Below are 248695 nucleotides of genomic sequence, written 5' to 3'. Positions count from 1 at the left end.
TCATTGAAATAAATGCTCTTTCTTGTACGTGTTTTGTTTTACAAGGAGAGACAGTTGTAATGTTTGATAACGATTCATTGAACACCACTAGGCAGGGTTGGGAGGGTTACTTTTGAAATGTATTCCTTACAGATTACAGAATACATGCTGTTAAATGTAATTTCTAACATATTCCGTTAGATTACTCAAGGTCAGTAACGTATTATAAATACTTTGGATTACTTTTTCAGCACTGGTAGATTTTTTTCAATCGTTTTGACTATAAAAACTCTGCCAGTATATAGTAAGATAAAATATACGTTAAAAATATTCTCTGAAAAACCTTAATATCTTGTGCAACAAACTAGTCTCGTTTGATTTTTATATATTTTTACAGGAAAACAATACAAAAATGATCAAGAATATGATTTTTGCCCTAATATCAAAGGTCTTACTAGAAAAAAGAAATTGTGATCCAACGTGAAATTTCTTGATAAAAAAAATATGATCGTGCCTGTTAACATGTGCATGTAAAATGGCAAGAAATAGCATTTTTCTTAGCATAAAGCTGACAATTTACACAAGGTTATTTCTATTTCTTCTGCTCCAAACTTACTTCAAACTTACTTCTCTGTCTGCTCGTATAAATGTAACGCTCCATAAGAAAGTGTTTCACCGCTGTTCAAATGCACTTTGGATCACCTCATTTATATGGTTATATTTTTTCCATCTGAAAGGACTAAATATTAAATGAAACAAATGACAATAAAATGCAAAGTAATCTCTTCAGTAATCAAAATACTTTTTGAATGTAACTGTATTCTAATTACCAATTATTTAAATTGTTACTGTAGTAGAATACAGTTACTTATATTTTGTATTTTAAATACGTAATCCTGTTACATGTATTCTGTTACTCCCCAACCCTGATATTAGGGGAGACCAGGGCTAGTTGTGACTTTTTGCTCCACTTTCTACACAGCCACTTACCTTAAAGCCTTAGCTACAAAAAGCTATTGAATATATGCTATTGGTTTTACTATGTCCACTTGTTTACCCACAAGCTACAAAAACATGATTGTGAAAATTTACTTTGGAAGGGCATTCGCAAATATTATTCTAATTTAAGAGGGTTTTGAACTTTGTTTGAAACCAATTTTCAATACCGCTAGAGAAAATACACAATTGCACAAATGTACTTTTCTGAGATATATTTATTGTGTATCTTCCCAATTCGACAACTTGCCCCAGTCTCCCTTTTAGCAGGCTTCCTCGGTGCAGTGGAATTACGACCTCACTACAAAATTTTCCCGTTAAATATTGAAATTCCCTGCTGATTAATAAAACAACAAAGTTAATACAGCATCATTTCTGTTTGATGTTGATTAATGGGCGTAACTTCGTTTTAAAATGTGGTTGGGACAGTTGGGGGAATTTGATAAACAAAGATTGCATTTGTATGTCAGTGAATGTATATATCATTAGCGAGCACATATCCGTTTGCATTTTACTTTGCGATTAAACTGGAAATGAGCGCGAGCTGTGCAACAGCGGAGTGAGTAGAGCACCGTCTGGATGCACGAGAGAACATCGCATCCCGCTGTCACTCAATGCCACTGATAACAGCCGCAACACGCACTCATCATAACATAAAAAATAAACTCCAGCACTGGATCACCACTTATTATAATGCCCCGAATCTGGATCGATATCGGCTCCGAAACTGACATTTTTAGACGGATCCATAAAAGCACCATTAAAGTAGTCCATATGAGTCGTCCATTTTATTCACAAGACATGCAATAGCTTTGTGAATCACAAAACACTGCGTTTAATAAGTAAATATCCAGTATGCATAGCAGAGGGGTTACCAGGATATCATGTTTGGGGGGGGCATTTGGCTTGTTTGGGGGGGCAACATAAACAATTGAAAAAATCGGCGCAAAATTAAGCTATACTACACACAATCTGTTTTAGTGCATATCTTTTTCTAAGCCAGGAACCCAGAGATAGGCACAGGGCCCCTATTAGACTATAGTGCTTAAACTGGATTTTTGTTGTGTCAGACCTCACTCATCTGCTAGCGATAGAAAAATATGCACAAAACAATCCACTTTTAAATTGTAATTTATCATCAGATGCAGAGGCGTTTCCAGCATTGAAGGACATCTGGGGCTTAGCTCAGACAATTTTATTTTCACACTAGCAACCACTTCCCTGTAGTCCAAAGCTGGTGAGAGGGTATTCTTTGAGTTTTGCTCTGGCTGGGCCTGTTTCTACAGTTCCTAAATCTTCCACTCTAGTACTATCCTCAACATCCTCTCTCCTCCCTGAATCATCTGTGATGCAAAAGAACAGATACAGCACATAACTTATTGCAAATCAGCTTCAAACAACTAATTCATCAAGTGCTACATATGTCAAATTGTGGACCAATACCATCGAAGTAAATGTATTGGGAAGAGCAGATCAGTGGGATTGCCCTTAGATCTATCATGATTCTTGAATTTTCATGTACATTAACAAAGTCATCACAAAAGAGTTATATTATAGTGAGTAAAGTGAGGTAAAAAAAATATTGAATATAAATAATGTATATTTTTTGACATAAATAGTCAAAATGATGTATAAGATCCTAAGTTAAAGCAATACATGATTGACTTTAGTCTAAGTTCATTGACACACTATGGCATCGAACTGTGTAATTCTCATCATCTCTGTGAGAATAATTCATCTGTCAAAATCCTTTCATTAGGATCATTGAGATAAACAATGTTTCACTTTTAGCTTTCTCTAAAGTAAAGTGACTTATTAATTGTTACCAGTTTCCATGCCTGATTCTGGCACAGCTGCTGCTCCTCAGTCTGTAGCTCATCTTTGCTACACTCTACAAAACCATTTAATCAAATCAAAGTGTATATTTCCTACAAAATAATATCACAAAACAAGTCACACATACATTTTATGTTAATGCTTATTGGTTATCCTTAGCGAAAACAACACCTGATAAACAAGAAAAGTACGCTCCGAACGGAGCTCGAACCGAGGTCTCCGGCATGAAGGGCGACTGCGTTAACTCGGAGCTACCAAATCGCGTCAATCTGAACAAAGAGGTTAGAGGCTAAAACTCTTGAGGTTTAGCCTACTGTGGGTGAAAGCCAGGTAGATGATGATCTTAAGACTTTAAGGACAAAAACAAATGTGAATTCTTACCCACTGACTTCTTTCAGAAAAATCCCCAAAACCTCATTTGCTTAATTTTTGCTGTCTTTCCTGCTAATTGCCGTTAACTCGCCACTAAGTAACGTTAGTTGATGTCAACGACTGTGCAAGCTCCTCCTCTACCTGCTGCATATTCAACAGAGAGGAAGAAACGGAGTCACCCATAGGCTACCGACAGCAAAGGAACTTATTCTATAGGCTAGATTATGCCTATGTCTATTTTTACAGGCTGTATGCAGTATGTGCAAAGCCAAAGCACAATGAAATAAGGCAACTTATGATTTCGAGGGTTTACATAGACTTTTGTCCGGTTTCATATTTGTCAGTCAACTATTCAAAATACATTCGGGGCTACACTCAAAACAACAGATGGACAGATTATTTCTCAAATTCTCAGGGGAGGCAGAGCTTATCCTAGGGGAGGCACTGCCTCTCCCAGCCTCCCCCTAGACACGCCCCTGATGCATAGTGTGTTTTAGTGAATGGCACATTAAACTACTGTGAACTAGCCTACATAGAGACACTTATGGGACTTCCTGGAGTGTTCCGACCGTCAAAATAAAAGCCAGAAGGTTTTAAAGTTAAAGGTGCATATTTAAATATATTACTGTCATATTTTAAAAATCTAAAAGTCAATAATAATTTAAGAATTTATAATTTGTCTACAAATTACAATAATATTTAAGATGAATGGGTTCCAAAAAATAATTTTATAAATGAAGTGGACTGATATTAAACATAAATTAAACAAAAAAAAGTCAATTAAAAGGAGCAATATGTAACGCATCAAGTGTTTAAAATGGGTACTGCAGTCCATATTCAAAATATTGGCGATTGTTGTCTCCCCTACCCCCTCAGACTCCAAGCTCATGTGGGTTGCCAGTTTGAGGACACGCAATAGGAAAGAGCAAACTGACAATAGCAAGTGACGAGCCTTACTTACACTGCAAGTTGATCAGCTAATGTATGTTTGCAATATTTTTATTGTTTGCAAATTATAAACCAGCTCATGTGGACTTCTTATAACTCTATCAATGTTAGCTAGATGTATTGCTGGCTTCCATGGCTGCAGCGTGCTGTGTTTGCACGCTAACTTGTTTCAAATCTGACAACACGGGGTGTCAAAATACCAACATAACATATTATGATCATTTTATGCTTTAGTACAGTAAGTGTATTACATATTGCACCTTCAAAGTCCAGATACAAATTGAAAAAAATGTGCAAAGGAAACTGGCTTCTTTTCTACTGAAGACTTAGACTGAAATTACTATTAATTTTGCTACTACATTATCCAGTAGACTAGTTAACAATACATTTAAACAGGCTTATTATGTATAACTATACAAGTTATACATAATAGGCTATACGTTTATATTGAAATAATGTGTAGTTAGAGGTTTGTGTTTCTTTACATATAAAAGAATACACCCAATTAGTTCCACACAGTGAGGTATAGATATTCTTAACTGATTATCGGGTATCGGATCGAGATCAGTACCGGCTGATTCTGAGATTTCAGATATCGAAATCAGATCAGAAGAGAAAAAGTGGTTTTCTGTATCCCTAATTATAACACGTGTTATAATTAGAAATGGAAACTGCTAAAGAACTGGAGGTTCCTTCTGCTTTAGACACATATGACAAAAAGTTGTGGGGACAAAATTGGCAAAGCCAAATATTGTTAGAGACATGTCCCATCCTTCCAACCCATAAATGACACCTATGTGCTGAATGTAGAATTGCATATAAACACAATCACCAAGTACTGTCTAATTATTGCTCATGTTGAAATAACAGCAAATTACATTTAATGACCAACACGATCTCAGTCTAATGTACAGTGGAACATTTTACCACATTCATGTTGCATTAGATCAGAATTTCCTCCATTTAAAGTGTGTTATGATCAAGTAGGAATGATGATTGCACAATGACTTTGATATAGCACATAAATGTGAGTCACAGAATTCAGCATACACTCAACTCTACTTACTTAAAACAGTTGGGAAACATCTAATTGAGATACCATTGTAAAAGCTGAGACTGAAGTTGAAATATCATTGGTATATGGCTGGACAGAAATGATGTACCAGACTTATCTCTATTTGAGAGAACACACATCATAATGTGTTAAATGTTATTTTGCTTTGATATCATGTGCTTAATTATACAACTTGTGGTTTTGGGCATTATTTCCTGTAAAAATATTACAGATTTATATATATATATATATAAAAAATCCCAATGCTATTATTTTATAACTCACTCCTAACTCAAAGTCATTTAAAGCTAAAGTACGTAATTTATGCAACACTAGGGCCACCAAATGGAGTTGGAAAAATAAACGTTTTCAAAACAGCTTTCTGAATATGCCCCACACTCGCAGTTGTTCAAACAGTCAGATAGTCCCGCCCCCAACGAACGCCATTGGTTGAGAAACTTTGTTTAGGCGGGTCACTCAAAACAAACACAGTCATATTTTTAGCACGCCACAGACACAATGTTTACAGTTTTCGAGAAAATTAACCTATTAATGGCTTACTAATAGTTGTCTTAGCATATTTAGCTGGGATAGAAGAATATTTTAACACTGAATAAGTTGCATACTTCAGCTTTAAGAGCATTTTCAAAATGATTGAAAAATGCTGAGAAACTCAATAAACCTTGATGACACAATAAAACAGTTCTGACAAGGATCAAATGTTTGTGGTGTATGGCACATTTATAGCTACTTTGTTAAACTTTAGATGTATATACATGGTATATCATTTCATTTAGAAAACAATAGACACAATCCCTCTAAAATCATAGGAGCACAATGTCTATATTTTAGTAGACAGGCAGTTTTATAGAAGTGCACATGGGTTTAGAAGGATTGAAAAAACTTATATCATGGCATTCCATCAATACTGACTAATGAATTAAAAAAATGACAACATTAATGAAGATGATCCATCTGTGCCAGCACACATTCACACACAATTACGTACACAAAGCACAACACACGCACATTCTTTTTTTCTATCTCTCTCTCACCAAATGCAAAATAGTTGGGCAGACAGAAATACAACGAGAGCTTTATACACACAGTGGTAGGAATGAGCAACGTCTCTGCCTCATCTTTAAAATATTTCAACTATCTGGTAGTGTGTTTGGAGGCTAAACCCATGTGGCACAGAACACCTTGGTCACACTGCACAGTGTCAGGAGATTCAACATCTTCTCACATAGTCACAAAAGAAATGCATCAAATTTGTAATACTCCACTCGTAGATGGCTGGACTCTCACTCTCTGATGTGCAGAACATGCAATCATTTCAATTGTGCCTTAAAAGTCTTTGTTTACTCTCCCACAGGAAATGCTCGTGTATGACTCAATTGTTCCACGATTCGAAACCTTCAAGTCTGCTATGCATCTGGTCAAGTAGAAACCATAGCCGGATCCGAAAATGGATTCCACGGGCCAAGTATGAAAGCTGATAAATTCAGTCATCAATATATATATATATATATATATATATATATATATATATATATATATATATATATATATATATATATTTCCATTCATTACTCCATCTCAACTCTAGTTAAATAAATAGTAGAAAAATAATCCTTTCATCTTCATTGTTTCCTTGGGAATAAAACAAACAAACTTGAGGAGTTCTGTATGCACCTGCCAAATCCACACCATAATTACCTCTAAAGAGGCCAACTGTTCGGCCCCCTCATTAGGTCAGCAAGCACAAAACAACTGCACCACCAGCGGATGCCCTGGGAGAGTTAGGGTTCTGTTCTCTCCTCTCTTGGGAGGATGCAGGGCTTGGTTGGAGGGCTGATGGTGGGTGAAGAGCAAGGATTGGAGATTAGTGGCTTCAAAGGCAGGGTTGATGGTTTGGGGTCATATGTGGGCAGGATCAGCACTCTGCATCCACACTGTGCACGGTGACGGCTGCTTGGAGATGGTGCGTGTGCAAATGCAGGGGGTGGTGTGTGTGGGGGTGTCGATAGGGATGGAACTTGTGGCTGAGAAGAGCAGCTGTCTGTGGAGGAGTGTCCAGGTCAAGGTCCTCATCATGATTGCCCACATCAACGCCCGCTGAAAGAGGATCGTTGTTGCAGGGCGGGTTCTCGCTGTCCTCTTGAGGGCTCATAGTGCTGTAGCCTACAAAGAAACAGATCAGGAATTCATGATAGATGTCAAAAAATGTAAAACCTATGCACAGCAAGAGGAAAGACAAGTCCTCAAAAGCAAAAATGGAGGCAAATCTTTCTGAATGCCTGAAACAATGTTCTACTGTAACTGACATATTTTTGTCTCTGAAAACAATTAGTAAAGAAATTTACAACTCAGAACGGAGAAGAGAGCATCATATTATTGTCATCTGCGAAAATGTCTGATGGGAACTATGTGAAGTCATCATGAGCACTTCAATCCATCCCTCATTAATCTAATCATCCTCCTAAGCAAGTTAAATCAACCACAATTAAACAAAATGACGTTTCTCTACAGGTCTTGGTGCTAGTTTAAATATTAAAAAGGTCTATTTTGAATTTTAAAGCTGAAGTGTGTAATTTCTGCACCACCAAACACAATTGCAAAAATAATAATTGACTTTAAACAAGCTTTTTGAATATGCCTTTTCAGGATACCCTGTCTGCAGTTGATTTAGCAAACAGATAGTCCCGCCCCAAACTCAAGCCATTGGTTGAGTCCATGTTGTTGTGTCGGGCTGGAAGGATCACAAAAAAAACCAAACACTTTACAGCACCACAAAGACAACGTGTTTACAGTTTTGGAGAAAATGAACCAAATGGCTTATTTATAGTTGCCTCTGCATATTAAGCTAGGATAGGAGAAAGTATTTTAACTCACTTCAGCTTTAAGACAGTAGCTATAGTACATTAAGTGACATGATCAGTGGTGGGTAATTTACTTAAAAATAGTAATGCACTACAAATGACTAAATATTAATTGGAAAAGTAATCACATTAGTAATGCCTTTAAATTGAAGTTACTTTTTAAATCACTTTTCCGCTCAACAAATTCAGAAATAATTCTAGATTTCGAATCACTTTTAATTCTTATATAATTATTATAGGGTTAGAAAGGTAATCAATTCTCAATCTTGAGAAATTATATTAATAAATTGATTAAGTTGAAGTATTTCACATAAACCGATGTTTTAAATGGTTAGAATAAGAAATAGAACCTTAAATACTCCTTTTAAATACTTAAATACTCATTTTTTAAACCTTAAATGTAAAAAATGCCCCTGAAAATCATATCCAGGGGCAAATATTGCCCCTTAATGTATAAGTGATTTCTGACAGTGATGCAGAGTATTTAAATTAAAATGTATGTTTAAATAAACGACAAAAAAACAAAATGTGATTAAAATGGTGAAAAACATCTCAATACTAATTAACTATAACATTATAGGTGACCAGTTACAGCACCCAAAACATACTTGTTCAACATACTTGCACAAACTCCTAATCCAAAATCTTGATTTACATGAAAAGTTCATGCTATGTCAACTAACCAAAAGCACTATTCTGTGTACAATTAAAAAAGTTAAGCATGAAATATTTGAAATAAATAATAGATTAGACAATTTTTGGCATCTAAAAATTTATGTTTTTAAGAGAGGAGCTCACTATGCCTACAAAGAAAGAAATGATAAAGAAAAGTTTGAAAATGTGTGATATATACAGCATATCCTGAATTAAATGAAAGTACTGTATATTACAGAAAGAGCACAAAGGACTCCTACTGTCATGTGGTCAAATGTCCAGCCACAAATGACATTTAAAACAGAATCTGAGGTGAAAGAAAGATCAAAAACCTCTCCTGACCCCAATCAATGTTTGTATGAGCTGTCTTGGAGAGCTGATCTGGAATCAGCCTTAAAACTGTGCATTGAGTATGAAACAACTGATCAAATGTTAGGAAACATATTTTGGATCTGGTCCTAGACCTGACACATATCAAAGAGCCAAGCTAGTAAACAAGTGCAGCAGGCATCTTTGACTTTGTTTAGACAAATAATAAAACAAAACAAAAAAAAAACGTTTATTGTGTTTGCGTACCTACAGCAAGGACGCGCCATCCATATAAGCAAGGTAAGAAGTGCTTACATAACAGAAGGGTGAAAAGAAAAATGAAAATGAAATATTTAATGGTAATTGTTAATATAAACTACTGTTTTCACTAAACTAAACTACTGTTGTCATCTTTCATCTCAGTTGAGCAGCACAGACAGTTATTCATTTATTCACTTTGGCACTACCCTCAGGTTTAAACACTTTGTTATACTTTCTCTGATTCAAAGCATTGTTAACCGCCCTTTCATTCAACACTGTACGTTTATTCAAATTGAATCACGCCCACTATACAAATGGCCAAGGTAAGCATGCTTACCAAAATGAGTAAGCCAATCAGAATCTCCTTCCTTCAGTCACTCTATCTAATAGGCTATATTTTAGTTTTGTCTCAACATGTTCAAGTTCATGTAACTAATATGTTATTAAGCACTAAAATGATATCTGCAGTGTAAGCATCGACAACCTATGTGGATTTGGCAAAGTTAATTTCAATTAAAAATCGAGAAAAAGAGGCTATTGAAACTTAAAACAAAGTGATGGAGATTTTCATTTGGATTTTGAGTTCCTGTAAAAGGTAAGTTCATATATTTAAAATCTGTGTTTTTGATACTAGATCATGGATATTAGGTCATTGTTTCTGGTTAGTCTGAGGCTATGAAGTATTGATCTGGCAATCATGTCCTTCTTGTGTTATGTCTGTTTTATAGTTCTAACGTTGGGGCACAGTGTCTGTTTAAAAAAATAAGGGATGTAGTCTTACCCGTATAATGTGTTTTGGGCACAGCATTTAGTAATGTGTATTAATAGCTTGCCCAGTCTCAAAGCCCATGGCACGTGCCTGATCTAGGGGGCCACTTAGAGGACAGGGCAGGACAGAATTTGTTTTCTAAAATAGTTTTTGCATGCCCTCGTAATAGTTTGCATTCCCTTGCAATAATTTACCATGGCCTTACTACATTAACCATATTTTAACCATAATATTCATAGTGACAATACAGATAAACGAAAACTATGGTAATAAAAATAATAATTTTGTGGTTATTATGGTTTTACTATACAAATACCATAGTTTAACTATGGTCTTACTATAGTAATATTTTAGCCTGTAGTAAGAGTTTTTGGCAGGAATCATTTTTCAAGTTATACTGTAGTAACCATGACAGTTGTAGGCTAACCATGTTTTGTTTCTGTTTTTTGGTAAAAAAGCATGGTTTTACTATAGTAATATTAGTAACTAATAACCATGTTTTTTGGGGTATAGATTACTATAGATTAACCATGGTAATTCTTGTGATTACTATTGTATTACTAAACCAAAATAACCATAAAATTATTACCTTTACAACCATAGTTTTCATTTTCCAGTATTAATACTATGGTTTTACTATGAATATCAAGTTTAAAAAATGGTGACTATAATAAAACAATGGTTTATTGAGGGAACACAAAATATTGCGAGGGAGTGCAAAACTTATTGCAAGGGAACACAAACTATTGCAAGGGCACGCAAAAATTAACCTAAGATCTGTATGTATCGGACTCAAATTTGTGTAGCTGTTTGTATCCTGAACAGCAAACAACAGTAACAACAACACATGAAATACAATTTTACAAACACCATCCATGAGTGGTTTGAAATTCGATTTTTGGAAAGCGTTTCAGTCTGAATGGTCAGATCGGATTTCAAGTAGTTTCTTTTCAACATTCAGGATGTGAAGGAGTTATGCAGCACAATAGAAAGTGCACAATTTTATCTGGAGCTGTCTCCGAATACACTCATTTTATACGCTCACTTCTAATAGAGCAAACGGTGTAACATTCTTTATGTAGTGAATAGTGGATGAGTGAAACGGTCAAACGACAACAAAAGCAAAGAACATTCTGTCCTAAAGAAACAAACAAGTATTTATATGCAGTGTGAAAATGCATCTGGAGTAAACACATCTCTGTGTGGAAAAAAGGCTTTAAACCTCAATCTAAAGCTGGTACTCATTTTTCAACGTTGCTCCTGGCGAAAACCCTGTGTGTTGGTGGAGCTGCAATGAGTCAGAATGCCCAGTAAAAGGCTTCAACGCTGTGTTCCCGCATACATGCACTCAAAAGCCAAATCAATATTTCCTTAAAACGACCCCTTAAGCTGAATGACTGAGCAGCCAGTGGGAGGTGACATTTAACCCAGCCAAATAAAAATACAGAAAATAAACTTTTCAGAGACTTCTGTGCTTGGTCTTTGCCACCTCTAACTGTTCTCGCTATCACTCAATCTACCCACTTTCTCTGTTTGTCTTCCTCCGGTTCTCTCGTTGCACCTCTCCTTGTGGAATAGGGCTGCCCTTTCTCCTCTAACTGGTTACACAATGAATTCTAGAAAGCCTTGTCCCTGAGGGGAGGCAGATTTAGCCTGCACTGTAGACTCTGTGTAACCCAAGCCTTGAGCTGCCAATGAAATAAAGACTAAACACAAGCATAAACTAAGATCCTGGGGTAGGTTTGCTTTCACTCAATAATATAACTCCTTTTTGTGAGGCATATCATATTTTTAGGTGAGAAATTTTATGGTCAATTCAATTTGTCGATGACCCCTGTTTCAAAGGGATCTTTTCAAATCTAGAATATTTTTTTCCTTTACAACTGATTCAAAGGAAGAGTGCAGAAACACAAAGGCTTACCATGGTCACTCTCAGTTCCCGACCGGCCCCAGTATCTCCGCCTGCGTTCTGGACTGTGTGTGTGCCTTTCAATAACAGCAGCAATGAATCGTGTGTTACTAACTACAGAAACAGAAAAACAGATGTAATTTTACAATAACACATTTGGATCGCTTGTTGAAAACAGCCATGCGCAAGAGTACAGGATCTACAATAGGCAATAACACCCTTATAAATCTATAAAGACACCATCTTCATCTATAAAGAAAGAAATCTCAGTTAATCATGAGGAAACACTCAAAAGCTACTTTCACACCACACCTGAATGTAACTGAAATCTGATTTTCTGCTCACATTAAATATGTTTTTGCTTGTTTCAGACACTGGTCTGGTCTGAAAACCCAATGCTCCAACCTGACCTGTATGCTTATAACATGTTGTAACTGTTACATATTACATATTAAAATGATAAACATGCCAGGGTTTGTTATATGCATGCAGGTCACGTTTAAAATGTTATGTGAACAAAAAAAAAAAAGAAATCAGATTTGTATAGAAAATCAGATCTGGCCAAATTCAGCTGCGGTGTGAGCGTAGCCAAGGATAGTCCAACAACTTTTTTTATTTATTTTTTTCAAAATTGCTTTGACCTTACGATTAAACACCTTATTGGTTGTCTGATGAACACTCTATAATTAGAGCACTGGTGGTAGAGTACCCAACCAAATGTTGGATATTAGGCTGGGTTTGATTCAGGTCAGTTATTCATGCCTACCATAATGTATCATACTGTTTATTATGTATATATTAGTGGTGTAGTCCTACAAAAAATAGTTGATTACTATTGCCCAGTCCCTGTTCATTGGGGGTGGGGGAACTACTGTTACTGTAGACTGCGCAATCAGTACATAATGACAGAACTGCAACTCTGTACATAATGTAAGTGGGTCATTCCTATAATTCGGTGACATTCTGGCTTTGAAAATTTTGACAAACAAAACATACTTTTACAAGTACATTCATGTTTTATCATTACATTATCATTTACCATTTTAAAGATTGTATTAGTCATACACTGGTCAAGTTAAATGACTAAATAATTCGATATCCATCCAGTTAAATGGATAGCATCATGGTGGGCATTCAGTGGATAAATTAGCTACTACATGATCTGTGATTGATTTCTAGGAAACATTTTTGTAAACTAATATTTACGATTTTATTGTAATAAATAAATATATATTTTTATTGAAATTTTAAATAATATTAATTTCCCATATATCTTCACATAATAGGGTGGAACATGTTATGCTTGATCATATATAAACACCACGAAATAAAGGAAAACAATTTTTTGTTATAAACTTCAAATAAAAATTTTGCAGAATGGCTGATGTCCATCTTGTAATGGGGACCACACACATGTAATGGGGACATTCCTACACAAAATTTTAGGAATGACCCATATTTACAGGCTTTCCTGCACAGTGTCTCGACACTCTACTAAACTTAAAATGAAAACAGTTAAATACAATGACCAGGAAGAAGAGAGAAAGGGGTAGAAAAGGCTTAACATGAAAATAGTGTATTTCTCATTGGATTAGTGTAGTGTGTAAATATTATTATTATATCATGTTAAGTGTTTTAACTAAACCTGTACTACTGTACTTTTATTTTGAATTAATGCCGTAATGCAGTTTTTCTTACCTCTTTCTCTCTTCCAGAACGAGCTCTGACATATGCGATCAAATGTAATGGCATGTCATGAATAGGTGCGTTTACTGGTGTTTTAAAATCCCAATGGTGGGAAACAAATTAACATGCACTCGAATGCTATATGATTTTGACAAAATGATCTTGAAAACATCCACTGACTGTCACTGATCTTTCCCCCGGCCATTTGTCAAATTTAGCATCCGTGTAAATCAACAGCCAATATCTCACACAACTCACGTGAAAGGTGTGTGCTTCTGGTCCATTTCTCTCGATTTGTAAAACATTCTCAGCAGTTTAGGTGTGTGACACTAAAATACGGAACAAACTGCATCGCGTATGGATTTCATACGGAACGCAATTTGTTCCCTTAATTATGGGATGATTCCTTATTTTACAGGACGTTTGGCATATTATGTTAATTCATTTTACTGACACTGCTTCAGCGTGAGTGTGACTCTCTCTCTCTCTCTCTCCACTCACGGTCATAAATTCCCTCAGTTGATGACGGTGGTGTCGATTGTCAGGGGTGGGGAATGGTAGAATTAAATGATAATGCACCAATTACAACAAAGAATCTCCAGTTTCACAAAACAGTATTCAATACAGTTAAAGGGAAACTAACACGACAGTGGATTATGGACTTCTGAAGCAGCAAATAAAGTGGGTATACTGAGGGTATACACAAATATTGATCCTTTTATGGCTGTTTCACATATGATAGGCGTGCAATGCATGTGCAGTATGTATTTTTTCAGTGCCCACGTTAATAGGTTAGAGCATTCAGACCGCACGCGGATACAGCATGGCAATGCGTTGCAGGAGTGGTACAGAAGCAGCAGTGTAGTATTCGTTTCCGAACCGAGTCTATTTTTGCTGTGCTGTATGTGCTGAATTAAAGTGATAGAATTGTTCATGATCAAAATGAACATGGATTGACATGAAAATGTAGCAACTTCACCATAAATGCATAGAATTAAAGTCTTCTGTGTTTCCCAGTCACCATATGACTTTCAGCAATGGTTAAAGCAAAATAAAAAAAAAACACACTTATTACCAGGAGTTGCAAAAATAACAAATGCGATCAGAAGTAAATCTAAAGATTTCTTTCATGGGAAATACACTGCACAGCATGTTATATGGTGTTGGGGAGGGGGACACTTGCATCTCAGCAGAAAGCGGCAATCACGTGGCCGGCTGGTGGTCGGAGAACTATCACACATTGTTGTATGTATTTGTGGTATACAGAAGCCACGGTTCAGTTGCATACTGCAAACGCATCTAATGTGAAAGCACAATCAAGCGCATGCGGCTTCCGCTCTGCCTACACACTGCATTTGCACTACATTCTTATTATATGTGCAACGGGTCTTACAAGTCGTTATACACAAACAGCCCTGGGAAAAAAGTAAGCATACGCCGTATACGTGCGTATGGCCCCGACTACACCACTGGTATATAAGTTGGGTTTGTAATTAATGAAAACACTAATAGTGCTCACACACACACAGACACACTGATTTTTGGATTGCATTCCAATCACATTTACAGGTCACATTTGAGCTTAAGCTAAATTACTATTCGGGGTTCAATACAAATTAAGCGCTATCAACAGCGTTTGTGGAATAATGTTGATTGCCACAGTAGTTTCTGTACACACATTTTGTTTGTTTTTACGAACTCATGTTTATAAGTCAAAAATAATTGATAAAATGTAACATTCTTTTAATGCCTATGCAAACCTCTACTATGAGGTATAGTGTTAGCATTTTTCCTTATTTCCAAATCTTAACAGTGATTATCCATTTTTCTATCCAAATTAACTGATACTTAAACAAGTGACACCTTTTTAGATTTCTTACAGTTAAGCATAAACCAATAACTACTTTGTGATGCAAATCAAACATAAATGTACAACAAAATAAGAAAGCAGATTGGGAACACATTCATATTGTCACTAAAGATGAGACCAATTATGACATCAGACTAACCCACATCGCTGTTTCAGACAATTACCAGGCAAGAATAACACAGTATCTTTTTTAACATGAATGCCTTTTTTGTACTCTGGGAGAATAAAACAGCACACCGTACACAAAGATTCAAGGATTATCAGCCATTTGGAGTCTGACACATTAAACCACAAAAAAACAGCATTAATGGTAGGAAGTACAATACTGCAGATTTGATAACTTGCATATACTGCACAGTAAAGACCCTCAATATGTAATTACTAATGCAAAAATGGGCATTAAAGGTTTTATATGTGTAGCAGTGCCAGGCAGGCAGCCAGGCAGACAAGTAATATCTTACTTATTCCTCTGTCTTCATGACTGTCTTCATCTCTGTCATCTCGTTCATTGTCTAAGTTAGACATCCGCACGGACATCTCTGTCGAGTGAAAGAGAGACAGACAAGCAGGCAAAGATGAAGCGATCCTTAACATATCTGATGTAATATACAGTGGGGTTCAAAAGTACACATGTGAAAATACTTCTATTTTGCATTTTTCTAATTCAATACAGATTTATTTTTCTTAATAATATTAGCATAATGATTTGAGTGAAAACATGAAAGGAAAACTTAAGATGGATTTCAGCAGATCTTAGTATTTGGTATGTCCCTTGTTGCTTTAATGACAACATGGACTTGTGCTTGCATGGACTTCAGAAGTTTGTGCAAAACCTCATGATACATGTTATGCAAGCATGATTTGAGAGCGTTTCGCAGAGCATCATCTGTGCTTCATTGAAAGAATGGAAATCTGACCTTTCGTACAAAGGAGTTAACATGGTCAATGTGATAAGCCTTTCGGTTTAACATTTTTAAAAATATGTTCTTCCAGGTTTGAATTAGATTTTGAATCATTTGTATCTTACCATCCTGATTTGCCATCTCCAGACATCAAAATGCTGAAGAGAGCCCAATTTAAGGGAATTTAACATTCCAGCCTATTCATTTCCAAACATATTTGATGCAAGATAAATTTCTTACACTTTATTCATTTGCAAATCATATATTCAGTCTAAAGGTGCATTCTCAAAGTTTAAATAACAGATTTAAACGGATTTTACATTGCATCAGACCATCAAGGTATAGCTATGCTTCCTAGAACAGTCCTACTCCTGCACATATACAGGCTGAATTTGACTGGACATTAGTGATCAACTGCAAGGGAAGAAGTTCATTAAATTACTTTTATATCCCTCTCTGGTCCTTTTAGCGGTCAGCTATACTTCAGAATCTCATTTGCTCTAGAGAGTAGCACACTTTAATTAGGAACGTTTGTGTGGTTTGGCATTAACTCAAAATTAATTCAAAACTGGTCTTAAAGTGATAGTTCACCCAAAAATGAAAATTGCCTTATCATTTACTCACCCTGATGCCATCCCAGATGTGTATAACTTTCTTTCTTCTTCTGAACACAAACTAAGATTTTTAGAAGAATATCTCAGCTCTGTAGTTCCTCACAATGCCACCAAAATGCACATACTGGCAGATTAAAAGTAATCCATAAGACTCCGGTGGATAAATCTATATCTTCTGAAGTAACATAATAAGTGTTTGTGAAAAACAGATCACCAACACAGACCCTGCCCAGTAGGTGGCGATACGCACAAGGAATTTGAAATGCGCAAAACAAAAAAAGAATGTGAAAGTGGAGACTGATAGTAAAAAAGGACTTAAATATTGAACTGTTTCTCATTCACACCTATTATATCACTTCTGAAGCTATGGATTTAACCACTGGAATCATATGGATACTTTTATGCTGCCTTTATGTGCATTTTCGAGCTTCAAAGTTCTGGCCACCATTCACTTGCATTGTGAGGACCTACAGAGCTGAAATATTCTTCTAAAAATCTTTGTTTGTTTTCAGCAGAGGAAAGAAAGTCATACACATCTGCGACAGCATGAGGGTGAGTAAATAACTTCTGAATTTTCTTTTTTGGGTGAACTGTCCCTTTAATGTGAATGTTTAGTCGGTGCATGTAATTAAAAAAAAAGTTTGTCTTTGTAACCTTTCATTAAAATTTTATGGATGCAATCAAGTCCCATTCTATTTTTTACCACTGAATATCATGTTTTACTCAAAAATAAGTAACTGAAGTAAAATGGGTTACAAATGCCTTTTCATGTAGACCAGGGGTCAGCAAAAGTTTTGACAGGAAGTGTCATTTTTAATTGCTGAACCCCACTATGTGTGTTGTGTTTTTGCTCTTTTTCCTAAATTATGAAGTTTGAAAGTCACTATCATTATGGTTTAAGGATTTACAGTTTAACATCTCAAACATTGTTTTCTTATTTACATCATGTGATGCAAAAAGGAAAAAATTAACAATTAAAACAAAAAAACATAGGGTGTCATTCACTCTATGCGACCAACTCAAAGTGGACGCATTTACTTGCATGACTCGCCGAAAGCAAAGAGCTGCTATATCGACTGCTCGTGAAGTGCAAATGGCTTGCCACCCTGCACTCATCTTAAGTTCACTAGCACAGTTTCGTCACACTATAATAGTGTTTAGCTTCCTATTCATCTCATAAATAAATAAACGCGCTGCATGATTTTGATGAAGGATTACAAAAAGCAGTAGACTGGCATACCACATGCAGGTGCAAGGGACTTCATATAAATAAAATACATACACGTCTCTCTCGCAATTAATTGCATTGCAAGTGATTAATCCTGCAGACCCCTGATGTAGACTTTAACTAATCTTTCACATCGATTTTTTTCTCTCTGTGCTAAGCCAAGTATAACAGCCTGAATAGGTCTTATAGCCCTTTTACTGAAATAACGAGTCAAACATTATTTCCCAACAGTTCCAGGTAATTTTCCACTATGAAGTATACCTTGAAATCCATAACTACAACAGTATTGATTGGGTTTAAAAAATTAAACAACAACAGACAAATAAAATGAAAAAATAACTTGATAAACAGATGTTATGTTTTCAGAGTCCAGTGTCCAAACTCAGATCGGGCTATGATGACTCACCCTGTGCGGCCAGAGGGGACATGTGTTGATGGCTGCGACGGTGGATCTGGTGTCTGTACGCATACACAGCCAACACTAGCACCATGATGCATCCCATAATGCCACCTGCCACAGGCCCCACAGGCGCACTTTTGATCATATTCAGAGAAGCCACCTCCTCATCTGCACAGAGAGCGAGAAATTACAAAAAAGGAAAATAACAATTAGATAATATGTGAAAAATAAGCGGAAATGCACACAGAAACGAATCCTCTAGGTAAAATGCGTGACTCATGAAGCCAGCCTCAAATCTAAACTTCTGTTCATATCTTTGAGTTTCAACTACCACTGATCTTTAAAAAAAAAATCTATCTGACACATGGAAATAGCATAGAACTATTTAACTATGCATTCTTTTAGAAACATAAACATATACATGTATAGTAATAAAGTGCAGCACATGTGATGTGTGACCAGAGGTTTTAAGGCTTACCTAAAAGACCCAGTCCATCCACATAAGGACTCTTGGCACCTACTATACCACCAAAACATTCTTTTTGCAGGGCACAGTATGGCTTATCCAGGTGGGTCTTTCCATCACTGTCCACCATACACCACTCGCAATCCAGAACACCAAAACAATCACTAAAAACACAAAATAAATGTTTATAATGCATAAATGAAATTACTTTGGTTAAAAATTCCATTTGGATAACATTTTCATTTCATTTGAATACATTTGCAGTTAAGAAGGTGAATAAGCGACATATCAAAGTACATTAGAGGTCACATAATGTTTCGACTACTTCCGAATGTGGTTTGAGTGATCTCAAACTAGTACCAACACCTGTATGTTGCATTGATCATTTGTGGAACACCTGAGTTGGATGTTAATACCAGGGGTAAAGGTACCCTTAACCTGATGCGGCCCAGTGTCCACATGTGTGGACATTGTATTTTGGCTTCACTATATACAACGCATCATTTTAATTCATTTAAATTGAATTATCTCAGTTCAGAAAACTCTGGGCTGTCAGTAAATGTTTAAATTTGTGATGCACCAAGTCATGTGACCAAACAATATGGCGCCGATCACAGTGGAGCTGTCTTTGGGAGAAACATCAATAAAACTATATCTGATAAGAAACCTAATTAAGTTTGTACATTGAAGCCTATTTGAGTCAAAAGAATCTCTAGTTTCATCCAATATGCCATTTTTAAATTTTTTTGCGATATATTGCGGAATGCCATGATGCTAAACACAATGTACTGCACACTAATGTGTACTTAAGTACATTTTTTCCTTTTAATTCCTATATTTACTGTGCCATATCACATTGCGAATCAATGGATTCATCCAAAAGCTCAAAGACTTTGCTTTCAGAGGCTTTATATGGAGTTAGGATGAAAATAAGGTGCATTACAGACTGTTCTGAGACTGGAGATTAAGTCATTCACTAAATAGGGAGCAAGGGAGCAACATATGGCTACATATGGATTCTAGGAGTGCATTCACTCCTAAAATCCATCCAAAAGTTCAGTTTTAGGCTGCAGATGACGTTTGGATCACTCAACATGTTTGGCAGATATGGGACAATGGTCATCACAGATTCAGAATTAATAATGTATTATTTTATTTTAACATGGTTGGCAGTTATGTTGGATAATTGTGGCCAATACTTGAATCAGAATTTGTTATGGTAATTTCTGGTATAATGTCTGAAATGCCTCAAACATGAATAACCAACACTCCTGGAAACATAATAAACCATTTGGAAAAAAAAAAAAGAAAGAAAATCTGACAATCTATAGCTTGGTATTATTTAAAATTTCACAACTTAGTCCCTCCATCACAAAAGATCTAGTCAGCATCAATTTGAGTGAAAGATTGAAATGAACAATATATTAAAAAATATTTTACATACCAACTTTTCAATGTTTTACATTTTTAAAAATCCCTAAAAATTATACTTCTTTTTAGGTTTATATCGAATTTTAAATACCAGATTTTCAATGGGGCCCCAGAATATTTGGACCCCACTGCATATGATTTAAATATATATATATATATATAGCTTTTCTGTATGGACCCCTAATAACAACTCTTATTATGCTGTGGTTCGTGGGAAACACGAGTTGTTATGGTTGTCAAAGGTTGTAAATAAGTGATAAGCTGTGTTAATTTAAAGGGGCAGAATCAGTCCAAGTGTTGCTGTTAAGGTCCTGTTAAAGGGCAGGCTGATTACACCTGATATGCAGCCATACCTGCTGGTGAAGCGCTGACTACATCTGGTGTTGATACACTGAGGAAGAGTGTCCTGTAGACTGGGCTCAATAACAGTCAAAGACAAAGGCTCCTGGTGCACATCACAGCTCGGGTTTCTGTACACACAAAGACATGTATAGTCAGCCCAGAAGGGAAACAGCATCAGTAAGGCCCAAATTACAACCTCAGACTCAGATTAAAGTCAAAGGTATAGTGTTAGTATTGTGCAAAAGTTTTAGGCACCCAAGATGTTTCACCAAAAAAATATTTTAAGATGGTTATTTATATCTACAGCTTTAGTGAGTATATAGGAAATATACATTTTAGACTCCCAAACATTACTTTTGCAAATAGAATAGAAGAACAGACACTTCACCTTTATTTATAATATTTATTTCTTCCTGAAATAAGCAGATGGCAGAGTGACAAAGATAAATGCCTAGAGATCTCTTAGCTGGGAATAACATGACAAACCTGAAAGCATCCAAATGTCTTTCAAGGAACAATTCTGAGCGTAACAGCTAATTGAGGACACAGGTGGCTAGACATCTATTCATTGTGACAAACAAGAAATTGATGAAGTGACAGGCAGAGGTGTGTGTGCATTGACTAAGTGCGAATCTTTCCAGTGCATTCTGATGAGAGTCTGGACATTTGTTCCTCTACTCTGAGTGTGTGACTCATTACAAATGGTCTCTTTTGATTAAACATCAATGCAGTCTATTCTCCAAGCAGAAAAGAGCAACCTTGGCTTTTTAAAATACTGTGCTTTAAAATGGGTTTAATGACAACTCTTGCTGGTCCTTTTATAAAACAAACTGAGATGTCCTGCTGTGGTTTACCTGTTCTCAGCATTGGTGAGGTTGCCAGTGCACTCATTCACCTCTAGAGGGCACTCACAGGGGCATTCACATTCATTCTGCTCCATTCTGAGAAAGATGGGAATACATTGAGAAATGAAGAGTCAGTTTGGGAGTCTATTAACCAGGCAACTACCAACATAAATGTGTAAAATATATTTTCTTCACTTGCTTTTACTTCTACGAGAATAAGGGATTTAAAGTATTGACAGGCATATATTTATTAGAGCAGGGGGCATCAAGATTTTTTTTTCTTTTGTCAACTATACCCCCATGACCAACATTTTTACTTGACATACCTCCTGAAATTGCAAGTAATGTTCTAACCATTGAAAAAGAATACAGAACAATATATTTAATTATTAATGTAGTATAGAAGATCAAAATAAGTGTTATATTCAGTGTTTGAAATTAATCCCTGCCAACCCGCCAAATGCCGGGGGGGAAAAAATCAGCATTGGCAAGTATCTGTTACTCTTACTACCCACTTTGTCGGGTGATATTTTCAGAGTTTTTCCTGCATTGAAAAGTATGTGAATGTCAGCCTATTCAGAACCGCTGCTAAAGCAAATTTAATGGTTTTCATCTCGTGTTCAGTGCTTTATAAGTGATATATGTGTCTCTCATAACTGACACATGCATCTGTGTGGGGCAAATGAAATGTAATTTCCCTCCTGTTCTATCCTACTCTTGTTCTAACTGGCCACGTTTGCCTTCATATATTCTTAAGGTGATTTAAATCATTAGGCTTAACAAATATCATTCTTGTTCAAAAAAGTTTTCCAAACAAATGCATGCAGTTGCCGTCGTGTTACAGTCTTCAGTTACCTTTATCACACTGATCAAGGTGGGAGATTTTGGCTAGTGACCTTGGAAACCTTCTAGCCACAGTGGCCGATGAGCCAATAAGTTAAATTCAAACCCTGGTTATATTATAGTTCTTTTACACATTTAATTTCATTTGACTATCAGTCCCTTGTGAACCCCTGGTAGGGATACCTGTAGATACATCCTATAAAAATAGCTTGCATCTAAATACATAATTAGACCACCTAATCCTAAACAAATCAAAAACATGTTATTTGTAGAGTTCCGCAAAAGTTCAACCGTACCTGTGGCAGTTAAGACAGAGGCGATCCACAGTGCTGCAAGCACAAAATGCCAGCGAATCACAGGTCTCATTCACAATACCAGCAAATGCATTGGTTCCTGGGATACGGGTGAGCCGGTACTTTGAGCAGTGACTGCCATGCACTAGGTTTGTAAGATCACCCTTAAAAAAATAACAAGACCACCAAAAGCCATCAAGAAACAAATGTGGTTTAGTTAGTGCTTCAGGCTATGCACACAGTTCCATCCTAACACGGTCCCTAACCCTTACTTATTTTATATTTTTTACAATAAAAATGGTTATTTATCATTATAAAGCATTATTTTGTATAACTGGTGTTTTAAGTTATGGAAAGCAATTCCTGACAGCTAAAACTGCAATTATAATGCCATCCATTAGGGGGCAGTATCATACCATTATTGCATAAAGATGACCAAACTCACTTAGCACAAATAAGGCTTTCCAATCAGCAATGATTTTATTGATTATATTATTAGAATCTACAAAATCTGAATCTACTGTAGCCTGATAAGAAATCATTAATTGTCCACTGACTCACCACAATGCTGGTGTTAAACTTGTAGAAGCGTTGCACAGTGCGATCACTGAAACTGTTACAGAGGTTCTTCTTCACAAAGTTGGGGTGGTTGAGAATGTCATTGGCCACTAGGGGCTCCTAAAGTCAAGCAAAACATAAGAAAAATAAGTTGATGTCAAACTCAATATGCTTCTTCCATAGTATTGTTATAAACTATCTTAAATGTATAACACTAAAGAACAAAAACACTGTTCCTTTTTCCTAAGGGCAAAAAAAAAAAACTTGCACATATAACAGAAAACAAAAGAATGCCATGGTATGCCAATTTTCTAGTTCTAGTAAACGAGACAAAGTTTGAGATAATGATCCAGGATGCCTTACCTTATGGGTGATATGCTGCTGTTCTGCTGGAGCGTGGCCCTTGGGATCAATCAGGGTTGGATGGGCCACTAAATAGCCTCTGTCCTCCATGATAAAACACCTACACAATGACAGAGACAAGACTGTGTCAACCGAGCAATCTGCAACAGACTTATTCTTTATGAAGATACAGAAACAGTGTGTTTTACTTCCTGAATGTTCACAGGGTACCATCTGAAGTTCAGAATTGTTCACACTATTGTGATGGCAGTGGCATTCCACCTCACTAATCCTGTTTAATGACCATAGCATTCAAATCTCAAAGAACACTTTGGAAGCCTTCACAGCACCAGAGGACTGTGATAAATAGAGATAAAGAGACCGAGAGAGCGTGAAGAGGGACAAAGAGAGAGAAGAACGGCTAAAACAGAGATAAGAAGAGAGAAAAATAGGGAGGGAAAAGAGGAATGAGAGAAAAGGGTGAAAGAGACAAAGAAAAGAAGTGAGATGGGGGTACTGGCACCTAACATAACAGGATGTGTCTGGAATGCAGCTCTAATCAGCTTATCTCCATTTAGTGTCTTTCATTTCTCAAACTCTCTCTCCTTTTCACTCTGCTTCTGCCATGGCCTTTAAATATTGCATCAGTAGAGTTGTTAAATGTTGTTAATATTGCTCATACATGGGGTTAGGGATTTTTCAAAATCTTTAACAAACAGTATAAAAATTTGGTGCATACAAGTCCCACACAGTTTATGTTACGGACATGAATGATACATCAAATATGTGATTTATTGAAGTATAGTTCTAGTATATTTCTAAGTGATCTGTCTTACGATCTTCATTTGGCAGATGAAAAATAAAAACTGGGAAGAAATCCCATGGACTTATATTGTAGGTGGGACCTAAGTCATATTTAGGAATCAGAATCAGTAAGCAACTACCTAGCAATTAGGGATGTCATAAATATCTATAGATAGATTATTGGTTGGAAGGTTATTTTAGTGATATATTTTTGAGGCATCAATTTATTACAATTTGCAGAAATGTTCATTATAATCCTAATTTGCATGCTTTCCAATTCACCCGGTTTATCAATCTGGCGTAATAGCATTGGGAGACCACAAGAGGGTGATATAACATTTACTGATGCCAGTTGCGATCAAGTATCTCTCTCTCTCTCACTCACTCACTCACTCACTCACTCACTCACTCACACACACGAGCTGATGTGGTACAGCAGATGGCAGTCCAAATGTATGCAGGTTTTAGTACAAAACGAAAGAACAAAGTGACATTGATGAGTGTGCAGGTTAGTGTATGAAACTGGTGTAACCGAAAACTGAACGATTAGAAATGGTGATGTTTATTATGCAATTTTTCTGTATGTATCCTTGAATAGGTCAATCATTCAAGCTGTCAAACCACAAAACTACATACTTGTAACTGAAAATACATTGTGTAGGCTATATGAAAGATACATATACACAACATATCATCCAGCGATGGCTAGCGTAAATAATCTTTGTCCTTTCATAATGATTTGGGTTGAATTTAATGGAAAACTATGTGAGATGTGCTCCATGGCACCGAACATTAGAACTATTTTAAGGCCCCCTGACCGATTTGTGTTTTTGGTGGGGATAATATCCAGTATAAACATTTTAGATGGATATTTTAAAGAGCTAATTCACAACTTTTTATTTTCAAATGCAAATTTTATTTGAATCAATCCTACTAACAAAATATATTATACATGAATGAGCTTTCTTGTTGGCAATGTCACAGTAAACATTTCTGAAATGAGAAGAGTGCTGGGTTGTTCAGTCTATCCTGAGACATTTCTGATCTCAGGTAGTATAGAATATGCTAACTGATATTTACGCCAAAATTAATTTAAGGTCCAAAATTAACTTAAAATTAGGGCTGTTCTGGGTTTTCAGATTCAAAGTATATTTTGGTTACAATTTTCGTTTAACTTAATAATAATATAAATTCTTTCTCAGATCATACTGTTAATTATGAAGGGACCTTCTAACCTTCTAGGTATTACCTCTAGGAGAATATTACTTTTACAAATTGTATTTTGTCAGTTTTTCATCATATTGGTGGCATTTTAGCTTTTGAAAAATTGTCAAATTCATTATGTTCCATCAATAAATATCTTGAAACTGCATTTATTATTTTGCATATATATTTGTTACATGTTTATTGTTTACATGCATGCATTTTTCCATTTACAATTATTTACATGGATACTCAGAACATATGCTAAATCAGTACTGTCTATTTAAACTGACAACGCCATCTGAGCGCAATGACAGGTGATTTATTCCTCACATATTCTTTTGGTGGCTTAATGTGAGGAAAATTGTATATGTTCTCGTGGAGCTCTGGAAATAAATTATGCTTAGGCAAATTATGCATACAGTAGATCATAATACTGTGTTTATACATTAGATCATAATACTGTGTTTATACAGTAGATGCGTGAGTAGCAGCAGATGTTGATAGTTTGATTCGCTAAAAAGGAAGGAGACAAGGCAGATTATAGGAGAAATCCCAATTTTTACAGGTGGAAAACTTGCAATGTTTTATTCCAACCAATAGCATGTTATTAATATATAACAAATGATAATATAATGGAATATCAATGAATGAATCAATGGGCCCCCCTCCAGTTAGGGCCCCTGTTACTTAGGTCCATCATTACCTGCGACTCCCCTTTTGCTCACACTTTCCAAAGTTGTATTGAGAAATATGTTTGTAGACTATTATGCAATGAGCAGCCCAATATACAGTATAAATGAAAATGTATATCTTGATATATTGATAATCATTGGGCAAAATTTTATGATTATCGTTGCATGAAAAAAGCATTGATCCCAAGCCTACTAGCAACCACACAAACACCCTAGCATCGTAGCAGCGGCCTTTGCATGGTCAAGCACCATTCATATTTTCAAAGGGATATGTAAAAACTAGTATCTTCAGTATGATTACCACTTTTAACATGCCCTTCTCAAAATCTTTATCTCTCCTTTCTCAATGTCCGCTTCTCCCTCACTGTTTTCTTGATCTCCACCTCAGATCTTTCTCACTATATCTCTTTCTATTCTAAAATAGATGGCTTAGAGGCACGCAGAGAAGACTAAGTGAATGCCTCTTTTCCAACAGAAGCAAATCTGATTAGTTTCATTTGAAAGAGCTTTAAAGAGCCTCTGTGGGGCATCGACAGCTTTAGGCACTACCTTGGACATCACAGCCGGTGCTGGGATCTTGGCAAACACTTGAAGGCTTGAGGAAAATTGGGGGGTTGGGTTTGGGTATGAAGGGTGGTATTATGGTTGTGCATTTATTTATTTAGTTTTTGTATCCATTGTATTTTCAATTTGTCATTCTAATTAATTTAGTTTGTGTTAGTTTCCTCTCTTTGACTGCTAGTTTCAGTATTTTTGTATTTAATTTCTTTGTTTTTTAGGGTAGCTAAAGTTAATGCATTTAAATATGTTTAACAGTGTTACATTTTTCATTTTTAGTGATACCATTTGCTGCTTTTCCACAAGCAGTGGGGCCAGTGTGAGCCAGGGCTATCAACAGATTTGTACTGTGCCCCCACTTCCTCCCTGAACCTGAACACTGCAAAAAAATATTTTCTTAATTAATATTTTTGTCTTGTTTTCTAGTAAAAATACCTAAACATTGTTAAACAAGATATTTACTTGGCAAGCAAAATGACATAAGACAGTTTGTCTTGTTTTCAAAGAAACCTAACTAAATAAGTGAGGTTTATGCTTGTCTACACAACTTGACAAGTTCAGTGATAATATACTTAATCGCATCCTAGTTTCAGCAGATGCCGTTGATCTGACCAATGGAGGCATGATGAAGCCCAGGAAGTGACAGTGGGAACGCAACTGGCCCAGGCACGCACTATCATGCCCTCATTTGTCCCGATAGTGGAAACGCAGCTATTAATAACCATTTTTGTACGTTTAACGAAGCCTGTTTGAAAAGGTTTAAAATTTCTACTTTTAATTTATCTATTTTTGGAGTCTTGAAAATGTATTTGAGTTGAAGTCTTTCCAATTATGTTTTATTTCACTTTAAAATTTTCTTTGGATTTAGCAATCATTAATGATAACATAGAGCCTTACCGAATTTTGTTGCCCTTGTCTTGGTTGCAGATGGGTAAAAGATCCAACAAAACTTTGTAAAAGTAGCGCAGCGTGAAGTCAATGCCCATAACTGCTACTGTATAACCTGAAGCCATCTGAGAGCTGGAAAAGAAGGCAGATTTATTCGTTTTGATGAACATTATGAAGCATGAGGAGATGTAGAATACGATAGTCAGAACATTGGATCTTTAGATATACAATTCCTATCGCACTCTCAGCATTCACATTTCCTACTCACTTCTCTCTTAAGAGAATACTGACTGGGAAACGTGGACGGAAAACATGTTTTATCTGCACCAGACATTCTGGAACACAGCCAGCTTCAAAGAGTTACATCACATCTTTAAACCCATGACTACACACTCACTACAAAGCACAAACCCTATTGACTGATAAGGCAGATGTTCTTCATCTATAACAAGTACGCTAAACTTTCTTTAGCTAAACTTCACCCATAAAAAGTTTAAGGCAAACAAATAAAGAAATAAATAGTGAAGAAATAATCAAACTTATTCAAAGTAAATTTAAATGTTTTGTTTTTTTATTTTAGTTTGTTTGATGTAGCCATTTATAAAAAAAACAGCTTATGCATATACTTACTCACTGAGCAGTAATTAATGGTGCAGCAAGCATTTTTTTTGTTTTTCAGAGTCTTTGAGGTGGAATAACTTAATTATAGGTTATAAATACAGCTGTAAATAGGGTAGTTCTACAATGTCATCTGTAACAAAAAATGTTTTCCTTTGTATGATGCCCCTTCCATGTCAATAGGTGTCCGTATAAAGTCAGAGATCACTGTTGCATCAGCCAGAGAAACATAAAACATTAGTTCACCTTTACCTGAACCGTCATTTTTAAATGCTATACACAAAGCACATAGGGTCTTTCAAAGTCAAATTTGACACTTAAAATACTAACCTAGAGGCATGTATGGTGTGACTAATTGTGACAACATAGCCCGCCCCACCAACATCCAGGTAGGGTCCAGTAAAAGTGATGAGACCAGGATTGGCGACAGCATGAACGTACCTAAAAAGGCAAAAAGTCAGTGGTTATTACAGTACATTTCAAACAGCAATTTACCAACTGATCCAAGCTTGGGATTTTTCTTATAATTTTTTAATTTTGCCCTGTTAAAATACAAAAACCTTATAGTAATGTCTTAAAAATGACATTCTAGGTGCTCACAGATGCATACTATCACAAAGTACCTTCTTGGGAATCTAACAGTTTTCTAAGCTTAGTCAACAGACTGTGGGATTGTTCACCAGCATCCCAATAAGAGTTTGGAGACCTCTGTCCTGATGGCCAAATCTTACCATTGCCTCCTAGTGGGGTCGAAAGCTTTGTCCATGAGTGAACCGGGGTAAATCCGCAGCACCCCATTGGGCGTTGCTATGTAACGCCGCACAATGTAGCAATTCAGGCTGCTCATCTCCATAAGACTCATCCATTCATCTGTCACGTGACTGGTGGCCATCACCTCGTTCCTCACAGAAGACTGGAAGACCAAAAGGAGCGGTGTTGTTAAACAATTCAAATTTGTGAAAGCATTCAACGTGTCTATAAATTGAGAAATATAAAAGCTGGTAATCTATTCTGAAGGATACAGAATTATAGAGAGGAACATTTACAACGGGCTGAGGTGATTTGGACTGAAAAACAAACTATGTGACCACTGACTGTGAAAGACCGTGGAGGCATTTATTGTTGTGTTGATTCAACTGAAGGCCCTGCTTGGCTGGGAGGAATGTGTCGTCATTGAGATGGGCAATGTGTGTGTACAGTACCTTCAGGCCTGGGTTGGCTATGAGGCGGGTGTTGTCACTCAGGTAAGCAGTGTAGTGCTCCACCATTCGCTTGGTCTCTGGCTGACTCAAGTGCTCATATGGAGAGGAGAAACTACCAGCAGATAACATCACAGTGGGACTCTCTGAGGACAAAAACAAAGAGCAATCAGTTCTGCCCCTAACACTTATGAATAATTCCCTGGTCCCTTACAAAAAAGTAATGTGGTGGAACGATAGAACAGTGATGGTATTAGATACTAATGTTGAAGTACATTATAGCACATATAGATATGTACAATATAGCACAGCCATAATAAAAATACATACACAATACATAATAAAAAATATTAAGGATCAAAGTTATATTAAGAAATTTCTGCTATAAGATAAAAAAAATATGCAACATTTATTGCGAGGTAACGTGAACTTTTGAGAGGCAATGCAAAATGATTGCGAGGGAATGCAAACTATTTTGAGGGATTGCAAAACTTATTGCAAGGGCATGCAAAACTATTTCAGGAAATAATTCCTCTCCTGTCCTCTATGGGGCTCCATACAACGCAGTGATATGGTGAACAGCTATTTTGCATCATAGCTGTTAATACTGTATGTTAAAGCAATAATCCACGAGAAGCCATGCGTTATAGTGAAATCACCGTTAAGCACAGAATTGAGTGGCTTACTGCTTTTATACAGTATAACGGCCGCATGGAGCTTCAAACAATATCCAAAAAGCAATGAGAATACTAATTGCTGAGAGAAATACCAATAAGAATAAACTTGATTTAATTATAGATAAAAATATTCAAACGAAATGATTAGATTGATGTTTTGTCCTAGCTTACCAACTGTAGCGAGCTGTTTAAAGTGAAGGCAGGAGCTGGGCTGTCCCAGTAGATCCAGCCGGTGGTACAGAAGCTTGCTGCTGGGGGCCGTGTTCAGATTTTTTAGCTGTTTCACTGGGATCTCTGGTTGAACATACACTATGCAGAGGATGAAGGAGGTGTCCTGGACCTGCAAATCCAATCAATGTAAGTAAGATAATGAGACTATAAATTAAAAATCTTCATAGAATTCCCAGATCAGCTAAAAAATAAAGACAAGAATAAATAAAATATATAATAAATAAATATTTTAAATAAATAAAATAGACACATTTTACAGAGTAGTATAAACACTGATTCTGCACATTCCCTTCGTCTGCTTTAAACCAATGTTTGTGTCACTATGGAGAAATATCGTACCAGTTTCCAGGCATAGCTGACATTGTAGGCATCTTGCCTGGGATCACGCAGGCGGTTCATGTGCCAGGACAGAGAGGAGTTGACAGGCACAGCAATGACCTGACTCCCCAGAGGTAGACTAACAAGAAACACACAGCATGAGCTTAGCAACCATTTTAGCAACACACCACAGCCACACGCAGCAACTACAAAACACCCATGTCTCTATGAATAGCTATTTGAAAAGTTTACTTTTACCACAAATCATCTAAATATAGAACAATTTCCATAAATCCTCACCTGAGGATGTTTTGACGCACAGCTGCAAACCCTGGGATGTTCTCATAGTGAATGATGTCTGTGTGGAGCGGAGCTTCAGTCATCAGGTAGGGACGGGTGAGTGATGGATGCATGAGGGTGTATCCTGAAAGAAGTTAAATAATGAGTGACATTAACATACAGAAGCCACAGTTATTCAAAACATATAAAATGTTATAATAAAATGTTTTATTTATCACCACATGACTGGGTCAATATAATTGTTTTGGGCAAAATTCGTGTGAAAACACCATATATAGAGAGAGAGAGAGAGAGAGAGAGAGAGAGAGAGAGAGAATAAAAGAATCTGAACAGCTGGAGACAGCAGGTGGCACTTCATTATCTCAGCTATTAGGACATACTCTCCATCTTCTCAGGAACAGATCGTCACCCTAATTTTATTTCATATGTTATAAAACACACTATTTTAGCCCTGAAAAGCCGGTTACTGGTGGACTTATCGAATTGTTTTAATACCTATTAATAACAGGTTAACTGTACTATGTAAATTATGAGAGACTTCAGCATGTTGGGGAAAGTCATGGAATTACTTGGAAGTATGGATATTATTTGTTAAGGTTGTAACGATTTACTCATCTCACGATTCGGTTGGGTTCATGATACTGAACTCATGGTTCAGTTCACAATTCTTTAAACAAAGCCTGAATCAAGAAAATTTTTTATTGAAAGTATTGTTTATTGAAAGTATTTTTATTGTTATTATAACTTTAAAGACAAATGTAAAACACACAGTTCCTTTCCTTTAAAATATAACTAAAATAAATTCTTAAAAGCGCTAAATGATCCATCAGAGATGTACTGGACTAAAAATCAGCCCAGAACAGGGCAATGGTGACACCAAATGGAAATTTTAGCTAATAATTCTAATTCCAATTCTACATGCTAAATAAACCTTTAGTCATTGTTGTGTTTGCATGTGTCTTTATGCACAATTATTATGTTTATTTGTTTGGAGACGCTTTTGGAGGAATGGCCATCTGTCCAGGGTGTTTCCCTGCCTTTGGCCCAAGACAGCTGGGGTAGGCTCCAGCACTACCCTACATAGGACAAAGTGCTTTAGAAGATGGATGGGCGGCATTTTTTGTATTTGTTTTTTGTCGAGTTATAAGCCTTTTTGGATACGCCACTGAAAAAGGAAATCTTTAAAAACACCTTCAGATCTTAAAGGGTTGAATATTAATAATAATTTACTGATGAAATCAAATCAGACATGACATTTTACATTAGGATTATATTCCCCCATAGCATTATTATACCTAATATTTATCATTATATATAGTAGATTAATACGGCACCATCATTAAACCTTAATTTTTCTCTTGCACAGTCAGAACAGATCACACTTGCATACTTCTCCCTGTATTGCATTATCTTACATGATTTCATTTGATTTTAGAGCTCCTTGCACGCAATTATATAATTTCCATTTGTATATCTCGCATTACACAGGCATAGGACATCATGTGTATTGGATTGATTAGACACCCAAAAAATGAACATTTTCCAATGTCCACAATGCACATCATCACATATTTGAACCATGATGTCAAATGTTACACCCCTTTTATTTATTGTATTACAAAGATCGTGTTACAGCAGGACGAGGAAACAGTTAATAAAGGCACTTCAAAATAAGTCCAAGAATGCTTTAATTACAAATTAAATAAAAAACATTTGCTCCTTTTTAAAGGAAAACTCTACCCAAAGTCCCAACTTGCTATTAACTTCAAATCCACTGTCTTATAAGGTTTCATAAATCAAGAGTTCTGCTTTTCCTACTTCAAGAAACTGGCATGATGTCAGCCATGTTGGCTCTGAGCCATCCAACACGGTATAGCTGATTCTCCCTAATGGAATGCAAAAGGGTAATGGCTTTCAGTACAGCATTTTTCAATTATTGAAGATCAGACCACACAACTTAGGATGAATTTAGAAAGTAAAGCTGAAGTGAGTGGAACAGATTTGCAGCAATTCCACTGTTACACGATCAGACATTTTGGCTCTTATCATAGAATCACCTGGATCTCAGATCAGAAAAAAAACTGCACATGCTCCTCCATACCTTTATTGTCTATGAGGAAGGTATATGAGGCCAGGGAGTCCTGGTAGTATGTGACATCCTCCAGTATGTATGCCAGATTCACATCCACTCCAACTACACCCAGCAACAGGTTTCCGAAGTAGCATGGGCGACTGACGGTCATAATGAAACCTTCAAGAGAAAATAGAGGAAGTTTCTTTAAAGGTGTCCCCATAGTAAAATTTTTTTTTTTTTTAACTTCTGTATATTTTTAGGAAAATATAAGTTTTCATTGTGAATTTTCTTATAATAAAATAAAATAAAGCAAAATAGAAGCATTTGCACTAGTGGTCACACTCTTTTAAATCCCACTCTATATATCTGAATGCTCTGAAATTAAACTGCATAACTCTGCAGTTCTAGGATTATTAGTTCAATTTACTCAGTGGTGACATTCAGTGTGTCATGACTCTATTGCCCTTTAAACTTGATTTAATTCTGTTTATTTGTGTGCGACTGATACTACTCAAACAACCCTCAGCATATAAAGGCTATCAAAGGTTAATCTTGATGTCTTCAGCATATACAGACAGAATCATTGATTAACCTCATCAAACTACTTAGCCGAATGTAGCCCTCTCTAGCAGTCTCATAAGAACAGACTTTGCACTTGTTTTTTGGCTTGCTTATAGTTTAAGTTTACACTATATAGTGCCATGGAAACTGTCTGGTGAAGCGCCACTTCTGCTGAGGTCTGTAGACTGCCCACAGTGTGCCAGACTGAATGTTTATGTGCAAGACGTGAGCTTTAAGGCAACAGCAGGATCTCAATTTACCATCTCCCATCTGGTCTGCGTAAGGCAAGCTAAAGGTGGCCACGTCGATCATTCGGTTGGGCAGGTTGATGTAAAAGCGGCCCACCGTGGTCTCCAGGTTACTGAGCTGGTTCAGGACCATCATACTGCCCTTCACGACGGGGAGTGGGGAACGATCCGGAATGCCATATTTCACAGAGTTCTGCTCAGCCAGGTCTCGCAAGAAGGCCAACTCCTTGAGTCCCGTTACTCCATCTGAGGATGATGTTAAAAAAGATGGGGGAACAGAAAGAGGAGAGACTGTAAATAAGAACCTAACACAAGCTGTGACAAAACCAAAGAAAGAATAATTAAAAGAAAGTTTATCTCTCAAAACAAATGAGCTCTGTTACACAACCTAGTGAGCTGCCAAACTAGACTGAATTTAAAGGCATCATAGGTGTCCTCCTGGCACAGAGGCTTTTCCATCCTCCAGTATGTATGGCTTTTCCATTTTGGTAATTTTGAGGAAAAAAAAAAAAATGCTGCAAGCAGTCAATAGCAACTTTTCCACTATCAGGCCAGTGCGAGCCAGGGCTATCAACTGGTCATCATATATACTTCGAGGATCAATCCGAGAACTGCACTAAGTCACAAGTTTAGTGAAACATTCAACCAAGAGGGGGTACGTTGACAAAAAAAACAAAACACTTACTGACCAATTTGAGGAACATCTTGCACCTACTTCATATGATAATGTAATCAGCTAAACATGTGGCAGCAGTGCAATGCACATATTCACAAATATGGGTCAGGAGCTTCAGTTAATGTTCCCCATCAGAATGGGGAAAAAATGTGATCTCAGTGATTTCGACCGTGGCATGATTGTTGGTGCCAGACGGTCTGGTTTGAGTATTTCTGTAACTGCTGATCTCCTGGGATTTTACACACAACAGTCTCAGAATGGTGCCAAAAAACATCCAGTGAGCGGCACTTCTGCAAACAGAAACGCCTTGTTGAAGCCTTGTTGATGAGAGAGGTCAATGGAGAATGGCCAGACTGGATAACGCTGACAGAAAGGCTACGGTTACTCAGATAACCACTCAAGTGAGCAGAACATACTGTCTATATAGAGCATTCAAAATTAGTTACCGAGGCCATTTCCACACTTGTGCGTTATCGTTTTCCATTTCCTAACAACATCATTTTCCGAAGTATGTGGTATTAGAGAGCGTTTTCGAAAGTCTTCATTTCCAATAGAGGAAAGCACCATTCCAGTGAAAATTAAAGGTAAATGTAGCTAAATTAATGCGCTTTCAAGAAAAAGTATTAGTTTGGATGTGGCCCTAGATTCCTTTTAGTTTAGCCTTAGAAGGCAACTGCCTGTTGAGACAATACACAATGAGGTAGTTCTGTAGGTTTTAGAGCAGAGCTAACATCAACCTCAATCTGCCTACAATCCCAATTTTACAGATATCACAGAAAACGTGTTTTGTTCAGAATTCGGAGTGCAGCTCAGTGATAAGAAAGCCCTTGATATCTCAGATGAACTACATAACCACAGATATGAAATCACACTTAATTTGTTTTGCTCTGTTCACAATGGTGGTTTTAGACAGAGGAAAAGGCCAAATTGGAGGCGTTCAGTCGTGAAAAGTTAATTCTGTTGAATGTTATTGGACTGGATGAGAGAATTTCACTACTTCAATCTATTTATTTGAAACTGAGAAAGCTTTTAACAAGTGCGTATAATCTAACTTGTAATTAACCAGACTTCAAATATCAGGGAAATATGAGTGATTCCCTTGGCTAGCAGTACATATCTGTGTGTACTCCAGAGCTTCATAATGCCTAGCGTAACCTTCTTCTACCCTGCCATGTTAACCAACTCTAATCATATCTCTGAGTTATCTAATGCACAAAAAAGGACCTTTCTCACTCTTTCTCAGTGGCATTTGGTGTATTGTCACTTTTCTTTTCTTCCTTTTAGATGAATAGCATTTACATTTTCATGATGTCAAACTAATGTAAGCTAATGACAGGCTAATACATGCAGAGACAGAGGCAGCTGAGGACAGTAATAATGGAGAGAGGTTTCATATGGCAGACAGGCAAACATACACACACAAAGACGAGAATGAAGATGAAGAACCGTAGAAACATCTGTGCATGTTTGTAAAAGCTCAAATGTGCACAAAGATGTTCACCTATGATTTTTCAAGAAGGCTACGAGACAGAGGCACTAAACGCGCCACACCTTGGCGACAGCTCACCATTCATAAGAGCATAGGTGAGGATCATGACGGAGTTGTTGAGGTGCCGGTTTTCCTCTTTGACAACACTCAAGGTTGCTCTCTTTTCCTGCTCGGATGAGTCTCTTGAGGTGATGCCCGATGACAGGTAGATAATCACCATGTCGGTGTCTTTAAGGGGAAAGATGTATAGATAATAGAATTCATGCATCAATCATAACAAATATAACTAAGTTTATTCATAAAACTCTACATGGTGTAATCTGATAGCCAATCAACTAGTGTGCTCCTTTTTTTGTCTAGTTTTAAATGACCTCAGTTGTTTGCAGTTAAGTTGGTTTCAATACAGCACCCTAACAGAGTTCTCACTAAACCCTCCTCCTCCCTATTGTTTAAATCTGCTTCATAAGGATTGTAAGAATGTCCAGTTGTGCAGCAGCAGCAGCATGTCTTACATGCTTGATGTAGTATGTCTGTGTGTATAGCAGTAGAAAGTATTCGTACATGCTCTAAAGCAGCAGCAGTGTAATCAGATCTAGCCTGTGAAGACCAAACCTAGTAACTTGTCATATACATATTACTAAATAAAAATTTATTCAGAGTGTAATCATGACTGAACTAAATATATGTTATATAAATTAATGTGCAATCAAGAATATTGTATCAAAATAAATCATAGTTAAGTTGGAGTGAGAGGTAAAGATATAGAAAACTACAAAATCTGAATTTTCAAACGCTAAACCCTGCTGGTCTTAGCTCATTTAAGCTTGTTTAGCTTGTCTCCCAGCCTTGCCAAGATGGTCTTAAAATAATCTGAACCTGGTCAATCTGGTGTTTAACTGGTTGGCTAGTTGGTATGCAAAAACCCTCTAAAAACAGAAAACAGCAAGGTTGGAAGACCAGCTAACCATATATGGCTGGGTAAACTGTATTTTATTATAATTAATATTGTTATTATTTCAGTGGGTTTTACAAGAAATGACATGTGCTGTTGATAAATAACCCAATGTACATAAGCTTTATCTCTTACTAGTCAGCTGTCTGAAGACGTTACTTGTGTTCCTCAACAGCTGAAAGGCTTTCTGGAAGCCCAGTGCATGTTGTGTAGGGCTGTCAGAAACTTTCATATTGCTGATGAAGGTACTCATCTTCCTCTTAGTCTCACTGGTAGCAGGTGAGAGGAAACTTTTATAGCACTGATCCAAAGAGCAAGAACGTACCGTGTCTGCTATTGTCAACACAGAGATCTGAGAGAAAGTAAGCAAATGTCATCACCAAAGCAAGCAGATGTTCTATGTTTCTGTCTAGACAGAACTCGACAATGTCACCCAGAGTGAAGCTGAAATCTTCCCTTACCTTATCATGCTCATCGATGGAGTTGAGGATAATAAGTGCAGCATCACGGGCGATCTGGAGCTGGGTCTCAGTGACAGAGGCACCATGGTCTAAGATCACGACTATATGCTTGGACTGCGGCCTTACTGCTGAAACATAAACGGGCCTGCCAACACACAAAGATTTACAGCTTTATTTACGAGACATACTGTATGAACCTTGCAGAACGGCTTTTCCTGTACTCTAATGGCAAGGCATCAAGTGCTGTCCTGGCATTATTCCCAGTCTCCTCATTACAGTGTTTGTGTAAGAGATCCTGCTTTCTATTGTGTTCCTTTAGGAAGCATTTTGAGAAAACTAACTAGAATTCAACTAAAGCGGTTTCAATGAAAGCCATATTCCCTTAATATCGTGAATGGGATTCTTTAGGCACCTTACGATTCGACTGAACTTTGATTCAGATAGTCATGATCAGATTCAAAAGTGATTTTTAATGCATTTACATTTTTCAGCAACCAACCATTTTTGGCAAATTAAGATGGGCCAAATTCTGTGTAAAGGTTCTTAAAAAAACAGAAATAAGGGGTAAAATCACTTAGAATCAGACAACACTGAGGCTTTCATTATGTGAAAACCAAGTGCTACACCAAAGCAACATTAAACTTTGTCGTTGTCAATCAACATGTTTTGCAGTGTTGGTTGAGCACAAAAATTATAAACTTTTGTGTGTTACACATTGTGTCCTGCAATTGTGATTCCTGTATAAATACATAATCCCTTTTAATTGAAAGTTTATGGCATATTGCTGGTTAGCTGTTTAAGATGTTTTGTCTTTTTTGCACACTGTATGTGTACCATTTTGTTATATAAATGCAGCTGCAAAGAATTCAGTTATGAATCTTTGTGGATCGTTCTAGGATTATTTGAAAAATAATCGCAAAGCATTGGTGAATTTATTTTCTACCTCACCCCTTGTAAATATGAAGACCCGTGTGCACTAGAGTTTCTTGAGCAATCTGCAGCAGGAAGAGAGAAGCTGAAGGAACTGCTGCAAAAATTAGTCCATTTTTCAGCACTGGTACATAGTGCCCATAACACTGGGTGGTAGATTGCAGCAGGCTTTAGTTGGGCGACCCTGCACTCCATTCAAGGGCATGAGGCCTATTGTAACTATGTTAAACAGACCTAAAAGCCTCCCAAGAATGTAACATATGCCCTGCCACACAAGACGGAAAACCCAGAGGTACTCGTGACAGATAGACAAAGAGGGTCAACTTCCAGAGATACAGATTTTGAGCTCTTGGTAATGGAATAAATAATCCTCCCAATGATCTCCAGCCTAAAGCGGTGAAATGTTACCATAAAGAGAAAAAAATGACATTTGACAAATTCAAGGAGAAAATGACAACAGAATCATTTTCAAATGAGTACAAAGGTTCTGGCTGAAATATTTTACCGTTAAAGGGACATTTCACCAAAATATGTAAATTATGTCATAATTTACTCATGTCATTCAAACCCATATGCATTTCTTATGGGAATTGCAAAAGGTGATGTTTTAATGAATATCGCAGTCTTCCGTTTTAATATCATCATAAAAGTAGTCCAGGTGAATCCGGCATCATATTCTAAAAAGCAAGTCTTCTAAAAGTATACAAACGATTTTGGTGAGAAACAACAAACCCAAAATAAAAGTAATTATCAGTGAAAATCTTCACGTCTTAAATGGTAAACTATTCCTTTAAATGGACAAAAAAAACTAATGTTTAACATATATTGAAGACAAGGTCAAAAGCAGAATGAAACTTTCGACAAAGCTTTAGATATTTTTGATTGGTCTCGTATCTAAATAGCCAATTTCAAATGAACTGTACTGACACAAATATCTACCCAGTTGGTGTGTATTAAAGTGTGTTATTTCAATATTTTAATAAGAGGAAAGTTGACAAAAAAATGTCTCATTGCCTAGAATGCCCTAAGTACTGTGATACATCAGTATGTGTGTGTGTGTGTGTACTCTTTGTACCTCATCCTGTGCTCATATGTGCTCTTGCAGTGGAACTTGTGAGCAGGAAACACAGTGAAAATGCCCTCTTCCGAGCTGAAGTACTGCCACTTGATCCCTGGATTGGACTTCAGGTTGTCTGCCAGCACTAGTCAGAAAGTCAGAAAGCAAGAATATAAAGATGTTATAAACCTCTCTTTATTACACAGCTCTCTGTAATATTTAACTCTAAAGGATCAATGCGATCTGCAGCCAAATATTTTTGTATAATGACCACTAAACTGCATAACTGACCATTGTCCCAGGCTGTGCGAGTTTCACAGGGCTTAACAATTAGGATGGCCACCTGAAGGAACTGCCACTTGCCCAATAGGCCACTATATCTTCCATTTGTTATTCTTGCAAACCTGATAATATTTTTCTTTCTGTAATGTATGACATGTCGAATATTTTTGTGGAAAATTCTGATGATTTGAACTTGTCACCAACTTAAAGTTATCTAACTGGCTAACATAAACAAGGGCCAGTCAAAATTGCCAGAATGACTTGGAGTTGCTTTCATGCAGGTACACCGATCAGCCACAACATTATAACCATCTGCCTAATATTGGGTAGGTTACTCTCGTGCCGCCAAAACAGCACCAATAGCAGAATAGAATTCTGAGATTATATTCTTTTCACAAAAATTGTACAGAGCAGTTATCTGAGTTACCGTAGACTTTGTCAGGTCAAACCAGTCTGGCCATTCTCTGATCTCATCAACAAGGTATTTCTGTCCACAGAACTACCACTCACTGGATGTTTTTTGTTTTTGGCACCATTCGGAGTAAATTCTAGAGATTTTTGTGTGTGAAAATCCCAGGAGATCAGCAGTTACAGAAATACTCAAATTAGCAAGTCTGGCACCAACAATCATCCATGCGATTATCTAATCAGTCAATCGTGTGACAGAAGTACAGTGCATAATAACATCCAGATAAGGGTCAGGAGCTTCAGTTAATGTTCAACCATCAACCATCACAATAGGGAAAATTGATCTCAGTGATTTTGACCGTGCCTTGATTGTTGGAGCCAGATGGGCTGGATTGAGTATTTCTGTAACTGCTGATCTTCTGGGATTTCAGTTTGAATGATGGAACATGTGATGATGTGTAGTTTAAAAACCCTTTATTTGTATTTTTATTTTGGCTGTTTTTCTCATTAGTGGTGGTTAGAAGGTTGGGCTGTCTAGCTGTTTGAGATGATTGACTTCCTCCATAGCGCTTTATGGTAAAAAAATGTCTCAGTAGAATAAAAATTGGTCATGTATGTTTTGTGGTCTGTGCCGCGATATCACACTCTGCACTCTCATGTCTCAGGAGCAAAAATATCGTGAAGCCTGCTGGACTTGCACACACTTGCGTGCTCCAGAGATGGCGTGCGCAACACTCACATGAATCACAAGCGCTTGTCAGATGAGATGCATATTTAGCGCTTATGAATCACCAAAAGGAAGATGTAATTGAAATGTTATTGAATTTGCTGAATTTCAGTGAAATAACAAAATTTAGAAAAAAACCTCTTCATGTTTCTTCAATTCGCACTGATGGATACGCACACGACAAATGGATATTTACATATTGTGATATACACAATATAGCAAAATCTATTTCGATGGACACTTTATATCATTGCCACGATAAATATCATCATATCGTCCAGCCCTACTACACAATATGCAAAAATACAGTCTGCCGAATAAGTAGGCCATCTGACATCACTGTTCAGCTCATCCCATAAGGACACGGGAGCTGAGGAGCCATCACATATATATAATAAAAAATAAAAACGTTTTTGCTATTATGACCAACTGACTGTACATTATCCCTTACATATCATCTAAAGCACTACTTGTCAAACCATTAATCAACAGTTAAGTGTAAAACGTTCTCAAGTCATGCAGCATGGATCTATATGAATTGTTTGAGCACTTTAGGCAGGCAGCTGTAGGGTTTGCTTCAGTTGAACAGGCCCCAGCTGTGTGACGGCCTCAGCCCAGACTGAAACAGACAAGCTGATCCTTTCCAAACACTTGAGAAATATAGTGATAGCACTCTACGGCCATCAGTTCAAGAGTTTATTTACTTAACAGGAGCCAGCAAAGGAGGGATGAAAAGGAATAGTTGGAAGAACTGAAAGAGACAATGTAGGAGAGATAGTCAAGAGGGACCACTAACATGAAGCAGGACTTATTACAGGGGTCAACCAGGGAAGAGTGATCCCACCTGAGCCAGGGGTTATTCTAACAGAGCCTACAGCCGCGGTTTTAAAGGATTCAATTTGACATTAGAAATGAGTCCAGAGACTCATATGATGGCTGAAGATTGCATGCCTATGAATTCCCAGAGTGCATATGTCTGATTATATCCATTTCAGAATGTACTTATGCAAGATTGCTTGGATCTTTTTACACCCAAAACAAACCAAAAAAAAAGGATTTTGAATCATATAAAGAGGATAAATGTGAGCTAAGAGAACTGACAGAGGATACGGACTCTTAATAATTACCCGTGTTTCTCTTATACTAGTTTAATGAGTAAACTATATGCCAGAAATTCACAAGTTGACTGTGGTACTCCGTTTGATTCAATTAAACTCTGGCTCAACTAATGGCCTAAGTATGGGGCAGAACCAGTTCTTCTAGAAAAACATATCTGAAAAAAGAAAATCACAATTTACCTTTAAAATCTAAGTGTAATTTTTGCTCCACCATTGGTTCCCTGAGCCAATGTTTTTAGGTCAGTAATGTCAGATGCTCAAACAGAGTTTACACTTCGGGGAAATCAACCTACAATTGGCTTAGTGGCTTTTTACACCGAACAAGTTTCTGCATCTGTCTGATGTGTATTTCAATTGTTTTTCGATGTAGACATGCGCAAGAAGACATCTTTGACCATTGCCCTGGGTCTTGCTGTTTTATCCAGCATCTCGCACAGGAGTGCCACATTTTTATTTTAGATGCCTTGTCATGTTAAAACGAACTTTAACCCTTTGTTCTGTTTTATTTGCTGCGCTATGTCGACCTTTTATTCAGCATAAGAATGCATTCAGTCTGAACAGTCCCTTATAGTGTTTGCATATTTCAGAGATGTGGAAAAAGTATTTGCCCCCATCCTGATTTATTTTGTTTTTGTGTATCTCTCATACTAAATTGTTTCAAAAATTCAAACAAAATCTAACATAAAACAAAGGCAATCTGAGTAAACACAAAACAGGATTTTTTTTAAATATTTTTTTTTAATTGATTCTGGCTTCTATTCTAATCCATTTACAAAAGTAGTGTTTGGGAGTCTAAAATGTATATTTCCTATTGACACACTGAAGCTGAAGATATACATAACTATCTTAAGATAAATGACTAGACTTTTTAACAGTACTGTATATACATAGAATCAACATTTAATCAATGTTCGAGTAGTGTCATTCGCGCTGCCCGTTGTAAGATATCAGTTTACTTTTCACAGTTATTTTTTGGAACCTATTAAACTTAAATATCGTTATAATTTGTAAACAAATAATAATACATTATTATTATTGACAAAGGAACAGTAATACATTTCAATCGTGCACCTTTAACTTTAAAACCCTCTGGCTTTTATTTTGACATTATGAACTCTCCAGGAAGTCCTGTATGTGTCTGTTTGTAAGCAAGTTCACAGTAATTTAATTTGCTTATTCAAATTCTGGTAAAATGCACCTCCCACGCCTTTCTAAATGCATATTATAAGTGAACCGAACTATTGACCATCTACATCCGAGATGTTGCTTGTGCGTAGTACTCAAATGTTGCGCAAAGTGTGAAGGCAAAAAATAGCTGCGAGTGTGTAAACAGAGCAGTGGCATTCAATAACACACTGGCGCTGTACGTGCATACGCACAGTATCAGTATCAGATTTGGATTGGGCTTGTCGGACCGATACCCGATCCATCTAAAAACGTCAGTATCGGAGCGGATAAATGATTACTGCAAGAGTTAGAATTGCATACAGGCGCGAAGGGACTTCAACATTTCTTATTTGCACAAATAAAAAATACATATACATATTCATCTCTGGCTTGCTTTTGCTCGCATGTCAATGATTACCCCTCCGTATGTCAATGATGCCGAGATCTACTTTTATATTTAATTTAATCACTGAGAAGGTTTATCTACAAAATTAGTAGCACCAAACATCACAAGCAGCCTCAAGAATGGACACAGAGTAGCCATATAACACTTTTCCTTGAGCAGAATATTGCACTACAGATCGCAAAATTTGTATAACATTAGGCAGAATATTTCCTATTTGCGCAAGTATAAATCTCAGACTGGGGGTGTTGCAACTCTTATCTGGCATACCTGAGCATGGTAAACGCTTGTGGAGACGCGTTAGGTCCCAATACATGTTAACTGAAATATCCAATGGAGAGAAAAAAAATGCTTTTACGATAAATGAGCCGCGGGCCAAATTAAACCATCTGGAGGGCCTGACCCAGCCCGCGGGCCATAAATTGTCCATGTCTGGTTTAGGGAGTCCTAACGGAACCACAAAGTTTCTAATATCGTCATCAGTAGACGAAGACGTGTAACTATAGAGATCAAGATAGAATTCTTTAAAAGCATTATTAATATTAATGGCCGAGGTAAAGATTTCCCCACCAGTAGACTGAGGGAATGGTAGAAAAAGAATCTCTCTGCTTTATATATCTAGACAAAAGCTTCCCTGCTTTGTCCACCGACACCAAGTATGACTATCTTGCCCTGAATAGCCAAAACTCCACCTTCCGTGACAAAATAGTGTTATATCTGTAAATCAATCGGGTCAATTCCCTGAGGCCATCAGACGACATTCAGCGCTTCAGCTCTGCCTCTAGGCACTTTTAATATTCCCTTCCAACTCCAAGAGTTCTCATGCTTTGGATTTTTTAATGAAAGAGGCATACTGTATGATCCAACCCCTAAGAGCCACCTTAAGTGCCTCCCAAGCCACACCCAGAGAGGATACTGGGCACCAGTTGGTCTCCATATAAACATTGATTTTAGCCTTAATCTTTGTTGGAATTCAGAAATTTGCAAAAGGGATACATTAAAGCGCCAACAAAAAAATTCTGTATGTGGCAAGACCTCTAACTCACCACGGCATGATCTAAGACTAAGGATGTGTTCACACTTAGCAGATTTGGTTCGATTAAAACAAACTGGTACGATTGCTCCGTTAGCATGGTTCATTTGAACAAGTGTGAACACCATCCGAACCTTGGTGCGCACCAAACAAGTGGGCCGAGACCCACTGAATAGTAGTCTCGATCCACTTCCAAACGAACTCTGGTGCGGTTCGATTGATATATGAATGAAACATGGACCAAAGATGTCTAAACGGACCAAAAAAATAAGTAATTTGCCTAATACTGACCTCAAGCATACCTGTTTCTTCTCATCATAGGAGCTATGTTGCCCATTACAGTTCGGTACAGGCGTCGGAACCCCTGTCTTCGTCCTTGCAGCATATCTTTGTTTGTGTGTGCAACAGAGGAATTCCTGGCACTGTTTTAAAACCTTTACACATTTTATTAGCTCTTCGTTTGTTTTCAGCTGGTAAAAATACCACCATAGATATAGATATATAGACAGATATATCTATATATATACATACAGTATCTCACAAAAGTGAGTACAACCCTCACATTTTTGTAAATATCTGATTATATATTTTCATGTGACAACACTGAAGAAATGACACTTTGCTGCAATGTAAAGTAGTGAGTGTACAGCTTGTATAATGGTGTAAATATGCTGTCCCATCAAAATAACTCGACACACAGCCATTAATGTCTAAACCGCTGGCAACAAAAGTGAGTACACCCCTAAGTGAAAATGTCCAAATTGGGCCCAATTAGCCATTTTCCCTCCCCGGTGTCATGTGACTCGTTAGTGTTACAAGGTCTCAGGTGTGTATGGGGAGCAGGTGTGTTAAATTTGGTGTCATCGCTCTCACACTCCCTCAAACTGGTCACTGGAAGTTCAACATGGCACCTCATGGCAAAGAACTCTGAGGATCTGAAAAAAAAAGTATTGTTGCTCTACATAAAGATGGCCTAGGCTATAAGAAGATTGCCAAGTCCCTGACACTGAGCTGTAGCACAGTGGCCAAAACCATTCAAGCGGTTTAACAAACAGGTACCAAGCAGAACAGGCCTCGCTATGGTCGACCAAAGAAGTTGAATGCACATGCTCAGCGTCATATCCAGAGGTTGTTTTTGGGAAATAGACATACGAGTGCTGCCAGCATTGCTGCAGAAGTTGATGTGGTGGGGGATCAGCCTGTCAGTGCTCAGACCATATGCCACACACTGCATCAAATTGGTCTGCATGGCTGTTGTCCCAGAAGGAAGCCTCTTCTAAAGATGATGCACAAGAAAGCCCGCAAACAGTTTGCTGAAGACAAGCAGAGTAAGGACATGGATTACTGGAACCATGTTCTGTGGTCTGATGAGACCAAGATAAACTTATTTGGTTCAGATGGTGTCAAGCGTGTGTGGCGGCAACCAGGTGAGGAGTACAAAGACAAGTGTGTCTTGCCTACAGTCATGCATGGTGGTGGGAGTGTCATGGTCTGGGGCTGCATGAGTGCTGCCGGCACTGGGGAGCTACAGTTCATTGAGGGAACCATGAATGCCAACATGTACTGTGACATACTGAAGCAGAGCATGATCCCCTCCCTTTGGAGACTGGGCAGCAGGGCAGAATTCCAGCATGATAACGACCCCAAACACACCTCCAAGATGACCACTGCCTTGCTAAAGAAGCTGAGGGTGAAGGTGATGGACAGCCAAGCATGTCTCCAGACCTAAACCCCTATTGAGCATCTGTGGGGCATCCTCAAGTGGAGGAGCACAAGGTCTCTAACATCCACCAGCTCTGTGATGTCGTCATGGAGGAGTGGAAGAGGACTCCAGTGGCAACCTGTGAAGCTCTGGTGAACTCCATGCCCAAGAGAGTTACAGCAGTGCTGGAAAATAATGAAGGCCACAAAAAATATTGACACTTTGGGCCCAATTTGGACATTTTCACTTAGGGGTGTCCTCACTTTTGTTGCCAGCGGTTTAGACATTAATGGCTGTGTGTTGAGTTATTTTGAGGGGACAGCAAATTTGCACTGTTATACAAGCTGTACAGTCACTACTTTACATTTTAGCAAAGTGTCAATTCTTCAGTGTTGTCACATGAAAAGATATAATCAAATATTTACAAAAATGTGAGGGGTGTACTCACTTTTGTGAGATACTATATATATATATATATATATATATATATATATATATATATATATATATATATATATACACACACACACACACACACACACACACACACATTACATTCTTGTGGCAGAAGAGTTCATCGTTGATAAGACAATACAAAATGTAGCTTTAGAATACAATGTATTGTTTACTACCATATAATTGATCATAAGTCAATCATTGGCATACAGTTCACAGCAATCCATTTCACAAGTGAATTTGTCAATCAGTTGGAGATTTATTATGAGGGCTTGTTTAAGAGCCCGTCAATTTACATCTGCGTCAGACATGCTTGTGTAGCGTCTCGGGTGCGTCGCATCATAAACAACATTTTTAGTTCACTGTTTCAAGTTAAATATAGTTTAATACTCAATCTTTAAACACATCTTGAGATCCCTTAGTTCGCATTTGCACTCCTTCAAGTGTTTTGAACGCAAGAATGTAACGTATGTTTGCGTTGTTCTGCCTACTTAAGCGTTTTCTTCACCGTTTAAACTGTGCGTTGCTCATACAGCTAAAATTTCACTTACTGCCCTCTGGAGTAAACAGGTGGTATTACAAGCTTGCATTTCTCGGGAATCTTCCTTATTATGGTGCGATTAATTGCGTACATTTTTTTAAATCGACAGCCCTAATACATACATAAATCCAACGAGCGCATTTCGCCCAGCAGCCAGCATTTTTTGGGATGTTCGGCAAGTGCTGTCGCAAAATATACGTCATAAAAGCTGTCCAATCAGGTTGTGACTTTTTCCTGATGCTTTTTGTTTTGTATCCTTAGGTTCGGTGTAAAGAATTCCAGTGTGAATGCCAAGTGAACCAGGACTAAATGTATCTTTTTTGGTCCGGACCAAGAGAACCAAGAGAACTGAATGTTTCCAGTTGAGCAGTCAACAACAGATGAAATGAGGGAATTAGATATATATATAAAAAAATCTATTCTAGAATAAATCTTATGGACTGATGAAAACAATATATAGTCCCTACCAGATGGGTTCAAAAGTCTCCAAATATCTGTTAGACCAAGAAATTTAGACATCCTGTGAAGTGTCAATGTTGCTCTAGGGGGCTTACACACATTTGCTTCACTATGATCAAGGACTGAGTCCATCAATAGATTTAAGTCTCCTCCCAATATTATATCATAAGGGGTGCCAGCAACTTGCAACATCCCTTCAAGATCTATAAAAAAAGTCCTGATCCTCAGCGTTAGGTGTGTAAATATTAGCCAAAATCAACCTTTGACCTAGCATAAACAATAATGACTCTTCCTAATTTATCTTTACTCTGTTTCATACAACAAGATCTTCATCGGATGATCTCAGAAATTTGTCCAGAATTGATCGGGGCCTGTCTCCCTCAGCGGATCGCCAAGCCGGAACCCTGTGAGCTCGCTCGATTTCCAGCTTATAGTCTGTTATTTCGAGGATACTTGTAAAGAGCCCATCCAGAAATTCCACCATATTCTGACCTTCTGCACGCTCAGGAATTCCAACAATTTAGATGTTGTTTCGCTGGTTACAATTTTCAAGGTCATCCAGCTTTACCCAAATGCGTCCCAAGTCTGCCTTGGTTGCTAGCAGATTAGCAGCTAATTCCCTCTCTGATGACTCCAGATAATCTATCCGTTTCTCAACATCTGACACTCTTGTAACCATCTCAAAATCACAAGTACACTGTGAATTTAGTCTCCATGGCAGTGATCGATCGATGCATTACAGCAAGATCCTCAGAGTCAGCAACGACCTTCGTCAGCATTACTGACATGTTCGACAGTTGACGCTGAATCTCTTTCAACGCACCGTATAAATTGAGTCCCTGGCCCAAGGCCTGTTGCTCAGGGTCTCCAGAGCATGAGGATTTTGAATTCTTTGACATATTGTCTTCATAAAACGGTTATGGAACAGGGTGTATTGAATCTCAAACGGTTTATGGCATTAATAGTGTGAGCATCACAAGTCCGATCCTCGCATGGCGCCACCCAAGCTTCCCAAAACACAGTTTTTAAATGCTAATGTTATTTAAGCAAAAAGTTATCCAATAGCAACTCATAATGCCCCCATAGTTACTAAACATCATATAGGGGTTCAGCTGGACTAGACATACCCAGGCCTGATTATTGCCAGCCCTGTTCAATCAAATCAACAACTAAATAGAACTAATTGAGCAGCTGAAGTTGATTAAAAGGTCTCATCCAGTAGCACACTATGCCTAGGTTTGAAAGAATCTTCAGAAATTATGAGGAAAAAGGTGACTGAAATATATCAGGGAAGGGTTACAAAGCTATTTCAAAGGCTCTGGGACTCCAAAGAACCACAGTGAGAGCCATTATATCCAAATGGAGAAAACTTGGAACAGTAGTGAACCTTTGCAGAAGTGGCCGACCTTCCACAGTTCCTCCAAGAGCACTGTGACAACTAATCTTGGAAGTCACAAAAAATCATAGGACTACATCAAAGGAACTGCAGGCCTGAATAAAAAAAAGGTCACTGTTCATGACTCCACTATCAGAAAGACACTGGTCAAAAATGCCATCTATGGAAGAGTGGAGAGGCAAAAAACACTGCTAACCCAGAAGAACATTAAGGCTTGACTGAATTCTGCCAAAACACACCTTGATGATCCTCAAACCTTTTGGGAGAATGTTCTGTGATTAGTTTGAAAGTGGAACTGTATGGAAGACAGAGGTCCTGTTACAGTCTCTGAGTATTGAGGAGTCTGATGGCTTGGGGGATGAAGCCGTTAAGGCCCGAATGCTTCGTTACCTCTTACCAGAAGGCAGGAGGGTGAAGAGTTTGTGTGAGGGGTGTGTGGGGTAACCCACAATGCTGGTTGCCTTGCAGATGCAGCTTTTGTGTAAATGTCTCTGATGGAGGGAAGAGAGACCCCAATTATCTTCTCAGCTGTCCTCACTATACTTTGCAGGGCTTTGCGGTCCGAAACGGTGCAAGTCCCAAAACAGGCAGTGATGCAGGATGCTCTCAATAGTCCCTCTATAGAATGTAGTGAGAATGGGGGGTGGGAGAAGTGCTTTTCTCAGCCTTTGCAGAAAGTAGAGATGCTGCTGGGCTTTCTTGGGAATAGAGCTGGTGTTGAGGGACCAGGTGAGGTTCTCTGCCAGGTGAACACCAAGGAATTTGGAGCACTTGACGATCTCCACAGAGGAGGCTAAATTAAAGTTTTTGAGTGGACTAGTCAAAATCCTGACTTGCATCCAATTGAGATGCTGTGCCAGGACCTTAAACAGGCAGTTCATGCTTGAAAACCATCCAATGTGTCTAAACTAAACCAGTTCTGCAAAGAAGAGTGGGCCAAAATTCCACCACAGCGTTGTGAGACATTAGCAGTTATCAAAAGTGTTTGGTTGAAGTTGTTGCTGCAAAAGGTGTCACAACCAGCAATTAAGCTTAATGGGGCAGATAATTTTTAACATGGGTGACAGGTGTTGGATAACACTTTTGCGACAATAAAAAAAAACATGTATATATGTATATATATATATATATATATATATATATATATATATATATATATATATATATATATTTGAAAACTGTATTTTGTGTTTACCCAGGTTTTTATATATCGTTTGAAGATCTAAAACAATTTAGTATGAAAAATGCATAAAAATAGAAGAAATCAGGAAAGGACAAATACTTTTTCAAGTAATTTACCTTAGTAAATGTACACATTTCAGCTTTAACAAAGCACAGTTATGTTTGTGAAATGCGCAGGCAATGCTCAAATACAGTATATAAAGGCTCAAAAGAATATTTAGATGGATTAAACATGTCACTGACCAAAACTTCAGATGAGACAGAATATAAATAATAAAGAGAAAGAGAGATGGTTTATTTGTTTAAACGCTTACATTAGGAGACACCAAGCAGCCCAATTCAGGTCAATCTAAACATACATAGTTTATAAAAACTGCTGTAGAAAAAGAGAAATGGACGAACATGCGTCAACCGCCATCAATCTGCACCCGTTGTATAAACAGGAACTTTGTAGCATGTTAGCAGCTTTAAAATCATACACATGTGCCCCACTAGACTGCTTAATCCTCAATCCAGTGTTTAGAGTAGCTGATTTCCTATAGTTATGAGGTGAGGTCACTTTACTTTTTCTATACCTTCATTCCACCTTAAATAAAAACAGACAGTCTGTTTCACTGTTGTATTTTTTTTTGCTCCTTTACACTGCTCTTACTTTCCTGGGTTACTTTTAAAGGAATATCCCATGTTCAACATTAAGCTCAATTGAAAGCATTTGTGGCATGTTGATTATCACAAAAATGATTGGTTCATCCTTAATTTTCTTAAAAAAAAAAAAAGGTTACATAGAGGCACTTAAAATGGAACTAAATAGGGCCAATTGTTTGGAGGTTTTAAAAGCAGAAACATGAAGATTATTATTTTATAAAAGCACTTGCGTACAAAAAAATTTCAAACTTGCGTATTATTTCAGTAAAATCATGGTTTTTATGGTTATTTTAGAGTTTATGTCATCATGGCAATGAAGTTGTAAAATTGGATATAACACAAAAAAGATTAGTTTTATCAGACTAAAATCATGATAACACACATATTGATTACATCTTATGGCCATACTTTAAAAACATTCAGTATTTTAACATTTACCGATTGGCCCCATTTACTTCCATTGACCATGTTTACATGCTCTTAAGAAAATGGTTTATTCCAGGATTTTTGCATAAACAGGCTTTGTAAATGCATAAGCGGTGTTCTTACAGGTCTTTGAGGAGTGCGCATGTGCGTGAACCAGACCAGATAACTAACGTCACAGGATGGAGCCCAACAAGTCAACACAGCGGAAAGTATAAAACAATTCTGGGAGAAGAGTGGGAACATGGCATAAACAATATAAACTATAACCATTTAAACACACCAATGTAAAATATCGACTGTCCCTCACGTTTGCGTATATGCACTCGTACCTTGGGGGTATCCCAGAGTTTTACGTAAGAGAGAAACCTCGCCATTGCAGCACAATTCTAATGCAAGCCATGATAGAATGTTAAGTAAACAAACACAGCAACAACTCTGGAATATCTGGAATAGCAAACTCTTCTTTGAATGTCATGTTCATTACTTACACAAGCCTCTCTGGAAAATGACATTGCTGTGGAGAAAGCTGCTTACTGTCCAAGCGGCATGTATACGAGCAGAGTATGGAATATTCCTTTAGCAAACTTTGAATTTTAAAGGAGTACGTCACCATTTTTGTTTTCTTCTCAAAAGTAGATTCTTATATTCAATTGTTGTGTGTGTCTTGGTGTACACTGATTGTAAGATTGTATGTTTTCTAGAAGAACAGAAAAACTAAATGGACTTCAGAGTATATCCTCAAGGATACTGATTAAGTAAGGTAAAATGTGAGTATAAATAGTATGCAAGATCAGCAAACTATAGTATGTCCCAAACCACAATACACTGAAAATAGTGAGCCAAAGGTGTCCGGATGGTATACTACTTCTGGTGGATTTTCTTAGTGTTTATCTGTGCATACTTTTTTAGCTAATATTGCAAACAACCCCTTGCGCAAGGGTACAGAAAGATTTTTGACTGTTCATTTTTGACTGTCGAAAGTGCAGAGGAATGTGAGGTCAAAGTTGCCTCAGCAGTTTTAAAATGTTGTTCAAAATGTTCAAATAATAAATTTAAGTAGATGTTAAGTCTTTGTTGCAGATGTAAACAGCATGTGTCAAGGGGTCTGTATAATCAAGATGCAATTGTATGATGTGGTGGTATGTTGCAATAATGGTGTACTGTCTTAATATACTCAATAGTATGAATGGTACCCATCACCAGAAAAGTACTTCAGTGCATAGTATATGTTTTGGGATGCATCCTTAAACTTATGAGACTCATGAGACCCAAAATAACTCTGGACAATAAACAATTGGAGAGGTCAAGAGGCGTAAAGTGTGAAACAAAGGACAAAAGAAAATGGAACCACTCATAAAAACAACTAGCCTAAATCACCCAACAACACCATTCTTGCTGGAGGGAAGGAAAGCAAAACTTAAAGCAGTGAGATTTACAGGGCTTTTTTTTCTTTTGGGCACTTGTCAGCTGGTCAGGTTGGGAGGCAAGATAGACCCACTGAAGTCCAGCTTGGGAGGCCAGCTAAACCAGTTTAAAAGGGGCCAAGACCAACAGACCAGCATAGACTTATTAAGCTGTTTATGTCAGCATGAAATCTCTGTACCCAGTTTATCCCTCTATTATCCAGGTTTCCTCCCTCTTAATTGTTTCTTTTTTCCTCTCTCTCTGTCTCTACCACCCCTTCTCTTTTCATCAATGTTTAGATTAACAGGGATCAAATGTAACTGATGACTAGCTGCATGGTTAGAGGGGTCAGTATTCAATGACAAATGGAGGGAGTGTGGTAACATGAACTCCCGATGACTGCCTAACAAAAATAAGCAAATGTATGAAGATGAATTGGGATAATCTGTTCTGGAGTAAGAGCGAATGTGTGTGAGAGGCCAGAAATAGGGAGAGACGAAATCTGCACTAAAGTGGCTGACAGAAGACAAAAACCGGAAAATTAGCCGTGCCATTGCTAAATTATACTTAGTAACGTCCAGTGTTGGGGAGTAACTAAATAAAAGCAGTCATGCTACTAATTTAACATTTTTCAGTAGCATTTTTCAGTAGTTTTTTAGCTGTTTTAAAAATAGTGTATTACTGTATAATGGCACATTTGTATTGCACAGACTAATTTAGTGATTTAGTATAAAGACCCATGAACTCACAAGCTATCAGTTTGAATCAGTCTAATATATATTAACTCCCACTGGGAAAACAGATATCTGTAGGAAACACTGATGTACAGTATCTGATATGAATAAAAAGTGCTGGAACTGGCTCAGTGTGTAAAATGATAAAACTTCCAGATATAAAAGATACAAGAGCATTGAGGTACAAACAATAGTCACTACAATTGGGTGAAATAAAAAAAACAAAAACAATGGTCACTACAACTGGGTGAAATAAAAATAAAAAAAAACAAGGGGAGAGACAAGCGCAGATAAAATAAAGTATTTCCACACAAATAAGCAAGGTCATGCATTCAAACAAGCCTTGTTCATTTGTCTCACTCAAAAGGCCAAAAAAATAAATACTTTGAAGATCTGACATCAGAAAACCAATATTGTTCTTTGCAAATGGTTGGCATGGCAGCCGCTGGCTCAGAGAAAATTGGCTTTCATTTTTGAAGCTTAGACACTGTGTGCATGTGTTGTGAAAGTATAATACACACCAGAGTTGAGGTCTCGTCCAGGGTTAAAGGCTCGGTTGTTGACAGTCGGGGAGAGGCGATCACAGCTGATAGTCTTTGAAACATTGGCATTAAAATTACCATCAAATCTGAAAGCAGAGCGAACAAAACATCAACGCCTAGAGATGGGGTGATTTCAACATACTGCAATATTTTACCACATGATGCGGTGCAGATACTCTCACACCAAGAATCAATCATTAGCTACATTTTTCACATGTAGACCAAATTTTAAATACACTTAGCAAACACACTTTTTTTAAAAGAAAGAAATTATGCAATTAATGCAGTTTTTTTTTCACTTCGTGCGGCTATAAGTGGAATACATACATTTCCAGGGGGTACATGCTCGACTCAGTGCATGCTTGTACATTACGTGCGATGCATGTCCCGGGCATAATAAGCACATTAGCGGATATTCTGTATGAAGAATGGAGACTTCACCCGCAAGTGGTGAGCCAGATGTAGTAGAAATATTATAGGCAAGCTGCCGTATCTCTTTGCATCACTTGAAAACACTCACTAACTCAGTCATCTGAAACAGTGTCAAAAGCCAGCATGTGCGCTATAGAGACTAAATGGCAGCAAAAGAAAATATTGTTTTGAAATTTTAAACTTCAGCAAATTAAACTAGCTTTCAATTTGTTTTATATCTTTATGTATAGCGTCTAACAATGCATTGGGAATGTACACTTTAGTTTCTCTTGCCAAAAAAAGCGTGATATGAATTGAATCTGCCCATTTGATGAACATTTTACACCATATGCATCAAAGATTTATACCTGCAAAAATGTTGTCTAATTAACTATGCACAAAAAACAAATAATTTTAACATGCTTATTTTTAAATAATTAAAATAAATGATGACTAACCAATTTCTTGCAAGTTCTTTGAGACAAAGTATAAAGTAAATATATTTGATTATTGTGACAGGGTGGAGGGCGGTTCGGGTAGTGATTATACACACCCAGTCCCTTATCAGGCAAATTAAGCCTCTGAGAGGGATAAAGGCCGACTGCAGAAAAGGAGGAGGTGAGAACCGGCTTGACAATATAAATAATAGTTTTAATATAAAACTGAACAAAAAGACACAAACACACACACACACATCGGTCCGCTGACCGTAAACGATCTCTCTCTCCTCGCACCACCTTCCGCAGTCGGCCTTTATCCCTCTCGGAGGCTTAATTAGCCCGAAAAGGGACCGGGTTTGTATAATCACGACCTGGTCCCGCCCCCTGTCCTGTCACAATTATATTTTAATGTTTGTTTTAATGTACCAAGATTAATTCTGATTAATCATTAAAAACTGTTTGATTAATTTGTTAGCCATTTTTTTATTGTTTTACAACCCTATTTGTTTTCCTCAAGCTGACATGCCTGTTCTAAATGAAAGCAAGAACTTAGGAACTTGTTGCCCAAAGCTAAATTGCAATCGACTATAAAGATATAAAGAATAACAACATTATTTCACTGTGACCAAGATTTTGCTATAATATTCATAACATTTCATATCATTTATTTTAATGGGGGATAAAAGGGAAACTTAAAACAGGCCAGCACAACAAGCTTCAAGGCCTCAGTCATGAAGAAATGTTAAGCTGATATGCTTCTCATGCTATCAGCAGCGAATAACTGCTTTTACAGCGTTGTGAAGTAAAATTCCCCTGAGGAAGAGTGCACCCATATCTATTTCTACCAGCTTCACAGCTCTTCTGTATAGATGAAAGAGGAAGATGGAGGAATGGAGTCTGAGGATCTCCTCCATGAGTGGAGAATTGTTTCTTTTATTCACGGAATCAAACACTATCAGACAGCAATGAAATGCATATACAGTGCATCCGTAAAGTATTCACAGAGCTTCGCTTTTTCCACATTTTGTTATGTTACAGCCTTATACCAAAATGGATTAAATTCATTATTTTCCTCAAAATTCTACAAAAAATACCCCATAATGACAACGTTGACTTCAAACATGAAGTTTGTTTGAAATATTTGCAAATTTATAAAAAATAAAAAACGAAAAAAATTACATGAGTATACATAAGTATTCACAGCCTTTGCCATGACACTCAAAATTGAACTCAGGTGCATCTAGGGCTGAGCGATAAAACTATATCAATATTTATCGTGATAAAAAAACTCCATGATATCGACAATAAGCTTTTGAGTAATTTTCTATATTTAGACTGTGTTCTACATCTAGACATGCGTGCTGCTAAAAATGCTAGCAGTTTGGCTTTCTTATCGTATGTTTCCACTGGCGCGTAGTGAGCGAATGTGAGAGAGAGCTTTCAATTCCTTCATATGGAAGCCGATCGTCAAGCTCACGAGGTGGATTGTAAAATTGACGGCAGTGCAGGGTAAGCAGTGGGTAAGCAGTTCCCTAGTGTTGGGAGTGGCTTTGTGCCAATTTCTTCTGCATCAGTGGAAGCGCAGACTCGGACTGTATGTAGTTGCTACTGCACCCACTACACAGGTCACCGCTATCTGGATCCAGACCCCAGATTGATTCCATCTTGACTGCAAGACATCATGACAACGGTTACGCCCTCTCATCGTCTGTAGTGAGCAGCGCAACAAAACAACAGTGACGGTTACATCATATCTGATCTTTCTGCAGTGTATTCTTGAATATTTTTCTCTACCACTGAAACACGCTTCACTGATGCCCTGTCCCGGTCTGCACCAGCTTCCTCTTTAGTGAATAAACATGAGGTGCGTGTTTCCAGAGCGCCTTTAGACCATAACGTTTTTTCTTTCTAAATTTAGTTTTATTAATCAGCATGTTCCAAGCCTTTACTAATAAACAAATAGATTTATGTTCTAATTTTGTGAAATTATTCAGATTTCATCATCTCTTCATCATTCTCATCATTTCATCAATTACTAGTTTGTAGCCTAGTCTTTCTCACTTTAATGAAAATGGAAAAATGGTCCATTCAGACTTTTACATTTTCAAAAGTTTCTCTCTGGAGATACCCCTGAACCCCCATAGAGTATCATTCCTCAGTCACAAGGGCTTCTATGCCCCAATACTTGGATATCTCTATGTAAAGAAATATGAAAATAATTGTAATGTAAAAAAAATAAAAACTCTGACAGAGCTCCAGCGTTTCTCTGTGGAGAGAGGAGAACCTTCCAGAAGAACAACCATCTCTGCAGCACTCCACCAATCAAGATTGAACTCTTTGGCCTCAATGGCAAGCGTCATGTCTGGAGGAAACCAGGTACCGCTCATCACCTGTCCAAATGTTGCAAAGATTTCAAACAAACTTCTTTCACTTTGTCATTATGGGGTATTGTTTGTAGAATTTTGAGGAAAATAATTAATTTAATCCATTTTGGAATAAGGCTGTAACATAACAAAATGTGGAAAAAGTTAAGCGCTGTGAATACATTCCGGATGCACTGTATATTAAAAAATATACAAATAAAAATATGAAATACATATAAAAATATGAAGAAACAAAGTAATTGATGAAAAATAGGCTTTAATGTGGACCAGAATTTTTTCAGTGTCATGCAGTAAGCCACTTCAAAACCCCTTTAGAGATGGGATGACAAACCTGAGATGGAAGCATTATTCAAATTATGAAAAGGTTTTTCACCCCATTTATTTAACGATGTACTGTATGTGCATTCAATTAATAAATGCATTAAAATATCTAAATATACAACTTTTAAGTTTCAGCCTCTATATAAGGTAATGGTGGACAGTGGGACATGTCCAGCTACAGGCAGAGCGAGCAGTCTTAAATCAGTGTATGGTTTAAAACAGAGAAGGATATGAAAAAATTATTTTCTTTTTATTTTTATTTATTGCCATGTCAAAGAAACTTTGTTCTCACAATCACTGTCAATGTCCTCCGTTGAGTGCAGCTTCCAAATAAAAAGTTTAACAGAAAAAGTGTGACTGAAAATGGGGCTATATTGACTAACACTGGATGCTCACGTTGGGTCAAAAGCAAAAATATCTTAATATATATCAGTGAAGCTGTCAACACTGGAACTGTCCGTTGCGGAGTCGTGTCAACATTAAACGGATGCCCCTTTCCGTTTTGTGCTGCACATGCTGGCGCTGCTTCTGCCAACAATACAAATAAATGGTTTAGAGCGTTCACATTGACACGTCCCGTTGAAGACAGCCTCAAGCCATTGCGGCTAGTCGGGAACTGAGAGGTGATATTGGGGGTGTATTTTGGCAGGAAAGGTGTTTAAGGATTGAAGGGGTACAGTTTTAAGCACCACACAACACTGCTTTGGCTACGTGAGAATATAGGCACAGTTTCACTTAAGCACAGTTTCGTACGGTATGATTAAAAACCATTCCCAGCCCAGACTTTTCAGCATGCTTGGCTATCCGTCCTCAGGACAGAAAACCATGTATGCGAAACACCTGTCGTGACGTGGCGACTCACTATTGGACACTTGCTCAATCAATCCATTCTAATCCTGTTTTCTGTCTGAAGGTGGAAAAGGGTAGTAATTCTCAACTGGAGGGTTACGGACCAAAAATGTGTCACAGGTTCTGAAAGTGTTGCAGAATGCAGAGAAAAATCAATGCTAAATTCAAATATATATTTTTTACAAACCACATAATCGTGCAGTCACGGGGGACCATCACACAGAGTCGGAGCAAGGCTGGCATTTGATTGACAGCTGCTATGATGTGCAAAGTTCTTTGAACTTAATACATTTAATTCTCATCAGGCCCTAGTCATTAGAATTCTCCTTCAACACATTTTACATGTGGTGGCTAATAATAATACCAAAATGATAACATTTTAGAAAACACTTCCCATAGCTTTTATTGCTTATGTCAAAGGTTCAAATTTCACAATACTTTGGTACAAATGTATCTGTTACACAAAGTGTTCTTTCTCCCAAGGCGTCAAAACAATCCGCATGTGTAAGAGTCCACAGTATCAACATACGCCAAAAGAACCCTCTACAGGCAAGTCTCATAATGGAAATGTCAATGTCAATCTTTGTATATCGTGTTTTTAACAAAAATATGTTTTATATATGCACTCCAATTCAAAAGTTTTGAAACACTTACTCGTTCTTTATTATAATTCTTTTTTTTCTTCACATTTTAGAATAATAGTAAAGTTATCAAAACTATGTAATAACATAAATTGAACTATGGGAATTATTTTGTGACTAAACAAAATCCAAAATAAATCAAAACTGTGTTATATTTTAGCATCTTCAAAGTAGTCACCCTTTGCCTAGAACTATTGACATCTCAACCAACTTCTTGAGGTATGCTTTTTAAACAGTATTGGAGGAGTTCCCATCTATGTTGGGCACTTATTGGCTACTTTTCTTTATTATTTGGTCCAAATCATCAATTTCAAAAAATTTGTTTTATAACATTTTTGTTGTATAATAAAATAAATGAATATGGTGGCACAATTATTTTGTCTACAAAACTAATTTCCCATTTAACATGCGCCTTCAGATCAAAAGATTTTAAGATCATGAGAAACATTTCAGTTAAGAGTTTCAATATAAAAGACATCCTGGATCCTACCGGTCACATCTCATTCAAAAGTTTAATCCAAACTCGAGCTCATCGCAATCAGTCACATGACAAAAGTGAGCGCCAATGGCTTTGACGTCACTGACATCAAACCTATTGTAATGCATATTGAGGCAGCAATTTTATAATGTGTTAATACAACAGCGGGATGTGTTACGGCAGATGCCGGGGGACCGTGATAGTTGAATAAAAACATACATTTGGATCTGTTCTGCACACAAAGAGATCTGAAGAATTAAATACACCCAGAACGAAATGGGTCACTTCAGCAGAACAGAATGTGCACAGAAAACAACAGATTAAACATTTACCACTGCAAACTAGTAAATGTTGCAATTAAACGTTATACACTGTGAAAAAATGTTGCTCAGTTCAAATGAAAATCATACCTCAACATAAGTCACGACAACAAAGATGTACACCAACAATTGATTTCACAATAATAAAATTCCAATATGCTTTCCATAAGTCTATTGACGCCAGTGGTTTCTCATTGAAAGCAATGCGCTTGCCGGATTTGTTGGAAACAGACGCTAGAGGGTGCTTTTGGCATCCACACATTGACGGCCAGGGCTCTTGCACAAGCGTTAGTATTAGACGCCTTGGGAATGAGAACGGGTTCCACTACTTTATAGAAGCTAGTCAACATGAACAGGTTTCATGCCATGTAATAATCTTTGAAAAGCATGAACAAAACTATGCAAGACATAAGAAATTTAAACTAATTTTAAAAGTTCGATTTTAAGGTCATTTTTGTTTACTTATGTATGATCAATCAATTTTGTTCTGTGTTGGGTTGCCACTTGGTGTCTAATAACGTAAAATCTGGGTCCTGAAGCAAAACCAGTTGATAACCAATGTTTAAGAGTACTGCAAAATAGAAAGCAGTGCTTTATTTCATATCTCTCACTCATACACAGATTGTCAAAGTGTGCTGTTATTAAACCATCAGACCTCCTCAAGCAAACAAACTGCATTGATTAATGGAACAGTGGCCACAGGTGGACCAGTATGGTCAACTGATTGATCAACAATCATTAGGGCTCTTCTCTTCTATGCTGCAACAGTGTGTCGATTTCATAGACGTGCCATCATGCTGCAAATTCAGGTCTCTGCTCGCAATATTCTAATCAAGCACTGATCTAAGCACTGTCTCCAGAGATCTCACTGCACTGTAACACTCCCTTTCATCTCCCATGACTCTATACAAACACCAACTTACATACTCACTCTCTTTAACAGTTTTCTCCAGCATGTTTCTCGTCAACTGCCAACCTACTGTGTTCTGACAGTCTTGCTGTCTTTTCTCTGATGCTACTGCATCTTTATATTCACACAAAACCCATAATGCAGAGCCCTATTTGTCCTTTGCCACACAAACAAGCTTCTATTCCATAAGCCATTACTAATTTAGTGTATTTTCATCATCGAGTTTATTACTCTCTCCCCTCCATTATCGTCGTGACACAGAGTCGGAGCAAAGCTGGCATTTGATTGACAGCTTCCATGATGTGCAAAGTGCTTTGAACTTCATACATTTAATTCCCATCAGGCCTTAGTCATTAGAATTCTCCTTCAACACACTTTACATGTGGTGGCTAAGCAAATGTGCTAGATAAAAAATACATTTGCAAGCTGCTTTGAATTTTACATCAGAAATAAAAAGACGGGAGAGTAAATGAGTAACAGAGGGGAGGGGAGAGAGAGAGCATGAAAAAGAGAGTAAATATATATTGAATAAAAGCTTGAAGCGTATTTCCCCTCCGTCTTTGAATTGGGTTCAACATGCAAATTGGTGTCTTGGAAAAAACATTCAGAAAGAATGAAGAGGAGAAACAAAAAGATGAATGGAAAAACAAGCCCTTGGGTAGTGTTCAGCCTGGATGGTGTGAAAACTAAAATAATAACAGAGCAGGAATGAACTTAAATCACATGTGATGTTCATTTCTAATTGCATATTTCAATTTCAAAGCACGTTTCAGTCATGTTATAATACAAAAACTGAATACATCTGCCATGACTTAAACCCTTTAAAAGTGCATATACATGTATTTTCAAATAAAATTTAACTTGAATTTGAGGTAAACAAAAAATGTGATTATTAACATCACATTAACATTTAAAATAACTGACATAATAAATTGCATTGTCAACTCCCAGTTAAACAGAAATGTGTTTTTATGACATTTTTGTGTTATTTTATTTATGTAAATCAATAGTGTCCAAAAAATATGAGGTAACAGACCAACATTTTAGTTATTATTTATTATAAATATTGACATCTAACCCAATTGGAACACAATGTAGGCTTCAAGATGGAAATGATGAGGTTGCATGTAGTTGCAAGGAGTTTTTCAGTCCCAGTATCATTGTATCTCAATTACCACATTTACATGCACTTAAGAAAACTGCCCCACCCCCCAGGCTTTTTGCAGTAAGTGGCATTCTGAAATGCGATGCAAACAAGAACGCTGATTTCCTTGTACAGTAAACTATACTTTTACATTTAAACAAACCAATATAAAATATTGACGTCCCCCACGTTCAAGTATATGCACTTGTACATTTTAAATGTTTTATGTACAGTATGAGGGAAACCCCACAATTGGAGCACAATTCTGCTGCATATTGTGATGGAAAGTTATGGAAACAAACACAGCAACAACTCAGGAATATCTCAAATAAAACGGAAGCAATAGAGTATAAAACAGTGAAGTCTTCCTCGGATACCATGTTTGTTATTTACACAAGCGTTGTGGGAAAATTACCTTGCTGTGGAGAAAGCGGATTACTGACAGTAATGCCAGTTATATAGTGCATGTAAACGGGAATGCTGCTTTCTCGCAACAACCTGCTTTCTCATAGTAAGCCACTTTCTGGTGTTTATGTAAACATAGTCAATAAGACATCACATTTTTATTTTATAGTGTTTACCATCAACCTTCTGGCATCTGCATTACATTTTAAAAGTATACCCCCAAAAATTTTTACCTGCGAATCTGCATTTTCAAAATAAAAAAAACTTGACGTGAAAACTGCAAACCTGGCAATCCTGTACAGCGCTCTGCATATGCATAAGCATGAGGAAGTGTGAGAACATGCTTCTCTCATGAACACGCCTAAAAAACAGGCAAAGCTATCGAATCAGTTCAGAAGACATGGTTTAAATCACTCGATTCGTATGGATTACTTTTATAATGACTTTGTCAATTTGAGCTTAAAAGTTTGGACCTCATTGACTTTGACTCGTATGCACACAAACAGCTAAAATATTCTTTAAAATATTTGTATTTTGTATTCTGTTGAAGACATTAGGGTGTATAAATTATTACATACTTTTCATGTCTTTGGTGAACTACTACTTGAAATATTCTGATGAAACTTTTTGAGGTAACACCAATTCAGGTTACAAATCTCAGAGAGTCCAATTTCGGTTTTAATATTCAGATTTGGGTAAATTCAACAAAGACAGCCGTGGGAGTCAGACAAAGACATCCGGCGTACTCAGAGCCAATATCTAATCTAATGTGTTGACCAATCACAACGCAGAATGCACATTGCAAATTCAGCTTCTAGTGGAACACATATAATCCAATTATATTTATTTAAACAAAACAGTGAACAAACAAATTACAATAATAAAACAAGTGGTAGACCAATATGGGCTTGTAATTGGGTAAAGCTGATATAGATGGCCAAACACTTATTTAATAAAATATTTACGCAATTCACAAACAATTTTGAAAAAAGAAAGATGTATTAATTGACAGGGCTGTGGGTAGGTTTTTAAAATTGACACAAGGCAAAACAACCTCTTCTGTTAATCAGTCAAGTGAGCACTGTTACTGCCCCAAGCCAATAATATAAAAATGTCCATATATATCTATAACTTGTAAAAAAATAAATAAAAAAACATTGAGCCATAAACTCAATAAATAATAATGTTGACATCAATTAGATATGTGATTACTTAGCAATTTGAATAAAAAATCTGTTCCATTGACAATAAATTTACATAAATGCTTAATCTGTATCAGTACACACTACACACTATATCTCTTTATGAATACCGTCCATGACCACTTTTAGCCCCTTAATAACCAAACTAAGTTAAGAGCTGTCTTCAATGTGCTCAGATTATTTCCTAATTTAGTGGCCCTTCATGTCTGATGTGGCAAGAACAAGTCCATGTGATTCTACTCCATGGCTAATAGAGTGATGGCAGATATTTGACGTATCGCCGTGTGGCAGAGATAAGATGCGCGTACCCACTGCAGTATCAACCCTGTCAGACTCGCATTCACACTCTCTCCCTGTGTCTATCAGAGCAGGCGTTCATTAGCACAGTGGTCTCTGTGAGTTAAGAGGGTGGCTCAAGGGGGATTATTGGAAAGAGGTCTCCTTATTTCCCCCTTTATGGACTTAGGAAAGCATACAGTCCGGCAGAGCGGTTTTTAAGACCTCTTTATGGTGACCTAAGCCTCTCTCTCTCTCTCTTTCCTCTGCATGCTCTCTCTCACAGTAACGCCGTCTTTATTAGCTCAGGCTCAGAGCTTGTCCAAACGGTCTGGCTCCAAAAGGATTGGGAGATGAACAGAGCGGATTAACAGTGAAAAGGGAAAGAGAGAAGCAGAGAATGAGAGGAAAGGAGATCAAGTGAATGGAAGTTGCGGGAGTTTGTTTGTGGCGGAAGAATTCCTAACCAAAAGAAACACAAAGGAAAAATTCCCCCAAAAATGTATATTCTGCCATTATTTAGGCAACTCGCCAAAATCATACAGTTCCAAAACAGTTTCTTTCCATATAGAAGGTATGGAGATATCTTATTTATTAATACGTTCCTCAGACTGGTTTTGTGAGCCAGATCAACAGTTCGTTCACAAATAAGACTTGCTACTTTTCTCATGAACATGCCAAAAGCTAGGGAGACTGTCAAGGTTTTCAGTGAATAACAACAAAATAGCTGTTTCTCATCAGCTATCTTATTGCTTCAAAATACTTCATTCAAACTACTTTTATGGTGCTTTAGTGTCCTTTGTAAACATGAAAGCTCCAGTCCCCATTCACTGCATAGAAAATAATGACCAATAAGGGATGTGCAAGGGTGGTCTACTAATCAACAGACTAGTTGATAAGTGGGGTAGACCATTAACATTAATATTTTAGTGGTGGTGGTTTTAATGGGAGACCAAATTCTCAAATTCATTGAGACGCAACTTCTTGAGCTTTTTTGCGTGACTATAGCTTGCTGCACTTAACATTGAATAACAGTCAGCACAGTAAAACCCTCTGCAAGTCTATTTAATGCTTTTGGTTTAGTCTTTTTATGCACTGTTGTAACAGTTAAGAGCTGCATTAACAATACATTTAAAGATGATCACTGTTGGACATGAAATCCCCTGCTGTGAGTAATATTCCCGGATTTGTGAGGTGCTGGGAAGAGATTAAATTATTTCGCTGATTCTGACTGGCACGGAGTAAATAAAAAGTTGCAGTAAAAGAGGTTTAAACTGCTTGATGTCATGAACTAAATGTGCTCCCGCAATATTATCTTGCAGTTATGCACCTTTGAATGCGCAGCGAGGCTCGCCCTGAAGCACTCCGTTTACATTGAAGTGTGTCATTCTGTGTTCAGGATGCGCACAAGCGGTTTTGTGCTGTTCTGTATTGGAGCCTTTTATTTCTTACTTTGATAGTTTTGTGCAAGAAGTTATCGTTTTTAGCCTATTTAGTTGCTGAATATCTGTTAGTCACCATGTTAAAGTGCTGCACTTAGCACCCGTATATGCCTCTAAAAGGTTTCTGATCAGGGTCACGTATAGGGATGCCGCGATTATACGGTTTTAATATTAACCATGATTAAAACTGTCACGGCTCATTTAACCACACAAATTGTTAATCCACGGTTAAATAACGTGACATGCTTTAATTATACGTGGCAAAAATATTATTTAGAATGTATAAATATATAATACAAAGACAATTCGTAAGATATTTTAAGCCTAAATGTTAAAACTCTTGCGCCTCTGTGGGTACTGGAGCTGTTGCTATGGTTACGGACAGTGGCTTAAACACACAAATTCCAAACTAAAACAGAGGAATTTGATATAACAGACTCATATCCATAAAAAAGCAGCTTAAATTGGCTGTTTGGGAGCATTTAAATGACTGACTGAAGACATGGATGTGAAACAAGCAGACAGAAGTCATAGAAACATACAATACAAATTCTACAAATGGGATAGGATGCTCCACTAATCGTCCAACAACAAACTAGTAAGTTTAATATTTTTAGCTGTGGTGATTTAAAAATTATGAATTAAAAGATTCAACTTTTTGTAATGTTTAAACGTACTGACAACACATGGTGCATTGTGTGTAGTTATCAGTGAGTAAACTTGAAGTTGCATCATAAATCACCCTTATTATTTTAAGTATTGCTTGTATATATTCACTGTATTCAACAATAAATGTCCATTTTAGTCATGATCGGACTTTAAATCGCATGCTGTAAGCAATGCTATCGTTATTCTGCATAGTCTAAATGTTTTTGTGAGATGCTGTGGACTGTATTTTTATGGCGTCTGTAGCAGATTCTTTATCGTGTCTGACAGACAATGGATTGCTTATATAAACTGTTGAAGAATAAAAAAACTGTTTGATGCTGTGAACTACATGTTGTGCACTCACAATAATCTAACAGTAAAGCACATTTGAAGCACTCTTGTTACACTGAAGCACATGTATTGAAGCAGTATTGTGCCGCTAGATTACAGAGACTCTACTTCTAAACCTCCTATTTATTTTTTCTTATTGTATGGCTGCCCTTAGCGTCCACATTTCCCCCAGAAATATGTCCACTAAGACATTCAATTGTGATATGATATGCATTTTTTGCATCAGTGCTGAAGTATAGTACGTATTATCAACCGCAATTTTTCTCAGACAGTAATCCAATCATCAGAATCTCACACAGTGGCATCCCCCTAGTCATGTGAACGTAACAGAGCATAATTGTACATTTTTATCCTTAACACCGACATGTCATTTAAACAACTGACTGGTTACTCGATTAAGAAAATTGCTAGTTTTGCACATCCCAACAACCAATATGTCCTTTAAAAATGCATCTTGTGTTCCACAGAATAATGAAAGCTAAAATGGGTTAGGGACAAGATGAGGGTGAGCAAATGATGAAAGAATTTTCAGTTTTTTTGGTGTGCTTTTCTTTTAAGCATTGAAAATACAAAGATCCAAGTGATGCAATCTGTATATAAGTGGTATACAATGAGATGCAAAAGTGAATGAAATGAGATTGGATGACTCCAATCGACTGCAGAGGGTTAGAGCTATACTGACGCATTGCAAGGGTACAGATATAGTATAACGTTATTTAAGAGGAATTTTATTTATTTATTACTGTGGGGACAGCCGTGAAGGTCGAGAGAAACTGAATTTCAAAATCCTCTTGTTTTTCTGCTTAAGGGAAGAACACACCACAGGCACGAGAAAGACTATAAGCTTGCTCCCTACAGATGAAGTGGGGGGAAAATATGGCTTCATCTGTATTCTCCTTCACAAATACAGCTTTCACATCTATGAGGTTTGCACAATTTAACGTGGATGATTTACTGGTAATGACATGAAAAAATTAAACTGTCAAAGCAGCACTAAATAACGTTACACTGAAGTTGTTAACTCTACTAAAAAAAGTACCATAGCATACCATGGTAAAGTAATGCTATGAGGTTGTAAAATTATGTTTTTTGATACAGCGGCAAGAAAAAGTATGTGAACCCTTAGGAATTACCTGTATTGATGTCATAATATGTCTAAAAATCTGGTTTATTCTTCATCCAAATTACAATAATGAACAAACACAATCTGTTTTAAATAATAACAGACAAATTATTGTGACGTTCTTGTACATATTAAAATAAATATTTGAATATTCACAGTGTAGGTTGGAAAAAGTGTGTGAACCACTAGGCTAATAACGTCAACAGAAGCTCAGGTCAGGAATTGGCAAACCTGGCATCCAATTAATGAAATGAGATTGGAGGTGTGGGTTAGAGATCTTTTGACTTATAAAAAGCACTGAAACATTTTGAGTTTGCCATTCACAAGAAGCATCTGCTGATCTGGACCATGTCTTGCAAAAAAGAGATCTCGGAAGACCTACGATGAAGAATTGCTGAGCTGGAGAGGGTTAAAATGTTATCTCAAAAAGCTTAGATATTCATCTGTCCACACTGTGGACAGATGAATATCCATGGCAGGACACAACAAAGGAAGCTGCTGCTTTCCAACATAAAAACATTGCTGCACGCCTGAAGTTTGCCAAAGACCACCTTGACATTTCACAACGCTTCTGGGAAAATGTTTTGTGGACTAATGAAACTAAGGTTGAATTGTTTGGGAAGAAAATGCAGCACTTCAGATGGTGTAAAAAAGGGCACCACATACCAACAAGAAAGCATCATCCAAACGGTGAAGTACAGTGGAGGGAGCATCATGATTTGGGGCCGCTTTGCTGCTTCGGGGCCTGAATCACTTACCATCATTGAAGGAAAAATTTATTCCAAAATTTATCAAGTTATCCTACAGTATAACATAACTGGTGGCTGTGCACCAGTTGAAGATCTGTAGAAGTTTGGTGATGTAGCAGGTAAAAAGTAAATCCACTACAGAATGACTTAAAGGAATGTATTAAATAAAGACATGAAAGATGATAACTGTTTATAATTATAATTGTTAGCTTAAGCACATTGTGTTATACTTGTGACTTTGATGAAGATGAGATCACATTTTATGACCAATTAATAAAAAAAAAAATTCTTTCCACTGTATATCCAGTAAATGAAATACCTTTTACAATTATTGTGCAGCTTAATTAGTTCATATTAACTGAGAGACTATATTAAATATTTGTATCTTAAATATTCATATGTCACAAAGCAGGACCATTCAGAATATACTAGTCATGCAGGATATTAAAAAGGGTGAAATAGTTACAAGTTAGAGCAGCTAAAACATAAACTTTTCCTAATACATATCATTTTTAACCAAAAAAATTATTTGGACATTATGTTGACTACTCATATACTATGACACTCAATGATTACCATATTCATGTATCATAGTATTTACATGATATACCAAGTTACTTCAAAGAATACCATGGCAAGACCATGGTACATGTCTAATCAATTATGATAGGTCCTTTTTTGTTAATGACCCTATCCTTATCACAGAAGACTCAACACGCACACACATCAGCATTATAGATTCTGCAGACCATCCTTTGGGCAATGCATAAATGTAGTTTAACACTCCACCGACACCTAATACCACAAAGCAGAGAGGGGGATTCACGCGTCCAGCGTGAGGGGCTATTTCTAGACAGTTTCATCACTAGTGAAGTGTAGTAGGACACAGAGAGGGTGAGTGATGATTTAAGCATTCTGCCATGGCAGAGATCAGCACTCGTGGGACAACAGACACTGCCGGGATGTATGATGCGGATGTGACATCGATATGGTGTGAAACATTTGATCTTTCGGCTGAGCCAGCTGAACTGGGGTCTTATAGAGGACATAATGCCAGGGCCGATGTCATAAATAAATGTACCGTCTCTTTAAAAATTGTCTGAAAGTTTGATCTATTCTTAAATTTATGTACAATGTTATCAGTTACATTAATAAATAGCAATGTCATTAATTGGGGGATAGCTGGCAACCCTAATGCAGCATCAAGCAAAAGTTCTCAGTTACCTATGCCATTGCAAAAATAACCTTTTCGCATCAACTTGGCAGCCACCATGAAGGTAGACCCCGCTAATGTAGAATAAAAAAAAAGTTTTTCCGCAGTCAATGATTTGACTAGAGCTTTCATCTAGGCCTAATGTCAGTTTATGTGAATGGTAACTGTACCAATATTTGTTGAAAGTACTATTGATTTTTTTAGTGCGGCTTTAACAAACAGCTTTAAAAATATCCATTCCATTATTTAACATGCTGTCCACAAAACCCACAAACAGGATGTAACACGGTAATATCAAGATAGCATACAGTGAATTCCATTGTTGCCAAAAACCTGAAGAGGCAGTTTAGATAAAGATCAAAGGAGCAGATTGGGCAAGTGCATACTTGTGTTATCCCAATAATGTGCCATTCATAAAAAAAAACATTCAAGTGTTGTCTCACATAGTAAGGCAGTTCATTGTCAGTTCTTTTTTGCTTATAAATCAAGTCTCAAAGCTTTGACTTCCATACTGGACACTGGAAGACACTAATTCGTAGACACTAACTAGATAGTTCACCCAAAAATGAAAATTCTCTGATCATTTACTCACCCTCACCCCATCCCAAATGTGTATGACTTTCATTCTTCTGCAGAACAGATTTTAGATGAATATTTCAGCTCAGTAGGTCCATGCAATGCATGTGAATTGTGACCAGAAATTTGAAGGTCCAAAAATCACATAAAGGCTGCATAAAAGTAATCCATATAACTCCAGTGGTTAAATCCATGTCTTCAGAAGCAGTATGACAAGTGTGGGTGGGAAACAGATCAATATTTAAGTCCTTGTTCACTATAAATATCCACTTTCACATTCTTTCCACATTTTGAAAGTGAAAGTGGAGATTTATAGTAAAAATTGATTTAAATATTGATTGGTTTCTCACACATAATTATATCACTTCTGAAGACATTGATTTAATCACTGAAATCTTATGGATTACTTTTTTGTTGCCTTTATATCATTGTTGGAGCATCAAAGGTCTGGTTGCCATTAACTTGCATTGTAAGAACCAACAGAGCGAAAATATTCTTCTAAAAATCTTAGTTTTTGTTCTGCGGAATAAAGAAAGTTATACACATCTAAGATGGCATGAGGGTGAGTAAATGATCTTAGAATTTTCATTTCTGGGTGAGCAATCATTTTAAGCTTTTCTATAGTTTTGCAGGGATCAAACACTGTGTCTGTAAAAGGGCTATAATTATTTTCCCCATGACACATCATAAAATATGTTTGTGTTTCTCTGCTTTTGGGGACAGAAGACATTCTTCAAAACAGTCATGTAACAACTGCAGATTTTGGCAAAGCAAACTCAGATTCAGAAATTTCAAAACTCTTCGAGGTTAGAGTTGCTCAACATCTAAAATTGTATCAAACAGTGATAAGGTCTTCATTTTTTACTCATTCAGCTCTCTATCATCTAATACAATCAGTAGCTAAACATATGGAAACCTCTGACAGAGCTGAGGAATACTAAACAGATTCACAGAGTGCTAGAGAAAAGAAGAATCATAGTCTTTTTGAGGGCTTCTGGGGGATACACATATTTCATTTGTAATAACCACCAGAACTCTTAAAATGGCAGATGATAGTGTGGGGATGCAGACAAGAAAAAAATATGAAATGATAAAGAATGAAAGAAAAGTGCAGAGGAGGTCACTGAATGGTGGTGAATGTTCTGCAAATAGACAAAGGGTGGCAGAGAGGATAACATTCAGAAAATTAGAAAAACATTTGTGACTGTATGTGTGAGAGAGTCAGACAAAACTGGCAGAAAAAAGAGATTATGGTAAAAAGAGCAGTCTGACAGTTCAGCTGAACTTATCTCCATCTTCAGTGCTTTCACAGAGTTTTAAACACAATGCTTGTGGTATTAAAAAATAGATTCCTCATCCATACTGACATGTGCTTGGTCGCAGTCATTAATCATACCAACTGTACAACACACAGGTAATCCACAAGAAATCAAAACCCAAAACCGCAGGTAATTTACAACTGTGCTGAAGATTTTTCAAATTTTTTCTTGTGTATTCCACAGAAGAAAGAAATTTATACATATTTTGAGAGACATGAAGGTGAGTAAACAATAACAGAAATGCTATTTTTCAGTTAACTATTTCTTTAATAACAAATTCCTGCAAAGGATAAAACCTTTTCTAATAACAGTTATAAGGAGTTGTTAAAAGTGTATTCTGGTTTCAACACAAGTTAAGCTCAATTGACAGCATTGGTGGCATAATATTGATTACCACAATAATAATTTTTGACTCTTTGACTTTTTTTTTAACAGCACAAATCTGGGTTCCAGTGAGGTACTTATAATGGAAGAAAACAGGGGCCCATTTTTGAATGTTAAAATACACAGTGTTTCAAAGGTTTAGCCGCGAGACATAAACAGTAAAAATAAGCTTCACATCTCTGTATTTATAGCCTCAAAATATTGGCCACATTTACTTACATTGTAAGTGTCTCAACTTTTTCCTTTTTTATAGGAAAGGACCGACAAATCTAAATAATTTTTTTTGGTAATCAACATTATGCAAACCAATGCTGTCGATTGAGCTTAACTTCCATTGAACCCAGAATACTCCTTTAACCCTCTGGGGTCGACGGACGTGCCGGCGAGTCCTGCTGGATTTTCTCGTCATTACAGCAGAAACAACAAAAAATACTCCGTAATTTTGGGGCGTACAGATAAGTGTAAGACATCATTAGAGACTATAAAGGGTCTACTTATTTTTGTGTACACTCACAATAACAACAAAACCTTGTGTTTTGTAAAATAAAGAAAATAAAAAGGGTGAGCTGTAAGCAGTCTCTGTGTTCACGAGCACACTTCTGAAACACGTCACAAAAATTAAACTCTGCTAATACTTGTCACAGAAACATGAAACATGTGTATAAAGAAAGCTTAAAATGTCTACTTTTAAATAAAACAATTCAAATTTAAAACAAATTTTCTCCTGCAATGTAATCTGTATGAAACATACAGCGACATACAGTTTCTCCTGGCTCAGCTAATTATCCCTAATGTGATCACACCCACGGTCAGAGGACGCTATTCATACGTTAATGTGCTGAGACGATCAATGCAAATGGTGAACGCCCCCGACTGTGCCTTAAAAAGTATCTAGTTCATTCACTTTTCTGCGTGTTTGAAAGATCGCAAGATACAGAGGCGAGGAAACTCCTGGATAGTAACGAAGTGATCGCATTTTCCTCAGAAGAAGAGCGGGACTCCGATGAACGTTTGCATTTTGAAGAGTGACTTGATCCAGCCGAGGATACAATTTCGGACGAGTAAGTAATTTAGTTTTACTTACATTAGTTGACATGCTATTTTATATAAATATGTACATATTTCACTAGTGGGACTGTTTCCAGACTTGCCAGCCAGGATTCAGAGTATTGAAATTTGTAATAATATGCAGGTTTTAGTTACATTTAAATGCTGTTTTGGCTAAAGCAGGTATTTAAAATGTATGCTGTATGATATACAAATAATATGAATGTTTAGATTATATTTTATCTAGTGTTTATGCTGCCTCGTTATCATCAACAAAGCTTGTGCTTGCAAATATGTGTTCAGGTTAAATTAGTACAATGCACTTTAATATGCCCATATTAGAAAATCAGCACATTATAATGATTTCTCAAGGATCATGTGACACTGAATACTGCAGTAATGATGCTGAAAATTCAGCTTTGATCATAAATTGCATTTTGCAATATATTCATATAGAAAACTGTTCTTTTAAATTGTAAAAAGAGTTCACAATATCAATGTTTTTACTGTATTTTGGATCAAATAACTGCAGTCTTGGTGAGCAGAAGAGACTTATTTTAAATGGTAGTGTAGGTCTAACATTAAGTAAAGTCTTTACATAAAGAAAATGTATAGACATATTACTTCTTTTAACTTAAAACTTGATTTTGATCAAGTCTTTCTGTCACATTCCTCATTGATACGCCCAGGGGAGGGGTCTTTGTCTCCTCAGGTGTGAATCACATTCATATTCATGATAGTTCATGCCTCCTCGCATATGACCTTTCTAACACTAAAAGTGTCTCACAAAAGTTAAATGACTAAATTGTTTTGTATGAATGAGTGATCAGGATGGTTTTCAAACCACATAGCAAAAACTCTAGGCTACAATATCCAGTTCTCAAAAGTCTTGTGGACAAATGTTTAGTATGCGTTATATGTGTATATTTTTATAAATTTTAGACTTACAATTTTTGTTTTTTCAAAAAACATGCATAAACGTAAATTTTCTCAAATATACAAACATGTATACACATGTTGCTCACATATTATTTTAGCCCAGTTTGTGCTGAATATAGTGTTATCAGACTTTAGCCATTAATATGTTTTTAAGCAACTGAAAAAAGCACAAATGCCAAGGCATGTCAAAACTTCTCCAGGGCCCAAAACACCCTCAGACCCCAGAGGATCAAGGAGCTTGTAAAACAAGTGAAATTTGGGAAACAAGAGGAGTAAGTAATGAGTACTCACTCCATCATGGAAGGAGGGATAGTGCAGCAGTCCTGAATGGCTGTCAGAGGGGAGGTGAGGTGGGCAGTGTAAGAAGCTTCCACCACCTGCTTGTTCCTGTTAACCACATCCAGATACCGGTTAAACTTCTCCCGGATCTTTTTCGCCAGCTGCAAACAAAGACAGATATACTTAACAACAAATGTCAAATTTCTGATGTACTCTCTACATCAAAGAGAGCTTGAACTAACCTTGAAGACTAGAAATCGATCACCATTAGACATTGCATTGTCAGCTTCTGCCATGCCGCAGGCAAGGGGGAAATGGTTGAGTGCTATGGGGGACAATAGAGTTCCTAAACCAAAGAAGGTTACAAAGAACTGGGATGTTGTTTTAGCTTTTAGCAGTTTGTCATTAAATAATATCTCTTTAAATACCCAGAACAATTGTTATGCAAAATGACTTGAACCAGGAAAACCCAATCTTATACCATGGAATTCCCCAAAGCCATAAAACTAAGAGACTGCCAAAATGGCACCCAAAAGTCTGGCATGGCCCAGCTAATGAGATGAACCACATCTGGCCAATGAAGCAAACAAAGGAGACTTGTCCAAGATCACATTCCCCTCAGGGAGTCCCCTCTTGGTAGACTGAAGCTCCCTTTAGGTTGTTGATTTGAGAAAATTAACGACATCCAAATGGATGGTCAAGGAAACTAACCATTCTGCTAAAACAGCAAAACAGCATGATTTAAAACAAAAGGGACATTGGTCAGATAGGCCCCTCAACCCATGGGACACTGACATGGGGCAAACTCAGCATGACCTTCTGAACTTCCACACAGAGCTAAAGCAGTATTCCTTGTGAGACCTTCATGTTAGTACAATTCTAATATGAAATAATGGATCTTAATCCATTAACTTCTCACACAAAGTCACCGTACTTCAATGAATTAACACTCTAAAATGCATAGAATCTCCCTGTTTGGACCAAAAATGTACACAATACCTAGCCTTGCTAGATAACTCTGAAATGATGTGTTATGGCCTGTGATCACTTTAATAACTGACAAATGAATGATTATAGCCGGATGTCCATTTTAAAATATGTGTAGTGCTTTTCAAATCACTTATAACTGAAAAATCGATGATTTTAATCCCTAATATTCTATTATCCATGTTGTAAAACCATTGAATTAACCATTATGATTTGTAATCAGGTATTTTCACGGTTTGTTACTTACACGTCAGATATTCATGAAAGTATGTCATATTTAGTATGTATGTGCTTGCTTACATAGAGAATGTTGATGTGAACGAATGTCATATCTCTTGCACCATTTTCAAGATATAAAATGTAAGCTTAAAATATATACTTTGAGCGGAAATTTTTAAGAATCCTTTACACAAATGATTGTAAATCAACTTTGAAAAGGAAGGAGTTGACCATGTGACTCTGAAAAGCTGCCTTGGATTGGCTTAGCGCCTGTTTGGGGTGTGAACAAACCAAATGGGTAAAAAGACCAGCCTGGACAACCCCGTCGAGTTCTGTTCTTCTCTTAATCCACACTTCCTCTTCAGCTCTGCAACCTCTGGGGGTTGTGTGACGTTGACACAAGGTCAACGTATTAAGGGTGGGTTCTATTCTATTTTATTTGCAAAAGCAATGTTTGGAAATCTAAAACTTATATTTCTCATTGACACAATAAAGCAGAAGATATAAAATAACCATATTACGTTGTTTTTTTTTGTAAAACAACTAATGCGTTTAAGACTTTTGCACAGTACTGTCTTAAAATATGTCAATAAAATATTTTGTACGATGGGGCAGTGAAAATGTTGGCAGGGCAGGTTAAATATAAACTACTAGTCCAAGCGGGCCAGCAGAAAAATTAATTGCTGTTGAGCTCTGCTGGGTCCTGGAATAGAGTAATGTACCATGGCCATTCAAAGAGCTGCTTGGTACCTCCAGTACTGCTTAACTTGGATTGTAAACATGAAATAATAACATATGAGGGAAACACACTCACTCCAGATAGGTCAGTACAGAAAATAACACTATTATCCAGAACTGCAGTACATCTAATTTTGGAGAATCAAATCAACCTTCCAATTGTGGAAAGAGACGGAAGTAAATTTGTGGTTATTGCGCACACATTCCTGGCTGCTTTTAAAAATATTATTACTAAAAGAAAGAAGGCAGGCAGAGAATTTCTGAAACAGGATAAGCTATAAATAATTTATATTAAAAAAAATAACAAAATATATTACGGCACCACTTAAGCTGGAAACAAAAAAGGCTTTAAATGTTGTCATTTTAGTGTTGATTTTGTAACTACTGCAATTTTCTGTTTTCTCCAAGTCTCAACACAAAGTTGAGACAAACCCATCTGTCACAGGATAGATCATAGTCTAAGACCCAATTTCTTCCATATCTTAAATTTAACAAAATGTGCAGTTACTATATTTTGCCTTTGCACGACAGTACCATAAATATAAGACTTACATGCTACACAGAAATGATCTAATACATACATTTCTTTCATGACACGGTATGTAAAAATTAAGCTGGGATACTTTTACGAGGTCTGTGTCCTATCTCATTAAAACGGTGCCCATAACAGGACACATGCTTTGCTTTGTCTTTGTGCATCTCAAAGTCATGGAGATGATCCTAATTGGGGCAGTGTTTTCTACTGGGTGCCTTTCAACTAACATGAGCACCAGTGCCAGGCCTTCATTACCTTGTGGGCCACAAAGAGAGGGCACAAGACTGGCAGATGCTGCATTGCAAACCAAGCAGCTGATGAAAGTAAATGTTCTTCTTAAAACCCATTATAATGAGATTTGCAGACACAGATCTAAATGTGTTTTATAATGCTAAAGAAAAAAACAGAACTACACTTTCAACAAGAAACAATTAGAATGCAACATTGCACTAAACAAAGCAATTTGAAAGTAACATTAAAAAAACAGGTCTTGACACTATAGGGGTATTTATGGGTTTAATATTTTTTCACAAAACATTGCAGTCACCCGAAGTCCTGTTAAACAGAAAATGAAACTAGGTCAATTCAATGCAGCTTTAGGAGCCAGGAATAAAATGTATTTAGGCTGTATCACCATGGCACAATGTTACCAAAAACATAACACTAAAACATTTCGTTTCTTTAATTCTGTATATTCCCCAGGCCTTAAGATGATAATTTTGAGTCCAAAGTAGTTTTCTTAAAAGCAGAAATGACTAGATAAATTTGACCCAATGATAATATAATAATGACTCAATAATCTCCAATACTTTCAGGTCTCTATTGCCTCAGCAGGCAGAACGGTTTATCAACATCTAGCTCCCAAAACCCTGCTCTCCAATTAGCTGTCGATGTGTCACTAGAAAAACCTGCCAGAAATCGTCTATTTACCGGCTGCTGGTGAGATAGAGAGACTGCAAACAGGAATAATTCACACAAAAGCTTCTCTTGGCATGGAAACCCAAGTGAAGAGTAACAGCCTGTCCGTTCTTGCTACAGGCCTGTGTGTGTCGCTGAAAAACACACTCAAAGGATGCACATGCAGTTGCTGCCACTCACGGTGATTCGTTTTGAGGCTGGTCAGAACAGGGTGTATTAACATTGAAAGCTCTTTATGCCTTACAGCAAAAACAGAAGCAAGAAGTTGGCATGTGGGAGAAGCCTGTGGCAAGAATAAATTAGTCTAGCACATGACAGACGTATTGTCTCCTAACTGGCTGAGGAAAAATGCATTACCATAGCTTCAAACTGAATAGTACTGAAATTAAATTCCATTGTTAATGTTGCCTACTTTCATTTCATTCCTTCTTATGTTTTTAAACCAAGTGGTATTTATTGTAGGGATGGGCATTTTTAAAAATATTGCATTCGAATATTCGAGCTCACAGAAAACGAATATTCGAATATTCGTTTATTTAAATAAGTTTATTGAGAAAGACGTTACTTCAAACAAACGTTAGTTTTGTCACCTATGAACATCTCTGAACAAGCCTATATGACTATATTAACAAGCTTATACATTTCATCCTTTGTATAATTGTTGAAAACATTGTGTGCACAAAAAAGACACATAAGAATAAGAAATACATAAGATAAAAACCATTTAAGCACTAAACGCAGAGCGCACAAAAAAACGCCAATAAAGCAGGCTGCCCCAATTATTGTACAGAACGTTTAGCCTACACTCAAGTCTGGATGTTATTGCGTTGTTTTACATATTCTTGTTGAGAAAAACAAGCATATCAACATGCTCGGGTGAAAGTCGGCATCTTAGTCTGTTAACAATAAGGCCGGCTGCAGAGAAAACGCGCTCGCCGGAACAGACGTTGCAGGGACACATAAATAACGGTGTGCTAAGCGGCCAAGTTTCTTGAAGCGCTTTGTGTTGTCTCTCCACCAATTCATGGGATCTTCATCTGGTGGAATACACGGTTCCATCAAGAACTGTTCCCACTCGTCTCGGCTTGACTCTCTGTAATCTTCGCCGAAGAACAGGCTCAGCCTTCTCCGATGACTGGGCACTGGCTCATCCTCTCTATCATTGGCGGGCGGCGGCGCAGCAACGGCTGCACCCGCACCACTCACATCAAAAGAAATGCTCTGATATTGTTCAAAAGTTTTTCTCTTACGGCTTCTCTCATGTTTTCGTCGAGGAACCTGAGGTGTTTGTGCCGAGGATCTAGAGCGGACGCGAGAAGAGGCGTTTCCCTGCGTTCTGCAAGTTAGCGATGTTTATTCGTTGCTTGAGAGATGCTGCAACTGTGTTTTTGAACTCATTCACTTTCTGTGATTCTCCACCGCTCATCTGAAGGTGTCTGTAGATACAGATTAAATAACTGAATATGAAAACTGAATTGTAGTCTTATTCCGTATTGCCTATTTATATTTAATTTGTAAGTCATTTAAATAAATGATAAAACAGTTGACTGAATTTCTTAAATTAACATTTTATTCGTTTTTATAAATGCATATATTTAAATGGAAAGAACCCGATAGAATAATTAAAAATAGACCATAATCAAATTAACTAGAACTGAGTAATATGCTACATTTATTCGTTCATTTGAATTATAGACGAACCTGGATAGAAGGCTTTGCACAAGTGGATACACCATGGAGACAGACACGTAGTTTTCGCCACCCAGTGCTTCACTTGCTATTTTCAGGGACTGGAGAACAGGTAATATTTCCTCAATTGTCTGCCAATGATCATCGATTAATTCCAGAGTCTTGGCATCCGCCAGCTTGGTTGTGGTCCTGTCAGACAGGACAGCGGTGATCGCCCAGCGTTGTTCGTGCAAACGTGCAAGCATTTCAGCAGCCGAATTCCAGCGTATTTTGCAGTATTGCACGAGCTTGTGCGAAGGCAATTCCAGCTGTCTTTGTTTCTGTTTTAGTGCATTTGAGGCAATCGTGCTATGATGGAAATGTCCAACAAGTTTACTACATGCACCAATGAGTCTATTCATGCTTGCAGCTTTAAATCCATCATTAATGGCCAACTGAAGTGTGTGTGCGAAGCAAGGTAGAGATTCCCAGTCCACGTCTCTGTTTGCAGCTACTATATTGCTAGCATTGTCATGCACGCACGCGACCACTTTGCCGTCCAGGCCCCATTGTTCCACAGACGTTTTCAAATAATCCGCCAGGTTGGCAGCGGAGTGTCGCTCTTCCATTGCTCGGGTTTGCAGAACATAACTGTTCACCTTACTATCAGCAATAAAATGACACGTTATAGTGACATATGACTCTGTAGTTAATGCTGTCCAACTGTCAGTTGTAATGGCCACAAACTCTACTGTCCCTAAAGTAGATTTGAGTTCGGAAACCATGCATTCATATTGAAGCTCGATTCTCGCTGTTATGGTTTTCCGTGAGGGAGTGTTGTAATCTGGTTCAAGAAACTGTAAGACTTCCTTAAATCCGTCTCCTTCAACGAAACTTAATGGAAGCATATCTCTTGCGATCATTTTTGCTATTAGATGAGTGGTCTTCTCGGCTCGCTCGGGGGTACATCTGGGCCTAACGTTACCTGCAGTCGTGAAAGCAGTGATGGGTAGCTGTCTTTCTTCGCTTGGCTGGTCAATAATAACGTTTCGGTGTTTGGATTTCATATGACTCCTCATTGTGCTGGTACTGTTATGATAACTCAATTTCATTTGACAAATTTTGAACACGACATGTTGGTCATTTTGATCAAATTAATTCCAGACTCCACTGCGTCTAGATTTAGACGACGCCATTCTTCAAACACCAGTCATCAAATGCACATCATCAAATGCACAGGTGCCACAGCGCCACCCAATGCATTTAGTTATAACTGTGAGATTTAGTTTGTGTGACCATGATTTATGAGGGAATTTTTTTACAGCCATCAAAGCAACCTTTTGCGAAATTCGAATAGTGTTTTTATTTTTCGAATAATTATTGCAGATCGAATTTTCGAATATTCGAATATTCGTGCACATCTCTAATTTATTGTAATGAAAGATTTTGTGCAGAACTACTAAATCTGTATCCAACCACGTAATGGGACACTTATTTGTGATATTTAAGATTGTAATTGTAACTTGTGATCTTTATCAAACAGGAAGCATTGACACAATCTCTGGTCATCAAAATATAATTTTACAAAAATATTAAAATATAAATAAATATCTTCAAATTAACCACATTTTTGTAAAGCATTTCCCCTTATACATTTCCCTGAACAAAAATCTTACATTGTAAATGTTTTATCTTTTTATATGAAAAAATATGGTGGCCTTATAAAGGTTTTTAGGTAACATTTTAATAATAACCAAACTAATATTGTACATTATTATTCTGTAGTATGATGCACAATATGTAGCATATGCATGTATGTATGTCTGTCCATACGTACAGTTGAAGTCAGAAGTTTACATACACTCAGGCTGAAGTCATTAAACGTCATTCTTTTACTCCTTTACTTCTTTTTGCAAGTTGTTTAGGACATCTACTTTGTGAATGACATCAGTAATTTTTCCAACAATTGTTTACAGACAGATTGTTTCACTTTTAATTGACTATATCACAATTCCAATGGGTCAGAAGTTTACATACACCAAGTTAACTGTTCATTTAAGCAGCTTGGACAATTCCAGAAAATTATGTCAAGCCTTTAGGCAATTAGCTTCTGACAGGCTAATTGGAGTCAATTGGATGTGTACCTGTAGATGTATTTTAAGGCCTACTTTCAAAGTCAGTGCCTCTTTACTTGACATCATGGGAAAATAAAAATAAATCATCCAAGAACTCAGAAAAAATGTGTGGACCTCCACAAGTCTGGTTCATCCTTGGGAGCAATTATCAAATGCCTGAGGGTACCACGTTCATCTATACAAACAATTGTATGCAAGTATCAGGAAGGAGACACATTCTATCTCCTAGAGATGAACGTAGTTTGGTACAAAAAGTGCAAATCAATCCCAGAACACTAAAGGACCTTGTGAAGATGCTGGAGGAAACAAGCAGGCAAGTATCTATATGCACAGTAAAACAAGTCCTATATTGACATAACCTTAAAGTCAGCTCAGCAAGGAAGAAGCCACTGCTCCAAAAACCACCATAAAAAAGCCAGACTACAGAAGGAAAATCATGTGGATTTAAGCAACATCTCAAGATATCAGCCAGGAAGTTAAAGCTTGGTTGAAAATAGGTCTTCCAAATGGACAATGACCCCAAGCACACCTACAAAGTTGTGGCAAAATGGCTTAAGGACAACAAAGTCAAGGTTTTGAAGTACCCAACACAAAGCCCTGACCTCAATCCGATATGTAATTTGTGGGCAGAACTGAAAAAATATGTGCGAGCAAGGAGGCTTACAAACCTGACTCAGTTAATCCAGTTCTGTCTGGAGGAAAGGACCAAAATTCCAGCGACTTATTGTGAAAGTTTGTGGAAGGCTACCTAAGACTTTTGACCCAAGTTAAACAATTTAAAGGCAATGCTAACAAATACTGACATAGTGTATGTAAAATGATCAACTGGGAATGTGATGAAAGAAATAAAAGCTGAAATAAATCTACTATTATTCTGACATTTCACATTCTTAAAATAATGATCCTAACTGACCTAAGACAGGGAATGTTTTCTACGATTAAATGTCAGGAATTGTGAAAAACTGAGTTTAAATGTATTTGCCTAAGGTGTATATAAACTTCTGACTTCAAATGTATATACAGTATCTCACAAAAGTGAGTACACCCCTCACATTTTTGTAAATATTTGATTATATCTTTTCATGTGACAACACTGAAGAAATGCCACTTTGCTGCAATGTAAAGTAGTGAGTGTACAGCTTGTATAACAGTGTAAATTTGCTGTCCCCTCAAAATATCTCAACATACAGCCATTAATGTCTAAACCGCTGGCAACAAAAGTGAGTACACTCCTAAGTGAAAATGTCCAAATTCAGCCCAAAATGTCAATATTTTGTGTGGCCACCATTATTTTCCAGCACTTCTTTAAACCTCTTGGTCATGGAGTTCACCAGAGCTTCACAGGTTGCCACTGGAGTCCTCTTCCACTCCTCCATGACAACATCACGGAGCTGGTGGATTTTAGAGACCTCGTGCTCCTCCACTTGAGGATGCCCCACAGATGCTCAATAGGGTTTAGGTCTGGAGACATGCTTGGCCAGTCCATCACCTTCAGCCTCAGCGTCTTTAGCAAGGCAGTGGTCCTCTTGGAGGTGTGTTTGTGGTCGTTATCATGCTGGAATACTGCCCTGCGGTCCAGTCTCCGAAGGGAGGGGATCATGTTCTGCTTCAGTATGTCACAGAACATGTTGGCATTCATGGTTCCCTCAATGAACTGTAGCTCCCCAGTGCCGGCAGCACTCATGCAGCCCCAGACCATGACACTCCCACCACCATGCATGACTGTAGGCAAGACACACTTGTCTTTGTACTTCTCACCTGGTTGCCGCCACACACGCTTGACACCATCTGAACCAAATAAGTTTATCTTGGTCCCACAGGACATGGTTCCAGTAATCATGTACTTAGTCTGCTTGTTTGTGGGCTTTCTTGTGCACAATCTTTAGAAGAGGCTTCCTTCTGGGACGACAGCCATGCAGACCAATTTGATGCAGTGTGCGGCGTATGGTCTGAGCACTGACAGGCTGACCCCCCACCCCTTCAAGCTCTGCAGCAATGCAGGCAGCACTCATACGTCTATTTCCCAAAGACAACTTCTGGATATGACGCTGAGCACGTGCACTCAACTTCTTTGGTCGACCATAGCGAGGCCTGTTCTGAGTGGAACCTGTCCTGTTAAACCGCTGTATAGTCTTGGCCACCGTGCTGCAGCTCAGTGTCGGGGTCTTGGCGATCTTCTTATAGCCTAGGTCATCTTTTTTCAGATCTTCAGGGAGTTGCTATGCCATGAGGTGCCATGTTGAACTTCCAGTGACCAGAATGAGGGAGTGTGAGAGTGATGACACCAAATTTAACACACCTGCTCCCCATTCACACCTGAGACCTTTTAACACTAACGAGTCACATGACACCGGGGACGGAAAATGGCTAATTGGGCCCAATCTGTACATTTTCACTTGGGGGGTGTACTCACTTTTGTTGCCAGCGGTTTAGACATTAATGGTTGTGTGTTGAGTTATTTTGAGGTGCAGCAAATTTGCACTGTTATACAAGCTGTACACTCACTACTTTACATAGCAGCAAAGTGTAATTTCTTCAGTGTTGTCACATGAAAAGATATAATGAAATATTTACAAAAATGTGAGGAGTGTACTCAATTTTGTGAGATACTGTATATACATATATACATATATATACACATACACTCACTGAGCACATTATCAGGAACACTATGGTCCTAATAAAGTGCCCTACGTAGTATTCTGCTGTTGTAGCCCATCTGTCTCAAGGTTCGTAATTTTGTGCAGTCTGAAATACTATCTATCTGAGTTACTGTAGCCTTTCCATCAGCTGACTGTTTTCCGTTGACTTCTCGCATCAACAAGGCATTTCCATCCACAGACCAGCTGCTCACTTGATGTTTTTTTATTTTGGCCACAATTCTGAGACTGTGCATGAAAATCCCAGGAGATCAGCAGTCACAGAAATACTCAAACCAGCCCATCTGGCACCAACCATCATGCCACGGTCGAAATCAAGATCATCACATTTTTCCCCATTCTGATGATTTGATTTAACCTACTGGTCAAAAGTTTCATTCTTTATTTTATATATATATATATATATATATATATATATATATATATATATATATATATATATATATATATATATATATATATATATATAGCTGACCGTAGCTGACTCAGGAGGAGACGGTCATGGCACTTGCTGGACTTTCTGGGATGTCCTGAAGCCTTCTTCACTGCAGTTGAACCTCTCTCCTTGAAATTATTCATTATCCGGTAAATGGTTCTTTCAGGTGCAATATTCTTTGCAGCAATTTCCTTGCATGTGAGGCCATTTTGATGCAAAGCGATGATGGCTGCATGTCTTTCTTTAGAGGTAACCATTGCGAAGAAGAACACAATGATTGGAAGCACTTCTTCCCTGCTTTTATAGCAATCAGTCTGCTTTTATAATCCAATCAGAATGAGAGTGATTTCACCTGACTAGTACTCGTCACACTTTCCCAGGTGTTGCTGGTATGATTAGTGAAATTATGTTAGCTGGTCATTTTGTGCCAGGGCCAAAAAAAACAGTGAAATTTTGATTTTTGTGATAAAGTAAAAAATTTTGGCCCATGAAGCTTTTTGCAATTATTTGAAATGCATCTGATCACTCTGCACAATAATCTAGAAACAATGTGAATCAACACCACAACAACTGAAGCAGAAAACTTTGCAAAACACATGTATGTCTCTGCCAATACTTTTGGCCACGGCTGTACTCTTGACGTTTTCTCAACCAACTTCTTAAGGTATCACCCTGGGATGCTTTTTAAACAGTATTGAAGGAGTTCCCAACTATGTTGGACACTTATTGGCTGCTTTCTTTATTATTTGGTCCAAGTCATTAATTTCAAAAACGTTGAATACGGGTCCTGACCAGTATCTACCTGATTTAATGCATTGCTGCCACACGATTGGCTGATTAGATAATTGCATGAACAGAAGATAGATAGATAGACAGATAGACAGATAGACAGATAGATAGATAGATAGATAGATAGATAGATAGATAATGTGAGATAGACAGACAGACAACAGTGTGAAAGACAGACAGATAGACATATAGGTAGATAGATTGGGGATTACGCTTGAAAACCACAATGTGTATATATATATATATATATATATATATATATATATATATATATATATATATATATATATATATATACACAGTATATGAAATATATACAGTATTTTTCGGTGTTGTGTTATTTGTCAACTATCCATATTGACGGCCAGACAGACATGTTTTTAATTATAAACTCTGTTACAAATGGCTCATTAAAAAGAGTTTTAAAATCGCTTATAATCTGGTGTGTTGATCATCGGCCAAATCTATTGAGGTTAAGAAGGAAATAAATGGTGAGCAACCATCTCATTTCTCCAGTTATTGTTAGGGAAGGATGCAGTGCAGTCAATACAGGCTGGAATTAGTGTTTCAGCAGGAGAGAGCTCAAAGAGAGCTTCAAAGCCAACCAGACAGTGACTGTAGAATTTTAATGGGTGTCCTTTGCTCCCCCAGACCACACACACACACACACACACACACACAGAGAATTAAGTCACATAAGGGATGAAGTGTTTCTCACCTGCTGTACCTCCGTTTCACCATTTGAAGTCTTCTCTGTGTACACAAAGGAATTGAAGATTCTCTGTGTGGGAAAGAGGAGAGAACAGTTGATAAAAATTATAAATAAAAGTAAGGTTCTGCTGAATTGGAATGAAACACATGGGAGAAAATTACAATGACAGGTAGAATGTCTGACAGAATTTATTTGTATGCAACTGTAATTTTTCTTTTTGTTAAATACACTTCATCATTCATCCAAGTAACTTCATATTTTGGCAAACAGTAAAGCCTCTGTTAAATATCTCAAGAGAACATTAAAGCCTAAAATAACCTGGATCAGGGATATGCAATACTACATACTTTCAAAATCGACTATGTGGTGGGTTGTTTGAACAACTAATCGACTAGTTGGTGTAAAGTAGTTGCGATTTCTCAGGCCCGCAAATCCTTCTCTGCTGGAGTAACATGCCTAATAAATATTTTTTCATCCTTTCATTCTCAATGACCTTTTTTGCCTATGTATTTTCAATTGATTTCCACTCCTAATTAATCTACAAATGAATAGCAAAAACAAAAAGTTTATCCAATCAGAATTTATTCTTCGATGCTTACAAGTTTATTTGATCTTGCTGATGAGTCGGCTATAAACACTGCTGTTATTGCCATTGAGAAAAAGATCCTTATGGATTTAAAAACATGAGATGTTCTGCATGATGCAATTGATTAATTAAACAGGAAAGGAGGACTGATTTTCACTTCAAGTAAATTGGTAAGTGCTTTTTGCATTGTTATAGCACCATCAGGAGTTTTCGAAGTGTAAATTAGGCTGCTTGAGCACTCAGTGTCAGATCAAGTTTTGAACAGTAACCGTGTACCCTGATGAAACAAAATGTATTGCAAATATTTACAAATATTGTGTCATTCCTTTGGTGGTAAAATATCAAGTGATCTGTATTTCACAAGTCGTAGAGGAAGTTTGCAGGATTCAACATTTTCTGGTGGACAACAGTTTTAAAAAATTACAGCTAGTACCTTTTACCTAATCATATAGCTAGTTGTACCACATGTTTCACCAACATGACACTGATCATGGAAAAAACATTAGATAAACATCTGGAGCCAACAATTACAGCATTACATGGTGTACAAAAAAGCTCAGCAAACATTAGCAGATGTTGTTATAAGCTTGCAGATTTTTGACTAAATGAGCCATGGAAGATTATACGCTTTCTTTTTCACACCTTACCATTGTACACCAAAAATGGCCAACGAGCCAAACATTTCCTCGCAATGAGTGCGTTTATCATATCGCTGTGGAATGTGTCATAACAATGTGAATGAATTCCAAACCACATCTACACTCATGTACAGACTTCATAGGAGCCATCAGAAGGACTGATGATCTTCAGCTCTTTAGAGGAGATGAACCTCTTTCAGTCACTGTGTAATATTTCTTTTGGGGTAGACTGAGGCCATGGTAGTCACCCACATTAACGATGATGAAACAGGCACATGTCCGCATTTACCGAAGGCCTGGACTGTCATCACGAGCACATGTTTATAAAAAGTAAGACAAACTGTGGGTGATGTATGGATGAGCCCCACCTTTGTGAATAAAGCTGTAGACACAGAAGCTGTGGAAAACTAAATGAAAGAAACTTGTCATTTCAGAGACCTCTTGTAAAATAAACATCGGCACAAGCACAAATAGCACACAAGGTACCAGTGCAGGTCTTTTCCCAGTGTGGTGGGTTTGTTTTTCGAACTGCTCTGATGGCTTTCACAGCTTTGCCCAGGCAGAAGAGGAATTTCGCAGCTTGTAACTTAAGAGCCCATTCCAGAAATGTGAAACTTTTAAGAGGAAGGTCTTTGTGGTAAGAAATACGGATGTGCAGAACTTGACTAGTCAGTAGGTTGCCCAAACGATTAGTTATATAGGTCACAGCTCCGGTGAGTTTGCCGGTTTATTCTGATATTTTGTTTTTCTCTCTCCCTCATGAGACATGAGCAGGTGGGGCCGGAACACATGATCAGTGTTTCCTTGGGAAAATGTATCGCCGATCATGCCACTGATTATTGTCTAGCTACACATGTTCCACTCTGATTGCACTCCCTACTTAATCCTTGTGTTCCCTCACTAACTTTGCTAGAATATTGTTTGTGCTGTCAAGTGGCTAACCTTGCTCTCTTTATCTAGTTGGTGCAGTCTTGTGTGTCTGTTAGTTGACTGTCTCTGCCTGTGTGTCAGGAAGTGAGGTTGTCTTCCAGTTTGCTGTTTGCCTGTCCTTTCCGGCAGCAAATCGACAGTGCAGGATTCCTCGTCTCTGCCCATGTGTCGGGAATATGACTGCCCTCCTTCGTCCAGGCTTTTTTTTCTCCACCACACCACGCTTCTACAGAGACTTCCTGCGGATCTGCTCCTTCCACAGCGCATACACCTGTCTACGAACACACTCCTCCTTTGCCCACTGCATGGCCACTATGTGCACACAGATTCGTTCTTCACCTCCTGTTACTGCAGCCACTACTGGGATTCTAATACTTCGCCAGCACAGTTTATGTTGACAATTTTTGTTAATAAATCCTTTGAACTGTTCTTCTGCTATTGGGTCTCTGTCTAACTCTCACTCTGACAATATAGTACATGTATAATTTGGCGCAAATGCATTTATTAGGTTCTATTCACACAGAGTTCCGTTCTACAGTTTACTCAGAATAGTACCAAAAACAAAAAACATCCAACATTAGTTGATGGAAATGTCTTGTTGATGAGAGAGGTCAACAGAGAATGGCCAAAGTGGTTTGAGCTGACAGAAAGACTTGCAGTCTCAGCTTTTTGTTCTTGGGTGACATAAGTGGAACCCCAACATGTTCTTCAGCTTTTGTAGCCCATCAGCCTCAAGATTCAACGGGTTTTGCATTCTGAAATACTATTCTGCTCACTACTTGTTGTTATCTGAGTTACCGTAGCCTTTCTGTCAGCTCAACAACAAGGTGTTTCTATCTGCAGAACTGCAGCTCACTGAATGTTTTTTCTGAGTATACACTAGAGACTGTTGTGCATGAAAATCCCAGGGTTACAGAAATCAGAAATCAGTACAGATACAGGGTATCAGAAGTTACAGAAATACTCAAACCAGCCTGTCTGGCACCACAAATTATGCTGTAGTCAAAGTCACTGTGATCAAATTTTTTCCCAATTCTGATCCCGGTCCTGACCCATATCTGCGTGATTTTATGCATTGCACTGCTGCCACATGATTGGCTGATTAGATAATTGCATAAAATGTAGGTGGGCAGGTGTACCTAATAAATTGGTCAGTGAGTGTACATAAGAAAATCTAGATAAACTATTCAACCTCACTAATCGACAATTCGACTAGCTGACCATCGTGACCCATCCCTAGTAAAAGAAACCGATACAATCGGAAAAAAAACAACAGTATATGTTTTTCCAACAACAGTCTAGAAACTATCCATGCCAGCAACAATAATCAGTAATTGAACTTAACAAATCAACAGACCCTCACTAACAGGACTCTTCAAGCCCTCTCCCAGTTTTGACTATCCACCATCTAATCCTCCCAGAGAAGTTGACATTAAAATGAATGACAAGCTATAGGATTGTAAGAAATAACATACCGGCATTAAACAGAGAGGACAAAGAGGCCTATGTGCAGCTGCTTTGCTCAGAATTTGGTGTCCAGGGTGATTATTAATCTTGTCAACCCCAGGGTTAATCTTGACTGCAGTTGAATAGATGTCTGGAATGAGTGAACCTCATGCTGTCTCTGATCCAGGCTTGTCAAAGCTCTGGCACTCCCTATAGCAGAGGCACGGCGAAGGAGATTGACTAAAACTAAGCTCACCACAGAGTGGTTTATTATATCAAGATTGCCATCTCCCTCATCTCTAAAAGCCGCCACTTAAGAATTATTGAACTTATCCAAATATTGCAAAACTCATAAGTCACATCCATATTTCAATACACAAACAACATAAGAGCTCTATCATTCTTTGCATACTTTATAATAGTTGTGCGAAGCTGATGGGCACAGGTCAGTTTATCAGATTTTAAATGGACACTGTCTTCTGTAAAGTTTCCAGCCATCGGCAGTAGAAACAGCTGACGCAAGGTGGGGCAGAATAACATTGGAGCATTTCCATTAAAATGGTGCGATGAGGGGCATAAACCTATTACCAATTCAGTCATCTTCAAAGGCCAGAGCCCATCCAGATAATCCTCATTAATTTTGAATTGTATGTGGGAGTGAAAGGGTGTGTTCACACAACGCAATGAGCAGAAAAGGTGCCCTAATCCTCTCTTTAGGCCTACAAGGTATAAATCACTGGACTGGCCCACCCATAACCACTTCCGTGACTGCAGTAAAGGTTTAGGTTAAAGAATGGCTTAGTGTTTTTTCATTCTATTTATATAGCATTTGAAATTGCATACTATTCATCAAGGATATTATGAGGTAATGTTAGTGATGAAATTATATTTCTTTCATTATCACAATTAAGACTAGGGCTGCATGATTTGGACAAGAATTGTTATTACGATTGTTCTGGAAAATAAATATTGAGAAAAAAATATTTATTATAAACAAATAACTAGGAAGTGATTTCTTTTGACTAAAATTTGGTAATATTTTGCCCATGTTCTCAGACTAAGGCCACTCTTTGAGGGTTCATACTTGAGTCTCCTTAAAAAAAACTTCTCACTACAGCCACAAACAAACTAATAATAAATCTGTCTTCTTCATATTCACATTGTACCAGTCCTCTGTGTGCCTGTATTTGTCATCTTTCGTGGAATAGGGTCTCAGCCCACTAACATTATTTTTGGAACCGAGTTAACTTGAATATTATATTATTGTATTATAATATTGAATTGATGATTCTTATTATTCTTATCATAACTATACAATAGTAATTTTTCCTTCTCTTTCCACAAACATCCAGTGCAATGAGATCTATTATTTGTGTATGAACTTGTAGTAGACAAGCATATTTGTAAATTTGGAAAGTGAAATTACAATTAATCTGGAGCATTTTAACATGATGTGCTCCGCGCATGCAAGCAAACGGATCCGAACTCAGAGCACATCTGTTAAGCCCTGTTCATACCGGCAGCGACAACGTGAGACAAAGTGATTTTCAATGAGAGCAGAGCGACTTCCAGCGATGCGAACAAAGTTCAGAAAAGTTGAACTCTATGCAAATGACGAGCGACATTCTAGAAGGACTACCAATGAGAGTGAAGACAGTGGAGCTCACGTCACCTGTCTGCTGCGAGTGTGATTTTGGAGACAAATGCAGGCAAGACAGAGAAGTTAAAAGTTTATGAGAGAGATTTCAATGTTCTATATAATTTGTATGTAACCACATACATGGATATGAGCTAATAAATTGATGCGTGGAGAACAGTGTTGGCATTCTGAGTAAGTTTGATTCATATATTGATATCGTTCATCTTGTTTAATGATAAGATTAAGCACCGCTGCAGGTTACATAAAATGCTATCCCCTGCAGAACGTAAATTTTAGAGGCAAGATAAATAATTCCTTGTCAAATTAGAATGATATATTTTATCAGTAGTATCATCTGTAATCAGCATTTCAAAAGCTATGGCCAGTTGTGCACTACACCAATAACAGTGACGGCAGTAGGAACGGGCACTAGCGACACCAATTGAAGAGTCTAATGACACCAAGCGACATCAAACGAAAATGACGCCAGCAGTGTGAGCAGAGCTTTACTCTGAGTACAAGACTTGTTGTGAAACACAGAGCTCTACCCACTGAGAAAACTGTAATAATGCACTAACACAATTCAGACACTACAGCCGTGTGCATAAACTTTAAAGCAAGCAGCGCAACTATTGTTATGGACTATTATTATAATTAAATCACAGCCATTTGCGGTTTGATAATCGCAAAAGGTCATAGTGCAATTTGCTAATTTCGATTAATTATGCAGGCCTAATTATGACAAATGATCCCAAATGATAATGAAAGAAGCTGTACTTTGGCCAAATATCAGGTAGTTTATCAGCAATACAGCCAATATATCGGTCTATTACTAGCCTTAATAAATTCACTAAACACATAAAAAAAATACACACAATAAATACATTGTTTATAACTTTATTTTCTATTATTCTTTCTATAATTAGAAACTTGACTGTTTTTATTTTCTTCCTAAATGTATCTAAAATGTCAGATAAATGTGTGTGTTTTATGAGATTAACTGGCAGCTTGTGAGCAATCTGATTTGAAATCCAATATTTCCGCAATGCTGCTGACAACACCTAGTTGCTGTGGCAAACTGACAGACAGGGAAGATGAAAGCCCAGACAACAGAAGCCAGTCTGGGATGCTATTGCGATTTCCTGCTGCAGGTACCCCGTTCCCCCCTCCGCCACACTCAAACTCTCAGAAGCAGCGTTCTCATTGCACTACAAAGGATTCGGCTCTAGAATGAGGCATCCTTGCCTGCCCTCTGATGTTTTTTTCAATCTCACCTCTCCCAGTTTCTAAGGATGAGCCAGAGACAAGGCAGCCCTCTGCACCTGCATCTTAATATAGGGTTGCTGGGCAAACACTTAATGTATAAGTTAAAATAAACAATCTAAATATGCAATTTAAAAAGGATATATGTCAGTATACATAAAACACAGAGCCCATATTTTAGGACGGTTTTGGACATGGTTCAGAGAGCCACAAAAAGTATTGTGGTATTACCATTTTTTTTATTTGGTACCATGGTAATTCCAAAGGATTTTGGACATGATAACACTGTAAAACCATAATATTCTTTAACATATTCTTTGGAGTAAATATGGTATATGAATACAGTGAGTGCCTTGGTATTTCCATCTGATACGGTCACTGTACCATGGTACCACCCAGGGGGTTAGGAATTTGATGGTTAGCAGGTCCCTGTTAGCACCTGCTGGTAGATGCTGGAACTACACCACCCGATGGCAAAAAGCATGATTCTCCATAGACAGCCATTGAAAAGTAGCCGTGTTTTATGACGAAATTTTTTTTTCCAAGAACCATTTCAATGTAAATTATTTAATTACATTTTAGCACATCGTCATCCGGTGACAGATTGTTTTTGAAGGGCTCCTAAAAGCGTGAAATTGATTTGACGAGTGATTGGTCACATGACTCAAGATCCCAGAACTGAGCGCCCATGAGGAAAAATGGCAGCATCCATTTAGCTAGGTTTTTGGAAACCCTGCACTAGCTGAGCACATTCATAGAGATGAATGGGGATGCTAAAGGATAGCTCCCTCCAAGTATTTTATAGCTCCATTATACCACCCCAGCAGTCTTTTTTTTTTATGGACAAAGCAAATATTTGTAATTTTTTTACAATAATCTTAGAGCTACAGACAGCATGTCTTTGCACTGAAAAATAACACCAGTCTTGGAGGCCATTTGTTTGCTCTGTGTCCTGGTGATGCACCATTCCCTTATTTAAACCAATGGATTTGCAGCATTCTATGATGCAACGTAAACTGTAGTTTGTAGGCAACCTTTTTCCTTCCCACCATATCAAATGACATATCAGAGCAAGAAACTTGTGTTTCCACTGCAGTATCTGTATGCTATAAAATGAGCAAGTAACATGAGCAGCAATCAGAAAAAAGTCTGAACAGTTTAAAGGCAGGAAGGATAATATTTTAGATCAAAAGTTTAATATCTTTCCTAAAATGTTTTTTTGTTGCAGCCATCTATTACGGAATATTTTTCAATCATAACCTTGTCTACTAGTTAAAAAAAGGTCGTAATAGATACTATATAGTGCAGCTGACATGCTCCACATTAGCAGAGAATAAGCTAAAGTGTGTGTGCATATGTTTGTGAGGGGGTTGGGTGGACGAGAAGAGTGTGTCTAAAATGAGTTCCACATGCGAGCGTAAGGGTGGACTACATTTATAATTGGGCCGAGTTATCAGTTTAATGGAACATAAGTTGTTTTAATGGTTTTTTAATATCAAAACTTCTCAAACTTATCTGATGATCAGAAGAAAAGTAATGACAACGTGCAAAGCTGGAGCAAAAATTATGAAAATTAAAGCTATGCATTACTAGCACAAACAAAACATTTATACACCGTCAAGATCTTGCACCAAGTGCATTTCAGCCTAATTAAATCTGAGGACTGTCTGGAATGACTTCCCTTCTGAATGAAAACAGCTATGATGGTTTTCTGGTATTAGCTGGTTTAAGCTGGTCTCCAAGCCTGGCCATGCTGGTCTTCAGCTGGTCTATCTAGTCTACGAGCTGACAAAACTGGTGGACAACTGGTTTAGCAAGGTGGCCAGCTGGTCACCTAGCCTGACCAACTTAAAAGTGACCCAAAAAACCCCTCCAAAACCAGCCAACTGCTGGGTGACCACCAGCTGAGACCAGCAAACCAACTTTTGCTGGTTTAATCTTTTTTCACTGGTATTTTGCAAAAAGTGTGGAAATGCTTCGTATTATTAATATAAAAGAAACTCTTAACACATCCAGAAATAATATACAATCTAAACGGTGATATACAGAAAACCATACTCAATTTACAAGGTGTAGATAAATCACCTACAGAGATAATACACCCTCGTGTCTGTGTGCTCTTGATCTGCTCTGGGTTAAACTCGTGTTTTCGGCCGCCCCTCCATGGAGTGAGAGACTGAGTGTCGGTGGAGGGGCCGACAGAGCCTGGGGTCCTACAATAACAAAACCTCTTTGTGCAAATGCTAAGGGGCCCGTTGAGAGACTGGGTCACGGAGCGGATTCTCTCGCAGATCTCCAACTTGCAGCAGCCCTGTTTTCTTTCAGTCCGCCAGAGGGAATTTAATGGTTTCCACATGTGAAGGGGCCCAAAAAACAATGACAACAGTTGAGAGGCTGAGTGTTTTATTACCTTGACTTTCTACATTCAGCCATGGCCGCAGACTTACAACATCCAATATTCAACGAATAAAACTGTAGTACTGGTGAAACGTAAAATATGTGTGGTAAGCAAAAGATAAGAAAGACAATGTATTTCCTTAAAATACTTACAGTTTTAATAAACCTTACTGAAAAACTAAAAACAACCAAAGCCTTTAGGTTGGAGCAGAGTTTGGTGGATTCATGAGGCTACACTTAAGGGCTGGATCACAATTGTCGACTATTGACTAGCCGTCAACCACCGACAAATCGATTAATGAGTTAAACTATAGGGGTGGGCATTTTTGAGTTATTTTTAGTCGAGCACTCTAACACAAAAATGAGTGCCAGGTTACATTTACTCATAAATTCAAATGTACATTAAAAATAATACATATGAAATGTTTATGAAATGTATAATTTGTTTTATTCATGTTAACAAGAATGGTTTCAAAATAAGATAACATCAACAAACTTTTCTTTTCTTTTGGGAAAATTAAATGAACAATATGCATTAATAAATATGGAAAACAAAAAAGATAATAGAATATATTTTTAGGCTAGTTTTGATAATTTAGCAGAAATACTTTAAATAGTGTGCTGACAGCATGCTGTGCTATTGCTGTTATGCAGTTTGCACTTTTTGCAATGTTGAGTTTAAAGCACCTCGCTAAAGCCCATTCAGACAGACGAATGTGTCGCACAGCAACTTGCGCTGTTTTCAGAGTGCCATGCCATGTTAAAAGCAGTAAAAAAAAAATTAAACCCTGTTTAGCACCCCCTAAGAAATGCATCCAATCGGGGTCAGATGAACCCAAACACAGCCAAATTATTAAAGAGATGGCTTAAGTTTTCATTTGAAATTTGGTCAACATTTTTTTCAGGCATCCAATGGACAATTCTAAAAATATTTAGTTTTGCACATCCCCACTAGACACATCATCAGTCCACTTTTACAGATTTATATGGAGGAGAGAAAAGGAAAGTACTTTTAAATCCTCAAGTCTTTTTAAGCTCTCTGAGGTTTCAAATGTAGTTAAAAATGAATCTATTTGCACCATGGCAACATTTGAAGAGAGATGAGGGAGACTTTGACTCTACTGCCTTAAATAGGGCAGCAAGCACTGCCGCCTTTGAGACCTGTGGACAAACATGACAGAGACTGTAATCTTTTCTCTCTAGTGGTGTTACAATTTGGGAGATGAGCGATGTGTGTTTGTCAGTGGAGAAGTCTGAGCTTCAAAAGCGAAGCACAGTTCACAACTAGCTGAAAAAAAACATGGAGGAGGAATTAGGAGAGAAGAACAGAAAATAAGAAGGTCTCTGAGTCTAAAGCCCTGCCTGACATTCCCGGAGCTCATCCATCTATGAGGGACGATGGAGACACCGCTTAATTTCCTGCAACACTGGCAGGGTCTGTCTAGAACAGATACTCCCCTTCAGATGAAGTTTCCATTGCAGCTGGGAGACCAGCATAAGTTCAAAGGGTGGACAGATACCTCTTACAATGCTGTCATACAAAGATAAAACAAAGTAGCTACACCAACACTGAAACTTTTAATATGCCTTAAAAGTTCCATTGTATTGTGGAATTTATAAAATTTCTCTACATCTGATCAAACCTGCTCGTCACAGGACAGATCATTGGCTTGAAGCCAAAGTACGTTTTATTTTTCCGCATGCCACAACATCTTGCGCACAATGCGTATGCCGCAAATTAGCCATCAGCGCAGTGCGCACATACAATCCCCTTGCAGGCCAGTTTTTCTAGATGCAACATCGGCACATGTGCCTGCTGGCGGTACAAAAGAATTTCATAAAGCAGTCATAGAATGCATGTGGAGAACATGTCCATATAGGCTTGTGGTTATAAGAATATACCCTAGCCATTAGAGACCAAATTTCAGAACAGTCAACGGATTTTTGTCTAAATGTTTTGTTACTGCATACTGCCTTTGCATGGCAGAATGCATGGTACTGTGGTAAAGTGATTAAAAGATGGTAACACCATGGTACTTCAATAGTTTATTGAAAGCACTACAACTCAATATTATATGATGTTTTACCTTGTGATTTCATAGTTTTTTACTGTACAGTAATCAAAGCTCCAACAAAGTTGAGACGGGGCAATTGAAGACTAATAACAATTTGACGAGTTAAAATAACAAGGCAATGTGAAACAGATGTTAAACAGGTGACACAATCGTGTGATAGCATATAAGGAGCCTCCAAAAACAGCCTAGTCCTTCAAGAGCAAGGATCATTTGAGACGTCAACTTGCCAACAGATGCTTCAGCAAATAATCCAGCACTTTCAGAACAATGTTCCCCAAAGATAAATTATAAGGATTTGGGCCATTTCACCATCTACAGTGCACAATATAGTTAAAAGATTCAACATCATTCATCTGTATTGGATATCATGAACATGGGCTTGGGATTACTTCAGTAAACCTTTGTTGGTCAACACCATTCACCGCCTTTACTATGCAAAGTAGAAGCTATACATCAACAATGTCCAGAAGCGCTGCTGACTTCTCTGGGCTCATTCTCATCTTAGATGGAAAATAGAAGAAAAAAAAATAGTACCATAGTAGTGTGAGATTTGGACAAACTTGCACTAAGCTTCTACACTAAAGTAGTATTACTAAACAGTTTAAGCAGACTCCTCATAGAATGTAACAATTCACAGACCCACTTTATATTAGGTGTCTTTAACACTATGCATTAAAGCATTTGATACAGTATACACATACGCTTTGTTGCATTGTACTAACATTTAAAGTAACTGCATCTATCTACACCCAACCCTTCCCCTAAACCCTAGACAGATCCATACCTCAACCTCAGTAGCAGCAAATGTGAATCTTTTGAGAATTTCCAGAACAACATGTAGTTAAACAAATAAGTAAATACACTGTATTGTATGTATTTTAATGTTAGTACATAGTAGATAAAGACATAAAGAGGGACCCAATTTACAAACATTTAATGTAATAAATTGATATACTGTAATGGTGTCAACTTTTTCTTTCCAAAATAGTTATGTCCACATGTTTAGAATCAATCCTTAAAAGGCTAAAGTAAAATGTGTAACTTCAAACCTGAGAATCGTTAAACAGAAATACCATTCAAAACGTATAAACCTGCTTTATTAGCGGACCAGAATTAAGCATCAAAGCAATACATGATTAGCAAAGTGTTTCTTTGCACAGCAAACCTGTACCAAGAAACAAAGCCTCCCATTTTAAATCTTTTAAAAGTGTTAATCCAAAAATGTATATGGACTACACCTTTATACACGTTCTTTTTGGATGCAGGCAGCATTCTGTAATCACACACAGGTGTGTTTAAATGGCAACATGACTGAATGTGAATGCAGTGTTTCCAATGATTGAGCTACATGTGGGTTATATTGCAAACCCTGGACCGAGTACTGGCTAACCTGGCACTCACGGTGGTGTAACTTTCCAACTTCCCAACCACCTCAACGCCCACATATGGTCTGAGCTACGTCTGGCTTAGATGCCCTCTGTGCCCATTCTACTTTCCCACTGCCAACATCTCAGCCAACACAGCCAGACACACAACAACAGATCTGGCACCTGCAGCAATAATTATATTCTTCATTTTAAGGCTTTGAACTAAGCAAGGCTAAATATCCAGGTAATCAGGAGAGAAGTAATTGTTGGACAAAATCTTGAGGAACAAGAGGCAAACTACTGTGGTCATGGTACCAAAATTTAAATTTGATATGCAAAATGTTCAATACTAATATAAATATTAACACATTGAATAAAAGCAATATGATGTAGCCTTCAAGCATTACATAATTAGCTAAACATTGTCTAGACTAGTTAAGTAATTATGCAAGTAAACATTCAGTAATAAATAAAATAAATTAAGAGCAGTGAGTGATTGTCTTTATCCTGTTAACATTGTTGTTTGATTAATATTAACAACATAATAAACCACTACAGGTTTATTATGCTGAGGAATTAATGAAAAGATAGTCAGTATCGCCCCAAGAAAATTATTTTGTCCAAAAACTGTAGTTATTTCATGGTTTAGTGTGCAGCCGCATTACTGCAAATGTGCTTTTCAGCACACATACTGTTGTTAAATACCAACCTAGTCTCAAAGAAAGAACATTACTACATTTTTGCAAATTGACCTTTAAGTGCCCGTTCTACATGTCACTGCAATTTCCTGGTGAAATTAACACTAGCGGTGCTACAACAACAGTGTGTTTTATTCACTTTCAAACAAATACAACAATGATTATGACATTATAGGGGTGTAACGGTTCACTCATACGATTCTGTTCACGATACTGAACTCATGGTTCGATTTGTTTCGTGATTCTTTAAACTAAGCCTGAATCAAGAAAAGTGAAGATTGAAATTTGTATTACTTTATAGACACATACAACAGTTTGTTCCTTAACTATGTAGCTAAAAGTTATATTATTAAAAGTGCTAAATGATCCATCAAAGATGTACTGGGACTATAAACAGTTAGGAACAGGGCTATGGTGACACCGAATGGATATATTAACGAATAATTTAATGAAAATACAGAATTATGTTAGATATATATGCTGCTTACACACTGTCACTGATTACATATTAGGGATGTACTGAATGACTAATTTCACTGATGTTAAAATGGAAATTTTGAAGTCGACTAGTCTAAAAAGAAAACAACCTTCAGAAAACTAGTTTATGCAACCCATTTAAAATACTTAATCTATTCCAAATCTGATGCTAAATTCCACTTTAAAAGGGGCATTTAGCTGCGACGTGCTTGCCTTGCATTATGATCATTGTACATTAAATATAGAGCATGACATGCATTCACTGGATTAACATTAGCAAATATTTAACAGGCATATTTATTAAAATAATTGAATGAATAGTGCATTACCAAGAGCAACCCAGCCTGTTCTAAATGGAATTCAAAATGTAAACTTACTTTACATATAAAAACAGTCGAACCATTGTTGAAATTAATTAACATGTAGACTAAGCCAAATCTACGAGAAAGAAAAAAATGCTCTGAAAAGATGCACGTATTTCATGATGTGGAGTCGTGCATTAGCCATTGATCTAATATGACAGCTGTTCGGTAAAGAACATTAACCAATAAGTTACAATGCAACAAAAAAAATAATGTATAAAAAAAAGTAGCCATAGGATAGAAAAAATAAGCCATTGATGTAGCCTGTATTCTAGGTATTCGTATTCTAAACAAGATGTGCACATAGAATAAAAGATAGTTAAACCCGTCAAGCAATCAGCACCTCATTGAAAATAAACAATCATGTTCTAAGCTAATTACTATAAACCATTACTTTTTTGATGAGCAAATTTAACATGTCGACATGGTCCGGGCAGCACTTGACTCTCCTGAGGCTGCAATCCCACGCTTGAAAAAACCTGCACAGTGGAAAAATAACACACAAGCATGCACACATTTAAAGAAGACTCCATACACAAATCTGATTCCCGCACCACAACCAAAGTGATTTCAAAACTACTCTGCGGAGTTTGCTTGTCTAGCGAGAGGACATTTTTCTGCGTGTGCAGCGAGCAAGAGAGGGAAGCATGTGCACCCTGAGGTGAAATGAAACTTTGAATCTGTTCCAGACAAAAATATTTGTATTATTAATTCCATTTAAAATATGTAACTTTAATATGACAATAACTTAAGCGCAGCCTCTAAAATATTAACCGACTAGTAATTCCAGTGTCGACTAGCAGCATAAGAACCATTTAATGGACTAGTCTTGCACTTCCCAATTACATACATTTAAAATACTTTAAATTAAAATCGTATTTTTCTAAAATAGTATTGTCTCTGATTACATCTAAATATTCTTTTCAAAATGCATATTTAATGGAAGTACATGCTTATCTAGTTCAATAATAATTTACTGATGCAATCAAATCAGACATGACATTTGATATTAGGAATATATTCCCCCATAGCATTATTATACAGTATTATACAGAAGTTTACATACACTTTAACCAAATACATTTAAACTCAGTTTTTTCACAATTCCTGACATTTAATTGTAGAAAACATTCCCTGTCTTGGTCAGTTGGGATCACTATTTAAAAAATGCAAAATGTCAGGATAATAGTAAAGAGAATTATTTATTTCATATTTCTTTCTTTCATCACATTCCCAGTGCGTCAGAAGTTTACATACACTTTGTAATTATTTGTTAGCATTGCCTTTAAATTGTTAAACTTGGGTCAAACATTTTGGGTAGCCTTCCACAAGCTTCTCACAATAAGTTGCTGGAATTTTGTCCCATTCCTCTAGACAGAACTGGTGTAAATGAGGCAAGTTTGTAGGTCACCTTACTCACACACGCTTTTTCAGTTCTGGCCACAAATTTTCTATCGAACTGAGGTCAGGGCCACTCCAATTACCTTGATTTAGCCATTTACCACAACTTTGGAGGTATTCTTGAGGTCATTGTCTATTTGGAAGACCCATTTGCGACCAAGCTTTAACTTCCTGGCTGATGTCTTGAGCTGTTGCTTCAATATATCCACATCATTTTCCTTCCTCATGATGCCATCTATTTTGCGAAATAGGTTATGTCGATATGGGACTCGTTTTACAGTGGCTATAGATACTTGTCTACTGGTTTCCTCCAGCATCTTCACAAGGTCCTTTGTTGTTGTTCTGGGATTGATTTGCACTTTTCGCACCAAACTACTTTCATCTCTAGATAGAATGCGTCTCCTTCCAGAGCGGTATGATGGCTGCATTGTCCCATGGTATTTATACTGGAGTACTATTTTTTATACAGATGAATGTGGTACTTTCAGGTGTTTGGAAATTGCTCTCAAGGATGAACCAGACTTGTGGAGGTCCACAATTTTCTTGGCTGATATCTTTTGATTTTCCCCATGATATCAGCGAAGAGGCGCTGAGTTTGAAAGTAGGCCTTAAAATACATCCACAGGTACACCTCCAATTCAGTACACCTCCTGTCAGAAGCTAATTAGCTAATTGTCTAAAGGCTTGACATCATTTTCTGGAATTGTCCAAGCTGCTTAAAGGAACAGTTAACTTAAGTGTATGTAAACTTCTGGCCCACTGAAATTGTGATTTTCAATTAAAAGTGAAAAAAATCTGTCTGTAAACAATTGATGGAAAAATCACCTGTATCATTCATTTACATTTACATTTACATTTACGGTATGCATTTGGCAGACGCTTTTATCCAAAGCGACTTACAGTGCACTTATTACAGGGACAGTCCCCCCGGAGCAACCTGGAGTTAAGTGCCTTGCTCAAGGGCCAAACAGTGGCATCTTAGTGGTGCTGGGGCTTGAACCCCCAACCTTCTGGTCAGTAACCCTGAGCCTCAACCACTGAGCCACCACTGCCCCATTCACAAAGTAGATGTCCTAAACAACATGCCAAAACTATAGTTTGCTAATATGACATCTGTGGAGTAGTTAAAACATTAGTTTTAATGACTTCAACCTAAGTGTATGAAAACTTTTGACTTCAACTGTACATAATATTCAGCATTATATATAGTAGATTAATATGGCACTTTCATTAAAACTCTATAAACTTTAATTTTATCTCACGCTGTCAGAGCATATCACTCTCGTGTTTCAAACAGACATTCAATCCCTCATGGTAAAAAAGGTGGGTCTTTCTCCCACTGCTGGTTTCACTTTCACACAAACTCATCGTACAACACCTGTGGCTGCTAGTGTGCAATCGTATTTTAGAACTCCAATGAAGCTATATCTATTTGTATTATTTAACTGCGATGCATCATGTCACAATAAACTGTAACACCCTATGATTTTATATGTACTTTCCACACTATTACTCAAACACTTCTTTATGATATAGAAACAGTTTTACTATAATGCATAATTTAAAAAACTATACATTTTAACATGTCTATTACAAACCTACCTACATTTACACACGTATTCCAATGTCATTAGCTCCCACGGTAGCTCACTTAACAGAGTGCTGGAATTTGGACTTGGAAGACCGTGGTTCGAGCCCAGTCAAACAGCAAAAGTGTCATAGAAGCAACATAACATGACATGGTTGCTTCAGAAAATGTGCTTCTCATTTTGCATTTTTGTTTTTGGACACTATTGGTTAGGTTTATGTGTTGGTTTAGTGTAAGGATGTTTGTTTTGTTTACCTCTCATTTGCTATTTTAGAACACTATTGGTTAGGTTTAAGTTAATGTTTTAGGTTAAGGAGGTATGTTTTACTAATTAAAACCTTATTCTAATATTCACCTTAATAAAAACGACAACATTTCACTTTTGGCACCCCACTGCACATTTCACTAGGAAACTGCAGAAAACGTGTATTTTCACGTTTGCAAAAATGTTCCCACAGTCATGTAATGTTCATGAGATCAGGCTTTAAGTAATGTAGATAGACCGGTACAGTTAATTTTTTTTTATTATTTTAGTAACAACTTTGTACAATGTACCAGAACTTTTGACACCCCTAGAGCAAATAGTGACCAGAAGACAAACAGCATGGTAGAAGACAGGATTTCTGCCTGGATTGAGAGACAAATCTCTTTTTCACATAAAAGGCATCATTCAGATCAAACATCCCACTGAGTTTGTTTGAGTTTAAAGGAACAAGACAATCAAACCGTGTCTGCAGGCCTGTTAAAGCCAACATTTCAGCACCATCCAGCTTAAGCAAACAGGCCTCTCCTTATAAACTAGTGATCTGCTTTTTAATTCAGGAAACGTAATTCTCAAGTTGCTTTGATTGCATTAATTCAACCACATCAACTGAGAGAGCCAAAGTGAAAGAAAATATGACCAGTAGATGTAGGATGGTCCCCTGACTCTCTGTTTTTGTGTTATATGAATATGCAAGGCCACGTTTACATCGTACATCCTCTAGAGCATGAATAAGGGGGATAAAACTCAACTCAACCTAACTGTATGCTGCTTATACAATCAGAATTGAGAGACGGAACAAAAAAATATATATATATTTTGTTTGACAACTTTTGAGCCTCTTCTGCACTGATGACCTAGAGTCACTTGATATGTGGTGGTGACAGGGCAAGCAGACGGTGGCAGTGGCTCACAGGAGAAGCTTTGTGGGGCTATCATTGAGGAATGCAGCTTCTTCACCTGGAAAACTGCCCGAGCCTTGACCAACACAAACTAGAACTACTATACCCATGTGATCTGTGTGTTGTAAGACTTCATGTGTTCAAGAAAAGGCTGACCCACGGGGAGCATTTAAGGTGTATTACAAACAGCTCTGTAATACATCACCAAAGTTTCAGTCCCATGCTTCAGACCACAGCTTTTTTTAATTAGCCATTAGGCTTCAGTTACATCATAGCTATAAGCCCACATGCTTGTTGGTTACAGGTGGTGTAAGGGGGGATGGACATTCTCATTCTAGAAAACATGTGATAGGACAAAAATCTATGTAGTGCAAGATGAGCCATCAAAATGTATTATCCGTATTCCTGGAAGAGAAAGTCATTTTAAATGCTAACTGGTAAAAATAAATTTTGTCAACTTTTAGCAGTACACTAGAATATAGATAACTCCAAAGCTAACAGACATGGACTTTAAAAGGGATTCATTTTTGGACCAAAAAATGTAATTTCTCTAATAAATTACTAACATTTATGCCATTCCAGATGTGTTTGACTTTCTTCTGCAGAACAAATGGAGATTTTTAGAAGAATATCTCAGCTCTGTTGGTACTTACAATACAAGTGATTGGTGGCCAGAACTTTGAAGTTCCAAAAGACAGAGCAGGATCCTGCCACTCGCTTTAGTCTAGAGGACAAAGGCTCTGTTGGCTGCCTGCCGGATGTGAACTCAAGGTGTGTGGTTAACATGCTCAGATGGACACAGGGGCTTGGTTACAGACAGGCATCATTGAGCTGGACGGAGACGGATGTCGGAAGAGGGGCCTCTGATATCAACAGGCCTGCCAAGCCCTCTTAGGGGTCGTTTACACTACAACGTTTTCAACTAGAAACAGAAAACATTTTATGCGTTTTGGCTGTCTGTTTACACTACAACTGCATTGTGGAGCCTGAAAATGTCCTTACCTCCAGGGTGAACAGACCAACATGAGATTACCAGTTGAAGTCCTTAAAAAGTTGGCGTGCTTTATAGCCCAGGGTCACTTGTAGTAATGAAGCAACCTCATCGTCCGTCCAGACAAAATTGCTCGATGCTTTCGCCATCTTCATTGCTTGTATTCAGCGCTTTGTGGAAGAATGCTTATGTGCGCAGGCACGTAGTGTATCTTCACAAAGTGATATCACCAACTACTGGCCTGGCATGCAAAATACAGTGTTTTAGTCGTTTTCGCGGATCCGTGTGAACGGGGATCATTTTGACAATGCAAAGGAAAAACATTTTCGTTTTTAGTACATCGTTGTCATGTAAATGTAAACGTACCCTAAACTACTATTGGGTGATTGATCTGTAAAATCTATCAAATAAAATAAAAAGCTTTGCACTTCTTATTATAAACCTATGCACACAGAAAAACTTTCCATGCAGATGGCTGACTCCAAAATATGTAGGGAAAAAGACAAAGATTTATTGAGTCAAAATAAAATGAATAATCAACGTTTCCACTGGAGCCACATGTCCACTGATTTATTTATTTTTTATGGTATGAAAATTTAAATAATCTTGTTTGAAAATAAAAAGTACAGATTAATTCACAAATGGACAGTATCCACAAACAGTCCATCAACAAGACAGAATATAACAGTAATGTACGGCTGCTAGATAACATTGTGTATAATTACTTATTATTATTTCTTACTGAAAATTAATTATATTTCAATTATTTTATAACGATTGCTAATGAATAGGCAATATGAATAAAATGTTTGTATTAAACGCAATTTTATGATCACACTTTACATTAGGTGGCCTTAACTACCATGTACTAACATTAAATACATAAAAGACTATGTTCTGCAAAATTCCCACCTTTGCTGCTACTGTGGTTAAGGTGCTGGTTGGTTTAGGAGTAATTGTAGGGTTAGGATTAAGAGTTAGAATTGTGGGGAAAGGATTGGTTTAGGGTTGGGGGTAAACTTAACAGTGTAACTACAAATGTAATTACATGCAAGTACTTTTAATGCAACTGCAACATGTATATACATAATAAGTAAATTTTATCAACTGCCCAAGTACATAGTAGTTAAGGCCACCTTATAAAGTGGGTCCAATTTTATTTGAAATTACATATGGCATACTTTCTAGCCTAACCTTTTAAATACTTGTTATTCTCCTATTCAATACAAGTTAAGCTCAATCAACAGAATTTATGGCAGAATATTTATAACCACAAAAACTAATTTTGACTTGCCCTTCCTTTTCTTTAAAAAATAAATAATAATAATAAAAAAGAAAATCTGGGTTACAGAGAGGCATTTACAATTGAATTAAAGTACAATAAAACTTTTCATTCTAAATGGAAAACCTGCTTGACAGGGCAAAGACTGTGGTGGAGCCACATATATAATCAAACGAAAATATTTGTACACTTCTCATAATAACATAAAAAATCTGTAACGTTGTGTTTTGCGCTGTTGCTTCACCAAAGCATCTCTCACTCCCAGTCAGTCAGTCAAGCACATGCCAATGCATAATGTCCAGCACCAGTTCAAATTTATGCTCTAGTTTAGTCTGTGTTTTGACCATTTTAGAACTGCGTTAAACTCCATCTCGTTTACCATGCCTTGTGGGTGTGACTTTTTTGCCATGTCATCATTTCTGATTAAATTAATAGTAGAGCATAAATTTGTTTACAAGAGCACAAAGTTCCTCATAGATCTAGCTAAATTGGGGAGAAAAAAATAAAATAATAATAATATTATAATAATAATAATACATTAATGCCAGTTACAATACGTTTCAGTAAGGTTTATATGCACACGTTCCTAGGAAACCATCGCAGAAAAGCATAAAAATAAAAATAATGTCTTTAAATTCCTTTCCAACAACAAGCATTCAGCACTAGACAGAAACACATTTTAATCAATAATTAAGAAAAGTCAATGGTTACTCTCAGATAGTACACAGTAGCCCTTTCACACAGAGATCCCAGAATTAATCCCAGGAAAAGTCGTTCCGGCAACTGTTCCGGGACTGCGAAATTTGTTCATTCACACTGCAAGAGCTTTCCAGTAATCAGTGCTTGCATTCACACACATCCCAGGAAAATCGTAAAGAACAAAGTGACATCATGATGCAATGTGTAATGTAAAGCATCTTGAGTTTACTGATAACGGTGTCTTTTCTCCCGAGAAGCCAATTCTTTCATCATCTTGTAAACAAATAAATTGCGTACGGTAAAACGAAACTGACGGTTAATTTAATCATCTGTGCACATGGCGAGTAGCCCCTGGTCCCTGTATGTGATTTACATGAAGCCAATTTTATTGATTTTATTCCGGCAGCTAAGCCTACTTTTATAAATGGTTCATAAGTTTGGATTGAACCCGGCAATGTTACTATGGTCTTATCCCAGGAACTTTTTTTCATGTATTCCGGCACCGGCATGCGTTCACAAAGAAAGCTCTCCTAAATTGATCCCGCCAATATCCTGGGATCAGAGCCCAGTGTGAATGAGGTTATAGAACCCATTGCACTCTGGAGTTTGGCTCAAAGCACTTGGTGAAAATGGCAAATTTTTTCCTTACGCATAAATGCATGTGCACAAATCTAATAAACTAACACTAAAGAAAAACATAGCCTACAATGTCTTACAGCAATGATAGTAAACACCCCTGGCAACCAAAAATATTTCTGCTATAAGATCACTCCTCGTGTACATTTCTCTGCAACTGCTCTTCAAATGAAGGCATTTCCACTGAGAAAGCTACCAGGGTTAATTCAAATCGTAAAAATTTTTTACCAGTTTCAGGTAAATACAGGAATATAGAACTTCGTTTTGGCACCGTTCATAATGGTATGTGAAGAGAAGACATTGCAAGCAAACAAACAAACTCATCTAATCCTCTGTGAGGAACCAATCAGAGCTGAAAATCAGATGAAAGACTTGGCAAATCCTTACCCCAATGGCTGCCTTCTGGTTGCGTCGTAGTAAACTCATTGAAACAAACAAATCAAGAAGAAATAACTTAACTATATTTCAACAGCAGCAAACTCCAAAGACATTATCATGGTGAAAACACAAATAATTTGCCTTATACTGTTTACAGAAATAAATACATAAGAATGCATTAAAGGCATTCTTCATTTTAAAATAAAATATGTTGGACGGAGTGAACTGAATGCAAGGCACACAGAGGCTGGCACTGACTTGTCACACCAGCAGCAAATATAACAATCAAATTACAAATATTATGAACTAACCAGATTTTTCTTAGATATTTCACTAGGTCTTTCAGCTCAAGCAAGCATAGCAATCATCTATAACCATCTGTAACCAAATTAACAAAAAAGCATCTATAATTTCAATCTTTGTGCAGATGTCTCCTTTAGGTATTACAAATCAACACAAGTATGTCTATGTGATTAGTAATCTGCATCAGTATGATTAGGCCATTCTTGGAAGCAGATTAAATTTTTCCCCCATTTCAAACAGTACACGGACATCATTTACATCTAATAAATGACTTGCTTCTGTCACACACAACAGCTTCCTATCATTTTTACACACTCTACTGATCGGTTAGGTTTAGATAAAGGGTTTGGATAAGGGCATAATATTAATCAGCATGTCCTTAATGCCTCATGGGCGGAACTCAGGCTTACTTCCGCAATAGATATCCGGGCATTTGCACATGATGGATCGTATGAATTTATACAAACGATATCATATGAAATAGCCAACTTATAAAATATGAAAGAGATCGCTTTGTAACACCGAAGACACGTAAACTAGTAATGACCATTTTTCTTCTGACAAGGTTGGAACACGCGATTCAATATAAACAACAACGACGGAATCAACAACACCGAAATCAACAACACCGACCGAGGATGCCGGGATCGGAGTTACACTTTAGTTAGGGCTGTTTTAGATGAGCTTAGGCTGCATCCGAAAACGTAGGCAGCTGCCTAGTCAGTTAATGGTTTAAACGACAGCGTTTTTGGATGAAAGGAACTCTAAAGGAAACTGGTCTCTGAACAGTTTAAAAGCACCTTTTTTAATACTACCTCAACCACCGAAGTCAGCATTTCGGTGGCTGAAAAATGCCTGTAACATGTCTTCATGTTACAGTTTAAACTGGGTGCGATAGCTTTTCGTGCTGCAGCAGGAATGTGAGATGAGACGGGCAGTCAAACTACCACACAGCACACGCTGAATTTAGTAGACAACATGTTGAAAGCACTATAAACCTATTTATCAACAATCTTTTACGATAAATGCTTTTATGACTCAAAATTACATTACTGTATTGAAATACTGGCTCATTGACTTAAAAAAATACATTTCGATGCAAGTTACCACAGGCATGCAATACGTCCCTCATGTAAACTATATTTCATTGACAGTTTAGTGCATAATAGAGTTTATTTACCCACTCTTGATAAACATCTGATTATTTATAGCAGTCATCCCAGGAAAATGTTTTATGTAGTAATCAAGAAATCACTTTATTGAGTACCATGCTAGCAGCTAGTTGTTTACAATGGTGGCTGTGGACTCCTCTCCTTTCTCAATACTTTGTGTGTCATAGGTTTTTGACCAATCACAGACTGCAGCATTTCCAACAGCTAGGGTTGCAACGGTATGAGATTTTCACGGTATGATAACCGTCTCAGAAAATATCACGGTTTCATGGTATACGGTATTATACAATTACTATTATCAGTGAAAACAGAAGGGTTATTTATTTATTTATGAGCAAAGACTTTATTATAATTAAAACTTGAAACCATTTATTCTATTGATGTATATGTAAAAAAAAAAAGTCTCCCTTTTTAAAATAAACTAAATAGAAAAAATAAGAAAGCTAACAGAATTGTAATAAACAGAATTATAAACATGATATATATAAAAATAGCATGTAACTATAACATGTTATATAACTAAAGCATGTTAGTTTACATGTTAAATTAACTACTAAATGAAAAATAACATCTGCTGTGTGAGCTTTTAAAGTAATTTCCTCTGATTATTTACAGTTAACATATACTGTAGATGCGCGACAGCACAGCCAGACTGCTCCTGTCTGTACCTTCATCTCAGTGGTTCTCAACTAGTTTTGCTTCAGGACAGATTTTACATTGGAAATCAAGTCTCGACCTGCCATAGATTAAACATAACCTGTATTTAATGTATCCTGGGTTGCATTTCCTTTTACTGGGTTGCATTGTTTTGTTCATAGTTTTCCAGTACAAGGACATGCATCAAGTGACATTATTTTTGTTGTTGATGTCAAAATCTTCAGGAAGTTTTCTCTCCCCCTTTTAAAAATATTTACTTATATGAGCACATTATTATACCTTTTGATACCTAATATTACATATTTATACACATATTACACAGAAGGAAAGGCTACTCATTACCATGGTTAGGTCAGTGTGCTAGTCTTAAATAATAGTAATACCCAATAATAATAAATGTATGTATTTATGAAAAATAAATTCCAGCTGAAACACATCTTGAAACTTTAACTACAACTGCCACTGTTGATATAAAATGAGGTCTAATAGATTCTACATTTAGATTATTTCATATGAAACTATACAATTTTGTCAAAATATAACAGTTACTTTTACTCATGTAAAATCCTGAAACAAATTTGTAAAGGGGATGAGTGTAATTATTAATATTTTTAACTATTATGGTAAAGGGGCCACATCGGGTTTAAGTAGTGCAAAGGGGGCCACGTTGTATTACTTTTGAGATACAATGTTCTTGTTTTTGTATCTTTTAAGCCCAGAAATAAAACAAATCAGGTGAACGGTGTATGAATTGCAACAGTTTGTATATATGCCTCCTACTTTTTAAGGGACCAAAAGTAATGGGACAGATTAACAATCATAAATCAAACTTTCACTTTTTAATACTTGGTTGCAAATCCTTTGCAGTCAATTACAGCCTGAAGTCTGGAACGCATAGACATCACCAGACGCTGGGTTTCATCCCTGGTGATGCTCTGCCAGGCCTCTACTCCACCTGTCATCAGTTCCTGCTTGTTCTTGGGGCATTTTCCCTTCAGTTTTGTCTTCAGCAAGTGAAATGCATGCTCAATCGGATTCAGGTCAGGTGACTGACTTGGCCATTGCATAACATTCCACTTCTTTCCCTTAAAAAATCTCTTTGGTTGCTTTCGCAGTATGATTCGGGTCATTGTCCATCTGTACTGTGAAGCGCCGTCCAATGAGTTCTGAAGCATTTGGCTGAATATGAGCAGATAATATTGCCCGAAACACTTCAGAATTCATCCTGCTGCTTTTGTCAGCAGTCATATCATCAATAAATACAAGAGAACCAGTTCCATTGGCAGCCATACATGCCCATGCCATGACACTACCACCACCATGCTTCACTGATGAGGTGGTATGCTTTGGATCATGAGCAGTTCCTTTCCTTCTCCATACTCTTCTCTTCCCATCACTCTGGTACAAGTTGATCTTTGTCTCATCTGTCCATAGGATGTTGTTCCAGAACTGTGAAGGCTTTTTTAGATGTTGTTTGGCAAACTCTAATCTGGCCTTCCTGTTTTTGAGGCTCACCAATGGTTTACATCTTGTGGTGAACCCTCTGTATTCACTCTGGTGAAGTCTTCTCTTGATTGTTGACTTTGACACACATACTCCTACCTCCTGGAGAGCGTTCTTGATCTGGCCAACTGTTGTGAAGGGTGTTTTCTTCACCAGGGAAAGAATTCTTCGGTCATCCACCACAGTTGTTTTCCGTGGTCTTCCGGGTCTTTTGGTGTGGCTGAGCTCACCGGTGCGTTCTTTCTTTTTACGAATGTTCCAAACAGTTGATTTGGCCACACCTAATGTTTTTGCTATCTCTCTGATGGGTTTGTTTTGATTTTTCAGCCTAATGATGGCTTGCTTCACTGATAGTGGCAGCTCTTTGGATCTCATATTGAGAGTTGACAGCAACAGATTCCAAATGCAAATAGCACACTTGAAATGAACTCTGGACCTTTTATCTGCTCCTTGTAAATGGGATAATGAGGGAATAACACACACCTGGCCATGGAACAGCTGAGCAGCCAATTGTCCCATTACTTTTGGTGCCTTAAAAAGTGGGAGGCACATCTACAAACTGTTGTAATTCCTACACCGTTCACCTGATTTGGATGTAAATACCCTCAAATTAAAGCTGAAAGTCTGCAGTTAAAGAACATCTTGTTCATTTAATTTCAAATCCATTGTGGTTGTGTACAGAGCCAAAAAGATTAGAATTGTGTCGACGTCCCAATATTTATGGACCTGACTGTATTAATTAAACCTGGAAATATAGTTTTAGGATTCTGCAGGCGCGATTCACCGAAAAGGACTAAATAGTGGATTAGCTTGTGACGCGTGAATGGCTTGCAAGCGCAGCGCGAGTCTCATCACACTTTAATAGTGTTTAGCCTCCCATTCAGCTGATGAAAACATGCTGCGTGATCATGAGGAAGGATTACGCCAAGACGAAGATTGGAATGCAGGTGCGAAAATAAAACAGAACACATCACCATCAATGTAGCACCAGTGGAAAGAGTTAACAGTTTCAAGTTCCTTGTCTGTCCACACTGAGGCCATTGTGAAGAAGGCTCACCATTGCCTCTTCTTCCTGACAAAGGTGAGGAAGTTTGGAATGAACCACCACATCCTGACACGGCTCTACAACATTGTAGAGAGCATCCTGACTGGCTGCATAACTGCCTGGTATGGCAACAGCACCGCCCTCAACTGCAAAGCCCTGCAAAGGGTGGTGCGAACTGCCAGACAAATCATCGGAGGTGAGCTTCCCTCCCTCCAGGACATCTATACTATATAAATCTGATGTGTGTGAATAAAGCTCGGAGGATCATCAGAGACCCCAGCCACCAGGAGCCATGGGCTGCACTCACTGCTACCATCAGGCAGGCGGTATTGCTGCATCGGGACTCACACAAGCCAACTTCATGACAGCTTCTTCCCCCAAACAATCAGACTTTTGAACTCTTGATTGCTCATGATCAATCTATATCAGCTCTGCACTTTATTAATCTCACACAGGACTTTCATAATAATATTTCTCTAAACAACACACTGGCAATTGACAATCAACCACCAGCCTGAATATCAATATAACACTATACAACCTTACTGCACATTTATAAATATATATATATTTTTATTGTATACTGTGTATTCTATATTATGTATTGTATAATGTACATTGCATATTATTATTTGTATATTGTGTTAACTAATTGTGTACATTAGTTTTGTAAATTGTGTTGTGTAAATCTGATGTTTATTGTAGATTGGTATATGTCTCATCACTGTCATGACTGCTATGTTGCTTGGAACTGCACCCAAGACTTCCACCCACTGTTGCACTTGTGTATATGGTTGAGTGACAATAAAGTGGTTTGATTTTGAAAAACATCATATAATGCTCATTGGCACAGCCATTGAACGGGGAAATAGAAAATGGCACTCAGGTTGCAAAAAATACGTCGATGCAAAATATGCGCGTCGATTCGTCGGACCCAAAACAAAGATGGCGGCGCCGGCGAGTAGTAGTAACACGAGTGGCTCCTCAGACTATCAGAAGTGCAAGGCGGCATGCACTCGTTCCTCTAAAGTATGAGAATTCTTTAATTTAAAAGGAAACAATTCCGTGATATGTCGTCTTTGCAAAATGGAGATGGCCTTCCATTCTAGCACCACGGCAATGCACCAGCAGCTGCAGATGACAGAGCACCGTAAGTTTTTTTTCAACTCCCCACTTTGCACTCGATGTTGGAGTAGGCTATAATACGTTAGTCGACACCTAAAGTTTTCGACTATAGCTATTAATAATGCGCTTATAGCTATGAATGTCGTGAAAAATACATAGAGGACACTGACAACGCACTGACAGACAGGACCAAGCAGGTAACATTTAATAAAGTCTCAACTTTCAAATTTGGTCATTCAAAGAAAATTAAACCATAAATAGGCCTACTATTTTGTGGCTCTTTAATGTGTCGTGACAGATTGCCTCAGTTAAAGCTGCTCGTGAACCGATCATCTTTTCCTTGGTTAATTTATAGCATCAAATAGGCTAAACATGAATGTAGCCTACATCAGAAGGACAGTTGTTTTAACCGCGGAAAGATGTCAGTACAGTAGCCTACAATCCGTTATTCAAATCCACCGACGTTAATCTTCTCTCTCCTGATTTCTTTGGCGGACAAAAATGGCATATTATGATTGATTGATCAGATCGCCAGTCAATCAAACTCCCGGCAAAATTGTTTTTTTAACATTTTATACACCCCCACCCCCGATGGAACCGGTATTACCGGTGTTGTCACAAGTCGATTAATCGAATCGAAATCGAATTGGACTGAAAAAAATGTGATTAATTAATCGTTAGATTAATCGATGCATCAAAAAAATAAATCACTAGATTAATCGTTTAAAAAATAATCGTTTATCCCAGCCCTACTTTAGATAAAATGTTTTTTAAGATCAGAAAAATAAATTCATCCAATTGTCATCATACTTTGGACTTGTCTTCTAATTGCGCATAAACTGTCGAAATAGCCTAAATATGAATGAAGTAACCCATCAAACATTTAAATAGAGTCGACATGCACACACAGAGTGCAGTGACAATTATTGTGAGTGCCTTTTCCAGCCACCTGCATTCCCACAGAGCTCTGCTGCAAGCTGTTCATTACACACAGTCCTTCTTTCAGCAGACACCAAAGACCCAGAACACTGTCCCCAAGACTCCTGTAAAAGCTGGCACTAGACCAGATTACACACACTCAGTATCATGAGTGCCAAGCAGACCGCTGCCGGGCACTATTTGAGAAGTACACATGCTTGGATTGAGCACAAACATCTTCTCTCCCACAACCAGCTTACTTTATTTCTCTCTTTCTCAGAGGCAAAGACACCTAGTAAATCAGGCAATAAATTGGTCCACACTGTTAAAGCAATCTTAAGACAAGCCCAGACCACACTGAAATATCTTTATAGGAACTTAAGGGAGCATGCATAAATAAACATAAATTACTATGGAAATTACCATAAATGGTCCACACAAACAAACAGGAACTGCCATATCATGTACAATAAAAATTATTTCAGATTATCTTTTCATGTTTACATATCAGAGAGGGGAAATGTACTCCTGTACGTAACTCTCAAGTTCATCTGCTGAGCTAACGCAGGTGTTGCGTTACCAGTCAGTCTGGGTAGATAAAATAACTGTCCTTGGCAAGCAACGGCCCGGCTCGAGACAGTCATAGCAAAACACAGCTGCTGCTTGTTGCTCTAACAGCTTTTCTCCTTTCCATATCACACATTCAAAGTGGTAAGGCTTCTTTATGTCAGCAAATTAGTAGCCTCAGAGTCAAGGTTCTTTTTATCTTTCAAAGAACAAACTGTGAGTGAGAGATTGAGTCAAAGTTCAGACATTATCCGAGGTCATTTCCTGCTTTGTCTTGGGTAGTGAGAGAGGGCTGTTCTCTTCAGGTCTTAGAGTGACAATATTACTTTCAATTATTTGAAGTAGGGATTCACCAACATGAATATTTAGGCTGTTACCGATTCTGATTTTAACAAAAAAATATAGGCAGATACCAATATTTTGCCACTTACCTTATTTTGTCATCTGTTCACTGTTTTACTTAGGAATGCATAAAAATGTATGAAGAGATACTAAAGCTATAATTTTCAATATACAGTATATCATTTTTCAGTGTCTCATAAGTGAAATTCTGCTGGCTTCAAAGCATTTTGGATGGTCCCCTCATCATCTAGCCTATAGGAAACTGCCACTTTAAAAGCTGTCATGTCTGTTTATAGTTTCTTTTACTTGACAACGAGAAAGAATAAATATTAAATGGCATGTTCTTAGGAGTGCCAAACCTTTGACATATTGTGTCTATTATTATTTCTGGATTGTGCATTTGAAGTGTGTTTCTAAGTAATTTTAAATAAACCATCAGTTCTTCATATAGGCATTTTCATGCTTATTACCGACAAGCCGATGACTTTAATATGGTCAATAATTGGCCGATAAATATCAGCAGCCGATACATTGGTGCATCCATAATTTCAAGTTACAGTAACTACAGTACACACAGGACATTGTGTGATGCAGCAAATTACATTCACCATATACTAGGGCTGGGCAATTAATACAATTTTATTTTCAATTACGATTATGAAAACAAGAATTTTACTTGCTCGACCAGACAAGCAGACAGATTAAAATGTCAATAATGAAAAAATAACCAATATAGCCAAGGCCTGTGTCACTTATTAGAAAGTTCATATTCTTATTCTGCTGTTGGAAGTAATCCAGAGCACATGAGTCAAAACAGATTTTCTAGTAACAGCTGCTGACAGGTGGCATATGTGTGCGTGATGAACATTAAGATTAAGATTCAACTTTATTGTCATTGTGCAGTGTACAGGTACAGAGCCAATGAAATGCAGTTTTTCGCATATCCCAACTAAGCTGGGGTCAGAGCGCAGGGTCAGCCATGAAACAGCGCCCCTGGAGCAGATAGGGTCAAGGGCCTTGCTCAAGGGCCCAACAGTGGTATCTTGACAGTGCTGGGGCTTGAACAACCGACTTTCGGTCAGTAACCCAGAGCCTTAACCGCTGAGTTACCACTGGCCCACTGGCCCAACATGCGCATGTTCCGAAAATGCTTGCGTTAATCTGCATCTGAACTGTCAAATACATTTCAAAATTCCACCAAAATTTCCATCTTGGTGAGGTATTCACATAAACACAGAGAGTGATGTCTAAAGTGAACATAAACAACGGAGAAAAAAGCGAATTTGTATTAAAATACCGGACTTGTAAGTATAAATGTAAGCTAAATAGACCTGCTGCTGTCTATTATAATGTCATTATAATAATCAACAAACCATAACAAGAAAACACTCACTGCTCTTGACTGGGTAACTTTAGTAGCTTTAAAAAGTATTAATGTATGATAGTCAGACAGCAAAGACCAGTTGTAGTTTTATGATGCATTTCATTCTGAATGTTTACTTGAATACTTGATAGCCTACTGTTGTTAAAAACTTTTAAAGCTGTTAAAAAAAGTACAGAATTGTATACATTTTTATTTTTTGTTCTTTAATTCTTAATCTATTTTTATTAATTGAGGTTTTTATTATTACTGACTGTTTACTAGTCTTGAATAATTACTTAAGAACTTGAAATCATTCTTCCATAATTCATATATCAGTTAGTGTTATTATTTGTTGTGGTTTTGAAGCTGGTATTGAGAATATTCCAGTTTCACTACAGACTACTGAAATTTTGGTATTGTGATAATGTATAGACTGTATTGTACATGGTAGATCTTGCTGCAATAACATGATGAAATCATATATATCGTTCCATAGAAGTGTGAGCTCTCCTGCTGAAAATGTTGGCGATGGTGGCTTTCCTTTATTTGACTTCCATACGTAACATAATATAATTCCCATATGACAATAGCCTCCTTCCATACCCAGTGCAGATTATATTTCAAGTTCAAGGAAATCCACTTCTTTTTTCCAAATCCAATTTTTTTGAAAGTTTAATAAATGCATGATGTTTCCAAAGTCAATGAGTATTTGTGGTAAATAATTGTGATCTCAATATTGACCAAAATATTAATGATTATGATTTTTGCCATAATCGAGTAGCCCTGCAGTATCAGTACATGCATAACAGCAACAATTGGCCGTTATGACAGTTATGAGTCAAAACAGACAGTATAAACACAGCATACATACACACACAAGACAATATGGGACATATTTTATCCCCAGCGACACATTCCAACTCCAACACAAACACATATAAATCGTGAATGATTATAGTAATCATTAATTACCATATCACATTAAAATGCCATGGTATTGACATCTGATGTAAATTTTTCTGAGCAAATTTCATCAGCAGCATTAGTGTTCACTAACAAGCACACTGTCTGTGTCACTGCGCGTTGTCTGCACTATAGTATTATAAAGCAGTTGTAATGTGCATGGGATGAATGCATCCATACAGGTTTGCAGTCAAAAGAGTATACTTTGGAAGGCTAGAGCACTACACGTAACAGAACGCAGAAAAACAAAGTATACCCAAGAGTATATTTTAAGGGTAGACAGAAAATTGCAGAGATAACCCATTCCATCACAAGAAAGAAAATGAATCGGTATAGATATTGATTTTTACATTACAAGATACAAATGAAATCAGTAAATTATTTAGGTTCAACCAAGATACTTTTAGCTATCCAAAGAGGGGGACCCATTTATATGAGTTAATTTGCTTTATGCACCGTAAATTAGATTGCAAACATGTAATAATAAATAAACTATTTGTGATGTTTTAATTTTAGCAAAAGTACACTTATAAGAACGGTCAAGCACAGAGATCAAAGACACAGATCTAGCCCATTTTATACAGCCGTGGCAAAAAGTATTAGCAGAGACATACATTTTGTGTTTTGCAAAGTTTTCTGCTTCAGTATTTGTAGATAATTTTTTTCACATGCTTCTATGGTATACTGGAAAACAATGATAAGTGTTTCATATGTTTTAAAGGCTTAGTCTTTAAAGGTTAAGAGTCAATATTTACAGTGTTGACCCCTGTTCTTCATAACCTCTGCAATTCACACTGGCATGCTGGTATCAGCTTCTGGGCCAAATCCTGACTGATGGCGATCCATTCTTGCCTTATTAGTGCTCTGATTTGATCACAATTTGTGGGCTTCTGTTTGTCCACTCGCCTTTTGAGGATTGAACACAGGTTCTCTATGGGATTAAGATCCGGGGAGTTGCCTGGCCACGGATCCAAAATTTAAATGTAATGATCTCCGAGCCACTTCATTATCACTCTTTCCTTGTGACATGACGCTCCATCATGCTGGAAAATGCACGGATCATCAGCAATTGCTCCTGGATCGTTGGGAGAAGTTGCTCTTGCAGGATGTTTTGATACCACTCTTTATTCAAGGCAGTGTTTTTGGGCAGAATTGTGAGACAGCCCACTCCCTTGGATGAAAAGCAACCCCACACATGGATGGTCTCAGGATGCTTCACTGTTGGCATGACACAGGACTCATGGTAGCGTTCAACAGTCGGAAGGGGGCTTCATCAGAGAAAATATCTTTGCACCAGTCTTCTGCTGTCCAATCCTTGTACTTCCTGCAGAATTTCAGTCTGTCCATGATGTTTTTCTTGGAGAGAAGTGGCTTCTTTGCTGCCCTTCTTGACACCAGGCCATTGCCCAAAAGTCTTCGCCTCATTGTCCGTGCAGATGCACTCACACCAACCTGCTGCCAATATTGAGCAAGCTCTGCACTGGTGGTAACACGTTTCCATAGCTAACTCTTCAGGAGGAGACGGTCCTGGCACTTGCTGGACACTCTGGGACGTCCTGAAGCCTACTTCACTGCAGTTGAACCTCTCTCCTTGAAGTTCTTGATGATCCGGTAAATGGTTCTTTCAGGTGCATTATTCTTTGCAGCAATTTCCTTGCACGTGAGGCCATTTTGATGTGAAGCGATGATGTCTGCACATCTTACTTTAGAGGTAACATTGCTAACAATAACACAATGAATGGAAGCACTCCATCCCTCATTTTATAGAAAACAGTCTGCTCTTATAATCCAATCAGAATGATAGAGTGATTTCACCTGACTAATACTCATTCACACTTTCCCAGGTGCTGCTGATATGATTAGTGAAATTATGTTGGCTGGTCATTTTGTGCCAGGACCAAAAAACTGTGAAATTTGGGTTTTGTGATAAAGTTAATTTGTTTTTTAAATTATTTAAAATGCATCTGATCACTCTGCACAATAATCTAGAAACAATGTGAATCAACAACACAACAACTGAAGAAGAAAAATTACAAAATGTATGTCACTGCCAATACTTTTGGCCATGGCTGTACCTCTCACGAGCAAAAGAAAATGTGTCTCAAGTAACAAAGAAAGACCTTTCCACCTACCCTCTTATCTCAAAGGTTATTGGATAAAAGAGTTTGGATGGGATGCAAACCACTGAGCTCTGCATTTATGAATCCTCTTTAATCTCCCTCTCAGGCAGTGACCCCCCCACCCCCCCTGACCAAGCCCAGTGGATTCTCTCACCCTCCCTCTCTACATCTGAAATGTATACATATTCTATCTCAGCTCCTCTTTCTATGACAGAGAAATGTTTCCCATATGCAGCAATTATCCAAGTATACATTAAAGTTGCTTCCATGAAAAACGAATAAAATGAGGCCTGGTCTAGTTGTCCATTTCAAAAGCAAGGAAAAGGTCCATTAATAGTGTGTTCTCACTTGTAGTTCATTTCTCTTGGTCCAGACCAAAAAAGAAAATAATATATTTAGTCCTGGTTTGATTAGCGTTCACACTGGTATTTTTAACACCGAACCTAAAGATACAAAACAAAAGGCATAAGGATAAGGTCACAAACTGATTGGACAGCTTTTATGACGTATATTTTGCGACGGAACTTTGGATAATCCAAAACAATGCTGGCTAAATGAGCTCGTTGGACCCACTTTCCCTTAAACTATCATTGAACATTTGGAACAATTGAGCATTTTTGTGCATTTTTCCAGTATGCTGGAAATATGCTCGTTGGACCAAATGTTAATAAAGAACTTTACCTCCTAACTGCACCATGTCTGTCCTCTGCTCATTTTGTTTTGCATACACCGCTCTATGTTATCAAATCACTTTATTTAAGGTCGCATCTTGTGACATGACATCCTGTTATTGGTCTGTTTAGACGTCTTTGGTCCATGCTGCATTCATATATCAATCGAACCACACCAGAGTTCATTTGGAAGTGGACCGAGACCCACTATTCAGGGGGTCTCGGTCCGCTTGTTTGGTGCGCACCAAGGTTCCGATGGCAGCGTTCACACTTGTTCAAATGAACCGCATTAACAGAGCAATCGTACCAAAGTTTGTTTTAATATAACCAAACCTGCCAAGTGTGAACACACCCTAAGAGCAAAATCCAGAATGTCTGCTATAAAGTTGGGCTATGGAAGTAAAAATTCCAATAATGATATCAATAAAGAAATGTTTTTATACCAAAAAATTAAAAACCTTGAGCTATAGAGCTACCATGAGCTGTTTGTAATTGTTATTCAATGGTTAAATACTTCTATGGAAGCCACAAGTCATTGTGATTTTAACTTAATTTAATAAATCGTGTTTAACAAACAAATTCCAGGTGAAGAACTACAAGACCCATTAATTAGCATTAGCTTAGCAGTGACCACCTACTCCCATGAAGCAATGCGAACAACATAATCGAGTCGGTTTTTGTACATCTTGTACAAATGTTGTGCAATAAACTTGGGTTTGGTTCATGGTTTAGAACGTTCTATTGAAAAACTTTTTTAAACACCTACAAAAAAAATGATCTGAAAAAAATCTTGGGTGGTCACAGTGGCACTCTTTACTCTTGTGAATACTTGTGAAAAAAAAGTAAAGTTAAGCAGATGGCAAAATGACTGTGGCTCAGAAAGCCATTTACACAGAGTTCAGGATTAATGAACTGGAGTTATTTATTCATTCATTCAATGTAAATGGGTCTGGCTGTATAGACAGTGTTCTCATTCTGTTATTCAACATTTCAGGACTGTTTAGACCTCCATTTGCTCCTCCCACACACACACATTCCTGCCTCAGATACTTCAATGCCCAGTAAATCTAGCCCCTTTATACACAATAGATGCATCTCTGGAAACTAAGGAAGAAAATGTCAATTTAAAATGTACATTCTCTCTAAACAATCAATAACGACCAGGAACCGAGAAAGCTACATCAAGATCACATCAACAACATTTAAAGCAGCGATAAAAGCTGTAATGGAACAAAACATTAAAAAACTTCATGCTACAACTTTGAATGGTTCTTAAAGTAAATAATCACGAACAGCCCCACAACATATTGATTTCTAACTTGAGCCCAACTGACAATGTTGAAAAACTTTTTTTAGTCTAACACATTTAATATGAATTAAGGCTACATATTAAAAGTTTTTCTAAAAATAAAAGGTTCACCTAAAAATAAAAACAATTTACTCACCCCTTTGTCATTAATGAATAATTGATTATTTGTCTGTAATACTTTATTGATTCAGCTTATCGATCGCCAATTATTTGCATGTGAAATGATGAATGACAAATCTGCAGCAAATTTGTGGCAAGTTTTTTGTAAGGGCAGTCACCTGAATTCTCAACAACACCAGTGTAGAGGTATGCTATTAACTGTATTCACACAGCTATATGTTATTATTTGACTTCATTTAAAATAAAAAAAGAAATATCCCACAATCTACAGCATGAAGTTTTAATAATCGGTTAATTAATTAACAGTAATTTAATGTAAATTATTTACAACACAGCCTGAATGTATTAAAACACACTAACACCAATACTCCCATTTCTTAAGCGTATTTAAATTATATTTAAACAGAAGGCAAAATGCACATACTTCAGTGGCCCTTCTACAGAAAGGACTTTTTCTCAGATGTTGTTAAACTATTACTTTAAAATGCTAAATTATTGCATTACAAGGGCTGGGTATTGACACAGAATTACAGATTTGATTTGATTCAGATTCACAAGCTCTAAATTTGATTCTATTTTGATTCGATATCGATTCATATGAGTATATTTCAGTTATAATATTCCTTTTGCTTACATATGAAATAAATTGTCTCCTACATTTTAGCTTTTTAAAAATTAACAAATCAATGTATTCAATCAATAAAAATGATATATATATATGTAGTTACATGTTTATTGTTTAAATGAATAATTTGTACTATTTGCATGTACTTACATTGATTTGTTGAACACGTGCAAAAGAACAGTACTGTCTCTAAGGAAACTCAGCATATCTATAAACAGCGTCTGTAAATGGGTACATTTTAATGAGAAAATTAAATGGCTTTATCTCATCTGTGCTATGCTTGAGTAGAATTAAATGTTTCTTATTTTTAATCAACAAATGACTAAAGAACAGAAATGGTATTAAAAGAGACATTTTTAGTCTTTGAAAACACACAGAACAACTTTTACTCTACACCTGTATCATACTCAAGGCCCGCCACCTTATTTCATGTGGCCTGCGAGCTGATTTCTAAAATGTATGATGGAAGGTAAATGAATGTCTCACTTACCAATCAGTTAGCTCTTATACCATGAATATTAACAAGCCTTCCCATGGAGCACATTTTACTCTTCCCAAAAGCTAAAAACAGCGCTACTCAGAACAACTATCAGCTCTGTTCAATCGGCACGAACTCAGAGAAGGTGCGTTCATTCGCCTACCACTCTAAACCATATAGTGCATATTATTATCAACAGCGCTAACTGCTGCCTGGATCAATGGAGAAAAATGCAGAGGAGCACGAGCACAGGGAAGATGCATTTTCCCAGACTGCAACATGCCGTGCAGAGTATGTGTCAAGCGTGGTAAGGAAAACAAACCACATTTGAATTCTAATGCAAAACTTCAAATGTATCATTGATTAAACTACTTTAAAACCATGTTAAACAGTCCAGTCATTAAAAACAGCACTGACAGAAAAATCATAGATTTACTTTAAAACACTAACTGTACTAATGATGGTATTTTTCCATGAATAATTACTAAATGTATTTAGATTACTGTTCTTCTTTACTGTTCTCCCATAATTTTCATAATTATTATGAACCAAGTTATCAGATTTCCTTCTGTCTCTTATAATGCTGTATGATTGTAGGAAAATGTAACTGGGTTTGTTTGCTTTCATAAATTATCTTTATGAGATGACTGTACTTGAAGTAGGAGCCTGATGAAAGACATCTATAGGAGACCCATTTTAGTGGTCAAAAAGTCAAAATATTTGAATTGGCCCTAGACAGATTAGGCATTACTTTTCTCACAGATGTTACTGTAAATATAATAATTGACATAGGCATCCAAACCTCAAAATTGATGCTTTATTCTCACAAAATATGCAATATTATTGGATATTGCATGGTTGCTACCAAATCAGATTTTCAACCAGCCCTTTGAGGCATATATAATGCTGAAGTGGCCCAGGCTGCAATTGAGTTTGGCACCCCTGCTCTACATGGAGTGAAAGGATCTCATTAATGAATACTCTTTATGCTACACAAATAATTCACTGGTGAATGAAATTTAAACATTTACCAGCCAGTTACCAAATATATACATTTTTAGTCGCATGAAATTTGGTTGCAAATGCAAGTGATTTTCTCTCATTATAGTGGGGGGTTGTGCATAGAGTAACGCATCGATCTTGGGATTTAATAATCAATGCATTTCTAGGCCAATGTGTCTAAAAATCTGATCCTTAATTCACACCAAACCCTTCAATCTTATCAGTTTCTGTTACTCTTTTCACAAAGATAAACAAAAGCATAAGAGGGTTATCAGGACGGTCTGGACTATGGAGAGAGTGAGCTGTTGATTTGAAAAGACAGAAAAAGTTAAATGGAAATAAGTCTGGTCTAAATGCAGTAAGGGCCCTTCTCACCTCTCACTCTGAATGTGAGGCCTGCTGTATCAGAGGAGAAATGGGGAGGGAGATCCCTGTCCCAAAAAACAGAAAGGTTGAAGAGGGAACAAGCACCAAGCCATCCTGCATAGTCATCCCACAAACACCAACACAGACACACTTCTAAGAGCACGGTGGGGCCCTAGTCTCCCATCCCCATCCTTGGGATAAAGCAGTGTGTGTGAAGACCTCCTTATTGAAGACTCTGTGATAAGGCCCAATGTCCCATCCCAGGTCGACTCAGTAGGAACTTACTGAAAGAACCTTTTGAGTGTGGCACAAAGGCCAGTTCCCATGAAGCTTCTATTCTTTGCTACATGTGAGTGAGAGAAAGAGCCCAAACTGATTAAATAAGGCCGGTTAATTACAGCTCCTGGTTAATAAAAGGCACTACAGAAGGCAGGCTCTCCTCCAAGTGAAAGGGTGGGGGGTTTGCCTCTGGGAAATTGTGAATGAAAGACCTCCTCTCAAAAGCTTCTACACAGCAGACTTTCTAACAAGGTCTCTCAATAACAGGCGCATCCTAGCCATGCAATGAGAAGCCCTCTCGGTGATGTTTTGCGTAAATTAAAAATACAGTACTATGGCTTCGCTGAGGTTTACTTTGCTATGGTAATACACAGCAAGCTCAGCCAGGGGGGCCTTTTTTCCCTGACCGAAAGCCCAATCAAAGCATACAAATACTTTGCTGTAGACTCTCCATTTCAATTGTTAACTCAAGTCGGCTATCCCAACAGAGAGGGATTTTAACAGAATACTGAAAATCACTGAGGAGACAAAAGGACAGGTACAATGGGATGAAACATGAAGCAGAAAAGATATGGGGGAAAAAAAACAAGTCAACAAGTGTACGTGGAAAACCGAAAAAGATGACTCTACTGCTGCAGTAGTCATGATTTAAATAAAACAGATGGACTGAGAAGGGGAAAAGGATTCCCTTAGGCCTGCAACTCACTGACTGTGAGGTAATTGAGATTTTGAGCAACTTTATAACTAACAGAACAGAACTAATAGATGCGTCTAAAGACGCTTTTTTTTAAAAGTTTGTTCTTTTTAACTTGATATGGCGTCAGAAAAATGCATCGTTCTGGTACGAGACACTGAAAAAATAGCAAAAATGCAGCCCAATTGTCAAAGATGTCTGTCTATCATAGAAAATAATAGAAAAGTTGGGCAGATGGATGCAAAAACTCCTTCTGTGAGGAGAAAAGCCCCTTATGAGTCCTGCAAGATCATCTATCGTTTCATGCCAAATGTCTGTGTTATGTCACTGGTTTATGTTACATCCTCCCCTTGAATCAGCTATTTTTCCCTTGTGACACTTCTCATTCACACTTTTTCCATTATTATATAATACTGAATAGGTTTTCCAAAGTGATAATTCAAAGTACATAAAAAAAATAAAATTGTATCAACACAAAAGGGTTGCTTTTTTAAAAAGCTGTAACGATGATTACAAGGTCAAAGTTTTATACTTCTTAAAGCATAAATTATAGCTGATTTCTCTGCCAGTAATAACATTTCATCTCCAGCAATTACTGTGCCTTGTTGTACCATTATGCATTTGATAAATAAACTTTTAATGGTTTGCCAAAAGATTTGAACGCTAATTTCACCCAAGGTAAACAGTAAGGAAATTTTTTCACTAACAAAACAAAGTACTATGGTATTAGAGATGGGAATGTTTTTTTATTTTTCCTCCCTTTTTCCTCCCTTTTTCCTCAATCCGGGTGGCGGAGGACGATTCTCAGTTGCCTCCGCATCTGAGACTATCACTCCGCGCATCTTATCACGTGGCTTGTTGAGTGTGTTGAGTGCACCCGGATTGAGTTGAGTCACTACGCCACCACGAGGATTTAGAGCACATTGGGAATTGGGCATTCCAAATTAGGAGAAAAAGGGGAGGAATTTTTTTTTTAAATGGAACCGTTCTGAACAAGGACCTGTTCTTGGTTCCCAAACCCATTTGATATTCGCTAATATGTTTTTAATTTATCTTTTTGCAAAATGCTACCATGGTAATGCCATGGTTTTTCAGAGGTGTACCATGAAAATTCTGCTGTATTCTTTGAAGAACCTTGGGGTACCATGTCAATACCATGGTATATAAAGAAGGTAATCATTCAGTACCATGATATACCAAATTACCATGGTATTGCCATTGTTACACCACAATTCCACCACAGGGGCAATTTGATCAAATATAAATATATAGAAATATACATTTTCCACCTTTTTTGAAAATGCCAAGTTTAAGACATCATAATAATAATCTACAAACAATCTCAAAGAAAAACAATTATACAATCCAGTAAAATTAATGGCAGATCACATTTCATCTGAGCAAGACCAGTGGTTCTTCATACAGAGAGGTGTGTGCACTTAAACATTCAGTAGTTCCAAAGGTTGCGAAATGGACATTCAACACAAAAATACTCTGGAGCTATTTAAGCATGGCCGAAAAAACACTTTTTCAATTATTATTTTACAAGTACTTGCCTAGTAAACTGTAGATGTGTGACTAACACAGCGTGAGAAGGGTTGACCCATCAGACTAGACTTTTCTGAAGGGGCCCCAGTGGCCGTGAGTTGATGGATGGACTGTCGTTAACTGGAGTGGGTCATTTGCAATGGCTCTGTCTCAATGGGCTATTTCATCAGAGATCATCCCACCCAGAGACTGTGAAAAGTCCTTCAGACCAGGACTAATTTCCATTGATAAACCCCACACAATGTCCGCTTACTAAATCACGTTCCTCTCTGGAGGAACGATTGCGAAAAACAAAATGTCTCTTTATTATGTGCGAAGGCAAAGAATAAAGTAAACCCATTAGTCCTGCAGGTGTAAATTTCAAGTGCACATAAAAAGCTTGTCGAATTTCTATGACTACAGCACTATTTTTCATCACAATCATATCACAAATGACATGCAGCTTTTTTAAGATTTTATTCTGATGAAGTTCATTTACACAGGAGAATATTGCAAATAGGAAAGATAGAAAAGCTCTCAAGCACCAAATAAGTCTGTGTCATCAATCAACTACCAGTCTAGGTTTCTTTTTAAACAGGTTGATTCAGAATTACCAGCATTATTCAATTAGGAGACCTCAGCTCAAATAGCCCCAACTTAAGCCACCTTCAAGGGCTTGATGGAGAAACAGTGAGAGCTCAGTGAAGCCCGAAGATTAATAACTCAAACATAAAATCTGAAAAGTTATTTATGACACTCAGTGCTTATGATTTTTAACAGGTGGTTTTCAGTATTTATGTGAGCAACCTATCTTAAATAAGATAGACTATGTTTGGTGTGGAATTGCCAGATTAAATAAGACTGATTTCTATCAAGTCAGATTTCAAGAAAACATCTAAAATAGGGCTATTTTAGGCAGGATAAAACTATATATTTTACCATTTAACCGGGAGCTTCATTTGAACAATCATGATACTGATTCAGAAAATCCAAAGATTGATTATTTACTTTTAAAATTTACTTCAGATTTGGTTGTGTTATACTGTATTAATTGCAATTGAACTGCATAGCTTGGGCCCTGTCATTCATTTTTTTAATTAATATTTTTGTTGTGAAATAATTAGAAGGTTTACTGTATAATTTACAGCATTAGGAGAAAGAAAATTGGGACATAACTAAATATCCCCAAATGAATCAGAATCAAATCGGGAAATCTGTATCGATACCCATCTCTACCTACAATCATTTAAGAACTATTGGATTCATATGTCAAAAATGTCTTTAATTTTTATAAAACTGTTGTTTTAATTGTGGGGATTCATAAATGCAAGAAAGCTAAATGTTTGGGGAAAATAACAGTTTCTTTTTTTTTTTTTTATATTATTTTCTCCCCAATTTGGCATGCCCAATTCCCACTGCTTACTAGGTCCTCGTGGTTGCGCAGTTACCTCAATCTTTGTGGCATAGGACAAGTCTCAGTTGCCTCCACTTCTGAGACAGTCAATCCGTGCATCTTAACATGTGGCTCGCTGTGCATGACACCGCGGAGACTCGCAGCATGTGGAGGCTCCTGCGATCTATGCACAACTTACCAAGCGCCCCACTGAGACCGAGAACCACTAATCGAGACCACAAGGATGGTAACCCATGTGACTCTAACCTCCCTAGCAACGAGGCAAATTTGGTTGCTTAGGACACCTGGCTGGAGTCACTCAGCAAACCCTGGATTCAAACTCGCGACTCCAGGGATGGTAGCCAGTGTCAGTAAACGCTGAGCTATCCAGGCCCACAATAAAATAGTTTCTTAACAAATACAATGGCATTCAGTTTTATCATACACAAAATGAACCTTAATCAGAAAATCAGTTTGAGCCTCAAGCCATCACATTAACAATGACAAATCACTTTTAACAAGCACTGGGGTGGGCCTCATACAAACATCTGATGCTTTGAATTAAAGCTATGAATAGGATGCATGTGTAAAAGGGTTCGGTGCCACAGGAGGCCTGATATGTTTTTATGGGCACAGCAATATTTAAACTGGAAGCAGATAGTCAAGTTTTTTGGGAAATGACTCTTGCTAAATGCACAGCTCAAGTTAAATGAAAGGAAAATGTATCTCAACAACAGATATTTGGTGGAGGTTTCCAATTTGTAAATGTCCCTCAATGAGTAACTCATACATTTGATTTACAACCAAATAAATGTCCAAAGGCAGAACGAAGAGAGGGAAAGAAGAGTATGAATTTGTATGTGTTTGAAAGAGAGGCAGACAGAGATTATTAACATCTGAGTGTGACAAAGAAGAAAGGAGGAGCTAGGAGAGTAGTATAGTGTGGCACAGGTGAAAGGCCATTTGGGGCTCGCCCCCTATTGACCACCTCTGTGCGCGCTCCCTGTGAAGCGCGCGCTTTTCCACCAACACATTGCAGCGCCATGACAAATTCAGACATTTGTTGTGAAAACTCACTTTTAAATGCACTGAGGTGATTCTCACGAACCTGTCAAGACAATTGTCCTATTTATCTGCCAAATCAATAGAAACAAATAGGAAATTACCCTATTTTGGTTTGTTTACATTGTGACATTATTTTACGACAATTAGGCAACACGCATTTTACCCCTTAATTCTTATTACAGCAACCCTTGGTACCGTCTTTTCAATCTGGTGTAAATTAGTTAAGTGAACCTGCACACACTGCGGAGTAAATTAAACATACGTGATTTTTGGCGGCGCCACATCAACGTATCTTTTAACGGGTATTTTCTCGAACAAGACGTGGTCAGATATTACTACAGTAAATATTAATGGTTTATAAAGCAACCAAAACACACAATTGCCTCGCATAAACACGAAAGCTGCATTTCTTAAGAAAATGTGCCATGCGGCTACAGCGTTTAAACTGTATTTCAAACAGGCCTATAAAAAATATTCTAACCTCTCGCCTAAAAGCAACAAGAAATTACGTAAACACGCTATTGTCTATTTGGAACATAAAGACTTGATCACACTGAACAAATGGGCTGCAGTTATTTCCTGACGAATTAAATAATAAAAAGGAAGTAAACAAAGAAGAATCTCTCTAATCCCGTCTTTAGATCTCTGTATTCAATTATCATAAAAAGACTTTGAATTAATGAATGCATACAGGAATGCGGTAAACAGTAACCTACAATTGTGATGACTGTCATTATGTCAACGTGTTTTTAAAAGTCCCAATAACTTAAAAAGGTCCGTCCTTCACACAACTCTTAGCTTAATGGCAATTATACAAAGGCACAATAGCATAATAGGCTATATTATTACAAAACTTACTATATTGCAACATACCACTATCAACTACAACACAACTTGCACTTTATTTCACACTTCCAAAGTTACCCAAGATCAACAGAGCAAGGCAACCCCACAACAACGCATCATCTGTGGGGAAAAACCCAAAACAGTATTAATTGCCGAACTGCATAAAATACACAAAGCTTAAGTATGAAAAATTCGTTGTTTTGTTACCTGCATTGTGAGAACGCCGAGCTCCTGAGTAGACAGCTTCTTAATTTGCACAGCCAAAACTTGAGCCTCTTCCAGGATAGAAAACTCACTATCTGCACCACAAAATCCACCACAAGCAAACACAAACAGGGCAACTAGGATCCACCTCGAAATCTTTAAGTTATTCCAGTACGTTCGGGAATATGTGTTCCAAGATGCGAAGGAGAATCGAGGTAAAATCACGGATCCTGTCCGCGCGCGGCTCGCCATTATGGCTCGATGCGATCCTGCACGGGAACACCGAAAACTTCACCAATTACTTCTCAACTTTCCCTTCTCACTTTTCCCACTTTTCGAACTCCAGCGGCCTTAGTAAGTTGCATCTAAGCATAGTTTTAAAAACTCAAACGCTTGTAAAGAAGACCGCATTAGTTTCTTTGGCTGTTGGTGCTGGGTAAAGAGTGTGCTTGAGTGTGTGTGAACCGGAGCATCACAATAGGAGTGAAAAGTAGGAGGCGCGCCATCCAAACACCGTCATGGATTCTCCAGAGCAGCTGGATTTGGATTTAACCGTCATGTCATTTAGAACCGTAAACTAATTTAGACTGACGTTACTTGCTTACCCGTTTAGTGTCCCATGCGTTCCTGTGCAGTACGTGCAAAATTAATCTTCTATTTTCCCTTTAGATTTTGTTTTATATTTTCATCTGACCTAATTAAAACTGAGTAGACAGATATTATTGAACATTTAGTTTAAAAGGATAGTTGTCTCATTAGGCTATTTACTCACCCAAATGGCATTCCAGATGTGTATGACTTTCTTTATTCTGCTGAACACAAACAAAGACTTTTAGAAGAATATTTCAGCTCTTTTGGTCCTCACAATGCAAATGAATGGTGACCAACATTTTGAAGCTCCAAAAAGCACATAAACGCCGCATAAAAGTAATCAATAAGTCTTCAGCGGTTAAATTCATATCTTCAGAAGTGATATAATAGTTGTGGGTGAGAAACAGAACAATATTTAAGTCCTTTTTCACCATCAAGCTCTTTTGTTTATTGGTGATTTGTATTCTTCATGCATATCGCCACCTATGCGGCAGGGAGGAGAATTTATGGTAAAAAACTGACTCTATCTCACCCACACTAAACGTATCGCTTCTGAATATATAGATATAACCACTGGATGCCTTTTATGCTGCCTTTATTTGCATTTTGGTGAACCTTAAGTGCCGTATCTGTCCTTAAAGGGTACATATTAGTAAGGTGTAAAGAAGGTACAGTGATAAAAATATTTTAAGCGGAAAGGACATGTAACTGTATGTAATGCATACTTATGACAGTTATTCAACAGGCAAATCTGCCCTGCAGAGTACACCCATGCAACAAGTTACTAAAAGGAGGGCGTTGGACCACTAAAATCTAGTGGCACAGGGTGGTTAGCAGGCCAGGAGTATAACAGAGTATGTGGTTTGTGGGAACATTACTAAGACTTACATCCTCAGAAAAGCATTGGTCTCTCCACCAACTATAATGGCCTATATGTCATCTAGACTGTGTGGTTTAGATGAGCCTATATTGAGAATGGTGAGGTATGCTCTAAGTGTGAGAGAATGTATGGTTTCTTGCATTCAGTGATTTTTTGTGTGAAATGGACTCATGAAACACTCTATTTTATATAATTAAAAGCTAAGATGCATAATAACGTGGTCTGACCTGTGGTTTAGAAAGTTTAAAGCAGAAAACATTCATTTTGGGCAACTGAAGATACCTTTGGTTCTTCTAGACCAAAAGCTGCCAACAGGCTCTTCTTACTATTCAGTTGGACGACAACATACCAGAGTGGGAATTTAGCTTTTCCAATTGCTTTATCATCCATAAGTGGGACAGTCTTATTGTTTCTTTCACAAGAATACTATTTAGGATTTATGTCCAAAAAAGTTACTCTTCCCTAGAAATAATCTGAGCCATTTTGTCTTATATCTTATCTGAAGCAGTCTTAAATTAAAAAGCTTATGTCAATAAGATTTTGAAGGCATGCAGTATTAAATCAGTTCAAATACATCCTAACACTAAACACAACCTGCAAAAGCAGAAAATGTGCATCTGAACAAAGCTACTCTGCATGTATCATAAAAAGTCCATATGTTCTTTAAGTGCTTAAAATGATAGAAAATCAAATTCTGTATTTATTTATTTATTTAGAAATCATTTGTCAGGATGTGTGCTTAAATGGGGGGTTTGGCCACAGGTTTAGCTTTGTCATGTCATGCAAAAATGTTCCATAGTTTGTGTATGTTTGTCTCTAGATAGAGAGAATTTATTAAAATATGTGTTAATAAATTTATTTCCACAGCTTGTTTTCACATAAGCATAGACTAATTTGAAAAAACCTGGAAAACTGGGGTGGATTTTTAAGGAATGGATCAATCTCAACCAGCTGCGGGGGTTAGGCAGTTGCCAATTAATCCATATAGCTTATATAAATGTAGTCAATAAAAATAGTTGGAATGTTAATGTAAAGACTCAAATGCCACTTTCCTCGATGCTTATTTTCATGATAAGTTACTATGCATGTCTATGGAGGAATCCGTGATTTAAATTGGCACTTTCCATTCCTTAAAATTGTTTTTATTTATGAAGGTATTCACTAAAAGGTTTAATTGAGGAAGGCATCTGGTCACCACACAGATATGTTAATATATAATAAAATATATAAACATAATTTATATAATTATTTTTAAATAAAGTAATCAATAAATTCACATTTAAACAAAACTTTAAGAATAATTGATAATATTTGACAGTGAACATCAGTTAAACAATAATAATCATGAACTAACAATAAACAATAACTTTACAGCATTTATTATTCTTGATTAATGCGCATATACTAATGAATTTTTTTACATTACAAGTTGTGTACATTAACATTAGTCAATTATGCATTACAAACTAGCTTGAACGAATTTTGAGCAATAGTGTTTTGATAAATTAACATTATCCAAGATACCTTGAATAACTAAGCCATAACCAAGAATAAAAGCTGAATGTTTTATTATTAATATTATTGTTAGTTCATAATACCTAATGCTTTAACTAATGTTAGAAAATAGAACCGTATTGGAAAGTTTCACAGAATAATTCAACAACAGAATTTTATTTGGATTCTATTGATATGCCTAAGTGTACTAAACAAACCAACCACTGTAAAATTGGTTTCACGTGTTTAATATCCTCTCGTCCTGTTGGCTTCTTTACAGATTTGTTATGAGACTGAGTCTTAGATTAATTGCCCTGAATTAAGAACCCCTTAATTGCCATCTAAAAAGTCCTTCAGCAGAGTCAAATTAAAAGCTGTCCTGTTTAATCTTGACAAGTATGTGTCTAAATATAAGATTTTCCCCAGTTACCACTAGAAAGTTACAAGCCTTCATTGAATTGAAGTTAATTTGCTGCAGAGCCTCACTGAGATAATGAATAAGATCAACTAGTTGCTTCTAATTCTGATGTGGTTCAGAGTATATTCACTTAATGGCCACTTCATTCATGTTTTTTATGCAACAATTAGTTCTGGTCCTTTAATCTGATTGGCAAAGCTATAAATAGGCATCCGAATTACCGAAATACCCCCAGTGGCCGAAGCTGGAACTATAGATGAACATATGCGCACCATCACGTGACGCACTCCATGACGCTGCGTTCACACTGCCAGCGACATACAGCGACAAAACGATCTCATCTCATTAATTTTCAATGAGAGCTGGCAACTTCCGGCAACCCCAGTGAAGGTGACCGGATGTGGGTGTGTCCAGCAAAGCGACAAAGTTGAGAAATGTTTAACTTTATGCAAATGAAGAGCGACTTTCGGGAGCGAGAGCCAATACGAGAGATGATGGTAGAGCTCACGTGATCATAATATTTTAATAATAATATTAATTGTAAAGAAACAGTGCTGTTTAGACTCTCCATACACACCACTAGTGGCCTAACCACCAGCCACTGGCAACATGCAGCGACAAAGAAGCTGGCAGTGTGAACGCAGCTTGAGACGTGAGACTGTTGAGAATTTTTTAATAAAACATTTGAGTAGTAATTACACTTATATCGGCTCCAAACCCAAATCCTAAACAAACCTAACAGTACTGAGACCAAAACTGTGTTCTTTCATTTACTTCCTTTGCAAATTTAATGTCTCTATGGCAGATTCAAAGGGGGAATATGATTGAGCTGCTGATTTCTGGGATATGAACATTCGCCACATGGTGAATTTGGCACATCAAGTCCAAATTTGGGAGTAGAGTGGGTCTAGTACAAGACATGCCCACTACAAGTTCCCTTAAAATAACCAGCAAAATGCTTAAGTCTTGCAACAGTTGGATGTCACATTCATACACTGTGTTTTTTGTTTATTTGGAGTCCTGCAGCAACCCTACACCTACACCTATCCCTACCCTATACCTAGTCTTACACAAAGATTTAAAAAATTTTAAGTTTGTAAAATTATTAAATATACCGCAACTTAAAAGTTATATTGAAAATAATCATACTGCTGTATCACTAGGTGATGACAGTGAGGAGAAATGTGATGAAAATGAAGAGGAGAAGCTAGCGGTATGCTAAGCTAATAGGCTAACTGGTTAGCTTGTGAGCTAACTGGAGAATACAGAACAGAGAAATGTTTAATTTCACCATTTATATATTCGTTAAATAATATATGTCAAATATAAATTAAAAGTTATATGTGTACATTTAGCACAGCATGAATCATACAGCGACTGCACAGGATTTTAACAGTTCTTTTAGCCAACTGAATCGCGTTATGGTCTGAGGAGGGCATTACTTGTAGTGTCATATTTTACTGACAAGCTATCAGTATGTTGCTCAGCAACATACACTGGTAGTTGGCTTGGTTTTGGAACTATTTTGTTAGCAGAGCAAAAACAGACAAAATTACAGGCCATGTTGTGTCCGAAATGTGAGTTAATCGATATTAATTTCTTGTTTATAACACTTTTGTACAAAGGAATTAAAATACTCACAATCAGCACGATTATTATTTTTTATTTTTGCAAAATTCTGGCAAACATTTGCATCGAATCAAAAACTCATTTGCATGTTAAAATAATGAGCTGTAAATTTGCGTCAAGTTTAGATTTTATGTAAGGGTGGTTGTTCCTGCTTGGCTTGGTTTTGGAACAATTTTGTTGACAGAGCAAAAATAGACAAAATAATTACCCATTTGTGTCCAAAATGTGAGTTGCTTGATATTAACTCTTTGTTTATAGTACTGTTGTACAAAAGAAATATCACACTCACAATCGTGCTGATTATTTGCAACCTCATGCTGATGGCCGAACCACTGCCATGCTAATATTTGGAAAAACAACAGGTGATCTAGGGTGCTAAATCTCTTGCGGGCGCGGACAGGATCCGTGAGTTTACCTCGATTCTCCTTCGCATCTTGGAACACATATTCCCGTACGTACTGGAATAACTTAAAGATTTCGAGGTGGATCCTAGTTGCCCTGTTTGTGTTTGCTTGTGATGGATTTTGTGGTGCAGATAGTGAGTTTTCTATCCTGGAAGAGGCTCAAGTTTTGGCTGTGCAAATGAAGAAGCTGTCTACTCAGGAGCTCGGCGTTCTCACAATGCACCAAATCTCTTGAATTTAGATTTTTAGTCACTCCATATTAACAAAGCTTTGTCTAACCTTATTCACCTTTAATAATCCAATGCAGTGTTCTATGTATTTAAACACAGTATTTATGCTGATGTTGAATTAAATCCACTGGGATGCAGCATCGGTGCCTTTTCCAGACAGGAGTTGGGTGGAGGATGAAGGGAGGAAAGGGGGAGAGTAGGAGTGAGGGTGGGGGTGCAGCACACACTACTTGATCAACAGCCAGAGGAGATGAAAGGAGCATCACCACAGCCCGCAGCTTCTCCTCCTGCTGCTGCCGATGCCTGCAGAGCACAGAACTGGAAGAGATGAGCTACATGCTTTGCATTTGAACTGCATTTTGGAATAATGTAGAAGCTATAGCAATTGCTTATGTTGGAAATAAGCGATATACATGCATGTTTTACATGTGCTGTATTCTTCTCAGTTATGTCTGGTTTGGATTTATGTGCTAGTTTATCATCTTGCCAGGTCCATGTGTGCACCAGCCCAAGCTGTAATTTAATATGTGGTCAGGGTTAGGCCAAAGAACGTGCTCAAGCACTGTATTTTCTTAGCCTCATTAAACAGTGGGAGAGATTCCAGTCTCATTAGCAGTAACAAAAAGCTGTGGTGTAATGGTCAGTATTTTTAAGCTCAAAATATAGGGGTCATTATCTGCTTTGTACTGTCAAATTACTTTAGAGTCAGTCTCATGAACATTTATCTTTCTTCCTTTCTTTCTTTCTTTCTTTCTTTCTTTCTTTCTTTCTTTCTTTCTTTCTTTCTTTCTTTATCATGCACACTCAAAATAATGATTGAGATGTTATTTAAAGGTGCACTCAGTAATTTTTGTCCTCCTGAAAAACTCCTAAAGACACTGAATTGATGAATTGTAATTTTGCAATATATGTAGGAAATCATGACCACTCAAAATGAAGACTAGTCATATCAGTAACCTTACAAAAGCTGTTTTATTCTACATGGAGAGGGTCCACACATGGGGGCTGCCATTTCAGAATCACATGACCAGCCGAATACTAGTTGCTTAATCTCAGTAACCATCCTGTTATTTGACACTTTCACTCAGTGATGAAAGTAATCATGGCTGACTACATTTCTACAATGGCATTTGAAATAGAAAACTATTGATTTTAAATGATGCCACATCTAAGCCGCTAGGTGTCAGTGGAAGTCCAAGATGACACAAAGACAAAAGTTACTGAGTGCACTTTTAAAGAAACAGTTCACCAAAATATGACAATTCTGCCATCATTTACTCAATTACTCATTTAAAACGCATACAACTATCTTTCTTCTATGGATCACAAAAAAAGTTATTTATAGCAGAATGTCCAAGCTGCTCTTTTTCATTCAATGACAGTGAATAGTGACCAAGTCTGTCAAGATTTTTAGGCACAGTGAATAAACCTTTAAATTTCAGTCCATTACTCACAGAAAGCCTTATAAGCTTATAAAGTGCATCATTTATATAATGCAAAGTTCTTTTATGATTCTTTTTGTGATATTTTTAAGGTGCATTTTTGGTCTTTGTGGAGATCGACAGCCCTTGATCCACATCATGTTCATTGTTTGGACAAAAGCAGCTCGGATTTTGTTCAACAGAAAAAAGAATATGGGGTTGGAACAAAATGATGGTGAATGAATTATGACATTGAGAATTCTCATTTTGGGGTGAACTATCCCTTTAAATCCTTAAATATCCTTAAAATCTACATGTTTCATGTCTGCTGCATGTCATTCACCTGTAAAAAACACATAATAACACAACATTCATAGCAATTACTAGTGGCTCAGACTTTGACCTTATTTAATTTACATTTCTAATTAGTCTGCCATTCCACAAAGCCACATGGTTTGAAGTGATAAAGGCAACATGTGAGATTTCAAAAGACTACTGTTGCTTGTTTAATACATAATCACTCTTTCAAGATTAGAGGACATGAAAGGAACCTGCCAGAAACATGATTTTTTCATTAACATGCATTTTTAGGAAATAAGTATAGAGTAATTTAACAATATGAGATATATCATAAATGTACTTCCTTAAAGAAATAGTTCAACCAAAATCCATAGGCGAAAAACATATGCATTTTATTTGGCAAAGTTGCCTATGCATTCTAGGGTTAAAATAATGGATTGAGAAGATTTTTAGTGGTGGGGGGGGGGGTCTATTTCTCAAACAAAGCTATTGCCTGACTTCACAAGACTCAGAAGATGGCACACAAGTCATATGGAACTCTTTTATGCTGGTCCTTTTGAGACTTTTTTAAAGTTTGAAAGCTTTAGTCAACATTTATTGTAATTGCATGGAAAAGAATGACTGTAACATTTATTTTAGGTGCATAAACGACAACAGTATTTACATTTTTTGAGTTAACAATTCCTTTAAACGAAACAGAAATTTGCATGCTTTGGTGAAACTGTCTCAATCGATTATATTGGTCTATTGATCTGGGGCCCATGCTTTGTACAAGTTCCTGCCATATTTTTCTGATCTAATTTTTGAAGCATGGAACAATCAAGCATTAAATGCAGTAGGGTCATAATTTGTGGCTTTGATAGATTGCTCCAGCGTTTGATTGAAGTAAGACCCGAGGGTGAACTGTAAGGGACTGATGATGATAATAAAAATTCTGTAGGCTCTAGGACAGACAGTAAGTCCTCTGCTTCCTAGTCTTGGAGGAGCCACAGACCTCACCTCAAAGAGTGAACTCTGGGAGTAGCCGGTATCAGTTTTTAATTTGAGCCAGCTGCAAAACAAGGCCTAAATAATGAGCAGATGGATGTGATTCCAGCAGACATAATTTAAACACTCTCATAGTCAGAGCTCTAGCTGAGCAGCCAAGGAGAGGAACTAAGCCTTTCCAGAGAGTTTTGCACCCAAAAACTCAATGGTATTATACCATATATGTAATGTTTTAAATTCCTTTTAATGTCCGTTTTTTAAAGGGGATATTTGGGGGAGTTTAAACCTACCTGTGTTACCATGACAACCCTTTTCCTGGCTTTCCACAGATGAGTGAAACTGAATCTAGTTTTCCACTCCCCCTCCCCCCAAACTATTTCAACATCTGAGCAGTATAGCGCGCTTTGAGGACTAAGCCGATTCCCAGCTGAAGCCATGTTCTTTTTCTGGCTGTGCAGATGACTGAAACGTTAGTAAGCAACATGTTTTGACGCAAAACGACATTTCTATTCGAAATTTGGTTTAGCAAGATTTTAACAAGGCAATACTATGAAAGATGTTGGTTGATTATCAATCCAAAACAATGATCCTGAAAGATGGTAGTGTGGTTTTGTATTTTGAAACTGTCCGAAATGTGAACACTGATGAAGTTATGACTAACCAAAGTAGGTGAATCTGATAATGAAATGTTAAAGCCCTTAACTAAACACACAATGCATAGGTAACCAATAACAATAGTTTAATATGTTTCTGAAATGGCTCATGTAATGCTGAAAAGGAATGTTGAAAGGGTAGACTGGCTATGACAATAGATAGGATATACTGAATAGAAAAACTGGAGCGTTGACAATAGGCTATTGAGAGGATATAACCATGCTTAAAGAGACAGTTCATCCAAAAATGAAAATTCTCTTATCATTTGCTCCCTCTTATGACATCCCAGAGGGGTATGACTTTCTTTCTGCAGCTGAACACAAATAAAGATTTTTAGAAGAATAATTCAGCTCTGTAGGTCCATACAATGCAAGTAAACATTTTGAAGCTCCAAAAATCACATAAAGTAGGTCTACATAAAAGTAGTCCATATGATTCCAGTGGTAAAATCAATGTCTTCAGAAGCTTTTTAATAGGTTTGGATGAGAAGCAGATAAATATTTTAGTGAATTGTTACTATAAATTCTTCTATCTGCTCAGTCAATCTTTTTTAACTTTCACTTTCACATTCTTCTTCTTGTGTTTTTGTTGATTCGCATTCTTCTTGCATATTGCCCCCTACTGGGCAGGTAGAAGAATTTCTTGCAAAAATAGACTTAAATATTGATCTATTTCTCACCCACACCTATGATATTGCTTCTGAAGCTATGGATTTAACCACTGGAGTCTTATGGATTATGTTTAAGCTGCATTTTTGTAGCTTCAAAATCTTGGCACCTATTCACTTACATTATATTGAACAACAGAGATGAAATATTCTTAAAATCTTAATTTGTGTTCTTCAGAAGAAAGAAAGACATACACTTCTGGGAAGGCATGAGAGTGAGTAAACGATAAGGGAATTTTCAATTTTGGGAGAACTATTCCTTAAAACCTAAGTTTAGAACTCTATTGGCATTATTTTGTCTTGTTTTCCACTAAACATATCTAAACATCCTAAATGCCTGATAAATTTGCCTGTGAAGTGAATTTATTATAAGTGTGGGGAAGAAATACATCAATATTTAACACATTCTTCATGCCTATCGCCACATTCTGTGCAATGAAGAGCATTTAAAATAAAAAGAAATTACTTAAATATAGATCTGTTTTTCAACCACACCTATCATATCACTTCTGAATATATGAATTTAACCACTGAAGTCATATGGATTCCTTTTACTTCCTTAACATGTTTTTTACCTGCTCACTTGCATTGTGAGGACCTTCAAAGGTGAGATATTCTTCTAAAAATCTTTGTTTGTGTTCAGTATAAGAAAGAAATTCATACACATCTGGGATGGCATGTATGAGTAAATAATGAGAGAATGTTCATTTTTTAAAGGATACTCAGGTTCAATACAAGTTAAGCTCAATCAACAGCATTTGTGGCTTAATACTGATTGTTTATGTTCAACAAAAAAATATTTTGACACATCTTTTTCTTCAAAAAAAGCAAAAATGTAGGTTATAGTGAGGCAATTACAATGGAAGTGAATGGGGCAACTTTTGGAGGGTTGTAAAGTGGCAGTGGTGGATCAGTGGTTGAGGCTCAGGGTTACTGACCAGAAGGTTGGGGGTTCAAGCCCCAGCACCACCAAGATGCCACTGTTGGGCCCTTGAGCAAGGCACTTAACTCCAGTTTGCTCTGGGGCATTGTCCCTGTAATAAGTGCACTGTAAGTCGCTTTGGATAAAAGAGTCTGCCAAATGCATAAATGTAAATGTAAAGCAGAAATAAGCTTATAATTGTATAAAAGTTCTTATAAGTGCTTAATTAACTACATCAATTCTTCTGTTCAAACTTGTGTATTATTTAAGCTGTAACGTTGTTTAAATCATTGTTTTACAGGGTTTACACTGTTTTTAAGGGTTTACACTGTAACATTGTCATGTTAACGGGTTTGTAAAATTGGATATAACTTTATACAGAAAAGGTTAGTAAACGATTATATCACACTAAAATCATGTTAACATGCATGTTGTTTACAGCTTGTGACTATACTTTTGAAACAGTGAGTGTTTTAATGTTTACTATTCACTTCCATTGTAAGTGCCTGACCGCACTTTTTGTTTTTCTTTTGTTTTTAAGAAAAGGAGAGACAAGTCAAAATAATGTTTTTGTGGTAATCAACATGCTGTCGATTGAGCTTAACTTGCATAGGAAACTACTTTTAGAAGTGTGATTTTTAATGTTTATACTATGTATGTATACATATACATATACTATGTAGTTCTTGATATGATACTGAGGTATATAATATTACTGTTTAATATATTTATTAAGCTCAAAAGAGCTTTATCAGCTTTAATGGTAGTGCTCTTCTGTTAAATTAGTGCTCTGAACAGTCAGGCATACCTTAATGTGTTTTTAACATGTAAAGATTCTCCAGTTACTACGGCTACAAATGTACTAGTTCTCTCTAAAAAAATAACTGTTACTGTCAGAAACACAGAAGACACTATACAACACGCCATTCTCCACAGGTGTCCTGTTTTGTGACATCTTTAAGGTGGAAACTTATTTCCATGACAATAATTGAAAGCTAAATAAAACAGCTTGATATACAATGCTTTCCTCATGATTCTGGCTTTTGCACTGGGTAGGCTGCTATAGAAACGTCTGTTGGACATTAAGCCTATTGTGTCAAAGTATTTGATATGTGAGAGGAGATGATTGTTAGTTTGGGAAGTTTCCATAGGTACATGATGTTTGAATTTGATTCTTAGTTTGTTCCCTAACCTCATGATTGAGTCAGTGTATCTGGCACTGAATTGTTTCATAACAAAAATTCTACTTGTTGTTAATTTTCCTTGATAATGTAATTGTGATTAGTTCCGATTAATAGAATTGAGTTTAAAATTCTTATGTTGTGTGGGACAACTGCATACAGTATTCTTTATTTAGCTTGCAGATCCAAAAGAACCTTGTTTCTATGTGTATCTGAATGACTTATTACTATTATTAAAATTTAACATTAAATCAAGATGGTGCCTAAACATTCAACTTCACATTGGCCCTTTTAGCAGCATGGAAAAACTGGTATTTTTTATTTATTATTATTAGAAAAAGAACAAAAGAGTTTTGACAAAACAGGACTTTACTTTAATGGGAATGGAATTAGTTAATTGTTACATATATAATTGTTATCTATATGATTATTTATTTTGTTAATTCAACCCTTAACAGAATAAATAATCTAGATTTTGTGTAATTGCCTACACAAAATCAGAATGATAGATTCAGAAGAAACATTCATCTATGATTGAAAGCCTGAGGGAAGGGGCTTAAGAATTAGCATTTTGGTCTGAGTGGAAACATACGTGGAAATATAGGCAAAACAGAAAGAGAGGTAGTGCAGGAGAGAGAGAGAGAGAGAGAGAGAGAGAGAGAGAGAGAGAGAGAGAGAGAGAGAGAGAATGTACATGGTAAAAAACAGGAATGCAATAAAAATTAATTAGAGAAAAGGGATAGAGTGAGTGCATTCCAGATTACTCATGTACACCAAAGTACATGGAAGATATTAAAAGGCTGTTTTCCCCCCTAGGAGACTGAGAGTTAATTTTTTCAACAATCACCATCGCTGATATCATTAACAAAATAAATGGGCTTGCAGTAAGATCCAAGTAAAAAGCACCCTTGTTAGCTTTGATTGTTCTTAGCATCTTAGCCTGTTTCTACCATATGAATCAGCTCCTGTTATTATACCTTCTTGCTCCATTGTGCTGCCAAATAGCAGAAACTCAAGCTGTATTGTGGTCCTGGAGCTTCGGAAAGCATAAATGTCCAAGGACAAATTCTCATGTAATATCTGTTTCTGTTGTAGGTAAGAGAAAACCACAGATCCACCTCAGTCTGTTCCAGGGGAATTTTGACATTACATTACCACATTATATTACATACTCATTTGTTAATATGCAGGTCAGGTGTCTTCAGATTCCTTGCAACATACAGAGTTGAATGATACCCAATGTTCCAAGATCAGCCATATTGCCTTTCGGACATTATTACATTTTGTCATAAAATTCTGTATTTGTATCTGTATATCCATCTCTGTTGCAGATTTAACCCGCTGCTTCCGACGGGTGAACATCCGTAAAGCCGCGGGTCCAGACGGCATTCTGGGCCGCGTCATCAGAGCATGCATGAACCAATTGGCTGGTGTTTTTATGGGCATTTTCAACCTGTCCCTCTCCCTGTCTGTAGTCCCCACATGCTTCAAAATGTCCACCATTGTGCCTGTACAAAAGCAATCAAAAATAACTTATTTAAATGACTGGCGTCCTGTTACTCTGACCCCCTCATCAGCAAATTCTTTGAGAGGCTAATCAGAGATCACATCTGCTCTGTGCTGCCCACCTCTCTGGACCCATTGCAGTTTGCCTACCGCAACAACTGCTCCACTGATGATGCCATTGCATCTATAATACACACTGCTCTCTCCCACCTGGAAAAAAGGAACACATATGTGAGAATGCTGTTTGTAGACTACAGCTCAGCATTCAACACCATAGTGCCCTCCAAGCTTGATGTGAAACTCCTGGCTCTGGGTTTAAACAGCTCGCTGTGCAGCTGGATCCAGGACTTCCTGTCAGGCAGACGTCAGGTGGTTAGAATGGGCAGCAACATCTCCTCATCACTGACCTTCAACACTGGAGGCCCGCAGGGCTGTTGTCTCAGCCCACTCCTGTATTCCCTATACACACATGACTGTGTGGCAACACATAGCTCCAATGCCATCATTAAGTTTTCTGATGATACGATGGTGGTAGGTCTGATCACTGACAATGATGAAACAGCCTACAGAGAGGAGATGCACATTCTGATACGCTGGTGTCAGGAGCACAACCTCTCCCTCAATGTCAGTAAAACCAAGGAGTTTGTAGTGGACTTCAGGAAGAAAGACAGAGAACACAGCCCCATCACCATTAATGGAGCACTGGTGGAGAGAGTCAGCAGCTTCAAGTTCCTCAGTGTCCACATTACTGAGGAACTCACATGGTCCGTCCACACTGAGGAAGAAGGCTCACCAGTGCCTCTTCTTCCTGAGACGGCTGAGGAAGATCAGAATGACCCACCACATCCTCACACGGTTCTACACCAGTACTGTAGAGAGCATCCTGACTGGCTGCATCACCACCTGGTATGGCAATAGCACCGCCCACAACCACAAAGCCCTGCAAAGGGTGGTGCGAAGCCAGACACATCATCAGAGGTGAGCTTCCCTCCCTCCAGGACATATATAACAGGCGGTGTGTGAAAAAAGCTTGGAGGATCATCAGAGACTCCAGCCACCCGAGTCATGGGTTGCTCTCACTGCTACCATCAGGCAGGCGGTATCGCAGCATCAGGACCCGCACCAGCCGACTACATGACAGTTTCTTCCCCCAAGCAATCAGACTTCTGAACACTTGATCTCTCACGATCAATAATCAGCACTGCACTTTATTAATCTTATTATCTCACACTGGTCTGTCATAATTATATTCTCCACAATTCAACTAATGTATATATATTTTTTATATACTCTTTTTTTTTATTTTTTATTTTTATCGTATGTGTATTCTATATTGTGTGTATTGTTTACTGTACATTGTATATTATTATTGTGTTGTGTATGTTGTTTATTGTAAATTGGTACAGTAAATGTCTCATCACTGTCATGACTGCTATGTTGCTCGAACTGCACACAAGACTTTCACCTACTGTTGCACTTGTGTTTATGGAAGTGTGACAATAAAGTGATTTGATTTGATTAAAATTCTGTATTTGTACCAATGCTTTGCAGTATTGAAACAACACTTACTGTGTGGTTAGTGTGGTTCTGACCAAAAACAATTGTCCATTAATTTAACACTAGAATGCACATGCAACTTGACACCCCTAAGGGTTCCCCTTGATAATTTCGCCGCCTGGTTTACAACTCGACTGCCCCACTGGGAAAAATCCCAGTGCTCCCGATGGCCAGTCCATCCCTGCATATAAGTATGGACTAGAATGGACTAGAATTGTTTATTTATTTTCCTAAAATGTTTTTTTTCTAAACTTATGTATGTATTATGTATTTTTTATATACTTAATATACTTAAGTATTATTCTATGTTGCTATATTTGTTGTTCTGAGAGGTGATGCGTACTGAAGATACACACTATACACACTAAACACACTATATGGTCCTGGTACTATTACCATTGTGCCCTTGCTGTGAACTAAGCATCTAACCTCAGGTTGCTCCACGAGGACTTCCCTGTAATAAGTTTAATGCCATACACATTGTATAAAAGCATCAGCTGACTGAAATCTTGCTATACCTGCTTACTACACATAAATGTGAAGGTAAACATGCATTTAACATATTTCATTATACATAAAAACGAATCAATGTATTACAAGTATAATACCAGTGTTAAATGCATGAACACCATAGTAAACTTAAATAGGTCATATAGGACCCACATGCATTCTAGGAGAAGTTATGCAGATTATCTTATAATTTAAAAAAGGCAGAGGCAATTTGCACTAAGTGTGAAGTCCAAATAGTGTTGGATGCTACACTCCGGTGCAAATAGTGGCATATACAATTTACACCCCTAATTAAATACTAAAGAACAGCATAGAGGCATCACTGCAGTGTGTTTGTGTTTAGGAGAGAGTCCCACAAACAACCGACACCAGTCCTTACCCCTAAACCTAACCCTAACCTTCACTTACAAAAAATTAAACATTTGACTACAGTAACCATAGTATCACCATGGTATTTTGGAGTAAATATATAGTAATCACAAAATTAAACATGGTTACTATAATTAACATCACGGTACTGTAGTAACACCATTTAATTGCATTAAAACTATGGCTTCCACAAAAAAACCTTATTACTACAATATTTCTAGAGTAAAACCATGGTTAATTTGACCTGGATCAAGCCTTTCTCTCAACTTCACAGGGACCAAAGCACTGCGAGGCAATAACCTTTACATTAATTGTATTTATTATTATATAAGTAATATTAAAGGAAATATTTGGAGTGGAGACAGGAAACAGGACAGGGAAAGTTGGACAAAAGGGGGAATCGAACCCAGGTCTTCCGGATGAAAAGAGCATATCTTTGTCATTTTAACACACTACATCACTGCAACAACACATGGTGGTGTGGTTTATTTCATTTCTGTGTTTCCAACAGACTACAGTACAATATTGGAGTGCAAATAGGCGTGCTGTGTGGCAGGTGCTATTTACACCTAGTGCAATTGGTCACTCCATTTAAGAAAAATATTAAACTAGATGTTAAAAAAGTCAGTTCATAATGTCAAAGACACCTTAATTGAGAATTACCAAAATTAAAAGACCATTTAATGTAAATATTATAGACAAATGATGTGTCATGATGTGATGCTCATCAGAGTGGTTCTATTTAAGGCCTCCATTTTATTCATCACTTTATTCTTTGCATTGCATGGATGCAGGCTGCACTTAACACCCTCCTCCATCCCCAGCTTCACATCTTGCATTTCTGCTTTGCCTTTTAGTTTTTCTCTACTTCTGTGTCTGTTGTTCTGACTTCATTTGATTGCCAGTTGAAATTTATGTCTTCAATGTGTTATTGCACCTTGATCTAAATGATGAACTTGATATACAGTATTTGAAGTTCTATTAAGTATTCATTCAATCTATTATGTAATGAAGGATTGTACCATTTTGCACTGTTAGAATGTAAAAAATAAATAAGTAAAAAGTACAATGTTGCAAAATTTCTGCTGGATTCTGTTCTGTTACCCATGGGTTTTTATTTTATTTGCTGCTCTCCCTACATGCATGGATGTGCATGGAGTTTGCCCAGAGCAGAACCATACCCCAACACCAACAGATGCTTAAATTATGTACAGTCAACAATGTATTTATTTAGTACTCACGTTTGTATTAAAGTGGTCCTGACTGAAATGCATTTTAGGGCTAAATAAATAGTTAAGGCAAAAATGAAAATTCGGTTGCAATTCACTTACTTCCACTAATCCATGTGTCTTTTTTTTCTTGTGCAGACCAAACTAGGTGAAATGGTATTTATTTTTTCTTACATTTTTTATACTTTAGTGTGTCTTTCAATTCAAGAAATATCTCGTAACACTTTACATTCCATTTACATTATTTTCCATAGACACTATCATTTAGCATATGTTCTGCTTCCTATTGGTTAATTTCACCCACCCCCATATATTGTTTAGCACTATGTAAAAGATAAATAAATGTTAAATAACTGTATATATATATATATATATATATATATATATATATATATATATATATATATATATATATATATATATTTAAACATATACACATTATATGTATCGCTTCTAAAAATATAGATTTGACCACCGGAGTCATATGGATTATTTTTATGCTGCCTTTATGTGCTCTTTGAAGCTTCAAAATGTTGGTCACCATTCACTTGCATTGTAAGGACCTACAGAGCTGAAATATTCTTCTGAAATTCTTTATTTGTGCTCAGTGGAAGAAAGAAAGTCATACACATCTGGAATGGCACGAGGGTGACTAAATGATAAGATAATTAAAGTTTTTGTGTGAACTATCCCTTTAAGGCTATATGCAGGTAGTACTGCAATATTTCATCCTCAGTGCATTTAAAGGCATAAAACACAGGTGGACATCTGAGTGCTGATGTCATCATCAGGATAAAAGATAGCGTGCAAGGGGAGAGAAAATCACATACTGATGTTAAGTTACTATGTTTTTCCTCCTGGGCCCTCATTCGCTTATCTCATCCCAACATCTCAGTCTCTCACCCTGCCTCAGAGAATTCCTCAATTGTCAGAGTATGTGTGAACTGTTTTTTCAGAGCAGACAACTGCTGATTGACCCCTGGATATATGAGTGCACTGTCCGGAGCATGGTGCTCTGATCTTAAAGGAATATTCCGGTTTCAATACAAGTTTAGCTCAATCGAAAGCATTGTGGCATAATGTTGATTACCACAAAAATAGATTTCTACTCTTTCCTCCTTTTCTTTAAAAATGGCAAAAATCGAGGTTCAAGTGAAGCACTTACAAAGGAAGAGAATGGGGGTACATTTTTTGATAATAAAATACTCACTTTTTCAAAAGTATAGCCACAAGACATAAAGGATATACATGTAAACTTGAATTCAGTGTGTAAAGTTATAGCCAATTTTACAACTTTGTTACCATGACGAGGCTATGCCAACAAACCCTAAAACCCTAAAATGACTGTAAAAATTATGATTTAAAAAACTCAAATAATACACATGTTTTTACAGAAATGCAAGTGCTTTTATAAAATTATAAGCTACACATTTCTGTGTTTAAACCCTCCAAAAATTGGCCACGTTGACTTTTATTGTCCCCATTCACTTCCATTGTAAGGGCCTCACTGTAACCTCGATTATTGCTTCTTCTTTTTTAAAGAAAATATCTAAATATATTTTTGTGGTAATCAACATTATGCCACAAATGCTGTCGATTGATCTTAACTTGTATTGAACCCGGAAAATTCCTTTAAGGAGTATGAACAGTGGGTCTTCTGACTTAATCAAGTGGCCAGTCTTTATATTAAGACCTCAGGGTATATGTCTAGCTATGTTGTTGTGGTTACACAGTTAGCTAAACCTACCGCTTTTCCACAGGGGCTGGAGCAGGAGCTGGAGCCCAATCTCGAACCGGGCTGAGCTTTTCCACACAAAACCCCCCCTGGCATGACAACCAATTCCTAGAGCTGAACCGACCCTGAAACCTTGCTGGTCTCAAACAAGGGCACAAAGCTTTTTTCTGAGTTGCGGTAAACATTAATAAACTAAGAACATAACATAAACAAACCATAACAACTAGAAATTAATGTATTTTCAACAGCGGTCAGCAGAAGAGACCAACGCTCTCCTTGCCTTCTGGTCAACGAGAGAAATTCTTATATGGGGGCAGTGGTGGCTCAGTGGTTGAGGCTCAGGGTTACTGACCAGAAGGTCAGGGGTTCAAGCCCCAGCACCACCAAGATGCCACTGTTGGGCCCTTGAGCAAGGCCCTTCACTCCATGTTGCTCTGGGGGGGATTGTCCCCCGCTTTGGATAAAAGCGTCTGCCAAATGCATAAATATTAAATATATGAGGAGATAGCAAGGGAAATGGCCATATTAGGGTTTATCCGTTCCGCCAATTGATATTTGCTGCGTTCGGCACCATGTTTGTGTATATTCTGTAACTTCTGCACTTCCTGATGACGTAGTCGTAGTGGATTCAGCTTGCTTGTAGGATTCAACTGCTTGTCAGTGGAAATACGAGCTGGCTCTGAGCAAGCACCAACCTCTGGCCGAGCACAAACCCCGGTGGAAAAGCGATACCAGTGGTTCCTGGAGTGCCCCAAACACTGCACAATTTGGATGTCTCCCTTATCTACTCTAACACACAACTGATTCAACTCATCAGCTTGTTAGGAGAGAGGCTCCAAGAGCAGAATTGTGTGTCAAATATGGTAGACATCCAAAATGTGCAGTTCTTGGTGCACTCCAGGACCAGGGTTGGAAATCACTGGGCTAAACAACCTAAGTAAACTAAGAATTATTTTCACATACTTAATCTATTGTTAGAAAAGTATTTTACTGTTGTATCTTTTTACTCTACTTGACTACTCGACTATTTATCACTTTTGAATATCATGAATGAAAAGTAATAATTGAATAAGTTATAATTACAATAATTTAAGACACCAACAAACTTGCGAATGAACACATACAGTATGCCTTGTTACTTTCTCGTGAAGGGCACTTTGAAACACCTTGGTGTAGATTTGTTTCTCCACATTGCATTCCAGATGCAGAGTCTGGATGGCCATTCCTGTGCCTGTTTCAGATAAGAAACCGGAGAGCAGAACTGATCAAAAACATTCCCAACATCAAACCCCTCTCCTCACATTGGCTGCTGACTCAGTCTTCAAGGTCAGAGTTTCCCCCTGCTTAAGATTGAGACTTCAAGGGTTTAATCATCTATCCATGTGTACATAATTTCTTTGTTTTTTCTTTGGCAAACATATTGGAGTTGTTAGCCATTCTTTAAAGATGGGTTTGTTTATCTAATGCCAAGGACAAATTGTTTCAGGTACCTTTGAAGTGAGTGAGGCACTATAATGTTAACCATTCCCATTGCACGCACGCGCGCACGTGCGCACAAATACACTTTCAAACTAAAGTATGTGTCCATTCAGTGAGCACATTCCAGGACATGTTCAGTTGTATATTCAAAGTAACACTATGCTGCCCCCTTCTGGTGCCAGCCCTATAATAACACTGATGTATCTATGTAATGTTAGTTAGACATCTCCACATCTCCTAACCTCATATACTGTACCATACCTAGATGACATTAACATATACTAACTAATACATAGGAAAAAAAGAAAACTTTTCAAATAAAAAATTGTATATGTTAACTTTAATGCACTATGAACTTACATGAACTACCAGTAAAATTAGCAAGAAACATTAAGCAAGATTAATGAATGACAAAAATATTGTTCATTATTAGTGCATGATAATGCATTACATTTACTAATGTTAACAAATATCCCCCTCACCAATTTGGTGATAAATTACACTATGACGAAGTTTGCAAATATTTCTAAAATGATTGATGCATGAAATAAGACTGTTTGCTACAGTTTCTACAGTTTAAGAAGGCATGTCATGGTTCAATAACATTCCCACTTTTTCACAGTTTGTCATGATTCACAACATGGCAGTGCTGTAGCTATGCTTCTTTGAAAGCTTTCATTGTGATTTGTACAAAAACTAAAACAAGAGTTTTATAGGTGCACTAAATTGAAGTTATATAAAGAAATGAGTATAGTAGTACTGGTGACAACATTTTTAAAATCACTCAGTTAAAGAAGATTCCATTCATATCTGAGGCCTATCAAAGCTGTATTGTATTCTAGATTTTATTCTAAATAAGGTGGCCTCTATACTGAGAACACATGACCAGGCAAAAACTTTTCATTTTATTTTGGCCAAATAAAAATTTGGGTTAGTGCTGATAATGTAATAATTTTGTAATATCTGCATTCTGTAGCAACTCTTCACGTATAAACAAGCATAATGTAGCAACTGCACATAATATAATATGTTAAATTGAATAAATGTCCATAATGTAATAATTTTCTCAAAATGTAACAAAATTGTGAGCGCATACGTTTTTTACATAATGTAATAGGTTATTTTATGGGAAATGTTTTAATCATACCGTAATCCCATTACATAATGTAATAACAGTACACAATGTATAAGTCAAACATAATGTTTATAATATAATAATTTTCTCTCAGCATAATAACATTATGAGCACAAAACATAATAATAATAATAATAATAATAATAATAATAATAATAATAATAATAATGGCAAAAATTGAAAAGGTTATTATATTAAGAGAAATGCATGCTTTTTAGGCTACATTGCAAACTCAATTTCTTTTAATACAAATGTAATAATTTTGTGATTGTGAGCAGCTCTATCACTTTGAGTCACATTGACCCAGAAACACAGCTTTTGAGCTTGAATTGTTTTTGCACTGACTTAAAGAAAGTCTCAAGTTTCTGATAATTTTTTTTATTGTTTCTAATCATTGTCTAGATTTAATCATTCAAATAGTGACTGTCATAAAAACTTGTACAACTAAACAAGAGGAAAAGCACATCATAGTCTCTAGTCTGAGAAATAGATGCCTCACACGTCCTCAGCTGACAGCTTCATTGAATTCTACCCGCTCAACACCAGTTTCATGTACAACAGTAAAGAGAAGACTCAGGGGGTGCAGGCCTTATGGGAAGAATTGCAAAGAAAAGGCCACTATTGAAACAGAAAAACAAAAAGAAAAGGTTAGAGTGGGCAAAGAAACACAGACATTGGACAAGTGCTACAGGAAGTGTGGGGTGAAATGTCACCTGAGTGTCTGGAAATACTGACAGCTAGAATGCCAAGGATCTGCAAAGCTGTCATTGCTGCATGTGGAGGATTTTTCGATGAGAACTCTTTGAAGTAGTTTAAGAAGTTCTGAACATTTCTTTCAAATTGTACTAGTAATTTTTCCACGTTATTAATGTCCTGACTATACATTGAGATCAGTTGAATGCCACTGAATGCCCACCAGTGTATATATATAGGCCTAACTTTCATGAGGGTAATGTAACGTTAGATGACATTTATTAGTTATTATAATTAGTAGTGGTATACCGTATATAAGTATATACTCTATATTAGTAGTATTGTATGATAATAATAATAATAAATGCATGAATATTTCAATCCAATGTATTTCATAGGTAGTTGAAGACTAGATTTAGATTAAAAAAAAAAATACTATCGTAATGGAATACCAATGTTTTTATACCTTTAAAAAGATACTATTGTTTTATTTAGAAAATTATGACTTATAATTGAAAATTATTAAGTTTTCAATTAAATATTTTTGGTTATTTAATAATGTAATACATTTCTCATATTGTTTTAATCAGTTGTATTTTGCAAAAACCAACCAAACAAACAAACAAAAAAAAAAAAAAAAAAAAATCATTCCATTTTGCGCTCTTATATAATCTAATAATTATAAAAATTTTAGAATTTTTTTTTTACATTATGAACATTTATTACATTATGTGCAGTTATTAAATTATGCTTGGTTATTGCGTTATGAGTTAAGGCCTTTACGTTTTCATAAGTCATAGGCTGGCCCAGGTGGAATCTGCAGAATTGTACCCCATTTTCTGTGCTGAATTTTGAGGAAAATCTTCAGAATTCACAGACTGATTTTAATAATTTGAGTTCCTGTGCTTACAATTAAAAGCACAAGTGTACCATTCCAATACCTGTATTAAGATCTAGCTGGAGTCCCGAAACCAGGAGGTCTAAATAATGTTTTTTTTTTTTAAATATAACTATTTAAATAATCACTGTTGAAGGAACTGTATAGATCCAAGTTGTTTCTTTCAGTGGCTTTTATAATGTCAACACACTGTATGGTCAGAACTACAATAATAAGACAGCAATATTGGTGTAAAATTGTGTGACAAATTCATACAAAAATAGACCATCGATTTAAACATCAGTTTTTCATGCATAAAGTCTGTTCATGAAATGTCACAACACATTATAACATTGTCCACAAGGCATTTCATAGGTCACAAGCAATCATGTCTTCACAAACACTGTACCCTGCATAAAAGATATATTCTTGATTGTCTTCAACACGGGAAAAGGATGTCTTTGAATTAAACAGTTGCATAGCAACGAACCACAATGAAAATGAACATGACATATAGCTGCTTGCTGAAAATGATCAAATCTATTTCATCCCTGTTTCTGTTACTGTTTCTGGAGTCTAAACAAACTACAAAACTCACATTGAGAAGAAAGTAAACAAACATCAAACAAATGCTGAATTATAGCTAGCACATACAGTATTACCATGAAAAACCACACACAAAAAAATATAAAGAACTTCATTCAATCAGAGCCATAGAGTGACACTGACCTCTAGAGGATTTTTGAGACATTACATTCTACAGGTAGTGAGTGCCATCAGGGTCTGAATCAGTTATATTTGCATTCACATAGGCCTGTGCTTTGCCAAACAGTGATCTGATAAGTTAATGTCTAATTCAGATGGGAATGAAAACAATAAATGCAATTTTGACAGTTTAAACAGACTATTTTCACAATGCTCCTGGTTAAGGCACAACATAAACCATACACAGAAACTGTGAATGTGTTTCTGACATGTCTGTAGGTAGGCTGTATTATGGCCTTACAGGCAACATTCAGTTACAAGAAATAATTATACAAAGGTGAGGTGTCTTGTGTGTAGAAATCATTTCTGTAACACCACAGTAACAGAAGAACAAGACAGTCACAGAACAGAATATCTCACACATGTACATACTGTATGCCTGAATTATATATATTAAAATGTAGGCACATAACGGTGGTCAAAATGATAAGGAGCCAAATAATATTTAGACACTTAAGTCATTCTTAATCTATAACTCTCTGTAATATAACATATAATGTCAAACCAAAAATACTAAGCAAACCATTTATTTAAAAAAATGTTGGTTAAAAGTATTAAAAATGGCTAAGAAAAGAGTTAGTTAGTTAGTTTCAAGAAAATGTCTTGCATCGTTTGTTTGCAGATGTCACTTTACTTGATAGTTTGTTTAATGCAATGACATTCATACATTTTTAAACGTGACTTAAGTGTCCAAAAGTGCCATTTGATGCAGAAGCAGTAAGGCACTGGTGAAAAGTTGTATTCCCTTAGTTCTGGAAAGTTTGCTATAGACTTCATTTTAAGGCAACATCAATAATAATACATACAGTACAATAAAAACCTCTTGCAATGACTAGACAGAGAACCCCATCTTGTATAATGTCCATCTCATAAACGTCAGTGAGTGAAGTACAGTTTTATCAAAGTAACTGAATTATAGAGGTATAAACCAAAACAGGGCATCGTTTTAAAGTTCTGGTTGAAAGCAGGACTCCTTTTTAAGGTGCAGTCTGTTCTGCCACACATTAAATTTACACGAAAGACAGTTCTGATGCAACCAGCGGCATGAAGCTTCACAGAGAATATATTTCAGCTTTATATTGTATTAAAGGGATAGTTCATCCTAAAATGAAAATTCTGTCATCCCATTCACCCTCATATTGTTGCAAACTTGTGTAAACTTCCATGGAACACTAAAGGAGATGTTAGGCAGTATGTTAGCCTTAGTCACCACTTACTTTAATTGCATTTTTTTTTCCATACAATGAAAGTAAACGGTGACTGAGGCGAACATTGTGCCAAACATCACCTTTTGTGTTCCACAGAATAAAGTCATTTGTGTTTAGAATGACACCATTTACATTTTGGGTGAAATATTCCTTAAATGTAATCTAGTTAAGAGATGAGAGGAGTCCATTCTTTTCAAAAACATTTATATAAAAACAATTGAGGCTATTTAGTATTCACAAGGAGGAACAAAAACATTAAAATATCAATATTTATCAATATACAGGAGAAGACATGTATTCACAAATCGGCAGTAATAATAGATTCACTATACATCAGTCTGTTATCAGCCAGCAGTGCTGCATGGGATGGGTCTATCTGCAAGGCCTTCTGTGTCATGTGTCCAAAAATTGGCATTGTGCTGCCTGGCATGGGCGTCAGAGTGACGCAGTGAGAGAGCAATGGTGTGTTGGCATCATGATTCGAGCCTGTGGACGGGATGCTGGTCACATGACCAGTGCTGGTGGAGCCACTGGCACTGCTGGGTGACCGGCTTTTTGGCGGAGGACAGTGTTGCACTGCCTGCGGAGGGCCCTGAGAGGCAAAGTGGGCGGTGGGGAAGGCGGCGTAGCCTGGCGGGATTGGGTATCCATTTACAGGTATGAAACGCTGGTTTTGTGCAATGGGTGCTGCCATGAAGCCTGCGATTTGTCCTGGTGGGAGGCTCTGTGGAGCTCCGTAGATGTAGCCGGCGTAGCATGGGCTGCTGAGGTTGCTGATGGGACTGGCGCTCAAGGAGGTAGTCTGGGTGGTGGGGTTCCCTCCAGATGGAGTGCTGGAGCTGGCATGGGACGACAGGCCCTCCCAGGCTCGCAGACGGGCGTGGATGTCTTTAAATCTTGGCCGCCGAGTGGGACCCTCTTGCCAGCACTCAGTCATCAGTGCGTACATGCGAGGAGGGCAGTCCTCAGGGCAGGGCAACAGCTGTCTCTTCCTCACCATCTCCATCACCTCCTGGTTGCTGAAACCGTAATAGGGCTGCAAGCCAAAGCTGAAGATCTCCCACAGAACAACACCAAACGCCCAAATGTCAGAGTCTGTGCTGAATTTTCCATAGACGATGGCTTCTGGTGGCATCCAGCGAATAGGAAGTAGCGTTTTGGGCTGGACCCGGAAATAATCAGATGTGTAGATTTCTCTTGACAATCCCAGATCAGAAATTTTGACGTGAAGTTGCTGACCAACCAGGATATTTCTTGATGCAAGGTCTTTGTGGACGAAAAAATGGCTCGCCAGGTACTCCATTCCAGCAGCAACCTGAATGGCCAGGTGCAGGAAGTCTGTATGATCAAGGCTGGACTTGATGGTACCATCTTCGTCGCTGCTACAGCCCACGTCTGAATGGGGTGAGCGCATAATGAGGAACTCATGGAGGTCGCCCTGGGCCAGGAACTCAAAGAGCATGCAGACGGGCTGTTCCTGGGTCACAACGCCCAGCAGACAAACAACATTTGGATGATGAAGTTCGGCAAGGACAGATACTTCCTGTTGGAATTCACCCCATTGTTGTGCACTCGAGATGTCCTTAAGTGTCTTGATGGCCACTAGCTGAGCATGCTCCATGCCTGGCAGGTACAGGTGACCTTTGTAGATCTTACCAAATGCACTCTCACCCACCTCCTCCATGAAGCGCACTGCAGAAAGAGGAAGTTCTTTGGCTTTGCTCTAGAAAAGAGAGAGAAATAGCCAGATAAGTTAGGAGGTCAATTTTGTTGTTCCAGTTATAGTCAGACAATAATGTAATTTTCATTTTAAAGTATTTGTGTAACATGATGCATGTCTACAGACTTGGGTTAGGGTTTTTTCAAAATCCCTACACCAAGATCAATATTTCTGACTGAAATTCATCACAGAGCTTTCAAGCTGCATCCACAAAACTTGACACAGGCCTTCAGACTGTTCTGACTTGGGTTTCTTTGCCTTTTCTAACTGATCAGACTTGTAGTTTTAATGTAACGGAAAATCAAACATCCCCAAAATCCCATATACTTACATAGATCCCTTCCATCCATCCATCCATTTTTTTCCTACAAGGCTTTGTCAAGCCGACATCAAAGTTTGTCTTGACAAACGTGACCTATCTTGTTATTTATTATAAGAAGGTACAATATAAAATGATTGGCTGTAATTAAAACAGTTATATTATCCATCCATCCATCCATCTTCTAAAGCCACTATATAGGGTCGCTTGTAGTGCTGGAGCCTATCCCAGTTGTCTTGGGACGAAGGCAGGGAAACACCCTGGACAGGTGGCCCAGTTATATTATGACTTGGTAAATAGCTAGACAAGTCTCTCTTTACTTAAATACTTAATAAACTCAAACATCATCAAGTCAGCGGGTCAAAGCTGTCTTTCCTCTTTGACCAGTACTTGGATCTGAGAGTGTAAGGTCTGGTCTAGTTTAACCTTTAATCCTCTCTCACCACCCTCTAACCCTAGTTCCATCATTCTTTTCAACTCACTGCTGACCAGAATCTGAGGCCAGACCAAGACATCTAAGTTATATTTTTATATTTAGTAAGACTCGAGTTGTTTAGAGTGTTTCTGCTTTGAAATTGATTTATTCTTGAACATTGAAGTGTTTACAGTTGATATGAAAAATTTGTGAGAGCTTAACCTAGAATAGACAAAACAAGGTATGAAAGTTGAAGATTTATATTCATGAAATACTGTATCTGCGGTCAACTGAACTTGCTTTTTGTTTTTCAGCCTTTCCTGAGCAGCTGAAAAACCAAAGGTCATACATTCTTTGACCTTAAACCATTTACTACTGAGATGAATACAACTTCTGTGTTTGCACATTTAAAATATTCTTATTGTCATGTACTTCCATGACAAAATTACTGCGACTTTAATGTCAGTAATATTTTAACTTGTTTTATATTTTATATGCACCACACAGATATAAAGTAAACCTCCATATACTGTACATGCATAACTTTGTGAGTGGTATGGGCTAGACTGTGGCTCATGAGAGAGGATATGGATAGAAAAAAGACACAGGCATGATAAAAAAATAGGAGAGAATGCTTTCATTCAAAGAGGCAGATGTTTTGTGTTAACGTCAACTCTGCTGGAGGCGAAGTTGTCTCATCCCTGTCTTGGATATTACTCTGAGTGGTATATAACCTTAGTCTGAACTTTGACCTGCAGCTGGCACAGCAGACAAGAGCTGTCAATGTGTAAGTGGCATCAAAAGGTGTGATTAATACTAGATTTTGAGAAATTTTCACCTCGAAAACCTCATTTATTTTGCATTGAATGTTCAGAATGAAGCAAATATAATAAAAAGCAATGATTATATTAAAATTCCTCTTGGCCTGGGAGAGATTGCCTCCATATGCTCATCCATTGTTCCATCTCTCCTCCTGTTTGTGCTGCCCACTTAACCCCACCCCATCTCCCAGGAATGCACACTAATTCAAATGTTATGAGAATGCATTCTGCTAGCTAAACAATGGAAAACGAATATTAGATCCATCTATCCATCTTATGGATCACCGAGGGGAAATCCACAGAAAACATCTTATAATCACACTGTGGTGTAAATGCAACTTCAAGGTTTGTTATTATCTGTTAGCTGTCATGTCTAACCTTTGGTTTGTAGGCTGTGAGCATGGACATCTCTACGTTCTGGCCACGTACGGGTTTGGGCTGGCGTGGGGCAGGTGGACGCGAGGCTTTCTGGTTGTTCCGGCACACACAGATGAAGAAGAAAAGCAGGGCGATGGCCAATGGTATAGCTACACTCGGTACCAGGATGTACAGGATCCCCATACTGTTGCTGCCATGCTTTGGTAAGTCTAAGCACAATCAAACACACAAAAATATAAATAAAAGCTAATTAACTATTTCTAAATATTTTATGTGAAATACATTATGCAACAATACATATTTCAAACAGTAGTATGCTATTTTCTTGTCACTTTAGTTTGTTACATGAATGTTTAATTCAGTGAGTGGCATCCAATTATCATCTTAATTTTTTAATAGCTCATCTGTATGTATAACTATAGAGGCTTTACATACTTCACAAGTAGTTTGAGTAGTATGGTTGTATGCTAATCTGATTTGTTGTATGCCTATGTCAATATGACGAGTGCATCTCACCACATGGAGGGATATCACAGAGCTCCAAGAGTACACCTTCGTCCAGGGTGAAGCACCAGGGAGCATCATGTTTGTTGCCAGGGTTGCGACAGTAGGAGTGTCCCCCGTTGAGCTCCTGGTAATGCATGGCTAGAAAGGTGTGGCTGTGGGGATACTGTGAGTTCCATGGCTGACACTGACGACCAGATTTAGTCACACTTACCGTGCCGCGATAGTCTGAACCGCTATTATTATAACATTTGTGGCCTAAAATAAGAGAGAAAAATGTACAATGTGTTTTGATTTGTTTTCAAATGTCTTAAAGCTTAACTGTGCTATTTGTTTCAACTTACCTTTGTTTATAGTCTCAGCCATTGGAATGCCTATTCTCATGCAGTTAGCGGACTCAGGGCTGTCTGAAGCGGCCAGGTCATCACAGTTGGGCAGTTTGAGACGTTTAAGGATGAGTGGGTTGGAGCGAGCGATTATGTACTCTGTCTTACACAGGTCATTCTCCAGAATCTCACACTCGTCCTTGCACAAGTCACGTGGTTTATCCATGCCTGAGCTGCGGTCACATGTTGGGAAGGCAAAGTGGCAGAGGGAAGGGATAGCGAACCGGGAACAGCGATCTGATAGATGATTGGATGTGCCAATCATGGTAAATGCAGCTGGAAAACAAAGAGGCAGCACAGCATTACATACAGTCTATACCTACAGAATTGTTTTTTTTATCATTATTACAACACTCTAATGTTTCCTTCCATTTAATTTATAACAGTTTCATTTCTCATTTCTACTCAAAGTTTCAAATCCAATTTTTAATCAGTAATTAAATTCAAAGGAGTCAAAAATGGACAATGAACTGCAGGTTGTAACGGTTGCACCAATCTGATTTGACTCGAAAATAAATATCTTATACCGTTTTGCTACTCAAGTAATTTTTTTTCTTCAAGGATTTAAATAATAATTAATTTTATTTTACAAGAAAACAAAATTTAAATTCTCACTAAGAATTACATTTTTTGCAGTGCATACCTGTATTTGTTCTAATATCAATACACCTGTATTTGTTCTAATATCAAAGGTATTACTAGAGAAAAAACATTATGCTCTAACGTAAATTGTTTTCTATAGAATTCACTATAAAATATAATTGTGCCTGGCAACAGTTGCAAGTAAAGGCAAGAAATAGCATTTTAACTCAGCATAAAGCTAAATGTTCACATGACAATTTACACAAGGTTATCTATTTTTGCTGCTCCAATCTTCAAATCCAGCGACATCCTTTTTTGATTATCTGTGGATCCTGTTCATAGTATGAGGCAGAAAATATATTATTTGTAGCTTTCTATACAATGTTAAAGGCTAAATTGGTTAGCATTTCTTGTAAAAAATAACCTAACCACATAAAAAACATTGACAATGCATGCAGTCGTGTATTTATTGGTTTTATGTTTCTTCTGTGGTAATGTTTCTAACTGTTTTTGTTAAGCTTTTGTTAAACTGTTTTGTTTATTGATATTGTCATTCATCACCACTGAGTGGAATACAGTTACTCATATTTTGTATTTTAAATATGTAATCCCCTTACATGTATTTCATTACTCCCCAACTTTATTCCCAGATATTCCAGAGTTATTGCTGTGTTTGTTTTCTTATCTTTCTGTCGTGACCTGCAGTTGAATTGCGTATAACTCTGGGATACGCCTAATGTATGAGCGCATTTATGTGAACATGAGGGACCGTTGATATTTGACATTGATGTTTACAAATGAGTACAGTTTATAGTGTATGAACTTTTCCCACTGTACTCCCAGAAATGTTGAATTCTTTCCACTTTGTTGAATTGTTGTTGGGCTCCATCCTATGATGTTTGTTATCTGGTCTGTTCACGCACACAGCAAATTCACCAGTGTTAAAATTCCAGTTCAACTGGTGAATAGAGCTAGTTAAAAGTTTGCATTTCTTAAAACAGTTTATATCGAAATGTGTTAATCTCTGCATGTAAGTTTAGTTATTTCAGATACGGCAACAAATAATATTCAAACAGATTATTTGTCGACATCAACGTTGGCTACTTAGAAGGCCTGAACTATCCGAAGATGTCCTTGACCATTAATGTTAGTCATAAAATATAGATCTTTAATGTCAGTGGGTATATCATATAGGCGTTTTTCTCATTTAGTAGTTATTTCCTGTGTATGTCCGGGCATGCTACACCAACTTTTTTTCTGTGGGTGCCTTAAAAAAACATGAATTCCGCCAAGTTTGCACCACATATCTGTCTTAGTTTAGGCAAATTTGTGTGCACTGTAAGCAGCCACACATTCTTAGAATCAGGTAAACAATACTATGTATTATTTAATGTTGCCAACTGTCCAGTATTACCCGGCAAGTCTCATATTTTGTCCGCAACAAACTCCTTTTGTTGGTGGCGAGTTGTGTGTGGATGCCACGGAGAAGAGCGTGAAGCCTCCTCACATGCTATGTCGCTGTGGTAACACGCTGAACATGCCACGTTATAAAATGCACGGATTGACTATCTCAGACGTGGAGGCAACTGAGATTCATCCTCCGACACCTGGATTGAGGCGAGTCACTACGCCACCACAAGGACTTAGAGCGCATTGGGAATTGGGCATTCCACATTGGGGAGAAAAGGGGAGAAACCCCCCCACACAAAAACAATTATGTGAGAGTAAACAGATGCCACACTGCACACGCTGTTTTCCTGCCATAAACCTTTATTATTTTTTATTATTCATTAAGTTGCGTATATCTAACAGTTGCTAATTATGACCTTGATAATGATGTTGTGTTCATCTTAAAAATGGAAGTTAGAAACCAATTAATTAGAGGTTTGTTTTTATTTTTTGCCTTTAGGATGGCCACAAGGATTTCAGAGTAGAAAGTGATCCCATTGGTAAGTAAGGATGAAATCAAATTTAAAGGGATATTTCACCCAAAAATGAAAATTCTCTCATCATTTACTCACCATCATGCCATTCCAGATGTGTATGACTTTCTTTCCTCTGCTGAACACAAATTAAGATTTTTAGAAGATATCTCAGCTCTTATAGATCCATACAATGCAAGTGAATGATGGCCAGAACTTCAAAGCTTCAAAAACCACACCTATCATATCGCTTCTGAAGACATGGTTTAACCACTGGAGTCATATGGATAACATTTATGCTATCTTTATGTAAATTTTGAGCTTAACATTTTTTGTCAAAATTCACTTGCATTGTATGGATCTACAGAGCTGAAATATTCTTCTAAAAATCTTATTGTTCAACAGAAGAAAGTCATACACATCATACACAACAGAATTTAAATTTTTGGGTTAACTAACACTTAAAGAGATAATATCATTAAACCACAGCAGTGACAATGAAATTGTCATATAGAATACGTTCTTGAAATACTGTTTTTTAAACTTGTGCATACCAAATTTTTAAGAAAGTAAAATTTTTAGAAAGTTTCATATAATTTAACCAATTATTCACCTTGGTATTTGATTCACCATCAATACATGTATGCATTCATTAAATAATCAACCAGATATTCATGAAAATATTTGTAATTTGAACACACTTAAATTGAATTGCAGAAAAATACTTTTTTTTCTTCTGAATTTACAGATTCTCAAGCATTCAGCCTCCATTTTGCACCAGAAACAGCTGCCAAACTGCTTAAAAAGTGGCCGACTTTCTAATAAAGAAAAAATCCTCAGAGAAAAAGTGACTTTTCTTATGAGTGCTTAAACATTTGCAGACGTTTTCCAGAAACCAATACATCGCTAATCCTTGGATGAGTGTCCAGAGGTACAATGTTAATGACCAACATTCCATTTTTGTTTTACAATTGATTACAATAATTGAAATATGAAAAATAACACTTAGTTAAAACTATATAAGATAATGCAACTCATTGAATGAGATTTTGTTTTTTCCTTTGTCTTGCAAGAGCCTACAGGGATACTTTGAGAATCATGAGGGACATCAGCAACCATACCTTCTGGCTTCAGGGACCAGCAAGCAGACAATCAGTAGTTTTTATGTTGTGATGTACAAAAACTGTTGAATATCATTGTTGGCACTGATTTTGTTAATAAGATGCCATTGTTTGGTAAGACTGTTTGCCTACTTACTGAGAAACAAGATTAACTTTGTTTCACAAATGAGTACATTTGTAGGGCACTTTCATGCTTTTTATGTTGAAAAACAAGAGCTCAACTTTTCAATTCTGCCTGATCCATTGTGGTACTCTAAGCTCTTTTAAATTAAGAAGTTCACTTTTCTATATTGTACCAGATATTTACTTTGGATGAGTCAGTTACTTGTTACCTAATGCAGTCATATTTTTCTCAGTTTTTGTATTGTGGAGTGGTTTGTGGAATGGGGATAGGTGTGGAGAGCAAACTTAAGCTATTTCATGGAATACCTACCATACTATAAAATTTAATCAACACTATTTGAGTATAAATATTAAATTGAGCACAATCTTCTACTATTCAATGTTACTTTAACTCTGATTCTGTGTTAAATTAGAAGCTTTTATCATCTCCAATTCAGTGTCCTTATACTCCATACTGGTGTTAACATTTTACACTCTAGGAGTTTGTCATTTAACACTGTTGCAGTGTTGAAAAAGTCAACACTTTAGAAAGTGATTAACACTTTTCCGGTAGTTTCCATATAAACACAAGGAAAGTGTTGATTTGAACTCTGTAGGTATTACATTTACAATTTCAAATTTGCAGTTCACATGTGCACTCTTCTAAAACCTGTAAGAATGCCACTTTTTTGTTTACATGACCATATTTACAGTCTATACACAGAGCTACGTTTTCCATGAGAAACCTGGAGGTGTTAATCTGCTTTCTCTTAATCCCTTAAAAGGCACAAGGAAATCAGAGTTCTTGTTTGCATGATGTTTCAGATGTTATGGAATAAACTGTTTTCTTAAGTGCATGTAAACATGGTCATTGACTCAAAGGGCCTTGTACTGTTCACCCAGCCTTGAGATGTAACCACAGTGAATGTCTGTAATCAAGTTATCTCAAATATACAACTGGAAATTCCAAGAAAGCAAAGACAAATGCAAACTCAATACTGAAGACAGGCTACATGTCCAAAACAAACGGCAGTACCTTAGTTCCTTAGTTCCTTTTGGTACTTTTTGTTATTGTGCTGGTTATTTGTATGTTTGAAACATACATAAATATCTAATTCTAACACTGTCTATAAAGGCAATTAACCTGTTTAATGTAGTAAGTCATTTTGAAAATTTCCTCAAAGAAATGAATACCTGTGATCTGGGTCTCTATCTCGCCTTGCATCTGCAGCGAGTCCACGAAGATGCTCCTGTTTCCTATGAAGCGAGCACAAGCGATCCCTCTGTATGGCTGGCAGAAACCCTCCTCATCAAAATCCTCTCTGAAAACAAAATTAATACAAAACATCACAAATTAGGTTAGCAGACTAAAAAAAAACCCTGCACTATTTTGTTATACTTATTGTGTAGTTTAAATAAAGATGAAGAGGACCAGTGGTTATCATCTGGTTTTGCTTCAAGGCCCAGATTTTACATCTGACATCAAGCAGTGACCCAACACAGTACCAAAACTGATTATTGTACAAAAATAAACAAAAACGTCTTTCCTGAGTCAAACAATGATATTTATTATTATTATGGTTTTTGAGGATAAGGGCATGCCATGCAACCTATCCATGTTGGCATCTGTCAAATTTGGCCAACTTGTGTTTGTGTCTATTTGCCGCTAGGCAGGTTTTTCAATTTTTGAGGAGGGGAAACACTAAAGCTGCCACCACACATTTCTTTCCACATGGATAACTGTCTGCATATTAATTTGTGATCTAACTGGAACAGAAGTGAACACAGAATAAACAGAAGCATAATGTTTATGTAATTAAATTTAAAGAACTTTAAAGGTGTTTTATAGTGAGCAAATTCACCTAACTGGAGCTTGTGTCTGCCTGCAGGAAATAGAATAAAACTACATTAAACTGACATTATTATTTATTTTATTTTTTACCGACTGTTCTGCCCCAATTCAACCCCTGCTTCTAGGACAAAAGCAGAGGGATTTCTCCTTAATGCTGTAACTCAAATACTAAACACTAGAGGGCAATAAGTGCCACTGGATAACACAAATACACACAGATGCAATCCCACAGATTACTGCTGACGTTACATTCTAATCAGCCAAAGCAATAATAATAAAAAAAAAGTAATTCAACATATTGCAAATAATTTAAAATAATGACTTACTGTTCTGGGACCACATGTCATACCCTGTCATTTAAATCATGTTACAGGTGGTTCTCTGAAAAGGGTATACCTTCCATACACACACTATGATAAATAGGCAAAGACTGAGTCACTATTGGACTCCTGCGTGAGAGTGATATTTTGATTTGCAGTGTGGTAAAACTATTTGACTTAAAATAAATAGAAGACACAACAAGAGAAAACAATGATCATGGCTTGATCAGGTCATGAACCGTTCAAATAAACAAACAAAATGTTTAAAAATGTTATCAATTAAAATCGCTTGTGGTGTTAACGAAAAGCAGGTGTGTGAAATGTCAGAGGTCAAAGGTCAAAGCAGCATCTTAGGAGCTAAAGTCAACCCCAACTTAAGCACTCCACACAAGTATCATAGAGAAAAACAAGATTTTTCACTTTTAATTCATATTTTGTCATGAATTCAACTTAATTCACCTCCTTTCATTAGAATAAAAGTCTAAATGCAATAACTGTAGCACTATCAAAAATGTACCATGTAACAAGTCCCATGGTACTTGCAGAGCATTTTGGCAAGGCACCATGGTTGCACCATATTAAACTAGTTTAAACCAGCCTAAGATGGTCTTCCCTGATCTCCACTGATTGGTCAGGCTGGACTGGTTTGCTAGTTTTTAAATGGGTTTTGGGCACTTGTCAGCTTGGCCATGCTGAGAGAACGGCTCGACTAAGGTTTCTGAAATGAAAAACGGGGACATTTCTAGTTCAGTGGTAAATATGTCACTGGAATGTCTAATGTTATCTATCTATGAATTAAAAAAATTTAGACAATTTGTATGTCATGTATTTTGACCATGGTGAATGTAGTAATGTGAGGAACTATGGTATTTCATTCTCTGTTGAATATGTCTCAATGAAATTCTGATATGTTATTGAAGTTAATGATTTTATTTGTCTTCTGTTACATATGATTTCATTTTTTCTACACTTTATACAGTAGATGACATTGTGGCATAAAAGTGAACTTAAACGTACTGTAAATAAACAATGGTTGAATATTGGAACTGTTGCAGCTGACTCCACAGCACAGGAACAACTGCCCTTGGTCATATCACTTTTCTTACTCTCTTCTAAAATTCCTTCTCTTCTCCCCTTTTCCTTCACTTTTACCTGGCACTTTCCTAAAAGTAAGATGGTAAGCTACTAACTTGCTTGCTGGCAAACTGGCAGAGGAATTGCAAAAGAAATTAGCTCACTTGACTATCATTTCCCTCAGATTTTGAATGGGAATGGCAACGAGGCTGTGAGGGATACAATCTCTTCAATGGGCTACACTGCAGTTTAAAGTGTTTTTGGGTCATTCTGTTGCCAAAACATTGATAAAATATCTGTCCAAGGACATTAAGTATGCAAAGAACTTTAGACAACATGAGTTGTTGAAAATCAGATGTGATCTAGGAGCTTTATTCCTTTTGTGCCATTGAAGTGATGGGGAGTCTATCCCTCAAAGCCTTGTTGTCATTCCTATTAAAAATCAAATATGCTGCTAGCTTGAATAAGGTCTATATCAGGGCCTGAAATTCATTTCTGAAGGGGATATTGCCCCATTATTATTACACTATTGCTTATGGAGTGTCTCCTTGTCTTAATCATTGATCAGCATACAGTGCCAAGAAAGTATCACAGTAATAGCGTTGCTGTATCATGGTACCGCCACAGAACTTTTTTTTTCATGAGTAAATGTTTAGTTTGGAAAAGTTGTCATGTCAAGTATCATGTGAAAAACTCAAGTAGTTTTACTTCAATCCTCAAAACTTTTTTGTGTGCTGTGTCAGTCCAGCACAGGCATCCAGTACAATGACAGACGCTGGAAAGAGTTTCACGGCTTTCTATTCAGTGAGTCACAGGAGAAAGCATTGGTAACTGCGGCCACCCACAGAAAGCTAAATGACAAGGAGAAGCAGAAGGATCTGGGTAACATCAAGTTATTGTGGAGAATAACAACCTACTTTGGCATAATATTAGCTTATTCCTCTCCAACACTCTCTGACATTCTGTCAGATTCTCTCCTCCTGTCTTAAACACGAACATACTCAAACACAATGCCTTCAGTTCTTCAGCCATATGTAATCTGTATGTGTGAGTCTGTCTAACTGTTCATTTTGTTTGTTTCAGCAGAGAGAGATGGAAGTTGCAAGTTTTAGCACACACCAAACACAATATGACTTTCAACATGCTTTTCAGATCCTACACATTTTGGAATCTCTGTGCGGGATCCTTGAACTGTCCTGCTAAATCTATTGAGTGGAGGCAGAAAGCAGCAAGCAGTTTAAATATGTTCCCCTGTGTGCTGAGTAGAATAGAAGTCAAACTGAAAAAGATGCACACTAAACATTACCAAGATGGATGTCTCATTCTTCAGGGTGTCTTGTTGTTGAGAGTGTTTAGATAAAATCAGTGAGGTCAAAAAGTCTGTCACCACTTGTGAAAATGCTCCTATTTTTTACTTTTTCTTTAACCACGTGCGACCCCATGTAAACATGCATGGACGTTGTATTTTTGGCTTTGCTATACGCAACACATAATTTAAATGTATGGGCTGTCAGTAAAAGGTTAGAAACCTAATTATGTTTTTACATTGAAACCTGTTTGAGTCAATAGTTTCATCCGATATCCCATTTTAAATCATCATTTAAGCAATTTATTGTGAAATGCCACACTGCTAAACATAGCAAATGTTTCTTTAGAAATCCTATATTTACTGTGCATATTACATTGAGAACCAATGGGTTCATCCAAAAGCTGAAAAATGTTGTTTTCAGAGGCTTTCTATGGAGTTGGGATGAAAATAAATTGCTTTCATACTATTCTGAGACCAGTGCAGACAGACAGCATACTGGAGGTTCAGTCATTCACTAAATAGGGAGCAAGGGAACATCCTAAACTTTCCGTTCATTTCCAGATTTAAATGAAAAAAAAAAAAGTCCATGTGGTTTTAGACTTCTGAACTTCACTGCACATTCATGCTATAAGCACAAAAACATCTGCAGTGATGAACAGATATGTAGTCAGAAGACGATATTTGCCTGCTGTCCTAATCAGAGCCCTGTTGACATAAATCAAACCTCTATTACTTCACATGCCCTGGAGTCCAATAAATGTAGCAAGATATTCCCATTCCGACAACAATCTGCCTGGCCTGGAGCCTCTTCCATCTTTTCAGCTAGTCTCCCTCCCACTCCATTAAAAACTCAAAAACACATCCCCAACATGTTTCCTAAACTTTTTTTCTTGTGCCATATGTTGCTCCACTTTAAAGGGATTAAAGGGATAGTTCACCCAAAAAAAAAAATTCTGACATTTACTCACCCTTATTGTTTGAAAGCCAGACTTTCTTCAAGGGAACACAAAAGTGTCTTTTGTCATACATTCCAAGTGAATGGCAACTGAGGCTAACATTCTACAGGTTTGGAACAACACGAGGGTGAGTAAATGATGACAGAATTTTTATTTTTGGGTGTACTATCCCTTTAAGGCAGTAGCAGAGAGATTGATCATTATGGACAGTGAGAGACTGGTGATCACTAGTGCAGATATCAGAGCCATTCTGTGCAGAAATGTGATTTTGAAGCAGATCTGACTGCTGATTTCTGTTTTTATGAATGTATATTTCCACTCAGTCCATTATAAAACCAGTAGATTCACTTGCCTACATTTAGTGTATCAATTGTAGATAACTTCTTTGATTTCCAGGCGTAGAAACATCATGGAAATGAGCAGGATCATGTCATAAGAATTTTTACAGTATATTCAATATTTCCACCTTCTTTTAGTTCTAAACATTTTACTGTATATCCCTGAACACGCTTGCACTGTTTTCCATGACTTAGGAAAACGTACAATAAAACTCTGTGTTAAATCACCTTTTTTGAATATTTTATGGGCTCTGTAGTGATATATACATTATACTTAGAGGTTCTAATCTCGTCCAAATTCATGTCATATTTTATGTGCCCATATAAACCTATTATATGTCTCTGGACCTTTTAATACTCAATATTTTCATCTCAGTGACTTTGTGTACCCTTAAAAGAATAGTAGTTTTTGTATTTCATTTCTCAATGTAGGTGTGCCATTCCATGCAGCGTGAATATCAATGTCCAAAAGTTACATCTTTAATCATGGGGCATTCTAGAGCAGTTTCAATTAGCCAAGATGGGCAGAAAGCCTAAATCTGTAAAGGAGTTTTTAATTTGGCTTTGTATATTCACACAAATTGAGGTTTTTGAGACTGTTCTGTATATATGCTAAATGTAGGACACATAAAAGCTTGTATAATGAGAACATTCAAACAGCACTCTGCAAGAAATAAAGCCATCTGTTGTTGGTCAGGTAAACTCCTCTGTTAATGTTTGACCTGGGTCAGAAGCAGTACATTTAACAATGGGGAATATGGGTAACAATGGACTGGTTTGTCCCTGATACAAGGGGCCTGTGGTCTGTGACTGCGTGACCTAGGGAGTAAGGGAGAGACAGCCACTGAGGGACTCTCATTAGGAGTGACAAAGAAAAAGAGGAAAGAGTCCTCATGTTACACTACAACAGTAGCAGCCTCTATTACAGAAGCAAAGGACACAACCCTGCAACCCATGAGTTTTCCCTGAAACAGAGTGAAACAGGGGAATGCAAACTTTCGTTAAAGACTAGCCACTTGTTTGGTGAAGATACTCGTTGTAACGCAGTTCAATGGAAAGGAGGAGGCGAGAACCGGCTTGGCAATATAAATAATAGTTTTAATGATAAACTTAAACAAAAGACACAAACACACATATGACGGACATGTCCGCAAATGATCTCTCTCTCCCGCACCATCCTCCGCAGTTGGCCTTTATCCCTCTCGGAGGCTTGATTAGCCTGATAAGGGACCGGGTGTGTAGAATCACGACCCGGCCCTGCCCTCCTCCCTGCCACACTCGTTATATAGTTTAAGCAGCAATTGCAGGGGCAGTCACACCTGTGGTTCATTACAGTTTTCAGTCAAAGTGTTGTAAAGATACAACCTTATTTCCTGTATGGCTTCCTTGCTGTCAAATTCGATGCAGCACATGCAGTTTGGTGTATGTTTTGGTATTTATGGTCTCAAGAAGATATTGCACAAATTTTGTGATTATTAGGGCTGGGTATTGATACAGATTTTCCAATTTGATTCGATTCCATCTCATTTAAGTATATTTCAGTTATAATGTCCAGTTTGCTTACAAATAAAATACATTTTCTCTCAACTTATGCTGTGAATTATACAGGGGACTTCTAAATTGGTACATTAAAAAATATAAATCTTACACATTTTATTTGATTAATATTTATATTTTGGTCACATTTTAGCTTTTTTAAAAATGACAATTTCCATGTATTCCACCATTATAGTATATATATACAGCTCTGAATCAAGAGACAACTGCAAAATTATCAGTTTCTCTGGATTTACTATTCATAGGTATGTGTTAGTAACATTTTTGTTTTATTCTGTAAAGTACTGACAATATTTCTCCCAAATTCCAATTAAAAATATATTGTCATTTAGAGCATTTATTTGCAGAAAATTACAACTGGTCAAATTATCAAAGAAGATACAGTGTTTTCAGACCTCGAATAATGCAAAGAAAACAAAATTTTTAAACAACGCAATACTAATGCTTTTACTTAGGAAGAGTTCATAAATCAATATTTAGTGGAATAACCCTGATTTTCAATCACTGCTATCATGCTTCACGGCATACTCTCTACCAGTCTTTTACATTGCTGTTGGGTGACTTTATGCCACAAATCTGCCCGATTCCAGCCTTGCTTTCACAGTGGGTGCGAGACACTGTAGCTTGAAGGCCTCTCCAGGTCTCCATATAACATTAGATGACCATGTGGAGGATCAGTGATGATCTGGGGTGCTTCAGCAAGGCTGGAATGCTGGAATCAAGCCACATACAAGGTTATCCTGGAAGAAAAATTGCTTCCTTCTGTTCTGACAATGTTGCCCAACTCTGAGGATTGGATTTTCCAGCAGGACGGTGCTACATGCCACACAGCCAGGTTAATCAAGGTGTGGATGGAAGACCACCGGATCAAGATCCTGTCATGGCCAGCCCAATATCTAGACCTGAACCCCATTGAAAACCTCTGGAATGTGATCAAGAGGAAGGTGGATGGCCACAAGCCATCAAACAAAGCCAAGCTGCTTGAATTTTTGTGCCAGGAGTGACATAATGTCACCCAACAGCAATGTAAAAGACAGGTAGAGAGTATGCCGGGAAGCATGAAAGTGATAGAAAATTGTTAATTTGATCAGTTGTCATTTTCTGCAAATAAATGCTCTAAATGAAATTTCTGAGAAATGTTGTCAGTACTTTATAGAACAAAACAAAAATATATATATTATTTACACATTTTTACATGGATAAGAACAACAATCTTTACCGTGCTATGTGAAAGGATCACGATGCTGAACTTCTTCACCACTACACTACTCAATCCCGAGTGAGTGAAATCTGAAAATGTACAGCCAGTGGCATTTTTAGTCACATAGCGTGAAATTGTTTTGCATATACAAATAATTTAATTAATAATCAATAGCGGGATTGTTCAAATGATTGCAATTAATCAGAAAAACAATATTTTATCCAGCAATATTAGCAATCTTTTGGAGGAGTTCAAAAAATTCAGTTTCCAAAAAAAAGTTAGAGTTGGAAGGAAACTGAAACCACTGGGTGCTTTGAACTTGGCATAACTACATTTTGTGTCTAGATCATTTTGCATCACCCCCCACTGGTCTATAGTTATAAAGCTATATAAATCACCTATTAATTACTTCTCAAAATTGCCATTAATAATGTCCATAAATCAGTGTGCCAAACAATGCTAACTTTTTAGTGTCTGATTCTATCGATTCCATAGACTTCCAGCCAGGAAATGCAGAAACAAAAGAATAATAAAAATAACAGACACAATAGACACACCTTCGGTGATCACCTAATACAGTTCATATTTTTGAGGCGACGTCGACAACCATCCATCAACATCTGACGGAAGCAAGATTAGGTGTGCAGTGAAATCTCTGATCAGTGCTTTTTCCTACAGCAACCCAGAAGATTATCCTTCCCTCAATATCTTCATTCAGCACCCCCAACTGACCACGTCACGTCTCCTGAGAGTAATACTGAGGCTCTGGCTCCAATTTCTCAACTCAATGCCCACTGGGTGCAACCGCTCTCACTGAAACAAATAACTGTGAGATTGGTTGTTAGGCCAAACCACAGATGATTTGCTTACATACTGTTCAGTTGAGTGATTTGCTAAACAAAAAAAGCAGAGAGGTCAAGCTGTTAGGAGCCCATTAGGAAGAAGGTTGAAATGTACATTGGCGCAAAATAGTCCATGTTTGTTTTTCTGGGCACTGAGCCAAAATGTGTACTGATCATTCAATTATAAACAGAGCTGACAAGTTGATCTGTGTAAAATCTGCTGATGGAGATACTATATTGTGGTCAATATTGATTATTTAATTAAAAAAAATTCTTAAAATACAAAAGGGTTTTTTAGGTTTAGGGTTTGTGATAGGGTTAGTCTGTTTCAATTTTAATTAGCTTTACATAAAAACAAAATAAGTCAATGGGATGTTCTTTATCATTTAGATAACTAGATAAACATGGATAAGTCTGTGTGTCTGAAATGGGTATGAATTTGTGTGTTTGTGTGAATGTTAGAAGACCGTATCCTGACACCACTGTTATTTATTTCCTTTGTTATTGCACGCTCTGTGAATTTACAATTGTCTGCCAAACAAGCACCTGGAGTTCAAGCTGTAAGTGTTGGCTCCAAGAATTGGCAAAGCACAACTAAGTTGACAACATGACTCATATAATCAAAAGGCATACTAAAGAGCAGCCTCCATCCAAGAGGCTCTCCAGCATATTTTGATACATGTTTGGGATTTGTCTCACCTTGTCATTTACAAAGCCAAAGTGTATGGATCATAATGCAAACATGTGTATTTAAATGGCAAGAACATGCATGTTTTACACAGTGAGTGGGTTTTTATAGAGACTGAGGAAGCTTGACTAATTATGCAGTACTAAATTCTAACTTCCAGGTGTAGGATAACATAATATCACAATAAATCATCTTTTTTCCCAACTAAAAACTGTTATCTGCCTAGCCAATTTATCTAGGTATGCATCAACAAAACAAATCATTATACATTATAAATGTCTTTAAACTATCTTCGCTAAGACATTATTTTAAAACTTTAGGATATTCAAAGCTGTAAAAAACATTAAAATGACAAAGAACTTGCTATTCATGTATCGGGTTATCCATTTGAGGAGGGCCCAGGGAATAAAGTTTGTGCTCTCCCAATAAAAGTACATTTACTGTCTCTCTAAAAGCAATGGGAATAAGACAATGTATTCTCTCAGCAAAAATGACAGAAAATGTGCCAAAATAAGTGTCCAAATGTGTGCCCACTGAATATCAGGTGGAAAAAAATCTGGGTGTTTAGGTGCCAGACTTCATGTTCATGGAAAAACCAGAGGAGAGGGTGTAAAGGAGTGAGTGGATTGAAAAAGAAGAGGGAGAAGATTGAGAGAGTATTGGTGAGGTATAAAGGGAAAAAGTGGGGAAACGCTAGAGCCTATACGATAAGTGTGTGTATGCAAGGACATGTGTATGATATTTAGAGTGACTAGAATACAAACTGTAGGTTAATGACATTCTGGGAATTCTGTAACATTTCTTTTTGGGGCGGCTGTGGCTCAGGTGGTAGAGCGGGTCGGCCACTAATCACAGAGTTGGCGGTGCGATTCCCGGCCCATGTGCCGAAGTGCCCTTGGGCAAGACACTGAACAACGAGTTGTTTCCAATGGCAGGCTAGCGCCTTGGTGTGTGTGAATGGGTGAATGAGACGCAGTGTAAAGCACTTTGAATACTGCTAAGGTTAAAAAAGTGCTACATAAGTGCAGACCATTTACCATTTCTGCCATTTTATTGATATAATTATTTTTTTTTTTTTTTAAATATTTATACATTTTATTTAAAGACAGAAAACAATATGTAGAATAGGAGGGAATGAGATCAGGAAATTACTTGAGAGAGCTAGATTTGAGCTTGGGTGAACAACAGACACCCACTGAGTACTTTATTAGGAACACTATGGTCCTAATAAAGTGCCCGACGTGGTTGCCTGCAGTCGTAGCCCATCCGCCTCAAGGTTCGATATGTTGTGCATTCTGAGATGCTATTCTGCTCTCTAGAATTGTACAGAGTGGTTATCTGAGTTACCGTAGACTTTCTGGCCCCATTTCCACCTGGTATTAATCCCAGAAACCACATACAAATGTTTTTAAAAAAAAGCACATTTAAGGTGAAAATGCTAATCCATCCTGTAAGCGTCCCGGCAGCAATGAAGCACTGCTCCTCACCTGTCAATCAACCACTGTGCTAAAACAAGAGTTTAAATGTTGCCAATTATGAGCGGCAACATTTCTTTGTCTCTTTTGAATTTGTTGTGCTTTGATATCAAGCAGTATCACAATGACATAGTGATTGTTGTACATGTCATCATGAAAGAGAGTCCCTCCCCTACAAATCCGAACAAGCGGTCACAGATGACACATTAAAATGACCAGGTGTAAACAGCCATGTGTCTCACCTCACATGTGATCGGATCACCCAAATCTTAATACCAGGTGGAAAAGGGGCCTATGCGGGTTCAAGCTGAACCAGTCTGGCCATTCTCCGTTGACCTCACTCATCAACAAGGTGTTTCTGTCAGCAAAACTTCCGCTCACTGGATGTTTTTTCTTTTGGCATCTAAATAATCTCTAATGACTATTGTGCATGAAAATCTCAGGAGATCAGAAGTTATAGAAGTACTCAAACCAGCCTGTCAGGCACCAACAATCATGCCACAGTCAAAATCACTGAGATAAAATTTTTTCCCCATTCTGCATGATTTTATGCATTGCACTGCTGCCACATGATTGGCTGATTAGATAATTACATGAATAAGAACGCGTACAAGTGTTCCTAATAAAGTGCTCAGTGAGTGTGAACACACACCAACATTTCTGCAGTTTATAGTAATCAATGGCAGTGGCAGGGTGGAGGGCGGGGCCGGGTCGTGATCCTATGCCTCCTCCTTTCCAGGAATCCGTTCTGTTAGGAATCTCAGCCCCGAACCGGGAGGTACTGGGATCGGAGTCGAGTCTGCCTCTGGAGCTAATTCTCTGAATTTCTGAAAGGAAAGTGAGTCAGCAATCTAAAATCCCAGGAAAACTCTGTTATGGAGATCTAAGTCGAGGGCTCCCCAGTATGGACACTGGTTCCACTGCGTGACTCGAACAGCGCATTTGGGAGAGAACATTTTATGGTAGGTGTAGAAATGACTGCCTCCGAAAGAGAGACAGAGCTCTGCAACAATCGCCATATATACTTCTGTATAACGACTGAATGAAATACAGAATTCTGCCAAGGGGAGTGTTCGAGTGGACATGATTTTTGTGTTAGCGAGCTGGAGCGTTATGTCTAGAGGAACTGGTAGAAGGTTAGGATTCGGCTATCACGTTTTCAGAGATTTTAGAGGTAGAAGGAATGTCATTTTGGGAAGAGACATATAAATCATAAAATTGGATTTAGCTTAGCCTGTGAGGAAAGTGGATGTTAGAAGCGGCTAGAGCTTGGTGAAGTTTATAAACTGTCCATTTTGAAATGACAGGTATAGTTGGGTGGCCGGCAGAGGTTGAAGATCTGAGTGATCTGGACGGTGGAGGAGAATGCTGATTCCTATGTCTTGGAGTGCGGGTTGCTGAGGGCGAAGCTCTGCATCCTCGGCTAGGAGCAGCCGGATCGATGACGGTGTTGGACGGAGAAGTGTCTTTGCCGGAATCAGATGGCTGTGATGAGGCATTGGTGGGAGGGTTGAAGAGTTCCTCGTCAGAGGGAAAGAGATCCAGTTCAGACATCTTGCTGGCTTGAGAGTGGGACCCACTTGTCAGGAGAATTGTCACAGGAAGCAGGTACGCAGCGGCTTACTGTATATACTCCTGCTCGTTGGCTGTGATTTGTCAGATTAAAATGAACATCCTCCTCCCGAACAGCTGTTAATTAACTCGATAAACTAAAACAAACTACACATATTAAAAACACATTCTCTGAAAAACCTAAATATCTTATGCAGTGTTGTTTCTAAAACAAGTTGATGACCTTATTTTTTACAGGAAAACAATAAAAGAATATGATTTTTGTCTTAATATCAAAGGTCTCACTAGAAAAAAGAAATTATGATCCAACGTATTGAATTTTGTAATAAACAAATACGTGCATGTAAAACGGCTAAAAATAGCATTTTAGCTTAGCGTAAAGCTAACAATTTACACAAGGTTTATTTCTATTTCTTCTGCTCTAAACGTACTTTAAACGTACTTCTCTGTCTGCTCGTATAAATTTAACACATCATAAGGAAGTGTTTCACCGCTGTTCAAATGCAATTTGGATCACATCATTTATAAGTTTAAATGTTTTCCATCTGAAAGGACTAAATATTAAATGAAACAAATGACAATAAAATGCAAAGAAATCTCTTCAAAGTAAAATTTAATGTAACTGTATTCTAATTACCCATGATTTAAATTGTTACTGTAGTAGAATACTGTTACTTATATTTTGTATTTTAAATACATAATCCCGTTACATGTATTCCGTTACTCCCCAACCCAGTATACTGTTACATAAAAATAAGAAACTTTCATGCACAGCATTACAGGGAGGGCGCTCAACCACACATTAAAACAATATGCAAACAGTAACTCGCAGTTACAGTAAAAACAAATTTTAAACCCAGTTGCAAAAAAACAAACAAATTTTACCTCATAATCATTCAGGTTCTCTAGAAAATGCATACACAAACAAACAAATCCAAAATGAACGAACATAATCAATGTCATGCAAGCTCAAACTTAAAATTTATTTTTAGATATTCCCACAACATGCAACAAGAGTTTACCAGACACTTTCCACTTCTTTGCAACCTCAGGGATTTGTTTTCTATTGTAGATAAAATCTGGGATATATTGCAAAGCTTATTAGAACTTGTCCGTCTTTGTTTAGATTTGCAACACCACTATTCTAATCACACATAAGTTAAAGGAATTTTCCAGGTTCTATCGGCAGCATTTGTGGCATAATATTGATAACCATAAAATGTAATTGTGACTCGTCCGATCTTTTAAAAAAAAAAAGCAGAAATCAAGGTTACAGTTACACTTACAAAGGAAGTAAATGGAGCCAATTTTTGGAGGTTTTAAAGGCAGAAATGTGAAGCTTATAATTTTATTAAAGCACTTACTGTATATTAACTCTTCTGTTAAAACCTGTGTATTATTTGAGCTGTAAATTTGTGTAAAGTGGCTTTAGGGTTTGTTGACATTACATCATCATGGTGACGAAGTTGTAAAATAGGTTAGTATACATATATACTACATATTGTTTACTTCTTGTGGCTATACATATGAAACAGTGTGTATTTAAATGTTTACAGATTGTTCCCATTTACTTCCATTATAAATGCCTCACTGTAACCCAGATTTTTGCTTTTTTTAAAGAAAAGGAGGGACGAGTCAAAATAATGTTTTGTGGTAATCAACATTATTCCACAAATGCTGTCGATTGAACTTTCCTTGTATTGGACCCGAAATATTCCTTTAAAACAGATTGCATATCTGTTCATGAGAAGTTTCACTGTATCATAAATTATGATATCAAGAGATGAAACAGGAGAGAGGAACAGATATTTAAAAGGAGAAAATATTGTACAATTAAAGGGTCTATATATATAACTGGGACATATTTTCATTTTTAGATAACTGCTTGGACACCAGAACTGGTCACCCTAGTCTTTGGCCATTGTGGGCATGTCCCATTTTTTAATGTGCCATGTCCCGTGTTGTGTTTTAAGAGTCTATGTGTCAAGTTACGGTAATTGTTTTAATAAATGATATTAATTGTGAGTTAATGTGTTAAAATGACAGTGCTAATAAAGAGTAAAAGTTCATTTTATAACTGTTCAGAATCAATTTTCTGCTATCCTTGCTGTGGTTAACTGAAATAATATTTGTTTTGCCTGTGATGACCTTGCTGATATCAGCTGGCATTTATAAACATTCCACTAAAATAAAGATAAACAGGTGGGATGGTGTGGTCTGTTGATGTCATTAAGTGACAGAGGTTAATATGCCTTCATATGGGGTGCTGGGGAGGTATGCTGACCCGCACTGCTTGCCCTGAGACTGGAAAAACTTTTGACAAAATGGTCAATCTCAAGTTTCAGACTGCACCACTGCTATAAACCATACCAGGTCAAAGGTCATATAACAAGAAACTCATATTAAAGCTCCAATCTTCAGTCAATCAACACTTATTTAAATGAGTTCTATAACAAGGTAGAGATTGAGATCTTAACCGAGTGCGTATGTGTGTGCAAAACCTATTTTGAGCTACAAAGCCTATTGCTATCTTTGGTCAGGTCAGTAGTTGAAAAATTTTTAAATTAAAAACTGAATGGAATAAATTCTGAATAAAATGCCACGAAAAGAGGCATTACCTGATCTAAAGCGGCAATAACTATAACCTGGTCATACTCACTGGCCTGTAAGTGATATATATAGTGACCAGTTGTATGTTTAATGTGTCCCATTAGATTTAAAAAGTCTGTGAGGAAGGACTGTGAACTTGCAGTAAATCTGAGAAGCTTTTACAAGTTCTGTAACTCAATGTGCCAACTCAGCGAGCTATACAAACAACTGGTAACTTAATTTATGACTCTATAATTAAATTATTGTCAATAACAATACACCTCAGTGACAAAAATAGACTTTTAAAAGATTTAAATGTATAGCATCAAATCTGAGAGACAGAACGTTAAAGGAATAGTTAAAGCAAGAATGAAAATTCTGTTATTATTTACTCACTTTCATGTCATTCCAAACACACAAGATGTTTTTTTTTACTCCATGGAACACAAAAGAAAAAAATTATGAAGAATCTTCACAAAGCTCTTGTCCATAAAACAAGAGTTCATGGTGACCATAGATGTCAAGGTCCAAAAAGAACAAAACCCACCATTAACACACACAAAAGTAGTTCATAAGACCTATGTGCTATATTTCAAACCTTCTGTAGCCATATGATAGGTTTGAGTGCGGAACAAAGTAAAATCTAAATTTTTATTCAGTGATAATCTTCCACTCCAACAAAGCTACGAAATGGACCATAAAAGTCATATGGACTACAAAAGGTTTAATACCATTAACATCATTGGTTCTTGGATGACTTATGACCAAATGGCATGATGTGTGCCATTGGTGCAATATTTGATTTCAGAGCTGCAGTGCAGTGCTATATTTTCACTGAATAACAACATACATTTCGATCTGTTCCTCACACAAATCTACTTTATGACTTTAGAAGACTTTTGGAAGGTGCTATTTTTATTTTTTAAATTTTTTGGAGTTTGACAAACAGTCACTATGAACTAATGTATGAAAAAAGAGCTGCATGAACATACTTTAAAACAATATTTTTGTGTTCCATGGAAAAATAACAGCATATGAACTTTATGATCAGTCAAGAAAATGAGCATAAGTTATGAGAACGCTTTGTTTCATCTTCATTGAAATGGAGAGCACTCGTACACTGATAGTCCAACCATAAGAAAACACTGGTCTGGACTTTATTAAGATGTTTTCAATCCAGTAACAAGCAAAACAAGAAAAAAATCTTGTCTCAAAGAGTCTCTTTGATACATTTAATTTTATTTCACAAAAAGATTCCCTTTCAGACCAGCTGGGGGAAAGTTAAACAGACTTGACAAGGCAGTGATGGTAATATTAATCTTTTCAAACAGCCAAAAAAGGGATGTTATAAACAACCTTGCAGAAACACAGGGACGTATTTGGTTCAGACGCCTACTATTAAAGCAGTCCATTGACGTGTTTCATGGGAAACCAGCAGCAAAACTGCATTGTGTACATTAAGCTGTCTCTTCATGGTAAAATCACAGTACAGAAATCATGTCTATTTGCAGCTAATTAGTAATATTTTTAGAAGGAAAATCTTAGAAGCTCTTCCGGCTTGATTAATGTGCACCACTTTCAAACTAAAAGCAGCTCATTCTCTCAGCGGCTGGTGATGGCAGACTGACATTTAACTAAATATGAGAGTTTGAAAGGGTGGTAACTAGAGATGTGATTTTTAGGTCCTGCGATGGACAAACCCTACATTCCACAGATGATTTAACCATCTTTTAAAATCAATAGCCTGTGAGAAGTAGGGAATTTAAAAAATATTTGATAGGATATCTAAACAAGCAAACAGCTGGCAGGGAAAATGGCGTGAAGAGATTTCTCTGAAGTCAGTCCTGCACTTCAAGTCTGAATCCTTCAGTATCCCAATAGTACCCCACTCATTAAAAACTAGTGCCAGTTTATTACTGACATCCTAGCGGAAATTAATTTTTTAATGTTCAAGACTTTCAATAAAATAGTAACCTCTGAGCAATAAAACTGTTGTTCAGAGTGCTGCAAGGAAGCAAACTGGGGAATGTTGGCGGAAAATGCATATATGTCCCTTAAGTTTTTTCTTGCTTGTTAAATTGTTCTACCGTACTTCTATAAAAACACCTAAGCATCTTGCATCTAGCTCACTAGAGAGAGGTGTGATGCTAAGACCTCTCTCCTACAGGATGGGAACAACGGTGGCTATTGTTTCTCCCCTCAAGTTTCAGCCTGTTCCTCATCCATGGTGTTCGATTACCTCCTTTCCAGGTGGTCTCCATAAAGAAGGCGAAATTTAAAAGTGAGGTGTAGTGCGAGAGGAAAGAAAACATATTGCATTTATTAAAAAGTCTATGAATAAGGTCTTCAGTGTGATCATAATGTAATCATAATATGCAGCTGCGGTGAGCATCTGAGAAGTGCAAGACACAACAGGAAACTGCATGTAGAGACTACCCTTACTTGCTTTTTCAAGACCAGCTTACCGTGCTTAAGCCTGTCCCTTTGCGAATGATAGCTGATCTCAGATCACTGCAACTATCCGCCCTCATCAAACAAAGAACAACAGAACAACCTCCTCTGGCCTTGAGGACTCACGATGATGACTCCATTACAGTCAAACAGTACTGTGCAAAAGTTTTAGGCACTTGTGAATGCAGCACAATGGGGGATGTATTCAAACATAATGGCACGAATAGTTGTTATTTATCAATTAAAACTAAATCAATATTTGGTGTGACCACTATATGGCTTTATAATAGCACCAGTTCTCCCTGGTACACCTGTGCACAGTTTTTAAAGTTATTTAGGCGGTAGATTGTTTCAAGCATCTTGGAGAACTTGACACAGTTCTTCTTAGTATTTAGGTCATCTCAGTGGCTTCTCTCTTTATGCAATCTAAGACTGACCCGACGATGTTGAGATCAGGCCTCTGTGGGGCCTATTCCATCTGTTGCAGGACTCTGTGTTCTTTTTCTATTCTATTCTATTTGCAAAAAGAATGTTTGGCAATCTAAAATTGATATCTGGGACATTGACAAATAATGTCTTTATTTATAATAAAAATAAATAAATATCAAATTTAAAATACACTTGTCAAGTTTGTTGTTCAATAAGTTAAGTTTGTGTCCAAATTGGTTTCATACAGTTTTGAATTTTTTTTAATAGCATTTTCTACAACCCCTCTACTTAAACGCATACCTCGGGTCTTTTGTGACCAGGAGCCTCATCCTTCCCCTGTACCTCATTCCTCATTGTATATCTTATAAATAATGTAACCCACAAACACTCTTGTTTATTGCAAGATAAATGAGTACTATATTCATACAAATAAATACTATATCACGTTGATTTTCTATGCAACAATGAATGATCAATAATGTGCAATAAACAGTATTCAATATGCGTTTACATATTATGCATGCTGTTTATTCCTCAAGGTTGCACTGTTGTGTCAGTGATTGACTTGATTTACATTTGACATTGCCATTTAATGAAGAAACAACATTAAAGTAAACTATAATTGTAACACATGAACAAATAAAATTGACCAACTTGTAGAATTATCTTCCACTAGATTATGACCAATCACAATTCTCCTTTCCTTATTACTGCCTCACCTCTTCCTCAACAATTCCTTTCTGTTTTGTGCTTCCTCTCTCTTCATTGACCTTTTGCTCTTCATACTTCAACCCCCCTCCCCTCTTTCTCTCATATTTCCTCTCTTTCATACATCAAGACCAGCTTAAGACCAGCTGTGGCAGAACCGACAGTCTGTAGACTGTAGACCTAACCCATTCATACCTCTAAACGTACCTCTGCTCTGAAGTTCTTAAAATGAAGATTCTTTATTAGAATCATAACCACATCATGTCACCAAGGACACTCTGTCCCCTCCCAACAGGTACCTTTCACCAAGAAGAGATAGACACTTTAGTTTCTTCTCTGGGGAAAATGGAGAAGCAGAGGGGAGAGAGTGCAAAGAAAACAGATTATAGACCCCTTTTCCTCTTGATGGAAGCTGACAGGATGGCTTCCTTTGATGATGACACTAATGATTACCAACAGGCCCAAAGGGATCTCTGTTCATATCTTGATTCAGACAGTGCAGTGATGTCACCTAACCCAAAACAAGCTGTGCTGCTATCTATATGAGACTTAGTGGCTCACAGGCCTGTTTGTGGTCTTTAATCAATATTAATGTGATCTGGAATGTAGCCAGCCACATCAGGTGGTCAGGAGTTCAGACTTTCATCTCAACAGAGCCTATTCCACAGTGTTGAGAAATGAAATCTGTACCAATTAAAAAATGTATGGCAGTACAGTTAATACAGACCATGAGACAACTTACTTTTAAAAGAAGGCCAACTTTAAGCAATATCACAGGCATGCTGATATTCGGTACAACAGCATGATTGCAGATATTATTTTATACAGCAGAAGTAAGTAATAAAGTAAGTAAGTAGTAAACAAGAAGTTAATATAAAGAAACCTACATTTTAGACACAATATAGCCAGTTATTTTGTCTATTTTTGCTATTTTTGGTCACAAACCAAGCCAAAGAAGGATCAACCAATCCATGTTGCGAAGCAATTCACAGACTGCCAGCCTGTCCGAACATCCATAAACATAAAGCAGACTGATACAAAACAGTGAAGTGTCCCAGTGCTGTTATATTAAATATCAGCACTGTTGGAACAATGCTTGTCCAGTTGGATAACACTGTAAAAAGTGCAATTGTGAAGCTACCTGATCAGACCTTTAAAAATAGCTTTGTGTTGCTATAACCTAATGTATTAAGCTTGATTGAGCCACATACAATCACACTTTTAACTAGAAATTTACTAGTCATTTAGATATAATCACATGAATCACATTTTACGGTTATCGGAACTTAATGTTGTATAATACTTCATAATATCAGCAGATGTTAGTGAGGTCAAAGAACAACTTATTGAAGTTATGTAGCAATAAACTGAAACTGTTGCAGGGACCTTAACAGACATATGCTATAAAAATCCATGCTCCCATTCTAAGTGACTTGGTGTTAGAGTCTGCATCATAGAAATATGCTCACATTGACAGAGAAGCACCCTGGCTGTAATAATAATGTACTGACTGTTAGCTCAGTGTGTTGAAACAAAAACATATGGTGAGCTTAGTTGTAGGTTTTAGCACAAACATGTGTTAGCTGATTGTAATGAAGTAAGACATACAAATTCTATGGTTCCAACAGTCTTTAACAAGACACATGCAAGCAACATGGATGGCATATTCAACATGTACTTTTTCTTGTCTAACCTTAATTTGACCGGCTAAAGGTCTCTGGACTGCTCACTGTAAATCTATTAATAGGAAATGTACAGGACAGATTTAAATTTCCACTTCTCAGAGTTGTTTCTGATTAAAATCTGCAATGAAATATAAGCATTTGATGGCTTTCGTTGTACGGTACCAAATAAAACCAATTTGAAACAGAAAGCAACAGTAAAATGATTTGTACTAGGAAAAATAAATCTATGACAATCCAATGCATCGATTAAAGAATTTAATCATTACTATAATAATGTTTTATAAAATTGCAAATTCACTCAATTTAATGCATTCAATTGTGTCTCCAGTAACATTTCTGACTTCAGCAAATTATTCAAATGAATCATGAATCCTGCCAAAATTGTTGAATCAAATGAAACCCAACCCAGTGAAAAACATGCAAATCCCACCAAACCAAACCCGACCCTAACCCCAATCAAAACCATAACCAAACTCAACCCAACCTTACTCCAACCCCAATCCTACCAAACCAAACCAAACCAAACCCAACCAACTCAACCCCAACCCTAGCCCCAAACCAACCCAACCCAACCAACCCGACTCCAAACCCAATCCAAACCAAAACCAAACCAATCAAATCCAACCAACCCAACCCAACCCCACCAAACCCAACACAACACAACAGAAACCCAATGAAAACCAACCCAATCCAAACCCAACCAAAACCCAACCCCAATATTTGTCAGAGCAAATATTACCAACCCTGACCAATGATGCCCTTTAATACAGTATATGCATGACCTGTGAGACAAATACATTTGGGAAAGTTAAGCTAACAATTAACATAAGTGCCTGTCCAAAGTGTAAAACCTTAAAAGACAAGAGCACACATTCATTTCTCTGTAGATTTATATCATACGGCCAATCTCACATAAAATGTAAATGCATATAGCTCTTGAAGCAGCAATAAAATTATTATTTTTCCATTTGCTCAAATGTATGTAATGGCTTATAATGGAGAATTTTAGATGAGCTGCATCAGGGAGGAAAGAAAAATGGACTCACGGTAAAGGCCTTCCAGCCAAGGGGGTGGGGGCCGGATCTGGAAGAAAGGGAGAGTAGGGATTATTTTTATGTTAGGAACATCTTGCCCACAAAGTAGCACTTCTGTGCATATTGTTAGAAGCAATATGGCTTCTTGGCATCATGGAGTGGAGAATAACCCTGACTAGCTAATTTTACTCAGCTCTACACAATGTTTCAGAGATTTACTATAAATCTTTGAGAATGTTAAAGCTCTGTTCTTCTGATGATGCCCTGATGATATTAAAAAACATTTATGGTTTCAGCAACATTGCACAGAGCATCAGAACATTAACGAGGATATTTATTCTAATTGGAGGGAGCACTGCTTTGCATGGAACACATGCAATTGGTCCAGATTTATATGGGCTGAGTGCCTTGGTACTGCAGATATGAATGACGCCATTAAAAAGATGAGATCAAAACAATTTCTCCTAGATAGAAATGAGATTACATAGAGAAATGTAGACTTTTGCTTTAAGGAGATGTGTGTAACTTCTGCAAAACTAGCAGCACCAAATGCAATAGCAAAATCAGCAATAAAATTCTGTCCAATAATATTTTCTTGTCGAATATTGTCGAGTTGAAAATGCAGACATTGGAATTTTTACATCAGTTACCTTGCTTACAATCACAATAATGTTAAATTCCAAAAACACTCACCAAATTTGACAAACAGAATTCCTGTGGTAGATACTGTGCCGTTGGTGTTGGCAGCCACACACTGAAAGTAGCCGGTATCTGTGGTGTCCAGGTTTCGGATTCTCAGACGTGAGCCATACGGAGTGGGCCTGTAAGAGACACGCCGCGGCTCCTGGACCACAGGGGCATCGTTCTTAAGCCAGCGCACAGAGGGTGGTGGGTTCCCTGAAACGTGGCAGTGTAATTCAGCTGTCTGACCGAGGGAGGTAGTGATGTTATTCATGGGAGCATCCAGCCTTATGAAGTGAACTGAGAAGACAAGATGGAAAAGTTAATCAAAACAGGGATGTTCAAAGAGGCGTCTGTTTCATTGTCCCTCCCATATTACAATTAAAATGTATGCACATGTAAATTACATCACTAGTAATTATTTGAATGGCTTTGCGCTGTAAGCATCAAAAAGTATGTATGTATGAAATATTTCCATTCCCCTGGCATTGTTTTTCCTTCATTCACAAGTTAAGCCTTACGAGGTACACCTAAAAAAATATTGGCCTATGTATTATAATTTATAATGATTGTAAAATATTTATCATAATATGCATTTATAGATATATTTTGTTGTATGTGATTTCAAAATCAGTTACTTAGGATTCACGTCCGCCAGTCCACTGACACCAACCCCCCACTGACACCAACCCCCACCCGAGAGAAAAAAAGTAGACCCCAAAAGTCAATGTGTAATTCGCACCTTGATACTATATGAACATTATTATGGGCCAGGCTAACTTACTACATATCAAATAATGGCAGTATAAAATAATTTTTGGTACTGCCTTATAAAACACTGTGCCATTTGTGTATTTTGAGTCAAACAGTCAAACAGTTTTTCCAAGAGGCTTTTCTTGGTGTTTCTGTATCTGTGTGAGAGAACAAAGAGTGGGTTTATGTGTATTTGAACATACATGTACATACTATGTGTTTACAAACCTTTAAGTTGTCGGTTCGGAAGTCTGTACATGATATTTAGCAGTTGCTACTAGGTGGTAAATCATTAGTTTGTCTCATCTGGGGTGGATAGCGCTAAAGGGCACAGCAGTATCTCTTGAAGCTTTTGGAAACTTAAGTCTCCAGAAAACCTGTCTTGCCAGGCCTATGGCTAGCTTTGATAAAGGGCCAGGATAAACATAACAGCCCACAATATTTTTCATGAGAGATAGATGGGAAATAAAATGTGCTCACAGTGAGCTCAGCAGATCTGACCCACACTGATCTGAGTAAGGCCACAGATGGGAACTTATGAGGTCACACTTAATGTCTATGGGAAAGTTACACATACAGTATGTTGAAACGCTTTGTGGTGACAGATCTAAATCAGAATTGGGGCTATAGTTACACATTGGTGTTTATGTGTGTCTGTGTGTTCCATAAAGATTTGTTCCATATAATTTTAACCTCAATACGGTTCCCTGGGACCTCCTGCAGAGTCATGTGATCAGTTTGGCAGGCATGCTCCGACAGGCTCTTGATGGCATCATGACAAGCCCTGCTTGTGCAGCCAAGGAGCAAAGAGTGAAAGTAAACTTTTCCCCCTGCTTAGTGAGGATATACTGTGAGTATATAATACATGCAGTCCAAATACCTGTCAATATGTGCTCATGATTAGGACGTATCAAAGAGTGTAGGGCATTGTGCACTGAACATAATTACTTCCAAAAAACTTGCACCAAATAAAATACTTAGTGTAGAAGTAACAATTGGCTCTGAATATGAGCTTTGATGTATAGTATGATAAATCAGAATGGTCAAGGTGCAAATTTTTGGTTTGTATCACTGATGAAAGTAATAGTTTATGTCTCAAATGTCATTTGCATTTCCGCATATTCAAACTTGGCAGTCGTGATTGGTTGCGACACACATGCAAACCAATGACGCTGAATATCATTGGCATCAAAAGTGCTGTTACTCATAATGATGTGCCAAATCTTAATGAACACAAACGCAAATGAGATTTGAGAAGTACAGTGGAGGGGAAGACTTATAGAAGTCTTATAAATTTCAATCTGGATTCAAAATACCAAATATTTTGCACACAAGTATATTGACACTGATGGTGTTTTTTTGTGTGTGTGTAATTTATAGAGCTTCATATAGTCAGTCCCCATTCATATTAATTGTATGGAAAAGAGCACCCTGGGCATTCTCCAAAATCTCTCCTTTTGTTTCCAACAGAAGAAATGAAGGCCAAATCCACAATAACCTGTTTAGTTTAAGACCCTGTTTTCAGTTTCCTAAAGTCACCGTTTTCCAAAGTAAATAGTAATGGAAATGTTTTTGGTGGAGGAAAATTCCTTTCTAGTGTAGATGAGAGGTGCAATTGAAGCAAATTTAATGTGTTTTCAAACAAAAATGTATAAGTGTGTGTATAAGTGTATATTGGAACAACATAAGGGTGAGTAAATTATATCATAATTTTAATTTTGGGTGAACTATTCCCTTAAGCACAGTCCGAATTTATAGTATTTGTAATGGTCAACTATTTTAGCTTAACTAACATTTTGGGTAAACAGTTTCGTTCTCCCTGGTCTCGCTCGCTCTTCATATTCAGTGGCATCTTCTCAGAAGGAGGTCAGGCCCTAGTGAAATGCAAAGAATGTGACTTTGACGAGAAAATATATTGAGTGGGAGCCATGAGTGTGGCCCCCCAGGGTTACAGGCAGGGTAAGAAGCCGCAGGGCCCACAGCTGTGCAGGTACATCCATAATATTGCAGTAGCTGTGGTGGGGGTGAATTCCTTTGACTACCATTCACCTTTCAAAAACTCCACCACTGTTTGAACTACACCTGACAGCAGTGTTCAACAAACTACATATAGAATTACCAGGAATATGGTGATGGATTTCAGTGGTATTAATTGGAATATGAGATACGAAACTGAAGAGATGTTAGGCAGAATGACAGACTGAGTCACCTTTCGTTTTTATTGTATGGAAAAAATTACGCAAAGAAAGTGAATGGCGACTGAGACTAACACAATGCCATGTCTTTTTGTGTCCATGAAAGAAAGTCACAAGTCTTTGACATAAGGGTGAGTCAATTATAACAGAATGTTTATTTTTGGGTGAAGAATCCCTTTTAAGTAAGATCATTATTGCAAAATAAACCTTAAAAATGTGATCAGAACCAGATAAAAAGCAGGGGTCTTTATTACATGGTTTCTTTCCAAACAAGTAAATAAACTGACATCAAATACTGAGTTGAAATTACTTTATTATCTGAAAACAAAGAGGCCACAGAGTGATATGAAAAAAGAAAAAAAAAAAAGAAAACTAGCACAGCTTAGGAAATCTGTTGCCAGGAAAAACAGTTTAGGGGTCATTATACAAAAATATTTGACCTCAGAATTGGCTGTGATGAGAATCATGTATTCCAGAGAGCCATGAAATAATCTTAGAAACTGTATATTAGTGTTGCAAAGGCAAGTCACTGCAATTTCACAGCACACCATATATTTACCATGCAGTCCATTGGGTCCTAAGTAGGATTGCCAACTTTCTACCAACCAAATATGGGACATTCCAACTCTAAATACATAACTTTTTTTTAATCTGGGCTCCTGCACGAGACGCTGCAAAAGGGTTAAAAAGGTCTACGCAAAAAAACAAACAATTGAAAAACAGAGAGTATAGACGCAAAAATGCGTTTAGTGTTTGTACGAAGGGAAATATAACAAATTAAATGAAACATTTTAAATGAGCATGTACTGTTCTGCACTTTTGTACTAAATGCTGCACAGCTCCTGGTACAAGCTCTGGCCAGCTCAAGACAGGACTACTGTAATGCTCGGTTGGCTGCCTCCCAGCTAGCACGATTAAGTCACTGCAGATGATCCAGAATGAAGCAACGTGTCTGGTCTTCAATCAGCCAAAGAGGGCTCATGTCACCCCACTCTTATTTTGTGGTAACCTGTAGCTGGTAACCTGTAGCTGTAATTGCTGTAACTGTAACCTGTAATTCAAAGCTCTGACTCTGGATAGCCTGTTAAACAGCACCCTCATACTTAAATTCACTCCTCCAGCTCTATGTCCCAACTCACTCTCTGTGGTCAATGAAAGAGTGATGCCTGGTGGTATTGTCGCATACAGGCACAAAGTCTATTTGATGCTCAATAACTTTCTCTGTTCCTCAGAGATGGAATGAGTTCCAACCTCCTCACAATCTGTTGAGAGAGCACTTAATCCACACTAAATGCACCTTCTTAATATTTAACAATATAAAAAAAGAAATAAGAGAACATGCTAGCTTCTATATTGCTCCAGCCACATTGAGAACTTGGCAGTGCGATAATGCAGATATCGTTGACTTTTGTACGATAAATTGCTTTCGCTGTTCCTCATTTGTAAGTCACTTTGGATTAAAGTGTCTGCTAAATGACTAAAAGTAAATTTCCTAAAAATGTTGCTGTTTCTCACTGTCATGTAGCTGAGACTCCAAGAACGAGCACTGACATATGCAATGCAATGTAATGTCATGTATAGGTGCGTTTAATAGTGTTTTGGAATCACAACAGTAAGAAACAATTATCATGCACTCTAATGCTATGATTGACAAAATTCTCCTGCTTCTGACAGAAAACATGTCAGAAAACATGCACTGATTGACATTGATCTTTCCCCTGGCCGTTTCTGTCAAGTCTGGCATCCATGTAAGATAGCAACAACCGATATCTCACGCTAAATGTGTGTGTTTCAGGTCCAATTCTCTCGGTTTGTGAAACATTCAGAGCAGTTTGGAAGTGAGACGCTAAAATACAGAATAAATGGTGTTCTGAATGAAATTCATATGGAGCACAATTTCATTCCCTTAAATACGGGACAATACTGAATTATACGAAACAATTGGTAACCCTAGTCCTGAGTCGTTTCTCATAGCCAAAATCTGCACTGAACATAATCTGAAACTCAGATACCTGAGGTCTGAGTGCCAAGTGACTAACATACACACTATACATTTACCCTTCCTTTAATCCTTCCTCTTGTCCATTCACACTTCCTTCCACTCCCTTCTCTCTTTCTCTCATTCCAGACATGTTTGGTCTGGGGGTGGCTGGGGAAAAGATACCTTCCTTCCCTTGGTGGATCTCTTTTTTATCCCTCCATCTTAATTTCCTCCATCCAAACATCAGCTCTCTTAAAACAATATACAATTTTGGCTGTCCAGTAAATGGAAGGATACAACCACATGGGGATAAGTTCTGACCCACAATGCATCTGACTGATGAGTCTAATCTTTTGGACATGTCCACTTCCTTGTAATGATTTAAGGATGTGGTTATGAACTCGAGCCAGATGGAAACAGTGCCACTGTTAACTGAATTATCCCGTTAGTAATACCATAGGTTTTGCCTAGTTTTTGTGGACTATAAATGCTGTAGGTTGGTTAATTGATAATCAAATACACAAACACAAAAATATTAAAAAAATAAAGTAAAAATAGGCCTTAAAAACAAATAATAATAATAAAAAGAAAACATTCTCTATATAAGGATAGATAGTCCTATGAAGAACAAGGCTTCATGTCAAACTGACAACCAAAAGATTATCGGTCCTGTGCGTGTATCTTCTGTTTCTCGGTTAGTGGCTGTGTGCCTTCCTGAATCTGAAGCTCCGGTGGATGACTGAAATCAGTCTCCTTGCCTTTGGTCCTGTTACTGACTCTCCAATCCTAAGGGTGCCCTGGTCATCTGGATTTCTCTCTAGTACTTTGCCCACTGCAGTTTGTGCCGGTCTAAGTTCCAAGCACTCTTGACTCTTGCACTTGTGTTGATGTATATTCAACTGTTAATAAACTAATGTGAACTGTTCCTCTGCGTTTGGATCTTCTCTTGTGTTTACTGTGACAGCACCACTCTTTAACAGACCATGCGATTTGAAAAAGTGCAAGGACAAGTTAACATACATGCTGAAGTTTAATACGTATGAGCAATAGTAATAGGGATGCCTTAGGAATGGTGATAGGACAAGAATAAGATAAACAATGTATCTATCAGATATCAATTACTTTGAAGTCTTTTGTTTCTTTAAACCTTTCCTCTGCTTCTACCCTAAAGCATAAGCCAACTGCTGGTCAATGGAAAGACTTCTGAGGACAGGAATGCAGAGATCAGTAAGGAAGATCTTTTTGTGTTGACAACTGTATTCCAGCACCAAGCAACAAATCCGACAGAGATCTGAATATTTATCCCAAAACAATTAGGATAATTTAGAAAAATCAGAAAGCGGATTTAATGACCCCAATTCTCTTAGATTATAGTTTAATCACTACAAAATTTGCTTCAAGACAGGAAAAACACATAAATTATATTACAAATAAAAGAATAACAGAGAAAGGAGAAGGCTTGGAATGGAGCTGTGTACTGATATGATGTGGTTGTAAGTGTGTGTGTTTATGAGAGAAAGATAAACGTTAAAGGCCACATGAAATCATCTGTAGAGCGCAGCTGTCTTTCCTGTGTTTATGAAATTTCTATTGAACAGACATATCACACTGTGAATTCAGTGACTATAGGTGAAAATTTCTTCAGCTGAAATCGGTCTGTGCTTGCCAAAATTCAAATCACTGCCCCCAGTGGCTGAAGCTGGAAGTGTAATTAAATGTATAGGTGTCATGTTCACTGTTGTCTTTTGTTTTTGTGCTTTTATGTTGAAGTTTAGATTAGTTCCTGTTTCCTGTTTGGTTTTTGTAGTCCTTTGTAGTTTCTTTTTATGATTGGTTTTCCCCTGATTAGTTTCTCCTTCCCTGATTGTCTCCCCAGGTGTTCCTCATTCCCTTGTTTGTTCCTTTGTGCATTTAAGCCCTTAGTTTCCCTATATCCTTTGTTAGTTCTTGCATGTGTTACCATGCCCTGTGCTAGGTTTCCTTTGGTTTTCTTTGTCCTGAGTTTTCCCTGTTTTTATTAATAAAAGCTGAATTTAGATCCACATTCTCTGCCTGCCTTCGTCACAGAAGAACTTATCTCAAATGGATCTAGCAGTAATCTTCCTCCCTGCCAGATGCACTGGATATGCGGACCAACACCTCAAGTCCATCTACCAGATCGGCCTCCTTGCCCAAGGATGGGAGGAGTTGCCGGAGACTGGTGAGTACACTTGGATGGCATACGTGGATATGATTTTGGAGAGGTTTGCTCCTGAGGGTACTCTCTTCGAGCCAATGCCTGCCACGGCCAACGAGCCAACGGCCACGCCTGCCACGGCCAACGCCCACGCCTGCCACGGCCATCGAGCTGGAAGTCTCGTCCTTCCCAGAGCCAGCGTTGCCAGCTTCGTCCGCCCGAGGAGGAAGAGAAGAGGAAAGGCTTCTGCTCCCCAGTCTCCGCCTGCCACGGTCAGCGAGCCAGAGCCCACGCCTGCCACGCTCAGCAAGCCAGAGCCCATGCCTGCCACGGTCAGCGAGCCAGCGCCTGTAGCCTCGACCGTCCCAGAGCCAGCGCCTCCAGAGTCTCCAAGGGCTCCGCCTCCCGAGCCTCCTAGGGCTCCGCCTCCCAGAGCTCCGCTTCCCGAGCCTCCCAGGGCTCCGCCAACCAAGACTCCGCCTCCCAGGGCTCCGCCTCCCGAGCCTCCCAGGGCTCCGCCTACCAAGGGCTCTGCCTCCCGAGCCTTCCAGGGCTCCACCTCCCAGGGCTCCGCCCACCAAGCCTCTGCCTCCCAGGGCTCCGCCTCCCGAGTCCCCCAGGGCTCCGCCTCCCGTGCCTCCGCCTTCCAGGGCTCTGCATCCCGAGCGTCCCAGGGCTCCACATTCCAGGGCTCCGCCACCCGAGCCTCCCAGCGCTCCACCTCCCAGCGCTCCGCCTCCCGAGTCTATCAGGGCTCCGCCTCCCAGGGCTCCGCCCCCTGAGCTTTCCACAGCTCCGCCTTCCATGGCTCCGTCTCCCGGGCCTCCCAGGGCTCCGCCTTCCACAGCACTGCCTTCCATGGCTCTCTTCCCCGGGCTTTACATGGCTCCTCCCCCTGAGCCTTCCACAGCTCCGCATTCCATGGCTCCATCTCCCGGGCCTTCCACCACTCCGCCCACACAGCCTTCCATGAATCTGCATTCCACGGCTCTGCCCCCAGCGCTTTCCACGGCTCTGCCCCCAGCGCTTTCCAGGGCTCTGCCCCCAGAGCTTTCCATGGCTCCAACACCAGAGCCTTCCACAGCTCCGCCTTCCTATGCTCCATCTTCCGGGCCTCCCAGGGCTCCACCTTCCACAGCTCCGCCTTCCATGGCTCCGTCTTCCGGGCCTCCCAGGGCTCCGCATTCCACAGCACTGCCTTCCATGGCTCTCTTCCCCCGGCTTTACATGGCTCCTCCCCCTGAGCCTTCCACAGCTCCGCCTTCCATGGCTCCACCTCCTGAGCCTCCCAAGCCTCCTGACCCAGTCCATGTCCTGTGGCCTCCTCCCAGGGCCCCTGACCCTGTTCCCATCCTGTGGCCTCCTCCCAGGCCTCCTGACCCTGTTCCCATCCTGTGGCCTCCTCCCAGGCCCCCTGACCCAGTCCCCGTCTTGTGGCCTCCTCCCAGGCCTCCTCACCCGGCCCCTGTCCTGTGGCCTCCTCCCAGGCCTCCTGACCCAGTCCCTGTCCTGTGGCCTTCTCCCAGGCCCCCTGACCCAGTCCCTGTCCTGTGGCCTCCTCTCAGGTCCCCTGACCCTGTTCCCATCCTGTGGCCTCCTCCCAGGCCCCCTGACCCTGTCCCCGTCTTGTGGCCTCCTCCCAGGCCCCCTGAACCTGTTCCCATCCTGTGGCCTCCTCCCAGGCCTCCTGACCAGGCCCCTGTCCTGTGGCCTCCTCCCAGGCCCCCTGACCCTCTTCCCATCCTGTGGCCTCCTCCCAGGCCCCCTGACCCAGTCCCTGTCTTGTAGCCTCCTCCCAGGCCTCCTGACCTGGCCCCTGTCCTGTGGCCTCCTCCCAGGCCCCCTGACCCTGTTCCCATCCTGTGGCCTCCTCCAAGGCCCCCTGACCCAGTCCCCGTCTTGTGGCCTCTTCCCAGGCCTCCTGACCCGGCCCCTGTCCTGTGGCCTCCTCCCAGGCCTCCTGACCCGGCCCCTGTCCTGTGGCCTCCTCCCAGGCCTCCTGACCCGGCCCCTGTCCTGTGGCCTCCTCCCAGGCCCCCTGATCCTATTCCTGTCCTGTGGCCTCCTCCCAGGCTCCCTGACCCGGTTGGTTTTTGTAGTCCTTTGTAGTTTCTTTTTATGATTGGTTTTCCCCTGATTAGTTTCTCCTTCCCTGATTGTCTCCCCAGGTGTTCCTCATTCCCTTGTTTGTTCCTTTGTGCATTTAAGCCCTTAGTTTCCCTGTATCTTTTGTTAGTTCTTGCATGCCCTGTGCTAGGTTTCCTTTGGTTTTCTTTGTCCCGAGTTTTCCCTATTTTTATTAATAAAAGCTGCATTTAGATCACACGTGAGCTCCAGTTTCCAGGTAAAATGTTCACAGAGTGGTGCCAAAATCTATTTTATTTTTAGTTTGCAAATTATAAATGATGTACATTTTTTGTTGTTTAGTTTCAACAGATTTTATTAACTCTACCCTCTTACCCAAACCACAACCCTAAACCTAAAGCCCAAAGTATAAACTTTATATTTGATATATGTATAAAATAAGATTTTTAGGATCAACAGATTTCTAGGGACCGATAGGATTTGACCAGGAGTCTATAGACCATGCCATGAGAACCATCATTACTTAATATAGTATGCCTCGATTTAGATTAGAATACCCATTTATCTAATAAAACACCAGCACTTTCAGCGAAGTTTTGTTGGTTTGTCCTTGTGTAAGCTGCATTGCGTTGTGCTGCCTTGGTTCTTTGGCTGGGTCCGTAGAAAGCCTTTTTTGCATCAATGTTTGGAATTCTGTTGAAGATCGTGGATGCTGGATAGGTGACAGAATAAACAGGTGGAGCCCTGGATACTAGGCCTCCCGCAAGGGAGTGCAAGTGGAATGATTAACAGACAGCATTCGTCCTAGGTGGGGAGGTTTTGTTTATTTGAGGTTGGCCGCATCCCAAAGGTGTCTTGAACACCAAGGTCACATGGTCATTGCTGTCTTCCCCTCAAAATAATTAATTTATGGCCTATTGTTCTAAGGTTTGTGAGTTTCCCGCTCAAAAAGCATTTTAACATTTTAATCATGAATTTCAAAAGAGAACAACAACTGCAAATAAACCAAAAATACTTCACACCATCACTCTGGAATTTAAAAGACAATAAATGACATACCAAACACTTGTACTTTCTTATTAAATTATAGTTATAATTCAGTTATAATGCATGATAAAATGTCATTATATAAATAATACATTACACGCTATAAGAAACATAATTGTCGGGGTTATCATCTGCATAGAATACATTTGTCCATTTTTAAGCATATTCCTACATATGGATGTGTATTTTAATAGTAGTAAAATAAGAAAGTCCAAAGTCCATCTCAAATGTTCATAAATTAAGCTTCATGTGAGCTGGTGAGCTGGAAACCTGCCTCGTGATTAGTATAATAATTTTAAGTGTAGAGAATTGATTATATTGAAGAACAATGGAGGTTTCCATGTCGGTCATAGAACAGTCCCTCTACTTATCAGTCATGTGATGAGTTGGGGGTTTATCTGTTTAACATCAAAGACTGAGGAGTTTCACTGTGCTTTCCCCACAGTTAAGATTTGCCGGATGCAACAAACTCGGTTTTGTTGGCACCAGTCCGAATTTCTTTATAGCTCAGAGGAATAGCAGTGTCGATTCTGGATTTAAGTCATTCTGCATTGAACTGTTTAATTTCTCTTAGTTTTCTTCTGCTTCAATTCACTACACTCCTGATGAGAAATATCTCATATGCGTCGTATGCGACAACTGCCTGTGAATGCGAGCATAGTCAAATGAAGTATACTTTGGCAGGCTTGCGTTCGACTTTACGCAGACACTGAACGTTTGTGTCAAAACCGAAGTATACTTTGGGCTTACCTGTCAGTGGAGTAAAAAGGACATTTTCTTGAGTGAAAATGCCACCTCTGAATTGCACTCAGCATTTTTTATGTGAATGTGATTACTTCCTGGTTTCCATGGGACCAGAACCTGTGTCTCAGTGATTGCTCACTATAAGTAGCACTTGAGTGGAAGGTGATCATTATAGAATTGATGCCAAAATATTTGTCAATATGGGGTTCATTTAAGGGTACATTACCTTTTGGAGGCTAAATGTCAATTTCCTGTGCAATGTGTCCTGTGTCATGTATTGAAACAAAAAATTAAAAAAGGGGGCCGTCCTTTTTTTAAATAGCCAAAAGTTACTATTTGCTAGTTGGTTGCAGTAAGCGTTAGTGGGAAGGAATTCTCATAAAGACAGCATTTGACTGGACAAAAAAAAATCATCATTATTTTTGTCAATTTTCCAGAGCAAAAATAATTAAAAATGTGTATTTCTGCTAAAGGTTGATTTTGTCTACTTTAAGGAGTAAACCAGCATATACGTATATGGGTTCCAAGCTAACACACATTCTAAAATATACAAAGAAAATGCTATTTAGATTTTTATTTGAATGTATTATACACTGGCACTATGAATTGTTAAGTGATTCTGTGGAAAATACTTGTGTTAACTCTCCTCACTTTTGTTCCAACTTGCATATGAAATGATATCACGGACGCAACAGATCTAGATTTCCAATGTGTATGGAAACCCTCAAATTAGGGCACAGTGTCCCAGACAAAGAATCATAATGACATAAGACACATAACCAGCCCCTTTTTAAACCGTTGCCATCTTACAGCTCACATGTTCCTGCTAGTAATCCTGTCTGCTTTGGCAATCAAAGCCAACATTCATCTCCAGACAAAACATCCAGCAATCACTGCCTATCTGTCACATTACTGTAGACCTAATAGTGTCCCTCAGTGGCAGAACAGAATCAGGCTCAAACTCACCTCTTTCAGCTCCCCTGGACATGTTCCAACTGGAGGCAGCCACCACTTTTGGATCTGGAGGAATCTCGGCCCCTGCAGACAGAAAAACAAGAGAAAATGTACTTTTAAATGGACAATAAAACCCTTACAAAAAGAAACCATGGTACAGAGATGACTTCAAATGGTTAACCAAGCTTGATATATAGTATGGTTCTGAAGGTTCACTCATGTACTATGGTATTTACATGGTACTCAAAGTATTTAAAAGAGCACCATGGCATTACTGAGATAAATGTCCCAAAAACATGCCATAGTAGTTGCTGATTCTAAACATTTTTGGTAAATCCAGTTTCAGTTCAGTTGTTTGGCTTCAATTAACTTTTGTGAAAGATATGACAAAACACACAGCAAGTATGTGAAATTGAACCGACAGTCATGTTGTTATTAGCACTCTGTGTGTGTTCGAGAGTGTGCAGGTAAACCTGCCTCTAATACACCAAGATTACAGACTTGTTACTGTACAAAGGGAATTTTATTACAGTGCAGCAACACAATATGGGCAAGTGTTGACAGGTCTAGAGTTAGTGATGCTCGCCTCACAATGGCCCCTTGTGAGTCAGTCCAGGGATATTTTCATCAGTTCACTACCGAGCACAATAAACAATGGGACTGGTGGAGTACAGGAGTCAGAATAAAGGTGTACACTGCTCCAGGAATGTATGGCATTGGTCTATTCCTCTCTCATAAGTGTGCGTGTCTGACCAGTGACAATACGAGGAGGAACAGGACAATAGTGTAAAATGAATAGGTGGCTGTAGGAAAGGAAGTCCCGCCTTCAATTAAGAGTCAATCAGCTTATTGGTAAAGGGATCTTCTGGTCTTTACGATTCATGAATGACCAACCTGATCTCAAGATAAGTTGTACGAATTCGTCCGAGATGGCTAATTCGTATGAAAACTTAAAAGTTTTGTTTGAATTGTAAACGTGCAAATCCCTGGATGTGTTATGCGGAAGTTCAGTGTATCAGACATTATGAACATGGTTTATAATTTTATGCCCTTAACCAAAACACACATCTTAACCTAACTATAGAGTAGATTTCCAAAGCATGATTTAAAGTGGAAAGAGTATGTTATGTATGATGTAAAAATGTAATTGTTGCATTTTAGAAGGAGAAGAAGGAGATTTACCGGATTGGCTGTTGTGAAACTCATATGAAATCGAACGAGTTGGGTAGTTCAAATTCTTACAAGTCAAATAAGTCGTAATTACCAGTGAGAAACAGTGAGTGTTGCTGACTTTTTATGTTAGAATGGGCGTGTCGATATGAAAGATGATGAAAAGAAATGATTTAAAAATTATTTCAATATCAGGGTTTTATTTCAACAACATTGATTTGTTTTATATGATAGATCATATGGTCAAGTAATGTAAATCTAATGACTCACCCATCGCGGTTTCTTAGTTTATGAAAATTAATTCATCAATTGTTATATTCCATGCGTTAATGAATCATTTAGGTTGTGCAAAGGTGAAGCAGGTGTATTCCCTTATGCTTATTCATTGGCACAACGAAAAAAGAGCTTTTGTCTTTTTATTGTTTATTGTGTATTTCTTTTAGTTTGGCTTTGCCCTATTTTGTTTCCGACTTGAATGTGTGACATGTTGTAATTACGAATGCCCAACTCTGACGTAGCAGCTTCCCAGGCCCTTCCAAGTAGCATTACCCATAGGCAACATTACTGTAACTGGAAATTTTGCAGGCATAGAAGTCATGGCCAGATTGTAAACACACATTTGCTATTCACGTGTCAAAGTTCAACAATATTTGCCTAGGGACATTTTTTGGCACTCGATATACATCGAAATTCCTGATTGCACGTATTCCCATTGAGATGACAGTATCTCACCTGTGACATTTTGCTGTGCAAGAGTGAATGTGTCTGAGCCTTTAAACGTGCATGTGTAAAGTTTTATTCTTTGTGATTTGTGCTAAAGAAGCTATCCTTAAAAGCCTCTTTAGTCATGTTTTATTGCTGATTTGACATATGTTATTGAAACAAAACTTTAAAAATAGTTTTGGAGATTTCCCCCTTTCCCCCATTCAAGTAGCTACTGTAGGAGCTGCACTTGCATGACTTGAAAATAGCTGCCCTGGGGCATTCCCAAGATGGCCGCCAAGTAAACTGACTTGATTTAAAAAGGGCTTTGGTTTGACTGACAGCATAAGCACACACATTCTAAAAAGGTGAACATATGCTTTACTTTAAGACATTGAATGCAAAGAGTCCGGTCAGCAACTGCTACCAAAGCAAACACATGTGCGCATGAGTGAATCCCTATGTAAAGTCAAGAACTGGTAATGGATCACATAGAATCCCTGCTGACTGGGCTCACAGTGGAGGATAAATCTCCAGCATGCTGACAGCCTCAGAGCTCTGCTGGAACTACATCTCACATACTTCTATGAATGCCAGAAACAGAAAGGTACACTTCCATTCAAGAATAAGGATTCAAAATAATTTTTTAAAGGAATAGCTCATCAGAATAGCTCATCTGTTATAATTTACTTAACCTCATGTAGGAACACTAAAGTTTTTGAATAATTTAATAGAATAACGACTTCAATTTCAGTCGATTTCTGAAACACAAAGATGACAAAAGAAAGTCAAACGGGTTTGGACCAACATGAGGGAACTAATATGGAAAATCTCAAAGTTAGAGAGAGAGAGGAGTGGGACAAGAGACACACTGGCGTCACTGTGCGAACAAGGCGTAATTATGTTAACTAGGTGTTAATTCAATGTTAAATATGCCTGGTGTTGGGACACATGCCACAATAATGAGCTGCACACACACACATACACACACACACCTGTTAGTGATAATGATGTGATTGCACACATACACTATCACACACTATCATTGCTGGGGCAGAGACCAGCAGCTGCAGAGGCAGGTGCATTAATGCCCCACTACGACGACATGGTCTACAAATCCAAATTACACTCATTAGTGATGTGTCTGTGATAGGTCACTTCATCTGCTCATTACATTCTGATCATGAGCCACAGTGGTATGACTTGCCACTTTCATCTGCAAATCTCTCTGTTGGAGAAACTGTAACCTAAATTTAGGTAATCTAAATCTATTTTCCAAGTGTCGGATTTCTGTGACAGTTTATGATATAGTCATTATATACCACGTACCACTAGATTTGCCTTTACAGAGGGAAATGCCAGTGCTTGTAAGGCAGCAAAAGAATAGTTTTATAGTTTTAGGTAAGTTTAGGTATAAGCACTGATTCTGCATAAATGAAACGCTGTATCAGAGCTGCTTTGTTGTTCTCATGACATTCATGGCACTCGGTGTCTTGATTTCTGTAACTGTATGAAAAATAAACAACGTAGCACCATCTTTACAGAATAAATACATGCAAGAATGACAAGACCAATCATAATTCAGTATGCAAATATTATGATGATACCATCGCTGTCAGTTACATTTTGAATGCTTCACATTTTATCAATGTTCTATCAATGTCTAATACTTTGATTTGTTATAAGTATAAAGTTGAATCAACCACCACAAAACTTTGGATGTATTTCAACCCTGAAAGACAGTGATGAGTCTTAGATAAGCCTTACTGATCTGCCAGATGGTTTATAATATTTTCACTAGTGTGACGTTGATATGATTCGTTGGCAATGGTTGTACAGGCTTATCCTTTATATGTCTCTCTCTCTAGCTTTCTTTCTCTTTTGCTTTCTTTATATTTTATTTCAGCACACATCTTTTTTAAAGGGAAACAATTGTCAGACCACCAACCACCCTAAACTGGTCAGAACTTCAAATAGGAAGAAAGAGAGAGAGAGAGAGAGAGAGAGAGAGAGAGAGAGAGAGAGAGAGAGAGAGAGAGAGAGAGAGAGAGAGAATGCACAGGCCATATAATTGTACAGGCCAGATAAATATCAAAATAGATTTTTACTCCAGTTTGTCCACATCTGCAAGCTAACCCATCATTAGCTAATCACTAAATATTAGGCAAATTGCAGTGTAATTTTGAGATTACCAGATTAATGCAGCCAAACAACAAAGACATGTTTAATTGGGAACATTTGTAAATCATGATCTTAAAAGAAAGCAATACATCTGAAAATACAGTATTCACTCCTGAAAGTTTTATGTAAGAGGGAAACCCCACGATTGAAGTGCAATTCCGCTGCAGATTGAAATAGAAAGTTACGGTTACAAACACAGCAACAGCTCTGGAATATCTGGAATTAAAGCCATACAATGGAGAAAAAAATAGTGAAATCTTCCTCAGATACCATGCTTGTTATTTACACAAGCATAGCTGGGAAATTACGTTGCTGTGGAGAAAGCAGCTTACTGACGAGCCGCATACAGGAGTAGAGTATGCCGCTTATTCAGTGCATGTAAACTGGACTGCTGCTTTCTCACATTAAGCCACTTTTTTGCAATAAGCAGCTTTCTGGTATCCATGTAAACATAGTCAATAATGACTGCAATTCCATTTGTTGATGGTTGTGGCACAAAGATGACACATTTCAGCTTTGAATGAAATGCTCATGATAAAAATTATGAGGAAAAAAATATGAAATGGTTTTCTATTTCAATAAAACATCATACACACTTAAGAGTGACACATTCAGTAAACACTGTGGTTGTTATAATGTGCATGATTTCAACTGCATATCTGTAATCCAAGAGCATTATATACTCCATTAGATTAGCATTAGAATGCCATCACCAAAAATAGTCTGCAAGAACACTGAGGAGGTGAGATTTATTGATATTTCGCTGGTACCTCAAAAATCACAAAGACTTTTAAATCACATCACATCTTTAATGGTTTAATGGAAGAGGAGTAAAAATACAGCGAGAGACCTGACCTTTTATAGATGCCAGGGACATGGTTTTGTGTGCATATGGGAAAGATGACTACAATTGAATTTACAATTGAAGTATACAACCATGTAATGAAATATGATTGTAAGATTTGTGTCCTAGTACTGAAATTATGGCTTTAAATGCAGATCCTGTTATTGATGCAAGTCATGTTATACTATAATCAAGGCAAAATGTCTGCCTTGATATTTTTAAAGATTGCAAATAATTATGCTGTATGCCAAATGCTCAATCCCATAAAACAGCATCACAAAGCACAGCAAAGCATATGTTTGAGAGATCTCAAAATTCCAGATTCCTCTCCCAAAGTTTTCGTTGTGCCTTTTTTATAAGGTGCATACTTAGAATGGAGTAGATTGACTACAGGTAAAGCGGGACACTTTCTGATAGGATGATGCTAAATGGCTTAGCCCCTCATAAAATATCCTAACAATCTATACTACACTATCCAGTGGACAAAAGTGTCCCACTTTACCTGTATTAACCCGATTTGTTCTTGGCATATGCTTTTTAACCAAAGCAACAAAAAAAGGTACTATTGACGTAAAGTTTGGAAATTACTGTAACAAGATTTTTGAATTCTAAGAAATTATTTCTCAATGATGCCTCTGTTACTATGTAATTGTTAGGTCCCCTTCAAGCAAATACGTTGGTTAAATAAAATGAAAAGCTGGCTGTGTCTTTAAAGAGAGTTGCCTGATCTTCCTGGGCTCAAACCATGTCTGTCTGCCTTAATGAATTATTAGTATAATTACGCTGGGCACTTGGATGTGAATGGAAATTGTTAAAGTGGCTGGGCCAGAGATAATAAGCCATTTAATGAGGGAGAATGAGAGAGAGAAAGTGGGGGAAAAGTCCAGGCTGATGATTCCGATCATAAACTCTTGTGTTTGGAGGTGGGCGCAGAGCCTAGCCCAAATTCTGAGCTTATTTGTCTTGGCTAGGTGTTTCCTTCACTGTTACAACCTTGGAGCAAAACAACCACCAAATGGTTGGTCAAAAGCATTGGAATGAAAAAGACCTGAGGCAAGAGTGTAAACCTGTGCTAGAGTGACTGAGATTGAGAAGATCCATGGTAGAGGAACATGGTTCTTTTCTCAAGTATCACCTTCCCTGATCTATATAAAAGGATCAAGGAGAAGCCAGGAGGAAGGGAATAACTCCATCTGAGTGAACTGTGGGGAACAGGGACCAAGTCACCCCTAAATCCTCCACCACCAACCCCATTGTCCTGTCTCAGGAAACTGAGCTGTAATGTGATAACCCTGTTCGGGCTCCAGGGTCTAAGATGGACTGGTACAGACCAGGAGTAGACAGGCTGCAGACTAGGAAATGACCCAGGGTGGGCGCTGGCCATAGAGGGTGTAATAGGACCTGTCCCATTAGCACAACAAACACCAGAGCAGAACAAAGGCTCTGATGCAGCAGAAAGGTAGTCTTCTCCTCCAGTTAGCCCTACTTAGCAAGACAACAACCAGGCCCACCGCTGGGCAGCCCTCCTGGGAGCCAAAGGGAAGAAAGCTAGCATTTGCCCCCGGGGTGAAAGTATTTATTTATAATGGGCAAAAGAACTGCTTTAAACTAGCACTATCAGAATTAAGGCGTTAACTCATTTGATTAATTACAAATTTAACACATTATTTTTTATTAATTGCAATTTACGCATTTACTGTTAATAAAGCATAAACACTGGTGTTAAGGACGGAACCTATGTAATGTGTCAGCCCGGAGTCATTACATTGACACACACACCACAGAGCCAGAGCCCTTCAACCATGGGAGCATACAAGCTTAGCATAAAACAGCATAATGCGGCAGTTCCATAGACATTTTATGGGTGGAACTGTCTTAACAAGTTTAGCTGACTGTTATGCTCTCTCCTATGATAGAGCTGTAGAGGTTGTTTTTCAGTAAATATAATTATCTCTGACAGCGCTTCCCTGTCAGAGACAAAATGATGGGAAAGGAGCTCAACACTATTTGATGTACAAAGCAAGACCAGATGGGACTTCTTTTTGATAGAAATCAAGTATTTTTTAGCCTATGTAAGGCACATTTTAATTACCACAGAAGCACACCAAATCTTAACATCACCAAAATGCAGAATAAGATGTTATTGTTTGCAAGGGCTTTTCGTGGTGAGTTCAGAGATGCACACAATGCTGGCATTGCCGCTTTGACACGAAAAATGAACCCAGCTTCATGATTACTGTAACAAGGTGGATAGCCACAGTCTACTGGCAAATTAATATTATGGAGGATGACAGTTTAAGGGATTTAATGTCCATTGCAATGAATATGCAACCTATGTGCAGACTAGTTCTTTCAATTAGTCAAATTCCCACTTAGAATTTGGGAACATTTAATGTTACTTGATTTGGTGCTATTTTAGTGCATTTCTACCTTTATACTGTGGAAATGTTTGTTTGGAAATGTTAATAAAGCATTATATTGTTACACATTGTTTTGGTTTCTTTCCTAAAATGGAAATAAATAAAGTTTGATAAGAATAGAAGTATATATGGAGTCATATTTCAGCACTTTTAAAATATGCAATTAATCGCGAATAATAAAAAAAAATATATGCGATTAGTCACAACAAAAAATCAACTTAATCAACTTTACGGATCAAATAATACATGAGATTTTACAGAAGAATTAATGTGTGCTTTTTCACATTTTCACATTCAAGTTTCACATTTCTGCCTTTAAACCCTCCAAAAATTGGCCCCATTCACTTTTAATGTAAGTGTGACCTCGAGTTTAGCTTTTTTTATTTTTAAGAAAAGGAGGGATGAGTATTAAATAAGGAAGTTATTTTTTGTGGTTATCAATACTATACCACAAATGCTGTCGATTGAGCTTAACTTTTATTGAACTACGCTGGCTGAGCCAGGCTGCTGGTCTCGAATCACTTTCGCGTTACTTTGTTGGCATACGTCACTGTGATGCGGAGGTGGTGCCATCTAAAGTAGAAAACCATTTCTAACTGACATGCACTGCATCAAGTCTGGTTCCGATCAGTCATCGCAGCGCTACATGAAGTCAAACACACCTCATGGCTACCTTGGTGTTGGTTACACCACCTTATGCCAAGATATTTTTTTCAACTTTTAATAAGACATTTATCTTATTTACTGTCTCTGGACAGTTACACCACTTAGACATTTTTTACTCTAAGCCCCAGAAAAATATCAAAATGACTTTTTTAATGTGCTTATGAATAACTTAACAGATCTGGACAAAAAAATTGCATCACGTCTTTAACCTATAAACCGAATATGCTTTTTTTTTTCTCAGTATGACGCATAAAAATATGTTGCCGAAAATAGTTCATATATAAGTGGCTAGGCTAGTGAAAATGTTGATAGAGCAAGTAAAAATCGAGAGTATTGGTCCGACCAGGCCAGAAGAAAGATCCTTATTGTTGAAGCCATCCTATAATGTAATGATGGAGATTATGTTCCATTTGACACTTACATACAGCATACAGCTGCATAATCTTGTTAATATGTTGTTGAAACAGAGAAGTGCGAAACACAAGCTGATGGGTATTATGTCAGGACATCCCATGCAATCAACATCAAAGAGGGAGATTAGCATTTTCCTGAAAGCACCCAAACTACTTCAAAGCAGATGCATCGTTTACATATCGGTCTAATTTTAGAGGCCGGCAGTGCTATTTGGTCAGACATGCAAAATGTCACCTACGCATATGATATTGTTTTACCATTTAATGACCTGTGTATTCACACAATGCAATCTCTGGGCATATCGGGTCACAATGTGATCTCAGTGGAACGTTTAGGAATGCGCTCGGCTGGTTACCACCTACTGTAGAAGTCATTTGTTTTCTGCTGACAGGCAGGAGAAAACGATCTCCTGGTGCCAGACTGACAACATGCTGAAATCCTCCACTGGCATGGAACAGGCTCCTCTCACATTATAAGAGTCTGGACAAAAGCATGGTCTCAGCTGAAGAGAGAAAGTCACGTAATGTGCAAATCGGTAACAGCACTTTGGGCGCCTGTCAGTATTCAAAAATATCTGATATGAAAACTTATACACACATCCAGCCAGGTTTCCTAAGCAACCAAATTGGCCAAGTTGCTAGGGTGGGTAGTGTCACATTGGGTTAACCTCCTTGTGGCACTATAATGTGGTTCAAGTTTGTTTAAAAAATGTTATGAATGTTTAGTTACAATTTTGCAGAGATGCAGGTGCATGACATCACACAAACATGTCGACACTCAGGGAGATATACAAAATACTTTATTAAGTAATATCAATAAATTAGTTTGTTTCCACATTACATGATATTAAAGCTTGTATAACAAATGCCTACAGAAACAGGTGTATAAAACATGGTAAATTATAATCTCTTTTGATAAAGACCTGTAGCACAAATAATCCCTTTTGATAAATTCACCTGTAGCACAAATGCTAGCGCTGCAGCACTGTTTATCAGTTGGGTTGGTAGGAGACATCTATAATGAGAGTTGAACCCCTGCTAAGCTAACAGGAGCGTTGCAGTTCTGAATAGAGGGGAATGCCTTTATGGTCGGAGATATTAATTAGGAATATCCCACATCCGAACGCAGCACAACCGTGTACCCTGGTGAAACAAAATGTATTGCAAGCAACATTTAAATCGCAAATATTATTAGATAGATTTTTCCAGGTATTATAGACCTCCTTGGTAGATTCATATGAAAAATTATGATTTTTGAATGTCTGTTCAGGAGACAAAACGGTCAAGCTGCAGTTAAAATTAGGCTTGTTTGAGCATTAAGTGTCATTTCAAATTCTGGCTTTCGTGCTTGGACGTGTTTTTGAAATGTCAATTGGTATTACTAGTTAGCTGCGGCATAATGTATGATGCCCAAAGGCATAGGGTGTCTTATTCAATGTGAAACTGTTTTCTTAAAGGGGTCATGACATGAGAAACCAAATTTGCCTTGACCTTTTGGTATATAAGAGGTCTTTGTATCATTAAAACGTCCTGCAAGTTTAATATTTTAAGACATCCTCCCCATTCTAAACGAATCATTTATTTAATCAAGCTCAAAATACAGCTCGTTCTGGATTCATGGTTAGAAGTGACGTGACGGTTAGAAGTGACGTACCAGCGTTTGCATATGACCGCCTCCAGCACAAGATAACTACGCTTTAAGCGCTAAGACAACTACGCTCATTTCAGTATCGCCGTCGCCTCACAAGTGTTCAGTCGATGGACAGCGAGCTCTGACAGAGACTACTTGTGCACAGGAAAATTACGATGCCACACAGATGTGCTGTTCCTGGCTGTGGTCAAACAAAACCTCTGAATAAGCTGCCGAAAGATCCAGACGTCAGGGAAAAATGGATGCAGTTTATTTTTTGCGGACGTCCCAGTCACGGCAGTGTTAACTTAAGCGTTTGTTCTGTACATTTTAAGGATGACTGTTTTGAGAACAAATCTCAATATGATGCTGGCTTTGCCAGAAAACTGTTGCTCAAAGATAAGTCCGTGCCGACTATTCTGGGAACAACGACGGCGCAAACTGTAAGTAATCTATTTTAAACTTTAAACTACTTTTTAAAGCGCAATTTCATTCATTATGAATAATCACAGTGTTTTTACTTAGTTTACTTGCATATTGTTCTGGCTGGGGCGTCAATAATTGATACATAGGCACTGGCGTTAGCCAATCATAACAGTGGGCGTTAACACTGAAGTCTTAAATGGAAAACGCCCCCAAAACAGACTGTTTGAATCAGAGGATGAGAAACAGGGTGGGAAAAGGTCATAAATCACTAGATTTTAAAAGTTTTTCTTAAAAAAATATATATTAATACTATAATTGCACCTAAGGGAACATAATAATACAATAAAAAAACCCATGTCATGACCCCTTTAATGGCAAGAATCACACTTAAGGCCTAGACTTTATACGCATGGCCCGCCACTGGTCCTGAATAAATCATTTCACGATATACAATAATGACAAATGTGCATGTGCACAATTAAACTATTTACTCTGTGGGATTTACATTTTTTTCACGTGGCTCGAGTGTTTTGACTACATTCACCAAAGTTTGTTCAGATCCATTTAATGATTCGTTCAGTGAACATTTCTGGTAATGCCAGAAGGTGGTGATAAATGAGTTTTAATCCTTTCAAATTTGTATGTCTACAGATCTACAAAGAGACTTTAGCAGAGGTTTTAAGCATTATAAGAACAAAGCAAATCTATCATTTCCCTACAGTTAGTGAGCTGCTGAGCATGACATTTATCAAAAGACAACAATAATAGTCTTATAATAATTATGTTATAGTTTCAATAACGTATATTATATATTGTATAAAAAAGCGTGTCTACATATCAATTCAATTCAGTAAAATGCATAAGTGTTCTAAGAACACAGCAGATCTATCTTTTTTCCTACAGTTTGTTGAGTGCACACCAACATAGAGGTAAAAAAAACCAAGCTGATATTAAAAACATATTTTTTTAATATTTAATATTTATATATTTTTAAAAACTTTACATATTTATCACAGAACTTGTCAAAAACAACTGATCAAACTATTACCTCACAAACATCAGGCAGTGCATTTCACGTAATGCTGACAATCAAGAACGATATGCTGATAACTAACTCTAATTTGTGTGTTCCTCATCTATAAATTATTCATTTAGAGCAACATCAATGCCGATAAAAACATAAACATAAATGAGCATTGTTGAAAGCAACTTTTTAGAAATGAATGGAGCTGCGTTGATTAGACTGTCTGACTGATGGCCAATTATGTAAATGTTGTTTCGGCTCATGAAACTCACCTGTGATTGGCTGGATGGTCGCTCAATCAGCCCAACGTACCAAAACGCAAAGAATACTGTATACAAATCCACCATTTGTACTCGGTATGGGTTTAGCTAGAAAAAGTGTGGGGGACCAAATCATCTTTTTAAAGAGTGCCCCCCACGTCCCTCGTGGCTGATACGCCCTTGTGCCAAGCTGATCTCAACGTTTTCATTTGCGATCGCACTCTGCTCCATATCATCACAAATCCAGATTATATTCCATAGTGATTCTGTCACTAAGCATTGTCCCCTGCGTTTGTCCCTACAAAAATGACTAATGAAATCAGCAAGCGGATGCACAACAGTTTGTTTTAACTGATCGTAATTTATTTACCCACTAAAAGCTGCATATTAACATATGCATTCTATAGAAAGCCTTGAGGGGATATCACAATCACACAATTTTATAAGGTATGTTACTCCATGAATCACTCCTAAATCACTCTTTCACAATTGTTTATGTTCACACAGTACTCCTGTTGTTAATGCAGGAGTACTGGCAAGCTCCACATGACAGGGAATCAGAGAGAGAATGAGTTGCAGTGAGTTGGTATGTGTCACCCCTCCACCATTCCTAATCGGCAAGTGTGTCATACATTTGACTGACGAGAGCAAGATCTCAGCAAAACAGTCTGCATGTTTGACACCCTCAGCCAAAACGAGTTTGAGTCTGCTAGTGTAATGCTGGCTTAAAGTGCATGCATGTTCTTGAGTTTACTGACAGGCGATGTCTGTATCTAAAAGGTGATTGGCTCTTTTACCTTTAAGGTGGGACTTTCTTTTCTACGTCTGCCATTTTGTGTGTTCCAATTTCTCCCATTCAAGAGCTCCATCTCGGGCTTAATAGTCTCTAGCTCAACTTAGCACCAACTCTGCAAACCACACAAATTATGCTGTGCTCAAGAGACTCAAATCTAAACAACTGATGACAATAGATTTTGATGTTAACATGTTGCTAAGCTAAAGGCACGATAGTAATAAGCATAATCATACAGCACACACAAATATTGGTAAAAATTATACATTTTTAATTACACTGAATGATTTTTTATTGACTTTTCGATATTGCATAAGCTGTAAGTTTATTTAAAATAAAAATTTCTCTCACCTTATCCCCCATCAAGGATTGATTTATTTATCAATGAGCTTTTCGCAATGCATTCAATGCATAGACTTCTCCGTGAAGGATACATGAGATACTGCTTTTAGAATTTTGCTAAAACATGGTGTCTTAAGAGGCAGCATAATTATGTTGCCTAACCTTTGCCTTTTCATCGGTAGCACGCCTATGGTGCCTTAAAATGCTGCATCCGGAGGCAGCTCACTAGATTTTGGAACATAGCTACAGACTCACTTAAGCAACTCGCAACATGAAAACTTCCTGCCCATGAAGCTGGAGATGCCCCGTTTAATGTGAGACAATTTAGAATTCAATTACAGTTTACACATCATGGGAGGCATAGGGTTTGATCTAAATCCTTGTGATCAGAATTTCCAAATACTTTCTCAGTCTTTCCCAAAACTTGATATAAATAATTGGGAGAATATAATGAACAAAGCATGCCAGTTGGAGGCACATCTTAAACCATTTAAAGTAAGTGATTATCTCCTGCCTGAGGATGATTGTAGGAAATTATACTAACAAGAGAAAGCGTCTGAGGAATAACAGTGATGTTTCAGAGCTGTCCATCATCCAAGCTCTCTACGTCCAGGATTGCCAACTCTGCACCTGGCGCTAGCTGTTATGTGTTCACCTACTCCATCCAGAACTCTTCACCCCTTAAACTACATATTGTTGTGAGCTTCTATTAAAAACCCAATGAAATGGCTTGACGAGCACAATTTTCTTCCTGTGATGATGTATTTCCTATTGAAACAGGAAATTGGGGAGGGACAAATCTAAGGGCTCATCAAATGTATCCATTGGGTAAACTATGACAGCAATTGGGAAGAACAGTAATAACCAGTGACACTACTATGTGTTCCTATGAGCACAAACTCTAAAAGAAATATCCAGATTTGTTTTTCCATGAATTTCCAAAAGATGGAGAGAAGGAGATGTCTTTGTTATTAAACAAAGAAGCACTTTCTTCAGTGGACAGTATTTTCAAGATGAGGACTCACAGCAGTCTCTCACAGGTGGAATCATTCATTGCCCCCAATCAGGTATTAGATTCACCAAGTACCACTCACATATTTGTTAACTGTGCCCTCTTTTTTGAATTTTTGCATTTTACGGCAACAGATTTGCAGATCATTCTGTACCTACTGATTTAAAGCACAAACTCTCAACAATAATTCATTTGTATCAACTTACCTTTGTATTCATGCAGATAACCCTAGAAAAACAATATATAACCTTTGTTGAGTTTTCATTTAACCACTGATGAATTCATTTGGACGATGCAGACAACATCTCCAAAAGTAAATGCTGGCAAAACTTTGAAGGACTGTGGAAACACATACACCTCAGCTCAACTATTTGATGACTTCCACTTTGCAAATACTGATGTGTGAGAAGGGTCCACAGGCCTAAGTTGACTTCACAGCCATGGTCAATGATTTACTACTTGCTATTGCTAGTTGGTTGCAGATGGAATTGGGGGAGAGGACATTCTCTTTCAAGAAAGCATTTTACATTTTAAATATGTACATCTTTTAGAAGTTTGTGAGCATATAGATAGCTTCAAAGCTAATAGACATGGGCTAAAAGCCACAAAACTCCAAAACTTTGATTTCACAGGGTCTCTAAGTGCACAAAGACCATAAATCTGACCTCAACAGAGGTGTAATACCAGAAACACGAGATAGCAATGAGCTAATCAGCTTACTTGGCCAAAACAGAGCAACTGAATAAGAATCAATCATTCTGTCCATTTTTCCAACCTCACAGGTGTTTCTGTGAGTTGTATGACTTCCTTGCCTTCATACAAACGTTAATCTCCCTGAATTATGGTAAATCTTGCAGCTGGGAAAAGGGACACAAGTAAGTCATGGGCGATGTGTTATGCTATCTGCACAAGACACTATTCGTGTGGAAAGGGGAGTGTGTGTGTGTGTGCAGGAGCTATTAGTTCCCAGAACTGCTGCATTGATACATATTAATAAAAACACCACTGGGAAACTAATCAAATAAAGCACTTTGACATTGATCAATACAAGCCCTTTGTCTTTAAATTTGATCCATTTATGGCTGCACGACACTATTTGCAACTCTGCCCAGATGCAATGGAAAACATCTGTGGGCTCAACAGTCTCTCTCACATATTATGTCTTTGTCACCTGACCCAATGGCGTGACAGTCACGGCAAGATGAAACAGATTACGAGCCAAAACCATCTATGTTTCCAGCAAAACTTACAGCCATTTATTATTTCTCCTTCCTTCCAGGCCAGTGTTCCTCTTGTTGTTTAGCCAGCACTGGAAAAAGTGCCAGTGGATGTCTAAAGCCTTGGCTGCCTCCAGCGCTCACTCCTGTCCATCATACAGACGGTCTCTTGATACCACTCCCACCAGGGTTAGAGAAATAAGCTACAGAATTCCAGTGAACTTCAACAGACATAATAAGGAAGACAGTGCAAGTGAGAAAGACAGAATGAGAAAGGAAAAGCAAGCAAAGTAAAAGAAGAGCAACATGAACCGCAAAAAAATATTTTCATAATCAGTATTTTTGTCTTGTTTTCCAGTAAAATATCTAAACATTCTCAGACTAGATATATAATCAAGCAATAAAAAGAAAAATTGCACAAGATATTAAGACTTGTTTTCAAAGAATTGATCTTCAAGTAAGATCACCTCTTTGGCAAATCACGTTTTCTTGTTTTAAGCATAAAACTCACTTAATTAAAACATTTTTTATATTTATGCTTACATTTTTTTTTGCAAGAACAATAAAATTAATTCAAGTTTTATTCTCAGAAAATTGTATGTCACACAATTTGTCTTCTGAAGTAAATTTGTCTTGTTTTAAGGATGTTTAGATATTTTTACTGGAAAAAAGACAAAAACACAGATGAAGAAAATCATTTATTGCATTGTGAGAGTGCGACAAAGACAGATAGAAAGGACTGAAATCTAACGGACAAACTTACGGCAAACATGGAAGAAAAAAAAATGGCCTGACATATCTACTAACCAATGGAGTTTTCCAGGGATGTTTTAAGCAGACTTTATTTATTTATTCACTATTATTAAGAATAATATTATTTCTGCTGTGATGTGCAATGTCCAGCTGATTATTATTTCTCTGGAAAACCACAAAGACTTCCATAAGTGACAACACAGGAAGAAGCATGCATAAGCTACTGAATTGAATTGAAAAGAAGTTAATCAAATAAGCCGTATATTTGTAGAACTGGCATATGAATCTCTGTGGGAAATATTATACTTTCAATGAAAAAAGAAAAAAAAAGTACAGACTGAAAAGTTAGTAGTCCTGACACAAGGAATATCAAGCACTATCAAGGCCAATATTGCCAATATCAATACTGAAAACTATTAAAATGGAATATTTTTTATATCTATGGATTAAATGGACAATTACTGTACAACTGTTTCACATGATATTTTAAAGCCTTTTAATTAGGGCTGTCAGTCGATAAAAATTTGTAATCACTATTATTCACAGATTTTAAAAGTGCTACATTTTGACACAATATATACTCCTTCTCTTGTCAAAATTAATTTATTTCCATTTTAGGAAAGAAAACATATATGTAGCAATATAATGCGTTTATAAAATTTTTCCAAACAAGCCTTCCACAATATAAATGCATTAAATATCACAAATTCAAGAAACATGCTCTGCTTTGAACTCACCATGACACGTGCTTTCAAACAAACATGTAGTATAGTTAAGATATGGTGTGCTTCTGTGGTAATTAAAATGTGCCTTAGACTTGATTTCCATTACAAATCCCATCTGTGCTTCTTCTGTATATCAAATAGAACTAAGAGCTCCTTTCTCCATCATTATATCACTGACAGAGAACCACCACGGCTCTATCATAAGAAAGAGCATAACAGTCAACTAGCGTGTTAAACCTGTCCATCGAATGTCTATGGGACTGAAGCATTATGCTGTTTTATGCGAAGCTTGTAGGCTGTCCTTGGAAAAAGGGCACTGGCGATGCAGTGTCTGTTTGTGGCGTGTGTGCCAGTGTAATGACTCTGGGCTGACACATTACAAAGGTTCTGCCCAGGGATGGATTGGTAATCTGGCATACCGATGCACTTTGTGGCCGATCAGGGGAAGACTGGGGCGATCATCGGGAGAACCGGGCCGGCCGCGAAACAGGCCAAATGGGCCACGATAAGCTGAAATTAGCTGCCGCGTTACGCAGAACGGGTCCCAAATGGTGCCACGATATGCTGAAGGGGGAAGCAATATGCAGAAAAAGACATCGACACCCCCCCCCCACACAAAACAACTTTTGGGGTAGTTTCTATGTAAAGTCCTTGGCCGATTTCGCTTTCCAGTACACCCCTGGTTCCGCCCTTCACATCAGTGTTTATGTTGTATTAACGGTAAATTAACACGTTAAACTTTGTTTGTGTTAACGTGTTAATTCTGACAGCTCTACTTTTAACCATTTCTTGGTTTGAATTTTTAACATTGATTTACATCAACTTAACTTTATGTTTTACATATACGATGATGTAAAAATTTTACATTTTCTGTTTTTTAAAAGGAAGTTATAAAACAAAAGTCTCTTTGTAGACCCTCTGGGTCATGCACAAAAGCTGTAAAACGGTAGTACAGTTCCAAAAAGTACACACACACGCTCACACACACACACACACACACACACACACACACACACACACACACACACACACACACACACACACACACACACACATGTTGGTCTACCTATCATTATGAGGACTTTCCATAGACATAATGACTTTTATATTGTACAAACTATAGATTCTATCCTCTAAACCTAACACAACCCCTAAACCTAACCCTCACAGAAAAACTTCTGCATTTTTACATTTTCAAAAAAACATTGTTTAGTATGATTTTTAAGCGATTTGAATTATGGGGACACTAGAGATGTCCTCATAAATCACATTTATAGCATAATAACCTTGTAATTACCAGTTTGTAACTTACAAAATTGTCCTCGTAAATCACAAAAACACGCACACACACACACACACACACACACACACACACACACACACAAACTTGATATATATTGACATCTGGGTTTATTAGATTTTAATTTATTTTAAATAGTTGAAAACTTCCCCCTGTGGTGCATTTTTTTCCTATAATGAATAGCACTTGGAATTCTCTAACCAGGCTGACTTGCATTCTAATAAAGAACATACAATTTGAATCATGTTGGGGTACATTTAAAAGTTGAAAAAAATGGAATTGCGAATCGTCCATAAGTTTGATAAAAATCTAAATTGTATTTTTTTGCCATATTGCCCAGCCCTAACTTCATATGCCTGTGTTTTCACGGGGTTAACATGGTTGCATGGAAAGAAGAACAATGACTGATGATGTGGGGGAAGCCTGGATCTGTTTAGAGACCTGACTGTAAACAACCAAAGTGCTATGGGATGTGTCATGAGTGTGTGTATAAGCGTATGCATCCATGTCTTTATGTGTGACTATATTTGTCTTTCCTTATTTTATTTTTTATCACCACTGTCATAAAGGCTGCCATAAAGGAAAGCTGTAGATGTTCCTCTTGTGTACATTTTGAATAGAGAAAAAAAACATCCAACAATACAATGTTGGTAATGTGGCCTGGCAAGTGGGAGTCCAAGATTAAATGCACGTTTGAATACTCTCATAAAAATAATAAAAACATACCACAATACTTTGACCATTTAGTAGAAAAAAATCAATTTAGCAGTAATATGGTCTAAAAGGATCAACTGCAGGAGTCTCTTACAGGAATGGAACTGTAGGGCCTACCAAAAAGCAAAGAGTAGATGTAAATAAAGCATTAACTGAGCATGCTCTCCAGAGGATTTGACTTGAAGGGGCAATTATGTATCTCCAGCACAAGATGGGTCCATTTCAGCCAGGGTGTGACCAAGGGAAAGGTTCCACTATGCCAGTAAAGATAGTGACCATCATGGAAGAAGTAAAACAGCGTTTTTAAAATTGTCACTTTGGAAGGTGTTTTCAGTGACAGACCTAAAACGCAGTTTACATGTGAATGGGCTCGTTCCCAATCCCAAGATAATATAACTATTAATACACTAACTGGGGACTTAATCGAAATTTCTCATCATATAAGTATTTAGGTTTTTTGCTGGACAACAAACTTTCTTTTAAAGTTCATGTTGAAAAGCTTGTAAAAAAGCTGAAACTAAGGCTGGGGTTTTACTTTAGGAATAAGGGGTTTTACTTTAGGAATCTGTTAGCTAGAAAAAACTCACGCAGGCTACTTTTTTGAGTGTTTTGGACTATGGTGATGTTGTCTACATGCATACTGCCTCTAATACTCTCCACGTTTTACATTCGGTGTATCGTAGTGCTCTAAGTTTTTTAACTAACTCTGGTTTCCGTACTCATCATTGTACGCTGTATGAACTGGTAGGCTGGTCGTCATTAAGTCTACGTAGACAACTTCATTTGCATATTTTTCTATACAAGGCAATGTTGGGTAAATTGCCGGCATATCTATGTAATCTCCTGATGAAGAATTCCAGCAGTTTTCATCTTCGATCCACGAGGTGGCTTTCTTACCAGGTTCCAAGGGTTTTTACTGAGCTGGGAAAAAAAGCCTTCTCTTACTTTGCGCCATGGTCTTGGAATAACTTGCAAAATTTGCTACATCTAACTGATCTAGTCCCATTAAATGAATTTAAGGCCATGTTAAAATGCCATTTAATTAAAAAATGTAACTGCCATATGTGACCTGTTCCTTTCTATGTTTGACGCTTGTTTGTTTGTTGACTATGTTGTATTTTGTATTTAAATTGTAACTGGTGTGCTGTCTTGGCCAGGTCTCCCTCAAAAAAGAGACTTCAGTCTCAAGGGACTTCCTGGTTAAATAAATAAAAGTTAAATGTGAGTACAAAAACTTGAAAACTTGTGGGGAAAACTTGAAAATATCTTTAATGGGATAGTTCGCCTAAAAAAGAAAATTCTCTCATCGTTTACACACCCTCATGCCATTCCATATGTGTATGACGTTTTCTTCTGCTGAACACAAATGAAGATTTTTAGAAAAATATCTCAGCTCTGAAGGTCCATACAATGCAAGTGAATGGTGGCCAAGTGAACTTTAAAGGTCCAAAAGGCATGTAAAGGCAGCATAAAAGTAATCCATAAGACTTCAGCGATTAAATTAATTTCTTCTGAAGAGATTCCTTCACATGAAAAGTGTTACAGAAAACATCAGTGAAGGGGGTCAGTGAAAATCATTTTTGTCTGCACCGTCGTTGTCTGGTAATCACTGGGCTTCAAAAAGTGACCATACATAACATGATTGCCAAATTCATCCACAGCCCTAAACTGAGGTCAAACTCCTATGAATGGCTTGCTCCAACAATGGGTATAGGGGGCCAAGAAAAAAGATGATGCAGAACAAAAAAAGCCAGTACAAAGAAAGATCTATTTTGTATTACCTAATTTCCTGTCAGGACTAGCTGTGAGATGTCCCAGCTTGCTGAGATGAAATCCTCATGCAATATCAACTGCAGCATTCGGCAAACTCACAACATATTGCTCCCATTTCTGGACTTCCATCAATATGCCAGATTGGAATAATTCTATGTGGCAATGTTTTCAATCGTTAATAATGTGCAGGTAACCAGGGGAGGTTTTGTCCAGCGAAGACAGGATCTGGGCTTCATTAGCCATTTCATTCCCCCTCAGCACCTCCAACTTGCTCAAGGTCTGGAACCATCCATTTACATCTGCGTAATTGGGGACACATGCAGGTTCACATTTACTAAATTTGCCCCTTCCTGACAGCTCGAACTTCTAAAGGGTGTCTTGACAATGCCTTCGATATGATCAAATGCTACCTCTCTTTGGAAGCATCCAGAATTCCAATGCTTTTGTCCCTAAATAAAGCAACAGCACATGTAATAGGCAGCCAAGGCCATAGATGAAGACAGCATCTGATAACACATGAAAGATGTTTACACTAATATTGTACTGCTCTGATGTTATCACATGCCTTCATTTAGTGGATCTTATGTTCCGAGAGAGGGCCTCAAGAAATAGCGACAGCTTCTCAAGAAAATAGGATAGATGGGTCAACTTATGGGGAGCTAAGCATAGACACATATTGTCTACTGGGGAGTTTGCTCTTTGAAGAAAAATAAGTCTTGTGGAATGAGTGTAGGCATTTTGGAGATACAACACAGCATTTTTGGGCTGCTTTTAAAGTATGACTTCAATTACAGTGACATATCTCTAACACATCCATGGGATTTTAAACAAAAGCATATCTTTGGGATCATAAGCAGGCAGAATAACAACGCACAGCTAATGAAAGTGTTATGGACACAGATAATAGTTCAGAGATGCTGTTTCAACTCTAACAAGCTGTGGTCCCTTTGTGAGAGCATTTGTGACATTATGTTCACTGAAAATTACGGATATTGATGTAATGAATCAGATACTACTTAACAATCTCAGCCATATGTCTATGAGCTTGATTACCTTAACGTTATGGTTCTCATGATTTTACAGCCATTTAAATTCTGAAAAGATATCAGGTGGATCACATAAATAGCCTAAAAAAATTACCCTTGAGATCAAATAACTTTCGCTAACTTAAAAGGCTTCAATTAGCCCATATGGATGAAACCTGTGTTGAGACATAAGCTTATCTCTCAGTAATAAAGATAAATACTTCACATTTACACAAGGGCATACAGTTTATGTTTTCAGCTTGCTTTAACAAGAGACTGATAAATCTTGGAAGGCTCATATGGAACATGCACACAGCAGTTATTATTTTAACTAAAGTGAAAAACTAAAGTGCCCTTTCAGTGATATGATAAGCAATAATTTAACCCCTTCTAGGTCCCTCACATTAGAGAAGGAGTTCCTCTGGCTCTCTGGGAGTTTTGGTCCATTGGTTTGTAGACAGATGTGCAACAGTTCCTTTTATTCTGCACATCTGGAAAAGCTGTCAGCGGTTTAAGGCTGTCCACATACACTCTTTGAAATAAGCAGCCACCACTGACAGTCTACAGAGACCACTGTTTTTGTTTTTAGTGGGGGTTGTGTGTATGTGTGTGTGTGTAGGTTTGGTAGGTGAATGTGAGAGAGAGAGAGAGAGAGAGAGAGAGAGAGAGAGAGAGAGAGAAAGGGACAAATCGAAAGAGAAAGGGACAAATCGAAAGAGAAAGGGACAAATCGAAAGAGAAAAAAGGATGTGTACAAGTGTATGTGAGAGAGTAATAGTGTAAAAGAACAACTGAAACATAAATAAAAAACTAGGGGCCTCATTTATAAAGACATTCATAGAATGATCTTAATAGTGAACATACGACAATTCCCTAAATGTTACTACGAATGACTTCTTAAGCGTCCATAAGCACAGTTTTTTCCCCCTAAATGCATCCCACTTTAAAAATAGCAATTCACCTTAAAATCATAAGCACGTAAACCATCGTTTGGACTCTGCCAACAGAACTCCTACAAATATCCTAATATTATTAATATCCTAATATTAATATTATCCTAAAATTATTTCATTCATAAGGAATATTCTTGCACAGTTGGCAAGGTTTTCTTAAAAAGTGAGTGCAGCTACCAGTTTCTACACATTTAATGTATCCTATTCAACAACTCATCATCATTAATACATTTTTATTATCAATGAATAAATCCATTTATTGACCATGTTTATTGTAAATCCATACACTCTTTAACCAATTCTTGCTAAACCTTAATACTATAAAGAGGTCTACATGCTATTTTACATATTATGAAATATGCATAGTCTACTTGGCAGTCGTGTTTTGTATAAACTACATGCACATTATTTTCCCTCTATTGTTTTCTGCTTGCTCTTGCCATTGATTAAGCAGCATTTTAGTCAAATTATATTCTTTCTTATTTATGTCCTCATAAATAAGCAGCAGGCCAACAGCAGGCGAGAGGTTGAAGGACGACTCGATGAAAAAATTTAGGCAAATTTGAAGTATATCACACTGTTGAGGTGATTTCGTCCATCTGTATATTGATTTATGCTGTAAATTACACCTGCCTGTTATCTCAAAATGTATTTATCATGGAAAGGTACAGATAGGGATGCAAATAAATATTACATTACAGCGGCTATCCAAACTAAAACCTTTACAATACTCATATGTCTAATATGTCTAAATATGACCACATTCTAACTCATATCGGAATCTTTTTGTTTATAAAGAAGGTGCTCACTCATTTATTCATACAATTCAGCCAGTCGCTGACATTTTTTGTATTAAAAGTAAAAAAATTAAGTTAGTGCATACTGGCACACTGGAGCATGAGCACAAAAAACATTTATATGCATGCTTGTCAGTTGACGTACACATTAAGAACAATTTTGTGTTAGTTTCTTCCTTTATAAATCCTGGTTTGTTCCTCACTTTCAATGTTGGATCAAATCCATGGAATTTAGAATCAAATCTGATCATACTTACGTTATATAATTGAGGCCCCAGATTTAAATATGTTCTGAAAATATGTGAGAGATATGTAAATGTGCAAAACTTTCCACAACGATGCTAGGGTATTGTGGGTGGTTATGGGGTTGCTAAGGGGTTCTGAGTGATTGTTAGCATGTTGATATGCAGTTGCTAGGGTTTTCTGGGTTGTTGCTAGTTGGTTGCTTGCTTCTTATGATGTCAAGCTCGAAGGCTTCTGATTTTAATAAATAATAAATCACAAATAACAAATACAATTTCATGTCAAAATATTAAAATATACCATCTACTCACATTCCTGTAACAATAATGTAGCTTTGTAGCTTTGAAATATGTATTCTTTGTATTGAGCCAAGAGGTCAGTGTGTGATGATGTGATCTTATATTGATCTCATGATTTCATGTTTCATGTTTTGAAATCAACCAACAGATTGCTTACTTACAGTTGTCTCAGCATATTAGGCTGGGATTAGAGAAAGTATTTCATTTAGTGGATTTAAATAAAATATAACTGAAATCCCACAAACCCTAAGTATGATCAATTGTAATAGCCTTAGTAAGCATCACCAATTAACAAATTAAAATAAATTGACTAACATCAGACATGGAATTGAGACTACTGACAGAAATAAAGAAAGAGAGAGAGGAAAACTGAGGTAAATGGTGGATGTTGGTCTATTATGCAATCAGTCTCTTCTCCTCAGTGATACATCAGGGTGGATTAGTCAGCTCACAGGAGCTCATAAATTAGACTGGTGGAAAGCCTACGTCTGCCAGCCTCTCGCCTCAAGAAACCTGGACCTGCTGAAGCCATCATTGGCCTCCACCACTTTCTTTTCCCTTCACGTGTTCTTGGTCATTCTTTCTTTGTCATTCTAAAATTGTTAAAGATTCACTGCAAAAAAACATTGCAGATTTGATGGTGGTCTGCTAGACAGAACTGCAAAATATATCAACCAGGAGGCATTTATAATGGCTTTACATTATACGTTATTGATGCTAACTAATTAGCTACTACATAAGGGGGATCCATTCCACTGTAATTGTAGCCCCAAAAGTGTACTAGAACTGTCAGCGCAAAGACTAACAATGTTGTAGAATTGTGTTAATATTCCCAGTGCATTTACCAAAGTATGGGATTACAATTGTTTTGCTTAAAGGGGTCGTTCAACCAAAAATGAAAATCCTGTCATCATTTACTCACTCCCAAAACAAAAGGAGGTTTTAACAGAATTTAACAGATTGCCCAAGCTTTTTCATGCAATGAAAGTGGACAAATACTAGGAACAGTCATATGGGGCTTCTCCACGGCGTGGTACAACTGGATTGAACTCGACTCGATTTTTTGGGATTTTCCACTGTTGTCGAGTTTCCAAGCGAGCCGAGCCGATGCTAAATGTGACGTCAAAATCCTGCAGATCACTGATTGGTCCGGGAGAATCGTCACTACCAGGATGATGTCGTGTGTTGGAAATCCAGTGACGGATTTCCAACACACGACATCATCCCGATAGTTTTAAAGTTAGCAACAGTGATAACAGTATAAATTGTTCACGTGACTTTTGAATTGTGAAAAAAGAAATGGTTGTGACCACACCATGGCCAATAAACAAGGTGCAGGTGGTCCACTCGTTAGCGATGAGTGAAACGAAAAAAGTCTCTGAGGAAGTGTCTCAGCTGTTGGCCGCACAAGGCTACCACCAGACCTACCAACAGTGTAGGAAAAAGTAAAATTATTATTTTTTGAAATTTAAAAGTGACTACAGAACCATCAAGAAAAAGTGGAAGTGGTTCGACCAAATGGACGCTATCTAAATGGGAGATGGGAGAGAGTGTGCCCTGGACTCAGCCACGATGGAGGATGGTATGTTTTGTTATGTTAACTCTATACTCTGCATGAAAGCTTCACTTTATTTAGTTGACCAGCTACTGGAAGCTTGCTTCTAAAACAACCAGGCCAATTTAACTGTTACAATTGTATAAAATCACCATGCAACAACTGCTTTATGCAGCACATGAGCTAGTAGCTAACAGCTAGCGGTTGTATTATTGTTTTGGTCAGTTTGTGTTGTGTTTAAGATTATGTCACGGCAGTAGAGGCCGCGCAACTATGACGATCAGCCTATAATCCCACCCACGCTGAGGAGGCACTATACTGCATTGGAAATGCAAGGTCAGAAAAGTAAAGTGAGTAGAGTTGAGGCGAGGCGAGTCAAACCGTAACGTGCAGTGGAAAAGTGCCAATAGTAACAATTCACTTTCATTGTTTGAAAAAAAAAAAAAAAAAACAACATGGACATTCTGCTAGATACCTCCTTTTGTTTTCCAAACAAGAGAGAAAGTCATGTGGGTTTGGAATGACATAACAGTTCAGTAAATGAGAACAGAATAATTTTTTTGGTGTAAACTATCCCTTTAAAATTAATCTAACATAGCATACCCTCACCTCACCTAACCTCACAAAATCAGAAACAAAGCCCTTGTGCAAAAGGTCAAACTAAACACCATTTTATGACAGAACAGAAAGCTAGTCATTCATCACTCTTTGAACCCTAAAATGGTCACCTTGACCTCTCTTCTCCTGAGAGAGCACCAGGTCAAAGAAGGCAAAGGATGTCTGGTGACCCCCCTGATGACTCCTGCTAGGTGGGGGTGGATGGGGGAGAATGTGAGGAGGAGCAGACACGCTAATGAGTTTTACAGCAAGTCTACTCTGGTTTGTGGAGCAGTTTTGTTCATTTGCGTGAAAGGAAGAAAAAGCTAGGCTTAGTCTGAAACTTAAAGCCAAAGTCTGAGATCACTCAGGAAAAGAAAAACACTTTTCAAGAGAAAAATAACAACAACATGACTGCACATCTGTTTCACAAATGGTAGAGGATACAAATAATTAAATGATAAGTTACTGATATTAAAAACAATTTGTGGTCACACTTTATACTAGATGTCTTTAACTACTGTGTACTAACATTAAAATACACACAATACAATGTATTTCCAGTGTAACTACATGTTGTTCTACAAAATTCTCACAAGTTTCACATTTGCTGCTACTGAGGTTGAGTTACAGGTTTAGGAGTAGGGGTAGGGTTGGGGTTACAGTTAGGTTAGGAATATGATACCAGGAAGTGCATACATCATGTTTTAATAGACAAACCCTCAGGTCTAGACTTACTGTGCTGTGATGATCCGGAGCATTATTGAGCCAACAAACTGTCAACGGTCAGTAAATCTCACAGCATTCACTCGGCATGATCTCATCAAACAAACTCCTGTGCCCAGTCTTTGATATGACGATAAGCCCATTAGAGAGACTGACCAAAAATGTCTCTGCTGGAGAAAAAGAAAATGCTTAAAACAGCCTACGGTGGTTTGCTGGTCTTAGCTGGTTTGCTTGGTCTCCCAACCTGGAGCTGAACACCCCTAGTCAAAACAACAACAACGAAAAACAACAACAACAACAACAACAACAATAACAACAACAACAGCTATGACCAGCATGGTTTAAGATGGTTGAAACTGGTTTCTTAAGCCCAAAGTATAATTCGATCATGTAAATTTCGTCATCAGCAGTGTGCTCAAGCACTGAATGTGTGCTGCCCGATTTTTCTGACCGCACATATTCTGAATGTGCAGTATGCTCATGTGCCTGGAATTATCCATATTAATTAGTGGGTCCACAAGGTGGCAACAATCACAATTAAGCATTGCTGTCACAAAAAACTTCAAGAAGAAGATGTTATTGCTGCTAAACTTCAGGAGATGAAGGTAGAAACAACCACAGTGGATGAGCACGTAAAGAGCAGGTGAATGAGGAGGTCAAATGTTATATGCATTTATATAACTCAAGTCGGAAGGAATAAAAAGACATCTTTATGGGTCTAAACGCCTAAGGAGAAATAGTCCAGCATCTCATGGCAGTCATAGCGAGTATGCACCAACCACCTGTGTATGCATGCACAGTCTAATGAGATTTGAAAGGCTAGCACTGTACCAAAGTATACTTTGGGCTTTAGCATGGCCAGCTGAGAACTGGTCATAACCCCTCTAAAACAAGCAAAATAGACCAGTCTAACAAGCTGTGCCAGGCTGGGAGACCAGCTAACCACATCTGCTGAAACAACAACAACAACCACAACAACAAAAACAGCTTAATCCACCCTAAAGGCCTTTGCACACCAAACACGTTTTTACCACCGCATCAGTGGATCCCTATGAAGCCAAATCACACATTTGCGCACTGACAAAACAAGTATTTATTTATTTACTTTTTACAGTGAGTGTGTCAATTTTATTGTTATTCGCCTGACAATGAAATGCCCTGACTAATAAAATATGAGCTTTGGATCACGTGCCAGACCAGTGCCACTGTTGGTGCTAAAGCACAGAAAGCTGTTTTGACCACAGACTTTAAATGCTGAAATAAATCAAGGAAGAAATCCTGAACCAGCAGTGAGGATATGTATTTCATTTGCATCAAATGCCTTAAAAAAATTGAATTTTTTGTTTTGTTTTTACATGTAAATGATATTGCTGCATCACAGCCTTGTATCCTCTTTAAAAAAAAACTCTGTGATCTTATGTGGATTGTCTTCATAATTTATTCCATATTGATGATTTTTTTGCCTTTGCATTTAATCTTCTCTGAGTCCTCTTATATCTATAATATAATATTTATTGTGGCATCTTTGCCTTTGTGTGACTTATTTTAGAAAACAACTTTATGATTCATAAGTTTTTTTCTTCGGCAAAAATTTATAATTTTATACTATTGCTTTGACTTGCTGTGCACTCTGTATATATGCCTTGGTATCAAAGTGCCTTTGTATACCAAAAACGTGCTGATGTTGGTTGGGATTTATGTTTTATTGTGTAGATTATTTGAACTCTTGCAGCGTATTGATGTTGTCATGTTTAATTCATAACCTGCAGAGTTTTGAGCAAATGTGGATGAACATGGCAATAAGATAAAATAAGTACTGTCCTAATAAAAGTTTTAACAGTTAATATTATTTTTAACACTGTATTCTTTCTAATCACCTCTCTCAGACTTTGTCTACATGATAATACTGTCAGTCAACTTGTCCAGCAGGTGAAATGAAATAGTTTGTGAAAGTGTCTCGAACGTGTTCTTTCTCGTTGAAAAAATCAACAACAACTAGTCATCACTGCTGCAACTTGAGAAATCAGTTTTTTTTTTTTTTAGATCTGCTCATTACAGAAATTGCTTGCTTGTATTTCATATTGCAACTTCATTATTGTTTTGCAAACTTAGTTCTTCTTATCTGTGATGAACGAAGTGCAAACCAGCTAAAGGTGCTTTGCACATCTACTGTACCACGGTAAAATTGCTTGTCGTTTAGCACCACCTATTGTAAAGGCGTGAATGTTCTAACGGATGTTCTAATCACACTTTTAACGTGAAAGGGCCATTTGTCTGCGATTCGTTTCACAATATCACATCGTGTGCAAAGGCATTAAGATAGTACATAACATGACCAGCTCAAAAGGGCCCAAAACCTGCCCACAGACCAGTCTGACCATGCTGGGAGACCAGCGAAGCAAGCAGAACAGCTTAGGCTGGTTTCAGCTGTTTTCTTTCCAGCAGGTGTGTAATAAGCGGATGCAGAAAATCCTTTTTAAATTCTCAACAATTGCATGTATTAGAGAAAAATTGCAACAACGTGGTACTACAACAAGAGATTAAGTTAAAATATTTACGTTACATTTTAGTTTGTAAATGTAACAATGCAATAGGGATAACAAACAGACCCAAGAGCAGAGGAAACATTTATGGAATTTATTAGTAACAAAAGGCAGTCACTGTGGATGTCGAGGATCCCGACACCAGCCCAGCTGAAGACGGCATGCTACTTGCGACACTTGGGCAGAGATAAGGTATTTTCCTTGGAAGACCAGCTGACAAGCAGCAATACTGGAAGGCAACCACACACCCGACACGTGGGCAACCAACAGATACATGAGACAGGACCAACTAGACAAAGAAAGTGAGGGCAGTACTCAACATCAAAACATCAAACTAGCAAAGATACTGAGAACACGATGGGCTTGAGAAGGGTGTGCATTAGAGGAGAACAGGTGTTGCTCGACATGCTAATCAGTGGCATGATCAGCGTTTCCCCAGGAACAATCAATGTTCTTATGGAAATGCCAATCATGCATGTCGGCCAAGCCTGCAAGACATGGGGGAGAGAAAATGACAAAACAAACAAAACATATCGGCAAACTCACTAGAGCCGTGATGTGACTCCTAGTTGTAAGAGTATATTAAAACCCTATTGAATTAAATAGAGTATGCCATTTAATATAAAACAGTTCAAAAAGTAATATTGCTTTCCTATGTGCTTGGAGAAAAGCATCAAAGCACTTAATTGAAATCTGAAAATGGTTTACTTGTTATGGTTTACTTTTTTTCAACTCGTTAACTCGATACAGGGTTTGGTCAGTTTCCATAAAGAGATCTAAACACCAAAGCATTGTGAGGTCACACCATAGACCAGAGAGATACTTTATTTGTGGAACCTGTATGTCTTTCTCCAGCACAAAAACACATGGACATACTGTACAATGACAGTATATTTGGACACTTAAGATACACTTTAATGTTGTTGCATTGGACAATAAAACATCAGACAATAAAACATCAAACCAAGTCCCATTTTATCAGAACTAACTGAACTTTTCCTAGCCCTTTTGCAATTACTTTAAACTAACTAATCTCAAGGTCAGTTGTATGAAGTCCGTTCATACAGGTGTCCTAGCAGAGTGACAATTGTTGGAGTAATTACATTAACTATGTAGGCTACATGTTCCACAAAGTTTGATGATCAGACAGTATTCAAATACTTATCGTCTTAATTTTCAAATCTAGATCAATTGATTTACTATTTGAAACCTACATTTACATTTATGCATTTAGCTGACTTACAGCGCACTTTTTACAGGGACAATCCCCCCGGAGCAACCTGGATATAAGTGTCTTGATCAAGGACACAACTGTGGTGGCTGTGGAGATCAAACCGGCAACCTTCTGCTTACCAGTTCTGTGCTTTAGCCCACTACACCATGAAATCTAACAAAATACCTTTTTTTAAATGCTTTGCTTGGTCTCTTTGTGCTATCTTTCTCTTAAAATAAATGTCACTGGTTTTTATATTTTGTTATTTAATGCGCAAATAATTTATCTTGTATTTTAAGTGTGGGTTAACTGTCATAAAACTTTGAGTCACTGTCCAAATACCTGCTGCTGAAGAGGCCATTCCATTGCGAATTCTATCCCATCCCAAATCACTTATAATGGATCAGACCCACTACATTTAAGACAAAAGTCACTGCCAAAATCAGCAAATGTCCACTTACTCCACAGCTGAATGGAATCTTGTGTCTCCACTCCACAGAAAGACAGACACGAGAGAGAGAGAGAGAGATGGGGAGGGAGAGAGAGAGAGAGAGAGAGAGAGAATTGGTGGTAAGGAGGGAGAAGAGGGGGTCTCCATCTGTCCATCTCCAGGGTCTCATTGATCAGCAGGATCAGAGGGGAGAGCGCTCTGTAAATCCGCTGGAATTCCAAGCAGGCCCAGAGAAGAAAACAAAGCCTGCGCTTCTCTCTCTCCCTGTCCCATCCTCTAATCAGTCACATATGACCAGAGAAAGAAAAGGAGAGAGAGAACACACTCTACTCATTTCCCCTTTTTATGTGCATTTCTTATCCAAACCAACAATCCAGAAACAAAGAACTCATCAGAGCAGTAACTTTGCTAATAATAATAAGGTTTCAACTTTTTGGGGAAAGAGACAGAAGAACAATAAAACACATGTCAAAAAAGCTGAAATTATTCTAAAGTGAAGGAGAACAGAATTCAGTGTGGATTTCTGCTTAGCTATATAACCAAAGAGTTCAGTTCAATTAATCATTAAACAACTAAATCTATTGAGTGCTATGACACATGACTTAATTTTAATTGTGAATTTTAATTATAATGACTTATAATTTTTTATTGTGCATCAGAATTGATTCTAAATTAGACACATCGATCACTTTGGGAAACTACTTCCAATACATAAATAAATTAATTAATTAAAAAGCTACCAAAAATGTACCATAGTACTATGGTTTTTAGGACATGGTACCATGGTAATAACATATGTTTGCGACACATACCATGATAGTACCAAGATATTGTTTAAAGTATCTTGGACTACCAGGCCAATATGATGGTACATGAATAAGATAATCATTCATTATCATGGTATATCTCAAAGTACACTGGTGTCACCATTTGATACCATTAGTGCACCAGCACTACCAGCAACAGCATTCTTTGTAAGGGCCAAACCGAAACATTTACTAGCTAAAGGTTAAAGGTAAAATACTTTTTACACATTGCACTTATTCAAAAGTTGCTACCACCATAAATTCAACCCATTTCCAGGCCTAACAGCAGGAAAAAGAAAAATAGGTTCAGAAGAATAGACTGTGTCGAAGTAAAAAGGCACAATTCTTGACTAAAGCGACCCAGCTCTAGAGAATTGATCAGTAGATTTAACCCAGTAAAAATCCCTCATAGTGCTTTCAACCCGGTCCACCATAAATCCTTTCTACTCCGAGACACATCCTACAATGGGCCTTACGCTACACATATTTTACCTTTATGTCCTTTCTCTTCCCTCTGTTCACTCAGAGCTAGATCCATTCACTCAGCAGGGGTTTTTCCTGAAAGGCTCAGTTATTATTAAAACTGCTTGCTGGAGTTTTCACATGAGCAAATGATTGACTTGATTTTTAAAAATCAGTTTGTGTATGAGAAGGCTTGATATTATTAATCCAGCTCAAAAGTAAATTAAAGCACGAAAGGCCCTATGCCGCTCTCATGCATGAATATTTATAACATGCTTTCATGGAATTGTTTCTAAACACTACAATTGGTCATACTACATTACTGTGGCTAGTTTGTTTCTTTTTTCCACAGCACTTTTTTCATCACAATATGTCTGTACTTAGCTGCATCTGAACTGAGATTTTCCTCTGCAAGCGTAAATAAGTTGTTGTTTGTTTATTTGTCATTTTAGTAAAACACAGGCCGTCTTTTCTGTGATTATGCGGCTGAATAAAAAATCCCTTGTATTTAGCCGTGTATCCAGACTAGGTTTAGCTCTATATTAGTTTTGAATAATTCCAGATCTTAGCTAAGAGGGCTTCATTATTTACCTACCATTATTAGTGTGTAACGGGGCTAAAGGTCCTCATTTTGATTTCATTTTGTCATAAAAAACTAATGCTTTGACCCTCTAGCCAAGAATCATGCATTTTTGGTATAGCAGTCTCTTCTTCTGACACTCTTTCTTTGTCATTGACGCAGTGGTTTATGCCTCTAATTCACAGAAAACTCCAATGACCACAGCATGTATTTTATGTTTTAGGTTTTATGGCGGGAGCAGCATTTGTGTTTTCGCTGTCCGTCCAGTGGGCGATGGCAGAGTGATGTTAGGGTTCACTCTCTTCAAAAATTCAAATTTAACCCCCGAACATTTTCTACAAAATGTTCTCACAAGTGCAAATATATATATATATATATCACTGACGTGCGGTCTGGGTAGGCAAACTAGGCACTGCCTACCCTGCCAAAATTCAAAAATAAAATGTTTATTAAATAAACTTGTATTTGGATTTTTACTTTTTATTCTTGTGATTTATACATGCAATATGTGTGTTATTCCAATTGTTTAGACGTTATGATGACAAATGTAGCAGTTACGCATAATCAACTAAAAACAAATGGTAGAATAAGCAATGCTTTTACAGTCCATTCATTGCAGACAAGCGGAAAACCCATGTTGCGCATGCCCACTTCGATCCTGTATTCTTTAACATGTACGGCAAAAAGCACAAATCTGCTGTGCCTTTTGACGTAAATATGTTATGCCCGTAATCATCTCCGTTACGTATCAGACATGGACCAATTAAAATCGAGATATTCCTGGACATTTGCGTAGCTAACGTCATTACACCACAGCTAGTGTACATGCCTAATCCCCGCCAAATTCAAAATGACAGCACCAGCCGTAATCACGGAATTAAGAAATTTTTCCAAGCTCGATTTTAATTCCAAATATGAGTTAATTGCAAGAGGAAGGTCTACGCCAGCCTTAGATGGACTAGTACAGCAAAAGGGCCCAAAAAGTATCCGATCATTTCAAACTGATTGGTATGTAAGAAAAGATTGGCTATGTGGCTGTGCTAACAATCAGCGGCTGTACTGCTATCCCTGCCTGCTTCTTTCAACCAGTCAGACTGTTTGGACTTCAGCGGGATATTGTGATTTGAACAACCTGCTCGCAGCTTTAACCAAGCATGAAAAGTCGTCAGCTCACATCCAGTGTCAAATTACACTGAAAACCTTTGGAAAATCTCGGATCGACCTTGCACTTGACGAGCAAAGGAAGCTGAATATAACCTACCACAATGAAAAGGTAAAGGAAAACCGAGAGGTTTTGAAGGATCTGATAAATGCATAACGTTCACTGTTTACGCACTTGTGTGTGTGTGTGTGAGTGTGTGTGAGAGAGAGAGAGAGAGAGAGAGAGAGAGAGTACACGATTTACATCCTGATTTGTACATTTCTTGATATGCTGCGCTTGTGTGTAACGTTCACTGTTATTACGTATTATTAGTTTAAACAATAAATCAGGTAATCTGGCTTTCATAACTCAGTGCCTAGCCTCTTTAAGACATCACCGCACGTCACTGATATATATATATATATATATATATATATATATATATATATATATATATATATATATATATATATATATATATATATATATATATGCCCATATATATGGGCATGTACCATGACAGCACCGTGATATATATACGTTGGACTACCATGCCAAAAATAATGGACACTAAAGCCCAGAAAAAAATATGAAAATGATTTTTAATTCAGTAATTGAAAACATGTTCATCATGAAAGAGGAGAATTCAAGTAATTCTTTTGTGTGAATTGTATAATATAATGTATTTTTATATTTGTAATATATTTTTAAATAATGTAGTAGATTTAAAAAATAAAAATAAAAATGTTGTTTTGAGAATGAGTTTCACGTCATGGACCCATACATAAATTGTGTTGCTCCAACAATATCTGATAAAAAATAAATACTTTTCGGATACCTAATGTATCCTGTAACTGTTTGTTTTTTCAGAGAAAAGCTAGTCCACTGCTTATGTCTAGGGGTAAATGTTTCGGGAAGTACCACCTCTACGCCCTGTGCTGTGCAAATACCTTAGGAAACAAAGTGTGTGTGTATGACTCTTAAGGCCTGAAGTCTTCCTGTAGGACACTGAACAGCACAGCAGAGAAGCACAAGGTCCATTAGCACTCATCAAGAAATTGCCTTCACAGAGAGCAATTACCCGCACACGGAACCATGAAGCTTCCTGAAGTCTTGCCAACAACATCTGAGCACCCTGTTTCCACAGGACGGTTGACCTGCCTTAGAAATGAATGCCAAATTAATTGCTGAAACCCTAATTCAATTTAGTATGGCTGAGTGAGAAAGTTTATTTTGTCTCCAGGACTATCAAAAGTAAGGCTTCACATTTAGCAAGTGAAGCAATATGGCAAAAATAAGTCAAGATGGCTGCCAACATTCCTTCACAACCTATGGTACAATTACACACAACAGATGGATTAATGAATAGAACATTAACTGTAAATTGGTTGAGAGAAGCAGAGTGCAGAAAGCCTGTCCAACTGCTAAAAAGACACAAACATAAGACAAATTCTTGTTTTTAATTTAGCATTTCTGTGGAGCTATGCTAAGTGCTCCAGATATTCCCACTTTAGTGCTACTTTAGTGCCAAACCACTAGAAATGTAGAAAGAGAGAGAGAGGAACAGAGACAGAGGGAAGGAAAGACAGAGAAATTGAAAGAGAGAGAGGATGGGTGTGTGGGTCAAAAGCAATACACTTTGCTATGGGCATTTATTTCCATTGGCATCTGTCAGATTTTAGTTTGTCGCCACTAAAATAGCACCAAACCGTACCACCTTATTATGTTTTTTGGACATGGTGCCATATTAATACCACTGTTTATGAACACGTACAGTACCATGGAAATACCATGGTATTCTCTGAAGTACCTTCTGGGTTTAAACCAAAAGTGCAGCTCTGTCCATATATAAAGGCTGGCTGTGACTGAAAGCTCCTAAAGTTTTACAGGCTAACATTATTCCCTAGTGCTCATAGAGGCCTGATGCACAGGAGGGGACATGGTAATCTGTTGTGCCACTTCCATTCATACTGGAGCTGGGGACACACTTTACTGTCTTTCATTCTATTGCAGCCATGAATTATGCATTTTCCCCTCTTTTGAAAAAGAATTCTGTGAAAGATAATACACTATAATTTTTGTAGATGTTTCCAGACTGATCTCATGAAAAATAATTGACTGTGTCAAAATTTGTGTAAAATGATATATATTACATGGTTCCTTACACGTTTTGTGGCAGATTTGAGGTGATGCATCCACTGGGATGTGCTAAAAGTGTATCTCACGAACAGATGAGGTTTTTAAGGTTAATGCTTTATTGACATTTGAATCAACAAAACCTACAACCCTACTCTAAACCTAAACAAAAACGATTGTGTCATAAAGTTCACATTTTAAGATAAAAAACAGATTACGTTTTTTAAGGTTAATGCTCTGTCGAATTTTAAATCAACCTAAACCTAAAGCCAAAACTAACAAATAGTATCAGAAAAGGCAAATGTGAGACAAGACTGACCTCACAGTGAAATCAGAAACAGTAGGTGGATTTTTCTTGACTTAAAATCGGTCTGTGCTTACCGAAATGTGAAACACTGCCTCCAGTGGCCAAAGTGGTAACTGTTGTTAGCCGTATGTGCACGTGTGAGTTCCATTTTCTAGATTAAATGTCTACAAGAGGGTGCCAAAAGAGAGTAGTGAAGTGTGTTGTTTTCATCCATACAGGCTGCAATACAGTGAAGAGAAATGCATATTTTACAAACTGCACCCCCCAACCCAAACCCCAAACCTAAACCTAACCATCAGTGGTGTAAAAATGTAATCTATGCAATATCCAAGTTGCATTCGTTACTGATACTTAAAATACTTAAAATGATATCCCTTAAATGGCTGCATTCGTGTTTACATGACGTTTCAGAACAGCACTTTTCTGCAAAAACCTGGAATAATGTGTTTTCTTAAATGCATGTAAATGTGGTCGAAGTGTTGAAAAAATGATATGTATGGAATAAAATATATAGAAGCCTCAGCGAAATCAAATGATGTCCACACAGCAAACTAACAAGGAACTATGCTTTTTACCACTGGTAAATAGCTGTAGTTCGTTGGAACTACGATGAAACTTGTGACCTAGTTGGCTAACAATGCTTTTGGGAAACACACCCCTGGATGGTTTGGACAGGAAAAGTCCTGTAATTATAACTACATTTTTTCGAAAAGCTACAGTGGCAACGAGAGAATACAGGCGTTAGACTTTTGGTTCAATAGATGATTTATTCTGTGAGAACTAGAATCTGTTCTGTATTGTGATTTATGGTAAGCTGCAGTGATGTTTGAGGTGTGTATAAGAATCAGGGAGGTTAGCACAGAGTGATCCCAAATTACCTGTGCTTTCCTTCTACTTCACTTAAGATTTAACTATTTTATTCTAATACATTTTCCATCATACATCATCAACTCCATCCCTTCAAGTTGACAGGCACTGCATTCAAAATGACATCACAACACTAAGGCAAAATGCTCCAGTGCTCTAAAAACTGTACACCAAAATATTGCACAACTGATTGAGACTTTTTGGCTTCCAGTAAATGGTGAGAACAGCCAAGTGCCACATGAGCTAACAGAGGGTGAAATTCTCCTTTCATTCAGCACCACTGCCTTAGTACCGGTCCTCATAAAACCCTAAACCACCTCTTTACTTTCACACTTACCCTAACTTTATAGGCAAAGCCTGTGGTGACACAACGTGTGTGGGTCTGTGAGTGTACAGTCCTCTTTTCAAAAAGACAAGCTACTCAAACCCCCTTAAAGAACTTATTCTTAACCCTTATGTTCTGTTTGTGGTCTATATGACCCCAGACCCTCTTCAAATAGTAAAAAAACATATGCATTTTTATTTTTTTATCCTGATATTTCAGGAATTTTCAGAAATTTGTTTTTTAAGGTTTCTGATGTCCGCTATGACATGACTACACACATGATATTTGGGGTCATATTGACCCCAGTAATAAATACTATTGAGGGCAAAGGATTTTTACATGCTTTCAAAACATTTGGTACCTAAAGTGTAATTTCTCAATACAAAACACACACACACTCTCTCTCTCTCTTTCTCTCTAACACACACACACACACACACACACACACACACACACACACACACACACACACACACACACACACACATACACACACTCACACATACACTCACACATACACTCTCTCTCTATCTCTCTCTCTCACACACACACTCTCTCTGATGAGCACATTGTACAGAGATACATCTTTGAGAAGAAAAAAAAAACAGACATGGTGTTAGATTACAATAACACAAAAAGAGGGGTAGGACAAAGTGGTTGCCACATACAGCTGTCAACGAAATACAGCTCGTTGGCCCAAGGTAATTTTCTTCAACATCCTGGATATCAGTGCATACAATGTGTTTGTGATATGGTGTGCCATCAACAATGAGTGGTGTGGTGGCTTAATGAACCGGACGAGAATATTCTTGGAGCAGCTAGGATATGCCTTAGTGAGGCCTTACAATGACAGGAGAGAGTGACTTCTTAGGTCAATTTTTGCTGCATCCACTGTGAGGGAGATTCAAAGTCGGCCTGAAGCAATCACTTCTCCAGCAGCTACTGGAAAACGTGGTCGATGCCAGGTCTGCTCCAGAAAAAATTATTCAAAGACTAACAAAATATGCACACACACACAAATTATCTGTTCCTCTTGCATATGAAGTTAGTCTTTTTTTGTTTTCACCATTAGCATAACACAGTATAAGGAATTTTGTGGTGTGACAGGGTTTTAGGAGAATATTGTTTGGCCATCCTTTTTTGTCGTACAGGTTTATATATATATATATATATATATATATATATTAAGCAATATCACACAAGCAAGGGTGTGATATGGCCCTACACCATGCTGTGATTTGGCAGCTGAACGAGTGCCGTAGGTAATCACAGCAGTGCTGATCACAGCAGTGCTGATTTAGGGCCATATAGCATGATTGCGAGTGTGATATTGCTTATATACAACAGTTCAATGAACAAGTACATTTTTAAAAAGGAGGAATAACTTAGTACGGTCATAAAAAACGCATTTGTGCATGGAACTACTTTATTACGTGACGGATCAGAATCTGCCATTGCTGGTTCAAACCAAATGGTGCGTCCAAGTCTCTGTTTGTAATTAAAAAATGTCACTTCAGAAATAGTATCACGGCTTGTGCTGTTTATAACAAGTTATTGGATTAACAAGGATGGATGTGAGTGTCTGTGTGTGAGTGAATGAGAGAGAGAGAGGGAGAGACAGAGCATGTGTGATCACCTGTTGCCACACCCAACCAGAGATGCTGTCAGCTTTCTGAAGATCAGCTTTCTCAGTGGAAAAATAGCCATTCAAACGAGGGTAATTCTCCCTATTTCACAGTAGCTGGTGTGCAAGAGTCTTTCACTATAGAATCAGGAATGTACTCTGCCACATTACTTTTTCTGTGGAAACTCCAGTAAGAGGTAAGCACCTTGAGTTGTGTAATTAATCTGTCTGTTGTGTCTCTCAGCTGTGATGAGTCGTAATTCTGAAGTTGTTCGTTTAAAGGTATTTTCTAGCTGTAGTTGTGTAGTAGTAATACAAGCGATCACGGAGTGCTGTTGTATGTAAACAATGACTGACGGATACACTTCACGTCACCAACTGCTCTTATTACACACAAAAATTATCTTTTGTCACCACCTGCTGGCTAGCATTTGTAATGTCAAAAAATAAAATCTATTTTTTTTCCTGAAACGTGCCCTTGAAATTTGCATGATATTTACATTTGGCTGTCCTGTTGCCCAGATGATGTGTATATACTGTAAATTTGCACATAGTTCGTTTTCCTGGTTAGTGAATGTGAAATAAAAAAACAGATTGACCCCAAACATAAGTAATTTTACTCTTTCGGGGGGGATAATATATTTCTATTATATTATCAGTTCAATAGGTTCAGGATAAATGGAAAGGAACATTTAATTGTAATTCATAATTATGAACATTTATTTCATATTTATAATTATAATTTTCATACTTTAATCATTGGGGTAACAGTGACCCCAACAATGAGGAAGTGACGCAAATCTCAACAGAACATAAGGGTTAAAAGACCCCATGAAATGGCCTGACAAGTGCAGTTTTCTTTTCTGTATTGCCTTATTTTCTATTAAAACAGGAAGTTAGGGTGGGTCATATCGAAGGGCTTATCCAACTTTTTGTAAATAGACAATAGGCTTTAGCTAAGTCACAGCTATTAACCATGAGTTACTGCTTGCTAGTCGGTTTCAGGTAGGGGAGGGAGAATCTCATTCTAGAGAGAATTTGATTGGACAAAAATATGTGTATTTCAAGATATTTTCCAATAAAGATTTTAAATTTGAAATGCATATGCATAATGCAAAAGTTCATTTTGTCAATGTTTAGGAGTAGACTAAATGCAAAAAACTCAAATGTTGGCTCTTTAAAAGATGAAGTGGTATTTTCTGCTATATATACAGTATATAAGCTAACGCATTGCTAATATCAACACCCCTTAATATATGCAATTAGCATGGACCCTCAAATCTTTCAACTGGCTCTGTGCGGACTCTGAAATCATAGGTCTGATTAATCGTATTTCTCTCACAACAACAACACTTTGTTGGACTCTTTGTTGCCTTAGGTCCATTGCCTTTACTCTTAGGTAAATTCTGAGTGTCTGAGTGATGAATGCAGGTGTGGCTTCATTAACCATGGGGACCCAGAGTAAGGTGTTGGATAAAGGAAAGTGACATTAGCCTCGCGGTGTAATGCAAGAGCTTGAGGGCTAGCGTGGAGGTGATCTGTGAGTGTGTGTTTGCATATGTTTTGATTCTAACCAGACCTGGCTTGTCTCAGCAAACGGCTTGATCAAGCAGGAAGTCATCCAAACACAAGCTATGCAGGCTGAACATGGCAAGGTGGTCTTAAACATGCGACACCGGCCCACACACAAAGCTTTGCACCACCTGTAGAAAGAGCTGCTTATGAGACATATCTATAACTGATCTAGGTCCAGTTCTGCTGTATTCAGCATGACTGAGGTTGTTAATTATGTGCAGAGCTGATCAAACACCTCAAATTGGACAATTGTTGTTTTTCACAACAATGTTTTTGTCTTAACATCAAGAGATTGTCTCCGGTACTCTGCTGTGTACTAAGTGGGTTCTTGCCCACTTAGAACCAAAAAGACCTTCTGAATGACATGTTATTAACTAACCACAGTTTGTTTTTTAATATAATTTTTAGTGGTGGGTAAATATAACAATATGATAATTGATTATACCTCAATAACAGATTAGCTAGTAATAAAGTGGCAACTCACTAAAATAATGATGCAGCATTGTACGGGAATGGATAGAAAGACAACACTGAAGAAATTAATGTACAATGTGTGTAAAGTTTGTTATAAAAATTTCTCTCTGCCTAAAGGAAATAACTACTGATTATTTCACAGACGAAATTCAAAGCAAAGCAGAATATATATTTCTGCTCATGAAAATCCATTTGGTATTAAGTGCCTAAAATCATCTTTATAATATTTGATGCCACCAACTTCTCAAGCTTTGCCAAATCCAGCAACTAGTTCTTCATTGTAGCAGCAAAGTAACTTGTTAACATTACTTTGTTTACATTACCTGTAGACTGATTAAAAGAAGTTGAACATTAGTCAGTCAATCGGATTGGATCATGTGATTTTTAAATGCTAACCATTTTTGTGCATTTTGTCTGCATCAGGCAGTCAGTAAATGTTCTGTGGGCATGCAATCTGAGGACGTAGATGAGGTGGTTTCCTGGTATTGTGTGCGCTTTCTCAACTGCTCTGTCATGACTGAAAGGCAGCGAACCAAACCACAGCAGCATGGATGTACTTTTTTAGCATTACTACAGATACAGCAGACACATTGGTCTTAGACCTATATCCCTGATGGAATATCCATCTAAAGATGGTAGATTTGAAAAAGGCTGGTCTAAGTTGGCCATAAACTTGTCTAAGATGTCATTAGCTGGTCTAAGCTGGTCATAAACTGGTCCGAGTTGATAGACCATCTTGGGCTGGTCATGCCAGTATGGTACCATCTTCCAGCTAGTCATGCCAGTTTAAAGTTGTTAAGCTGGTTTTTGGGACATAGTAGCTGGTCAATCAGCTAATCATCATCTTAGACAAACTAATGACCAGCTTGGACCAGCTATTGGCCATCTTAGACCAGCTAATGATATCTAAGACCAGCTTATGACCAGCTTGGACTAGCCAATGACCATACTAGATCAGCCAACACAATCTTAGGCCTGCTAATAACCAGCATAGGCCAGCCAATGACCAGTTTAGACCAGCCAATGACCAGCTTAAACAGGCTAATGACCATCTTTGACCAACTAATGACCAGCTTTGACTAGCCTATGACCAGCTTGTACCATTTATGTACCAGATTAGACCAGCTACAGACCCTATTAGACCAGCTAATGACCAGCTTGGACAAGCCAATGAGCAATTTGGACAAACTTAAGACCATTTTAGATCAGACAATGACCATATTAGATCATCTAATGACTGTGTTTGACCAGCTAATGACCATCTTGGACCAGCTAATTACCAGCTTAGACCATCTTATAACCAGTTTTGACCAGCTATTAACCAGCTACCATGTTCTAAATTACAGCTCCCAGTTTAAAGGAATAAAAACTGGGAATTGCTTTTGCAGTTTAACGTCTTATTTTTCTATCAGCAGTTCAGCACAGTGCTCAAACGATCTAATTTGTCACCCACACTAAAACCGGAGACTTTTGGGACTAAAATATTACTACAAAAAGTGGATTTTCTATCAAAGCAATCTACCAGCCTCTTACTACCAGCAGTTTACATTCCTGAAATGGGACAACACAGCTGCCTTCACACAGACAGAATGACAATGAATATGCCTCCTTTCGTTTCAAACTCCACTAAGAGACTTTTGGGACTAAAATATTACTATTGATACTTAAATTGATACTCAAACTGCCACAGACTTCTACAAAAGATCGCAGTTCTTGAAACAAAGTTATTTTTGTTATTGCCATCCCTGAAGGACTACACAGGAGAGCGTCACCATGGACCCCCTCAGCCTACAGTCGGTGAGTCCTTTGAATCTAACTTTCCTCGACAGGCTATAATGAGCCTAGATAAACTAGCAGTACAGGTGCCAAAAATAACTGGTGAAATTGAGAGCACAAACTGATGGCATGAACAGGGAGCTAGACCCAAAGGTGCTTGAGACATCAGACTGTCACGTCATCCATCATCCATCCTAGACACGGCTTTGACCCGACTAGCTAATACTGGTATTCTTCCACCCCGATACGTCTTGAAAATAGATATGAATCACTAATGATTGTGGACGAAGAAACCCCTAACAGTGCAGCTGGCAGGTGCTCAAGGTTGAGCAGGCATCGGCATTCTGCTGAGATTACAGCCGATCTCAGCACTCTGATAGTGGGTGACTCCATTATCATAAACATTGTTAACAGGTCTACCACTACTTGCTGCCTTCCTCGAGCTACTGTTTCTGATGTAAATAAGCAACTTCTGAACATTCTGATGAATCATAAGTAAACTGGGTTAATATACATGTAGGGGAAAATAATATTAAATAGGAGCAGTCAGGAACTACCTAAGAGGGATTTCGATGGACTCTTTGAAACACTTGGGAAATTGAAATCCAGTTGTCTATTAGTGAACCACGCCCAGCCAGAGGAACAAATATGTTTTCTCTATTTCTCAGTCTAAACATTTAGATGCACAAAACCTGCCACATTAGAGGACTGCACTACACTGATAACTTCAATCTTTTCTGGAGTCATAGAGAACTGTTTAAATCAGATGGCCTCCAACCAAACAAATTTGGTGCAAAAGTGCTGAAGGACAATATCTATTTCTCCCACCTTTATTTAGGATGACCAGAGGATTGCATTTCAGCACCTGGATGGATGGGTGGCATACTACATTCAGACGGTGATGACTTAGAACTGCTCCAAGATACAAGACCTAAGGATGCATTTATGGAAAACATCCAAGGGAGCCAAGATAATATAACTCCAGAGACACCAGAGCAGCAGCCACACACTTTCCACACACTTTCTCCCTCTCGCCAACATTCCCACTTCTGAGTTTCTCTGAGAACATAGAGGAAATAGTGTATGCTGGAAGAAAGCTCTCCCACTCCATTGCTGCGAGCCCCCAGATTCCAACCAAAAAATGGCGGGCCTCTCTACCACCAAAGCCTGCAGGCCCAACTCAACCTGCCTCAGAGAAAGCTCTCCGGCCACTGCCACAATGCCAGGCCACACATCGTTCTTTTTCTGCTCTTGATGAACAACAAACAACTGATAATAGCCCTCAGTGATTTGTATTGTGTCTCGGCTACGATGGAGGCAACATTTACAAATGTTTACAGAACAAGCGGGAACCCGATGGGCCTGTAGCTTTTCCTATATCTGTTATGTTATGTAATAGAAAGACTAAGGCCTTCTCAAAACGAATGGCAAATCTATGTAATCTGTTGCCTATTAAACGTCAATCCGAGATTGCTGTGGGGCCAAAAAAAGATACTGTCTGATTAGCACTTTTAAACATCAGCTCACTTAACAAGTCATTTTAGTCAATAAACTGGATTTTATGTTTCTAAATGGAACTTAGTTAGACAACAGCTGCGGTGCAACTGTCCTCATTGAATCAGCCCCTCCAAACTTTAATTTTATGAGTGTCTGCAGAGCTGTTAGGAGAGGTGGAGGATTAGCTACAATATTTAAAGTTGCCTTTCAATGCAAGCGTCACTTGGTGATTACTTGACCTTTGAATATCTAAATACTGTACTAAAATACGCTCCAAGCATTCTATTCATAATTATTTATAGGTCTCCAAAATACTCTCCAGCCTTTGTTGATGATTTTACAGAACTGTTATCAGCAACTTGCTCTGAATTTGACTGTTTTGTTATTGTTTGGGAATTAAACATTCATATAGATAATCCTGAACACAACACTGCAAAATAACTCACAACAGTTTTAAACACTTTTGATCTGATTCAGCATGTAGAAGGACCCACACACAATCATGGATACACTCTGGATCTGCTCATTAGTAAGGGTCTGAACATTTCATCCATTCTTATTAAAGACGTAGTGCTATCTGACCATTTCGGTAACTTCTTTGAAATATTGATTTCTCCGGCCATTGAAGTTACACCTGACTCTGTCAAAAAGAGGTACATAAATGAGAATACAAGTGTGCTATATAAATAAACTTGCCTTGCCTAAAAATGATAATTTTCACATAATTTACTCACCATTATGCTATCTCAAACTCGTATGAGAGTTCTTCTGCGGGAACAGATATTTACAAGATATTTTGATGGAAATATGCTGTAAAAAATACATAAAATGCAAGTCAATGTAGACCAACATCTCCAAGCTCCAAAAAGGACATAACAGCAGCATAAAGGTAATCCATGTGATTCAAATAGTTTACTCTATGTCTTCTGAAGTGATACTATTGGTTTTGGGTGAGAACAGACCAAAATATAACTCCTTTTTCACTATAAATCTTGATACCTGCAGTCTCCTAGGCATAATCATGAGTCAACAATTGAAGCTTGATTACACTTCCTCATGCTTGATGCATGCGCAGAGTGAGTGTACAGCTTGTGCATGTGGAAGTGTTCAAGCTTCAAATCACAATCACTGCTCTGCTCTCACCCAAAACCAATCATATCGCTTCAGAAGGCATGGATTAAACCAGTTGTATTTATTACCTTTATGCTGCCTTTATGGCCTTTATGGAGCTTGGAAGTGTTGGTCCCCAATGACTTGCATTCATTGATTAAAATATCTTTGTTTGTTTTCCACAGAAGAAAGTGGAGGAATTCCAAATCGTGCAATGTGAAATATGTTTTGACTGAATACAAGAGCAGCGTTGACCTACAGCCAATGAGAGAGCAAGAAACAGGGCACAGGAAGTTTCAGTGGGAGGAGTCCTGATGTACCTGCAACAGAACATCAACTAGCATTGCTGCGGTATCAAGAAAGTCTCATTGGCCAGAAGAAATGGATGAAAAATGTTTGCCTATTTGATGTTTCATCTGAACTGTTCCACAACTGGTTGGAAAAAGAGAAGAGATGGAGAGAAATAGCCAATTCTCTTGGGCAGCCAGGAAAGCAAATGGGTAGATTTTCTGTAGGAGGTACTTTTTCATATTGTAACCAATAAAACATGACACCTTTAGGCGTAAAAACCTACACATCATATTCTAAAATGCATAACATAATCATGCATTTGTTTTCGTATCTCGTATCACTTCTCGCGTGTCATCTGTTGTGAAATGTAATTTGGAGTCCATGCAGAGTCGTCGGGGATTCGTCAATAGTGAAATGTTTTGTAATGTGTTGTTCACCCCTGTCACGAATTCAGTGTAATTTGAAAACGCTACGACTTCCATGACAAGACAGACAGTTGTGTAATATGAACGGTACCACGATCCGACGTCTTTGAAAGTCGTGTAGTGTGTAGGAGGCACTAGATATCTCGCTGACATCTGCGATGCGTCGGCGCTTCTCTCAAACTGCGTCTTTGATAATTCATACATTGCGATCGTCGCTAAAGGGAGTGAGCTCAGATTTACCTACGATTTCAGGCTTTTGTTGGCGATCTCCATAAAACTGTCGGCGAGCGAAAATCGGGCTTAAAATTGTGTAGTGTAAACTCGGCATAAGTTGGATTTTCCAATAGGATCACTCCAGTCCTTTTAAGTAATGACATAATACCATAGGATTCTTCAAATCTTTCAATCTTATATTTTTGTTCACACACACTGTAAGATTTCTTCACCTCCATGGCATGCTTTTATGATTAGCTGGCATCCACAAGAGAAGAGAGTTATCATGCTAACAGCAGGCTTTGATTAAATGGGTGTGAGTGTGTTTTTGTGTGTGTGTGTGCGCGCACGTAACAGAGAGTTGGTAGATCTGCAAAATGACTATGGGTGTGTGGTTGAAATGTGTATGACCCTCATTGTACAGTACATGCTTATATGACTATGTAATGGGTGTTTACAGAGAAGGCTAAAGTCACAGTGACTCTTATTTATCTGTGTGCATGTCTGGAAAGATGGTTTTCCCATCTGAGTATATATCTGTGCATGCAAGCATGTGTGTGGGTTCATATAGATTCCTAAGGAGATGGTGCTGACTCACCCATTTCAGCTTGGCCTGTAATCACAGCCTCCTGCATGATGAGTGCAGAATCAGAGCTGAACTACAGCCCATGGGCCTCAAAACTCCCATAAATCTCAGTCTCCTCAGTGGGTGTGGTGGCCAATGTTGTGGGGGTAGTGGCTGAATGTCAAACTTGATATGTTAACAGCTGTAGATAGTGCCTGCTCTCTGGGGCAGTTGCACTGATTGGCATCTGACTAATTTGTGTTTCGCACATATCTCCCACCAGTACATGTGCAGATTTTGACATCTCTCTCTTACCATAGGTCACCATAGGTGAGGCTGCCACTTAAATGCAGACATATTTATTTGAAAAGCGCTTCAACACATTTTTTTTTGAAAAAGTAAAATAAATAAAAAATATACATATACAATGTAAATATTGTATTTATATAGATTTGCATTTTCTGAAGGAAATATAAGTGCTTCAAGGCAGCAAAAGAATAGTGTTTAAGTTTTAGGTAAGCTTAGGTTTTAGGCTTTGGTTTTATGTAAATGGAATGCTACAACAGAGCCATTTGGCATGTTTTCTGTTGGCAGTTTATGAGTATTAACACACAACATGACATAGTTTTGCAGTTTGTGGTTACACTATTAATGGAGGCTATACATGGCATATACATGGGGGGGGTTACAACACCAATCACAATTAGAAATGCAAAAAGACGTATGAGAGAAAACCAAAATTAAGGATGCAATATTACAAAACGTTATTGCTATCAGTTGCTATCGGTGAACATAATTTTAATGTAATTCATCAACAATCTTAATTTTTAAAACTATTATATCTACAAAAATCTAAAATTGATAGCACATGACTGAAATCGAGCTACAACTGAATGCGTCTACGTTAAACGGTTTTGGCTGAATTAATTGCAGAACTTTCATACTTATATTTGGTGGTTTAGAACAAACCTCTAACCAGCATGTTTAAATAATATAAATACAATGCTGCCTGCAAGCTCTGTAATAAAAGTATGATATGTGACTCAAAACACAACATAAATTATGATATTCAATTTGTCTTTGTTTTGGAAAAGAGAAGGCAAAGAAATCATCATACAATGCTTGAACTCATCATATCTGAATGATTTGTCTCAATATGCTTCACCTCAGGTGTTGGTTGCCAGACCCAAAAATGAATCCTGATTTCAAGAAAGGCCTAAGACACATTTCTTTAATGAGAACCCACAAGATGTTTTCAATCAAGGCCCAATCCGCCCAATTATTTGAATCAAAGTCTGTAATGTGATTACTGAGGAGACCCAAATGAAAGACAACTGAACTGACATAACACTCAGCAATCAACTGGAATGTCCTAAGAGAGTTGGATGAGGCAAAAAAAAAAACAGATTCCTGCTGGCAACCATGGCAACCTAAGCCTCACATCGAACTCCCAATCAAGGGAGGAATTTATTAGGGTCTCTGCTGAGACGTATTATTCACTGACTCATCACTGGGGATTTGTGGAATTTCTGCATTATCTTCTCTATCTTTCATTTGTTTCTCTTTTAACTGGTCTAAATTTTTTTTATATCTTGGGCACACACACGCACGCACACACGCAAGCATGCACGCACACACACACACACACACACACACACACACACACACACACACACACACACATGCACACACATGCCTTTTCTCATCCCTGTCTCCCAAGGGCAGCTCTTTTCCTCTCATTAACCTGATCCCTCACAAGTCGACTTCACAAGACCCAACAAATTTTTACTTGTATTCCAACTGATTCCCCAAACATGCAATTACATTGCTGTGCTACAACAAAAATAAACTCTTACAACGTAATCTTAAAATACAATGCATAACAAAAATACATTTTACAGCCCTGTCACACTTATCTTGAAAAGTTACAATTATTAATTGCTCATTGACGTTCTTTGCAGCTTGTGTACATTAAATATGTCAAGGGGATAAATAATGGCCCTTGAAATCAACAGGCGATTGTAGTTTTTCAAACATATGTGGAGGAAAATACTTTTTTATGGAGGAACACATTCAGTTTGTTTCCAAAAGGTGAAAATCACCAATCATTGGGACTGGACTAGACTTTTGAGGCCAGCAGAACAATAACATCTGTATTGTAAACTACAAATTATTGAGCATGACAGCACATCCCATGGCATTTTGAAAAACAATTACACTTCAGGAATTTATATGTTAAAATGTTCTCAGTGGTATTCAAGCACATTTCGCTATTACAATGCTAATTGTGAGTAAGTGCCAGGGTGTTGTTATGCGATTTGTAAAGGCCGGGGTATACATCGTTTCTGCGATCGCACCCGGTTGACTGTGCTGCCTTGTGTTCGACACATGCCCACTACGACTGCTTTGTGATACTTTTTAGTATAGTCAATGCTGACTTATTCACAGATGACGGACAAGGACTCTGCCTGTGTTGAGAAAATATAGGCAGCATGGACAGTTCACGCAGACTGTGCTGATGACGAAATTTGCATCAAGCATACTGTGAGCGGAGCGATCAGCATTACAGACAGGGGACTATATTTTCTGGTGGAAGGATGACATTTAATGATTTTTATTATAAAAAATAAAATTTTAATGAATGTTTGTGTCAGGCGAGTTTGCTGGCCAATCAAGCACAGTAATACCATGGTCACTGAACCAGGTTTTGGTACTTTTGGCAGTGTGGGCAGGTACCAGGTCCTGCTGGAAAATTAAGTCAGCATCTCCATAAAGCTTGTCTGCTGAAGGAAGCATGAAGTGCTCTAAAATGTCCCGGTAGACGGCTGCGTTGACTCTGGACTTAATAAAGCACAGTGGACCAACACCAGCCAATGACATGGCTCCCCAAACCAACACAGACTGTGGAATCTTCACACCGGACTTCAAGCATCTTGGATTGTGTGCCTCTCCATTCTTCCTCCAGACTCTGGGACCTTGGTTTCCAAATGAGATGCAAAATTTGCTCTCATCAGAAAAGAGGACTTTGGACCACTGAGCAACAGACCAGTTCTTTTTTCTTTAGCCCAGGTAAGACGTTTGACATTTGAAGCCCATGTCCAGGACCCGTCTGTGTGTGGTGGCTCTTGATGCAGTAACTCCAGCCTCAGTCCACTCCTTGTGAAGCTCCCCCACACATTTGAATGGCCTTTTCCTGACAATCCTCTCCAGGCTACGGTCATCCCTGCTGCTTGTGCACCTTTTTCTTCCACACTTTTCCCTTCCACTTAACT

At 37.7% G+C, this 248695-nt stretch overlaps 2 protein-coding genes across 2 annotated transcripts in view; both read right to left on the bottom strand.

The window, feature by feature from the left end:
- Positions 1-6770: 6770 nt before the first annotated feature.
- LOC127646710 (VWFA and cache domain-containing protein 1-like) lies at positions 6771-131129 on the bottom strand. Its single transcript, XM_052130531.1, has 27 exons — positions 130679-131129; positions 86008-86070; positions 74217-74365; positions 54333-54439; positions 39747-39873; positions 37742-37886; positions 37416-37632; positions 36407-36556; positions 34176-34409; positions 33382-33531; positions 31281-31404; positions 31002-31119; positions 30603-30771; positions 29758-29900; positions 29287-29468; positions 28886-28996; positions 27947-28069; positions 23811-23910; positions 23451-23567; positions 22893-23053; positions 21763-21849; positions 20920-21036; positions 19148-19299; positions 18676-18837; positions 15987-16064; positions 11982-12083; positions 6771-7369 (listed from the first exon to the last, which is right to left on the bottom strand). The coding sequence occupies exons 1-27, from the start codon at positions 130925-130927 to the stop codon at positions 7122-7124; spliced, it is 3885 nt and encodes a 1294-aa protein (XP_051986491.1). The 5' UTR covers positions 130928-131129; the 3' UTR covers positions 6771-7121.
- A 22505-nt stretch (positions 131130-153634) lies between these two features.
- Positions 153635-248695, bottom strand: part of LOC127646714 (inactive tyrosine-protein kinase transmembrane receptor ROR1-like) — a 197118-nt gene continuing 102057 nt past the window's right edge. Inside the window, exons 2-9 of the mRNA XM_052130544.1 lie at positions 198495-198566; positions 186560-186847; positions 185879-185915; positions 164981-165108; positions 160018-160335; positions 159686-159931; positions 159170-159378; positions 153635-157239 (exon numbers count right to left, since the gene is read on the bottom strand). Of these exons, the coding sequence (XP_051986504.1) occupies positions 155815-157239; positions 159170-159378; positions 159686-159931; positions 160018-160335; positions 164981-165108; positions 185879-185915; positions 186560-186847; positions 198495-198566 (2723 nt within the window). The 3' untranslated portion in view covers positions 153635-155814. The remainder of the gene's footprint in view (positions 157240-159169; positions 159379-159685; positions 159932-160017; positions 160336-164980; positions 165109-185878; positions 185916-186559; positions 186848-198494; positions 198567-248695) is intronic.

Source organism: Xyrauchen texanus, chromosome 7, assembly GCF_025860055.1.
Source record: "Xyrauchen texanus isolate HMW12.3.18 chromosome 7, RBS_HiC_50CHRs, whole genome shotgun sequence".
NCBI classification, from domain to species: Eukaryota; Metazoa; Chordata; class Actinopteri; order Cypriniformes; family Catostomidae; genus Xyrauchen; species Xyrauchen texanus.
Note: the sequence above shows the minus strand (reverse complement) of the source record. Positions and strands in the feature narration are given on the sequence as shown.

Coding starts and splice junctions, on each gene's coding strand:
- LOC127646710 (XM_052130531.1), bottom strand. CDS start 130,927: ATGGCGAGCCGCGCGCGGACAGGATCCGTGATTTTACCTCGATTCTCC. Junction 54,440..74,216: donor ATCCCTCCTTCCATGATGGA/GTGAGTACTCAT, acceptor CTCTGCTTTCAG/ATTTGATGGTAATTTTAATG. Junction 37,887..39,746: donor ACATATGAGCACAGGATGAG/GTACAAAGAGTA, acceptor GTGTGTTGGCAG/GCCCGTTTATGTTTCAGCAG.